Consider the following 205,424-nt stretch of genomic DNA (forward strand, 5'->3'; position numbering starts at 1 on the left):
TGTACACTATCTCCTCCTCTACGGCTCATGGAACATTGTGGGGGTCAGAAAGAATGTAAGAACGAGAAGATAGGGGGAAGGGCTGAGAAATGCCATTTCCTAGATATTGCAGCCATTGCAAAGGTGAACTCACAGTAACTGTATTCCTGGGCCTTTACAATTGGCCCTGTCAACTGTCAGTCACTGAGGGAGGAGTAATCCGTGCAAGCAGGAAACAAGGTCCACCCTCAAGGGGAGGGTCTTAGTCTACACTTAGTTGCAAAAGAAACCTACTCAACTGGTTCAGGAAGTAGGGGAAGGGTTTGGTGGATACAGAGTACCCAAAGAGGTGGGACCAGGAACAAGTTTCTGGACGAGGACAGCACTTTGGGGTTCAACCAACCCCACTCTGCTGAGGCTCTGCTTTATTCTCTGAGTCTCTCCAGGCCTGACTATTTAAGCCCCAGATTTAGATCAATTCTAATACATGACATAATAAATTTATACTGTCAAAGAGTACACATGGAGGATCCTATGACTCCAGCTACTTATGTGGCAGAGGATGGCCTCATCTGTCATCAATGAGAGGAGAGGCCCTTGGTCCTGTGGAGACTCGATGCCCCAGTGTAGGGGAATGCTAGGGCAGTGAGGCGGGAGTGGGTGGGTGGGTGAGCTCCTCTGTAGAAGCAGGCAGGAGGATGGGATACGAGGTTTGCGGAGGAGAAAACAGGAAGGTGGAAAACATTTGAAATGTACATAAATAAAATAGCCAATTAAAAAAAATTTATGTCAGTCCAGGGAGTTGGGAGGTCATTGATGTGTATAGTACATTGTAACCTAGGTCACCATAGTACAGTGTTGGCAATTAATAGCTCTGTCTGAAATCCAGTGAGCGTCTCCATATTCACTGGCTCCTAATGAGTTCTATTAGGGAAGGGTTAGGTCAGTCTCTTGTGATAACTGTGGTCCTGAGAGGCCAAAGCTTTTAAGTTCAGACTCCATTTTAGAGAACCTGACCTAAGTTTGAACTCAGGTAAACCAACAGGCTGAACACCTAGCATTTGTTTCCAAGTTGGCCCCCACCGCCAACAAAACCCGAACCTAGCTCCAGTCTCCAGGTTGCATCCCCAACAAGATCAAGGTCTCCTCTCCAGGTTACACCTTCAACAAGGCCAGTGTCTCCAGGTTATTCTCCCTACAAACCTGCACCCCCAGATTACAAGCCCACCCCTTGCCTAATGGCAATAATACAGAGGGGAGCAGAAATTAGATTTAGGATATGACTCCCAGCACCAGCCAATTATTTTAAAGGCCAAAGTAGCTTTCCAATTATATGCTTGCACACGTACTCCCCTGCTTGCAACTTACTATAAAGCCTTGCCCCATAGACATTTGGGGCTCCCCAGCCACCAAAACCATTCTGCATGATGGTGGTGCATTGCGGGGGGTGGGGGGCGTGGGTAGCTAGCTTGAATAGAATAAAGACCTTGCTGTGAGTTGCATCAGATCGGCTCCTGACTGTCTTTTTGGAGATCACTAACATTTCCCTGGCACTACAGTCCCAGTTGTCCTCCTTTTTGTTCCACAGGTGTATTTTGCTACTTTTGGAGATCAAGCCCAGGTCTTTTTTTTTTTTTTTTTTTTTTTTTTTTTGGTTTTTCGAGACAGGGTTTCTCTGCATAGCCCTGGCTGTCCTGGAACTCACTTTGTAAGCCCAGGTCTTTATGTATGCTAGACAAACATTGTACCACTGAATTGCATCTCCAGTCCCTCTCCTGTTATATCAACTCTGTTCTCTTTGGAGCTCAAATGGACACCAAGAATCTAAAACTGTGGTCATCTAGAATATAAAGTGTAAATTTTGCTTTTATTTCTTCAGATGGAGGAAGGAGATAAGAACAGTACACAAGCTGTGTGAATATATGGCTTGGGCTAAGTTCAGAGTGCTTGTTTGTCCTAACTGTCCCTAGGCCTAGGCCTGGAAGCGTCTAGCCTCCATACAATCCAATCTTCCAAGCTGACTGATTCAACCTGGCTTCTCTCAGCTTCTCACTGAATTGCTCTGCATCACCTCATACTGACTTTGGCAATATGTTCTAATCTTCTGGCTCCTTCTCATTCTTTGGCTCATTCTGTCTTCACCTGTGTCTAGCTTGTTCTCTCTGTCACCTGTCTTTATAAAACTGTCCCACGGGCTGGTGAGATGGCTCAGTGGGTAAGAGCACCCGACTGCTCTTCCGAAGGTCCGGAGTTCAAATCCCAGCAACCACATGGTGGCTCACAACCATCCGTAATGAGATCTGACTCCCTCTTCTGGAGTGTCTGAAGACAGCTACAGTGTACTTACATATAAATAAATCTTAAAAAAAAAAAAAAAAAAGCAGGGCTGGTGAGATGGCTCAGCGGTTAAGAGCACTGACTGCTCTTCAAAAGATCCAGAGTTCAAATCCCAGCAACCACATGGTGGCTCACAACCACCCATAACGAGATTTGGCACCCTCTTCTGGTGTGTCTGAAGACAACTACAGTGTACTTACATATAATAAATAAATAAATCTTTAAAAAAAAAAGCAAAAAACCAAAAATACTGTCCCACTAAAACTGCTACACACACCCTTCTCTTCCTGCCTGCTCTAAAGTAGCCTCTCGTTCTTATCTGTTCTCATTAGCATAGGCATATCCTATTTCTGACTCATTTTGTCAGTCTTTCTCTGACTTGTCACTTTGTCTGCCCCTCAATTAGACATCATTTTCAAACATGGTTGCTTCCTTTTACAAACTAACCTTACCTTTATAGTTAAGGATTAAAGGTGTATACTAGGGGCATGTCTGTATTCCAGCCCGATCATACTGTAATCCAAGGCATGTCTGCCTTTCAGCAGGATCACATAGAGCTAGAAGGTTATCTCCCACCAGCTCAGCCATGTTTTGGATGAAAATTTCTCTATAATAAAGGGAAAGAGTTAAGTTGCTGGGCAATCAGCATTACTAGTAGCTAGGTAGGGACCAGAAGAGTGGATGATGCTGACCATAGTAGAGGTGGTGATGGTGGTAATGACAATAAACAGTTAAGGGATGTGGGTTCGTGTCTGCTCCATCACAGGCCACTGCTGCTCAGGGAGGCGAGATACAATGAGTTTGACTGAACTTATCCCACTCCATTGCTGGGTGCTGGGCTGTAAGAGCACCGCCACTCCATGGGTGGGAAAGCTCAGTCTGAGATGTGGGGTAGCTAGAGCAGGCTTGGGGGTCCCAGGACCAGGGCAATGGGGTTTTCAGGCTCTTGGACATCCAGGTGCCACTCACTGGGACTCAGAGGCCGAGGGCTGCGTCAAGCCAGGGGCTGAGGGAGAAGGGGAACTCTGGCTGGTCCCAAGGGGATTGTCCTTGGCTTGATGGTGGCAGGCTTGGTTGCAGTTGTGACTGGGAGTGCAGAGAGGTCTTCTATGGGAGATTAAGCTGCAGCTCTGTAGGGGAAGGCCTTCTCCATGGCTTCCCATGATGGATCTCAATGAAAAGAGACAGTCCATGGTTCTAAACAGTTTACTGTCATGGTGGAAAGTGGATTCTTAAAGCCATACCCCACTTATCAGGGTGGGCTGAGATTCTTTTGCAGAGAGGAATGTTCTGGGAAAGGAAGCTTATTGGCAATACACTCTGAGCCTCTAGGTACCTCATTGTCTTGGAGAACTCTGTTTTGAACCTACTTGACTACAGTCATGTCTCTTTTCCTATTGTCTGGGCTGAGATGTTAGGGATGCTTCATCCACTTGTGGAAGAGCTTAGGGAGTTGCTCTTACATGACCAATGGCCAAAAATCTATGGAGAGCTGTGGCTATGTGACAGGGGCCTAGTGCTGGGAGCAAGTGAAGCTCCTACTGTCCCTTCAGGGTCTTTAAGACTTTGCTCAACCTTACCAGGCTTCCCCTCACGGTCCACCGCCCCACACAGGTTCAGTCCTTAATATCTGTACGGTGGCTCACAATCATCTGTAACTCAGTTCTAGGGAATCCATCACCTCTTCTGAACATCTGTGGGCTCCTGCATGCACATGCTACACATGCAGGCACACACACATACACATAAAATAAAAGACATATTTTTTAAAAAGGAAAACAACTCAAGTATGGGGCTCACGGAAAGCATGAGGTTAAAATAGAGAAGAGGGTGGATGCCAAGATGGCTCAGCAGTGAGGGTGTACTGCTCTTGCAGAGGACATGGCTTTGGTTCCCAGCACCCAGGTTGAGCAGCCCACAACCTCCTATAACTCCAGTTTCAAAGCATTCTGTTCTCGGTGATCTCCTGCACATATGGGGTATACATACATCTGTGGAGGCAAACACACATAATAAATAAAAAAAGCCCTGAGACAAGGTCTCTCCATGTAGCACTGGCTGTCCTGGAACTCACTATGTAGAATAGGCAGAACTCACACTCAGAGATCTTCCTGCCTCTACCTTCCAAGTTCTGGGATCAAAGGTATGTCCAACTAAATAAATCTTTAAAATAGAGAATATAAATACAAATAGTTACTTTCAGAATGCCATAAAAGGAATTTTGAACTAGGAACTTTGAGTGTAGAGATGGATTTGCTCCTTAACTAGCTGGTTATGGGCTCTTTTTTTTCCTCTTTCTTTTTCTTTCTTTTTATTTGGCTTTTTGGCTTTTTTCGAGACAGGGTTTCTTCGTATAGCCCTGGCTGTCCTGGAACTCACTTTGTAGACCAAGCTGGCCTCGAACATAGAAATCCGCCTGCCTCTGCCTCCCAAGTGCTGGGATTAAAGGTGTGCGCCACCACGCCCGGCTGATTCTTTTATCAACAGTTTTATATCTAGAGGAGAAAGGGGATCTGGATCAAATGAGGGTTTGGAGTCAGGTGAAGATGAGGAGGGTCTGGTCTCTCAGAGGAAGCAAATCTTCAAGGGAAATCTCAGGCTTGGCTTTGTAGAATGGGAAATGGTCTGGTGTGGGGCCATAGGGTGGGGCTAAGGTTAATGGCTCCAGAGTACAGAGGAAACTTGTAAAGACGGAGAAATACACATGGATCCAAATGTGATCTGGATAAGTCAGTTCTTTTTTTCTAAGCTTCAGTTGCCTCCAGCTCCGCTGGAGAAAAGGGGAAAGCACCATCAGTGGGAGGGAAAGAGAAGGGAGTTGGGGTGAAAGAGCCAAAGTAGCTTTTTTAGCTGAAGCAGAGCCCATGATTAAGTAAAAAAGAAAATGAAGGTGGCTTAGGAGAAGAGATCCAGGAAAAACTGGTGAGACATCTTGAAACCTGTGTTGAGGAATTTCCCTCCTCAGAACAGGTTTTTACCATTAAAATTCCTTTGGTTCTTACCACGAAAAATCCAAGGTTGTGGTCCTTTCTTCCTCTCTGTGAATGTTGTTCATCCCCTGGATGTGACCACTGCTCAGGGGGAAGAAGTTAAGATTAGAGCACTGCTTTCTGTGCAATGGAGCTCACAGTAGGTCTGCAGGGTGACTCCAGCAAAGTTCAATTACAGGAAAACTCTGTTCTTCATGTAGCCGAAGAAGACAAACTATAACCCCACAGAGAAACTGGGCTGATGGGGTTTCCATACCTAGAATGCAATGCCTGAGGCTGGGACACTTTATGAAGAAAATATTTATATAGATTAGGGTTTTGGAGGTTCAAGGGCATGAAACTACCACGATGGACAACTGAAGACCTCTTCTCAAGACCAGAGGCCAGAGAAAGACTGGGGTCCCATAATGGCACCACCTCAACCAACTTCAGGTCTGGCTTCTTAAAGGTCCCCCTCCCCCCAGGTGAGAACTGAACCTCAGACACACGGACTTTGAGGGGCCACATTCAAACCATATATAAACTATAGCAGGAATTAACACAGTCAGTTTCTATATGAAAAGGCCTCCCAATGTGGCCATGGCATATTCCAGCTCTGAGCACAAGTCACTGGGTTGTATTTTGATTTTAATGGCTGTGTGGTTCATGATCAAAGGCTAGCAAGTGAATACTTGCCTTTTCCCTTACCTGTACCCGAGGGCCTTTGGGATGGCTAGTTGGCAATAGCCTGTACACACCCACTTTTCAGACAAAGGGATTCTACATTTCTTAGGCTAAAAGATAAACGGGAGATGCTATGGGGTGGATGCAGAAACAGAAGGACTCAGGCTTGTGTGGGGAGTCCAGGGGACTTGCTTTTCTGCTCTATCTCTTGGTGAAGGAACTTAGTGAATAATCTCTTTGAAGGGCTTTAGTGTGTGTTTCTTTCCCTAGAGCAATACTGGAACCACATTATTAGCCCTTTCTTATATAGAGAAAGGCACTATAATGAAAATTGTAATAGTTGGCTATATGTGGTGGCTTCTGCCTGTAATTCCAGCATTTGAGAATCTGGGGCAGAAGGATCAGGAGTTCAAGACTGTTGTGGGCTACATAGTAAATTCAAGATCAGGTTGGGCTATATGAGATCTTGTCCAAAAAGGGGTTGTGGGTAGTGGGAGTGTAGAGATGGCTCTGTGACTAAGAGCACTTACTGTTCTTGCAGAGGACCTGGGTTCAGTTCCTGGCCCTCCGATCTGGCTTCTCAAAACCACCTGTAACTCCAGCTCTAGGGGACCGGGGCCGTATTCTGGATTCTGTGGGCACCTGCACTCACGTTCCTGTATATATGCACACACGTACGCACGCACTCACGCACACACACTTAAAAATTAAATAAAGCTGGGCGGTGGTGGTGCACGCCTTTAATCCCAGCACTTGGGAGGCAGAGGCAGGTAGATTTCTGAGTTCAAGGCCAGCCTGGTCTACAGAGTGAGTTCCAGGACAGCCAGGGCTACACAGAGAAACCCTGTCTTGAAAAACCAAAAAACAAACAAACAAATAAAAATAATAAAAATAATGGGCCAGGTATGATAGCAAACACCTCTAATCCCAGCATTGGCAAAGGAGAGGTAGGCAGATTTCTGAGTTCATGTATAGCCTGTTTTACAGAGAAAATTCCAGACCCGGCAGGACAACACAGTGAAGTCATGTCTTAAATGAACAAACAAATAAATAAATTTAAAATTAAGGTAAAATTGTGTCAATGTGAGACAGCCCGGCCAGCTGAGAAGGGCATCTCAATCACGGTGTCACATAGATCAGATTGGCCTGGAAGCACATCTGTATGGAAATGTCTTGATTGTTAACTGAGTAGTAGAGCCCAGCCTAAGGTAGGCGACATAGTTCTCTAAGCAGTTGGTACTGGGCTGAATAAGGTTAGTCAAGCATGAACTTGTGAGTGAGCCCGCAATCCAGGTCCCTCACCCTCACAGTTTCTCCTTCAAGTTCTGACTTCCTAGGATCCTGGATCTTTGTGATGGCTCAAATTATGTCTTAAGTTTAAATTAATGTGGTTAGGGATTTATAAAACAAAAATGCCTGTAACCTGTAAACCGCACTTGCCCAAGGACAGATAGCTCCCTGGACTGCTGAGGGCTGTTGTTCATTTAAGATAAACAAGTTTCATTGCCCCAACTGCATAGGCGTGCTCTATCACACGTAGGTGGGAGGTATGTAGGCAGGAAGTATGTCTGCCCTAAAAGGAACGAAGGCAGGAAGAGAGTAGCCTTATAGGTTTTGCTTTTATAAACTTCTGAATAATGTAATTTGGGGTCATTCTCTGGGAAACCTGGGTGTGGACCTGACCATTGTCCTCGCCATGGCCAGGACTTAATAAAACTTATTCCAAAAGTGGCAAAAAAAAAAAAAAAAAGTAGTACTGGTTAATGCTTACCTGGTGGGATTAGTGCAGCCTCTCTGACTGTTAGGTTTCAAACTTGGGACAAATGGCGGAGGCGCCTATTTAACATATCAAAGCAGATGCTGGCTGCCAGGTTGTCCCTGAAGTCCTCAGCCCCTAAGAAGGCCTTCCTGGCTGGCATACCCTGCCCCCTACTCTGAACCCTCCAGCCCAGGCTGCTGGGTTCTTCTCCCCTATATAACCCGGCCATTTTGGTTGCCCATCGTTTTTGTGCCTTTGGCCTTCTGGCTGATGCTCCTGGATCTTTCTCCCCCCTCTCCCTCTCCCTTCCCCTCATCTTCTGCCATGGCCCAGCTCAGTCCGGTCATGTTTACTCTGGACTTTCCCAGATGTCTCTGCCTCTGGCTCCGCTCTCCCTTTTATCTACAATAAACTTTCTCTTCTACCATACCTAGGAGCAGTCACGTTCTTTTCTCTTTCTTCCTTCCTTCCTTTCTTCCTTCCTTCCTTCCTTCCTTCCTTTCTTTCTTTCTTTCTTTCTTTCTTTCTTTCTTTCTTTCTTTCTTTCTTTCTTTCTTTCTTCCTTCCTTCCTTCCTTCCTTCCTTCCTTCCTTCCTTCTTTCCTTCCTTTCTTTCTTTCTTTCCTTCTTTCTTTCTTTTCTTTTTTTTTTTTTTTCCATTCACCAAACTACAAGATTACTCTGCCTACAGTTGGGGTGAATCTCAAAACACCACGTGGAGCCGTTTGTATCTGTTCTGTAATGTTTTCAATAAACCTGGGAGCAACAAAGCAAGCAAGCAAGCAAGAAAGCGAGAGAGGGCTTGTGCATGCTAGGCACTTTCTTGGTCATTGCTTTATGAAGCTCCACATGTTTACGCAGGAGGAAGCTGGCCCTCGGCAGGGTTTAAGTCACTTCAAAGTTTCCTCCTTATAGAAGGTGGAAGTGAGATTCTCCCGACTGTTAAACCCCAGCTCTTTCCATAACAAAGGACTGTCAGCCGTGCCTTCTGCAGGTCATTGGCCATACAGCCACCATAGGGTTGGGATAGCTTGGGGCCTAAAGCAAGGTTCTCAACTATGGCCTGAAGCAGAGTCTCAGTTTTGTAAAATCCAGAAGGTGCTCCTCTTCCTTCCACACCCAGTTTTTTATCTTACAGTGGGAGCCATAGGGTTTGTGTTCTCTTCCCTTTCCTCTCTGACTGAGGGCAGGCTTTCACTACACAGCCAGGGTGTACCACCACGCTCTACCATGAGAGCTGATTTCTTTTTTTTTTTCCTGTTTGTTTGAGACATGGTTTCTCTTTGTAGCTCTGGCTGTCCTGGAACTCACTCTGTAGACCAGGCTGGACTTGAACTCAGAGATCTGCCTGCCTCTGCCTCTTGAGTGCATTGGACCACCACTACCCAGCTGGGAGTTGACTTTTTTTTTTTTAATAATTCTAAACTTTTTTTTTTTTAGTGAATTTGCATCAACATTTAGTTTTATAATTTTAAAATAGTTATATAACTTTTATTAGATATTTTCTTTATTTACATTTCAAATGCTATCCCCTTTCCTCATTTCCCCTCTGAAAGCCCCCTATCCCTTCCCCCTCCCCCTGCTCACCAACACACCCACTCTTCTTCCTGGCCCTGGCAGTCCCTATACTGGGGCATCTAGCCTTCACAGGACCAAGGGCCTCTCCTCCCATTGATGACTGACTAGGCCATCCTCTGCTACATATGCAGCTAGAGCCATAGGTCCCACCATGTGTTTTCTTTGTTTGATGTTTTAGTCCCAGGAAGCTCTGGAGATACTGGTTGGTTCATATTGTTGTTCCTCCTAAGGGGCTACAAACCCCTTCAGCTCCTTGGGTCCTTTCTCTAACTCCTTCACTGGAGACCCTGTGCTTTGCGTTCAATGGATCCACTTCTGTATTTGTCAGGCACTGGGGGGTTGATATTTTTGACAAAGAGATTTTGATGTTGTTGGTACCAGACCTTGAGATCAGCTGGCTTACAGTTACTATAGCTCCACCAGTGGACAAGCATTTTCCAAATCAATTTAGTGATGATGGCTTGGAGAAGGTGATGGTGATGCTTTTGTGTATGAAAACTAACCATTCCAAAGTGCCTTTAGAATAGATTCAACTGCTCTGCATGTTAGCATTCTGTCTAAACAGTCACCCCACAGTTACCTGGCAACAGCCCGGTATGCTCCTTACCACACCCCCATAGAACATATCTTATACCCCTTTATCTTTTTATAAACACATCACTGAGGGCTTATAAAACCATGGCTTGTTTTGTTTTACGTTTGTTTGTTTGTTTTTAATTGTTTATTTGGGTGGATGGGTGGGTATTGAACTTGAGGACAATTTGTGGGGACTGGTTCTCCTTTCTACCATGTGGATTCTGGGGCTAGAACTCAGGCTTGGCAGCCAATGCCCTACTTCACAGAGCCACCCCAGCAGCCTGAAGCATGTTTTCTAGACATCTGGTTCCACAGCAAAGATTTTTGCCTTCACAGTATTTAACATGGTCGTAATTAATCTTCATCCTCCCTGGTTCAGTATTTATAGGTCTGATTACTCCCTAAAATCTAGCTGTGACTGCCAAGTCGATCCTCATGATGCTTTTGCGGCCAGTCAGCGACAGTCACAGAGAGATGAGAGAATTGAGTCATCAGAGCACAGCCGTGCACACTGGGACCAGACAAAGTGAGGCTGTTCTGCTCCGAAATGGAGACAAGTACCCCTTTATTTCTACTGTACTTTGTCCTTTCTTTCTTCTGTGCTTTTGGTTGATAATTATGGGGGTTTTGGTTTGGTTTGGTTTTTGGTATTTTTGTTTGTTTGTTTGTTTGTTTGTGGATTGAACCAGGACCTCATAAGCCCAGTCTTATTATGATCTTTAGACCGATGCCCAGGGGTGGGAGTGTGGCTCAGTGGTAGCCTATGGATGTGTTACTGTCCTAAAAGATACCTGTGGCCCTCCCTTTGGCTATCAAATTACTGAGACAATAGGTCCCAAGAAATTAGACTTTCTCCAGGACTCTCCTGCTGAGAGAAAAGAAAGGCCAGAGTCTTAGTGCCAGCCAGCAGGAGGGATTGTCTCCCAGATCATACACTTGGGACAACCTGTCCTCAGAGACCTACCTTCAAGGGAGACTGGAGTTGGGTTGGAGAAATGGCTCAGGGGTTAAGAGCACTGACTGCTCTTCCAGAGGTCCTGAGTTCAATTCCCAGCAACCACATGGTGGCTCACAACCATCTGTAATGAGATCTGATGCCCTATTCTGGTGTGTCTGAAGACAGTGACAGTGTATTTATATATAATAAACAAATAAGTCCTTTAAAAAGAGAGACTGGAGTTGAGAGGGCTATGGTGGGCCGTGATGGGTGAGACCACATTTAGATCAGAAGTGCTACCTCCTGCCTATTATTTGAACCTAAACCTTATGTCCTCAAAGATGGACTTGGGAGTACTGACCATTGGACCTGTCTGTTTGTTCCTCTTGTAGGATGTGGCCATTTTGAAAAGTATCCTTTTCACCATTACTCTTTACCTGGCTTATTTCATACTGATACTTATAACATATAGTATTTCATACTACTTGTTAGGGTGACCAGGGCCCAGGCTCTGACCCCAAAACTCATAACAGAAGGCCTTTACTTCATTCCTAGTAATTAAAAAAAAAAAGTCTTTGAAGTAGTGCCTAACATTTTTATTTTATTTTTGAGTAATTTATTTATTATATTCGTGTGTGTGTGTGTGTGTGTGTGTGCCTTCATACATAGATATGCCCTTGGAGGTCAGAAGAGGGCATAGTGCTAGGAACTGAACCTCTGCAAGAGCAGCTAGCACTCTCAACCACTGAGCCATGGATAGTATGTTTACAAGCAACAAGAATGTTATACGCCTAACAGAAAGAACAGAGATTGTTTCAAATCTTCATTTAGCCGTGACTTGCAGTGCCATGAACCCATGTTAAAAAAAAATCAACAGCATATATTAAGTAAAATGTATTTAAATAGAAATGCATATAGCTGATGGATAAAAGGGTTGTGACCAGAGGCCCACAGAAATCTAACTCTGTTTCCATGGTCACAGTAACCTTGTAAAACATAACTGCTGTGAAAGATGAGAATCACCCCTGTATTGTAAGGATTCTAAGGGAGCAGAGTACAGGGCAGAGCAACAAAAATCAAAATCAAGAGACAGGAGGGCCATCGACATGGCTTGCTGGCTAAAGACACATGCTGCCAAGCCTGGTGATTGACTCCAGCACGGTGCTCTTTGACATTCGCATGCACGCAGACATGTGGCATGTACGTGCCAAATGAATGACTAAATGGAGAAAATGTTTAAAAAAAATTAAACCACACGCACGCCTTTGATCCCAGCACTCGGGAGACAGAGGCAGGTGGATTACTGAGTTCAAGGCCAGCCTGGTCTACAAAGTGAGTTCCAGGACAGCCAGGGCTACACAGAGAAACCCTGTCTCGAAAAACCAAATAAATAAATAAATAAATAAATAAATAAATAAATAAAACCATAACAGGAGAGACTTAAAACTGACAAACATAAATGATCACATATAATGTAAAACTACATTATTTTTCCAGCCATCTTACTTGTCAGAGTACACAAGATTATTAGAGACAACAGTTTGTTGAAATATCCTAGCCATGAAGGTGATATTTGTTTTCTCTTAAATTTTAATGTAATTAAAATTTTACTACATTTTATTTATTTGTGTCTAGGGTGCGGTAATGAGCTTGCCGGGTATATGCAGAGATCAAAGGATAACTAAAGGGAATCAGCTCTCTCCTTCCACCATGTGGTATTGGGTATTGATATATTGCTTTAAAAGGATGAATCTTAGGGCTGGGTGTGACAGTGCATAACTAATCTCAGCACTCAAGAGGCCACAGTTAGGAGGATCGTAAGCTCCAGGCCAGCCTGGACTACAAAGCAAGATAGTGTTTCAAAAAGTGGAGCGGGGTAGAGAACTTTTAGGTTCCCATCTTCTTCAACGCTGGCCTTTGCAAATGCTGTCTGGTTTTCTCTAGTTCATTTTGCAAACAAAGAGGTAGGAGAACAGGGCCTCCTGGCTGCTGTTTGACTTATTCCTGTTGTAACTAGGAACCAGTAGACTCTGCTAATGGAGGGACTGGGCTAGCACGAATGTCAGCAGAACCGCTAAACGTCAGGCTCTGCATTTCAGGAGTAGTCTAGAATCTTCCCCTTTTGGTTTTGAGTTCTCTTGGAAGCAGGGCTACTTTTCAAAGATGTGAGAAGGCAGGAAAGGAATGTCATATCCAACGGGACACAGAACCAGACACACACTAAGGATCTGAATGAAAGGCCCCGTACTTGACCACAGTAGTTAATAAAGCGCACCTTATCCTCAGCCTGCATGTGATGTGTGCTATGGAATCCTACCATCGTCAACATCGGGAGAAGCTCTGCTCATGTGGATGGGACAGAGGCAGGATTCCCTCAGGACAATAAAGATCACAGTCAGCTAAGTTTAATGTATATTTGTGTGTGTGTGTGTGTGTGTGTGTGTGTGAGAGAGAGAGAGAGAGAGAGAGAGAGAGAGAGAGAGAGAGAGAGAGCCAGGAGAGCAGGCTTTTTTACTCTGTGCTGTGAGGTTGTAATCCTCTCTCTCTCTCTCTCAATGTATTTATTCATATGTGTATATATATATATATATATATATATATATATATATATATATACCTATATATATATAGGTATACTGTAGCTGTCTTCAGACACACCAGAAGAGGGCATTGGATCTCATTACAGATAGTTGTGAGCTACCATGTGGTTGCTGGGAATTGAACTCAGGACCTCTGGAAGAGCAGTCAGTGCTCTTAACCGCTGAGCCATCTACCCAACCCAATCTTCCTTCTCTTAAGGCACACCCTCGGCTGACAGCATCATTGTCACTTGTTGATTTTATGCTTGATCTGCTTTGTGGCAACGTTGCATGTATTAATAGAAAACACAGTGCTGGCATTTGAAATGGGTCTACAATGACAGTCTCTAACAGCGGTCAGTAGTAAGTTGGACTTGCATAGTGAGTGGCACACTTTGGGGGGACTGGAAAGATGGAGCATGAGTAGAAATCTGAAGCAATTTTGCTGAGTTAGGTTCTCAATCCTCAGAGTATTTGGAACCAACTCCCTAGCCGTGTTCTCAAATTGTTCTTAATGTTCAAATGTTATAATGTCTACAATGTTATGTTGAGTCCCTTTCCTTATTTTATTTCCACTATATGCTTCATTTCTTGTATTTACTTATTTATTTCTCTTATCTATCTATTTATTTATTTATTTATTTATTTATTTATTTAAGCCACCCCAGCTCATTCTGTAGCTGATACTGGGCTCAAAATCAAAGTTCCCTCAGCCTCTGTTTCCCAGGTGCTCGAGTATGGGAACAGTGTCACCACACCTAGCTCCCTGCTCATTTGTCTTGTTCGTTTTACCCAGGTGTGGTGGTTTGGATATCCTTATCCCAGGGAGTGGCACTATTAGGAGGTGTGGCCTTGTTGGAGGAAGTGTGTCACTGTGGGGGTGGGCAATGAGATCCTCCTCCTAACCACCTGGGAAGCTAGTCTTCTCCTAGCAGCCTTCAGATGAAGATGTAGAATTCTCAGCACCTCCTGCACCATGCCTGCCTGAACGCTGCCATGCTCCCACCTTTATGATAACGGACTGAACCTCTGAACCTGTAAGCCAGCCCCAATTAAATGTTTTTCTTATAAGACTTGCCTTGGTCATGGTGTCTGCTCACAGCAGTAAACCTTAACTAAGACGCCATAGTTTTCGGACCACTTCAACCTCTTTTTGATTCTCAAGGGATCTATGAATTCTAGAGGCATCTAGAGATTTCGTGAAACAGGATCTATTTGTCACTACAGTGGTTGCCATCTGCACGGTTCTACTCTAATTAAGTTACCAGATTCTTTAAATATTTTTGTGGTGGCACACACCTTTAATCCCAGCACTCAGGAGGCAGAGGCAGGCAGATTTCTGAGTTCGAGGCCAGCCTGATCTAGAGAGTGAGTTCCAGGACAGCCAGGGCTATATAGAGAAACCCTGTCTTGAAAAACAACAACAACAAAAAAATCAACTAACTTGGCTAAGAGGTGGGAAATAGCAGACCAGAGGGTTCAAGTTCACCAACCTGCCCTGGGACCTCTGTTCCTGACAGCCACTGTCACCTTCCTACTAATAGTGATTGATGTACCTCATACTGCCACATTGCATCTCCAGCCCATGATCCATGATCTACATTGCCAACACTCCCATTAGCTCTCACAGAGACTGCTGCAGCGGACATGGATGCACTACCCAGATCTCCCTTTAAGTGTGAACTTGTAGCCCTAGCTGCTGGGAGTATGACTGTTCTGCTTAGGAATGGTCTTGGCTACGTACCATGCCCTAGACTGAAGTCATGTCCTTCCCAAAACAGACTACATTCGATGAGCAGGTATAGGCACTTACTGCCAAGCTGGGCCACCTGTGTGTGATCCAATCCCTTTTGATGGAAGGAGAGAACTGATTCCCACTGGTCTTGCTCTGACCGTCATATGCAAGCTGTGGCATATGGGTATACATACACGCACTGTAATTGAAAAAAAATAAAAGTTCAAGGTCAATTTGAGTCCTGAAATATAATGCCATCTCAAAAATAAATAAATAAATAAATACATAAATAAATAAATAAATAAATGCAATTAGCATGTGGTTTAGTTGTTCCATTTTGGATATTGTTATGACTGGAATGTGAAGTGGTTCTTCCAGGACCACTTGTGAGCTTCAACACATGGCCCTTTTGCTGGTACTATTTTGAGAGGCTGTGGGCCATTTGGGCAGAAAGCATAGCTGGTATAGGTAGGTCCTGGTCAGGTCTTTAAGGGTTGTACCCTCATCTGCTATCAGAACAGGCTGTCTGCTTCTCCACACTCCAAGATGTGAGAAGCTCTGCCTCAGTGCTCCCATGACTATGGACAGAGCTGCCCAGGGACAGCTTACCATCATGACAGATTATATTCTGAGCTGTGAACCAAAAGTGATCCTTTTGGATTAATTTGGTTCTATCAGGTATTTGGTCACAGCAATCAGTATAGAGATCCATACCTTAAAAAACTAAAATCAGATATAGTCATGTATGTCTGTGTAAACTTTATTTATTTATTTATTTATTCATTCATTCATTCATTTATCTATTTATTTATTTTGGGGGAAGGGTGTGCATGCCATTGCATACTTGTGGAGGTCAAAGGGCAACTTGCAGAAGTTAATTCTTGCTTTCCACTATGTGGGCCCTGGAAACTGAGTTCAGGTCTTTAGGCTTCGCCTTCTCACCAGCCTCACTCCAGACGTATTTATACATCCAGTTGCACAGCAGCATTGTTCACGTTAACCAGTCAAGAACAACCCAGATGCCTCCAGTGCATGGTACATAGCAAAGATGCTACGTATACACAATAGAGTATTCTCCAGTCTTCAGAGGCAAAGGCCTATGCTACAACTTCATGAGCTTTGAGATGTTGTACTAAGTAAGGTAAGCCAAGTAACCTGTGATTCTTAGAGTAATGATGATTGCCAGAGCTGTTAGGAAAGGAGGAAGAGGAGCTGATCCGTAATGGGTATGGAGTTTCAGTTTGCAAAACAAAAGAATCCTAGAGATTAGTTACATGACAGTGTGACTCAGACCTTAAGATGCTGAACTGTATATCTAACAGTGGGGTGGTGGGATGCAGCTGGAGAAATGGCTCAGTGGCTAAGAGCATCGGCTGCTCTTCCAGAGGACTGGGTTTGAGTCCTAGTACCCATCGAGTGGCTCACCACCATCTTCTTACCCCAGTTCTAGGGAGATCTGACATTCTCTTTTGCACCAGGAGCAGACATAGTTACACAGACATACATATTCTGCTAATAACCTACCATGTTCACTACAACAGAATATATTTTTTTTCTGCAGAGAGCAGAAGAAACATTCATATACATAAAATAAGACAATTTGCGTGTGTGTGTGTGTGTGTGTGTGTGTGGCAGGATCTCTCTATGTAGTTCTGGCTTTCCTGGAACTTATGTACACTAGGCTGGACTTGAATTGATAGATATCCACCTGACTCTGTCTCCCAAGTGCTGAAAATTATGTAATTTATATATAGCATATTATATAAGTTATATAATATTTAATATATTAATACATGTATCATATATATAAAATAAAACATATACATTATATCATATGCAATTTATTGTGTATATTTATATATGTGCGTACACACGCACACACACACACACACACACACACAAGACAGCTGTGGCTGACAAAGACAATCAGAAGTCATGGGGGATGGGAGTAGGGATGGAGAAAGTGCTAGACTTCCTCACCAGCCTGAGCTGGTTATGGTTTGCTGCCTGAGGAAACAGGAAGGAAAAAGCATTTGTTGTGGCTCTAAGAGGGTAATTACAAAAGCAGGTGTTAAGCAGGAAGAACCAGAAAAACACTTCTTGAACCCCATTTAGAAGCTGGAGAGAGAGAAAAAAAAATGCCTGGGCAGGCTCAAAGACTGAAGTTTTAGAAGTATAGCTGACAACAGGCACAAGAAGGAAGGACTCAGCCGACCTGAGGGGACAGAAGCTGAGGAGACACTAGGATACTGGATCCTAGTCTCTCTTGAATCCCTGGTGATGCTCTGGTCTTGGCTTTGGCTCAGACACTGAAAGAGGAGCCAAGAAAACAAGCCAAGAGGAAAGCTAAGCCTTGTAGGGGCTCAGTTTCAGAGTGACCCCAGCCAACAAGCAACCTGAAACTACTTTTCTCAAAGCATTACAACTACAAGGCACTGTAGCTAGAGATGCCCCCTTTGATGCACAGGTGACAATTTCCTGTCTCTTTTGTAAACTCTGCTCACCCATCCCTATTTCCAGAGGCCCCTCTTATAGACTTAACATGAGTAGGTTGCCCCGGGTGTTGCCAAAGGAGTCTATCTGAAGTACTTTTACTGGTCTTCTCTCATACTTTTGATTCAGTATTCTTTTCTGGTTGTAGGAAAAAATTGTGTGTGTGTGTGTGTGTGTGTACACATAATATATATATATATATATATATATATATATATATATATATATAGTGTTTACCATTTTACTCATTTTAGAACATACATTTAGTGGCATTAAGTGCATTTAACATGTTGAGTAATCATTACCAATATCCTTTTTCATGACTCAAAATAAAAGCTTGGTGCCCATTAAACAGTAATACACCAGCCCTCGGTAACCTGTAATTTCCTTTCTGTCTCTCTGAATTTGCCTTTTCTACCTTGGATAAGAAGAATTTATCCCCTTTAAAGGTTGGACAATATTCCATTGTAGCATACACCACATGTTATTTATTCACTCATGTAGTGATAGACACTTGTATTGTTCCCAGCATTTAGCTCTCTTGAATAACGTTGCTATAAACATTGGTCTATAGGTAATCTGTTCAAGTCTCTGTTTTCAGTTCTTTTGAGTACACACCGAGGAGTGAAGTTGCTAGATGGTAGGATAATTCTGTTTACCATTTTGTGGAATGGCCTAACCGTTTTCTTACAGCTGTATCCTTTTACATCCCCAAGAACAATGTACACAGCCTCCAGTGTCTCAGTCTTTCCCAACATTCCAGTGTGTCTGTTTTAGTCATTGTTAGCCTAATAGCTGTGAAGTAGTATCTGATTTTTAAATTTTTTATTTAAAAAAAAATTTTAATGTGTATAAATGTTTTTGCACGCATGTGTATGTGTACCACATATGTGTCTGGTGCTTGTGAAGTCAGAAGAGAGTTTCAGCTCCCCTGGAACTGGAGTTATGGATGGCTGTGAGCCACCACGTGGGTGCTAGGAATGGGACCCAGGTTTTCTGCAAGGTCAACGCATGCTTTTAACTGCTGAGTCATCACTCTAGCCTCTGTAAATTTTTTAAAAAATGATATTTCAATTTTAACGTTTCTATACATCAGCGTTTGATTGGCTGTATGTGTAGGTACTGCAGAAGTCGGAAGAGGGCATTAGATACCCCGGAACTGGAGTTACAGGGGGTTGTGAGCCACCACATGGGTGATGGGAATTGAACCTGGGTCTTCTGCAAGAGCAGCAAGTGTCCTTAACCAATGAGCCAACCCCTAATATGTTAGGTTTTGTTAAGTGTGTGAATATTTATGTGTATTTGTGTGTGTGTACAACCTAAGGTATCATGCTCATGAATGGCATCTACTTTTTTTTTTTTTTTTAAAGATTTATTTATTTATTATATGTAAGTACACTGTAGCTGTCTTCAGACACTCCAGAAGAGAGCGCCAGATCTCGTTACGGATGGTTGTGAGCCACCATGTGGTTGCTGGGATTTGAACTCTGGACCTTCGGAAGAGCAGTCGGGTGCTCTTACCCACTGAGCCATCTCACCAGCCCTTTTTTTTTTTTTTTTTTTTTTTTTTTTTTTGACAAGGTTTCTCTATGTAGCCCTGGCTGTCCTGGAACTCTGTAGATCAGGCTGACCTCAAACTCACAGAGTACTTCTGCCTCCTGAGTGTTAGGATTAAAAGTATGTGCCCGCCTCCCCTGCATGCCCTTTCCCCCATGGACAACTGACATGAATTACTTTTGAGCCAAAGTTTCTCATTGGCTTGGAGCTCACCAAACTGGATAGTTGGCCTGCAAGGCCAGGGTCCTTCTGTCTCCACCTCCCAGTGCTGGATTACAAACTCACTGGCCTAGCATTTTTTCAGGGATCCTAGAGATCTAACTCAAGTCTTCACACTTGACTTGAAGGCAAGCATGCTTCTCCTTGTGGTTTTTATTTGCTTTTCCCTAATGATTTGTCCTCTTGTGCCTGTTCTTATACGACTACTTCATATACTTCATGTGTGTATCTTCTTTGGAGAAACAATGTTTATGGCCAGGCAAATTCAATGTTTGATGACCACACAAATTCTACCACTCAGAAGACTGAGGCAGGAGAATTGAGTTTGGCTGAGATACTTAAACAATTCAAGTCAAAGCAGGCAATTTAGTGAAACCTTATGTCAAAATAAAAATAAAAACTGAGTTGCTGAGCATGGTGGTACTCAGCTTTTAATCCCAGCACTCAGAATGCAGAGGGAGATGGATTTCTGTATATTTGAAGGCAGTCTGCCTGGTCTATACAGTGAGTTGCAGGCCAGCTACGGCTATGCAGTTAGACCCTGTCTCAAACACACACACATTCACACAAAATTTTAATTTTCATGAAATCAGTTTATTTATTTTTTTCTTTTGTTATGATTGCTTGCAAGAAATGGTGACCTAATTTCCTAAAGATTTTATAGGTTTAGAGGTTTAGATCTTCTGTTTATACTTTGTTCCAGTTTAATATGTATGTGTATATGTATATATCATATGTGTGTGTATGTATCTATGATGAAGAGCAATAGTTCAGTTTTATTCTTTTACATATAGATCTCAAGTTTCCCAGGACCATTTGTTTAAAGGATGGAGCCCTCCTTACCTTATTTTCTTTTAGCTTTATGTTTTTATTCTCCCTACTAGGAATTACACAAAACGCCCTTTTCTTATGGCAGAGAAGAGCAAAAGCCAGACATCAGGCACCCTCAATCTCCTTCAAGCACACACCCCCTAAAAACCAAAGCCCTCCCAACAAAGCCCCACATCTGAAAGCTCCCATAGCCCCTTCATGTGCCCAGCTGATGACTAAGCTCTTGGACACATTGCAGGTCTGAAATGTAGATGAGGGAGGAGCTACCTATTGCTTCTTCACTGGCTGAGAGTCAGATGGGCAAGCTTCCAAAGGCTCCAGGAGGTCTCCTGGAGAAGGGCCTTCCTCTACCGGAAAGGGAGCCCCCCCAAGTCACATCTATCAGTGACTTCTCTTATGGGGTCTACGTCCTGGATTTTGTATCTTTTGTTGTTTGTTTGTTTTTTTGGCAATGTTTTGAGATAAGATCTTTTATGGTCTGGGATGGAGGCAACATAGCTGTCTAATTATAGACCTTACCTTTGTCTTGCATTTCCCAGTCTCTATTAGTCTAAAATAAATTTCTGTCTTCTATAAAATTTTTTCCGCATGGAAATGAATGATGACATGTGAAACCAAACTGAAACAAAAAACAAAACAAAACAACAACAACGATAACAACAAAACCTTTCCAAGTTGGGCCTGGCAGCATAGGCCTGGTTCCGCCTCCTTGGGAGCGTGAGGTGAGAACAACGTCACCAGCTCCCAGAAGTTTAGAACCAGCCTCTGCTCCAGAGTGAAACCTTCCACCAACGTAAGGGATCCGTAATTAGATGGCGGGGAAGATGATGGTCAGAGAGCGAATTTCCTTCTTCTATAACACAAGCCAGGTTGGTAAGATCTCCCCTCTGTGTTCTTCCTCTTCCCTCCTGAAACTCCCTCCCTACCCCCATTGTTTCATGTAAAAATCGGTTACAGTTTGTTTGTTTGTTTTTGAAACAGGGTCTCTCCATGTAGCCCCAGCTGTACTGGAATTAGCTCTGTAGTCCAGGCTGGCCTCAAACTCACCTGCCTCTGTCCCCTGAGTGCTGGAATTAAAAGTATGCACCTGGCCTATGATTTTCAATAATGCAGAGGCTAACCACTGTGTGGGGCTCCTACTTTGGGATGTCTGGTCTAGACCAGCACAGAGAGTCCTCTCTTCTCAGGTCAGGAGAAAGATGCTAAGGAAAAATTTCTTCTCAATCCAGTATTGTGTATACATATGCTCACGTGTGCATGTGCACACACACTCACACAAATACACAAGAATATCCAGTTGATATTGGCTTTCATATTCAACACAGGTTAGAGCTGAGGGGTTAGCACTTTTATCAGTATGTGTCTAGCTAGCATGCCTGAGGCTCAGGGCAGAGTTTTCAGTCTTAAAAAGTCGTCATCAGGGTCAAGGCGATGAAGTATGCAGTTGGTTGCAAAAGAACACAGAGAAGGGTTGCAGTATGCTTTCAGTTTTAATGGTAGTTGCATGACTAGATTAGAGAATTACACTTTAAAACACGTTAGAATGAGCCTGTTGTGGTGCTCTGCATGCCTTTGATCCCAGCAGTTAGGAGGCACAGGTAGGTGGATCTCTGAGGCCAGCCTGGTCCTGAGATTCAGGACAGCCAGGGCTAACACAAACAAGCCCTGTCTTGAAAAACACCACACACACACACACACACACACACACACACACACACACCACCACCACCAACAACAACAACGATAACAACTACAACAACAAAAACACTTTAAAATGCTTTGTTTATTTAATGTGTGTGTGTGTGTGTGTGTGTGTGTGTGTGTGTGTATAGGGTGGGCACACTCATGCCTCAGAGAACATAAAGAGGTCAAAGGACAACTTCTATTGGTCAGTTCTCACCCTCTATCTTGTTTGAGGAAGGACCCTTCTTCTTCTTCTTCTTCTTCTTCTTCTTCTTCTTCTTCTTCTTCTTCTTCTTCTTCTTCTTCTTCTTCTTCTTTTTCTTCCTCCTTCTCCTTCTTCTTCCTTCATCTTCTTCTTTCTTTCTTCTTCTTTCTTTCTTTCTTTTCAATTTTTTATTAGATATTTTCTTCATTTACATTTTAAATGCTATCTTGAAAGTCCCCTATGTCCTCCCAAGGGCCCTTCTTCTTGATTTTACAGCTTTGCTGTGTACTCCAAGCTAGTTTTCCCACCTCTACCTCCTATGTCACTGTAGGAGTGGTAGGAGTGCTGGGATCCCAGATGTGTTCCACCACACCCAGCTTTTTACATTCGTTCCAAGGAATTGAACTCAGGTCATCAGGATTGCCAAGTAACCCTGTTTTTCCCTGGTGGGCCATCTCTCTGGCCTAGAGAGTTACCCATAAATTGGTAGTTTATTATCATATATTGTATTACTCAGTAAAGCAGATCATTTAAATAACATAAAAAGCCGGGCGTGGTGGCGCACGCCTTTAATCCCAGCACTCGGGAGGCAGAGGCAGGTGGATTTCTGAGTTCGAGGCCAGCCTGGTCTACAAAGTGAGCTCCAGGACAGCCAGGGCTATACAGAGAAACCCTGTCTCGAAAAACAAAAAAATAAATAAATAAATAACATAAAATTCTAGAAAATTCTTTGAAACCCATTATACTCTGCAAAGGACTGACTCTCTTATGCCCAGTCATTTGTCTACACACTCAAGAGATGCAAAACACAGATCCTGAAAAGTCTTCATACATTTTATGATAAAAAAAAAAAGTACAAAGGAAATGACTAGTTAGTCCAATAAACTTCTCAGCAATGATCATTTGGAGGCAGATATTAAAGTTATGATCAATGCTCTTCTTCATAATAAATTAAATGATGGGCTTTTTTCTTCCTAGTGGTCTCCCAAGAGTTTATTTATATTATTTAGTCATATGTGATTAAAGTAAATTCTAATATATTAATATATTAAATACTAATATATTCATAATGTTTGGTATTAGTGCTTTGAAATTTAAGATAATGATTCTACTGAATATATTGTGCTTAATCTCCACAGCCAGGTTCACTCTGTGTGAATTAGGAAATTCCTTAACAATAGAAACAATAGTATCATTTTCCAAATGTCTCTGTGTTGGACCAATTGAAGATCTGGAAGAAAGGATGAATTTACTCTCTTAGGATGATAATGAGCTGTTTGGGGCATAGCTCAGTGGTAGGGCACGTGCTTCGCGTACATGAGGACCTAGTTTTGATCCTCCTCTCAAATGAGAAATACATACAAGTTTTACAGTGGCCAATATGCCTCAGCAGATTAAAGTGTACAGTCTGTTATTTTTCCTGGTTTTGTTTATTGAGACAGGATCTTACACTGTAACCAGGTTAGACTGGAACTTTGCAGCTCAGGCTGGTCTTGCACTACAACAATCATTCTGCTGCATCCTTTCTATTGTTGTCTATTTGGCAAAATCATGCTAACTTGCCCAGGCTCTCCTAGAACTTCATATGTAGCCCAGGGTCACCTCAAACTCAAGACTCATCTGTCTCTGCTTCCAGAGAGCTAGGATGAGAGGCACGGATCTCCACACTTAGTAGAATACATGCTTTAAGACAGTGATATTCTTTATGTTGTAGTCTTATTTTTCTCCAACAACCCAGGACAGGTTGAAGAATTAAATTAGCTATGAGAAAGGACCAAGCAAAAGAGTTAGGCCTTGAGGAGAAAATAGTCTGTCATACTGTCTTTGTTCATAGGGTCTTGAAAAGGTAGTTCAGAATTGGCCAAGGAGGAATTTAAAGCCCCTCTCTTACTGCCTAACCAACTTTATTCTGTTTCTTTCCTTTTATTTCTGGTCTGTCTGTTGGTTTTTTTCCAAGACAGGATTTCATTGTAGCCCTGGCTATCCTAGAACTCTCTCTGTAGACCATGTTGGCCTTAAACTCAGAGATCTGCCTGCTTCTGCCTCCCAAGGGCTGGGATTAAAGGTGTGTGCCACCACTGTGGGGCTTGGCAAGCATACCACCACTGAGCTACTACCACTGAAATATACTACCACTGAGCTATACTACCACTGAAATATACTACCACTGAGCTATACCACCACTGAACTATACTCCTTAATGTGCATCCTACCATATTTTTTATGAGTGTGTCACACTTTTATTTAGGTGTACAAAACTGCATAGTTGTTATGATTTTTACCTCCCCATGCCCCCCCCACGCCCACCAGAGAGAAACAGTCTATGTATGTACTTCTGGCTATCTAGGAACTCATTAGGTAGACCAGGCTGGCCTTTAACTTAGAGATCCACCTTCCTCTGTCTCCCAAGAGGTAGGATGAAAGGTGTGTGCCACCAAATCTCACACCTGGCTTTTTTATGTGATTTTAATTTCTTTTCTTTTTATCCTGTATAGAATCCAGGCTCTCATATGTACAAGGCAAGTACTCTGCCACTGATCTACACTGCAGCCCATTCTAGGTGTGCCAGCTTCTTCTTAAGGGCTACCACCGCTCTCCATGCAACCATACACCTGGTCCCACTGTCTTTTCTGAGGAAGGGAGGAAACTCGAGTAGGACAACAGATGGGTAATCGGAGTCCAGAAACAGATAATTTGCTCCAGTGTAACCTAGCCAGTGATTGACGCTGATTAGTAGACCCTCTTAGGTGCAGAAAGAACCTCCATCTAGACCAGTGGTCCTCAACCTTCCTAATTAAAGTGACCCTTTAATACAGTTCCTTATGTTATGGTGACCTCCCCAACCACAATTTTTTTTTTTTTTTTCAAGACAGGGTTTCTCTGTATAGCCCTGGCTGTCCTGGAACTCACTCTGTAGACCAGGCTGGCCTCCAACTCAGAAATCTGCCTGCCTCTGCCTCCCGAGTGCTGGGATTAAAGGCGTGCGCCACCACGCCCGGCCACAAAAATTATTTTTGTTGCTACTAATTAACTGTCACTTTGCTACTGAGTGGTATCTCCATTCCTAAGACCACTGGAAATAATGTGTTTTCCGGTGGTCACGACCCACAGGTCAAGACCCACCCAAGGCTGGGGAATGATCCCAGGCTTCTTATATTAACTGGTAAAAAGGGACTTGCTTTGGCTTTGCTGTCCCCCCTCCCACCCCACCCTGTTCTCTGGGTCTCAGAGCCTTGTGTACTCTCAGGACATACTGATCTATTGAGCTGCATCCTCACCCCCAGGCTTGCTGAAGCTCACTGTTCTTAGAAAATAGCAAGGCCCTCTAGTCACTCTGTCTGATACACAGTATGGATCATATCTTGGGTTGAAATCCTGAGAGCTCAACTCACTGTCTTCCTGCCTCAGCTTCCTCAGTGCTGGAATTATGAACTATTATATCTGGATTTGTGTCTATATTCTTTTAGGAAATAAGTACACAGTTTTTTGTTTTTGTTTTTTTTTCATTGTCTCCCAAAGATATATTTGACTTTTCCTCTACGGAACAAATAAAACCAAAGTTAAAGAACCACTGTTCTACAGTATAGTGTTCTGTTCTGGCTATCATTTTTTTTTTTTTAGAACATCCTACATGAGTACACCATGTTTGCATAATTTCGACTCCCCCTCAGCTCCTCCTTGTCCCTTTAACTACCCCCTCTCAAATTCGTGACTTCTTATACACATATACTGAGTTCAGTTACTGTTACCCTGATTTGCACATGTTTAGGTCTGACCACACTTAGGATTGAGATCTTAACCCTGAATGAAACAAAAATGAGATACAACTGGTTCTCCTCCCTCAGCAGCTGTTGACAACTTCTAGATCTTTATCTTAGGTTGGATCTTGTGACACTCATTGCTGTCTGAAGATTTTTTTTTTTTTAAAAAGGAAGCTACTGATAAAGTATGCAGCAAGTTTTCCCCTGGAGAACGAAAGGAGTCATATCCTATGAAAGTTCAGAAACTCAGGACACAGCTGGGCAGTGGTGACACACGCTTTTAATCCCAGCACTCGGGAGGTAGAGGCAGGCAGATTTCTGAGTTCAAGGCCAGCCTGGCCTACAAAGTGAGTTCCAGGACAGCCAGGGCTATACAGAGAAACCCTGTCTCTAAAAACCAACAAAACAAAACAAAACCCAGAAACATTGGGACACAGCACCAATAAGAAAATTTGTGTTGGGACGAGACATTCTTCAGGTACCCAAAGTTAGGTTAGATGTATTCTGTGTGGCTTCAAAGGGCTGAAGAGCAGAAGTCACACAGAGATGGATTTCAGTTTAATGTTAGTAAAATCTGGCTAATGATTAAAGTTGCTCTAAGTTGCAATGAGTATTGTGTGAGCCTGTGATCTCCTTTTAAAAAAAAAAAAAAAAAGTAAAAATGTTTGGGGTTCACTAGCTAGCTCAGTGGGTAAAGTCATTAGTTACTAAGCCAGATGACCTGAGTTCCATTCCCCCAGCCTCACATAGGGGAGCTCTTGCTACCACACTCGTGCCTGTGCTGGGAGGACCGTAGGGTTACACACAGAATAAATTAATGTAATAATAAATGTAATAGTAGTAGTCGTAGTAGTAATAATAATAATAAATGTTTAGGTAGAAGCATAGGCCACTAACACAGAGGGTAACCTCCAGGCTGGATGGTAAGATGAAAGAAGGGACCTTTCAACACGGAGTCTGTCATTCTGAGGATATATTACAAGGATGATCCAGAACAAACAAGAAATTCATGTCTCCTGTAATGCCATGTGTATGCAGTCTGGGGACTTGGTAAGTATTTCTTTTGAACTGACTTCTTAGAATTAAAATTGGCATGGCCAATGGTTCAGTTTGCGTGTAGTGAGCTGGCACACCAAGTGTTGATCTCACTTGGCTTTTCCACCAACAGACTCCACTTTCTCCTCAGCGATTCTCACACTGACTACGGCTATTTTTCCCACGAGTGAAAATCACTATTTCACCGTCACTTTCATTTACAGTTCTCTTACTAGTCCTGAAGTCAAAGGCTTTGTCACAGGCATCTGTATAATGGGTTTTAGCTGGGTGCCAACTATTTTGTGTGTCAAAAAATATTTTAAAATTTAAGTCATCTATCTTTTTTTATCCTTTTCTGAGATAACTTTAAAATTAAAAACAACAACAACAATAACAAAAACCATTTTGATCCAGCAGTGGTAGTACACACCTTTAATCCCAGTGCTTGGGAGTTAGAGGCAGGCAGATCTCTGCGTTCAAGGCCAGACTGGTCTACAGAGTAAGTTCCAGGAAAGCCAGAGCCACACAGAAAAACCCTATCTCAGGCTGGAGAGATGGTTCAGTGGTTAAGAACACTGACTGCTCGTCCAGAGGTCCTGAGTTCAAATCCCAGCAACCAATGGGGGCTCACAACCATGCATAATGAGATCTGATGCCTTCTTCTAGTGTGTCTGAAGACAGCTACAGTGTACTCACATACATGAAATAAATAATTCTTTAAAAAAAAAGAAAGAAAAACCCTATCTTGTAAAACAAACAAAAATACAAACAACAACAAAAAACAAGCAGAAAGAGTATTTGTCTTTGGGTATTTTGCCTGCCTGTGTGTATGTCTGTGTACCACATGAATACCTGTTGGTCATGAAGGCCAGAAGCGGGTGTCAGATACAGTTGATTATGAGCTGCCATATGGACGCTGGGAATCAACCTAGGTTCTTTGGAAGATCATTGCTCTCAACCTCTCAGCTCCTTCTCCAGCTCGACATGAAGTTTGATACCATTGCACCAAGTCAGTCCATCACTTGCTGCCTGAGTCCTACCTGTAGGGATGGTATAGGCTTCGCAGGCTTGTCAGCTGATCAAACCTGTCGTTTTACACAGTTTCAGAGTCTTTAAGCCATAGGTAAAAATCAGCCTTTGCCATGGAAATCTTTTCCAGATTAATTCACTTCGGCTTTGTGCACAGCTCCCAGGGCTACCGGCAGCAGTTCAAAACACGCTTTCTCCCAGAAGGCTAATTACAAGACAGGACGTGTGCTGTTTGCCAGGGACTTGGTTTGTAGCCAGGTTATTCTAGTTGAGAAGAGTTTCTGATGATTAATTTAAGAAAATCATTGAACAATAGTAAGGTTAATAATAGCACATTTAATTCTCATGAAGGACCTTTAAAACTGCCTTTCTAAGTCCAGCATGGTAGTGACAATACTTAGTAGACTGAGGCAGGACAATTGTAAACTAGAGGCCAACCAGGATGACATAGTAAATTCCTGGCCAGCCTAGGAAAAATGCACTACAAAAAAATGCAAGTATTTCATGCACTACATTCCTACTGAAGATTGTTTTTTATTTTTAATTTATATTGAGCTGGGTATCCTATATTTTATCTGCTATGTGACAAGTGCTACCATATAAATAATAAAGGTACCGATTGTCTTATTTCTTGCAAAGCTTCTCAAAGTTATAGATGCCTGTAAAATCTCAATCAATGAGGAAAAGTGATTATGATTTTGTTTTTGGAATCATTTGACTTCTGAAAGGAAGACCACTCCAGGACTACTAAACTAATGTAATTCATGTTAACAATTGTTTCCTGGATACCTTGTCCATACAAACAAAGAGATACTCATTTGTGATTCCCAGTGTGGACCTGTGCCCACTTTAGTTGGTGCCTGCGTTGGCCTGAGTGTCAGTGTTTGAATACCATTCCTAGCTGTGGGGAAAGTGAGAAAGAGTAAGTCTTGAGAGCCTCCACTCCAGGAGATCAAAACCCGAGGGAGAAATCAGATACTTAATTTTACTTTATTTCATGTTGCTTTGTCTAATTAATTATTTAATAGCTGGTGCTGCGGATTGGATCTAGAGCCCGATAGAAGCTACCATATGCTCCACTACTAAGCTCCTTCCTTCTGAAAAAGGAGCAAAGTAAAAAAGGGTTTAGCTATATAACAAATTCTAAGTGATATATACATATAAACATACATATATATACATATATACTCACATACACATATGTGCAGTTAGCCACAGAGGGACTCCCTGGTGGGGAAGTTTTGGGAGTTTTGTTTTGTTAAGGTCTCAGAAAGTCTTCTCAGCTTTTCTTTCAAGGACTTGACAAACTGCAAATGCTTTAGACCCTTGTGGAATTAAATCAAGATGGGTAGTATTTGTACTTGTGGAATCCAAGAAAAATTTCCCTGCTGTCTGCAGAGAACTGATTTTTCCACCACCAACTACTCAAACTGTCCTCCCTTGAGGGTCATCCAGCCCTTGTTCTGCCCACACGACTGCAATGAAATTGCTGATTAAAACTTATCCACCCTTTTCTTCATCTCTACTCCTAGATGGCAGCCTCTCTCTGTTTTCCAGTATTGCTTTCTAGAAATCAACAAACCAAAATTTTCCCATGATTTTTGAGCTTAGACCATGACTAATAGCTGAACAGCAGTTTGTACTGAGGAATTCTTGAAGCTGTAACGCTGCCTGGCTTTGAGTTCTTCTCCAGGAGTGAATAGCAGAGGAGTCAAGAGGTCATACCCATCTCTGGCAGCAGCCAGCATCCAAGCAGTCCAGGATATAAAGATGGATACTTGGAGCTGGGCAGTGGTGGTGCATGCCTTTAATTCCAGCACTTGGGAAGCAGAGGCAGGTGGATTTCTGAGTTCGAGGCCAGCCTGGTCTACAGAGTGAGTTCCAGGACAGCCAGGACTACACAGAGAAACCCTGTCTCAAAACAAAACAAAACAAAACAAAACAAACAAAAAAGATGGATGCTTGGCCTCTTTCAGGGTAACTTTGCATCCTTTTCAGAAGTTCAGCACATGCTTCTATTACAACAGCATGGCAGGTGACTACATCCCTTTGCTAGTTCTGCCTCCCATCTTCCCCATGGTGGTAGTAATCATTCTGAAATCCCATTAAAACCCTAGGACCTAGCCACTTGGCTTTAATCCCAATATTTTTGAGGTAGAGGCAGGTAGATCTCTGTGAGTTCAGTGCCAGCCTTGCCTACAGAGCCAGTTCTAGGACAGCCAGTGCTACACAATAGAGAGACCCTATCTGAAAAAACAAACACAAACAATCCTCAAAATCAAAACAAAACCAACCAAACGAAAACCCCGGAACCAATCAGCCTTGCATGTACATCAACTTACAGGGCTCTTTCTGGGGAAGCTTACCTAAGATGTACGTTGTTGAAACATCTCTTAAGTAACCATTCAGATCCTTAGGACAAATTTCAAGGTTCGTCAAGGCTGTTTTTTTTTTCTACTGCTTAGGAGAAATGAGGGCTTGTTTGCCCCCTTTTCAGAGAGATGTGCAAACATTACAGAGGCAGGAGAATGAGTGGTCTTTGGGAATGAGAATGGAAATTTCCCTCATTGCTTGCATTAAGTCAGATGAGCAGACTGGCAGGTGCCTGTAATTAATCTTCCCTTTCCTCTGTGAAATGCAGACCCAGGGAGATCTGCAGATTTTTAAATGCCCCTGAGCTGACCCAAGCCTGACAAACAAAGTAATCACCATTACAGAGAAGGGGTCCTATGGACCAATTTCATCCTCTGCAAGGAGTAACCACTTCCTCTTTCCTCCTTCCTCTAAGCTGCTTCTCATTTGTCCTCCTAACTAGATACTCCTGCAAGACTAGAAGCTGCTCTTAGGAGCCTTGGGAGTGGACTTGACACCTCTGATTCATAATAACTTAACCCTGTGGAATTTGGCTAATATCTCTCAGCTGTCATTCATTCATCTCTCCTCATGGCTTTGTCTGTTAACTCAGCTTAGTTGCAAAAAGGTTAACTCCCACTCCTAGTCGGGTGGAGGTTCCTCTGTACACCATGCACCATCCGGTATATCACGTTAGCTTCTTAAATTTCACAATAACCAAAGGTATATTACACCTGCTTTTTTTTTTTTTTTCACTTTCTGAACACACGGAACACCAGAGGTCAATCAAAGAGTTATGTAATTTGTTTATTTAATCTGCATGTGTGAGTGTTTGCGGGATCTGACACAAGAAGGTCATACGCACGGCAGCACATGTTCGGCCACTGAGCTGCATTCCCACTCCATAATTTCATTCTCTGAGATGTGTAACCTTCTCTTCTACAGAAGTTAAATCAGCTTAGTGTACTTGGGCGTGTGAAGCAGTGGCTTTGGATAATCCTAATGTTGCCAGTGTTACTATTGGCAGAGTTTTGTTTTAGTAATGATCAGTTTGGTTTTCTTCCTAAAATCTCTACAGTCTTAGCCATCCTAATGCTCCGTGTGGGTCAGAAGCAGCTTTGGAAGTTGGCATGGTCTATGAACAACTGCTCAACAGCCTTGCTGTTTCATTGATTAATTGATCCACTAAGTAATTAAAGAGGGTCTTCAGTGACTGCACTGTACAGAAAGCATCACTGGAGGATGTTATGGCACAAACTCTGAGAGTGAATTAGTTGAGTCTGAATTGAGGCTCCTGTCTTAATCACCACGTTTTATTTTATTTCATTTTATGTGTATGAATATTTTGTCTGCAGGTATGTCTGCACACCACTTGCACACTCGGTGCTCATAGATGTCAGAAGAGGGCATTGGGGGCCCTGGAGCTGGAGTTACAGACAGTTGTGAGCCACCATTCGAGTGCTGGGAATCAAACTAGGGTCCTTTGGAAGAGCAAGCAATCAATGCTCTTCACCCCCGAGCCATCTCTCCACATTAATCCGTTTACTCCTTAGGGTTTTGCTTATAAAGTGAAGATTTAAAAGCTTACCTCCTGTGAAGTAGTTACGAAGTTCAGACAGGCCTGTTTGTGTAAAGATCTTGACATATAAATAACTGCCTGATCAATGGTAGACATTATTTTACAGAACAAAGTGACTGAAGACTATAACATATGGGCATAAATAAAACCAAATCATTTTAGAAGGTGATCTATGACACAGAGGTGAAAATAAGGGATAACGAAATTTGAGGGAAGAGGAGATTATTTCTAGATGAAGTCAGAGGGGTTTCTTGACTGACATCCATACTTGAAGTTGAGATCCATACTAGCTAGCATTCAACCTGTACATAGTGAGCTTTTGTAAAACAGTAAACACAAGCCGAAAGCTTAAAATAAGGCCAAGCACAGTTGCAAATGACAGAAATGAAACAAAACTTATTCACACGCAAGTCAAAGGAACATGGAAAAGGAGGAAAAAAAAAAAAAAAAGAAAAAAAAAAGGGAAAGAGGCCCTCCATAAGCCACATCCAGGAAGCTACCAGGAACTGTACCATACTCTAGATCAAGTATGTGTTCAGCTCATTTCAGCCACTGTCTACCTTCAAGCTGCTGCCGACTTTTATTGCCTGTAAGTTATCAATGGGAAGAGAGAAGCATGAATCAACAGACTGAAGAAGAAAAACAGATTTGCATTCTTGGTCACCCAAATGCCAGTGCTTCAAATGTTCATTCTGAGTGCATTTGTGTATACTAAGCTCTTCTACACACTTTTTTTTTTTTGGCTTTTTTGAGACAGGGTTTCTCTGTATAGCCCTGGCTGTCCGTTCCACACACTTCTATTTAGTCTCTTGCTGGTTTGTGTGGACTGGAGAGAACTTGAAAACAAACTCCAGAGACAGGGAAAGTACTATCAGGAATTATAGTCAAGAATAACAGGGAACTTAGTATGGATTTGGGTGGATAATCATTATAAAGAGAGATGAGCAAGTCAGCGTAGTAAATCTCCATGCTATAGTTCAACCTTAAGTCTAACCGTCCTACACAGCGACGATACTCACCATTGTATCTGTTTTCAGAGGAAAGCTAAGTAGGAAAAGTTGTCATGTGGATAAGTGTGGTTTTAAAGTCAGTGATTAGTAGGCTATTTATAATGACTAGGTATTCTTGCTTGAAATGATGTGTTGACAGGTCATAGATATATTATATATATTAAGGAAGTTGTGCCCATTGTCATGTGACCAAAGTTTCAGGGTTTAGTAAATAAGAATAAGCAACAGCGATAAAATTGTTTCATCACCACCTGTACAGAAATATCCTAATTTCTTTTTATAGAAACAAAAAAAAATATTAAACATTGTGATTTACTGGTCTTTTAAAAACCCACCACTGTATAATTAAGTTTCTTTGTGTTATAAACAAAGTTTTCTCTGGTAAAGCAACATTGAGAAAATTATAATCAACAGTCTTAAGAAGTACAAGAAAAATGCACTTCATAGTTACTTCTTCATTTGCTGACATTAGATTTATGACTGGAGATAAACCACTAATTAAATGTACTAGAACAGACTTACCATTAATAAAGTGAGCTAATGATTTTCTAAAACAGTGGAGCACTAATATTTCAGTATTCTTCCTGCCCCTTCTGCACTTATATTTCAAAATGTTCACAACCTGCCTTCTTTATGAAATCTAACAGCCATAGGGTTCAAACAAACACTAAAACTTATATGGTAGATTTCGGCAAGAAAAAAAAAAAAAGGAAACGTGCTGATTTCTTTTTAAACGTTTCTGATAAGTTAATATTAATTGTATAGCAAGACTTCTCTATGCGAAGTTTATCTAGATACACTGAGTCAAGGAATCTTCCGTTTAGCCGCTTCCAAATCACTCATAGATCCTCTCAGAATCTTGGACAAGTAAAACGCGCTTCAGAGCTCGCTCCAGTCCTGGGCTGAGACTGCAGCGTATTCACGCTCGGGTGCGGTTGCGTACGTTTAAGCGCTTCCCGCTCTCACCGGTTGGGTTAAGACTTGTAACTGCCATCTGGCTCATAAATTTGGTTTCCTACTCTGTCTGGTGCCCCCTGGTGCTCATCACAACTATAATCTTACGTAGTAGCAAAGGTGGTCCAGGAAGCACTAAAGATATTTTGAAGAGAAGAATTCCATTACTGTAAACGCAGGATCTAGGTTTCCGGAGATCCGCGCCTTGGTATAAATTACATATGTGTACATATGCAAGTGTAGTAAAGAAAGGGGTGTTTTACTGAGCTACCGAGGCAGGGTATAACAAAACAAAAGAAAAATAATTTTTACTCAAATATAGAGGCAAAAGTCAACTATGTCCTCTCAAGTTTGTAATCAAAGATTAAAGATGTAGAATATCTTCGAACTCGACCTCCTCCCATGCTTGTCACCCGCCTCTCCCCGCCCCCTACACCTCCCGTTCCCGTTAAGTTTCCGGCAAAGCAAAGAGGTTCGCTCTGGTCCTGGGTTTTATTTAGTAGGCAGCCCATCTTTGCAGCCAAAGTACTTGTTTGGAAACTGGAGACGAGCATGCGGCTTTAGTTGTTGTGAAGAAGAGAAGGATGGAATATATTTTGTCTACCCTCACCCATCTAATCAACAGTGATGGTATGTGCTCTCTTCACAAAGTTTTCCGGGACTCTTCGAACTCAAGCTCTCGTTATTCAGCTTTACCTTCTTCTCCACACCCACACCCCTAGTCACAACACTAAGGAGGCTCTCCATTAAAGACGAACAACAGATCATTTTTCATTGCATGGCAGCTCTATGAGCTATCTAAGCAGAACATGACGGAAGTCTCTCATTCTCTCCTTTCTTTTCTTCTCCTTTCTTCTCTTCTTTTGCAACTGATTCCTAAATAATGATTTTGATAGCGAGCACTGAGTTTGGAACGGAATTGAGCGACCCACGATGACGCTCCCATCAGGCTTTCAGATGGGGCGGTTTTCAAAAAAAGGAACTACAATTCCCAGGAGGCACCAGGCTAGAGCAATCGCAGGGCATCACGGAAGTAGTAGGAGCGTTCCTCCCGGGTTCCTTTCACGGTTTTCACCGCGAAACTACAAATCCCATCGTGCCTCGAGCTCGGGACGCCTGCGCGAGAGCCCCCCGAGCGCGATGTGGGCGGGGCCGCCCCGGGCGGCGGGGGGCGGGGTCCAAGCGGGCTGTGTGGAGGCTTCAGACATCGGCGCCATTTAAAGCGGAGAGTTTTCCTGGGCGGACGCGCTCCTTCTGCTCGGCTATTCCGTACTCTCTTCTTCGCTGACAGAAGGCGCCTAGTGGGGTGACTGCTCTTTTTCTCTCCCTACCCCCCTTCTCCCAGTTCTTTCGGTCTCCTCTCCTCCTGGCCAGAGAAGTAGCGGAGCCCGGGCCCCGCGGTGAGCGGCCCTCCCCTCCCCACAGTTCCCTCCCTCCTCTGCCCCCGGCGCCGGCCAGAGAGGGGAAGAGGTTCGCCAGGCCCGGGGCGGGCGGGGAGGCCTCGGGGACGGGGGGGGCCGCTCCTCAGGCTTCGAGGCTTCGAGGCTTCGGCCCTCAGCATCTAGTGATGGGCGCCCTCTGAGACTGGTCCCCTCTCCGGGGCGCGTGCTGCCTGAGGCGGCGGCCGAGCGAGCAAGCGAGCGAGAGACCGACCGGGAACCCGGGCCGCGGCCCTCCTTCCCCTGCGCGGCCCCTCCCACTCCTGTGCCCCGGGCTGCCACCGCCCGGCGTCGGGGCTCGTCCCTCGCGCGCTGTGCCTCCGCCCTCAGGGCCTATCCCGCCGTGCTCGGCGGGCGGGCGGCGGCGGGAGCGTAGCCGTCTTCACTTGGGTCGCATCCTCTCGCCCGGGAGCCAATTCCGCGCCCTGCTCCTCATGACTGCGGCGCTTCTGCTGCCCCAGCCCTACCGGCCTCCGCTCGCTGCAGGATGGATGCGGACTGTGCGGCGCTAACCCCCGTGGCTCCGCTCCCTCCTAGCCCGCCGACGAGCCCGCCCCGTGAGCCGCAGCAGCCTCGGTGCCAGCAGCAGCAGCAGCAGCCGCCGCAGCAGCCGGACTCAGTGTCCCGCGTCGCCCTCGGGGCGCCTTGTCAGTGCTGAGTGGGAGTCGTCCGGTGGTTCCGAGCCCGCCGTAGGAGCGCTACCCAGCACTTCTTGGTGGCTTCTCCGGGTCACCCTTTTCCCTTTTCATTCATAAATCCGAGCCCGCATTCTTCACTCCACCGGACCGACCATGTCTGACGGTGCCGCCGAGAAGCAGAGCGGCACTCCGGGCTTCCTTACGCCTCCGGCGCCCGTCCCCAAGAATGGCTCAAGCTCCGATTCTTCCGTGGGCGAGAAACTGGGGGCCGCGGTCGCCGACTCGGGAGTTGGCAGGACGGAGGAATATCGGCGCCGCCGGCACACTATGGACAAGGACAGTCGTGGGGCGGCCGCCACCACCACCCCCACGGAGCACCGATTCTTCCGCCGAAGCGTCATCTGCGACTCCAATGCCACCGCGTTGGAGCTGCCGGGCCTCCCTCTCTCTATCCCGCAACCTAGTGTACCCGCAGTGGTGCCCCAGAGTGCTCCACCCGAGCCTCACAGAGAGGAAACTTTGACCGCCACCGTTGCTTCCCAGGTGTCTCAGCAACCCGCGGCTGCTGCCTCCCCTGGGGAACAAGCCGTTGTAGGCTCAGCCACCACGACCGTCCCCAGCAGTACCAGCAAAGACCGCCCGGTGTCCCAGCCCAGCCTCGTGGGGAGCAAAGAGGAGCCACCGCCATCCAGAAGTGGAAGTGGCAGTGGTGGCGCCAGCGCCAAAGAGGCGCAGGAGGATAGGAGCCAGCAACAGGATGACATCGAAGAGCTGGAGACCAAGGCAGTGGGAATGTCCAATGACGGTCGCTTTCTCAAATTTGACATCGAAATCGGCAGAGGCTCCTTTAAGACAGTCTACAAAGGTCTGGACACCGAAACCACTGTGGAAGTCGCCTGGTGTGAATTGCAGGTAATGCCCCACCCCCTTTTTTCTTATTCGGTAGTTTGGATCCCAAATTTGGCTCTGTTAAGCCAGTTTGTCGAGTTCACTCTTTACTTTAATTCTCTGACTCTGAGAAGGCGGGGGAGGCCGGCGTCCGAAGAGGTTGAAATTGGGAGGTTGTGGAGCTTGTAGTTAGTTAGGTGTTTGGAAAAGATAGGAAGGAACTATTGGTGTCAAGAATGATTGCTATAGGCCAGGGGTAAAGAGTCATTTAAGTACAAACTTGTGTGTTTAATGTCAGGCAGGAGACATGGAATTATTGGAAAAGGGTTTCCCCTCGTGTTGGGGATCGAAGAAGTGGGGCCTGGACAAGTGCTTTCCCACTGAGCTAAATATATCCTCAGCCTTTGGGATTTTTTTTTTTTCCCTTTAAGTAAATATCAAACCTTTTTTTCCTGTACACTTCAGTCTCTTCTAAGCCTCTGCAATAATGAACTGGCTTGTGTGTTTCCATCTCTAAAATCTGGTTGTTAGACTAAGGAACAACTTTCTTGATAGCAGCATAGACATTTAGCATAATAGATAATAAAGGCATGCCTGGAAATCCCAACTACTTACTCTAGAGGTCAAGGCAGGAGAACCTCAAGATCAAGGCCAGTTTGGCCTGGGTAGTGAGACACTGTCTTTTTTGGTTTGGTTTGGTTTGGTTTTGTATAGACAGGATTTTGTATGGCCCTGGCTGTCCTGGAACTCATTCAGTAGACCAGGCTGGCCTCGAACTCAGAAATTCACCTGCCTCTGCCTCCCAAGTGCTGGGATTAAAGGCTTGCGCCAACATCAAAACAACCACCCAGTCAGTCCCTGATTCCCAACTCTCTTCTCTTTCCCTTTAAGTGCTTTCAGAGTAGGAAGGTACATTCTATACCTACCAATATAACCACCTACAGGTGCTTAAGCCTTATGGCTAGCTGTGATCTGACACTTCATTAGTCTGTCTTCATCCTATTCAGTCCATAGTGAATAGTAAAAGTCCATGCAAAATTGTATAAGTGCTTTGAAAGTTATGATAATACCATCATTGTTGTAATATTGTTATAAAAGACTTTTGTGAGTGTCCTAAAGTATAGCCCAGACTGTCCTGAATTTGTTGATCCCTCTGCCTCAGCCTCTAGAGTATTAGAACTATAATTTAATGCCACTATGCCAGGGATATAAAAGATTTTTAAATGAAACTTCCCAAGAGTCTGAGGGATTACAGTACTTTCTTCCTTCCTTCCTTTTTTTTTTTTTTTAATCTCAGGGAAATTTTCAGGTTATAAATAAAGTGCAGGTATATGCTAGACTTAAATAGATTAGTTTGGACTACTAATTGCTTGAATTATTATAGCAATAAACAAATGTTATTATAAAGCATCTATATAAATATTGGTTTGTTAGCACTTGTTCACATACAGAATTGAGCATGTATTAGTGGTGGAAGCAGAATTTCAGCTACATCATAGATGAAAGTGCCACTACTGATTTCTTGTCAAGAAAATGGACCAAACTGAAATAGGATTGGAAAGTAACTGAAATAATCTCAGAACTTGATTTACCCAAGAATTAATAAACAACTTGGTTTCCAAATGACCCAAGGCCATTTGAAATGTGAAAGGACTAATGTTTGGAATTTGCTTCTAAATATCTAGTGAAGGTGAGCAATTACCCAGCTTCAACAATTACCAGCATATGATTGTTCACTTTAAGGTAGTCGATTAAGCTTTCTCTTCCACTTCTCTATATGCTTGAAATTTTCACTATTGGAAATGAGTGTTCGTTTTGTTTTTATTTTAAAAATGTGAAAGAACATTAACTCAGCATGTGGAAGCAAACATGAAACTGGCAAGTTCTTGAACATAATTCCTTGAGTTCAACACTTAAAATGGAACTTCTAAGCATAATATGAAGTAAAATAACCAAAAAAATTACCCCCTTGTTAATTTTATAGCGGATAAGAGTTGGAAATGTGGGGGCTGGTGAGATGGCTCAGTGGGTAAGAGCACCCGACCGCTCTTCTGAAGGTCCAGAGTTCAAATCCCAGCAACCACATGGTGGCTCACAACCATCCATAATGAGATCTGGTGCCCTCTTCTGGAGTGTCTGAAGACTGCTACAGTGTACTTACATATAATAAATAAATAAATCTAAAAAAAAAAAAAAAGAGTTGGAAATGTGACAAGTCTTTATTTATTTATTTATTTATTTATTTAATTTTTTGTGTTTTTTTTTTTTTTTTTTTTCTTTTCTTCAAGACAGGGTTTCTCTGTATAGCCTGGCTGTCCTGGAACTCACTCTGTAGACCAGGCTGGCCTGGTCTCGAACTCAGAAATTCTCTGCCTCCCAAGTGTTGGGATTAAAGGCGTGTGCCACCACCACCCGGCCATGACAGGTCTTTTTAAAAAATTACTTTTAGCCCGTCGTGGTGGCGCACGCCTTTAATCCCAGCACTTGGGAGGCAGAGGCAGGCAGATTTCTTAGTTTGAGGCCAGTCTGGTCTACAAAAGTGAGTTCTAGGACAGCCAGGGCTATACAGAGAAACCCTGTCTCAAAAAACAAACAAACAAAAAAAAAACAAACAAAAAAATTACTTTTAGTAGGTTTATTTTGTTTTTTTGAGATGGCTTTTTTTTTCTTACCCTATATTGTGAAGGCTCATTGTGTACTCCAAGCTGGCCTTGAATCCTTGATTCTTATGCTGTAGCCTCTGGAGTATTGGTATTACAAGACCATGCCAGACAAACTTACCTTCATTGTTTGTTTGGTAAACTTGTCAAAATATGCCTCTCCTCCTACTGGGCAGTCATACTCAATAATTTAGATGTAACTGATTACAGGAATTTTTGTACCAAGGATCTATTACTGATCCAGGAATTCAATTCTTCAATTACATTTATTTATCTATTTAAGATTTATTTATTTATTATATATGAGTACACTTTTGCTGTCTTCAGACACTCCAGAAGAGGGTGTCAGATTTCTTTACAGATGGTTGTGAGCCACCATGTGGCTTTTATAAATGTGTGCTTTTACTTTTTAATTTTTATTTATTTTTAAAGAATTATTTATTTTATGTATATGAGTGCACTGTTTCTGTCTTCAGACACACCAGAAGAGGGCACCAGATCCCATTACAGATGGTTGTGAGCCACCATGTGGTTGTTGGGAATTGAACTCAGGACCTCTGGAAAGAGCGGTCAGTGCTCTTAACCGCTGAGCTATCTTTCCAGCCTATATCATTTTGTTTTAGATCAAAATATTTGGGTTCAAATTAAAGGTCAAACCTAAGGATAAGTAAAGCTTTGAAAAGAAAAGGAAAAAAAAGTACCCCTTTGACATTAAATGCACACTTCCTCCACTCCCCTTTTACTAGGGATTGAACCAAGTCTGGAATGAGTACTGTGTTCCATTAAATTAAAAATCTGATTTGCCCAGAATATCCTTGAACTGCTTTTATCTCCCTAGCAGTGTGATTTTAAGTATGTACTACCATGCTTGCTTTAACATTTTTAGTGTATTAAAACTAAGTGGGCCTTGGGAAATAATAGCTCATTAGGTAAGGACCCCTGCCACTAAGCCTGATGGACAATATAGCACCCACATTGTGGAAGGAGAGAGCCAACTTGTGAAAGTTGTTTTCTGACCCCTGCACTCTTGCTGTGGTCAGAAAACAACTACATAAATAGATGCAAAATTGGATAAAATCAGGCTGTCTCTCCCACCTACATGTTTGTTAAATAAGGACCTGAAATCATAGGGCATTAAGTAATTTAGCTTTGGTTAAAAAAGAACAAACATTAAAATAGTTATGATAAAGTAATTTGGAAGGTATAGAAGACAATTACAAATTATACCTGGTAGCAGAGGCCTATAATTTTAGTTATTCAATGAGGCTGAAACAGTAAGATCACAGGTTCAAGGCCTGTCTAGGTAGGCTACAGAGTAAGTTTTAGGTCAGCCTGAACAACTAAATGAGACCTTAACTCAAAACCAGAGTCAGAAAGAGAAGAGAGCTGGGGATACAGTTCAATGGTAGAGTACTTTAGTGCAGTGTTAGAATATTTGTTTAACAGCCACAAAGTTCTGGGTTCAGTCCTCAGTATCACAAAAGGTAAAGGAAACAGCTGTGGTTACCAAAATAAAACTTGCCAGCCAAATTTCTGGCATAGATATGCTCTTCAGGGCCTATCCCATCCTAAGGAGTTTTTGGCAGTTGTAGCTTATCTGAGAGGGAGAATCATTATCTTTTATCATGTTGTTCCCAACTGGTAGGTTTCTCATGAGCAGTCACAAATCCATGCAACAACAAATTGGATTTAATAGGCTATTTTTAAAGAGTCAAAGAGTTGAGTATGTGTTGGGGACATATAAAAGGACTTGGAGGGGAGAAAAGGTGGTGGATATATTTGTGTATACATGTTAACACTCTGAAGAATAAAGAAGAATTTAAATTTTTGTTTTTTAGAAAGGCCAGACTGTCGTGCTACATGCCTTTAGTTCCAGCACTTGGGAGGCAGACACAGGCTGATCTTTTGAATTTGAAGCCAGCCTGGTCTACATAGTGAGTTTCCAGCAAATCCAAGACTACACAGAGAAACCTAAAAACAACTGATCAAATAAAACAAAAACAAACACAAAACCCCAAACTACATTTGTAGTCTCAGTAGAATGCTAATTAGTAATACTAATTTCAAATGGAAGTTATACTAATTCTATGTAGAAGTGGCTGTCAGGATTTCTAAAGTTCTCTAATAAATGATAAATTTAATTTTTATCACTTCATATGGGGATCTAGACTTTGGAGGATGAATGCGTGGAGTGTACAAATCAAACTTCCTATTAGGTTATTTTTAGAGTCACAGTATGTGTAGCTATCTACCAAATTGTTTTAAATAATAAATAGGTAATATTTTGATACCACAGTCTTTTGTTTTTTGTTTTTTTGTTTTGTTTTGTTTTTTTCCAGACAGGGTTTCTCTGTGTAGCTCTGGCTGTCTTGGAACTCACCTGTAGACCAGGCTGGCCTCGAATTCAGAAATCCGCCTGCTTCTGCCTCCCAAGTGCTGGGACTAAAGGCGTGTGCCACCACTGCCCAGCTTGATACCACCAGTCTTTAAGTAATGACTGAGAACTTTTAAAACTCTTAATTCCTTTATCAGGATCTATTAGGCAAAAAAGCACTTTAATATGGTCAGCTGTGCTGGTGGAAAAATGTTTCTAGGGTGTTTTGTAGAGTTGACACTTTTGGAGGCTGGGATAGTTTGTCTGAGCATGCTTATTAGGAAAGCATTAGACCTAGTAATTTACTTATTTCTGACATTTTTCTCATAGGTTGTCTCTAAATAGTGAATTTCCTTGAAGCTCTATATATTGATGAGTTTTTTCAGCTTTACCTAAAAAGAGAAGTAAAAGTTACAATTTTTATTTACACTTCAGTCCACTTAATGCCTATATCTTAAAGTTATGGTTTGAGTTCCTAAGTACATGACTTTTTGGGTGGTTTTGTTTTTGTTTTGTTTTTTTGTTTTTAAAGATTTATTTATGATAGTTGTGAGCCATCATGTGTTTGCTGGGAATGAAGGTTGCTCGATCTGGCCTAAATATATTTATTATTTATTTACTATAATATATCTATAATAATATTTATTTATTTATTTATGTTTGTTTGTTTGTTTGTTTGTTTTTAAACAGGGTTTCTCTGTGTAGCCTTGGCTGTCCTGGAACTCACTCTGTAGACCAGGCTGGCCTGGAACTCAGAAATTCGCCTGCCTCTGCCTCCCAAGTGCTGAGATTAAAGGCATGGGCCACCACTGCCTGGCAATTTATTCCTTTTGCTAGCTTTAACTCATTGAACTGAATCATTTGATTGTTTTGGTTTTTAATTTTGAGATAAGGGCTTACTTTGTGCCTGAGGCTGACCTAGAACTCACTGTGTAGCTTAGGCTGGTCTCAAAACTCAGAAACAATTAGAAACAATATGATTTTTGCTAGGTAAGATTGGATTTAAGATGTATGTTAACTTAGTATGGTGGTGCAAACCTGTAATCCTAGCTGCAATCATTTAGCAGAGCCTGGATTTGAATGCAAGCAATATATTTTTTAGGAGGCTGAAATAGTAAGGTCTAATACAAGTTTAGGATTAGCCTGGCTACAGAATTACAGATACACTGTTCTAAACAAAACAATCCCTAAAATACATATTTAGTGCTGTATGTAGGAAATAACTGTTCTAGAGAATTGTAATTAGTTGACTTCTTAAAATGGTTCTTTTTCACAGTCTCAAGAATTTAAATTTGTCATATTTCTGTAATTTCCTTTTTTTCTGACCCAAATTAACATAGTTATTCCTAGTCTAGGAACTTGGAAAGAGATTTTATTGTATAAAAAGACAAGTGAGACTATAATGTTAACCTGGTGACTGATTTCATTTGTTCACATTAAAAATTCAAGTGCAAGATCCTGGTCATGTGAAATTTACCCTAATTCATACTTTGGTACTTCCACAACTGGGCTTCTGTATTCAGAATTTAAGTTGTGTTGTTATTTGCTATTTCTGGTAGCTTTAATTTTTTTATTTTAGATCAGTGGTTCTCAGCATTATATTATAATTCATAACAGTAGCAAAATTACAATTATGAAGTAGCAATGAAAATAATTTTATGGTTATAACATAAGGAACTATATTAAAGGCTTGTAGTGTTAGGAAGATTGAGAACCAATGTTTTAGATAATACTGATGGCAGAAGAAATGAAATAATTTCTGAAAATACTTGAAATAATAATCACTACTGTTTAGTAGATTTTTGGTATGTCAGGCTTTTTTGTTTTTTTGTTTGTTTTTGTTTTTTTGAGACAGCATCTCTGTGATAACCCTAGTTGTCCTGGAACTCCTTTATAGACCAGGCTGGGCTGGAACTCATAGGGATCCACCAGCCTCTGTGTTGGCATTAAAGGTGTATGCCACCATATTCAGCTTTATTATTTTTTATATTAATATATTTTCATTAACTTGAATTTTAATTGCTATTTTTAAAAAATTTATTTATGTATATGAGTACACACTGTAGCTGTACAGATAGTTGTGAACCTTCATCTGATTGTTGGAAATTGAATTTAGTACCTCTGCTCCCTCCGGTCGGCCGGGTAGTTTGTGAGCCACCATGTGGTTGCTTGGATTTAAACTCAGGACCTTTGAAAGCACAGTCAGTCCTCTTACCCGCTGAGTCACCTCACCAGCCCCCTTAATTGCTATTTTTTAAACATGGGAAATATCTGGTCTTTTAGAAATAGATGAGGTACTAGGTGGTGGCCGCACACACCAGCAAAGGCAGGCATATCTCTCTGAGTTTGAGTCTGGTCTACAGAGTGAGTTCCAGGACAGCTTGGTACCCAGAAAAATCCTGTCTTGAAAAAAACAAAACACACACAAAAAAAAAAAAAGGAAGAAGGAAAGGAAGAGGTGAAGCTTAGTATGATCTCAGTTTTGGTTTGAAGAGGCCAAATTGTCAAGTGAACAAAATTAAAAACTAGGTTGCCAGCAGGACAGTGGTTTCAAACGCCTTTAATTCTAGATATAGAGGCAGGTAGACAGACCTCTGAGTTCAAGGCCTGCCTGGTCAAAACCCTGTCTCAAAAACAAAAAACAAAACAGAAACAAAGCTTAGGTTGCCAGTATTCATTTCATACCTGTAATTCCCAGCACTTGGGAGGCTGAGGCAGGAAGATTGCTGTGATTTAAGAGTCCAGCCTCTGCCTTTAATCCCAGCACTCAGAGTCAGGTGGATTTCTGAGTTCGAGGCCAGTCTGGTCTACAGAGTGAGTTCCAGACAGCCAGGGCTACTCAGAGAAGCCCTGTCTCGAAAAAACAAAAAACAAACAAACAAAAAACAAAACAAAAAAAAGTCCAGCTTGGGCTACAGAGTGAGACTCTGCCTCAAACAAAGTAGCTCAAACTTGGTCCATAAATATTAGGTATGATTCTACAGCGTCTTTTTTTTTTAAAAAGATTTATTTATTTATTGTCTGTAAGTACACTGTAGCTGTCTTCAGACACTCCAGAAGAGGGCGCCAGATCTCGTTACGGATGGTTGTGAGCCACCATGTGGTTGTTGGGATTTGAACTCTGGACCTTCGGAAGAGCAGTCGGGTGCTCTTACCCACTGAGCCATCTCACCAGCCCGTCTTTTTTTTTTTAAAGACTTATTTTTTTATTTATATGTATATGAATATACTGTTGCTATCTTCAGACACACCAGAAGAGGGCATAAGATCCCATTACAGATGGTTGTGAGCCACCATGTGGTTGCTGGGAATTGAACTCAGCACCTCTGGAAGAGTGCTCTTAACCTCCGAGCCATCTCTTCAGCCCCAGCCCCATACAGTGTCATTTTTATGTTGTCCTTTTGAGGTTATTTATGAACATTCCACACAAAGATATATATATATATATCTTATAAGTGTGTATATATATCTTATAAGTATATATATATAATTAAAATAATAAAAATAAATAATTGAGAGTTTGTGAGATGACTCAGCAAGTAACACTGCTTGCCACCGAGTCTGTTGACCTGAGTTTGATTCCAGGGACTCAGTAGAAGGAGAAAATGGAATCCTGAAAGTTGTCCCTTGACTTTCACAAATGTATAGGAGCATATATGCTTCAGTGCATCTATGTCCTTCAGAGGGCAGCTTTTAGGATAGTTCTCTTCTTTCATTAAGGGTTCCAGGGGTGGAACTTTGGGTTGTCAGGTACTTTTACCACTGAGCCATCTGACCAGCCGATTTAAAATAGCAAGATTTTAAGTAAATTCTGCTATACAGAAAGTTTTGAATTATTGTTTTAGTATATTCTTGTTTTTTATTTTTAAACAAAAAGTTTAAATACTCTACACACACGTAGTACTAAATTTAGGCTTTATTTAAGAGTGCTTGCAAAGTGAATTCTTTATAATTACCGAGGAAAGGTAATTAAAAATTACTGACAGTTACTTGCTTGCCTAACACCACTGTATAAATTATTTGTAACTTCACAGCTGCACTACAGGGCAGATAGTATAGTTTTTTGACTTTTATATTTGAGGAAACAAATTCAGGTTTAACCACTTGTTTAAGACCATTGACATGCTCAGGGTTTGCTGGTACGGCCTATAATCCCAGCACTAGGGAGGCAGAGACAGGTAGATCTCTGAATTCCAGGCTAGCCAGGGGTACATAATGAGATCTTATATCTTAGTACTTGTTCTTTCTACTAGAAAGTACTTTCTGGAAGAAATCATTTTGAATCTACTGGAATTCTAAATCTTGTTCCATTTAGCAATTATTTTTAATGTCACACATGTTATACTTCTTCCTGAAACAAATCTCCATTTAAATTGCCTTTTAGGCAATGTTTACATTTAGATGCTAGAAGGTTTATTTTACTAATTTAATGTGCTTATAAATTTTTAGATATTATAGATATTGGTTATTGTTGAAAATACTCTGTCAGGCTTAAGTGTTTAAAGAGAAATATTTCTGACAGTCATTGTGAGATTATTTTGTGGAAACAGGATGTTTCTTTACTTTGAGTAACTTCATGTAACTAAAGTTTTGCCTTCAAAGTAGAAAGATTTTGTCATTAAATACTTGTTTTGCTTTTAAAACAGTAGCTCTTTATGTAGCCCAAGCTGACCTTGAAGTCATAATTTCTTGCTTTGCCCTCCTTGGTGCCAGAATTATGAGTGCTTAATGCCTGGCTTCATCAGTATCTTCAATATCCTTACTAACACTTCTGATATTCTCTGTACTAGGCAGTGGAATTGTTAATTTTGTTAGAACTGGTTTTAGTATTTTTAAGGAAAATAGGGATGAGTAAATTTCATGACTTAGCATTTTGGGTTTGCATTACCCGAGTCTTTCTTGCTTCTAGGTTTTGCTGTATTTCCCATAGGCCATTAGAGAACATTCAGGTCAGGTGCAGCACTGCAATCTCCAATGAAATAGAAACAAAACTGTTCTTTCCTGTCTAGTTAAGTCATCCCAGTCTGATTGGGCACTATCATGGGGTTACTGGGAGGTCTCACCATTGGAGTAATGGATATCATTGGTATGTGGCCTCTCATGTGAAGCCTCATTCCAGGATCAAGTTCTATGGACATCATCCCAGGAAAAGGAGGGCTCTTGGGAGGGTCCCTTATATAGGGTATTGACTGGGAACAGGTAGAATCAGGGGTCCTGCAAGAGGAAAAGAGAATGAAGCTGGATGTATCTTTTTCTTGTTGTCAGTCAGGCTCTGAGCCTACTCTTCTTATATCCATTTGTTTTTTGTTTTTTTGTTTGTTTTTTTTTTTGTTTGTTTGTTTGGTTTTTTTGATTGGATATTTTCTTTATTTACATTTCAAATGTTTTTCCCTTTCCAGGTCTCCCCTTGGGGAACCCCCTATACTATCCCTCTCCCCTTGCCTCTCTGAGGGTGCTCCTCACCCCCAACTCCCACTCCCATCCACCCGCAATGGCATTTTCCTACACTGGGGCATCGAACACCCTCAGGCCCAAGGGCCTAACTGGTATCCAACAAGGCCATCTTCTTCCACATATGTGACTGGGGCCATGAGTTGCTCCATGTGTACTCTTTGGTTGGTGGTGCAGTCCCTGGGAACTTGGAGGAGTCTGGCCTGTTGACACTGTTGCTCCCTCCATGGGGCTACAAACCCCCTCAGCTCCTTCAGTCCCTTCTTCAATTCTTTCATTGGGGACCCCAGAGCTCAGTCCAGTGGTTGGCTTCAAGCTTCCACCTCTGTCTTTGTTGGGCTCTGGCAGAGCCTCTGTCAGGAGACAGCCTTATCAGGCTCCCTTTAGCAAGCATCCACAACATCCATTTGTGATAGTAAGTTTTTCACACTCTTTCCTATCATCACAGTGTCTTTTTCAAAAATGGAGAATAATAGGTGAGATACTGTAGTCACAATAAAACTTGGGCATACTGGCATTCTCAAGGGCATTGGCTTCTTGGTTTTATGTCACCTGGAATTGACCACCAAACTTTTAAAAAAATATGCTTAAAACAAAGATGATTTGTGTTAATCTATCAGTTGTAAATTGTATGAGTTTTAACTATGGTTCTAATATTTCTGAAAAATTCGCATTCAAATTGATATATATTTTATTTATTTTATTGAATTTGGAGAATTTAGGACAAGAAGAAAGTTAAAACTAATAGTTTTCAATTAGCATTACAGGTTGAAATGATACTATTTGGCTTATTGGTTAAATATACATTACTATTGAGTTCATTTATGTTGATTTACATTTTAAACATTTTACAGCATTTAAATTTTAAGTTGGTTAGCTTCATGTTCTATTTCTATTGTCTATCACAAACTGACTGACAGAAGTTTAACAGAGATGTAAATAGACTTTGGATCTGGTTAATTCTGATGTGTAGTGACTTTTTTATTTGCAAGTTTTTATTTGTTTGGTTGGTTAGTAGGTTGGTTTTTCAAGACAGGGTTTTCTATGTAGCCCTGGCTGTCCTGGTACACACAACTTTAGACCAGGATGGTCTCTACCTCAGAGATCTACCTGTCTTTGCCTCCTGGCAAAAACAAACAGTTAAACAAACTGTTTAAGTGCTATAAAAGAACTGACATCTTAGTAAGTTTACTACTTCCTTTTAAAAATATTGCAGCACATTTTCTGGTGTCTTTCACTACCATTCTTATGACAGTTCTTTTGCTGTTGCTGAACAGAGAAATATTGCATTTAACATTTTTCTTTTTAGTTTGTAGGGCTTTGATCATTTGATTATTATGAAAATTGGAATCTGTCCTTTTAAGTGTTTCTCTAGTCATTTTGCAGCATGTCTCTAACAGAAATAATTTCTTCTCATGTTCTTTGAGTATGGTAGTTGTTGGCAAGAAATACAAATAGAAATTACTAATGGCTGTCTGGAAAATGGGTGTCTGGAAAAATTTTAAAATAAGTTTATTATAAAAACACCCTGGGCAGTGATGAGGCAGGCCTTTAATCCCAACACCCAGGAGGCAAAGACAGGTAGATCTCTGAGGTTGAGACCATCCTGGTCTAAAGTTGTGCATTCCAAGACAGTCAGGGCTACATAGAAAACCCTGTCTTGAAAAACCAACCTTCCAACCAACCAACCAACCAAATAAAAACTTGCAAATAAAAAAATCACTACACATCAGAATTAACCAGATCCAAAATCTATATACATCTCTGTTAAACTTCTGTACATTAAGAATAGCCCTTTTGAAGCTGTGGCGTTTCTCCTTGGCTTTTACACTTTCACTATCCAATATATATCTATGCATTTATACACACCAAAAATGAAAAATTTGTGACAGAGATAGAACTAGAAAAACAATTAGCTTAATATTCTCTTTCAGAACTTATATTTATCACCTGCATTCAGTTCTCCTTCATTCCCTAATATTTACCTTTTCTTGGCCTCTCTTCTATATGTTATACTGTACTCAAATATACATTTGTTTACATCTACACATATGCTAATGGCTAGATTCTGCATATGAGGGAAAATAAGCAGGTGTTTTTGAGAATGTATGACCTTATTAAAATATACATCTTAAGTCCATTTTCTTACAAGTTTTGTGATTACAATAGTGCTAAATAAAATTCCATATGTATGTTTATATATTGATGAACAGTTCTTTGCTTTAGTGAATAAAGTAACAATATATGTGCTTTTCTTTTTTTTTTCTTTCTTTCTTTTGTTTTTTCGAGACAGGGTTTCTCTGTGTAGCCCTGGCTCTGTCCTTGAACTCACTCTGTAGACCAGGCTGACCTCGGAACTCAGAAATCCGCCTGCCTCTGCCTCCCTAGTGCTGGGATTAAAGGTGCACACTACCACTGCCCAGCCCTTTTATTTTTCTTGATTTATTATTAGAAAAATAATTTCCCTGGGCTGGATATACAATTTGTAGAGTGCTTCCCTGGTGGTGTGGTGGTGCATGGCTTCAATCCTAGCACTTGGTAGGTGATGCCTTTATAACTAAAATTTTGGTCATGAAGCTAAAATTTACAGTTGAGTTCTTATCCAAGTGTGTATTATTTTTAAGTTCTTAGAGATCTTGGGGTGTTTGGTCTACAAATGGAAATATTTAGTTAAGACTTAAAGAAGTTTATCAGTTACTATATTATCATTTTGAACAAAGTTTTAAGTCATTCTTGATTAAACTATCAAATTTAATTTTGTTTTCTATTTGTTAACATTTGTTCAGAGATGCAAGAATGCTCGCTGAGAACAGATAATTTTCTTTTTTCTTTCTTAATGTGTATGGGTATATCGCTTGCATATATGTCTGCATCATGCATATGCTTGGTGCCCTTGGAGGTCAGAAGAGAGGGTATTGATCCTCTGAAGAGGGCAGTGGATCCCCCAGGAGTTTTAAAAAAAATGGTTGTGAGCTGCCATGTGCCAACTTGGGTTGGCTGGAAGAATAGCCAGGTGTTTATTTAAACACCATCTCTCCTGCCCTTCTCAGAAAATTTTGTAAAATCTAAGTATTAGGGTCTTAAAATAACATTGACACTGTATTGTTGGATCTGGCCTGGTGGTGCACACCTTTAATCTCAGCATTCAGGAAAAAGGCAAATGGATCTTTGTCAGTTTGATGCCAGTCTGGTTTACATATTAAGTTCCAGGCCAGCTAGGGCTACATAAGGAGACCCCTGTCTCAACAAAACAAACTGCTGGGTATGATTGATAAACAAGCACATGTAATCCCAGCACTCTAGAGGCAGAGATAGAAGGATTACTCTGAGTTCAAGGCCAGCCTGGTCTAAAAGTGATTTCTGGTGAGTTCCTTTCTCAAAAGAAAGTTAGAGGAAAAAATATTTGAGGAAGTTTAGTTTTGTGTATTGACTAAGCTTGGAGGTGGAGAAGGTTTAGTGTGGTTTTCATTTTCTTACTTATCTGTACATATACATATTGGGCACATGTCAGAGCATGTGTTTGGAAGTCTGTAACATCTGACAACTGGCAGGAATTGGTGGTTCTCTCCTCTTAAACCATGTGAGATTGAACTCTGGTTGTCAGGCATGGTTGATATTGTTCTCTCACTGGCCCAAGAGTTACTGTAAACATTTTGAACAGTTACATACAGCATAGTTTTTATCTCATTTCCTATCTAACCTAGATTATTATGTTATTTTCTATCACAAATAGAGTCTTACTCAGGTTATGACGGAAATACAGCTTTTTTGTTTTTGTTGTTTTTTGTTTTTTTAAGAATCATATTTGTTTATTTGGAGGAGCTTGAATGTGGAGATCAGAGTTCAGGAGTGGGTTCTCTCCTTCCATCCAACCAGTGGGTTCTGGGGATTGGACTCAGTTGGCAGTCTTTGTAACAAAGAACTTTTAATCACTGAACCCTTTCTCTAGTCTATCAGAAAATATTTTTCAATGCTGTTTCTGTTGTGGTGGTGGGGATCAAATCCAAGGACTTGCTCATGCTATGCAAGTGCTCTACTGCTAAACCCTACTGCCTTTAGCACGGTTACTATTAATGCCAATTTATTGTTTTGAGGTTATGGTCTTAATTTGTTATCTTACTTCAGACTACAGAAAAGCTAGGTTTACAAATGCATTATATGGCACTCAGAAGTGCAGAAATTTGGTACCAGTAGCATAGTATACTTAAATCACCAGATAGTTCAGTCATCTTCACTCATTTTTATTTTTTTATCTTTTACATAAGGTATAGTAAATCTTCTAAAGTTGCTAAATTTCTGATTGAAAATATTCCACAGATTTTTAAAAGTTTATATGCTGAGCTGGAGAGATGGCTTAGTGTTTAAAATCACATTTTGATTTTTTGTTTTGCACCTGGACTTGGTTCCTTCCGCACACATGGTATCTCACTATTATTTGTAGCTCCAGTTCTAGAAGATCAAACACCCTCTTGACCTCCAAGGACAACAGGCACACATGTGATGCACATTTATACATGCAGGAAAACATACACTTAAACTATTTAAAAAATTGATTTGTTTTTGTAGATATATTATATATACTTTCAGTGACAGTATGATTATTGTCTCACTTATATGTTATGAACTAGTATTTATTGAGTAAATTAAGATAGTTATTATGATGAGGTACATGATACATCAAATAATATACTAGTAGAAACACTATAATTACAGCATTTCTCTTTAAATTTCTGTTATGGTGAGTTGTGGCTTCAATAGCAGCTTCTTGGTAGGATCTAATGTGAAGTCTTACTAAGCTGAAGTGTACATGCAAAAAACTTGAAGTGTTAAGAAAAGGGAGCTGGGTGTGGTGGCACAAGCCTTTAGTCCCCGCCCTCGGGAGCCACAGATGGGCGGATTTCAGAGTTCCGAGGCCAGCCTGGTCTACAAAGTGAGTTCCAGGACAGCCAGGGCTATACAGAGAAACCCTGTCTGGGGAAAAAAAAAAGGAAGAAGAAGAGGGTAAAAATTGTGTTTACATATATTTTAATTTAGATGCTATTTTTGTATATGGTGTGCATCTGTACATGTGTTCATGAATGCATATGGGTGTGGATGTTAGAGAACAATAACCTGGGTGGTTTCTCTCCCTACCTTCCACCTGTTCGAGGCAGAATCTCTTTGGTTTGGCCACAACTTTTTTGGGGAATTTCTTCTGTTTATATCTCCCATTTTGGTTTAGGAGTGAAAAGACATTTGCCTTTCTATTTTAAATGGGATCCAAGGATCCAAAATTAGGTCTTAAACTTTGCACAGCCATCTCCCTAGCCCATATTATCAGGTAATACTTGTGACATATAAGAAGTCAGTGTCATTTTAGAGATAAAAAAACTGAAATTAAATAATTTATCAAGACTACAACTAGCAAATAATAGGACTGGGAATTGAGCCCAGATCTTTTTTATTTTTATTTTTTTATTTTTTTACCTTTCTTTCCATTCTTTCCAGTGTAAAGTTAAGAGGTTGAGAGTCCTCTTAACTTTAGAATTACCTTGTTAGTATACATTAAAACTAATAGTTCAATTTGTTTATGGACTAAGATTGAAGTGGTTTTTCAGTATTCAATTTGTTGTTTCATGTTATATTTTAAATTTGTGAAGCTGAAATTAGGTTTCAGTGTGCTCTTAGTTTGTATGGCATTTGTAACTGAGCAGTATTTTGGGGAGCTATATCACATATGAATGATTGTCCAAGGAATCAGAAGAGGCTGGTTAAAAAAAAAATGAGGATCTGTGAATAGGAATGTAAAATTAAACTAGAATACTCTGAGTCATAATTGTTGCCTAGTGTTTACAGAGAGCTGGTCATACAGGGTAGGTATTCTGGAACTTCAAAGATAAAAGACTGGACTAAATGACCTCCCGGGCTTTTAATTACTGCTAGTCTGTGGTTTATTGAGAATTATGTGCCTGTGTTATTCTCATTCCAGAATGGAATGTAGTATTACTTCTAGTTTTACTTTTATAGCTCAAGGGTAGAGTGCTTGCTTAGCATTTATGAGGTTCAGTTCCCGGTTTATGTCAGCATTTGTGAGTTTTTAGCTTTTTCTTTTTGAAAAGTTACATTTTTATCAGTTAAGTCCTTGTATTACTTTAGAATAATCTTGAATCAAGAATCTTGAGGTAAGAGCTAACTATGGCTAAGAATGATTCAGGTGATATGACTTAATACGTTTGGTGTGTGTGAAATTAAATAATTTACCAAGACCACAACTAGAAAATAGTTGTGTGCATGTGTGTGTGTGTGTGCACGCACTGGTGGGTGCATGTGTGTGTTTTGCTGGAAATTGAACACAGGGCCTTGTGCATATTAGGCAAGTGTTCTATCACTGACCTGCTGCCCAGGAGTCAATACATTTTTTTTTTTTTTTGAGAAGATTTTTCTTTTTGTGTGTTGCTTAATTTTGAGGTGGTGTCTCATAGCAGAGGTTAGCCTTTGAATTCCTATTTCCCCTTTACCTCCCTATGCTAGAGTTAATTATTGTCTTGTGCCACAACCTCAGCTTAATTATATTTCAGAAAAATGTGTGAGTGAACCTTTGGTAGCCTTTTAAATTTTGATATATAAGAGGATTTTCTGTTCTCATTTAGAATTCTTAGGTATGTTAGTGTGAGTTTAATATAAACACAAACAGCATTTCTGTAAATTGAACTTTAGATGAAAAGTGGTGTACTTTAAGATTTCTTATCATGAAAGTGGGAGAGGGTTGACAATTTGAGGGGTGGTGGGAGCAGAGAGTTGGGAAGAGGGATGGGGAGAGGGGAACAGCAAATAGGAGCAAACCATATACATATAAAAATATATAAAAAGTAGCCCAATTGTATGCTCACTAAAAACATAAAATTAAATAAAATGCTATTTATAACTAAAAAAAGTCTTAGGTAAGCAAATGGCTCAGTGACACTTACTGCACAGCCTGACAACCTGAATGCTGTCACTGGAACCCATGTAAAGGTGGTAGGAGAGGACTGCCATCACAGTTATCTTTTGGCCCTATCATGAAAACCATGGTACATGTGTTCAAATACACATCATGCACGCACACAGAGTACTAACAATAGAATTTAAAGTCTCTTTGACTGCATATGGCAAGCTTGAAAGAAAACTATGATGTTTTATCTTGTTTTAGAAACAAAGGACTTAGATACTCAAGTTAGCTACCTTTTTCTCTTGCTTGTACTTTTTTTTTTTGCTAATTATCCATATTTTACTAGTTTGACTCATTATAAGAGCCATTATAATATTCAGTGCAATTGCTGAATATTCTCTCATGTTTGTGATTTTGTTGATAGTCATTGATAGAACTGCTTGAAAGTGAACAGATAATGTCTATAGAACTAATTGAACACTTTGGAGGGTGGTTTCTTTTCATGCAGTACCATACGTTTATCATGAGTACTGGAAAAGAGGGGGATAGTAGCACATCTTTGGTTGTACAGTACTTATGAACTGTCCTATGTTTGCAATAGTTGTTTTTGTTCTTTATATATAGAGAATCTTTTTCTAACTCAATTTTGTGTATTAAATTTTTTTTTAATCTCATCACTTTATTCGCTGGTGGGCAATGAAGTAACTTCTAGTGTTCTAGAGAAATGCTGAAGGTCAAGCATACTGTTTGGTTCACAGAGCTACACTTATGCTAAAGTGGGCAACAAGAGCACCCAAATAAACCATTCTGTCACGTCTTCTGAAAGTAGATCAGTACAGCCAGACTCACCGAGACAAGCATCTGTTCAACCGGCACTCATTTAACCTGATACTCGTGTGTGGATGCAGAGGGAGAATTCGTTCAGAAGTTGCTAAGCAGATTCTTCCGTACAAAAAAAAAACCAAAAAAAACAAAAACCCATCAAACAGCACAGAAGTAAAATCTTGTTGCTCATCATGTCCTGGGAGGTACAAAATGAGGCAGCACTGGTTGGGGGAGAACTAGGCTTTCTTGGCTCTTGTTTATAATTTGATTTTTTGAGACAGAATTTCACTGTGTTTTCTTTTAAGGCCAGGTTGGCCTGGCTTCCTGGCTGTGGGCTTATAGGTGTGTGCCACCATGATCTATTAGCAAATCCAATTTTAACTTTTAACTTTTGTGTGTGTATTTTTTTTAAGATTTATTTATTTATTATATATGAGTACACTGTAGCTGTTTTCAGACATACTGGAAGAGGGCATCAGATCTCACTACAGATGGTTGTGAGCCACCATGTGGTTACTGGAATTTGAACTCAGGACCTCTGGAAGAACAGTCAGTGTTCTCAACTTCTGAGCCATCTCTCCAGCCCTTTTGTGTGTTTTTATTGATTTAGTTATTAGCAAAAATTTATTAGGTGATGGGAATAAGGTATTTTGTATATTCTAAAATGTTACTTTTTAAATGAAAGTTTAATTTATAGTAAGATATAATACAGATAACAAAAATGCAGAATGATTCAACTCCATTTTGTAGTACTTTGCTTCTAAATTTAAGTAATACAAGAAAGGAGATTTTAAGTTATATTACAACCATGGCTATGCATTTCTAAACAAGTGTGTTGCATACCTAAGTGAAGTGTGCTGCATGCACTACTGAGCATAATGTGAAAAGAAAAGTGCCATAAAAAAGCTAAGTACCAAGTAACTAGCTAGAAAAAGCTTTTAATGGGATGGCTGGCATGGTCATTAATCTGGTACACTAGTTCTTGGGAAAGTGGTCATATGTACTATGGTGCAATTTGTTTTAGATATTAGAACCCAAAATAAGAGACTCAGAATTCAGACTTAAATGCTAATGTGGTTTTTTACTGCGTAATTTAACTTAGTTTAGGAGATTTGGTTCATATGTAAATTATAGACGAGTGATGCATTGTTAGTAAAGATCCAACCAACTTTAGGGCTTTGTCTTAAATACACTTCTAATTCTTGATTCAGTCTTAGTTCTGTGACTCTTTTCCGGATATTTGGGTGTATATTATGGTTTGCTATAGTTGAGCTTTTTAACTTTTATGACTGAGAAGTATTCAAGTATTCTAAGTAACACTTTGGCGGCAAGTGCACATATACAAAGTCTAAAGTTTCATGACAACGAGGGGCACTATTTATAGATTATTCAGAAAAATATTTAGGGTAAAAATTGTTTTTTGTTTGTTTTGTTTTGTACTGAATATTGAACCCAGTGCCTTACACATGCTAGGCAAATACTTTATCACTGAGGTATATCAGTCCCTTTTTTGTTTTAGTTTGAGACAGGGTCTTATTAGTTTCCAACTAGACTTGAATTTGTAATTCTTAGGCCTTAGCCTTTGGAGTAGCTACTATACTTTTGGTCCTTTTGCCTTAGTCTGAAGCTGCATTTTTTTTTTTAATAATAATTATTTAAACTATAAGTATTTTCTACAAAATGAAAATTATTGGCTATATGAATTTTAGTTTCTGTCATATGTAATTGTAACAAACCGTCTATTTCATTGGTAGAAAGGAACAGATGATTATGGTTTTATATAACAGCTAAAGTTGGGTCCATGTAAAGTTCTTTATTCTTGTTTTTTCTTTAAGACAGGGTCTCATGCAGCTCTGGCCTTGCAGAGAATGGCCTTGAATTCTTGATATGCAGGGAATTCTACCCCCAACTCCCCACTTCTGCATTCACTGGCTTATTTAGTACTGGAGCTCCAAATTAGGGGGTGGATGCTAGGCAAGGTTTTTCTAACTTTGCTATATCTTAGTTATCTATTTTTATTTTAAAGATTTTAGTTTTAATTCAGTGTGTATGGTTAGATAGGAAGAGGGTTGTGCATACATATGCAGTATTGACAGACAGAAGAGGGCATCAAATCATGTAGAACTTGAGTAACAGGTGGTTATGAAACATTGATGTGGGTCCTGGAAATGGATACCTTTCAAGAGTAGGACATGTTCCCAAAGATGAGCTATCTCTCCAGTCCCAATCTGTTAGGTTTTTACTTTTACTTTGAATTTAATCTTTATTAATAGGCAGAGTACTGTTTAGCTGTAACAAGATAGTGACATTAAAATTTATCAGCAACTTTTTGGACTTGAGTTACTGAAAGACCAGGCTAGCAATGAATTCCTATCTCTGTCTCCAAGTGCTGGGATTAAAGGCATGGGCCACCACTGCCCAAATATGATAATCCTTTTTTATTTAAAAAAATATAAGACATGATAATTCAGTAAAGTGTATAGTGGCAAATTTACATACATACATACACACATATTCATGAAATCATCACAGTCAAGTTGTTTATTAATGTTTTCTTTTTAAAAATTTTTTTTTATTAGGTATTTTCCTCATTTACATTTCCAATGCTATCCCAAAAGTCCCCCATACCCTCCCCCCACTCTCCTACCCACCCACTCCCACTTTTTGGCCCTAGCGTTCCCCTGTACTGAGGGGTATAAACTTTGCAAGTCCAATGGGCCTCTCTTTCCAGTGATAGCCGACTAGGCCATCTTTTGATACATATGCAGCTAGAGTCAAGAGTTCCGGGGTACTGGTTAGTTCATAATGTTGTTTCACCTATAGGATTGCAGATCCCTTTAGCTCCTTGGGTACTTTCTCTAGCTCCTCCATTGGGAGCCCTGTGATCCATCCAATAGCTGACTGTGAGCATCCACTTATGTGTTTGCTAGGCTCCGGTGTAGTCTCACAATAGACAGCTATATCAGGGTCCTTTCAGCAAAATCTTGCTAGTGTATGCAATGGTGTCAGCGTTTGGAGGCTGATTATGGGATGGATCCCTGGATATGGCAGTCTCTAGATGGCCCATCCTTTTGCCTCAGCTCCAAACTTTGTCTCTGTAACTCCTTCCATGGGTGTTTTGCTCCAAATTCTAAGAAGGGGCAAAGTGTCCACACTTTGGTGTTCGTTCTTCTTCAGTTTTATGTGTTTTGCAAATTGTATCTTATATCTCCGGTATACTAAGTTTCTGGGCTAATATCCACTTATCAGTAAGTACATATCGTTTGAGTTCTTTTGTGATTGTGTTACCTCCCTCAGGATGATGCCCTCCAGGTCCAACCATTTGCCTAGGAATTTCATAAATTCATTCTTAGCTGAGTAGTACTCCATTGTGTAAATGTACCACATTTTCTGTATCCATTCCTCTGTTGAGGGGCATCTGGGTTCTTTCCAGCTTCTGGCTATTATAAATAAGGCTGCTATGAACATAGTGGAGCATGTCTTTCTTATCAGTTGGAACATCTTCTAGGAGAGGTATTGCGGGATCCTCCAGTAGTACTATGTCCAATTTTCTGAGGAACTGCCAGACTGATTTCCAGAGTGGTTGTACAAACTTGCAATCCCACCAACAATGTAGGAGTGTTCCTCTTTCTCCACATCCTCACCAGCATCTGCTGTCACCTGAATTTTTGATCTTAGCCATTCTGACTGGTGTGAGATGGAATCTCAGGGTTGTTTTGATTTGCATTTCCCTGTTGATTAAGGATGCTGAACATTTTTTCAAGTGTTTCTCAGCCATTCGGTATTCCTCAGGTGAGAATTCTTTGTTTAGCTCTGAGCCCCATTTTTTAATGGGGTTATTTGATTTTTCTGGAGTACACCTTCTTGAGTTCTTTATATATATTGGATATTAGCCCCCTATCTGATTTAGGATAGGTAAAGATCCTTTCCCAATCTGTTGGTGGCCTTTTTGTCTTATTGATGGTGTCTTTTGACTTACAGAAGCTTTGCAGTTTCATGAGGTCCCATTTGTCAATTCTCGATCTTACAGCACAAGCCATTGCTGTTCTATTCAGAAATTTTTCTCCTGTGCCAATATCTTTGAGGCTTTTCCCCACTTTCTCCTCTATAAGTTTCAGTGTCCGGTTTTATGTAGAGCTCCTTGATCCATTTAGATTTGACCTTAGTACAAGGAGATAGGAATGGATCAATTCGCATTCTTCTACATGATAGCCACCAGTTGTGCTAGTACCATTTGTTGAAAATGCTGTCTTTTTTCCACTGGATGGTTTTATATTAATGTTTTCTAAAACTAATCACCTGTCACTGTATTAAAATGTGTAGATGTTTTTCCATTTTGGAGTTAATCTGTTTTAGAGACTTTCTTTTTTTTTTTTTTGGTTTTTGGTTTTTCGAGACAGGGTTTCTCTTTATATTCCTGGCTGTCCTGGAACTCACTCTGTAGACCAGGCTGGCCTCCAACTCAGAAATCCGCCTGCCTCTGCCTCCTGAGTGCTGGGATTAAAAGCGTGCACCACCACCCCCGGCTCCTTTAGAGACTTTCTAATCTTCAATTTGTGCTGGTGGTTTTCTAGGTTAGGGTCTTCTTAATTTGGGTATTTCTTCTATTTCTGAGTGCTATTACAGTCTGGTTCCAGACTCCTATTTCTTAGTCTTTTTTTGATTTCCTCCTTTGTACAAGTATTTTATTTGTTTGTTTGCTTCCTTTCCTTTTCCTTTCCCTTCCCCTTCCCCTCCCTTGTTTTTCAAGGCAGGGTTTTGGGTGTAGGCCCTCTTGTCCTGGAATTCACTCTGCACTCACTCTGTAGACCAGATTTTCTGCCTCTGCCTTACAAGTGCAGGGATTAAACGTGTATGCTTCCACTGCCACCACGCCCGGCACATTTGCTTTATTATATACCCCTAGGACCTCCTGGCCAGGTTTGGCATCACTCACAGTGTGCTGGGCTCCTTCATCGAGAAAATGTCTCAAAAGACTTGCCTACAGCCATTTTCTCAATTGAGATTCTCTCTTTCCAGATTACTTCAACTTGTATCAAGTTGACAAAAAACCCTAATCAGTGCATTATTTGGAAGATATGGTTTTGAAGCCGATCGCTTCTTTCATTCTCTGTAATTGGTAGTTTGGATATTATATTTTAGATTGGAAATGTTTCTTGTAGATTTTAAAGGAATGATTTATTTTAGTTTTTGTATTATTGTTTGATGCTAGTAGGACAGCTTGCTATTTCTTTGCTATCTCCCATTACTGAAAGTTTTCAAAGTTTCTTTTTTTCTTGCTTTTTTTTTTTTTTTTTTTTTGGTTTTTCGAGACAGGGTTTTCCTGTGTAGCCCTTTTTCTTGCTTTTAAGTATTTTGAAATATACTACTGTAATGTGCGGTGGTGTAAATCTTATTTTTTTTTTCATGGCTCTTAGTGTCTGTAAACAATGGCCATCAATTCTGAGAATTTTCCTTCTATTTATTTCTTGTCCTTGATTTGTGTTTTGGGACAACTATTTTTTTTTTTTCTCCTAGGTGAGTTTTTTTCTTTTAATCTTTTGGCTCTCTTTGTTATGGATTTCTCTAGGAATTTTTTATTTGAGCATACTATTAAGTTTAATTTTGTTGTGTGGTGTGTGTGTGTGTGTGTGTGTGTGTGTGTGTGTGTGTAGGCATGCTAGGTGCCTGCAGAGGTCAGATGAGGTCCCCAGAGCTAAAGTTTTGGATAATTGTGAGATATCATGTGGGTTCTGGGACTTGAACCCAGGCCTTCTGGAAGAATCTGCTTTTAAACAGCAGTGCCAACTTTCTAGCCTGTTGATAGTTACTCACTATAAAGCCCTAGCTTGCTTGGAATTCACACAGAGCCATTTACCTCCTAGAGCTGGGTTTAAAGGCATTCACCATCATGCCTGGCTAAAAGATTTTATTTTTATTTAAATTAAAAAAAAAAAAAAGAGTGTGTGTAACCTGCCACCCGTAAAATGGGAAGCTGCTTTATCTCATCAAATATTTATTATAAATGATTTACTTAGTAAAAAAATATTGAAGAAAGAAAATAAAACTTCTAGCTTACAGGATGTATCCCTAAAAGTATTTAAACATTAATTAATGCAATTGCTAAGTCATTTCCTGATAGTTTTCTTCTCATCTGTTTGCTGCCTTTAGCATTTTGTCTTTTTTAAAAATATATTTTAATACAACAGTGATGTGTTATTATGTATTTAAAACATGCACCATTCACTTAGCAGTCTTAATTATCCAGGCTCTATACAAGAGTACCTTAGGTGAGGTGAATCTATACTTAACTTATTTTCCATATTAATACCTATGAAAAGGAACTTTTTTATTTGTTTTTTTGTAGTACCTAGAAATTATTACTAATCCAGCCAAGCATCCCCATCCCCACCACCTCAAATAGGAGAGAGGGCATATTAATGAAATCTTTCTTTTCTTTTTTCTTTTTTAAGATTTATTTATTTATTTACACTGTAGATCTCTTTAGACACCAGAATAGGACATTGAATCCCATTACAGATGGTTGTGAGCCATTATGTGGTTGCTGAGAATTGAACTCAGGACCTCTTGAAGAGCAGTCAGTGCTGTTTTTTTTCAGACATTTCTCCAGCCCACAAAAAGTTTTCTTAAAGAGAACATTCACTGCATGAGTCCACACCCTTTCTTTTTCTCATTAGAATACAAACAGGCATTTTTTTTTTTTTTTTTTTTTTTTTGGTTTTTTTTCGAGACAGGGTTTCTCTGTATAGTCCTGGCTGTCCTGGAACTCACTTTGTAGACCAGGCTGGCCTCGAACTCAGAAATCCGCCTGCCTCTGCCTCCCGAGTGCTGGGATTAAAGGCGTGCGCCACCACGCCCGGCTACAAACAGGCATTTTAAAAAGATAAAACAAAACCTAATAAATCAGAATAGGATGAAGCAAACAACCAGGAGAAAAAGAACCCAAGGAAAAGCACAAACACATTCAAAGACACATGTTTGCACACACAAATTCCATTAAAACACAAAACCAAGAACCATAATATATATACAAAAGACCTATAAGGGAGAAAAAAAAAAGATGAAAAAGAATAAAAATAAAGCTGGGCATGGTGGCACACGCCTTTAATCCCAGCACTCGGGAGGCAGAGGCAGGTAGATTTCTGAGTTTGAGGCCAGCCTGGTCTACAGAGTGAGTTCCAGGACAACCAGAGATACACAGAGAAACCCTGTCTCGAAAAACCAAAAAACCAAAAAACCAAAAAAACAAAACAAAACAAAACAAAAAAACAAACCAGAGAAAACATTACAAGACAAGGAACCTCTGAAATAAATGCCATTGAATTCGTTTGTGTTGGACATTACTGCTAGGCAAGGGGGCCTGTCTTTCGGGGTGGTTTGTTTACCCAGTGAGACTGTTGGAGAAAACTAATTATTTTTCTTTGCTGTGGTTATTAATTGGCTTCTGAGTTAAGAATGCCGGGGTCTGGTGGGGTGGTGGGAGGAGCTTGTGTCTATTTCTCTCAGTGCTAGGACCCTATCTGGCCCAGACCTGTGGAAGCCTTTCCTTGCATTCTCTGAGAGGTGATGTGTGAGTTAATATGTCCTGTAGTGTTTAGAAGGCCTTGTTTCCTTGTGTCCTCCATTTCCTCTGGCTCTTAAAATCTTTCTGCTGCCTCTTCGGCAAGGTAGCCTGAGCCCTGTGGGGAGGGATTTGATGGAGATAATCACATTTAGGATTTAGTGTAGCAAGGTTTCTCACTTTGTGCTTATTTTACAGCTGTTTGTCTCAGTATTTGTTCCCATCTACTGCTAAGAGGAAGCTTTTCTGACATCTGCTCACTGAGCAAAAGACTATGTATAGCAGACACAAAATGTATGTTGTTGGGAGTAATTTTATTGCTATGCTCCTTTACCAGAACAGTAAGTAGTACTTGGTTTTTCCCTAGGTACCTATCTAGTCTTAAGTTCTTGACCATCTGAGCAGTGTCAGGGTTGGGTTCTGTCTCATGGATTAGGTCTTAATCCAATCACATACTAGTTGGTTAGTTACTCAACAAGCTTTGTGTCACTATTGCACCAGAGTATCATGCAGGCAGGTCAGCATTGTAGATAGAACAGCTTGTAGCTGGGTTGGTGTTTACCTTTCTCCTGGTAGTGTACAAAGTACCATGCTGTAAGGGTGAAAACTGTAAATAGGCACCAGTGTCACTTTTCTGTGTTCTATGACTTGTGTAGATGTTTTCAACAATAGGGCCATCATCAATGGGTGGAGATCAAGCCATAGCCTTGACATTATGGGCTGTTGGAGAGTAGGGGTGTCCGTTTGGTCCCTTTGGCCAAAACTCAATGATGTTTCATTTGGTGACATGGGATGTCTATTAAGAGCTTTGTCTCCATTATTTGTTGATTCTATTTAAATTCATCTCATGTGTATATATTTTAAGGAGCTTCTACTGTATTGGGTTTCCATATTTTCCTTTACTCCCTCCCTTCCCTTCTTTTTTATTTCTACCATTCTCTTGCTCCCCCTGACCATTTGTCCATCTGTAACTATTCTATTTCCCCTTCCTAAGGAGATCCCTCCCTCCCCGTGGTCTCTTACTCTATACTTATTTTCATTTTTGGGTCTCAGTTACCTCATTGTTTCCCAGACTTCATCCATTTACTTGCCAATTTTACTTATTTTGTTTAAATTATAAAAAAATTTATTGTCTAAATGTACCACATTTTCTTTATCCATTCTTCTATGACATATCTAGGTTGTTTCCATTTTCTGGCTATTATGAATAGAGAAGCAGTGAACATGAAAAGGTGTCTCTGTTATAGTATGTAGAGTTCTTTAGGTATATGCCCAGCAGTGGTATCTTGAGATAAGTCTATTCCCAGCTTCCTGAGAAACCGTCAGACTTTTCCATAGTGGCTGTATAAGTTTGCAGTTCCACCAGCAATGGATGAGCATTTCCCTTAACCCACATCCTCATCAGCACGAGATATCATTTGTTTTATTGATCTTGGCTTTTCTGACTGGATTGATGAGATCTCAAGGCAGTGCTGATGTGCATTTCCTTGATGACTACTCAGTACTCCAACTTCTGAGCCGTCTCTCCAGCCCAATTTTCTCTGCCCTTCTTTGCCCAGAGAAAATCAAATTTATATTGTACTTCTTTTTTTTTTTTTTAAAGATTTATTTATTGGGGCTAGAGAGATGGCTCAGTGGTTAATAAGAGCATTGACTACTACTCTTGTAGAGGTCCTGAGTTCAATTCCCAGCAACCACACAGTGGCTCACAACCATCTGTATTGGGAACTGATGCTCTATTCTGGTGTCTCTGAAGACAGAGACAGTGTACTCATATATAAAACAAATAAACAATTCTTTAAAAAAAGAAGATTTATTTATTATTATACATACGTAAGTAACACTGTAGCTGACTTCAGACCAGAAGAGGGCATCAGATCTCATTACAGGTGGTTGTGGGCCACCATGTGGTTGCTGGGATTTGAACTCAAGACCTTAGGAAGAGCAGTCAGTGCTCTTACCCACTGAGCCATCTCTCCAGTTTCTTCATGCATTCATGCACATGTCTACTCATACTATATTTTGAAAAACCATGTGAACCTTTCTGTGGCTCACTTTGTTTTCTGAAGCTTATGGAATTCTTATCAGGTATAATGAACACTAAAATACATTTTGGAAGTATAGCCTAGATCTGCCTGGTAAGTGCTTAAGCATACAGTCATGAGGACCTGAGTTTGGATAGCCTGCACTCAGGTAGAAGCCTGGTTCAGCAGTGTTATCTTATTAGTGCTCGGGAAATGGAAACAAAATCCTGAGGGCTCATTTATCAGGCAGTCTAGCTGAATTTGTGAATTCTAGATTTTGTAAGAGATTTTCTCAGAAAATGAAAGTGATAGAATACCTATTATTGTATTTCCACATGCATGTTCACACAGACCATCATGTACCACCACATCCATGTACACATACCCAAAAAAAAAAAGACAATTTGGAATTGGATACCCTTATTGCCGTTTTTCCTCATCTCCCATCTTAAATGGACTACATATGAACTGCTTAACCAGGGTGGCTACTGTTAGTTTAAAAAGACAAGATACTTCATCCTTACATACCTAAGAAATAAAATATGTAGTAATAGAGCACAGAAAGACAGTTCTCTAAATGTAGACAATAAAACAATAAAAAAACAATAGGGTCTCACAATAACTCTTCCTGATTAATAAAGTTAATACAAGTTTTCCCCCTGTGGTTTTAGAGTAATCAAGTTACCAAAATTCTAGCTGTTTTTAGTATTTCATACTAAAGTTGGATGAGATGGAAAGTCTATAAAATTATAAGAGGGGACTTGTTGGTTCTCCTAATTTTCTCAGCTTTAGATTTTGTTTCTTCAACTAACTAGGTATAGAAAAATTATGTGTGTGTGTATTAGACTACTATATGTTTTAATACATACATTATGCATGTTTTGTTTGTTTTGTTTTTCTGAGACAGGGTTTCTCTGTGTAGCCCTGTCTGTCCTGGAACTCACTTTGTAGACCAGGCTGGCCTCCAACTCAGAAATCCACCTGCCTCTGCCTCCCAAGTTCTGGGATTAAAGGCGTGGGCTACCACCGCCCAGCATTATGCATGTTTTAAAGAAGCTAAGCATATTTATCTTTTCAAATATCATTTTAAGATTCTTACAGCTTTTTAAAGATGAATATACATTATTGTTATCTCTAGTCACCCAGTGTAAATTGAATAGCATCTCAGAACTTCTTACACCCATCCAACTGGTACTTAGTGTCATTGAAAACTCTAGTTTTTTGATTATTTTATACCATGAAATGGCCGCAAAGTGATACTTTATTGTGATTTTGGTTTGTAATTGTCTCATAATTAATAACATCAGATATCTTCTAATGACCATTGTAGATCTTTTCAGTCCCATTGCCCATATTTTAATTTGGACTACCTGTGGTTTTATTATAGTTATAAAAGTTTTCAAGCCTGGCAGTGGTGGCACACACCTTTAATCCCAGCACATGGAAGGCAGAGGCAGGCGGATTTCTGAGTTTGAGACCAGCCTGGTCTACAAAAGTGAGTTCTAGGACAGCCAGGGCTACACAGAGAAACCCTGTCTCGAATAAGAAGAGAAGAGAAGAGAAGAGAAAAGAAAAAGAAAACAAAAAAAGTTTCAATATAGAGCATACAAACCTTTTTTAAGAGATGGTTGCTTTTTGGGTTGTGTTTTCAATTTTTTGGTAGTGTAGTACCCTGCTTTAACTATCTCCTGTGTACCCCCACCCCTAAGTTAAAAATATCAGGGGTAACCCAAAGGTTTAAAGGTCTTTTTTTTTTTTTTTTTTTCTCACATTGAATTGTTTCAGTATCCTTTTTCTTTAAAAAGACTTTAGGGATATAGGTATTTTTGTTTTTTGAGATGTTTCTTGTATATCCTGACTAGTCTGGAATTTGCCATGCAGACCTGGCAAACCTCAAAACATCTTGTTGACCCTATTTCTTAATTTTACTCAACCACCCCGTTTTGACTCTTTCTCTTGTACCAGTCTATCAAATTCCGGAGTGCCTGATTTACAAGAACGAATTTCTGAGAATCACTTTGGACTTTGCACCTCCTTTTATTTATTATTTAACTTCCTCCCCCCTCCCCAATTTTTGGGACAGGGTCTCATGTGGCCCAGACTGGTTTTGAACTCACTTTTGTATAGTCTTGAATTTTTAATACTCCTGACTCCCTGATTTATTTTTCCCTCTTCTCTACCCTCCCTCTCTCACTGTCTCCCCTTTTCCTCTTTTCCCCCTTTCCCCAATTCCCTCACACTCTCTATTTTCTCACATGCATGTGTGTGAGCTTATTGATACCACAGTGCTTGTATAGAGATGAGAGGAAAACTTGGGAGAGTCAGTTTTCTCTTTTCACCATGTGTTCCCTGGATTGAACTCAGGTTGTCAGCTTTGGTGGCAAGCTTCTTTAGTGCCTTAGCCATCTCACTGACCCTGAGTCAACCTTCTAAGTGCTGGTTTTACAGATGTATATCACTATTCCTGGCTTTGATTTCTCTTTTATATTTTTCATTTTTCTCTCAATCACATTGTATTATATTTGTGCTGCTTGCACGTGTGTGCATGCATGCATGCCTACATATGGAGGCCAGATCTTGAAAGGACCCAAGTTCAATTCCCAGCACTCTGGGAAGTAAGAGCTTCATTGTTTAATAACAAATTCAAGAGACTAATGAGTATGAAGCAGTTTTTAATATATCATTCTGCAGAAAGGGACTCCAGAATAGAGAAAAAGCAAAAATGCCTGGTATGCTAAAATGACACAAGACTTTCTTATTTATTTGGTTCAAATTACCTCATCTCCCCCCCCCCCCCATTTTTAATGTCTTTCATACTATATCCAATTTCTTTGGGATTTTTGCAGGCTTTTGTGCTCTCCTAAACCTGAACTACACAGTAGTTTGCAGCACACATGGTCTTTTGTTGTTTTTGTCTCCCCCTTTGCAGATTTGTTCCTGAACACTTCTTTAACATTATAAAAAAATATTTTGTTAAATATATTTAATATTTATAGATATTTATTAAATGTAATTCTTACAATATTAATGTATCTGCTGTCTTGCTGATAAGAGAAAGATGCATGTATGATAAACTTTTGAGTGTATTTACATATGAAAGTACTTTTAAAATCTAATTTTCTGTAGGGTTCTGTAATTTCACTTTTCCTTCTTTACATTCTGTTCCCAGGCTAGGGAGATAGCTCAGGCTGTAAAGTACTTTATGACCTGAGTGTGATCCTCAGAACCCATGTTTTTGTTTAGCTTAGTTTTTTTGTTTTGTTTTGTTTTTAAAGTAAAAGCCAGGTGAGGTGGTGCATGCTTGTAATGCCAGTGATGGGGAGGGGAAGACAAGTAGGTGGTGGGACTCAGCAGCTAGCCAACCATACTAATTATTTATTTGGCTCTTTCCAGACTAGTGAGAGATCTTGTCTCAAAATAATGGTGGTGGTGGTGGTGGTGGTGATAGGTAGATACAGCTTGTGAGGAACAGCTCAGAATGTTGTTCTTAGATCTCTACCTGTACATAGAGAAAGGAGGCTGTTCTGGTATTTATTCTTTTTTGGAAACTCAACTTAATCCTCGTTTCATTACAGTTTGTTTGTTTTAACTATTTTCCTGCCATCTGACCTGGTTTGGTAAATAGACTCTTGTAAATATGTGTTTTTTTTCTTTGAGAAGAATTTCAATTAGAGATCTACTTATTTTTTGTTTTCTTTTTCTGGGAAGGTGGTGGTGGTTGTTTTTGTTGTTGCCTGATTATTCTTTTTGGGCTATTTTGTTAAAAAAATAATTTTCTGCCTATTTGTAGCAGCCTATTTTGTTCGTGAATATATCTTTAGTTTTGGTTCTATGCCTGACTTTTTTTTAAGAGTGTCTTGAACTCTTTCCTCAGCTCACCCTACTTAATGCTGGGATCACTGGTATATATTACCCAAGGGCTCTGAGTCCTATCTTATCTGGCCTATTTCCTTAAGTCAGGGCTTTATCATGTCTCTGAAACCTAACAAATTGTGTTTATGTCCCAGATTTGATATCCACCCCCCCACCCCCCCAAACAACAAACCAAATAAAAGAAAGCAGTTTTGGATATCAGGGTCAGCAAATTCATTGAGAATCTCATTAGCTTTGCAATATCTACCACAACCACCAACATATTCCTCTCATGTGCTGACACTTTTTTTGTATGACTTTCAGGTTTAGTGCTAGTTCTTCAATGAGTTTTGTTCTATTGGCTTCTCCTTTAATGACTCCCCACTCCTTAAGAAAAAATGTTGGTATTTGATGCTGAAGAAAATTTCCATTTGATCTGCATCTGACTTAACTTTCTCCTTGGTCCCTTTCTCAGCTTAACTGCTTTCTTTAGAAAGCTACAGTAGTGCTCGGCCCTAATGAGATAGCTAAAAGTTCAGCCCTTTCTGTTAGTTGCTTTCACATTGATCTTCGCTATTTCAGTTAAACATACACCACCACCACCACTTTTAAATTGATGACGTCTAGGGTATTGTTTTACTCTGGATACTGTAAGTCATTTAGTAAAAACATAGTGTGTAGTTGTTAAAATAGAAATAGTGGGTTTTTTTTTTTTTTTGTCATTCAACTATTTTACATTTCTGTCACATTTTATTAACTTAAAGCTTTGTGTAAGCCAAGTTTTAAATACAGTGTAGGTGCTACCCCAAGAAAGAAGGGTACAGAGAAATGACCTAGACCCTAGCATAGAAATCTGTGGTCCAAATTGGGAGATTTAAGTGGAGGGTGCTTAGTGGATAGAACTTATAAATGAGTATAGTATACATCTGTTTTGAGAAAGTGATATCTTTTAAAGTAGAGTTTTCTTCCAGTTTCAGTAAAATGAGTATAAATAAGAATAAGCTACAGAAAGAAGGGTCTGACAGAAGAACAAAACCAGAATATACTTATGTATTTTTAATTGAGAATTAAAAAAAAATTAAAACTCTGGTATGATTTCAAATAATTCTTAGAAGATGATTCTATGAGATATAAACGACATTGTACCTTATTCCTGTGATTATCATATAATTTTACCTATTGAAAAAAATTCAACTATTGTAAACTTTTTTCCTATGGAATAGACCCAGTTTTATTTTAGGGCTAGTGCATTGGAAGATTATAAGGAAATCTGCACCAGCATTTTAATCTAGGTTTGGCCACAAAAAAGTCAGGAGTGATTTTTTTCTTTAAAAGATTGATTGATTGATTGATTGATTGATTATATGTATGTACACTGTAACTGTCTTCAGACACTCCAGAAGAGGGCATCAGAATTTTGTTATGGATGGTTATGAGCCACCATGTGGTTGCTGGGATTTGAACTCAGGACCTTTGGAAGAGCGCTCTTAACCATTGAGCCATCTCACCAGCCCAGGAGTGATTTTTATATTGTATCTTTATATGCATTTTTTTTTAAGTTGCAAGAATCATTTTGCCTCTTAATGGTTGTTTACCTACTCCCTGAGCCTCTTCTGATATTATCAAGAATAATAAAATAGGGCCAGGGGCTATAGAGAGAGATGTCTTAGTGGTTAAGAACACTTTGTACTCTTTTAAAGAACCTGGGTTGGGCTTCTAGTACCCACATGGCAACTCAAATATCTGTAATTCTATGAGACTTGGCGACCTCTTTCTCACCTCCATGAATGCTATATACTATATATGCACATACACTCAGACACTAAACATACATAAAACAGAAAGAATAAAATACCCAAGCACGTATTTCTATCATTATAATTGCTATTATACAAGCTACTTCATCAGAGAATATTCCAGACTCAAATAATTAAGATTTATTTTAAATTCCTGATGGATTCACTAAAATTATCTGTATGTAGTAATTGGAATTTGTACTTTAGTAGTTTCACACTGCTCTTGTATTATCTCTGAAATTAATTTTTATCACAATACCTAACATAAGTACCTAAGTTAGTGGTACTTATTTTTTAAAAATGGAATGTATGCTCAGGTTTTTGGTAAGTTGGTGTGGTGCACAGTGATAAGGAGGGAGGACTCGAGTATTGACCTAAATTTTTTTAATCAAAGGATTCCAGGCATGTCAGCCATATTTTGATATATAGAATTACCATGTGGAGTCTTAATTTAGAAGACTTCAGATGTTACCAAATATATAATACCAAAGAAATTAGGATGACTTGAGGATTAAATATTTTTTGAGGTATGGGTTTGTAAACATTCAGTTTTAATTAATAGAAGACATTTTCACTGCTTCAGTTGTCAATTGGTCTGGAACTTTTCATCTGGGGCTAATAAGAGGTCCCCAAAAGGATGAAATTGCTATAAAAACAAACAAAAACAGAGAAATTTCTAGCTAGAGAATATAAAAGCTGAATTTTAAAACATTTTGTACATTGAATTTATTTTCTTTGTAGTAGGGAGAGGGAGACCTGTGTGCTGGGGGATTCATGTCCCATGACACACATGTAGAGGACAGTCAGTTCTCCTTCCATTGTGCGAGTCAGGTTACCCGGTTTGCGTGGCAAACATTTTTATCCACTGAGTTATCTGCTGCTCCCACCTTTTTTAATTACTGTTTTTAATGAGATTTTTTTCTTTTAAAAATTATTTATTTTTAATAATATAATGGAATTATAATATAGTTACATTATTTACCCTTTTCACTACTCCCTCCAATCCCTCTTATACACCTTCTTGCTCTTTCAAATTCATAGCCTTTTTTTTTTTCATTTAAATGCATATATGTATGTGTACACACACACACACTCGTAAATATAACCTATCCAGTCTATGTAGTGTTACTTGTATGTGTGTTTTTAGGGATGACCATTTGTTATTAAATAACCAGTTGGTGTGTTCTTTCCTGACAAACATTTCTCCTACTTTTAGGTATTCCTTAGTTACTTGTAGTTCTTTTGTAGTGTTGAGGCCTTGTGGATTTTCTAAATGAAATAATTTCTTTAGAATAATGAACTGAGGTTGAGTATACTGAACTATCAGTCAATAAAATAGCTAATGGATTTTAGTTAACAAGCAATTTTTCCTATTTGAGTCCTGGGAACCAAACTTGGGACATCTGAAGGAGAATAGTAATCATTCTTACCTACTGAGGCATTTCTCTTCAATCCTAGTTTGCTGGTTTTTCCCCTTTTCTTCTTCCCTCCAGACTCTTACCCTCCCCTCTTTTCTCCACCCTCTTTTTGAGACAGGGTCTCATTAGTAGCCTAGGTTACTCTCCAATTCCTAATCCTATCTCAGACTCCCATAGTTCTAGGGTTACAGGCAGGTACTACCACTGCTGGTCTTATGTGGTCTTTTCTTAAAGACATATTTGAGGTTAAGTGTCAGTTCACAAGTATATTCAATTTGTTTGATTTTGTTTTTCCAGTCCCTTTCAGAATTGCTTGATATGGTGATGTAGGGGAAAGAGAGGGCCTTTAGTCTGTTCAGTTGTCCTGAGGCACCAGAGCATTGGATAGCCTCAGTTTCCTCTGGAATTCATCAGTGTTGAGAACACTGCTCTGTGATGTTGTCCTCAGGAGAGTTCCCCTAAGCCTTTAAAGGACCTTGACTCAGGTTCAACTAGGACTCTTAGCTTTGATGCAGAAAAGAATTCTAAGCCTAGCTGAATGATATAAGCAGAATTGAAGAGTTTATTGTTATTTCTTTAAAATAGTGTGTGTGTGTGAATGTGCACACACAGGCACATAAGCACGTATGCCACTGCATGCATGTAGAGGTCAGTGAACAAACTTTGTGGTGTTGGTTTTACTTTTATGTGTGTTCTAGGGATGAGCTCTGGCTTATATGGCAAGTTTCTTAACAACTCACCCATCTTGCTGGCCTTAAAGATATTTTAATGAAAATGAATCATGAGTGTCTGAGAAAAAAAAAATGTTCCACTAAGAAGAACATGGGTATGGGTTTCTTCAAGAGAGAGTCACAGAAAATAAGACATATCCAAATAGAGATCTATACTTCTCAAGAAAGAGTCACAATTAATTGTCTCAGCATTAGCCCTGTGTACCAGTTTGGTAGCTTGAAAATTAACATCTCAGAAAGTTGCTAGAAAACTTTAGTGGTGTTTGTTTTCCTTTGAGAAGTCAGATTATATATAGGATGGCTCTGGAAATGCCTTGGGCCCAATTATAATCTATATAATCTAATAAAGTAAAACCTACTAGAACCTACTAGGGTTGCAAAGAGAGTTTAGTATACATTCCTTCCCTGTAAATGGGGCTTCTGTTGAGATTCTAGAAACTTCCAGGCTTAAAGCTGGAAAGCAAGTGACAAGGGCCATAGGCAGTTGTTAATTGTTCTGAAATTCTTCTCTACTCTCAGGAGGCTGGATTTCTGGGTAAGGATCTGCAATCTCTTAGTTTTCAAGACTTTTCCTGTATTTGCACTTGTTTCAGAGCTGGAGAAATTTTCTTTCTAGTATCCCATTTGTTTGCAGAGAGGGCAGGGAATCGTTGTTCCTTTTCCTTCAAAGGGATGTTTTGTATTCCAGTGTCCTTTTCACTTACATATATGATTTGCAGGTGCTTGGCTGCATTATAGCTCTGGCTAGGACCTTACTGGCGCCTTCCTAATATTTTTTATTGGTGGGCATTCCCAGAGTGGCACAGAGTTCACAGCAGCAGTTAGCCATTCAGCCTTTAGTTTATTTCTGTGGTCCTTTAGCTTCTTTTATCCTATCTCTATTATTAATGATTCTCAGACTCCTATGTGCTTATTTGTTAGCCTTCAAAACCTTATTTGCCTTTTAAAGTTTCTATAGTATTTGTTGCAGAAAAATACTTGTCTAGGAAGGTTCTTCTGCCCTTCCTTCTGGTGACTCAAGGCTAGCAGTAGTGTACTTTTTAAGGGTTTCAAGAAGCAGTTCAGGGAAGAGACAGAAGCATCAGAATAGAGCCAGGGATTAGGAATTAGGGAAAATAATGAGGAGTCTTTGGGAAGTGGGAGGTGAGTTGGAAGATCTTTATAAGAAAAGGCAAAGTAACCCCTGCACTTTCCCACAAGACTTCCATTGCCTATGTGGTAAGGGCATAGAGAAAGAAGTTACAGAATGAGAATAAATGATAAAATCAGAAGCTGAAGAAAGTATACTCTTAGAATTATAACCAGAGACATGCAGGGCATACAGGTATGATGCAGATAAGCTCATTGCATAAGAGTCATAGCTAGGACTGATTACTATTTCTGAGTCAACAAACTTAAGTAAGCTTAGGAGCTTGTCAACAGAAACATAGGATATATGGGAATTTCAACAAATTGCAGCTTTAAGTAACTTCATTATCCAGTGTCATAAATCATTTGCAAAACTAATGGCAGCAGTCAAAACCTTTAGCAAGTTAGATCCCTGATATTCTAGGTAAAAGTGACAGTAAACTGAGATTATAAAGTTTTGTGTGTGTGTAGTTCATGCTACCTTGAAACTTGTATGTCTGTAATTCAGGCACATTTCAAACTCATATTTCTTCCTCAGCCTTCCAAGTGCTAGTATTACAAAGCATGAGCCCTCATGTCTAGTAATAAAGTATATTTTAAATCAGGTGCAGTTGCAACTGTAGTCCTGCTACTTGGGTGACTGAGACAAGAGAATCCCTTGAGTTCAAGACTAGTTTAAGTAACATAGCCACACTCCCATCTCTCTTTCCTTCTTTTTCTGTTAGCTTTTTATATTTTTGTTTTTATTTTAGATAAGGTGGCACTATTTGATCAGACTGGCCTTGAACTCTGTACTCCTAACGTAACCTCGTATCTTTTAAGAGTTAAAGAGATTGAAAATAATATACTGATGTTGTGGCGGTATAATGAAAAATTGATATAATATGAAGTGAAAATGCCCTAAAATCAAATATTAAATGATTAGTACTACCATCTTCTTCAGTCATCTAGCCTTCAGTTACTTAGACCTGTTCCTTTGACTAATTTCTGGAAAGTTCATACATGAATACAATAATTGTGTCATCATGACTAATGAACCCTAGAGGACAAGTGAGGTGACTTTTGTGGATAAAGGAACACAGCCTTTGATTGGAGAGTTGAAATAAAATACAAAAAAAATGTGAAAGAGAGCTTTGTTTATATTTTTTTAACGTTACTTTACTTTTCATTGCTGTTGGATATATGTGTTAGAGGTGAGTGGAAAACTTGTCCAAGCCAGTTTTATCCATCTATCATTTGGGTCCTGGGAATCTGTAACATGTTATCAATTATGTAGTAACTAGTGCTTTTACTTAACTAAGCCATTTCACCAGCCCAGTGAAATAATGTTTTTTGCCAGTCTAATAGTAATAGTTTAGAGAACAAGCAAGATTTTGATGAGGAAGAAGTCCAAAGAGGATGTGAGAAAACTTGTTTGCTTATGAAGTGGACTGTTGTATTAAACTGATTATTGTGACTAATTCAAATGTATAGGATTGTCTCTGTATGAGGAAAGACAAATCTCTCCTCTAGGAATTGGGTTCCTTGGAAGTGATGGCTAGAAAACTCTCTTCTTAATAAGTTCTTTAGTATGACCATATTTTCCCCTACATCACCTCCCCAGGCCATTTTCTCTTAGTTTTTTTTTTTTTTTTTTTTTTGTGTGTGTGAGTTAGGGTAGGTCATACTACATAGTCCAGGCTAATCCTTCTCCAAACTCAATCTCACAAGTACTAAGTATAATCATGCCCAGTTTAGCTTTGTTTTTTAGTGTATGTGCGTGCATGGCTGCTTGCATGGGTGTGTTTAGGCCAGAGGACATCTTTCATCTTTCAGGAGTTAGTTCTCTCCTTTTACCATAGCTTCTAGGGATTGAATTGAACTCAGGACATCTGGTTTATGGGCAAATACCTTTACCTGCTGAGTCATCCCTCAGCCCTTAGCCTTGTTTTTGATATCATGGAAGGAATAATGACTAGACTTTTCCCAGTCTCGAACTTCTCCATAAATACTTTTGAATCTGAATTCTTATCCCTGTAGAGTTTTTGTTGTTGTGCTGTTATGCTTTGGTTTGGAAGTGGTTTTGTTTGTGTTTTGGAGAAAAACAGCCTCTTCTGACTTTAAAAAAATCTCAATCCTGAGTGCTAAGATTATAGGTATACCATCACTATGCCTAGCTTGGCCTATTTTATGTTCTTTATGGGTAACCACCTGCCCACCCCAATCTATATTTCAAACTCACTTGCATTTTCATTTATGCTCATCTCATCCTTCTGTCTGGAGCAGACACTGGCACATTGCCTTTTTTAAGCCCCATGGTTTAATTAATAAATGTGTTGTAGTAACAAGGAAATTAGTAAAGATTATGATATCAGAAAGCAGTAGAAATGAGAAACAATAAAGTCCCACAAGCACACATGTATGCATTTCTACACATAAAGTCTTAAAGAGAAAGAGTGAAGGTTGAGAGGAGTTTATTTCAGAGAGAGAGAGAGAGAAACAAACGCTTGAAATTTTTATTTAAAAAATACAATTAGAGTAGGCATTGATGATGCATATCTGAGATTGAGATAGGGCTGCAATTTCAAAATTATCTGGGGAATACACACACACACACACACACACCCCAATCAATATAAGACCCTCTCAGAAAAGTAAAAGGTTGTTTAAGCAGATTAATGGCACTGATTGGTTTTACACTCACCAAATTGACAAAGTTGATGTGTTGTAGATAACTACCATGTGTGCTCTTGAGCATGTGTAGCTGTGGTAACCTTCAGACATAAGTCAATGTCTAGACTGCATAGGCTACTATAATGTACTTAGATGACATTAATTTATAAATAATAGAAAAGATTTCATAGTTTAGGTAACTGGGAAGTTCTAGGTCAACTTGCCATGTCTGGTCAGTACTTACTGTGCCTCAGAGAACTTGTATCATGTTGTTGTTGCATCCTCACATGGTGGAACAGGATGAAGAGATTAATTTCTTCCCTGAAGTCCCCGCCCCCTTATAAAGTCACTACCTAAAGGGTCTACCTCCTAATATCGTTGAGGCTAAAATTTTAATGTGAATCATTTAGACCATAGCAAAAGCACAGAAGAGCAGAAAAGAAGTTGCTTTAGTTATCAAAGTATCATTTTTTTTTTTAGAAGTGGCATTGTATATATCACTAATAGATTCTATGATGTAGTGCAAGATCTAATAGCTATGGTGATTTCCAAGTAGTGATTAATCAGAGTGGCATTTTGGGATATCTATAATTATTTGTTATTTGATTAAGTCCAACAGTGATTAAAAATTGTAGGTAATACAGAATACTGTTAGATGTTTACATTCATAATTAAGAAATGGCAAGTCTTAATTCAAAGTTAATGAAAATTAACATTTATTTGTGCAAGTCTGTAAATCTTTAAAATATTTAGATTTATTTTATGTATGTAAATGAGAGTGTACATGCCTGGTGCTAGAGGAGGTTGGAAGAATGTGCATTAGAATCCCTGGTTCTGGAATTATAGATGGTTGTATGCTATTATACTGGTGCTGGTAACTGAACTTGGGGTCTCTGCAAGACCAACAACTACTCTTAACTAATGAGCCATTTGTCCAGTCCTGTAAGTTTATAAATGAAGAACTTTGTGAATCCTATGAGAAAGTGTCTAAGCTGGGCTTGGTGGCACATGCCTGTAATCCTAGCACTCGGGATGTAGAAGCAGGTACATCTCTTGAGTTAAATGTCAGACTGGACTACATAATTAGTTCCAGAACAGCCAGGGCTAAACAAAAACCCCAGTGTTCTTTAAATAGTTATATATACAAGCCAAAAAAATTAACAGTACAACCTTATTCGTGGTATTGAAGAAGCAACAAATGAGTAAGTGCCTAAAGATTCCTTAGTATGTAATATATAAATTGTGATATGTTCTTTTTTTTTGGCAGAGTATAAAAACCAATGATTCTTATACCTAAATTTAGGATAGTGTTCATTTAAGGTTAAGGAGTAGAAATGAGGGTCCATTCTAGTTACCCAAAGGATTTTAAATTAGTTTAAATTAGGTGTATAATATTAAAATCACTTCGTTTTGCTAAAACATTGTAATATTAAATCACTTTTAGTTTTGCTGGCAATACTACATTGTGATATCTATACTGAGAGTGACTAAAGATAGTTTCCATTTTAATAAACAGAACAATCAAGACATTGCCTGTATGGACTTTAACAAACTATAAAGCCAAATTGGATTCTTACTTCATTCTTCATCTCAGATAGGAAGTAAATTAGCTCCTGTAAAGGCACCAAGAACTTAATACATGGTGAGAACATAATTACTAGATTGCTTGATTATGATAACAATTTTGTTAGATTATACAGCATATTCATAGAAAGTTCTAATTAGTACAAAGATATATATCATTTAACTTTTTTTTGTTTTTTCCCAAGATATGTTTTTTTCTATATAGATCTGATTAGTAAGTCTTTGCCTATAACTATTCTGTGACATTAATCGCCTGTTCTAACAATTATTGACTTATTTTGGAAGTGACAAGTTAACTGTATTTTACAGAATGAGATTATATTTTAGACATTGATACTAATGATAAATAATTTAAGCATCACTTTATATAATCCATTTTTCTTAAATATACAGTAGTCTGTTCGTCTGTTCTCCAACTCTTTTTATTTTATTTGTTTTTGTTTTGTTTGTTTGTTTTTTGTTTTTGTTTTGTTTTTTCCAGGCAGGGTTTCTCAGTGTAGCTCTGGCTCTCCTGGAACTCACTCTGTAGACCAGGCTGGCCTCCAACTCAGAAATCCGTCTGCCTCTTCCTCCCAAGTCCTGGGATTAAAGGCGTGTGTTACCAACTGCCCGGCTTCTGTTCTCCAGCTCTTTTGTTTGTTTGTTTGTTTGTTTGAGACAGGGTTTCTCTGTGTAGCCCTGGCTGTCCTGGAACTCACTTTGTAGACCAGGCTGGCCTTGAACCCAGAAATCTGCCTGCCTCTGCCTCCCGAGTGCTGGGATTAAAGGCGTGCGCCACCATGCCTGGCATATTTTATTTATTTATTTAGTTTTGAACTTAGTCTTACTGCCTCATTGGGGCTACCTGACTTCTGAGATTGCCACCATGTGCCATCATGACCAGCTTATTTAGCATCCTAATTTAGCTATGTGACTCGTGTTTTATCATTTTAAATCACATTGTTTTGTTTTTTGCCTTTTAGGATCGAAAGTTAACAAAATCTGAAAGGCAAAGATTCAAAGAAGAGGCTGAAATGTTAAAGGGTCTTCAACATCCGAACATTGTTCGATTCTATGATTCCTGGGAATCCACAGTAAAAGGAAAAAAATGCATTGTTTTAGTGACTGAACTAATGACATCTGGAACACTTAAGACGTAAGTCAATCAATATTTTCAAGAAATCTCTTGTTTTAGATCTACTTTTGTTGTTTAGTCTACTATGACAGAAATAATTCTTTCAACCAATGTGTTTTTATTACCCACAAAATCCTCTTGCATATAAAATAATAAGGTGGTTATTTATTGGTACCTATTGGGATGAGTTTGTTGCTGAATAAACCTAGTTAATTTTAAGTCATATTGATTGATATTTTTAAAATTGAGCAGTTTAGGAAGTAGAAATCAATGTCAAGGTTGCCCTCTACTGGTTAAAATGAGATTAACAGGTAGTTGTGAAGCACTAGACAGGGATGCTGAAAGCTGAACTCAGGTCCTCTGCAATCACTTTAACTGCTGGTGGTCATCTCCATCTCTCTCTTGGAGAGGATGAAGATGATGATAATGGGTATGATGATATTCATTCAGGCTCCTTATATGAATACCTGCTTCTTCTACTAGACTTTACTTTGTAGCACAGTGTCTGAAACTTGATAAATACTTGAGTGGTTTAAAGAAAGTTGTGTGAGCCGGGCGTGGTGGTGCACGCCTTTAATCCCAGCACTCGGGAGGCAGAGGCAGGCGGATTTCTGAGTTCGAGGCCAGCCTGGTCTACAAAATGAGTGCCAGGACAGCCAGGGCTACACAGAGAAACCCTGTCTCGAAAAACCAAAAAAAAAAAAAAAAAAAAAAGAAAGTTGTGTGGTAGTTGTATGTCTATCTACACCTTGAAAATCTTTTCAATGATACAGATACCTAATTGCTAGTCAGCAGTCTGTCACATTACAATGGTTTGACTTGTATCTTGCTTGCTTATTTGTTTGTTTGTTTTTTAAAGTCATGACTATTGAGCTAGAGCACCCAGTAGTTAAGAGCACTTGTTACTTTTGCAGAGAATCCATATCTGATTCTCAGCATGGCTGTGGTAGTTTACAAACATGTACAACTCCAGTTCCAGGGATCAAACACCTTTTGACTTCTGTGGCCACCAAGTTTGCATGTGGTACACACACAGATACACAGGCAAAAACATACATAAAATTAATGAATCTACTAAAAGTTTTCATGATTTATTATTATTTTTATTTATTTATTTATTTATTTTAAGTATACTGTAGCTGTCTTCAGACTCTCCAGAAGAGGGACTCAGATCTCATTATGGATGGTTGTGAGCCACCATGTGGTTGCTGGGGTTTGAACTCAGGACCTTCAGAAGAGCAGTCAGTGCTCTTAACCATTGAGCCATCTCTCCAGCCCCATGATTTATTTTTTAATTCATGTATAAATGAGTATATCTGTGAGTGTATGCCATATGCATGGGAGCCTTTGTAGGGGGGAAGAGGGTGGTAGATTCCATAGAGCTGAAGTTACAGGCTGTAGTGGGCTGTTTTATTATGGGTGCTAGGAGCCAGGATTACAGAGAAGCCCTGTCTTCAAAAACCCTAAACAAAGAAACAAATAAATGTAAAAGTAATGAAAAATGTTAAAAAGTAAAGTAAGAGCTGAGCATTATGATGCACACCTTTAATGCTAGAGCCATAGGAGACATACTCTTATTATGTAGCCTTGGCTGAGCTGGAACTTGCTATGGAACCCCAGATGGGCCTAGAATTAAGCAGTACATGTGCTTCTGCCTCCAGAGTGCTAGAGTTGATTATAGATACTACACACCAGGCAGTATAGTTTATTTGTTTAATAAGAGGAGGAGGAAGAAGAGAAGGAAGAGGAAATAGAAGAAACAACAACTATATTAGAGTGTAACTCAGAATCAATTGGATCTTAACTAGTATGCACAGAATACAAAATCCTGGGTTTATTCAGCCATACCACATTACAGGGTGTGTTGGTATAGCTGAAATCTCAGTTCTTCAGAGGTTGCAAAAAGTTCAAGCAAGTTCATCTTCAGGTATTTAGCAAGTTTGAGGCCAGTCCAGGCTACATGAGACACTATCTTAAAACAAGCAAATGAAAACGATATTGAAAGTCTAGTGTGATGTTCACATGTAATCCTAGCACTTGGAAGATGTAGGCAGAATCAGGAGTTCAAGGCCAGGCCCAGCTACATAGTGAGTTAAAGGCCAACTAAATGAGACCTGTTCAAACAAAACAAAACTATAGAGAAACATTTTGGGTACAAGCAGAGGGTTGCATGTGAACTGGCTGCTTGCCACCTGTAAAATGCAATGTGGAATTTAACATAAGTAGTTTTAGTATATATCTAAGCATCAGTGGGAAAGGGTAATCCCCAATAAAATTATAAGGGACGACAAATCACCGTTACATCAAATAGGGTGCACGAGAAAATGGATACAAGTTTGTATTCACAAAGTGACAGCTGGCAGAGAGAAAGATTAGAATATAACCCATGTTAAAAAATGTAACTGTCCATAAAAAGCTAAATAAATGTGGCACTCCAATCTTTAGTAAAAACTACAAAAAGCTTTGGCCCTTTGGATGAAAGAAGAGTCTCTGAAAAATACTCTTTGCCCCATTCTCCTCTCCAAGTTGCTATCAATGCATGTACTTTGTACTCATCTCTATCATTCTCTCATGTACAATAATAAATTAATAATATATATATTCTCAATGTAAATTCTGCTGCCTAGCTAGTGCAGGAAACTCAGGTCAAAAGATATGCCATAAGTGAACCCAAATGAAATTTCCATGGACATTTTCATAGTTCAGTGATGGTCACACTATCTACAGATAAGTTTTCAAAGGTAGTTTGAATGAGGATGACTCTCACAGGCCCATGTACTTGAATACTTGGTTCAGTAGATGGAACTATTTGGGAAGGATTAGAGGTATAGTCTTGTTGGGAGAGGGGTCAGGCCTTGAGCTAGACTTCTCTAGTCTTTCTATCTAATACTTGTGGATTAGGATGCAAGCTCTCAGATGTGTCTGGTGCCAATGTCTTTGCTCCACCATCATGGCCCCTAACTCTAACTCTCTGAAACTGTAAGCCCAATTAAATATATCTTAATATGTTGCCTTGGTGATGGTATTTTGTTATGGCAACAGAAAAGTAACTAGACAGATGATTTCATAGTTAAATAATGAGCCCACTAAAAAACTATGAAGACACAACCAGAAATGAATACTGGAGCAGCTAAAGATACTATGGGTAATTCTGAAAGTAATATATATTAAATATTTATGGAAAGGTGAAAATGAATATGCAAACAGTTATATGAAGGGCAATTGAGAATAAATAGTAGAAGACTTAAGGAAAAAATGAGACTCTATCCTGAAATGACAGGCATAGTTGAACAAGATTTGCCTAAGAACAACTCATTAAAATTTCCTAAGATCCTGCTCCTGGTACACTCCTTTATATCTCAGTACTCAGGAGGCAGAGACAGGCAGGTCTCTACGAGGTCTGTCTGTTCTATCTAATAGATTCCAGAGCAGTCAGGGACAGACACTTAGTAAGACTGTCTTAAAAAAAAAATCTTTCTTTGACAATTTCATATATAAATATTGTATAGTCTGATTATTCTTTCATTCCTCCAATATCTTCCCAATTCCTGCCACTTCCCCTTCTGCTCACAAATCTTTTCCCCACATTCATGCCTTTTTGTTTTTTGCTTTTTTTATGACTGGTTGAGTTTAACCCCTTGTGAACATGTGTTTGGAATTGTGTATTGGAGTCTGATGGGCTTATTAGTGGGTACAAAATTGAAGAAAGTGACATCTCCTCCTCCAAAATTGGTAACTAGTAGTTCAGTAGGGTGGAATGGGGTTGGTGGTGTATGTATGTAGGACCCTGTTCCCCTATCCATGATAGGCCCAATCTTTTTTTTTTTTGGTAGATATTTTCTTTATTTACATTTCAAATGTTATCCCCTTTCCTAGTTTCCCCTCTGAAAATCCGTTATCCCCTTTCCCCCTCCCCATGCTCTCCAACCCACCCACTCCTATTCCTGGTCCTGGCATTCTCCTATACTGGGGCAAAGAGCCTTCACAGGACCAAGGGGTAGGCCCTTTTTTTTTTTTTTTTTTTTGGAGACAGGGTTTTCTCTGAATAGCCTTGGCTGTCCTGGAACTCACTTTGTAGACCAGGCTGGCCTCGAACTTAAAAATCTGCCTGCCTCTACCTCCGAGTGCTGGGATTAAAGGCATGTACCACCACACCCGGCTATGCCCAATTTTATACAGGCAGATGCAAGCTTCTGTGAGATGATGAGATGGTGGAGTCATTCCTGGAAAATAGCATTCTGTAGTTACATTATGTTGTTGGGTGTTTGTTTTTTGTGTTTTTTTTTTTCTTTTCTTTTCTTTTTTTTTTTTTTTTTTTGAATAAGTTTCTCTGTGTAGCCCTAGCTGTCCTGGAACTCACTCTATAGACTAGGCTGATCTCAAACTCATATCTACTTGCCTCTGTCTGTTGAGTGCTAGGATTAAAGCCGTGTGCCACCACTGCCGGGCCATCCCATAGTTTTTACCACTATCTTTGGATCTTATAGTTTTCTGTCCCAATTCCACAAATTTCCTAAGATTTAGAAAGGTTGTTAAAAGGTTTTGTTCAAAGTTGAACATTCAGCTATCACTTACTCTCACCAACTTGAGCAGCTATGAGTCTGCATTTACATTCATTACAAAGAGAACCTTCTCTAATTAAGGCTAAGAAAAGCATTTGTCTATGTGTATAAATTTAAACATTTAGTAGGCAGTTTGCTGTCAGTTTTGCTTGCCAACAGTACTAAGTTCTTATCAGTGAGTGGTTCTCAACCTGTGGGACAATCTCTGCAGGAGTCAAATACCAGATATTTACATTACAAGTCATAGTAGCAAAGTTAAAGTTATGAAATGGCAATGAAATAATTTTGTGGTTGCCATCACCACAACATGATGGAACTGTGCTAAAGGGCCACAGCATCAGGAAGGTTGAGCACCACTGCTTTAGATCCTAAAACCTCCCAGTCATGAGTTTTTGATCAGGTATAGAGCTCTCTAATGTATAGAAAACATTGTTTAACAGCAGTCTTCCACTACTACCTCTGGCTCTTATAACCTTTCACCCCCTCTTTGGCAATGATCCCTGAGCCACAGAGAGAGGAGGTGTGACATAGATGTCCTTTAGGACTGAGCAGTCTGGAAACTCTAATTCTCTCTACATGTTTACTAATTGTTAATCTCAGGATTCACCTGCTGCAAAAAAAGAAGCTTCTCCTGAGGTTTGAGAGATGTACTAGTGTAGAGGTACTGAAGCCACCAGGAGGCACTCTAGTGCTATGGCTGTTTTCCCTACTACTTAGCAGAGTAGTATCAGGCCTGGGTTCTGTCTTAAATTCAGTCATAAACTAGTAGTTACTTACTCCCATAACATTTTGCCAATATCAATTGTATCAATTGCATTTCTTGCTCGGCCAGTTCTTATTGTAGCTCACTTGGGTTCTAAGTTGGGTGGGGCTGTTGATTGCTGTAGTGTTCATAATACCTTCCAGCGCTGTGAAAGTTTGTCAGTAGGGATGAATTCTCCAGCTTGATTTTTCTCCATTTCAGCTATGTGGTATCCTTAGCAGTAGGGGCTGGCCATCAATTTTTAGAGGGTAACCAACAATAGCAATAGGCTGTAATGTTAGGGGTCTATGGTACCCCTGGTACTGATCATTTTTGTTTGGTTGGTTTTGTTTTTAATGCCTTTTTTATCAACTCTTAGAGAACAGCATGTCTTGATTCATCCAACCGTTCCCCAAATCAGGTTTTGAGGATTAACGTAATTAGGGGGCTGGAGAGATTGATTGTTTAAGAGCTAAGAACACCAGGTTCTCTTGCATAGAACCCTGGTTCAGGTCCCAGCAGGCTCACAACTGTCTGTCTTTAACTCTAAGCCTCTAGTCTTAGAGGCTCTGACTTCTACTTTTGGCCAGTGTGGACACTAGGCACACACTTGGTGCACAGGCATACATGTAGTCAAAGCACCCACTTGCCTTTGCTATTACGCTTATTTAATTGCTACATCCAAATGTAGAATTTTATTTTAGTTTTACTCTTAGATTTTTGATTCAGATCTGGTGTAGGATTTCTTAAAAAAAAAAAAGATTACTGTAAAGATTTTATTTATATCCTCACCTCTTCACTAATTGAGCACTAATATTGTGCAAATTCATTTAAAACATTTCCTAGCTAACACTTGTTTTTATACTATGATTTTTATATTTGGTAAATGTACATTTTATACAAATACAGAGTTTTCCCCAAATACAGATTTTTCTTTCCTATTGACTAGTTGCATGTACTTTAGAAATAATAATATGAAAATAGTTGATTTTCCTTCCTTCACCCTGTGCATGTACAGATAAAATGCACGTCAGGGTGCAATTCCCATTCCCAGTATCTTCTCTACAGTGGTAGGTATTGTCAGAGACCGTTTGTGCAGTTCTTTTCTTTCTTTCTTTTTTCTTTTTTAAAAAAAGATTTATTTATGTATGTGAGTATACTACTACTCTCTTCAGACACCCCAGAATCGGGCATGGGAATCCCATTACAGATGGTTGTGAGCCACCATGTGGCTGCTGGGAACTGAACTCAGAACCGCTAGAAGAACAGTCAGTGCTCTTAACCACTGAGCCATCTCTCCAGCCCCTGAGCTGTTGTTCTTTTCATGTTAATTGCCTTGTGGATTCTGTTGTATATGTACATATTTCATCAGTTACATGGAGACTTGGAGCAAAAAATATACGGAACTGTGGACTTTTTCTGTGACTACTTTCAGGAATTTCTCCTTTCCCTTCTTAAATATTTTTTGAGGTTATAATATAATTATATCATCTCTCTTCTCCCTTTCTTTCCTCTTAGCCCTCCCATGGTACCTGCTCTCCTTGGCTCTCTTTCAGATTCATTCCCCTTCTCCAGTTTATCAATTGTTATGAATGTATGTATATATACAAATTCATAAGTATATAAATACCTATTCAGTCTATATAATGTTATATGTAGTATATGTTTTCAGGGCTAACTATTTTGTAGTTGATAACCTATTGGTGTGCTTTTTCCAGGGAAATACTAATTTTTCCACTCTAAACAGTCCTCAGTTGCTTATAGGTCTTTGTCAAGGGTTAAGATTTTGTCCCTTGTAGCATGTCTGTTGATGTTGTCTTTGTTTAGGTGATGTCTAAGCAGAGTTGTAGATGTATCAGTTATATCTGGGCTCTACAACTCTGCATTTTTGAGCAGTTGTGCTGTAATGGTCTCCACCTGCTACTAAGAGAACTTTCCTCATTTTAGGGTAAGAACCACACTTCTGTGTGGTTATAAGAACAAATGTTTAAAATGTAGTTAGGAGCCGGGCGTGGTGGCGCACGCCTTTAATCCCAGCACTCGGGAGGCAGAGGCAGGCGGATTTCTGAGTTCGAGGCCAGCCTGGTCTACAAAGTGAGCTCCAGGACAGCCAGAGCTATAAAGAGAAACCCTGTCTCGAAAAACCAAAAAAAAAAAAAAAAAAAAAAAAAAAAAAAAACAAAATAAAATGTAGTTAGGGATTATGTTGGTATAGTGAAGTGGAAGTTGTAGATTCTTCTTCAAGGTCTATAACTTCATTATCCCTAGGTAGTTAGTTGTCTAGATTTTTAAAAAATTATTTATGAGATATTTTCTTCATTTACTTTTCAAATGCTACCTCAAAAGTTCCCTATTCCCCCCCTCTTTCCTCCCTCTTTCCCCCCTCCCCCCGCTCCCCTACCCACCCACTCCCACTTCTTGGCCCTGGTGTTTCCCTGTACTGGGGCATATAAAGTTTGCAAGACCAAGGGGCCTCTCTTCCCATTGATGGCCCGACTAGCCATCTTCTGCTACATATGCAGCTAGAGACATGAGCTCTGGGGGTACTGGTTAGTTCATATTGTTGTTCCACCTATAGGGTTGCAGACCCCTTCATCTCCTTGGGTACTTTCTCTAGCTCCTCCATTGGGGGCCCGCCCTGTGTTCCATCTCTGGAACACAGAGATGCTCAATGACTGTGAGCATCTACTTCTGTAATTGCCAGGCACTGGCATAGCCTCACAAGAGACAGTTATATCAGGGTCCTTTCAGCAAAATCTTGGCTGGTGTATTTAATAGTGTCTGTGTTTGGTGGCTGATTATGGGATGGACCCCCGTAGATTTCTTATACAAGGCGTGAGGCCAGTTTCCTTTCCTTTTTAAAGTGTACTTTATCATTATGGGTACGGGGGAGGAGGAGAGATGGGTGGAAAGGAGAGCAACTATGAGAATAAATAGAATATGAATGAGAATAATGTGTATGTGCTAGTCTAGACATGTGCCGTGGCACAAGTTTAGAGGTAGAAAGACTAAATCCAGAATTCATTTCTTTCACCATGAATTCCAGAAATCAAACTTAAGTCATTAGTCTTGTGCAGCAGGTCAGCTACTCTTCTCCTTTTCCATTTTTTTAAATGTGCGTGTGCGCACACAGGTGCCCAGAGAAGCCAGAATAGGGTGCTGGATTCCCTGGAGCTGGAGTTAAAGGTAGTTATTAGCCACCTGGCATGAATGCTTGGAAATGAACGTAGGTCTTCTGAAAAAAGCCACAAGTGTTCTTAACCACTGAAGCATCTTTCTATTCCGTCCCCTATCTTTACTTATCAGTACTGCACCTCAGTCATAGAACTGTTATTTATTATACCGTACCCCAAAATTGTTCCATTTACCACATAAGACCTTTTAAAAAATTATTACATTTACTTAGGTGTGTGTGCACATACACATTTCATAGCATGCATATGGAGGTCAAATAACACTTAAGGGACATTATCTCTTTATACCATGTGAGTCATGGAGTTTGTCATCAAACATGGTAGCATGGGTTACATGAGTCCCTTTCTCAACAAACAAATAACAAAAAGTTTACAGAGGCAGAACAATGGCAAGTTTGAAGCTAGCCTGGGCTACATAGTTAGATCCTTTGAAAACAAACTACTAGCCAGAGAGATGGTTAAGATTACTTACTGCACAGTCATGAAGACAGATCCCATCACCCAGGTAAGAAGCCAGGCAACCAGCAAACACCTGTAATTTCAGCTCCAGAGGATTTCCCAGTCTCTTCTGACTTCCATACATGGACAGGTGCATGTACTTCCCCACACCATATGTATATGAAAAAAATGTAGATATAGAGATGTGTTTTTATAAAGTTCATTATCTTGTCTTATATATGTGTAAATATATATTTATGTATGTAAAGTGTTTTTTTTTAAAGTCATTTTTCTTGTCTTTTGATAGAATTTCATTTTGAACTTATCTCAGACCCTTAAACTTATACTGAGGTTCAGTATTCCAAATTTGATATTCCTATCTTTGGTATGTCAGAATTTAATGAAATTCTTCAAAGTAGAACCTCATATCATTGATAACCTGTTTGGTTTACTTTGCTTTCTCCAGGTACTTAAAAAGGTTTAAAGTGATGAAAATCAAAGTTTTAAGAAGCTGGTGTCGGCAAATCCTTAAAGGGCTTCAGTTTCTCCACACACGAACTCCACCAATTATTCACCGGGATCTTAAATGTGACAATATCTTTATCACTGGTCCTACTGGCTCAGTCAAGATCGGAGACCTTGGTCTGGCAACTCTAAAGCGGGCTTCTTTTGCCAAGAGTGTGATAGGTATGTTTCCAGTGTGCTTTTAGAGCCAGTTTGGCCTTTTGACATAGCTTTTCTTTAGAAACTTGATCCTATCATATCTTTTCTGACATGAAATAAACCTTTAGGAATTCATAGCTGGAACCTAGTGATCAAGTCTACTTAAATATGAAATGAGGGATTTTTTTAAAATATTAAGCTTCTAAAATAAATCATTTTGAAGATTATTGTTTTTATAAAGTTACATGGAGAGAAGGTGAACATTGATACAGTATCTTGCTATTCTTACTGAGTCATCCTGCTAACAATATTTTATATTTTATTCATACAGTAGGAACAACATTTTCCTTTTTTCAAAAAATAAATGGAATGTATTTGTAGTTCAGCTTCAGAAATGTCCATTGGGTATATGTTCAAGAATATCTGCTATAAAAATCTGATTTGAAAATTAGAATATATGCGAAGGTGCAAGTCTCATCAACTTTACTTTATTCCCACCTTTTGAAATGAACTTTGTATCAATTAGGTTTCCCAGCCGAATCTCTCTGGATGTCTGTCTCTAGACAGTTGTGTAGACATATTGTAGAATTATTTCCTAGCAATCCTGAGTTCTACCACAATACACTAGTAGCACACTCTTGTGTATTTATTCCTAATTGTTGTCACCAGACTGTTTCCAGACATGGCTGTCAGTAGAGCAAAATTAACTCATCATTAAGTAGTACAAAGAATATGAGTGACCTTTCAGACTTTTTGATTGTATATTAGAGTCACAGCTGGGAAAAAATAATGGCTGTTTGATAAGGCTTAGTTCTCTGAGATTAAAAATTTGCAGTTCACATTCTATTCTGCTCTCCAGGAGGGTATAATATCAAAAGCCCATTCATTAATAGTTGGGCCAGAATCCTAAGTACTGATAAGAACATCATAGCATGCCAATCACTTGTATTTCTTTATTTAAAGACCAAAACAAAAACAATGTTCTCATTGGAATATTGTGTAGTGCTGTTTATATGTATTCACATAATTGGAAAAATATTTGAAGCTAAATTGCCATTTTGTTTTCTTCATAGGGAGCATTTAATTGTCTGTGAAATCTTAAAATCATGGGTCAAACAGTCCCCCCCTTTGTTTATTAAATCATACTGTGCATACTTATTCTTGGAACTGAAGTTAAAGATTCTGAAATCATTGTAAAATCTAATCTTGTAGTACCATACACATACATATTATGCTTACAAATCAGCCTGTATTTGAGTTCTATATTTGTATGTGTATTTGTTTTTCACCTGCAGGATGCCCCTCACTTTATCATCTATATCTGTACTAGGCTTATTTGCGTACTGTAGGTAGGAGGGTAAGTATATGAAGAAAAGGCCCTTTTGTTATCTTTAAAAACATTGAATACAGAAGGTTTTTTCTACAAGGATTTAAAAAGTAACATCAATGGCAAGAGACTAGTTGTGAATACTCCTCTAACAACAATCCCACCAAATGCTTTTATCCCAGTACTCAGGAGGCAGAGGCAGGTGGTTTTTGGAGTTTGAGGTCAGCCTGGTCTACAGAGTGAGTTCTAGGACAACCAAGGCTACACAGAGAAACCTTGTCTCACCCCCCTCTTTCCTAGCCCCCACTACCCCACAAAAAAGGAAAATACAGACAACTGCCATACAGTAGAGGGCAGACAAATACTTGATTTTTTTTTTTTTTTGTTTTTTCCAGACAGGGTTTCTCTGTGTAGCCCTGGCTGTCCTGGAACCCACTCTGTAGACCAAGCTGGCCTCGAACTCAGAAATCTGCCTGCCTCTGCCTCCCGAGTGCTGGTATTAAAGGGGTGCGCCACCACGCCGGGCTATATTTGATCTTTTTCATTACTATCCTACAGTATCCATGTATCCATTTTGTTCCCTGCTAGGTTTTTATTTGTATTTTATCCCTTCCCTTCTATTTGTTTTTATTATGAAATAATACTATTGTTTTTCTTAACCAAAGTTCCACGTTAATAATTGATACACAACACTATAAGTAAAAACTTAGTTGACTATGTTCAGTGTGTTTAGGCCTTACAGTAGAAAATCTTCTATAGGATATTCGATGGAACAGACTAAGAAGCATTTTTTCTTCTTTTCCCCTTTCTTTTTTATTCCCCACCCCCGCCCCCGTGACAGGTCAACTTCTTTGTTTCTTGAACCCTCTGGTAAGGAAGACCATTGGCCATATTGAGTGTGAATCATTCTTTTAATTTAAGGTACCCCAGAGTTTATGGCTCCTGAGATGTATGAGGAGAAATATGATGAATCCGTTGATGTTTATGCTTTTGGGATGTGCATGCTTGAGATGGCTACGTCTGAATATCCATACTCAGAATGCCAAAATGCTGCGCAGATCTACCGTCGAGTGACCAGTGTAAGTCCTTACCTAATTGTTGATGAAATTGAGTCATAGCTTATAAAGTCAAGCTGGATAACATCCACTTATGCAAAAGGGCAATACAACAGAAAGCCAAAGCTTTTAGGATGGGAGTTTGCCGAGTCATGTGCAGTGAGAGCAAAGATAAGCTATCGCCTTTACCTGCCTTCCTTGCTTTCACTTAAACCTTTATCTTGAGGTGTATTTTGTTTGAAACTGTATTTTAATATCTAAATTCTTAATTGTGATATATGGTGTTGTCTTGCTATTTATTATATTGTTTAAAATGAGAGTTCAGTTGTAGACTTTTGGAAGCATTAAGAAGATTGGTATTATGGCAGTGAAACTATGATAATTTTTTCCCCCCAAGACAGGGTTTCTTTGTGTAGCTCCAGCTATCCTCGAACTCATTCTGTAGACCAGGCTGGCCTCGAACTCAGAAATCCGCCTGCCTCTGCCTCCGGAGTGCTGGGATTAAAGGTGTGCGCCACCATGCCCAGCGGTACTAATTTCTTTAACAATTATAGGTGCTTGGTCATTGCTTAGTCTCCTTTTCAAATTATAAAACTTGTTCATTACTTTTTTTTTTCCTTTTTGACCAAACTTTACATTTTTTTCCTTATGCCCTTTCTTTTCCTTATTTTACTTTAAAAATCAACCGGGCGTGGTGACACACGCCTTTAATCCCAGCACTTGGGAGGCAGAGGCAGGCAGATTTCTGAGTCCGAGGCCAGCCTGGTCTATGAAGTGAGTGCCAGGACAGCCAGGGCTACACAGAGAAACCCTGTCTGGAAAAACCTAAATAAATAAATAAATAAATAAATAAATAAATAAATAAATAAATAAATAAACAAACAAACAAACCAACCAACCAACCAACCAACCAACCAACCAACCTGTAGACTTGGATAAGACCAGTGAGCCACTGAGCCGTAACTTACATTGCTTGAAATTTCCTCCATCAAACATATTAATTAGTCCATTTTTTATATTAGTTACTGCTATGTTACTCTGACCATAAAAAGACCGACAAAAGTAATTTAAGGAATGAATGAAGGGTTTATTTTGTCTCACGTTTGAGTACTGTCCATCTTGGCAAGGACGTTAATGGCAGCACAAACTTGAAGGAGTTGTTTATGTAACATCCATATCAGAAGGCAGAGACAGATGAATGCTGCTACCCAGGTAGCTTTCTTCTTTTTTTATTCAGCCCAAGATCTCAGCCTAGGAATGAATGTTACCTAGGGAATGTTACCACCATATTTAAGATTGGCCTTATCCTCAGTTAATCTAATACTGAAGGTTGCTCTTCCTCCTCAGTTAATCTAATCAATAGAATTCTTGACAGACATCTTCATGTATTTTTCTCCAAGGTATTTCTAGTTTCCATCAAGCTGACAGTTGGTATAAATTTTCCACAGTCACATTATATAGTATAGAACTACAATATGCCTTTTGTTTCATTACATTTATTTTCATTGAGTAGGTGTACATGCATGCTATAGCAAATGCATTGAGGTCAGAGGAGTCTTCTTTTTACAGTTTGAGCCCCAGGTTTGTCCACAAGCTGAATCATCTCATCTACCAACAAATATTTTGAGTTCCTTCTGTATTCCAGACTTCTAAATTCATGATGTTGAATGTTAATTAAGTGTGTAGTTCTTGTTTCTAAAAAGCTTAAGTAGAGGAAGGACAATGACAAAGAAGTTGGGTATCTCAGTATAGTTTTGTGTGTGTGTGTGTGTGTGTGTGTGTGTGTGTGTGTGTGTGTGTGTGTGTATAGCCATGGCTGTCCTAGAACTAGCTCTATAGACCAGCCTGACCTTGAGCTCAAAGAAATCTTCCTGCTTGTATCTCCCTGTTCCCCATTAGTGATGTGTGCCACCACAACTGGTGGCCAGCTATTCTAGTGTTAAATAGCTAAGTAAAGCACATGGAGCAGTTAGTACCTCACTGAATTGAACAGGTTAGGAGAGTGATCATTAAAGATTCTAGGAGGCCCTAAGTATTACCTATGAGAGAACTACAGTTTTTACATGCCTGCTGAGTTTGCAGATAGGAAAAGAATGATGTATAGGGTAAAGGGCTAAAGGGTGAATGAAAACCTTTGACTTCTGTCTGTAGAGTACTGGCAGATTTGTTGTAGCTTCTATATATAAAACAGGTACGTGTCACATAAGCAGGCCTGGATTTTATAAAGATTTTTCTGGATGCAGATTTGAAGAACTAAAACCAAAGTTGGAAAAGCAGAACAGGGAACTAAAATCAGACCAAATCAAACTAAAAACAGTTGAAAGGTTGGCTATTGAAGTTCTGTTTTAGTGGTATCCACTAGCATTCAGAGTGCTGAAGCAGGTGGTTTATGAGCCTAACTCTGTGCCATATAGGCAGAAGGAGAAATGGGAAACGATCCTTATAGTAATCAGCTAACGGGGAAATAACTGAACGTGTGGAAGTATGGAGTCATAGGGAAAAACTGCATTAGATGGATTCAAGAATTTTTTGCTTTTTGTTTTGTCTTATTTTAAATTTGAGTTCTTACACTTAACAGTTAAGAAAATAAGTGACCATTTTAGAGAAGCACACTTCTACAAATTTTATTCTTGATCAAGAGAAGAACTAACATGCAGTATACTTGGCTTTTATTCTAATCCAGGTGGTAACTTTGTCTTTACAGTCTTAATTCAGTTGGATAGTTTTAAAAGAATTGGCTCACAGGAAATGAAGGGAGAAGAAAAGAGGTCACTAGTTATAAACTTCAGGTCAGTTAAGAGAGGAGACCCTTGGTCCTGTGGAGGCTTGATGTCCCAGCATAGGAGGATGCTAGAGAGGTGAGGTGGGAGTGGGTGGGTGGGTGGGTGGAGGAGCACCCTCTTAGAGACACGGGCAGGAGAATGGGATGGGGGGGTTGCAGAGGGGAGACCAGGAAGGGAGACATTTGAAATGTATAAAATAAAATAACCGATTTAAAAAAAAAAAAGAATAAAATTCTTTTAAATATCTGTTAATAGTATTCAGATTATTTCTTTGTTATTATAGCACTCAGTCTGTTTTCAATTGTTGAATAGATTTTTTTTTTTTAAAGAGAGCAAATACGAATACACACAGAAGCTAAAGTATATAGTTTGGTGGTTTCTGTTGCATTCCCGATGTATCCATCACTACTGATTCCAGGACTTTTCACCATGCTTCAAAAGAATCCCTTATTTACTATCTCTCTCTCCTCTACCCACCAAACCAAATTTGATTTGCCTCTTTTGGTGCATTTAACATCAATATTTTAGTTTTACTCACCTAGCATAATATTTCCAATGTTCATTCACACGCTGACATGTCAGTGCTTCATTCCTTTTTATACTTAAATAATTCTCTATTGTATAATATTCAATAGCCTTTCTTATTCCTGGAGAAGGGTAAAGAACAGTGTTCTAATTTTTTGAGCAGCTATAATAGAAATACCATAAACTGAGTGGGCTTATAAACAGCAGGTTTATTTATTTATTTAGCTGGAAAGTTCAAAATAAAGGTGCCTTCAGTTTCAATATCTACTGGACACCCATTCCTTATGCAAAATGCCTTTTTACATTGTCCTTACCTGATGACAGGTTCTTTTTATTAAGTTACAGTTTGTACATTCATAACCATATACCAAAGGTTGTATCTCAGTATTCCATTGGATGTTGTATTTTTCTCAGCAAAATTTTAAGTGGATATATAAATAATCAGATCATACCTAACATGATGGATAATGTAAGTAGTTTTAAAAAAAAGTCATTGTCTTAGAGTTCGACTTATCAAATATTTGTTTCTATTTACATGTTCATTGTATATGACATGGTACGAGCATTTAAATGTTTTTAAAAATAAAAAAAATTTAAAGGAATCCTAATTGTAGTTAAAAGTTGGGATTTATGCCAGTTTATGAGAATTCTATTCCAGAGAAGAAATGAAATTTAAAGTGACCCTTGAAAAGTTATCTTACAAAATGAAGTTAAATCACAGTAAATAGAAACCTACATACAAGTAAGAGTAACATACAAGTATAGAAAAGACGATAGAATTGGGCTAAACCCTCATCCATTCTTTTGCTGCTGTACAGATTCTAAAATCTCAAAATTGAAATTTCTGGTAGCCAGTTAAAGTAACGTACTGTGTTGTCAGGATAGGACTGTGGGGTTTTGCTTGGCAGCATTTCCCCATAATTTTTAGTCTTATTTTCACTTTGTTTTCTGAGAACAAAAGCAAATTGTACTTTTTTTTTTTTAATCCCTCAAACATTTCAGGATGGTTTTTCTAAAACTAACTTCCTAAGGAAGTAAGGCATCTTGAACAACTTAGTCTTCTTTAGCACTTTATTTATCTACCTATCAATCTATCTATCTATCTATCTATCTATCTATCTATCTATCTATCTATCTATTTAATTCTTGAGTGTTTTGTTTGTATTTTGTCTGTACATCACATGCTTGCCTGGTCCCCATTGAGGCCCGAAGGCTTCAAATCCCTTGAAACTCCAGTTCAGACTGTTGTGAGCTACTACATTGAGAGGGAATCAAACCTTAGGAAAAGCATTAAGTGTTCTTAACTGGGCATCAATCTCTTCAGAATTTGGGGGCCACAAATTTAATGCAAAGGAAACAAAGTGATTTGGGGAGGTAATTGCTATTATAAAAATCTTATTTTTGCCCTGCTTGAAATGTTAGGCTATTGGGAAGACTAGAAGGTACAAACCATCTGTTCAAACAACCAACCAACCAACCAACCTAAACTTTGTTTCAAGAACTTTTAAGACAGCAGTAGTTTTTATAAACTACACTAGCCATTAGTAATTTTTATATCTTCCTAAAACATTATTATGTCTAATGTACATTTGTAACAATGTATTTATTTGTAATTATGTAATTATTTGTATTAATTTGTAACAATGTAGAGAGCTGTTTTTTCTTCAATTATATTTATTACATTTCTCAACATAAATATCTCATTTTATTTTTATATATTTGAGCATTCATATGATAAATGTTAATTCAGTGTTGACAACTGAATATCTAGTCCAGTGAGTGCTAATAATGCACTAATTTGAGCAGCTAGGATAAGCTAGGATTAAGCTAGGATATTGTAGTATGTAGTGGTCCAGTAGAATTCAAATATTTCATGTCAAGTTCAGTGTTACTTATACTACATGCTTTGTACTTCACCTCTGTCTACACTTATATTATATTCCCAGAGTAAGTCAGTCAAACTGAGTAATTGTTCAGTGAGTGTTTAAAACTTGTTTATGTTAATAACACATTTTCAGTTGAGTGTAATGCTTTAATCCCATCATTTGGGAAGCAGAGACAGGCAGATCTCTGGAGGCCAGCCTGGGCTACATAGAGAAGAAACACTGTCTCAAAAAAGAAGCCAACCAAACAAACAATATAATATTTTTCATATGATGCTCCTTCTATGAAAGATAAATTCTTTTGCCCTCAATAAACATCTTTCCCAAATTCTGATTCAATAAAGATATTTTTCTCTTCACCACCCTTGTAAGTTCAGTCAGATGTATTTCTTCTGTTCACTGTATACCTACTTCTTATGCTTCTTCAGTGGTACCTTAAGTCATATATGGTACACTAGTGAAAAGCAGCAATTATAAAGGATCTCTATTCTTTTAGTACTTAGCATGTTTTATTTTCAAGAGACCAGAAAATTTTAGTATTGCTGAAATGTGCCTAAGTAAGAAAAGTATCTTTACATCCTGTTAGTTTTTATTCTATCTACTACTTTGGGAAGTAAAGATTGATATTCAGGATTAATTGACGAAGTATGAAAAAATTTTCAATTGTTTTTTTAACATTCCCCCAAATGATACCCCAAATTGTCTTTTAAATTTAGAATCATAGAATAGTAACAGATAGCCCCTGAAAGACAATAATGTTAAGCTACAACTTGTGACAAGCATTTTCTTTTCACTTACAATCAACATTTATAGGATTATTAAAAAAATCATTTTAGCTAAAAAAAATAAAAAACAAAAAACAACCCCCCCTTTTTTTTCTAACTGCTAAAACACAATATAACATTTTTCTCAACTTCAAACACTACCTAATCACAAATTGGCGTCACTTGTTTCTGTGGGAAGGAGCAAACTGTAATCTGTTATATAAAAACTCAAAGGAATTTTACCCTAATGGCTTTAATTCTGTTTTTCCATTCAAGATGTTCAAGCCTTGCAATTCAAAGGCTAATGGAATCAGTGACAAAGTCAAATTACACAAACAAAGTAATTAAAAATCCCCATTATTTTTAACTTGGTTGTTAAAGGGCTGGATTTAGCCAGATCCTTGTTGGTATGAACCATTAGTTTACAGGTATTTGAACATAGTATATATTTCCATTGGAAAACAAGCCTCTTCAAATGCCCTTCCAAATTGAGTTGGCTCTATTAAAGGAAATTAGTTTGCCTCATGATTCCCTAAGGCTTATTACTCTGGATACTTGAAAGCCAAGGTATTGCTCCAGCCTCAAATGCACTATCCTTCATATATATATTGATGTTGTGGTGTATGCTTTTAATAGCATGCAAAGCTTGTATTACTTTTCCTCCTCCACTGAAGATTGAATCTATGGCCAAGCACATACTATACAAATGTTCCACTACTGAATATCCACTGATATTTCTGTACCTACCTTTATTTTTTCTTAAGATTTATTTATTATTGTATAATAAAAGCTAAGTTCAGTGTAGCTGTCTTCAGAGGTACCAGAAGAGGGCGTCAGATCTTGTAATGAATGGTTGAGAGCCACCATGTGGTTGCTGGGATTTGAACTCATGACCTTAAGAAAAGCAGTCAGTGCTCTTAACTGCTGAGCCATTTCTCCAGCCTTCCCATACCCACCTTTAAACGTTTTACTTTGAGATAGTCTCACAGAGTTCTGAGTACATTCTGTAATTTAAGCAGGGCTTGAACTTTCGGTTCTACTACCTTAACCTCCCAAGTAGCTGAATTAATACTCTTCCTTGACTGGGCAGTGGTACCTTTAATCTCAGCACTTTGGGAGGCAGAGGCAGGCAGAATTCTGAGTTCAAGGCCAGCCTGATCTACAGAGTGAGTTCCAGGACAGCCAGGGCTATACAGAGAAACCCTGTCTCAAAAAAATAAAAACAACAACCCCCCCCCCCCAAAAGATCTCTTCATTCTATCTCACTATCAAAGGCATAGATTTAAGATAAGTAGGTCAAATAGCAAGTATAATATGCAGCTAATCCTGTGTGTGTGTGTGTGTGTGTGTGTGTGTGTGTGTGTGTGCTGAATAAGGATCACAGACATTTATGTAAGGCCCCAAAGTGTAGGTGAGTTTGGGGATCTTACATACAACCTTATATCTATAGCTCATAAGATTTTTTATTTTTATTCCTAGGATTTCTGCTTTAATTTGTTTTCTTCCATTCCATGGGTATCTTAAAGTTATTTTTATTTTATTTATTTACTTTTATTTGTTTGGGGGTTTTGTTTGGTTTTTGTCCTGATTGCTTTGCATCTCACTTTTTTTTTTTCTTTTTTTTTCGTTTTTAAAATAGACAAGGTTGCTCTATATAGCCTTGGCTGTCCTGGAACTTGCTCTGTAGACCAGGCTGGCTTCAAACTCACAGAGATCTTCCTGCCTCTGCCTCCTGAGTGCTGAGATTAAAGGCATGTACCACCACCTCTAGGCAACACCCATATCTTAAAAGAAGCTTGGAAAAGGCATTTTTTAAAAACCTGCTTTGAGTTAGCCAAGCATATAGTCTTAAACAATCTTCCTCATATGTGTAAGCTGAAAGAACTACTACATTTCTGTCCAATACCTGACATCTTAGTATTATTATTACCTGACTTGCTTAGTAGTGATAAATGACTGAGCCAGAAATTACTGCCTGTTAGAATTAGTGCATTTCTAACCTTTAGAAGTATTTTTTAAATTGCATGTATTTTGTGTGGGGGACACTGATGTATCATAGCAAAATGTTGTGTGGAAGTCAGAAATCAACTTTGAGGAGTCTGTTCTCTCCTTTCAACATGTGAGTGTAATGGATCGAACTCATATCAGGCTTAGTGGGGAATTCTTTTACCCACTAAGCTGTCTCCAGAGTAGAAGTATTTCTACTAAATAGCATCTAACCCTTACCTGATTCTGTCAATGATTGAGCCTTGATATCTCCTGTCTTATTTGGGATTCAGTCTCATACCTTTTCAAAGGATACAGCTTATACTGCTGCCACAGCGGGACTTTTTCTACTATATTAATATTATGAGGAAAAGCTAAGCAGTATTTAAATTCAAAGTAGCTTTTATTTGAGCCCATGAGATTTTCTTTCCAGGAAATATTTGCACATGTGTAGGCTTTTAATAGGAGTGAAGAAAAAAGAAAAGAAAGAAAGAAACAATGACAGTTGAACTCAGGGCTTCAGCAAAGCACTGTACCACTGAAATATGATGTTCGCAGCCCTAATATTACCACATTTTCAATTGGGAAAACAGGAAATATTTCTATTTTTCTATGTGCATGAGTGTTTTATCTGCATCTATTTCTATGCACTACTTGTACCTTAGTGCCCATGGGGGCCAGAAGAAGATATCAGATTTCTCTGGAAACAGGAGTTACAGTTAGTTGTGAGCTGCTGTGTGTGCTGGGTCCTCTGGAAAAAAAGCTAGTGGAAGTAAAGTTAACTGGATAACTGCCAATATATTGTCTCCTTTTGATCATTCTTCTGGATTTGCTTCCTTGACTGAGTTCAGTCTCTTACCCCACTTTAAAATAAAAGTCAGTTTCAATATGATTGTCATGAAAGAAGTGTTTCAGTAGGTAGGTATCTAGTGTTAGATATAGGAAAGCCTCCAAGGTAGCTTTCAAAGTCAAGGAGGCAGAGCTTTTGGATACAGTAGGTGGAGCTTTGAGCAAATAAAAGTCTGCTTATTCAAGGATGTATTGCTATTGTAGGAGAAACAGAAGAAACTACTAGTAGCAAAATCCCTGTCTTTCAGGGTTTATATCCATAGAGCCAAGCTAAATAGATTGTTGGCCGAACAGAACAATCTCAGAGTTGGGAAGCATGGCTATTAAACAAGAACTATGCTCCAACTTTGGTATTTGTCTTCCTTATGCTGTGGGCTAGGTTATGGTAGTTTATATTTCTATTTACATTCCTCCTAGTTTTTTACTAAAGTCTAATAAGTCTGTTTCCTTTTCTGATGGATTTTATGAAGAAAGATTTTTGTTCAGTATTTGTTATTGTAAATTCTCATTGCTGCTGCTGTTCTAAAAAGGATTGTATAAATGAGGTAAGAATTTCCAGTCTTTATATAGAGCATCTTATAACCTTTCTAATGATGTATATAGGAAATTTCACTTAAATTACTGAAATTATTCAATGATCTATAGTTTATTCTGTGTGAGGAAGTATGCTTTTCTAAATTCAGAATTATTAAGACAAGTTTTACTTTTATCAAGTTACTAAACGTTACCCTAACTTTTGAAACTTAAGCTTTTAAGAAGCAATTACTGAAAATTTTTAAAAAATCAAAGATTGAACCAAAGAATTCTATACTATGAATCATTTCTGTGTTTCTAGCAGATTAGTTGGCAAACAAAATTAAAGGTGTGTGTGTGTGTGTGTGTGTTTTAAATTTATTGGTGTTATGCTTATATGGATGTGTGTGTCAGGTGTCAGAAGCCCTGGAACTGGAGTCACAGACAAGTGTTAGCCCTTACATGGATGCTGAGAAATGAACCCAGGTCCTCTGTAAGAGCAGTCAGTGCTCTTAACCACTGAGCCATGTCTCTAACACTTAAAGCTACATATTTGATACTTTGGAGTCAAACATTATTTATTTTTTATACATTATACGTGTTACAGAAGTGATTTGAGACAAGGTCACAGGATGAGAAACTGCACAATTTTATATTACCTCGAAAGTATCTAGTGTGTATCAGTAGATATTCAATACATACTTAATATAATTTAAAAAAGAGAAATAAGCTACCCTTACATGTTTGAAGGGCATGTATGTCTATTGACACTATTGCCCATCAATTACAACAATAACGCAAGAGTACTTTTAGAGCTAAGTTGCTTGTTTGGAGGAGTGGAGTGAGAAAAGTGTGTGCCTTTATTGAATAAAGCTTAGTTTATTTCTTTAATAGTAACCCAGTTTTTCTTAGTAATGGTTTTATATTTTCTAACCTTATTCAGAAAATACATTTGCTTTTACTAGTTGGAACAAAACCAAGTGTGATTAAGCTAACAAGGAAGAAAAGGGGTTGCTTTTGCAGGGTTATAAGACTTTTAAATTAATCTTCGCCTCTATTTGATATATACATGTTAAAAAGAAATAAGATGAAGTTAATATAAGAACATTTGTTATTACTAATGTGTTCTTTCTGGTGCTAAAACTTTTATGTTTTAGAGTAACCTAGACCAACTTTTTAAAAATGTCAGTGATCAAATATATATTAAGTTCTTAAAAATAAAAAGCCCACGAGTATCTCAAAACCTTGTCACTCAATGTCTCATGGCTCTCCTGTAAGTCACTTTCAGGCTTTGAAAGCTTTGAACTTGTTCCATATACTTTACTTTTATACTATACATTCTTGTACATTTATTTGAAACAGGGTTTCTCAGTGTAGCTTCCTCTGTTCTGGAAATCACTCTGTATAGTTCAGGCTGCTCATGAACTTACACAGATCCACCTGCTTCTACCTCCAAAATGCTGGGATTAAAGGCATGTGCCACCATTGCTGGACCACATAATTATTTTTTAAAGGCCATTTCCTAAGGCCATAGTGGCTTCTGGGTATGTTTTATTACATTCATATGGAATCATCTGTTTCTAACATGACATAAATTTAAATGACAGTATTAAAAACTAATATATTTGAGGTTGTTAGGAACTAGATTTGAAGATATGAATGTGTGTATGTTTTTATGAGTCGCTGTGGTTAATAAGATAGCTAAAAATTTAAAAGCAGGATCAGGAGAATTTCTTATGTCCTTTCTACAGTAATACAAAAGTTAGTACAATTTACTATCTTAGTTTAATATGTTACCACCAGTAATTTAAACACATTCCCTTGAGATACTGTATTATAGAAGTCATTTTCTTTTCCTCATTAAATTTTCCGTCTGTGGTTATTTTTCTGTAGCATTTTAACTGCTTTTACATTCAAAGTCTAACTATATTCAATCTGTTATACCAAATTATGTTTACCATTGCTTGTAAATAATATTTTAGGTGTTTCTTGCCATTTAAAAGTTTATGCTGTTTTACTTTATTGTACAAAACAAAAGCCAACGTAAAACAGAAAACTCAAATTTTCTCCTATTAACCTTAGTGCAAGACATCCATAAAATTTCTTAAAGGAAGTTTGTTTTGTTTTGTTTTCTTGCAAATTACTATTTTACTTACTGTGTGTATGTCCACAACTGCTTGTGTGCTGTGACATTTGTGGTTTTATTTTATTTTTGTTTTTTGGAACAAGGTCTTATATAACCTAGGTTGACCTTGAACTTGCCTGGTAACCATTAGTGCTCTTGAATTTCTGATCCTCTTGGTTAATGGCACCTCCCTGGGTGCCAGGATTAATCATGGAACACCAGACCAGATTCGGCTTATGTGATGTTGGAATTCAAACCCAGGGCTTCATGCTTGTTAGGCAAGTACTGTACCAACTGAGACACAACCCAGTTTCTATTTCTTTTAGTCTTAAAATTTAAACACTCTTTTGCTCTATCACTGCATTCTTTGACTTTAGCTGTATTATTCTTATTATGAAGAATGTGTCTGCTAAAATCAATAATAAGACAAGAGTGTCCATGATCTCTACTCCTATTAATATAGTGCTTACAGTCTTGTGGCTGAAGGTGTTAACAGTGGTACACCTAAGAAAGGATGAAACAAAAGTATTCTTGTTTGCATATGGTATGATTCTATGCATAAAAGACTCTAAAGCCTCTACTAGAAAATTCTGGCCACTGGTAAACACATTTAACAAAGGAGCAAGAATATAAACTTAACATATAAAACTTGGTAGCCTTCTTGTATACCTGGCAGCTGCAGATTTCCATTTATTCTCCTGGTCCTTTGGGTCTCTCTCTCCTCTCTCTCCATACAACCTGATTCTACTCTTCCTACCCACTTCTTTGCCTCCTATGACTATTTTGCTCCCCCTCCTAAGTGTGATTCAAGCTTGGGCCTTCCTTCCTTAACTTCTTTGGGTGTGGGATGTATCATGGGTATTCTGTGCTTTATGGCTAATATCCACTGATTGGTGAGAATGCATGTCTTTTTGGTTCTGGGTTACCTCAGTCAGGATGATGTTTTCTAGTTCCGTCCATTTTCCTGCAAAATTCATGATGTCCTTGTTTTAAATGGCTGAATAGTATTCCATTGTGTAAATGAACTACATTTCTGTATCTATTCTTCAGTTGAGGGACATCTGGGTTATTTCCAGTTTCTGACTTTTACAAATAAAGCTGCTGTGAACACAGTAGAGCACATGTGGGATGGTGGAGCATCTTTTGGGTATATGCCCAGGAGTAGTATAGCTGGGTCTTCAGGTAGATCTATTTCTAATTTTCTGAGAAACTGCTAGATTGATTTCCAGAGTATACAAGTTTGCAGTCCCACCAGCCATTGAGGAGTGTTCACCTTTCCCCATATCCTCGCCAGCATGTGCTGGCACTTGAGTATTTGATGTTAGCTATTTTGACTGGTGTAAGGTGGAATCTATACTACAAAGCAATAGTGATTAAAAACTGCATAGTGTTGATACAGAAACAGACAGATTGATCAATGGAATCAACTCGAAGACCAAGAAATAAACTGACACACCTACAGACACTTGATTTTTGACAAAACCATATAATGGAAAAAAGAAATGGTGCTGGTCTAACTTGATGTCTGCATGTAGAAGAGTACAAACAGATTCATATTTATCGCCCTGCACAAAACTCCAAGTCCAAGTGGATTAAGGACCTCAAAACTTGAAACTGGATACACTAAATCTCATAGAAGAGAAAGTGGGAAGTAGCCTTGGTAAAGGAGACAATTTCCTTAACAGAACACCTGTGGTTCAGGCTATAAGATCAATAATTGATAAATGGGACCTCATAAAACTGAAAAGGTTCTGTAAGGCAAAGGACACTGTCAATAGGACAAAATGACAGCCTAAGAATTGGGAAAATTTTTTTTACTAACCCTACATCTGACAGAGAGGGCTAATATCCAAAATATATAAAGAACTCAAGAAATTAGACTCCAGTAACCCAGTTAAAAATGGGGCACAGAGCTAAACAGATTTCTCAATAGAGAAATCTCAAATGGACAAGAAGCACTTAAAGAAATGCTCAACATCCTTAGTCATCAGGGAAATCAATACCCATATCTTAACATGGAAAAGATTTTGTTTGTTTGTTTGTTTTTATAAGCTCTTTAAGTTAGCCAAGTATGGAATTACTGCAATTCTGTCCAATACCTGATATCTTAGACTAAAAGAGGTGTGTGCCACCAGGGTGGCCTTTTTTAATACTAGCACTCACAAGGATGGAGTATTTGTAGGGATAATTTAAACTAAAGACTTTCAGAAATGCTGCATGGAAACCTACTAATGTAGAAACTTTCTAAATCTACACAAACATACAAAGAATTTAAAAGGAGTTACCCTGTAGCTGAGGTGAGGTAAGGGGGGAAAACAGTTGTTCTCCTTGACACTATAAGGTATTTAAAAAAAAAAAAAAAGCCCAGTGGTAGGCATGCATTTCCTATCTTGGAGTTGGTCGTTAGTGGATCTCATAGGCTATTGTCATCTGGAAATAGATGGTAAGATTATATTACTGAAGGTACTACATACTAGTACCTAGAACATGGAGAAAACAAAGCCTCAACAATCTAGAAGCTTCATCCTTACTAGCTAGGTTTTTTAGTTATGGAAGGTGCAGCTACTAGTGGAGAAGAGTCATCACCAGTCTTCACTCAGCTGTGAAGTTAGCTAAGATAAAGATTGGCCTGCCAAGATATAGCTACTGGTGCAACAGTGGCAGGATGTTATGGAGGTATCCATATCCCCCCAATCTCCTTTGGCTTTTGTTTTGATTTGTTTTCCTAGGTAGGGTTACATACATTGTGGAGCTTTTATTGTCCTGTAAATTAATGTGTGTAACAGGTTGGTCTCTTAATTCTGAGATCCACCTGCCTCTGCCTCCCAAGTTCTGGGAATAAAGGCTGTGTCATTATGTCCGGCATTCAAACACTTTCTGATTGGATCTAAGGCCCACTTCCTAAGAGAACACATGCTTGTAACTGCAGTTTGTCTAAGAAGGACATAGGCCCTAGAGAAATACCTATTATTATTCAGCTAATGGGTATAATATTAAAATGACTCTTAATGGTATATCACTATACCCATATATTAATACATTTCACAACTTATTGGAGTGTTTTGGATACAGCAGAGCAGCTGCACATATGTTCTTATAACAGTTGTGACAGCATGTACAAGACCTGGGTAAATAAACCAGAAAAAATCCTAGTATGAATAGGGACAGCCTCTAAGAGCTTATTACACAGGATCCAGTCAATGACTGTACACTCAAGTGTATACTGGCAATGCTAAGTGGACTCAAAGGGGTTTGTGTGTATGGATTTATGGGAGAATGGATAGACTGGATGAAGGCACATATGCATATATGAAATTCTCAAACAATTATGTGGACAAAAATATTTAGGGGAGGAAAACACAAAAAAGTGATGTTTGTAGTCATTCTCAGATTTAAACTTTCAAATTACCTTCGTGTGACTTGAGGATTTACTCTATTTCACAATCAGTTGCTGTAAAAAGTTACTCTTAGGAGCACAATTCTCGTAAGTCACTGCTTGAAAGAATATAACAGGTAATTAATGAGAATTAATCAAATTTGTGTTTCACTTCCATGTTTAACAACTTTGACACTAAATCATTTGATGTGTAACCAGTGGGTGTCTGAAACTTGTCATAGTACTGAATCTTATAATACATTTCCTCTAGGACTTAATGTACCTTATTGTAAAAAGTTTCCAAGGCGGTTTCTTGAACAGAATCAAGACAATTACTAATATTTTCAGTCTACACTTGAAGAATTCAAACTACTGTGTTTTATTTAGTCTTGTGAAAGATTATGTATCTTTCTGTGATCCAGTTATCACTAGTTTTATTTCTGTTACAGAGACTATACAGATGATTAGAATTTATATATCAAATTCTCTCCCATCTATGTGTTTACAGATTTATATCACCACTTGTACATGTTGCTATATCTCCCTGGATTCCTTTTGGGAGGAGTGGATTAGGTTTGAGGGTTTGCTTTGAGACAGGTTGCACTATGTAGCCCTTAGGTAGCCCAGAACTCACTATGTTAATTAGTCAGGCTGTCCTCAAACTTAAAGGAGTGTGCTACCATACCCCGCACTTGGTTTCTTAATCCATATCATTACTGAAATGAAATGGCAATAAATGCAAAGGCCTTCTCCTTCTAACCTCCCTCTCCAATAGTGCTGTTTTCACACTTTGCTGAAAGTTTTATTTTTGAAGTATTTATTTGTTTGTTTTTGGAGACAGGGTTTCTATACACATCCCTGAATATACTGGAACTCACTATTTAGACCAGGCTGGCCTTGAACTCATAGAGATCAGCCTGCCTCTGTCTCCATAGTGTAAGAATTAAAGGCAAGTGCCATCATATCTAGCCAAAGAATTTGTATCAAATTAAAATTTTAAACTGTTACTGTACTAGATGGTTTTATGTCAACATGACACAACACAAAGTCATCTGAAAGGAAGGAACCTCAATTGAGAAAATGCCTCCATAAGATGGTTTTGTAGATAAGGTTGTAGGACTTGATTTAGTGATTGTGTGTATGTGTGTGTGTGTGGGGGTGTCAGTCCATTTTGTGTGGTGCCATCCCTGAGCCAAGCCATGAGGACCAAGCCAGTAAACACTGCTCATTAGCCCCTGCCTCCAGGTTCCTCACCGTTTGTGTTCCTGTCCTGAGTTCCTTCCCTAATTCTATGGAAATGTTATCCTAATAAGCTTTTTCATTTCCAGATTCCTTTCCTCATGTTGTTTCATTGCAGCAATAAAAACCCTAACTAAGATACACTGTGATGTTAGTTTCAGATAGAGTAGTGCTGATGAGATTTCTTCTTAAATGTGAGTCTGATATTAATTTTCATTTTATGACTGGGTTTTTATTTGTTTTGTTTTGAGACAGGGTCACAGGTAGTCCAAGCTGCCCTCGAACTCTGGTTTTGGATGGGGCAGGTTGTTCAAAGGATACTAACAGATTACTAGGCACTAATGAGTTTATTAGAAAGAAGAGTTTGTTTTTGTTAATCTGCATTTATTATAATCAGCAGGTGAGACACTTGTAACAATGCTTTAAAAAAAAAGAACAAGAAAAAAGTGAAAGAGATTTTGTCAAATTGCCAGGTAGGGGACTTGTAGGTAGATGAAGCAAAAAGAAGAAAACTACTGGGCAGTCAGTGGTCAGAAGTACTAGGGTCAAGTAGGGGGAAAGACGGCCTTGCTGATTAATTAAGCTGGTGCATCTATTCCATTTTGTTTCATTAGAAACATTAATTCCAAGAACCAACTGACAAAGGAGCCAGTAGCGAGGTAGAGACTCTGAGAAGAGTCTCTTTCCTGAAGAGACTCAAGACCTGAGTGATAGGGGAGGGAATTTCTTTTTTAGACTTTTTAAAAAGTCTAAAAAATATTAGGTGGAGGGGTTGTTCATAGTAAAATTCTATAGCCAGACTTACAGTTCTAGGCTAGAGGCAGGGAAGTGTTTAAAGATAAGAATGCAACATTTCCAGGGATTTCAGCAAGTCTTCTGGCTGGGGTGGTAGTGGTGGGGTGTCATAGAAAATATCCCAGTAGGATGCCTATTAATATCTGTGAGAGGAGTTTGATGAGAGGTTTGATTCTGATGTACTCCATTCTGACATTGCTCCAAGGATAACCTTGCAAGCCTGACCCTCCTGCCTCCATTTCAAAAGTGTTGGGCTTATAGACTTATATCACTGTTCCTGATTTTCATTTTTCTGTTTTATTTATGTAAAGTTGCTTCTTAGTTATTCTGGCAAATCAATAGTAACCCATAATTCTTAATATTAAGTATTTAAAAGAGTATTATATAATATGATGTCTACCACCAACTGTGTGAATTCATACCTATTCCTGGGTTCAGTGTCTAGAATAAAGGCCGAAGTAATCGATATGTTTTCAAGGTTGCACAAAAGATTTTCTAACCAACCAGAGCACCTGGATACCATTTAACTGTAAGATGTTATCGGCAGCCTAATTTTTTCTGCCATATTACTTGTTGTTTCTTGAGATTGCCACTTAATACCTCTGGTCCCTACACTGATCAGGTCCTGCAGGTACATTGGAAAAAGGGCCAGGATATTAAAAAGGCAGCCTATTTAAAACAAAGTCCAGTATTCTCCTCTCATTATTTCATTATTTTTGTGACTTTTTTTCTGGATTTTAGGGAGTGAAGCCAGCCAGTTTTGACAAAGTAGCAATTCCTGAAGTAAAAGAAATTATTGAAGGATGTATCCGACAAAACAAAGATGAAAGGTAAGTTGCTTCTTTGACATGGTGTTATTTGAACAATGAGAGGTAAATTTAATACTTGTGTTTCATTTTTTCATTCATAGCAATAACACTTTTAAAAATCAGATTATTTCCATTAAAGCTACTTAGATTTGACCACTGTAACTTTAAAAAAGTGGTTTAGTGATTTTTAAGTAAGCTAGAACCACCTTACAAGAGAATTCTTATAGAATAATTTAGAAAGCTCTACAATCGTGTTTATTTTCCAATGCAGCAAACCCATTCCTTAATCTTTTCCTCATTAAAGTTTGAAAGGTAAAGTAAAATCTTGGCTGTTGAAAATCTGCTCATCTACACAGGCCTGGATTTTTTTTCTGTCATTATTCCAAGATTAAAAAAAGCAAAACATCAAAATTCCTTTGAGTAAAAAGAGATTTTACCTAAGGCTTAAGAGGAGATCTGGTTTAGTCATTTGTACAAACAGAACTTTTCTGAGAAAAGTGTCAAGTATCTGTTAGGCAGTGTAGCTAATGGGTCACCGGTAGGCTTGGCAAAGAGCCATGATCTTTATTTGAAAATAATCTGCCTTTACCACACCCCCATACCAGCTTTAAAAGAAAAAATACACCATCCTATCCTAATTAATACAAATATAAATTGTAAATTGAGCATAACATATCTCCTAAAATTTGGGCACCATTTGGTATATCAGTCAAATTCAAGAATTCTGTATCTTCACCCTTGTAGGCTCATGTTCGTTTCAAAACTTTGTTATTTAGAAGAGCTTAACATCATGATCTTTAAGACTTTTCTGTGGATATTTAGTTCGAGTTTCTGTTTTGCTCTTTTAAGACTTTTTCACTGTAAACAAAGGGATATTTGTTTTGAGTCTTACAATGTTATTCTGTTTCTTTTCTGGATGGAACGTTTTATTTGATTGTTGGTATTTTGTTTAAAGAAGAATGATTGTTATGCAACCAGCCTTTGACTTGCTAAATCCACAAGTTTTGATAAGGAATTGAAGGACTTTATTGTAGTAATAAAGGTGGCTGTTATAGAAAGTACCAAACTAGAAATCAATAAATTTATGGTCTAGTTTTGATAATATAATTCATTATTGTAGAACTTTTTAAAAGACTATTAACCTTTCTCAACCTTCATTTTACATTAGTCAATAAATGGTATTCCATTGCATAGTTATTGCAAGAGTCAGACAAGGCCATACATAATTTTGTCTTCTGGGCTTTTGTTTTGCTATGTTTCTTTGGTATTTTGTATTACTTCCCATAATTATATCCTACTAACTAATAAGATTAGATCATTTGATCTAAAATTTGTTCCTAACGACAGTTATTAAAAGCCAGATTGTAATATGACTATATGCTGGAGATGTAGCTGTCACAGCCAGGGCTACACAGAGACCCTGTCTCGAAAAACCAGGGGAAAAAAAAAAGAGAGATGTGGCTGTCTAGCACTTGTAAGGTAATATATTCCATTGCCAGCACTCTCACTCACAGGAACACACACACACACACACACACACACACTTCTATAACATTACTATTCATATGGATTAATGTTGAAAATTTCTGTTGTAGATTTTCCCCTTAACTAAATAATAGTAAACACACATTTGAAAGTCATTCTTATGCCTCTAAGTACTCTGTAGTCTGAGGCCAGCCTGTGCAACATAGTGAGAGACTATCTCAGAAAAAGAAAGAAAAATGCTCTTTCAAACTAATGACTTTTCTTTTTTTAATTTTCTTTTTCTTTCTTTGAAAGATATTCCATCAAAGACCTTTTGAACCATGCCTTTTTCCAGGAGGAAACAGGGGTACGGGTAGAATTAGCAGAAGAAGATGATGGAGAAAAGATAGCTATTAAATTATGGTTGCGTATTGAAGATATTAAGAAATTAAAGGGAAAATACAAAGACAATGAAGCTATTGAGTTTTCCTTTGACTTGGAGAGGGATGTACCAGAAGATGTTGCTCAAGAAATGGTAAATTGGCCTTTAGATGATTTATGTATACTGAAACTGTTAGGCAAAAACAAAACAACTATTTAATTAGTGATGTATGATATGTATGTCATTAATATGAAGTTGTGTTGTTCCCAAGTGTTTTGTCTTTGGATGTGGGGGAGGGGAGCTCCTATAATTTCTCTTTAAGTTCTTTCTTTGTGGGTTTTGATATTGTTTTGATAATCTGGTTTGATTTTAGTTCTTTAAATTTTTTATTTGAGGGAAATAACATGTAGGTATAAGTGGATAAATGAGATAAGAGAGTGGGATGCATTCTGGAGTCCTATAAATGCTAATAGTTCCTCCTTTGGAATTGTTTCTAAATACTGGTTAGCCTTTGATCCATCCTGATAAATAACTGTAGTTACTTCCGTGGCTAGAGAGATAGCAGTTACAAGTGTATACTGCTCTTTTAAAGATCCTTACTTTAGTTTTCACTACCCACATCAAGCAGCTCACATATGCCTATAATTCCAGCATCAGGGGGTCAAATACTGGGCCTCCATCTGCACACACATGATTTAAATAATAAAAATAAATATTATGAAAACATTCTTGCTTTGAAGGGTGTTTTGAAGATCAAAAGTTACTAACCATTCATGTATTTTTACTTTAAGTATATGTAAAAGATCACAGTTCTAAAGGAAATCCTTAACCAAATCTAGATATGCCACAGTGCCTATAAAAAGACAATAAAGGTCAATTATTACACAGATAGACATAGAGTACCCTTACTATGATTTATAAAAACTATTCAATGTTAATAAAAAAAGGCCAGATATGAAAAATGTACTTAATTTAATTGGTTGGTTGGATGGTTTGCTTGTTTTTTATTCTTTAGTCCTTTACCCTGTTACAACCTTCCCTCCTCCCCCATCTCATACCTCCTCCCTCTGTCCCTAAGAGGATGTCCTTACCCCCCACCTTTCGAGACCACCCCATTCCCTAAGGCTTCAAGTTTCTCGAGGGTTAGGTGCATCTTCTCTAACTGAGGGTAGAACCTCATATCAGCTGGTGTATGCTGCCTGGTTGGACGCTCAGTGTTTTAGAGATCTCAGGGGTCCAGGACAGTTGAGACTGCTGGTCTTCCCATGAGGTGGGGCCCACTCTGTTTACCACAATTGTGGGGAAACTTAATGCAGACTAGTAATTTTACTATTTGAAGTAATTTTCCTTGGGGTACCTTTTTCTTCCTGATATACTCTTTTACTCTGTAGGTCGAGTCTGGTTATGTCTGTGAAGGTGATCACAAGACCATGGCTAAAGCTATCAAAGATAGGGTGTCCTTAATTAAGAGAAAACGAGAGCAGCGGCAGTTGGTTCGAGAAGAGCAAGAAAAAAGAAAACAAGAAGAGAGCAGTTTCAAACAGCAGAATGAACAACAAGCAAGCGTTTCCCAGGCAGGAATCCAGCAGCTCTCTGCTGCTAGCACTGGCATACCCGCTGCTCCTGCCACTTCTGCTTCAGTTTCTACACAGGTAGAACCTGAAGAACCTGAGGCAGATCAACATCAACAGCTGCAGTATCAGCAACCTAGTATATCTGTGTTGTGTAAGTATCTGGGGAAGTAAACAAATGTGCTAGTTTGTTCTTTATATGTTTCCATTCTTATACTCATGATTAATAGAAGGGTGAAACACTGAGGAAATGTGGTTAGAATAGAAGAAAGTTTGAAAAACTTCCAGTATCTTGACATTTTGAGCTTTTACTTGTCTGTTTTACCTCGTTCCTTAAAATTGAGAATAATGGAGAGTGAATAAAGTTTGGCATTTATAGTTGTAGCTGTTAATCTGGTTCAGCTCTTTTAACAAAACTGCATAGAAGAAAAGGTTGATGAGACCAGTGCTCATTAATTGAAAATCAAGTACACATAGGTCTCCACAGGGTAAGACCTGGAAGTTGGATTCAACTAAAGACTTAAGTTTTGCTTGCTCTTCAGATGATAACATTCAGTGATAATCAGAGAAATATTTTTTAAGTATTCATTTAAGTTATTCTTTTTTTAAAATTTATTTCAGATTTGAATAAAGAAATAACCAATAATATTAATGTAATGACTCTAAATGTGAACAATTTCTTCCTCTTCCATTTCCCTCCCTCTTATGATTCATTTTCCCTTCAGCTGATGGAACCATTGATAGTGGTCAAGGATCATCCGTATTCACAGAATCCAGAGTGAGCAGCCAACAGACTGTTTCCTATGGTTCCCAACATGAGCAGGCACATTCTACTGGCACAGCACCAGGACATACAGTGTCTAGTATCCAAGCACAATCTCAGCCCCATGGGGTGTATCCACCCTCAAGTATGGTGAGTAAATGCATAAGAAAATGTAATACTAAAATAATAGCCAATAGGTAATCTGCCAAATTGAAATTATTTATGTCATTTAAGTAGCACTGTGAGTCTAAGAGAATATAAACAGTCTAGACAGTCTTCGATATCTATGGTCTTTACTTGGGGGGATTTAAATAGAGAAATGCTTAAAACTTTATCTGTACCAAACATGTACCGACTTTTCTTGTTATTCCCTACCAATATGACATTACATTGGGTACTATAAGTATATAATCTAGAGATTATATGCAAATACTGTGATAATCTATATAAAGTACTTAGCCAGCTGCAGATTTTGCTATCTGTAGGGGTAATTTGAAACCAATTCAGTGCAGAGACTGAGAGTTAATGGTATTTCTAAAACAAATCAGTTTATAAGAGCATAACTGGATTAGATCAAACTGGGTAAAATACACAATAAGAAGTGAGAATCAGCTGAACTTCCTACAGAAAGCAGCTTTGTGAATATTAAGACTCCTAGGAATTAAAACTTTTCACAGTGGCTTAAACTAGATGTACCAGATGATTTGTGGGTGGAACACTGGGTTTGTTTTTTTTTTTTTTTTTTTTTAATATTTTTTAAAGCTTACTTACTAAAGACATTTTAAGATTTTTCTTTTGTATAAAAACCAGGTAAGACCTTCAAACTATTATAGAATGTTGCATGTGAATATTATAGAGTAAAGGAATCCTTTATTGTATGACCTCTGACTAATTTATTGCTTGTATTTAGTTGATCATCAGTTGCATATGCGTGTTCCTTTCCCAGTATATGTTCATTTGCTTTTTCCCTTTATTTGGTATTTATTTCATTACCAGTTTATTTTCAGAGTCAGCTTATAGAAGTAATTTCTTGGAATAGTTTATGTTTGTGTACATGATGTATATGCACATTGTCCATTTTCAATAGTGAATGTTAAAGTAAATGAATCATAAAATATTCTCATTTCTTTTGCTGACTCTCTGTGAGATCTTTGGAGGAAAAAAGCTAGATCATATACTTCAGAAAGGATTAGATGATAATTGTTTACTCTATATCACTTGTTTAGTACAATCTTTAAGCAGACCGATTTTCCTCCCTCCTCAGAAGGCTTTAATCTGAATTTTGAAGAATTCCTATCTTTATTAAATGAATCTTTTTTTTCAGGAAGATACTTTTTCTCATAAAAGAGTCCATTGATCGATCAGTACTGCTTTGGACATAGGCCCCAAGATTAATGGACACATTAATACAATGAAAACTACTACTAATATATATTAACCTCTTTTAACAGTCTGTTCTTTAGCCTAAATATGGTAAATAATCTTGGGTAATTTATTTCTGAATATTGACAATCTCCCTTTGCTTAACAGTTATTTTCAACCTCTTGGCACTTCCCCCACCACAGGGTTATGTATGTTTCTAAAAGACAAACAGGATTGATCATTTATGTAGATGTTAAATGCCTAAGCCATTAACATAGTTTTATTCATTTGCTGCTTTAAAATCATACTTTCTAGATTTTTGATGACAATATTCTATAGAGTAGTTATAAAGAATTACAAGTCTTTATAATAAAGTATTTTATAATTCTATTGTCTCATTTCAAGAACTAACTATGCCTTACAATAATGGATAAACTATAAGAGAAAGTTTAAAAATAAGAAAGGCAGATAAAAATTTGGAACCAAAATGATCTAAATTATGATACATGCTTACAGGCTCCACGTTTGGCTGAAGTATTCTTTGCAGTCAGTGTTGAGAAAGAAATAGGCTATAAACTTGCTCCAGACAGCCTGGAACTGTGTTAAACTCTTTGTCTTAAGCTGCTTCAAATTTTGTAGGTCTAAACTGAATTTTTTATTTTGAGGGTGGTAATGATTCTTAAGAGATTTAAAATAAAGGCATTTCCCCCAACTGGCTCCTTTATAACGGTATAAAATATTTCTAATACCCATTTGTGATTTTTTTTTTCTTCTAGTCACTGACTTTTTAACCTTTGTACAGAATATGGCAAATATAATAAAGTAGTGTAAGCAGACAACTTTTTATGCTGCCTTCTAAAATAGATGAATTTTTTTTCCCTCACGTGGCCTGAGCTCTTGCAAATAATGAACTCTTAATCTCCCAAATCTCGTATGCTAATAGAATTTATTCTTAATCTTAGTAAGTTTTTAGTTAACTGTTTTTCTTGTGTGGTATTGTTAGTAATTTTTTTTTAAATTAGTGGACTTAATAACTTAACAGTTAGTATTATATCAAAATATTCAAGATCTTTTTGATTATAAGAAAACCTGCACAAACCCACAGAACAGGGAGAATAGTTACAGTATACCAGGTGTGCTTTGTAGAATTATGTCTTACACTTTTGTTCCTTTTTTTTTTTTTTTTTTTTTTGGTAGAATTGGGGAAGGTAGAACATTTCTTTATGTTAACTATGCCCTATTATCACTGTACATTTGGTTATTTTGTTTTCAAAGTACTGTGTTTTTCATGTGTGTTTGTTTTCTGTTTAGCCTCGTCGTGGCCGTAGCATGTCGGTTTGTGTTCCCCATCTTTCTGCTGTTCCCTCTCTATCCCGCATCTCTCCCAGTGCTCCTTCCACCCCACCACCAGTGCTGTCTGCACCTCTTTGTCATTCCCTCCTTCGGACTGCCCCTGAGGAAACTTTTGCCGAAAAACTCTCTAAAGCATTGGAGAGTGTCCTGCCTATGCAATCTGCCTCCCAGCGCAAGCATCGACGCTCCAGCCTGCCTTCCCTCTTTGTCACTACTGTATGTAATTGTAAACTTCCTGACAAGTGAAAACCCATTAACCAATGAATACATCCGGGCATGGAGAATATGCTTAAAGCGCAAAGCTAAACTATTAGCAAATATTGTGCTTTTAAGATAACTATTCCTATAGGAAACATTTTGTAATAAGATGTTAAATGGGAATAAAAAGCAAAGAGGCAATGAAAGAGAATGCTTATTACATCATTAACACATATTAATAGAGTTATTATACTTTCTTCTATTGATAAGAGCTTTCATTTTCATATCTTAGCAAAAAGTATGTGTAGTACTTTATTAAACTCATTAGCCTAATCAAAAGTAGAGTCTACCAAACATTAACCAAGTGTGTTTTCTCCTCAATTTATTCTTAAGGAATATAACTAATTGAGTTCTTTGTTTTTTAAACTAGTCAAGTGAGGAGTAAAAGTTGATTTTAATTTAGTCATTTGTGTAAAATGAAATGTCAGGAAACCAAAAGACTATTTCCTCTCTAGGAAGCACTTTTTTGTTCACCTCTTAGATTACATAAAATGGGGCATAGACTCTACTAATACATTAGACACATATATAACATATAATTTTCCTTGTGTCCATTAGTGTCTATGAAAGATACAACCTCTCAAATTACATTAATTGCTACGAGACCTTGTTTGCTGCTTTTCCAAACAAGAGAATATTCTGAACTAATGACACCAGATTTTTACTTAGGAAAATGATTAACTGTACAGTGTTTTATGGCTTCAGGACACAAGTTGAATAATCAATAAAATATAAGCATTCTGATTTGGTGGAGGATACTTTAGCAGGTTGAAGAAATGGCTCCATAACTTAAATACTTGCTGCATAAGCATGGAGACCTGAATGTAGATTCTCAGAGCCCATGTAAAGCCTGGTGCAGTAGTGACTGCCCATAATCCCAGATGGGAGATGGTAATAGACTCTCCAGAATCTCATGTGCCTTGTAGTCTGTTGTATACATAAGCAACAAACGCCTGTCTCTAACAAGTTGGACAGTGAACACTTGAGGTTATCATCTGTGTTATTAAGGATTGAACCTGGACCCTTACATATGTTCACCAAAGACTTTAGGAGTCCAGTACATGGTAGAAATTTATTTATATTGCATTTGGCAAGCTAGGATTCTAAGCTCAGTCTTAAATTCAGGAAACAAAACATGCTATAAAATCAGGTTTACCTCCTATTTGCCTGATTTGTCAGAATTAGAAAACTCATGGTATTCAACAATGATCAGAAGAATGATTTAGCATCTCTAACTTGTTTTATAGTAAAACTGCTAATGTAGTTTTAAACACAGAAGGGAACAAAAAGTCATATATCTTTTTCTTTGTTTTTTAAGGTAGTCTCACTATATAATTGCTTGGGCCTTGTACTCTAAAATCCCCCTGCCTCAGCCTGTTGAGTGCTAACATTACTATAAGTATGTACTACTGTACTTGGCTTATCTTATACCATATAGCAAAAACCTCTTCTGATTTATACTATTATAAATTTCTTCTGATCATCTACTGTTATTTGATGAAAAATAACTGAAGCCTCTAACAGACTGATGTCATAGCACTATGAACAGTAGCTTAAATTGAAATATATTTTAAATTATAAGGTTATTTATTATCCTTTAATATTCTAACTTTACCTATTTCCATTGACAAATATTTTAAGAATAAACACATTTTTTATTCATTTATTATAGGTAAAATAGAATAATTACTAGGGAAATTTTAATTCATGCCTTTGCTTTGACAAAGCAAGTTTGTGGGAAAGCAACTGGGTTTGTTTTTGTTTTGTGTGTGTGTGGTTTTTTTTTTTTTTTTTTTTCATTCAAGGAAGGTGCCACAAATTGACTGTATCGGCCCTGGATGTATTTAATGGATTTTTGCTATAAATTCCAAAAGCATTGTTATTTATTAAAATTTTCGTGTGGCCACTTCATGGGGTTACACAGAACTATCCAGCTGTGCATGTCTGATGTAATTTTACATATTGAATGTATGAATTACTTGTCTTATTCATGTTGATACAGCCTCAGTCCATGGCGCATCCGTGTGGGGGGACCCCAACATACCCAGAATCACAGATATTTTTCCCAACTATTCATGAACGTCCAGTTTCTTTTTCACCACCTCCCACCTGTCCACCGAAAGTAACCATTTCCCAACGACGTAAGAGCACCTCCTTCCTGGAAGCCCAAACTCGCCACTTCCAACCCCTGCTGAGGACTGTTGGCCAAAATCATCTTCCACCTGGTAGCAGCCCAACTAACTGGACACCAGAGGCCATAGTTATGTTGGGTACTACAGCCAATAGAGTAAATAGAGAGCTATGTGAGATGCAGGTCCAACCTGTGTTTGAGCCAACCCAGATTTACAGTGACTATAGACCTGGACTAGTACTGGCAGAAGAAGCTCACTATTTTATTCCTCAGGAAACAGTATATCTAGCTGGGGTGCATTATCAGGCCCAGGTGGCAGGACAGTATGAGGGCATTTCATACAACTCACCAGTACTGTCAAGTCCTATGAAACAGATAACTGAACAGAAGCCAGTGCCGGGGGGGCCTGCCTCAAGTTCTGTCTTTGAATTTCCTTCTGGACAGGCTTTCCTGGTAGGACACCTTCAGAATTTAAGATTAGATTCTGGACCAAGTCCAGCATCACCCCTCTCTAGTATTTCTGCGCCTAACAGTACAGATGCTACACATCTGAAATTTCACCCTGTCTTTGTACCTCATTCTGCTCCAGCTGTGTTAACTCATAGCAATGAGAACAGAAGCAACTGTGTATTTGAATTTCATGCTCAAACACCAAGTTCTTCAGGAGAAGGAGGTGGGATTTTACCTCAACGTGTTTACCGAAATCGACAGGTTGCAGTGGACTCAAATCAGGAAGAACTGTCTCCTCAGTCAGTTGGATTACACTGCCACCTGCAGCCTGTTACTGAAGAACAGCGTAATAACCAGGCCCCAGAATTGACCATTTCTGTGGTAGAACCTATGGGACAAATCTGGCCAATAGGAAGCCCAGAATATTCCAGTGATTCCTCTCAAATTACTTCTTCAGATCTCAGTGATTTTCAATCACCTCCCCCTACAGGGGGGACAGCTGCACCTTTTGGCTCTGACGTCTCGTTGCCCTTTATTCGCCTGCCTCAGACAGTATTACAAGAATCCCCACTATTCTTCTGTTTCCCCCAAGGAACCACATCTCAGCAGGTCTTATCTGCTTCCTATTCTTCAGGAGGATCTGCACTCCATCCACAGGTTATAGGAAAACTTTCACAATTCTTTTAAACTACCCTGTTATGCACCAGTGCATTTAAATTTTCTATCTCATTCCCTGAATCATGGATTTATAAGGAATGTTGTTTATTTTCCTAATAGGATTTCTTTTGTGGTTATAAATACTTGTAGTAAAAAATGAACTATAAAGCAGGAAATACCTGGTTTGACTGTGATTTTAATTGTCAGAATCAATGACTAATCTCTTTGGAATTTTGTGGTAGTAATGAAAATGCATTTGTCTGTCAGTCTTGATTATAGTAAAATGATTTAGTGTATAATTCCTTTTTCTAATGACTATTAGAGCCTATTGTATAATGATTTTATTAGGTTTTCATGCGCTTACGGTAACTAGTTACAATGTTAGGAACAGTAGATCTTTCAGGCCCTGTTCTCAATACATTTAAAACTTTAATCACACAGGTGAGCATATAAACTCATGAACATTTACACAAGGCCATTTACTCACGTCAGCAGTGACTAGTTCATATCAGTTATTTAGAGTAGTGTTAATGAACAAAAGGACCCTGAAATTTAAACAGTGTGGACATGCTTTATGCTTGCATTATCCTCTAAGCTTTGCAAAAGAAAAATGTTTTTAAAGAAAATAGATAATTAAAAGTTTTAGTGGATACATCCATGTAAACTTCAAAGAACCTAGGCTACATTGGAATGAAGCAATAAATGTAGCCTTTTCATTTCCTTAACATGTTTATATACATAGTATATATGAGTTAATTTTCCTAACATATATTCTTACCCCCTATTCTTAATTTGACTTTTTAATTGGAATACACTGTTCAGTTTCTCAGAGCCAACATGGTTAACATTCTGGGTTGGTTAGTCCTTTATTTTGAGTGAGACTTGTCTGGTCATTAGAGAAAATTTTTTTTAGTAGCAGCCATTTCCCCTAGTTAACAATCATAATGACTCCAGATATTTCTATGTTACCTGGACAACTCTTATATGCCTGTTGAGGAGTTGTTTTTTAACAGACCTTGTACCTCTTTCATCAGTTACTATGACACTACAAGAAACAGCAAGAGAGAACCAAATTAGCATATTTGAATGTAGTTTTCTTTAATTGTCAAGAATAATTTTTCATACTGATATATTACCACATTTTTCCTGTGACAATTTTATTGTGAATCTGACTATTCAAGCCAGCTAAAACTCTAGGCAGCGTCAATGGAACTATCAGTGTATTGTGTTTTTGTCTTTCTGTTTGTGTTTACTTGAGATGTGATCAGAAATGTTCTATGATCTTTTTTCTGAACTGACCAAAAATTCCCAGAGGTCGTTCTTGTACTACAGTGTCAAGCTGATGGTTCATTTTGATGAAGCAATCTTCTCAGGATCTGAAGTATTAATACAAAATCTGAACTGTATGTATATAAACTTTCTCTAATTTGTATTTGCTTTCTTTCTTCAGGCACAGGGGCAGAACCAGGGCCAACCATCAAGTAGTTTGGCAGGGGTTCTATCTTCACAACCTATCCAACATCCTCAGCAGGTAAAAATGTTGCATTGCTAAACTATGTTTTAGCAGTAGCCAGAGGCACTGTTTTATATCTCTATGAGCTAGATTTCTGATATAAATGACTTGCTAAGTTTTTGAAAGAGTAACTGAAAGTATCATAACACATCTTATGTACCTATGAGCAATTTAAAAGATATGAGTTAAAAAGAAGAATTATGAACTGCAGAGATGGCTCAGAGGTTAATAGCACTGGCTGTTCTTCCAGAGGTCCTGAATTCAATTCCCAGCAACCACATGGTGACTGATAACCATCTATAATTAATTTTAACCTTTAATTCTAGCATTTGGGAAGCAGGAGCAGGTGAATCTCGGGGTTGAAGGTCTATACATGGTCCACAGAGAACAGCCATGCCTATTGAAAAAATCCTTCTCTATGCAGGCAAAACATTTTAAGAAAACATAAAGAACAACTATTGTAGGAAGTTTTGTTTTTTTTGTTTTGTTTTGTTTTTAAGTTTTACTTTTGACTTGGAAGGTTTATATCCCAAAAGAGCTGAGTAATTTGGGACATGAGTTTAAAAAGAACCAAAGAGATTTTATCTATAATTCATCAGTGCTTTTATTAACAGACTTTTGTTTGCAAGAAAATCATTCTTTTTTGTACAATTTAAAATTAGTTTCAAACAAAATTTATACCCAATATAATAAGCTAGTTTATTAATAGTTTCTGTTGGGCCCTAGTAGTTATGTCAGACTTTGATATAAGAATAAAGAATATTTCAGGCGGGGGTGGAAGGATTGCAATTCAGGCGATGTAAAAGGAACAACATTAGAAAAGTATGGGACAGATAAAAGAAACCTTGAGTTTAGTTTAAGGAAGATATTTTTTGTTTTAATATTTTCTTCCATTTATATGTGTGTGTGTTTGCATGCGTGTTTCACATACGTATTTGAGTTAGCTACATCCAATTTTATTTAATGAGAAGATAGATTTGTTAAAGAATATTTTCAAGAAAGAATTGACAGTCAAAATTTTTATGTGAGCCTTGATTCTTAATGGGAACAGGAGAACGCATGTAATCTGAGCATTCCAGGGTTGAAGACCAGCCTAGACTTCTATCTAGTGATAACCCTGTCTCAGAAAAAAAAACAAACAAAACTATATTATGCAAACCTTTGTTACTTACCAAGCTCTCTCTCCTTTATTTTGAACAACCGAAAAACAGCTTATAAAATAGAATAAAACAAGTGAAAACAAATGCACTGAGCCAGCAAGATGGCTCAGTGGACCAAAGGCCCATGCCACCAAGCATGAGGACCTGGTTTTGATCCTATTCGATACTTTCTCAAGTACTGTATTATTTGTTTAAAGATTACTTTAGGAGCTGATACCAAGGTAACATGAGTGTAAATTTATTTTTTAAAATGTCACAAAACAAAAATGTACAGAACTAATACTGTGACATTGTAAGTGTAGGCTGCAGTTGACTCAATGGATAAAAGTGCTTGCTAAACAAACTTTACTGCCTATCTATCATATCTATGGAACACACATAAAAGTTGAACACAGTAGCACAAGTAATCCCAATGTACCTATCAGAAAATGACAATCAGAGTCAAGCGAGTCTTTAGAAGCCAGCCTAGCTTAAATAGGAAAAGATAACCTGGCTCAAATTCAGTGAAATGTCAAGGACAGACACCCATAGGTTGTTTACTGACCACTGCAAGTACACCAAGGCATGAACATCCTCACAGAGGCACACGCATTCTTTTAAAGTGTTGTGCGCAGGCACGGGGATTTATTGTGTTACCAGAAGACTACTACCAAAGCACCTGTAATACAATTCTGGTAAAAATGAAGGTGCTTGTGTGTCTTACATTTACAAAGTATGACCTTATGGTTTAGTTTTCAAATTAGTATTTTTATATGCCTGACATCTTATTTAAATATATTTAAGCTTTAACTCAATGAGTTAGGTAATTATAGAGCATTTGTTCAGAATATAAATGTCAATTGGCCAGAATGGTCTCCTGGTTTGGGGATTTCTTCTAGTAAAAGAAGTAAGGAAATTGTCTAATGTTCTAGATCTCTCATAAGATTGTAGATACATGTTCCCATGCCCACCTACACTATTTTCTAAAGAAGGTTGTTAATTGAATCGCCATTCATAAGTGCATGCTTGTTTTGAAAATTGGAATGAGCTGTGTACCTCAAGACACATGCCTGTAAATCCCAACCTCTTAGAAGGCTGAGGTAGGATCGTAAAGTACAGTCCTGGTAGGAATCAGCAGTGAGCAGTGAGAGGAAAGAAGACAGCTTCTAAGAAACAATACCTTTGGCTTCTGTGCATGTGCTCATGCACATATATTTACATCTACATACATGAACATGCTCGTATACCTTTACATAAATACCTTCTATGTAAAGAGAATTTTTCATTAAACATTTGTAAAGGGCTGCTGAGATGATCTAAAACAGGTAAAGGCAGTTGCTGCCATTTGTAAACAACGGAGTTCAATCTCTAGAATCCCCATTGTAGAAAGGCCTGTCTTAGGATTTTCACATGGTTCTGTGGCAGTCATACATACAAAAAATAAGTGTTGGGTGTTTCTAATGTTATCACATGGGCAAGAGAGGCCCCTGAGTTCAATCCTTAGTATCATCAATACATAAATAAACTTATCAGGAATGGTTGAATAAGACAAGTGTATTTTGGTGCTTTTAAAATTTGGTAGTTTTAATTTGATGATACAAAATCATTCTGTAAGAACAAAAGTATTTCCAGATATATAAAAATCTAAGGTGCTCATTGTGGTGATTATATACATAACTGTGAATAAATATCGTACCTTTATATAGGTAGCAGCCAAATAATTGTACTGGATATATCAAGACAAAGATTTTGTGCTGGCTACTTTTACTTCTACTTAACAAAAGCTAGAGTCATCAGGGAGGAGGGAGCTTCGCCTGAGAAATTGCTTCTATAAAGTAGAAGCAAGCCTGTTGGCAAGCCTGTAGGGCATTTCTTAATAGGAGGGCACAGACTATTGTGGCTGTAGTGCTGGGTTCTATAAGAAAGCAAGCTGAGCAAGCCAATAAGTAGAGCACTTCCATGACCTCTGCATTAGCCTGACTCAGTTTCCTGCCCTGTTAGAGTTCCCTGTCCTGACTTCCTTCAAATATGGACTATGATGTAGAAACATACATGAACATGCTCATATACCTTTACATAAATACCTTTTATGTAAAGAGAAATTTTCATTAAACATTTGTAAAGGGCTGCTGAGATGGCCTTTCTTCCCCAACTTGCTTTTGGTCGTGGTATTAGATCACATCAGTAGTTAACCCTAAATAAGACAGGGCTATTAGTTGAAACATGTTTAAGTATCTTTCTATCCCCCCTCCCCAAAAAAAACCCCACCAAAATGTTAATTAGTAACATCACTGTTTATAATATAGATTTGTTTTTGCTTTATTTCAACTGAAAGTAAAAACGGGAAAACTGAGAAAACCCATAGCAGCTGCCTTTTGAGAATAGATAGAAATAGTAGCATTTACATTTAACTTTTAAAATAGATAGATAGATTTTACTTTTATTTGTATTAGTGTTTAAAGCCTGAATGATTGTATGTCTCTCACATATGTGCAGTGCCCCTGGAGGCCAGAAGAGGTCATTGGATTAGTTGTTGTTTTATAGTCTTAATGTCATTTTCCTGGCCTGTTTAAAGGCCACCAGGAGCTGAGGTTGATGGAGCTTGCCATCAATCACTACAGTCACAGGGGCAGGCAGACTCTGTGAATTCCAAAGCTACATAATAATACCTTGTCCTGGGGGGAGGGGGAGGGACGGAGGGAGACCAGTTTAGTTTAGTCAACATAGCAAAAATCCCTCTCTCAAACATTGTATTTTATTCTTAACAGCAGGGAATACAGCCAACTGTTCCTTCTCAACAGGCAGTACAGTATTCACTTCCACAAGCAGCATCTTCCAGTGAAGGTCCTACTGCACAGCCAGTGAGTCAGCCTCAAGTGTCAGCTGGAACACAGGTAAACTCAAATTTCTGAAGAGATGCTTCAAATGATATCTGTGTACTTTGTCCCTTCCTACAGGTTTTACTGACTCTTCATATAGTGAAGGATCTGTTAGAATGGAATAAAAATCATTGCCATTATATACCTTTATTTATTGTAAATTAGTATATGCTGATAGCAATGACTATGAAATATAATTTTATAGGTGTAAAGTATTGAAACTAATGAGCTAGATGGAGATGCTTTCATAACTGAGCCTGTGACTTTCTCTAGAAATGTGTCAGCTGTATTTGATATTCCAGATTTGCCACTATGTTTTATTTCCATGTAAACTTCAGTATTTTCTCCCTCACTGCCTATAGATACTAACTTATTGTATTGATTAGCTTCTCATTACTAACAAATAAGTAGAAAATTATTATAAGGAAAGAATCTTTTTTCTTCTTGTGTGGTTTCAGAGGTTTCAGTCCATCCATGATTGGCAGGCTGTATAGCTTTTAGAACCGTAGCAAGGGATGGGGGAAGGGTTATGCCATAAGAAACTATTTACCAAGGAACATAGAAGAGGTTAAGGCCAAAATATACCTTTCAAAGCTCCACCTACCCATTACCCATAACTAGGCCCCGCCTACCACAGTTCCTCTACTTTTTAGTTCATTCAAGGTTTGAATTCATCAGAGGTCAGAATCCTTATGATCTAGTTGTCTCTGGAAATGCTCTCAGAGACATACACAAGGGACATATATTACTAACCTCCTACTTTATTCTTAAGTTCAATTAAAGTTGACATCCAGGATTACCCACATTTGAGCTAGAATTGACACATCTGAGATTCCTCAGGCAGGTGGTTTCAGAAGTTCAAGAAAAACCTTAGCTATCTGCTATACCCACCCACCCTACCACCCAAAAAAATCCTTCATGAATTTTTGTTTGGTTTGTTTGAAGGATTATTTTGGTTGTTCTTTCGTTGGTTTTTTTCACTTGCTTGGAAGGTACCCTGTAGAAGCTATGTTCTTATGAATATCCAACCTCATTTATGCACCCTGTATGCATAGAATATTGTTGTTATCATATCTTAGAACTAAAACAGTACCAACTGTGAATGCACTATTGTTTTATTTACCACAAAGTAAATACTAACACATCATTCTAATTTCTTCATGTATCCCAATTTCTCAGATGTTAAAATGACAGAGTAGTAGAATAGTGAGTAATAACATCCTAGAATCAGTGAATGTGTTAATTAGAGCAACTTTTATAGAGATGTTTTACATTTTCAAAACTGAGAGGTAATACTGGTGAAATCTAATTCCACGGAAAGAAATTTATGTTTAATCACTATAATAGCTGTCAGAGATTAGGTTACAGCAAACATGCCAGTGGATTTTGGCATGTGAAACATATGCAGTAATGGCAGCTAAAAAACAAACAGAAAACTGGGTGTTGTAGTACATATCTGGAATCTTGGCACTTGGGAGATGGGGGCAGGAGGACCTAGAATTTTATGTCCAGTATAGACCATCAAGCAAGCTGCAGGAAAGCCTCAGCTATGTAGTTAGACTCAAAATCAAAAGAGAGAGGGAGAGAGCTTTTGAAAAAAGCTCTTTTTATTTTTTGAAATAAAAAAATTGTTTTTGAAAAAGTCTTCTTTTTATTGCCAACAAGGAAACACTATCAAATTTTTCTGCAATAAAAGGTTTGGAGATGTTAGACACTTTCTTTATTAGCATATTTCCTATTCTTTCATAATTATGTGGCATGTTAATTTATACTAATGTAGTCAGGGTTTTGGTTTTCTTCTTCTTGCCTAATATGTAAATCTTGCTTTTGGCAGCTTTGCTTTTAAAAAAGTCTTGTTTTGTTTTTCTTTACCTTCCCAGCTTCCAGTTTCCCAGACAGTAGCAACTGTCCAAGGTGAACCTCACATCCCAGTTTCAACACAACCCTCAGTTGTTCCAGTCCACTCTGGTGCTCATTTCCTTCCTATCGGACAGCCAATCCCTACTTCTTTACTCCCACAGTATCCTGTCTCTCAAATTCCCATATCGACTCCTCATGTGTCCACGGCGCAGACAGGTTTCTCATCCGTTCCTATAACAATGGCTGCTGGCATTAATCAGCCTCTGCTCACCTTGGCTTCATCTGCTACAGCATCTTCAATCCCAGGGGGATCACCTGTAGTTCCTAATCAGCTTCCAACTCTTCTGCAGCCTGTGAATCAGCTGCAGAGTCAGGTTCACCCACAGCTTCTACAGCCAACAACAGTTCAGTCCATAGGAATACCAGCTAACCTTGGACAAGCTGCTGAGGGTCCACTTCCCTCTGGAGATGTTTTGTACCAGGTATTGTGTTAGTTAGAAAAATCAGAGGGTATTAGAATGTTTAATTTTAATGGAAGATCATTAAGAACTTGAGAATTGTACTAGTTGAGTGTCAATAACAATAACAAAAGTTGAAACTCTAAAAAAAAAAAGAATGGAAGACTTGAGCATAGTACTGTGTGCTTTGATCCCAATGCTTATTGTAGGGTAGAGGCAGGTAGCAGATCTCTGTAGTTCAAGGTTAGCATAGTCTATATATAGCATGTTCTAGGCCAGCTAGGGCTATATAGTAAGTCCCAGTCTCAAAAAACCTAATGGGATAATATTATCAAATGATTCCTTATACATTTTTAAAGACACAAATTAGAAGAAAACTTAACTCAGTATTCATGGTAAGCTAGATAACCCTGGATATATGGTTAGTTAAATCTACCAGGCTGTTCCTTTATATGTAGATAAGTAAAGAAAGCAGGCAGCCTGGTACTAACATAAACTTCAGGGTTTAGAATAAGAGGGTTTACATTTGATGATATGACTGATACCTGGGACATATTTTTGCATTCTTCCATGTAAGATTGCTGTAGATCTAAGTTCTACTTCAATTGTCTCTAGAAGGAGAAACCAAGCAGTTTAAAGTATCATTGAAAGAGTGCCACTCTCTAGTTATTTGCCAGTTCATTTTGAAAATAATCTTTAAACTATTAGAAAGTGGGACACTGTCCTTTGCTTTGTGCTTTCCCCCTCCACCTCCTTGTCTACTGATTTGCTAATTTGATGTCCCAACCTGCACTAACTCACCTTCCTCATTTCTATCACAGGGCTTCCCATCTCGACTGCCACCACAATACCCAGGAGATTCAAATATTGCTCCCTCTTCCAACGTGGCTTCTGTTTGCATCCATTCTACAGTCTTAGCCCCTCCTTCTATGCCGACAGAAGCATTGGCCACCCAAGGTTACTTTCCTACAGTAGTGCAGCCTTATGTGGAATCAACTCCTTTGGTTCCTATGGGCAGTGTAGGAGGCCAGGTTCAAGTGTCCCAACCAGCAGTGAGTTTAACGCAACAACCCCCTACTACATCCTCCCAGCAAGCAATTCTGGAGGTAAATGAAATTACTGCATGTTTATATAGGAAACATCTATGAACATGGGGTTAAAATAGCAAAGGAAAAACAGGCTCCCCTTATTTAAAACACACTTGGAGACTGTTAAACTAACTTCTAAATGACTTTGTCTTACAGCAGAATGAAATGCCAATGTGGGGGCCTTGTTGCCACTGGCTGTTCTGTTGGGAAGTGAGTTTGCCTTAGAGAAGATTAACACTATTAGCACTTCACTTTTCTAGCTAGTGCATTAGCCATTGTTCTTCCACAAACTTTTGCCATTAGCAGTTCATAAGAGTATCTTATCTTGCTATGCTCCCAGCAGTCATTTTTGTCCTACTAGGATACAGTTCTGAATTCATCTCTGTACTTTGCTCTACCTGTCCTATTGCACACTCTGGTAAGATGCTGGCTGCATGGCAAATTGTAGTTTCACAATGCCTAGCAAATAGGTTGGCTGAGTTCACACCACAGTCTGTACTAGCAACTAGCTTTGGAAACTTTCAAAATGTAAGCACACTGTTTTTAGATATTGAATATTAAGAATTACTAGTAGCTTCATTGCTTCTAGGAATTATAGCGGGGTAACAAGAAAAAAGAAATGGGAATATCTTAGAATTGGTGGATGGTTATTTCATATTTAAATATATATATATGTATAAATGCCAAGATTTGAATTACCCTTTCAATTTACAGAGTACTCAGGGAGTCTCTCAGGCTGCTCCTCCAGAACAAACTCCAATAACACAGTCACAACCTACTCAGCCTGTTCCATTGGTTACCTCTGCAGACAGGTAAGTAAACTAAAACACTCCTTTGAGTAGTAGGCAGGATGATATGAAACTTCAGAATAATATGCCTTTGAATCTTATTATACACGATTTTCCCCCTCAAAGTGCACATTCAGACGTTGCTTCTGGTATGAGTGATGGCAATGAGAATGCTCCATCATCCAGCGGGAGGCATGAAGGGAGGACAACAAAACGGCATTATCGAAAATCCGTAAGAAGTCGCTCTCGGCATGAAAAGACTTCTCGCCCAAAACTGAGGATTTTAAATGTAAATATTGATTTGTGACCATTGTATTGCTTAAAGAATTTAGCACTTTTAATTTTAGAAATCATGAAATCTAAACCACTCACTTTGTTAAAATAAAGATAACTCATCTTTATATATAATTTTATAGCAACTTTTTATTTAATTACACAATTTCTTCTATTGAGTATCACATTTCTTTTTGTTGTTCCCTCCTAGCTCTAGAGTTTTAACTAGTAGAAAAACAGACTAGATGATTCTGCTAATGGAAGTTGAAAAGAACTCAAGATCTCACAAATTTCTTTAGCCAGTTTAAGATTCAAGGGATGGCCAAGGGTGGTGGCACACACCTTTAATCCTAGCACTTGACAGGCAGAGGTAAACAGATCTCTGAGTTCAAGACAACTACACAGAGAAACCCTGTCTCAAACACACACACACACACACACACACACACACACACACACTCAAGAAATTTCAAGATGAGTTCCCAAAGTCTCTAATAAGTCAGAATATGAATTACTTTTCTCTTTTTAGGTTTCAAATAAAGGAGACCGAGTAGTAGAATGTCAATTAGAGACTCATAATCGGAAGATGGTTACATTTAAATTTGACCTAGATGGTGACAACCCTGAAGAGATAGCAACAATTATGGTATGCCTCCATTTGGAATTCCACATTTTTCCATAGTATTTGGTCTTAAGTACATGTCCTAGGCAACCATGCATTATTTTGTCATCTACTTTCATTCTGAAAATAAATTTTAATTCATGTTCTAAAACTAGTGTACCCAACCCATGATTCTATGATTTAGAGATGGCTTTTGTCTAAGCTGTAGCTGTGTATATGTTCAGGGTCTTATAAAGGAAAGTAGTATTTTAAATACCAAGTACATAGTACAGCTGATGTACAGACTAAAGTCATAAAAATAAAATGGTAATTGAATGACTTAAAGCTTAAAAAAGTACTAATAAGATTGATATCACATTTCTTATAGGTGAACAATGACTTTATTCTAGCAATAGAGAGAGAGTCTTTTGTGGCTCAAGTGCGGGAAATTATTGAAAAGGCTGATGAAATGTTAAGTGAGGATGTCAGTGTGGAGCCTGAGGGTGACCAGGGATTGGAGAGTCTGCAAGGAAAGGATGACTATGGCTTCCCAGGTTCTCAGGTAGGTTCACCATACCTATAGTTAGTTCTGTTTATTTAAAATAGTTCTGTACTGCTTAATCTGCCAAACAGAATATCCACTGTTAAAATAATGCCCTTGTGTCTGAGAATGAACATTTATGTTCTCATCAAATGACAATATGCTTTGCATAATTATGGAGGTTGCATTTGAGAAGAGTTTTACTTTTGCTTATTGTAGAAATTAGAAGGAGAGTTCAAGCAACCAATTGCTGTATCTTCCATGCCACAACAAATAGGTAAGCTTTTCTTTTTTTATTTGACAAGGAGTTGTATGTGCCAATAATGAACTCTCGAGGCTTTATTCATATATAACTATATATATGAATTTCAATGATTTGTTTCGTTCAGGTGTTCCTACCAGTTCTTTAACGCAAGTTGTTCATTCTGCTGGAAGACGGTTTATAGTGAGTCCTGTACCTGAAAGTAGATTACGAGAATCAAAAGTTTTCACCAGTGACATATCAGATCCAGGTAAGAATGATTCAGCCATGCTTTAGTAAATCTTACAGCATCTCTGATATGGTGGAAGCTTGATCAAGCAATAATTCATGATCAAATCAAAAGTAGAAAATTAAAAGTAATAAAGTCACACAGAAGAAGGAAATGAATTATAATAGAGAATGTAGTTGGACATGACACATGCATGTGATTTCATTGCTCAGGAGACAGAGAAGGGGGATGATCGGGAGTTTGAGGTCAGCCTGGGTGGCTGAGTGACACTTTGTCTCCAAAAAAGAAAAAATAGAAAAGAGAAATAAGAGAAAGACAGCAGACCATAAAGGACCAGGTGTACTAAACAGAACCTACACAGTAGTGTGTTTCTGTATTTAGAGATAAATTTTGCTGCCTTAGTAGGTCAAACTGCTCCTTTACTGTTTTACCGCATGCTGTTTCCTTGGGAGTCTTACTGATGTGTAGCATTGTTGATAATCCAATAATGGTTCCTCAAAGACTCTTCTTTTTTAATCCATGTGTATATAAAGGCTAATTTCTTTATTTTTGTTTTTTTTTCTAGTTGTGGCCTCTACATCTCAGGGCCCTGGAATGAACTTATCTCACTCTGCTTCATCCCTCAGTCTCCAGCAGGCTTTTTCTGAACTGAAACATGGTCAGATGACTGAAGGACCCAATACAGCACCTCCAAATTTTAATCACACAGCTGGACCAACATTTTCTCCCTTTTTGGCTAGCATTGCTGGTGTCCAAACTGTAGCAGCATCCACACCGTCAGTATCAATCCCTATAACAAGCAGCCCTCTTAATGACATTTCCACATCAGTGATGCAGTCTGAGGCTACACTGCCCACTGAAAAAGGCATTGTGGGAGTTACCACCAGCACAGGTGTGGTAGCTTCAGGTGGTCTCACCACATTGTCTGAGTCACCAACATCTTCCAGTGCGGTTTCAAGTTCTACAGTACCTGCAGTTGTCACTGTGTCTACACCATCCCAGCCAGTTCAGGCTTCCACATCTGGGAGCATTGCTTCTAGTACAGGCAGTTTTCCTTCTGGAACATTTTCTACAACTACAGCTACTACAATGGGTAGTGTGGCAGCCCCAGATGCTAAGCCTCCAACTGTATTATTGCAACAGGTAGCAAACAATACTGCTGGGGTAGCCATAGTGACATCAGTCTCTACCACCACTCCATTCCCAGGCATGGCTTCACAGCCATCCCTTCCACTTAGTAGCAGCACCTCTGCTCCTACTCTAGCTGAAACAATGGTCGTTAGTGCACACTCACTAGACAAGGCATCTCACAGTAGTACAGCAGGATTGGGTTTATCTTTTTGTGCCCCATCCTCTTCTTCCTCCTCTGGAACAGTTGTGTCTACTTCTGTTTCTCAGCCTGGTATGGTTCATCCTTTGGTCATCTCATCAACTGTGGTTTCTACACCTGGCCTCCCCCAACCAGCAGTACCTACTTCTACACCTTTATTACCCCAAGTACCTAATATCCCACCCTTGGCACAACCTGTTGTTAATGTGCCTGCTGTACAGCAAACACTCATTCATAGTCAGCCTCAACCAGCTCTGCTTCCCAACCAGCCTCACACACACTGTCCTGAAATGGATGCTGATACCCAATCCAAAGCTCCTGGGATTGATGATATAAAGACTCTGGAGGAAAAGTTGAGATCTCTCTTTAGTGAACACAGCTCATCTGGAACTCAGCATGCTTCTGTCTCCCTAGAGACACCTTTAGTAGTAGAGACGACTGTCACACCAGGCATCACTACCACTGCTGTAGCACCAAGTAAACTCATGACTTCCACTACAAGTACTTGCTTACCACCAACCAATTTACCATTAGGAGCAGCTGGCATGCCAGTTATGCCAGTAGGCACACCTGGGCAGGTTTCTACCCCAGGCACACACGCTTCAGCCCCAGTCGGCACTGCAACAGGAGTAAAACCTGGAACAACTCCCCCAAAGCCAACTAAGACTGTGGTAAGAGTCATCATAAAATGACTAAATAAATATGATTACTTTTCTTTCCTCTCTAAATAATTACATGTTTTCAGCTGAGTCTTGCAAGTTATGAAGGTGCCTGGCATATAAACTCGTCACTCAGTCTTAAAGTGACAACAGTTTTAGGATCTAAGTATAGTTAACACAAGAATGTTCTCTTAGTTTGGAATGTGGCTAGATTTTTAGGTTATGTTGAACAATTTTCTTAGAATGTAGAATTATCAGGTAAAATAAATAATGGTCAAGTAAAATACAGGTTTTCCCCTGTATTTTAACCTCATGTCTATTACCCCAACACTTGAAGACAGAAGGTAGTTACAAGTTACCGGAGAGCTTGGGCACTGCAATGAGTTCCAGGCCAGTCTTGGCTATAGAATGAGGCTTTGTCTCTAAATAAATAAATAAGAAAGAAAGAAAAGAAAAAGAAAACAAGGGCTCAGCATTTAAGAACACACACTGCTCTTTCAAATAATCCAAATTTGGTTCCCAGAAGCCATGTGCAGAAGACTTAATAACCACCTCTGGATCTGACCTCTTCTGGCCTCTGCAGGCACCTGCATTCAGAATGCTCATACTCCCACAAAGACATGCATAGATATAAATAGTTTAACAATATAAGTTTATTGAAAAGAAAGACAGGTTATTTCTACTTGATTGGTAGATATTAAAGAATTCTATATCCCAAAAAGGAACAAAATGTATTGACCAACAAAGGAATATTTTATCATCTTTTAGTTGAGAATGAATATTCCTTATTGTAGGTTCCTTTGATAAAAATTGGGAGTTAATAAAAAATTGAAGTTGGGCTGGAGAGATGGCTCAGCAGTTAACTTCTAGAGGTCCTGAGTTCAATTCCTAGCACCATGTGTTGGCTCATAGCCATCTGTAATGGGGTCTGATGCCCCCTTCTGGTGTGTCTGAAGAGAGTGACAGTGTACTCGTAAACAATAAATAAAATAAAGTTGGAAATTGATAAAAGTGATTAAAAATGAAAGAGGAAATAATAGCATTCTAGAAATCCAATATTTAATTGTGCTGTTGCAGATGTCCTCTCATTCTGATATCTTCATCCTCTCTCTGCGCCAACAGAATAATATAATTTTATGCCTTTGTTACCAGTCTTGACCTTTGTTTATTTCTAAATCTGCTTGTTTTCTTTGAAATGTCTTATTTATCTCATGAGCAACTTCAAAAATTTGTTGGTGGCTCTTTTTTTGGCACTTGATGCCTGGTGCCCAACAAAGTCAGAAAAGGGCATCAAATCCCCTAGAACTGGAGTTTTGAGCCACAATGTTGATTCTGGGAACAAAACTTGGGTTCTCTATAAGAGCAGCTAGTGCTCTTAACTGCTGAGCTGTCTCTTCAGCCCCTAACTGTACTCTTACCTACTTTAAAAAAATTTGTTCTTTTTGTTTCCCTTCTCATTGCATTTTATCGTTTGTTTCATAGTTGTTTGATTGTAACTGTTATACTAGTGTCTTTGGTATGTTGTCGTTTAAGACAGACTGAAGAGTGTAATTTAAATGCTATAAGTAGACACATTTTAGTATCGTTCTGCTTTTAAATTAGTTAATTTTTTTCTTAGTATATGTTTCTTACCAATGGTAGCTCATGGATTTGAATTTTCCTTCATTATTATAGGTGCCACCAGTGGGTACTGAACTTTCAGCCGGTACTGTACCCTGTGAGCAGCTGCCACCTTTTCCTGGACCTTCTCTAATTCAGGTGCCAGTAACTTAATAAATTATTTTCTTCACCAGAAAAAGCCCCTGCTTTTCTTCACCAAGTTTGTGTAAATTCTCCATTGTGTTATTTATCTTGGCTTCCAGATCATTCTGGCTATGAATTAGTAATAACATTCTTTTAAATTATACTTGGCAGGCCTGGCATGGTGGCATTTGCCTTTAATCCCAACGTTTAAGGTGGTGTGTTAGTCTCAGGCCATCCAGGGCTACATAGTAAGACCCTGCCTCAAACAAAGAAGTAAATAATAAACTGTATCTGGCTATACTAGTCAGATGATGAGCTCTGGATTATAATGAGACACCCTGCCTCTATATAAGGTAGAAAGCAATCAAAGAAGACACTCAAGCTTCCACACACACAGTGTATATAAGTGCAGCCCACCACAGCACCACAGACACACAAATAAAATGAAACTTGAGAAAGGAAAAAAAAAAAGTAAAGCTGAGCTTCTAAGCCATTGTAGAAATAAAAAGTTGTACATATTTAACTCTTTGTTCCTGAATCAGAAAAAAAGACCCATAAGTCTGCATTCTTGAAATCTTTAGAGCCCCTCCCCTGACACAAACATCAAGAGTTCTTCCTCACTTTTCCTTAAAACTCTGTTCACTTTGTTTTAAGAAAGAAAGGAACCCATGAACCAGGCCTTGTAGAAAAATAATGTTACCACTTGGGTAGGTCAAGAAAAAGAATTGTAGGTATGAGAAAGGCTGGCCATTCCCAGAGGGAGGAGAGAGGAGACCACGTGGCAGCAGCTTTCCTCTGGGACTCACAGCTAGTGAAATAGTTGAAGTAAGGCATGGTCATACTTACAATAGTTAAGTTACTCTTTACTTTTCCTACTACCATTACCACTGCATTTAATTGCATTCTCATCAAGAAAGCAGTTCTGCGCCCATTGTAAACATGAAAAAAATTCTGAAATGAAACAGCAAATAAATTTGAAATGATATTTGGAATTCTTTCTTAAATTATGTTTAAGAAAAGCATAACAGATTGCTTACATGAGAAGCCTGTTATGCATTTATCCCTACTTATTTGATCCTAATTTTCAGTTGAACATGATAGGATAAGTAACATGCCACAAGTTAACACCAACAGAAAATACACTCTACCAGATAATCCATAAAAGTTTAGGGAAAAAAGGATGTGTAATGATAAAGCTTATAATTAGGAATGTGTTTTTTAGCCTGGTTATTGTTAGAAGTATGTATTCAGAGGCCTAGTACCATGTTGTGGGAGTACCACTTGAACCCAGAAGTTTGAAGCTAACACATAAGACACATAAGTCAGCCAGCCTCTAGATTTCTGAGGAAAGGTAAGAGTGTAATGAGAAATGTGTGAAGTTAATTGATAAGAGCCTACTTACAGAAAAGAAAAACAACCTCAGAAGCAGGAGTAGAGCGTAAGAAAAGTACTTGAGATGTACACTAGTGGTATACCTCTTTGATGCTGTTAATGACAAAAGAAAGTACACCTCTTAGGAACTGAAGAAAAGAAGACTATCCCTTGATAGTGACAGGATGTACTGATGCTATCTTATTCAGAGAGCGGTTCTCAGAAAGACGTATGAAGGCTGAGAAAGAGCCAGACATAGCAGTAAAAGAACTCAGGAAACTCAGCCAGGAAGATGACTGCAAGTTGAAGGCTAGCCTGAGCTACACAGTACACAGCGGGGATATATATATGTGTGTGTGTGTGTGTGTGTGTGTGTGTGTGTGTATATGAATGTGGGTATATAATTTAACAGTAGGTTCTGATATACTTTCCAGAATGTATTTTCATAGAGAAACCAGTAAAATCACTAACATTAAACATAGAAGATAGAATGATTCTGAAACTACAAAAGCATAAATGTACTTGGATTGTCCTAAGGATTGATAGACTGACAACTTGATAGATAATATTACTACATTATACTGGTTTTATATTCAGTATTACAACAAATGTGATCTAGAGCATAAAATGATGTAGTCTGTATAATTAGCTATATATAGTGACACTGAAGGTGCTAAACAACTTACAGTACTGTTTTTGCTTAGTCCCAGCAACCACTAGAAGATCTTGATGCTCAGTTGAGAAGAACACTTAGTCCAGAGACTATTACAGTGGCATCTGCAGTTGGTGTAAGTTTTTAAACCGCGATAAAAAAACAAACAAACAAAAAACCTCTTAAGATTGTTTTCTAGCACAAACTATCATCTAGGTGATTATTACCTTAATTCCTATTCAGAGTCCTTGTCAGCAAAATGACACAGATTTAAAAGAGTAACTATGGAAAAAGATACCAGAGATGCTTGTTTTATTTATTTTCCTCTCAGCAAATTATATTGTAGCTCAAGCTTACGAATTTTGTGCTTTGGAAGAGGTTAATCCTCTATGACAATATTTTTATTAGAACTACCATCCAGTCAGCTAGTGGACGCCTATCTCTGTGAGTTCAAGGTCAGCCTAGTCTACAGATGAAGTTTCAGGGCACCCAAGGCTACACAGAGAAACCTTGTCTTGACCAAAACCACCTATTTTCCAGCTAGGTAGTGATAACACAAGCCTTTAAATCCTACCAGTGTGTTCTACAAAGCAAGTTCCAGGACAGCCAGGGCTACATAGAGAAACCCTGCTTAAAAAAAAAATTCTCTAATAAGTATCTAAGCCAAACTATTTAATGTCTTGTGAGAGGCACTGGAAAGATGGCTACACAACTAAGTACATGTGTGCTCTTGGAAAAGACCAAAGTTCAGTTCCTGGCACCCCAACTCTAGCAGCTCACAACCGCTTGTAATTCAACCTTCAGGGAAGCAAGTGCGTCTTTCTAGCCTCTTCTGGCACCTGTACACATACACATGAATAAAAATAATTTTAAATGTTTTTGTGCTGAAAACTAACAGAATAGTAAAGAGTTACGGTTCAATGGTTTTTTGTTTTTGTTTTTTTCCTAAAAGCTGCCTCTGTTTATCAAAACTTTAGGTTGTAAAAGAAAAAAGGAGAGGGGAAAACCCCACTACATTTTTTTTTTTTTTTTGTATATACTCTTTTGTCCATTTTACATAGATGAAAGGTAGCACAACGAAAGTTGTCAGAATGCTTACAACTGAAGTCTGTGGTGTTTGTGCATGTGTTTTGCAGCCTTTGTCTACGATGTCTTCAACAACAGTTACAGAAGCAGGGACTCAGCTTCAAAAGGATGGTGAGATGCCTCCTTCTTCCTTTTGCTTTACTGAACCCAGTTCTACCTGTAAATGATAATACAGTTTACTACTTAGAGGACACATTGTTACATTCTTGACTTATATATAAGGATGTTTATACGGTTTCATGACTGGAGAACATTGCTAACTAATTTCTAAAGTAGGAAATTTTAGTGGACTAATGAGTCTTGAATGATTATATTGGGCTGAAGAGATACATGTAATAAGCATTGGGTTATTTTATAAAATTAGATCAATTGTTATAATAAAAAAACAATTTACAAGCCCAGGTGTTGTGGTGTGCTGCAGCAGAGGCAGGATAATTCTGAGTGGAAGACTAGACTGAGCAATATAACTAAAGCAAGCTTAGCTACATAGCTGTACACTGTCTCAAGTGGGGAAAAGGCTAGGAGTAGTTAATTTACAGATAACTGTAGCACTGACTATATAGAAATATAGTTTATCTGGAAGAGCCTGGACATAACATTTGTTTATTGATAAAATTTAAGGTAAATTTATCAGTTTAGACATTATAATTTTATTTTCAAAGCAATTACCTTCTGAATTGGCTCTCATTAAAAACAGTAGAAATGAGTACAACAGTACAGAAAGTCTAGAAATGAACAAAGTATAGATTTCCGATGTATTTTAGATGTATTGAATATATACAATAAAAGCTGATATTTATCTCAGGGCTGGGAATAAAATCTACAGGCACAAATCCCTGGGGTCAATCTACATCACTTAGGGTTTGGGGGTGACAAGATGTGCCAAATAAGAAAACACTAGGTCTAATCCCAGAACTCAGAAAGCTAAGGCAGGAGGATTGCCATGAGTTGCAAGCCAGTGTGGGATGCAGTTGTCAAGTCCTTGTCTCAGAAACAAAACAGTGAAGAGAAGCATGTAAAGTCCGAGAAGATGGCTTTTTAAACCAGTGAAGTTTGTTGGAGACAGGGTCACTACATAGCCCTGACTTTCCTGGAACTCACTTTGTTAACAAGGCTGGCCTAAAAACTCATATAGAGATCCTCCTGCCTCTGTCTCCACTGATGCAATTAAAGGTGTGCATTACCACAGGTGTCAAGATAGGAAATTTTGATAAATGGTTTGATCAACTATATAGTCATCTGTATAATGGCAAGATGAACAGAGTTTAGACCAAGGTAAAATTACAAATAACATCATAAAATATCATTGATAAAAGTATAGGTATGTCGGGCAGTTGTGGCACACACCTTTAATCCCAGCACTTGGGAGGCAGAGGCAGGTGGATTTCTGAGTTCAAAGCCAGCCTGGTTTACAAAGTGAGTTCCAGGACAGCCAGGGCTACACAGAGAAACCCTGTCTTGAAAACCAAAAAAAAGTATGAAAATACCATAAGCCTATTCTACATAATTTTTTTGTTTGTTTTTTGAGACAGGGTTTCTCTGTGTAGCCCTGGCTGTCCTGGCACTCACTTTGTAGACCAGGATGGCCTCGAACTCAGAAATCCGCCTGCCTCTGCCTCCCAAGTGCTGGGATTAAAGGCGTGTGCCACCACCGCCTGCCACCAATTCTATATAATTAAGGCAAACTAAAAATAATGAAACCTCCTGAACTAATTAAGCATAATATTTAATCTTCTCCTCCCCCTCCACTCTCTCACCCCCAACTATCTAGAGCAGAGTCTAGGACCATTTGAGTATTTTTTATTTATTTATTTATTTAGTTTGTTTGTTTTTTATAAAGGGTCCCAAGTAGCCTAGGGTAGCCTGCAACTTACTATGTAGTTAAGGATTACCTTGAACTCTTGATTTCCGTGCTTCCACATTCTGAGTGAGGATTAGTGATGTGTGCTATCATATCACTTTTTTTGTAAAGGCCAGATACTAAGATTATGTGACTTTTCAAGTCACACAGTCTCTATTCAGTCTTCTGTTATACTCAGACTTACAGCAAGTAAGTGAATGAGCATGGCTGTGTGCAAAATAAATGTATTTCTAAAACTGGTTGAAAGCAAAATTCGTGGGCTGGCGAGATGGCTCAGTTAAGAGCACTGACTGCTCTTCCGAAGGACCCGAGTTCAAATCCCAACAACCACATGGTGACTCACAACCACCCATAATGAGATCTGACACCCTCATCTGGTGCATCTGAAGACAGCTACAGTGTACTAATGAATAATAATAAATAAATCTTTTTTTAAAAAAAGCAAAATTAGTACCACTAATCCCAGTTTTTACTAATACAGTGAAACAGGTTAGTAATAAGCTTGGTGCACAACCCAGAGGAGGCAATAGTAGTCTTTTAGACTAAGTTTTGTTTTTTTTTTTTTTTAAAAATCAGAAAATACTTTTTTGTTGTTATTGTTTTTCTGGAGAGGGGTTATTGAGACAGGGTTTCTCTGTATATCCCTGCCTGTCTTATACTTGGTTTATAGACCAGGCTGACCTTGAACTCAAGTCTGCCTACTTCTGTCTTATAAGTGCTGGGATTAAAGGCATGCACTATGAAAATACATAATAAAAAAATACAAAACTTTATAAGCAGTTGGATTTTTCAGACTCATGAAAAAAGTCTCTGGCAATTGGTTTAGTAACATCTATCAAAGGTGTAGTATGTAGACCTATAAAAGACTATTTCTCAGACAACTTTAAAAATATGAAGAAAGGTGATGGTTAGGCAGGCAGAAGCTTCTCCTTGCAAAGCCTGTCAACCTGAGTTTGATCTTTGAGACTCACAAGGTTAGGAGAAGAAAACCAACTGCCACAAGTTGACATCCTGACCTCCACACACATTCTATAGAACACAAGTATGCACACATACACGCATACAAAATACATAAATGTAATTTTCTTTGTGTGTGTATATGTGTATTTAAAAACAAAAACTGATGTTGCTTAATGATATGGCTGAAAGGTTGATGCCACAGAAGCCTGGCAGCCTGCTTTCTAATGCCAGAATCTACCCTGTGTAGAGCTCAGTCCTGAAAGTTGTCCTCTGCCATGTGCTGTTGTACATGCAAGTGCATACTCACATGCACACATCATAAAGAAACCATAGCCTGCATGCCTTCTTGATTTTCTTGTGTTTTGTAAATTGTATCTTGGGTATTCTAAGTTTCTAGGCTAATATCCACTTATCAGTGAGTTCATATCAAATGACTTCTTTGCGATTGGGTTACCTCACTCAGGATGATATCCTCCAGATACATCCATTTGCCCAAGAATTTCATAAATTCATTGTTTTTAGTAGCTGAGTAGTACTCCATTATGTAAATGTACCACATTTTCTATATCCATTCCTCTGTTGAGGGGCATCTGGATTCTTTCCAGCTTCTGGCTATTATAAATAAGGCTGCTACGAACATAGTGGAGCATGTGTGCTCATTACCAGTTGGAACATCTCCTGGGTATATACCCAGGAGAGGTATTGCTAGATCTTCCGGTAGTACTATGTCCAATTTTCTGAGGAACCACCATGTAGCAGAAGATGGCTTAGCTGGCCATCATTGGGAAGAGAGGCCCCTTGGTCTTGCAAACTTTATATGCCCCAGTACAGGGGAACGCCAGGGCCAAGAAGTGGGAGTGGGTGAGTAGGGAAGCAGGGCCTGGGGGTGGGTATAGGGAACTTTTGGGATAGCATTTTAAATTTTAAATAAAGAAAATATCTTTTAAAAAATGTAATTCAAAATGTTTAAAGCTTCAAAGGGGCTGGAGTGACTGCTCAGTACCATGGGAACTTGCTACTCTTGCAGAGGATCTGAGTTAAGTTTCCAAAATCCATCTTAGGTTTTTCACAACTTTCAGTAAGTCCCGATTCAGTGGGCCTGCCGCCATCTCTGGGACTTACAGTCACTCACACTAATGTGAACATACACGTAAAGAAAAATAAAATAAACCTTTCTTTTTAAAATTAAAAAAAAAAGAAACAATAGCAATTAAAAACAAATGTTGTGTATCTGATTGTGCACTTGTAGTTTCATACATGCTTGGAAGACTGACACAGAACGATCACATTTGTTAGCACACAGAGGGTAGGGTAGCAAAGGAATCTTCAGTATCACATTACTGATGAAAGAGATGTTAATTGGCTTTTGTCTTCCTCTATTCTTGTTTTCTCTCAAGGCACAGAAGGTCATGTCACAGCAACTAGTTCAGGAGCTGGTGTTGTTAAGATGGGGCGATTTCAGGTAAGAGGATCATTGTCTTTGCCTCTTTTGGGGACAGGGTATATAATTAAAAAAAAATGATTGGCCAGACCTGGTGGCATGGGCTATGATACTTGATACTTTGTTGAGAACCTGAGCAGGAGGGCAATCAATCAGTTCAGGGCATTCTTGGGACTACTGAGTAAGTTCAAGTCCAGACTTATTAAGATTCTTTTCTCAAAATTAAAAGTAAAAAGAAGGCTAGGACACTTAAGAAGCATATTCAAGACCTTCAATTCAATCCCCACCAAAAAGAGAAATACACACACATACACACGCACACACACACATGACATAATACATCAATCTAATGATGCATTTTATTTTATATACCATTTTATAGCTCTTGTTTATCCCTTGTAAACTATTACTACTAATTAAAGAAAATGCAAATTCATATTTTCTTCCACCTACCCCTTAACAACTGACTATAGCTTTACAAATTAACTTTTCTAGATCCCCCTTTCCAGTAGCAATTTGGTTTACCTAGACATTCTTTTGTTTCTTGTTGTAATTTTCCAACACACTAAGGAAAGTAATAGCAAACATCTAAAAATACCTTCCATATTTAGGATGTTTTTCTTAGGATTCAGCCTTCAAGTGAAGTCAGCATCAAGTGGTACTACATTTTATTTACCTACTTGGTGAGAATTTTTGACCCTTAGTACATACAAAACCATTTACAAAACCACTTTAATTATTTTGGGATAGTCCTTGGAGTTGGATATGTTGTTTGTTTGTTTGTTTTGTTTTTAATTCACAAACCAAAGTTCTAAGAGTTTGGGATATGCTGAGTTTATATGATGAACAAGCCATGGCATGGATGATCTTACTATTATTGATTCTAACATTTGAAGTTTGTTTGATATTATCTATTCATATGAAACATTCATTAAAATTTGACTGAGACGTGAATTTGTGTGATGTCACATGAGAGGTAAAAATGAATCATTTAGTTAGCAGCCACTGAGAATATGCATCTCAGTACTGATGCAGTGTTCTCTATAATAGGCGTCCACTTTACTTCACAATGATCAAACAGACTAAGAGAAGAAATGCCACAAGTTCACTGGAAAATAAGTTGATCCTCCTTTCTCCTTTATTCCCTGCCCCTCCTGGCCTCTCTCACCCTCTTTAAGCTAAGCTCTCCAGCTCAGGCTATACGTATATGAGGGTGGTTTTGAATTTCTTTCTGATCCTCTTGACACCACCTCCAGAGTATGCTGGGATTACAGGCATGTACTACCGTCACTGGTTTACTTAGTCCTGGAGGTTTCTCCCAAGGGCCTCATTTATATGAGGCAAGCATTTGGCCATTTGAGCTGTATCACCAGCAGATTTTTCTTTTCTAACTGTCCATGCTAAAAATGGAAGATCTGCTTCTCTACCCACCCCACTCACTTTTGTTTGTTTGACTTTGGGCTTTTTGTTTTTATTGTTTGTTCATTTCGTTTTTGAAAAAAGGATTCACTGTGTAGCCTTAGCTGGCTTGGAACTTGCTATATAGCCCACGTTGGACTTGAACTGAAGGAGATCTTCCTGCCTCTGCCTCTGGAGTGCTAGGATTAAAGGTGTATACCACCTACCTAGCCAGGGACATCATTTTTTAATTATACTTCATTCTCTTTTTTTCCATCAGGTTTCAGTTACAATGGATGATGCCCAGAAAGAACGTAAAAATAGGTCAGAAGATACAAAGTCGGTTCATTTTGAATCTAGCACATCAGAGTCATCAGTTCTTTCAAGTAGTAGTCCAGAGAGTACCTTGGTAAAGCCAGAGCCTAATGGAATTACTATTTCTGGCATCTCCTTAGATGTCCCAGACAGCACCCACAAAGCACCTACCCCAGAAGCAAAGTCAGATGCAGGACAGCCTACCAAGGTGGGACGTTTTCAGGTGACAACTACAGCCAACAAAGTGGGTCGTTTCTCTGTTTCAAGAACTGAGGACAAGGTCACAGAGCTCAAAAAAGAGGGACCAGTGGCCTCTCCTCCTTTCAGAGATTCAGAACAAACTGTTATTCCTGCTGTGATACCAAAGAAGGAGAAGCCTGAGCTGGCGGAACCTTCCCATCTGAATGGGCCATCTTCAGACCTAGAGGCTGCCTTTCTAAGTAGGGGTACAGAGGATGGCTCAGGTAGTCCACACTCTCCCCCTCACCTGTGTTCAAAGAGCCTTCCCATCCAGAATCTAAGTCAAAGCCTTAGTAATTCATTCAACTCCTCGTACATGAGTAGTGACAATGAGTCCGACATTGAAGATGAAGACTTAAGGTTAGAATTACGACGACTACGAGAAAAGTAAGTAATTTTTTCATGTAAAATAGTGTTAGTACCTTACCTGGTATTAATAGCTTTTCAATGCAGATACTAATTTTACACCCCATTTGAGCAGAAAGTGATAACAGAAGCTAAAATTACCTGATACATTATTCTTTGAGTTGTCCTGTACTCACCAGCACCCATGGCATTTCTACTTTTGGGATCTCTTTAACACCTCTATATTATTGTTTTTTATTATGGCACCTTTAAAGAAAGTTGTTTATGTGTATAAGGGTTTTGCCTGCATATATGTATATGCATGATATGCATGCCTAGGGTAGGACAAAAGTCAGTATCATTCTCTGGACCTGGAGTCACAGATGGTTGTTGACTGTGATGTGGGTACTGCCAACTGAACCCAGGTCCTCTGCAAGAGAGAAACTGCTCTTAACTGCTGAACCATCTCTCCAGCTATGTTAGTAACTAACAACTCTTGGTTGCTTGTTAGTCTATAACATGAATCTAATAATAGCGCTACAATATATAATTGTGATCAGTTGGCCTATCACTTGGATCACATTAGCATTTTTACCTACCCTTTATATGACCTCAAGTCATTTTTTTTTGTAGTATGCTATCATCTAGGCTAGGAGCTTGCTAGAATGTGTCTTGTATAATAGAAAATGAAAATGCAAAAATGAATTGTAAAAGTAGAATCTCACATTTAGCACTTGATTGCAGATTTAAGAATATGCTTTAACTCTTACTTCACCAATGATGGTTATCTTTTTATCTGTGTCTTATTATTTTTTTTGTAGACATCTTAAAGAGATTCAGGACCTGCAGAGTCGTCAGAAGCATGAAATTGAATCTTTGTATACTAAACTGGGCAAGGTTCCCCCTGCTGTCATTATTCCCCCAGCTGCTCCTCTGTCGGGGAGAAGAAGGAGACCTACTAAAAGCAAAGGCAGCAAGTCTAGTCGCAGCAGCTCATTGGGCAATAAAAGCCCACAGCTTTCAGGTACAATACCCTGGGCCTTCATGTTAGTCATCTCATGTCTGTATCCCACCATGTATGTAACTACTAAACATTGGTTAACTTCTATTACATTGCAAAGGTGTTTAGCTTTCTAGTATTCCTTCTTCTTTGAGTTTTCTATCTCTCGTATATTTTGAACCTCTGTTGACACTATAGAAGTAGGCTTTTGGTTTGTTTGTTTGTTTTATTTCCTTATTTTTTTCTTATGTAATTGGTGTTACTGTTTATCTTACTAACAATCTTTGTTTATGATTATTCTTCAGAATAAACATTCAGCTCTGTCAATTCATATAATGCAACATTTGATCAGACCCTTAGGCATTTAGAAGAAAAAAATTATTCTCTGTCTAGTTAACTAAAGATACTTTCTTCTTTTTAAAAAAAAAAAAAAAGTATCTATTTTTATTCCATGTGCATTGCTATATAGCCTGCATATATGTCTGTGTAATGTGTCAGATCTCCTGGAACTGGAGTTGCAGATGGTTGTGAGCGGCCATGTGGTTGCTGGGAGTTGAACCCAGGTCCTTTGGAAGAGCAGCCAGTGCTCCTAACCACAGAGCCATCTCTCCAGCCTCAAGATTCTTTCTTTTTTAAATGTCTGTGAATTGACCATAATTGTATCAACTTAATTTAGCTGTCAGAGACTTGGGTGTGCCTAAGTGGTAATACCATAAATGAAGCTTTGCATCTCATGTATTTGTCTTAGGATAAAGAACTGGATGGTGACTCTAATCAAAGATAAAAAATCATAACTTTTCATAATAGACTATGCCTATTTCAATGGGATACAAAGTTTTGTCCTTGTGTAGTATATGACAGCTAATTGGTTTCAGAGTTAAGAGAGGGTGAAAAGTGGATTGATTTCACATTTGTTCTCCAGGTCTAGTTGAAGTATGGAAAGCAGGCATTTGCAAATTTCTTACCTGCTCTCTATTATCTAAAAAATGTTTATAGTTATTCAAACATTTTCTTGTATTTGACCAGTTTATTCAACTTTATATTAATAGAGATATATCTGTGTAGGAGAGTGGCTAATTCAGATGCAGACTCTGGATAGGACATAATTTTTAGTGCATTTCTATTTTTTTTTTTTTTTTTTTTGGTTTTTTTTTCGAGACAGGGTTTCTCTGTGTAGCCCTGGCTGTCCTGGCACTCACTTTGTAGACCAGGCTGGCCTCGAACTCAGAAATCCACCTGCCTCTGCCTCCCGAGTGCTGGGATTAAAGGCGTGCGCCACCACGCCCGGCTGTGCATTTCTATTTAAATAGTAACCTCTGCTTGCGCCGGTCAGCCCCACTTGCTCCGGTTGACCCCACTCGCTCAGTCCCTGCTTGCTCTGGCCCAAAGATTTATTATTATACATAAGTACACTGTAACTGTCTTCAGACACACCAGAAGAGGGCGTCAGATCTCATTACAGGTGGTTGTGAGCCACCCTGTGGTTGCTGGGATTTGAACTCAGGACCTTCAGAAGAACAGTCAGTGCTCTTACCTGCTGAGCCATCTCTCCAGCCCCTTTTTATATATCTTATATCATGTGTATTTATTAGAAAATGGAAGCAGAGACTAACAGCCTGTTTGTGTAGTCACCCATCTTTCTAATAGGCAGAATCCAGTGATTATGGAAGCAGAAAAGGAAGCTCTGTATCTATCTTGTAGTTTAATTTACTGTACATTCTGCTCAGGTTAGTGAGCTCTACGTGTTATCTAAAGCTATCATTCTTGAGGAGCAATTCATAATAACTCTATGTTTATAAATTTATCTTTTCTCACCTTCATATCAATAAAGTTTTTGTCCATTTGTCATTTTCTGGGTTTATTTGTTTATTTTATTTACCACTCAGTAGGAATAGGAAACAGAAACAATAAGTGTATTTGGAAAGGCTTATGTGTTGTTTGTTTATTTTTTTATTTCCTTTTGTTTTATTACTTATTTATTGAAGATATGGTCTCATGTATCCCAAACTAGCTTCATGCTCACTGTGCAGTTAAGGATTATCTTGAATGCCTGATCATTCTTCCTCCACTTTCCAGGTGCTGGGATTACAGACATGCTGACCACCATACCCTAGTTTATATGGTGCTAGACATGAAATCCAGTGCTTCACGAATGCTTAGTGAATTAAAATATAGCTTCAGCCGTTTCTACATGATTTTTCATGCTTCTTTATCTTTCAACAGGTAACCTGTCTGGTCAGAGTGGAACTTCAGTCTTACACCCACAACAGACCCTCCATCCCGCAGGAAACACCCCCGAGACTGGGCACAGCCAGCTGTTACAGCCTCTTAAGCCATCTCCCTCCAGTGACAACCTCTATTCAGCCTTTACCAGTGATGGTGCCATTTCAGTACCAAGCCTTTCTGCTCCAGGTCAAGGTAAGAATTCAAAGTGACCACCATCTTCCAGAAACATTAAAATAGAAATATTGCCATACTTGGTACAAAAGGAAGATGAATAACTTACTGCCATCCCTGAGTCGAAAGAGTCTGAGTTGTTAAGCAATGACTGGCCATTGAACTTAGCAGAAAAACTGAGTAGGGGTTAGAACCACTGACCTCCTTGCTTCCAGCCATCTGATAGGATAGCTTCTTGTTTGTTGTTTAGACAGCACCTCATTTTATAGCCTAACTTAACGTGGAACCCGGCTAACCTGGGTCCTCCCGGAAGTCCTCTTGCTTCAGCCTCCCACTTGCATGAATTACAGGTGTAAGTCATCAAACCCAGCTCTGAAATAACTTACTTTGAAAGAATAACCATTGTACCTGCAGCCTATATGTATAGCTGATTTAAGACTTAGACCTTAACCTTTCACACTAAGCCAAGACTTGTGGACAAAATTCTAAGGAGTTGCTGGCAGTTTTTAAAAACTAATGTCTTTTTTTTTTTTTGACCAATATGCTTTTAAACTCCCAAGCATGATAGCAACATTCTGAAATGACTAGCTCTAACATCTATTTTTTTTAATACATAGTGAACATTGATTTAGAAAATAAGAAAATTTCAGAGAGTGGGACAGGTTCCAAGAGCGGAATATCCTAAGATCAAATTCTTGATCCATACTCTTCTTACCAAAATACTGTTTTGTTTAGTATTATTCAAAACTTACTGCACAGAGCTTTTAGTGACTAAAATTAAGTGAGAAGTGAAAGGAGAGACTAGGTATATCAGTGGTTAAGAGACTAGGTATATCAGTGGTTATACCTGGTTATACCTGGCTAGCTGCTTTTGCAGAGGACCTGGGTGTAATTCCCAGCACTCATGTGCAGGCTCCCAGCCATCCCGGGCATCTGATGTTCTCTTCTGACCTCTGATGGCAGTGCATGGATATGGTCCACAGACTTTCAGGCCAAACACTCATACACATATTTTAAAAATTGAAAGGAAAGCCAGGTATTATAGCACATGACTTTGAGGCTGAGGCCAGGCTGGGCTATAGTAGTGAAACCTGTTTCCAAAAAAAAAAAAAAAAAGACCAAAAAACAGAGGAGTTATTAATAGAGAAAAATTGAAATGAATTGGATATTTGGGTAGAAAGGAGTTGGGGGACAGACTACAGAAAAGTAAGTGCCTTTTGCACATTTACATAAAATCTAAACATTCCATTTTCCCTTCACCTAGTTAATGTGTTTGCTTAATAAGAATCGACACAAAGCTGCTAGCATTATTCCAATCGTAAAAAAAAGCTTCATTTCTGCCAATGGAGTGAGGTCTGGCGTCTCTGTCTCATACAGCAGATGGACTTCCCTGCGGATCTCGCTCTTCTACATGCCATCCAGTGTGTCACCACTCCAGCCTCAAGCTCTAACATCTTGTAGTTGTGTTGTCTCTTCTCCTCTCTGTTCTTTCCTTTTCCCTTCTCACAGGCTGTGCGAAGTTTAACTGTGCATCTGAGCAGGTGACATTCAAACCTGGTGGCAGGAGGACCCGATTTCTGAGTACGCCCTGCTTGGCTCTTTGTGTGTAACTCCTTTACTCCTTCCTTGTCCTTGTTTTTCTGCTGCTTTGGATCTGATTTGTCACGCAGTCCATTTTCATTTGTCTTTATATTTCATCTACTCACTGGCTTGGCTGATTGTTACCCTCAGAAGTTTGGGTCCCCATTGTTAATTATAGGAAAAGATCCAAAAGCAACAGGAAGTTTTTAGAGATTTCAAAATAACTTCCAGGTAGAATTGTTTCTTTTAATCTATTTTAGGCTGCAATACACAGTCTATTCTGTGACATTAGTGGTGGTAGGTACCCCTGAATCCCATGTTAGGGAAGGAAAAGCAAAGATTGCAAGTTTGAGGCCAGCATGAACTACATAGCAAGTCTCTTTCTCAAAATTAAAATTAAAAGAAAAAGACAGTAAGCATGTTCCTAACCAATTCTTACTAAAGATAAAAGCACACCTTCTCAATTAAGCCTGAATATTTGCAAGTTGAAAGAGACTAGAAATCCCTTTCCATCATTACCAACTCCATGACACTTAAATAGTTCAAAGAACATTTAATATAGTTATCTTGACAAAGCATTTATTCTTTTGAAGACCAAAGCTGAAGTTCAAAGCTGAAGATCTGCACATGAAATTTGTCATTTTAATATTAATAGAACTCCCCCACTTTCTGTTTAAAAAACAAGGTGCGGGAAGCTAGAAAAATACCTCAAAAAGTGCTTGCTATGTAGAGAGCCTGAGTGTGATCCCTAGAACCTAAGTTAAAGGCTTAGCATATTGGCTTGTACTTGTAATCCTAGTAGCAGCAAAGCTGGAGAAAGGATCCCAGGTCTCACGAGCAAATCAGTTTGGCCTTGTTAACAAGCCCTGGGCCAATGAGAGACCCTTCCTCAGAAGAAAACTGGGTGTTGTCATGAAGACCCACACCTGAGTTTGTTCTCCAACCTCCACATGTACCAATACACAGGAGAGCACACACCGAAAAGAAAGGTACAGTGGGGCTGGGAAGATGGCTCGAGAGTTAGGAGCACTGGCTGCTCTTCCAGTGGACTCAGGTTCAATTTTCAACACCCACATGGCAGCTCACAACTATCTACAATGCCAGTTCAACATCCTCCTCTGGCCTTAGAATACCACACACATAAGGTACACAGACATACACCCAGGCAAAATACCCATATGTGTAAAATAAAAATAAATTCTAATTTAATCATTAATAATAAGGTGACATCTGCACAGGAGCAAATGCCCTATCTTGTCTTCTCCAGGTAAGGAATAAATACTGCTACTTCCTAGGGCTGTTGTGCAGTTTAAATGTGATATTGTTCATAAAAACATCTGGTACTTAGTAGGTGGCCAATACTGTATATTGAGAGAAAAAAATATAAGAGAAAAACCTCAAGTAAGAAAAAGAACTTGATTAGAGTTTGAATAATAATTGGTTAAGGCCTCAAACTTCTGGTGTGGTTCTTCGTGCTTTTAAACGCATGTGCTAACGCCATCAGTGTTCCTGAGTATGGCTCAGGGGGCCTTTGGCCTCTTCATGGTGGGAAGAATTTGCTCTCTGCTCTGTTCTTGTGCCTTTGTGTATTAGATTTAACCCCTGTTTCCCTCACTGACATATTTGTCATCCTTCTTCCCCTGTTCTTTTTTTCCTGAGTTAGTTATGGATTGCTTCTGCCTATAGCGTTCTCTTACCACATTCCCACACATGTCAGTGGTCCAGGGCTGAGCTCTTCAACAAAGTGGCTGGAGGGCATTTTCCATTTTCGTAGTTTCCAAGCATGTATAATTTGGGTATGCATTTATCAATAGCTTCTTTTTTTTTTTTTAATTAGGGTAGCTTTGACTACATATGTTATTAGCACATTTGAAATTAAGCATTCAATTTATATGTCCAGCTAGAAAGATTAATAATAACAGTAATAATAATAATAGGATAATAGGGTATTAATGCATTCAATTTATATGTCCAGCTAGAAAAATTAATAATAGTAATAATATATTATTGATAATAGAGTATTATTAATAGGGTATTAATAAATGTGACATGCCAGGCCTGTAATACACAGCCTGATATGTTTGAGAAGAAAAAAGACAAAGCAAGGCTTCCTTCTGTAATATCTGATATGCACCATTTGAATTAATTTTGTATCTCACAGCATACTCTTAATTATAGGCAGTATTATCTGTTTGAAAATGAAAGGCCTTATACCTATGGAAGGTGCATCATGATATGTCATGTAAAACTGCTGGACAAATCATAGGAGGCAGATTTTTAAAAATACATAGAAAACAGGTACTTGAAAGCGTGAAGGGACCCTTACTAGTTTTGGATACATTATCATATGTTCTCAAAATAATTTGGAAGCACGGCTTGGCTTAATGCTTTATCTATATTTAAAGGTTGCTTGTTTTCCACATACTTTTAAATTATTTCTGGAAGGGATGGGGCATATGGAGGGGGGAAGCGAGAGTCCGTGTATGTAGTGTAGGAGTGTGTGTGTGTGTGTGTGTGTGTGTGTGTGTATACCTAGGATGTGGAAATATAACAACCAGTTTAAATTAACTTGCTTTAACAATGGAACTGATTTAAATGCTTTATAACAACCCAGCAGGAGAAACAGGAAGTAGGACAAGATCAATGGACGTACTGCTTGGGTATTTGAAATTCAAGCAGTAAGACCTGTTCCTTCCTCCTCTAGAGCCTTAATGCCACATTATAGTTTAGAAATAGATTAGGTGTAAAAGTTCAGCATCTGTCATCCAGGCTTTAGAGTCCACCTGATAATTATGTTAATACTCACAAGCCAGTTAGACTAATCTATAGACTTGTATTTACATCTAGGGCTACCAGGTCCCACCCAGCTATGTCCCCTCCTGCTTTCTCTTGCTGGGTTTCTGTGTGCTGTTTGGAGAGTCTGTAAAGATTTTACACTGATATTTCTTTAACACACTGCTCTCTCTTTATGCTTCAGGGAAGATGGTGAAAAAAGTCTGTCCTTGCAACCAGCTCTGTAGTAATTATCTTTTCTTTCTGTTACTTTTGGTCCTGATTGCAAAGCCATGAGTTCTTTGAACTCTGAAGCCTCATTAACTCCCTGTTTCCTAATTTCCATCCATTCCTGCACCCTCTTCTGATATATTCCTTAATATGCTTAACTGCCATATTTAATTACTACAACTTCCAGATTGAGAAACCACTTCATAGTTAGTGCTCTCCTGTGAGCCCAGCTGGGTTAGTCGTGGATCCACTGTGATGGAGGGAGCCTAGGATCCGTACAGAGGGTCTCTGAGGCAGGGAGCATGCTCCCACCACTGTTGGTCACACTGGGAACCCAGCGATGATCTAGGTGTACAGACAGCCATGTTCTCATCTCATTCATAGCACAGTAGTAGTTGTTGCTCAGCTAGTAGGGAGAGGAGTGCTGCTTGGTTGGTAGAGCTTGGCTTTTTAGCCTAGGGGTTTCTCATTAAAATAAAGTGCAAATGCTAAGAATTTAGTACTGAACAGGTTATAAGAATATAGAGAGTTAACAAAATTCTATGGGTGGGATTATTTGGCAATAAATATGGCTTATATGATAGCTGATGGACATGTCTTAATAATGGCTGATGGACATGTCTTAATCTGACAGCGTAGGGATAGGAGAAACTTAGAAGATGAATTTAAGGGAATAAAATCTATCCTACTTTATAAAGCTTTCAGGGAACTGAAAACATTTTAAAGTAACCACACTGCAGAAAGCCTGTTAATCCTACTTTATAGTCAGAAACTAAAATAAGAAGCTAACTGTAGGGTGACTCTCACATGTACGGTAAAGCTCATTTTTAGAATACAGTATTGAGGAATATAGACTAAAATGAATGGCATTTGGTTTTAAAGGGCCCTCACAACATCAAGAGCAACTAGCATCAGACTAGGGAAGTGTGACTTATGGCATGAGCTCTCTGGACAAGCAGTGCTCACCCTGACTTGGCTTCTCATCTGGCATCGACAGCTCTGCTCACTTGTGGATATTTTTTATTGTTTTGATCATCTGCCCTGTCATCTAGCAGGATGCTAGTCCTTGTGCATGCCACATGCCTGCTTTCTGGGTTTCCTCAATGTTGTAACTGCCTATCTCATGGCCTGTGCTTCCTTCCCACTGCATCTTTGTCCCACACTTGCTATTCAAGGAAGGCTGTTTCCTGTGTTTTTATACTTTCCCACTTGGTTTCCTATACTGTAGGTGAATTACTCTACATTTACACTGTATAGTGACAATCCTCTGCAGTTTTAGCAGGCACCATGTGATGCAACAATTCATGTCTTGCCACAGCAACCAAAGAAGCATGTGAGCATCCTTATTCTGCAGCTTCACCCAAGTTAGCGTTCCTCTAGCACAGACATGCTTTTAGCTAGAGACATTCCCTTCGTGGTAAAATGGATACACCCTTTGGTACCAACAGTGGATTGCAGTGGGTATTTGTAGGTAGGGTTGCTTCAGGTGTGCTGCTGTGCTCTGGTGTTCTGCTTTGGCATTTGAAAGCAGGAAAACGCATGCATTTAGTCCCAGAGTTCCTTGAGTATGGTAGGACCTTCTGGCTCACAACATTAGTAACCTTTATTTACTGTGTAGTAAATGTCAAGTCTACTAATTAAGTGGGGGATAAAAACCAAAAATAAGACCATGACTCTTGTTTCCCTCTTCCCTAAAACTCGCCTCTTCGAATAACCTTCAGTGTGCCCTCCAGCTGAACCGAAATCAGGCAGGACACAGACTCCTCCTTTCTTTCTCATCAAACCATAGAAATAGAAATCCTTCATCATAACCTATGCCTTCTCTCCCCTCTGCACCCCTGCCTCAGCTGCATTTTCCTGTTGCTTCTACCCAGGAGTGCTTCTTCTGTTGGGAAGAATGGGGAGAAGGGATGAGAATCCTTGACCAGTTAAAACCCAAGTCCTCAAGAAGTCATAACTTCATGGAGCTGAGAATTTCAGGCATTTCTGCTGCTGCCAAATCTCAGTTCTTTATTCATGGGACATCGAGAGGAGTTGAAGCCTCGACTCCTTCCAAATTTATATTTACAAATTTATGTTTATGGTTTCAGGTGAAAACTTTTGAACAAAGCATGTAGCATCTCCTTATTTCTATCTGTTTAAGAGCATCTAAAGAATGAACACCACAGCATACATGCTGTCTGGAAACCCCATCTTTTCCACAGAAGCCCTGATCTCTGCCTTTGTACTATATAACTTGCCCAGTGCACAGTACTTATTTGGCCCTGCTCTCTACAAAGTTCCATAGCAGCCAGCCCCGTGGACCATATCACTCCCTCATCAGTGTGTTGCTGGGAATAGAATACTGGCAGACAGTCCCAGTGTTAGAAAATGCCCTTCCCCTTCATGCCTGCCACCATTCCAAGTTGTTTAGCCTTATCTACAAGCTGTGGAAGAGAAACCATTTTCACTACCTGTTGTGCAAAAGCAAATGGATAAGTAATACTTCAAAATCTTCCTCTCCTGCATGGCTTCCCAAATATTCTTCCCATTCCGTGGCTTGCCAATCATTATCCTATGACATTTTCCCCTTTCCCCAGAGTTATATCCAAGACCCCACTTTAATGCTAATATTGTGTTACTTACAATTCTAGGGACCAGCAGCACAAATACCGTTGGAGGAACAGTGAGTAGCCAGGCTGCCCAGGCTCAGCCTCCTGCTATGACTTCCAGTAGGAAGGGCACATTCACAGATGACCTGCACAAGTTAGTAGACAACTGGGCCCGAGATGCCATGAATCTTTCAGGCAGGAGAGGCAGCAAAGGACACATGAATTATGAGGTGAGTCTTCTTTTTCCTAACCCGCCGGACTATAAACACAGACATGTCACTATCTTCTTCAGTAGCCTGTGGATTCTAACTATTACTGAGAAAACAAGGCAGCAATCATTTTGGTACCCTTTTTCTTCAACATCCTGCACTACCTGCATGTGCACATAAACACATCTCAGATCCTACTGTTCACTCCTCCTTATTAAGGGTAGAGCCAATAAATATGGGCGGCTTCATTATATTTTGTTAATGCTAAGATTAGAACATCTCAGCTCTACAACAGCATTACAATATCACCCATTTTGCATCAAATTCTCATTGCTACTTTCTTGTTTTTAGGGCCCTGGAATGGCAAGGAAGTTCTCTGCTCCTGGGCAGCTGTGTGTTCCCATGACCTCAAACCTGGGTGGCTCTACCCCCATCTCTGCAGCATCTGCTACCTCTCTAGGTCACTTCACCAAATCCATGTGTCCCCCACAGCAGTATGGTTTTCCACCTGCCCCATTTGGCACTCAGTGGAGTGGAACAGGTGGTCCAGCACCACAGCCACTTGGCCAGTTCCAACCTGTAGGAACCGCATCCTTGCAAAATTTCAACATCAGCAATTTGCAGAAGTCCATCAGCAATCCCCCAGGTTCCAATCTACGGACCACCTAGTCAGCAGCAAGGATGTTAACTGAGTAGATTTGGGGGCAGGAAATGGAATGCTGGGGGGTGGGGGTGGGGAAGTAGCCTATATACTAACTACTAGTGCTGCATTTAACTGGTTATTTCTTGCCAGAAGGGAATGTTTTTAATATCATTTTGAGCCCTCAGAATGGAGAACCACCCTCCTTCTCCGTTTGTTGGAGTTATAAAAGAAGGAAAGAACAGCTTTCTGGTGGAGGGGCTGCCTGAGACTGCTTTTCTGTTTTTGTACCCACCAGTAAGGCCTAGAACTAGAAGAGAGCCTTGTTACCAGAAAGCCCCAAGAGCTCAATGTAAGCCAAACCCGATCTGTATCTGTAAGTGGGCAGAGCTCTTAATTTTGACATGTGTCCCAAATTCCTTATTCCCTCAACAATGCACACCTTAAGACAAAGGTTCTCTCCACTCTGATCCCTACCCCCACTTTTCCCCCCTTTTACAACCTAGTGAAAAATACCAGGGGACTGGGGCTGCAACCCTTTCTTACATAGGTCATTAATGCTTTAAGCAAAAGATATTAGCAGCTTTGACTGCAGCATTAGCAATTAGGGAAAACAATGATGTTCCCTGCGGACATGTAACTTTGCCATCAGTTTTGATGTGGAAACACTGTGATATATAAATGTTGTTGGACAACATTAGTTTTAAGAGAAAAATTTGAAAGGTTTAAAAGGTTCACACACACACAAAAGCTAGCTCTGTCCTTTACTTATTAAGACACTTTAACTTTTTCCTTTGTATTTCCATTGTATTAGATAAATAAATGTGAATGTAAAATTGTATAAATTACTGTACTTGAATACTTCTGTTCTCCCAGTATTGCTTGCTGGATATTTTAGTGCCTTGGACTTCTATTGCTTCTGCTGTTAGCATCAACTTACCAGACCCCAGGTCACCAAAGGGTATGTGGAAAAGAAATCTTAGGTCCACATGACCCCAGCAGTGGATATGCCAAAGGGAAAATGAAAGTGTTTTTGGTTTTGGTTTGGTTTATTTTTTTGTTTTGTTTTTGTTTTTGTTTTTTTCAGTCGTTTCAATTTTGCCTAGAGCAGGTGTAAGGTGAGCACAGTGAAGTTGGCATCAGTGGTTGAAAACAAAGTTCTGTTTCAGAAAGAATGAGGAGGGCTGTGAGCTGTGTGTGAAAGACAAGGACTGAAGATGTGGGGACAAGCTTGTTTGAAGTGATGCTTGGCCAGTGAACAAACAAGATCTAGAAGAGATTAAACAAAAAGAGGGGAGTGGGCTAGATTTTAAGTTGGGAAGGATGATAGTGCCAAGTCACAGATGGAAAGTGTTGCTCTAAGGAAACCTGCTTGGTTGCCCCCACCTCTTGTTGCACAAGTACCACACTTTCTCTGCTTTAAGTACTGTATTGTGGGAATTCAACCCACTTCTGACTTTCTAAGCATTGTAGGAAAAAGTGCTTATTTCCTTTCCTACCTGTAGCACAGTCAGAATCTATTGTGCTGCCTGTACTTCTATATTAGAATACTCTCACATTTTCATACCCATATCCCCAAATAACAGCAACCAACCAGTATTATCTGATTTTTCTGGCAATAGGGACCTAATTGGCTGATTGGGATCTGAATATTCTGGAAAAGTGGAGAAAAGTAGAACTTATTTCTTGGGTGCTTCCTCCTTCACCTTGAGTTGGGAACTGACACATTTCCAACTTTATGACACATCCCAGGAGTTGCCACACTAGCAAGGCTTCTTTCTGTAAGAGTCTTGTTCTTTTTAAGTTGGTCGAGGCCCAAAGATACAAGTGAGAGCTGAAAGTTTCAGGAGAGGGAAGTGTAATGAGCAGGGCTTTTGTTTCAGGTCGTGCTACCAAAGTGCTGACTCATTTATTCCTTTTGGGAGAGGGTAACAGGTACTGTGGGAGTGAAGCAGGGTACAGGATGACTGAGTGCTTCGTACCAGCAGTAGAGGGAGCCAAATGCAACATGTGGTGTTTGGTTTAGTCATCCTGAGTGAGGTCTGTTCCCCCTTCACAGAGGTTTACTGTTGGTTTCCCCCTCCTGTGGATGAAATAACTGAAGCCTAGAGAAACGAGCTAGTGCTACTGAACTGTTTAAATTATTTTTGTGTTAATAGTACACTTTGAGTATCTTTCCACATTTAAAAAGAACTTTCCGAATTATAAATGTTTTCCTTACGTTATTTAACAATGTACACTGTTTAAAACTGAATTCAAACCTTGGGGTTTCTCAGCAGCCGTTAACTGTACATTTGCACTAACTCCGGGGGTTGCGCTTCTGTAAGATTGCGCTTTGTGCTTCAGTTTGTTACCTTTGTAGACTTATTTAATGAAACCATTCAAATAAACCAAACTTGCTTTTGTTGAACTGTGGGGTGTTCTTTCTGACAAACAAAAATCCCTTTTGTCCTCACTGGCCCTACAATTTGTACAATTTATAACTCGATTTATTGTTTCTAGGAACTTTTAGTAGAAGTTATACCCTAAACTAAAATCATGCTGTTAAGGATGAAAGTGGCACTTCTCCAAGGAGTCTGTTCCTAGTCCTCAGGAAAAGGCAAAGCAGCAGCTGTAAGATGGCAGGGAAATTATTGCAAACTGCTGTCAGTCAACAGCATCTGACTTAGGTCTCAGTTTCTCACAAACAGATCTTGTCCCTGCTTCAAGACTAGGCACAGGGGCTAGAGGCACTTCTCACCAAGCCTGTGCCTTGTCCCAGGGACTCACCAATTCCCTCATAGCATAACCCTAAATTCAGCTTAAGTAGAATTAGAATAGAAGTTCATTGTTCCTTTGGAAAGAATCATGAAACTTTGGGTGTGGTGTAGTTAAAGAACAGTTACTTCCCTTTCCTGGGCCTGGAGAGACAGCTGAGTAGTTGCTCTTCCAGACTGTTCTTCCAAATATCCTGAGTTCAATTCCCAGAAACCATATGGATCATGATTCCACCCTTCTTCTTTCTTCTTCTTCTTTTTTTTTTTTGGTTTTCCCTCTTTAAGTGAGAAATTATAGCTTCCCAACAACCCATGGTTTTTCACTCAAAGCCAGAGAAAACAATTCTTTAAAATGGTGCACTGTTCATGTAGTATAAGAATCTTACCCTAGATATGAACTATGCCTTTGCCAAGTACAGCCATGCAAGAAGCCTAAACTACCAGTAATCTCAATTGTAAGTTACACCAATTCTGCCAGTGTTAGTGTTCAAACATTACTTGATGGCTCAAAAATCACTAACAGCAGAACTAATAGGATCCAGGTGTGATGGTACACACCTTTAATCCCAGCACTCAGGAGGGAGAGGACAGGTTCAAGGCAGCTTGGTCTAAAAAGCAAGTTCCAGGACTACATGAAAAAATCATCTCCAAAGAAAAAACCTACTAAAAAGAATGCCAACTAATCCAGTGCCTTAAGCACCCCGTTTAAGTGTTGGCACATCTCTGGATAAAGGGAGACTCCTCCATGGATCCATGTGTGATCCTGAACCGACAACATGACCTTGTTGATAGCAACACTTAGTGGAAAACATTAAAAATCTGAAGCCAAAGGAAAGATGAGGTCACACATAATTTAATTTAATGTAGGTAACAGTCATGCTGGGGCTTGGTGGGCAACAAATGAAAGGCAGCCTGATTAGCTTAGGAGTGAATAATACTGAACAAACTTTATCTGTTGGCCTCCTTCCCATCATGGGGTAGTTAGCTTCCTCTATAGTCCTCTGAAGAGTTCAGCATGAGCCAAGGTGGAACAATTTTGTGACCAAACTACAGTTTTCCAAAGTCCTTTTGTGACAGTCTAGTAACATCTTGAGTTTTCAGGATGGATCTAGTTTCCTTTTCTTCAGGTCCTGGATCTTCCTATGAGGTTCAGAGTTTTCTGTAGAAGATAATGGTTTAAATACAACAGTATTTAAACAGTAGCCCCCACCACCACCACATTTTTATAGCAGATGCGCAGCTTGGTCTCCGTGTGGGTCCCCTAACAACTAGAACAGGGCCTGTCTCACGGTTGCCTGCTATTGCATCCTCTTCCCCTAACTGGACTGCCTGGTCAGGACTCCATGGGAGAGAATTTGCCTAGTCCTGCTGGGACTAGAAGTCCCAGGAAGAGGTGGTACCCAAAGGAGGCTTGGTTCTCTCTCAGGAGAGGTGCACTAATCCTGAGGGCCAGGATTGCAGGCATGTGCTACTGTGTCCTGTTTGTCCTCCCCCCACCCTTTCTTTTTAGTTTTTGTGCGGGGGGGGGGGGGGGGGAGTGTTTAGCCTGCATGTATGTCTATGTGCTGCTTGCATGCCCAGAGTCCAGAAAAGGAGTATCCAATCTCCTTGGAACTGGTGGTATAGACAGTGGTGTATGTGAAGCAATACGCGAGTACTAGGAATGAAGTCCAGGTTCTCTACAAGAGCAGTGTGTGTACTGTTAACTGCTAAGCCATCTCTCCAGCCCCCTAAGTCAACTTCTTAAAACGAACTAGCACCTTTCCTTTACATTTTATAGAATTAAACCACCCCGAACTTTTGTTCTTCCACACACCTCTGCTACCTAGAACATGCTGGTTGGTGCTGCAGGACTGCAGGTGCCCAGGTCCAGGCTTTTCTTGTGGTTTCTGATGGCAATGGATATGTGGGATGCTGTCTTGGTTGTTGAAGGTTCGAGTGGCAGAGGTTTGGGCTGGTTCTGCTCTACACAAGGGCTTAATGATGTCCTCTAAGTCTGGAGTAAGGTCCCACATTTCTAGGTTCTCTTCAAGGTTATCTACAAAGAGAACCACGGTGTCATTCACAAAAGCTTCCATGTTTGACAACCATAATGGTGCATGTGGCAGCCAGCAGGGAGCAGATGAACAGTTTTCAGGGCAGAGAGTGAGGTCCTGGCTCAGGACTAAAAAAAAAAAAAATTCCAGGCTTTGAGCTCCCTCTGACAAATCACAAAATTTAATTCCCACAAATATCCTAAATCTTTCCATTGGTCAGACCTCTTTCCATTTTTATAAACTTTATGGCACTAAAAATCAGGTGAAAGCCAGAGAGATGGCTTACCTGGTAACATCACTTGCCACATGGCTCAGTTACCTAAGTTCAAGACCTAGGCAAATGGTAAGAAAGAACTGACTACAAAGTTGTCCTCTGATCTATACATGTGGGCCAGGACATACATAAAAATCAAATGAAAGTGAGGACTTTTATGATTCCTTTAAGATGAAATCTACAGGCTGGAGATGCAGCTCACTGGTACATCAGCACTTGCCTAGTGTTGCAGGGTGGGATCAATCCCCAACACTGCACATGACACCCCAAACTAATATGAATTCTGTATCTTCCAAAAAGCACACAGTACAGTAACTTAACACTTGTATTACCTGGAAAGACGACTTTCTCCTGGAGGAGTTCTGAGGCTGCAGCTATAGGGGTGCTGTGTTTTGGAGGGGCTGGAAGCACTGCTACAGTTTGCACAGGAGAGACAAAGGATAAGCCAGAGGTCACATATCAACTCTGGGATTAAGTTCATCCCCCTCCTGCACAGAGTACACCTCTCCTGAGAGAGACCAAGTGTGCTTCCTTTGGTCTTTTGTCTGTGGAAGACAAGGTCTCTCATGTAGTTCAGGTAGGCCTTGGATTCCCTATAAAGCGAAGATGACCTTCAACACCTGACCCTACTGGGTAAGAGCAGTGTGCCAGCACAGCAGGTCTGTGTGGTACAGGGATAGAACTCTGGAGTGGCCCCCTAACCTATTTCCACTTTAATAGCAAAGACAGAACACTGTTAGCCCAGTGGATCTGAGACAAGGACAGTAGATCTTAGATGACCCACCCACCCCACCCCTGCCCTTCAAGCTCCTGTCATGACCTAAAAGCCAAACTTTTAGGATAATTCATTACTCATGATGAGTCCAGGATGATACATGTTTTGGTTTTTGTTGTCTTCCTTTTTCCTACAATAACTTTACTGTTGTGCTAAGGAGTGATAACAGACCCAACACACAACTGTCTCCTGCAATCTTTACTCACTAAAGCTCTCTGGTCTGGGAATACTCCATTACAAATGTCTGTGTAACACCAGAGAGTCTGTAAAACCTGTGCTTAAATTAATTTAAGCTCCTGAGAGAGGAGTCTGCCAGAAGCTCATTATCTTCCAACTTGGTCTTATATTCAAAAGCCATCTAAGAGGCAAATACCAGAAACGGAGGGGATGGGGGTGTTCTTTGAGACAGGGTCTCACTCTATAGTCCAGGCTGGCCTAGAACTCAGATCCACCTGCCTCTGCCTCCCAAGTGCTGCAAAAGATTATGTCAATCACAGCCCACTGACCTCCCTAAAAAGTCTGTTGTCTTTGTAACTGGGAAGGTGTAGGGCAAATTTTATCATCCTAATTCTATGGGGTCATTGGTCCTACACGTCCTAGTGAGACATGGCCTGGAATGGTCCCTGGATCTCCCTCTCACACACCCTCATGCTTGGCTGCCACCTCTTCGGCAGGTGCATGGCTCTGCCGGTGAGCCTCCATCTGTTCCCGGAACTGCTGCTGGAGCTGCTTCTGCCGGAGCTTCCGGAGCTTCCTCTGGTGAGTGGCATCACTCTCCAAGGTGTCGGCCAGACTGCTGCAAACCAAGTTAACCACAATGGACCCGGCTTGAGGAAGCACACAAACCACTTGCTGGTTTCAAGTGCAGGAGTGGATATTGACCAAAGCCACACGAGAAGGGGCCAGAGAGGAAAGGGGGGAACCTGAGCCCAGTACCAGGAGCTGCTGATGTCCTTAGCCCCCTGAAGCTTAATGTTCGAATCATGTGGGGGGCTTGGTCTGCAAGGGGAAGTTGCTTCCTGTGGTTTGGGGGGTCCCAATGCTTCATTCTGTCGGCAGCTGTTGTATCTTGCCTGTTCTACAGATGGTTCAAAATCTTCTCTCTTTGTTTTAGTTAAATCCACATCAAGAGGGAGCTAGTAAGAGGAGAGAGAAACATTGAGTGCACCCCACATCCAGCTTCCCTTCCCCACCATGCATAGCTATTCAGACACAGCACTTGATCCTTGACCCATCTGTCCTCACAAGGTGACTGAAATGACCCACAATTTCCAAACTAGTTTGTTTTTTAATTGGGTTTCTCTGTTTTCTATATTCATGTCAAACTCTTAGGCTAGGCAGCTGGAACTGCAGATATCTGACATTTTAACAAAAGAAAGTCATTTGTATTTCAAACCATCCTATATTAATAAAGTTTTAATAAAAATGAATCTTTACTTTTGATGAAAATAGTATTTGAGTCTTGCTTGCTGATCTGCCCTTGCTGTCTACTTCCAGTTTCTTCTGTGCCCAGTGACATCACATACCTAAAATGAAGCCTTAGCAAGCAGAGGGCAGCTGCAAGCTCAAGGATAACCTGGGCTTCCCCTTGACACTCTGTCTTAGAAGGGAAGGAAAGGGAAGGAAGAAGGGAGAGAAGGAGGGAGGAAAAAGAAGAAAAAACAGCTGGAATCCCCCAGATTAAAAATGAAAAGACACAGGGCTGGAGAGATGAGTCAGCCATTAAGAGCACTGACTGCTCTCCAGTTCCTTCCCAGCAGCCACACAGCTCCCAACCGTCTGTAATGGAACCATGAAGAGCACTGACTGCTCTCCAGTTCCTTCCCAGCAGCCACACAGCTCCCAACCGTCTGTAATGGAACCATGAAGAGCACTGACTGCTCTCCAGTTCCTTCCCAGCAGCCACACAGCTCCCAACCGTCTGTAATGGAACCATGAAGAGCACTGACTGCTCTCCAGTTCCTTCCCAGCAGCCACACAGCTCCCAACCGTCTGTAATGGAACCATTAAGAGCACTGACTGCTCTTCCAGTTCATTCCCAGCAGCCACACAGCTCCCAACCGTCTGTAATGGAACCATGAAGAGCACTGACTGCTCTCCAGTTCCTTCCCAGCAGCCACACAGCTCCCAACCGTCTGTAATGGAACCATTAAGAGCACTGACTGCTCTTCCAGTTCATTCCCAGCAGCCACACAGCTCCCAACCGTCTGTAATGGAACCATTAAGAGCACTGACTGCTCTTCCAGTTCATTCCCAGCAGCCACACAGCTCCCAACCGTCTGTAATGGAACCATGAAGAGCACTGACTGCTCTCCAGTTCCTTCCCAGCAGCCACACAGCTCCCAACCGTCTGTAATGGAACCATGAAGAGCACTGACTGCTCTCCAGTTCATTCCCAGCAGCCACACAGCTCCCAACCGTCTGTAATGGAACCATGAAGAGCACTGACTGCTCTTCCAGTTCATTCCCAGCAGCCACACAGCTCCCAACCGTCTGTAATGGAACCATGAAGAGCACTGACTGCTCTTCCAGTTCATTCCCAGCAGCCACACAGCTCCCAACCGTCTGTAATGGAACCATTAAGAGCACTGACTGCTCTTCCAGTTCATTCCCAGCAGCCACACAGCTCCCAACCGTCTGTAATGGGACCCAACGCCCTCTTCCGGTGTGTCTGAAGACAGCTACAGTGTACTCATATATATAAAATAAATAAATAAATCTTTAAAAAAAAATAGAAAAGAGTCAATATATGAGAGAGAGAGAGAGAGAGAGAGAGAGAGCAAGCAAGCAGCACAAAGACAGAAGGAAACAGAATTCTCCAATAAACACTGGCCTGCACAGAGACTAACTCTGGGACAGAGAATTTAAAGAGCAAAGCAATAAAAATTTTTAATTAAAAGAAAAACAAAGAAAACTGTCAGGTATGATGGAGTACACCCTTAATTCCAGCATTCAGGATGCACTGGCAGGCAGATCTCTGTGAGTTCCAGACCAGCCACAGCTACAACATAAGAGGCAACAAAACCTCCAACCCTACGATAATGAATGTATAATATATAAAGCAGGTTTTTTTTTAAAATTCAATTAGAGTTAAACTGATACCTCTTTAAAACAGAATTATTAACATTAAGATGGTTTATGCAACTACAGTGGAAAGAAAATAGAATGTACAAACTGGAAATATGAAGAATCAAATCAGAAATACAAAAAATTCAAAACAAAAACAACCTAGAACAATAGAACCTATTAAATGTGCAGAAAATTAGCAAAACGAAAGTAGTAATCATCTTATCCATAACTATTTTAAACGTAAATGGATCAAATCTTGGTTAAAAAAGCATGGATTGGGAGTTAGATGGCTCAGCATATGTTGCTCTTGCAGAGACCTGTAACTGTAGCTCTAAAGAGCTCTGACTCCTCTGTGCTCCATGGACACCTCATTTATGTCCACACACACCCACATACATAAACAGACATACACACAGTTAAAAAAAACAAAAGTTAAAATTAAGCAGTTTTGATGGATGAGTCACAAAAACCACATCAAATATATGACACCTACAAACAGCAGAGTCTGATCCTAAGTGGATGGCACATGCCTATAATCCCAACTCTGAGGGAGCCCTTGGGCTCAATGACCAACCAGGGTAGACTAACTGAGGAGCACCAGGCTCAGTGAGAGACCCTGTCTCAAAATATAACGTGGAACAACTAAGAAAGACAGCCACCATCAACCTCTCGCCACCACATGCACACACAAACATGAATACACACTCACACGGGGTGGGCGGTGTCAACCAATGATGCGGAGAAAGATGGGTCTTCCCAGAACAAAGGATGAGATATGTATGGTTCATGTCTTATACTACTCCCAAGAACCAGCTCAACATAGGTCAAAGTCCTCAGTGTAGGACTCCACAGACTCTCATGAAAACAACAAACAACAACAACAACCCAGAAGAAATGTCCCCCAGCACTGGGTATGATGATGATCTCTTGCTAAGATACCAAATGAGCCAGGCACTATGGCCCAGGTCTTTAGTCTAAAAGTAAAAGCAGGCAAATGGATCTGCAACCCCAAAGCCAGCCTGGTCTACAGAGTAAGCTCCAGGACAGCCAGAGAAACTCTGTCTTGGAAAAAAAAAAAAATTAAATATAATGAAATAAAAATAACCTTAAGACATCCATGGAATGGAGGAAAATATTTGTCTTATTAACAGATAAAGGATTTTAATGTCCAGGATATTTAAAGTACTACTGTAATTTAACAGCAAAAATACCAGATAGCCTATTAAAAATGGCACAGGAATTCAATCTTTCTAAAAAAGAAGGAAAGGAAAGGAAAGGAAAGGAAAGGAAAGGAAAGGAAAGGAAAGGAAAGGAAAGGAAAGGAAAGGAAAGGAAAGGAAAGGAAAGGAAAGATTCCAAAACAGCCAGCAAGCTTTTGAAACACAACCCAAAGCCGTAAGGAGAACAGATCATACAGTGGGAACTACTGTGAGTATCAGTGTGCAGATTTCTCAAAAGAAACAACACAGGAGGCACATGATCCAGCACTCACACTCGTGTATCTTTCATGACACTGAAGGCTGAGCTTCTAAGGAAATTTATACATCAGCAACAGCAGTGACAACAGCAGCCAACAGGTGGACAGACAAGCACAGTGTCGTCCCCAGGAGACTGTCATGCACACACACGAGAGGAAAAGAGGAGCAGAGGCCAACTGGACTCCATAATAGGAGAATGGGGTAGGTGTGAAAAGCCCAAGGAGACAGAAAAGGCAATGATTCATTCTATCAGGTAGATACCAGCTCTCCCTTGTCAATTAACTGTGACTCTAGCAGCACCTACTCCACACACACTCCAGAGGCTAGCTCTAGGATCCCATAAGTAGGTAGGCAGTGTCAGAATGGAGGTATGCACCTCCAAGCCGCCAGAGCTAAGGGAAGAAAGATGGCTGGTCTGAACACGTATGGCGAACAGCAATGGCAGAGGCTCTGCACTGGTTCTGAGACCAAGCCACAGCTCTCTGTCCATGAGATGCAATGGAAAACCTGGCCAGGACACATCTACTAGCATTAACCTAAGTCTGAAACCATCAGTACAGATGCTGCCAAACACTGAGTCCTCACTTCTCCTTTTAGCTAGTACAGCAAGGATACACTGGAGAATCTCACGCTGTGACAGCCAGCTCCTCATTGCAACATACCTGTCGTGGAAGCTTATTTAGTGACCTCAGATAGTCTTTGTCCAGAATACAGTTTCCAAGTGCATTCCCAAAACTCCTATGGTGACAAAGAAGCGAAAGTTCAGTTACAACATCAGACTGGCTGTCACAACACCACAGGGCTGCAAACACAAGAGAGGAAACAGACCCTAACCTTCATTCAGTGGTGATGGAATGTCCCTGCACTCTACTAGCTCTGAGGACAGAGCAGTGACATGGCACAATCTCACAAAATCTCCTGCTAAGGGCGTCATCTCTAGTGAGCAGTATGGAACTGATGGCGTCTTCAGGGGCTCCAGGTTAGTGGAAGGGTTAGGTTATGGACATCTGTCCTCTGCGACTATGGACCACTGGTCTCTTCTGTTTGTTCTTATTTTTGCCTCTCCACCACGATGCATGCTAGTCAATCCTCTCAAAGCTGAGCCAATCTAAATCTCTGAGTCGCTATATTCAGCCAACTGTTCCAGGAAGGGAGAACCCAAAACTGATAATAGCATGGTCTGAATTCAGCCATTTATTCGCTGGAAAGTCCCTCAGAGAGCAGGGAAACATGAATCAGGATGACCTGAGTCATCTTTCCATGCTATTTAGATTTCTGACCCATGTGAATGTGCCACTTCCTTGGAAATGAGAGCTGAAATGAGATGGTGCTCCCTCCTTACCTGAGTGCTCGCTTCAGCCCATCAGTCACAGCCTCCTTCCTGGCCTTCTCCAGTGACAAGGCCTTCGACCGGAGGCCCTCACTAACGCCATAGCCCACGTCCTCATGATAGGAACCATCCTGAGGTAGAAAAGGAGTAGAAAGCTGTAGCTCTGCCCTTGGCTGCCCAGCCTCTTCTCTGACCAACAGCACTCAAAAGAAAGAAAGAAAATAAACAAACAAGCCACCCTGCACCGTAGAAGCAGGACACTGCTGAAGAGCACACAGCACACACTTTAAGATATCAATTTTGAGAAGTGCTGTCTTGGAGCTGCCTGGAAAGACGCCTGTGCTCAATGCCAAATCGTTAATATCTAAAGCTTTAAGGTCAATAGAAATTAAACTAAAAGAGTTTGTTTTTACACACACTCATACATGTGCACACACACAGGTGTGGAAGTGCTATGGGGCTATAAATGGAATTTTCAAGCATAAATATAGTAGGACAACAGCAACAGGAAATATGACCTAAGACAAGCCACAGAAACAACGTGACCCTTCCGTGATAAAAGTGCAGCTTAGCCAGACATGGCAGAGCAAGCCCTGTAATCCTGGGACTCAAGGTTAGAGGCAAGAAGACTGCCAGTTTAAGCATGACGTAGGCTATATACTGAGACCTTTTCTACAGCTCTCTATATGATTAAATACAAAAAGCTAGTGGGCCTTGAGTAGCACACTCGAGCCTGTCATCTCAGATGTAAGAGGCAGAAGGAGGAAGACTGAGCTGCAGACACCCAGAGGCCTAGACAGTCAGACTGTCTAACTGCGTGCTTCTCACCCTTCTATGCTACGACACTTTAACACAGTTCCTCATGTTGTATGACATACACACACACACACACACGTGCGCGCACGCCAAACAAAGTTTTTCTTGCTACTTCATAGCCATAATTTCACTAATGTTATGAACTATAATGTAAATATCTGAAAAACAGATAGTCTTAGGCAACCCCCATGAAAGGGTTGTTCAACCTCCAAAGAGGTCGCCACCCACAGGTCTAAACCAGTGGTTCACAACTGAGCTAAGGGTATGGGACACAGCATTGCTTCAAATAAATGACAGCATCTAATCCCCTATGACACTTAGGTTCTGTTGTTACAGAATCTATAGATTTTCAATTGTCAAGTTATAGACACACACACATCAACCTAAAATAAGATCCATCCTTTCTACATTGTTTTGAGGGGCACATGAGCAAGGATGTTTGAGTACTGCCCTTCTAAGCACCCTGGCTGAGTCAGAGCCCTGGTCTCCGCTCTAGACTCCCTCCCACTGCCTACTTGGTCTTCCCAGGCAGTTGTGGCACCCCAGCCCCTCACCTTTAACTGCACCTTTACAAATGCACAGACTCCCACGTAGAACTTGCCATTGTTGAGGTCAACAAAATCTAGGAATGGGAAAAGACAGTAGTCGGAGAGATACTGACCCCTGCACCCCATCCATGTTCCTCAGCTGTCAATCAAACCCACCTGCCCTGTGTCCTAACTCACTGGACCCTCTTGAGCACAAGTGGAGGAGTTATGCAGTAAGGAGTGTGAGGCAGGCAGCACACACAGAAACATACCCACATTTTGCTGGGTGATGGAGTGTGCCCAGCCATTGTAACCAAACATCTCATTGGCCAGATTAATTACCCGATGACCTTCAATATAACACACCTAGAAAATAAATTTTTTAAGAAAAAGCTATTAAAATGTCTTTGGCATTTTTAAATGTGAATGAAAGTCATTTATTCCTCATGTGGATATTTTGGGCTTGTTTGGTTTTGTTTGTTTGTTGTTTTGGTTTGGTTTGGTTTTTGGCAAATTTTCCATTCCACAGGAAACTTTGCAGCAAGTATTTCAGAGAGTTCTGGAAAAATCAAACCAGAACTACCAGTCTATCTCTGGGAACGGATCAGACTCAGGGGGAAAAAGTCAAGCTGACATATGATATGTTTTATGGAGGACCAAAACCATACACAGAACTTTAGCATGGGTAGCTAGGTGTACTGAACGTGCTGTGTACTCCATCCTAGTACTAAAGCAAGGCTGTTAAAACTGAAAGCAAGACCTAGCATGACGGTGCACACCTTTAATCCCAGCACTCAGGAGGCTGAGGCAGGTGGATCTTTGTGTGTGAAGGCAGCCTGGGCTACAGAGTTAGTTCAAAGGCAGCCAGCCCTACATAGAAAGACCCTGTCTAAAAAAACCTAAAACAAATAAATACAATTGGAAGCAAGTGGCAAAGGGAACAGTTTGAAAGATGATGCAAAAATCTCCACATGGAATCTAAAGATGATGTAAAAATCTCAACACGGAATCTTTTTTTTTTTTTTTTTTTTGGTTTTTTCGAGACAGGGTTTCTCTGTATAGCCCTGGCTGTCCTGGAACTCACTTTGTAGACCAGGCTGGCCTCGAACTCAGAAATCCGCCTGCCTCTGCCTCCCGAGTGCTGGGATTAAAGGCATGCGCCACCACGCCCGGCTTCAACACGGAATCTTAAGAGAGTACTTGTTTGGGCTACTGCAGATGACACGGGGGCTGGACCCATCCATGTTAGAGGCACTAGAAAGCATCTCGTAACAGGGACCAAGGGCCTCTAAGTCTATGAAATCTAGTAAAAGCAGAAGGCAGGATCTTTTGTCAACAACTAGGTACATGGCCACGACTCCGGAGCTTACCTTCTGACCTCCTCCGGCCACGCGGCTGCTAATGTACTCTGGACCCAGCCTCTGTCTCAGAGCTTTCTGGATGGCCTGGTATTCATCCGCTGTGTATTGGCTCTATAATGCAGAAGGAACTCAAATTGGTATGTATGCCATTTTCGCACAGTGAAGCCCTCTCTGAGCTTCCAGATACAGCATCTCTTCCCACTGGTAAATACTGAGTAGAGCTGAGTAGGTCAGTAGCAGGAAAGCATCCACCGTAGCAGGCATGAGGCTTAGTATACATTCAAAGCCCGAGGAGGGTGGTGATTAGGCATTCATGTATACATGAATCAAAGCAATGCATGGTACTCTATACAAAGCCTAACTTTATGTACCCATTAAAAATTGCTTTAAATGCCTGTGAACTGGAGACTAGATAGACCACAGTAGTAAGGGAAACCTACCTCTATTATTCTGCATAGAAACATCGCAATAAAATGACTCTTACTGATACATTACTACATCCACAGATCATCATTCAACCCTCCTCACAGATACACAACTGGACAATATGAGGAGAGGAAGGGACCTTGGCACACTCTGCCCTAAATGGAATGCCTCCATTAAACATCTCCCCTCGAGGTTCAGGGATCTATGCAGAAGAAGAGGCAGAAAGATGCTAAGAGCCAGAGATGACTCTAAGCAAACAGAGCCTTCCAGACACAAGAGGACTGACATATACAAACTCAGAGACTGTAGCTGCACACACAGAGACATGCACAGGTTCAAACCAGACAAAATCTCAGCACTGAAAAGGGGAAGTGAATGCCCAGTCCCACCCTAGACAAGAAGCCACTAAGCAAGGGGCTATTTGCAACTGACAGCTGTTGGGAAGAGGGAGATCAGGAGCGCCTGCATCTGCCGAGACCTGATCCATCTGTGCCTCGTCAGCCACACGTGGGGATGGGGATGGGGCATGTTGAGGAGTAACTGACCAATGTAAAACAACTCCATGGGCTTTGGGGCTTGTTTGTTTTTGGGTTTTGTGGCCTTTTTGTTTTATGTTTGGTATGTCTTTTTCATCTTATTGGTTTTGTTTTCATTGCTGTTTTATTTTTTTTCCCCATTTGGAGGGATTTATTTTTTGATTTTAGAGAAAGAGCTTACAGCTGGGTAGGTAGGGAGGTGGAAATATTTGGAAGGAGTTAAACATGATCAAATTGTATTATTGTAAGAATAAAAAAATTTAAGCTGGACATAAAGGCAAATACTTTTAACTCTAGCACGTAGAATGCAATGAGTTTGAGGCCAGCCTGGTCTACATAGTGAGTTCCAGGACAGCCAGGGCTATGCAGAGAAACCCTGTCTCAAAAAAGCAAAAACAAACAAAAAAAATTAATATAAAGGTATTGCATTAAAGTGCTAACAACCTGGGCTGGAGAGAGACTCAATGGTTAAGACTTGCAGCTCTTCTAGCAAGACCAGAGTTCAGTTCCCAGCACCCACAGCAGGTGAATCAGAGCCAGCTACAATTTCAGCTCCAGGCAATTTGACACCTTCCTCACACATTCAAATAGGGTGAGCACAAAAAATATACACCTAAATATAATCACTTGTACTGTTAGTTTTTTCAATTTTCTTATATTTCTAAAATGTGTTTATTTGCATATGCATGTGTAGGCACAGTGTCACAGTGTGTACTGGGCTCAGAGGACGGCTTACAGGAGTCAGTTTTCTCTTCCCACCATGTGGGTCTCAGGGAGCAACCTCAGTCATCAGGCAGACAGGAGGTGCCTTCTCTGCTACGCTCACTCGCTGCCTCCCTGGCCCTACTACTAACTAGTCTTTTGCTGCGAAGTTCACAAATCCACGTAGTTAATAAAGCCTGTCAAGCAAAAGGACAAACTCCTACACCATCCTGGGGCTACAGCAGCTTGGTAGCAGAGACTGAGCTCAAGCTTCAGTAACGCAGAGCAAAACAGCCAAGACCCTGAAGTGCTGCATCCAAAGGGAAAGGGGACCAGTGACCAGTGTCCACACATGACGACGGGAGCATTTCAGCCCAACCTTCCTCACTCATGCTCCTTCTGCAGGGGTACAGCAACCAGTTACCTGTCCAAAGAGGAGCACAGACTTCCCACCAACAAAGGGAGGATGGTTGTCACACCCTCGGTAGACTGCTTCTTCAGGCCCAGCCATGTTGACCCTGTTTAAATAAAACATTAAAACAAAATCCAAAGACTGCTATAGGAAAAAGCAAGGGAGGGCCTCTACCCCAAATCAGATAAAGCATTTACTTAAGGGACAAAGTCTCTCAAGGGTCAACTAGGATCTACAAAGACACAAACAAACCTAGAGTTGTTCCCACTTTCAGTTAACATATTTACTATTATGGGCTAGGAAAGGTGACTATTTACACTACGAGTTGTATCAGTATTACAAAACTCTTGCTGTAGAGGCAGAGATGACGGCACACACCTAACTCCTAGCACTCAGAAGGCAGAGGCGGACAATCTCTGTCTCAAAAAACAAAATCAAATAAAATTCTTGCTCCAAGGAAACACTTTACTGCTACCTAAGAGTAAGAACAGTAAGAGATGTTGAACAGTCTGTCTCTGGCAATCATTTCACAATGTATGTTTTATTTATATATATATATATATATATATATATATATATATATGTGTGTGTGTGTGTGTGTGTGTGTGTGTGTGTGTGTATTCATATATATATGCAACACATATATACATACACACACACACACACACACATATATATATATATACACATACATACACACACACACATTGTAGCTGGGTCTGGGGCAAATCCTACAGGCTCAACTGCTTACAAGGCTGAATCAGAAGCCCACTGCAGTCCAGGATGAACAACACAGTTGTCATACTATAATCTTATAAAGCTAGAAAGCATAAAGAGGCTATTTTGAGAGAAGTCTTTACTCTGTAGCTCCGGCTAGCCTGAAACTCACTATGTATATCAGGGCAGCCTTGAACGTGTAGCCATCCTGCAGCCTCTCCTTCCCAAGAGCTGGAATTAAAGGTGTATGCTACCAAGCCCAACCTGAGAACCTATGTTTTCATATTAAAAACTAAATCACAACTATGTAGCATAAGGACACTGTAACTCTGGTCTCTAGGGGGTTAAAACGGAAACACAGCCACAATAACTCAACTGTTTTCCAAGACTCACTCTAGTTAGAGAGAGAACACCCGAGAGGAAACAAGCCAGGTCTGATGGTCCACAATGGAGAGCCAGCTACTAAGAGCCTGGGCAGTGCATCAAGACCTCATCAGAAGAAAAAAGGAGGAAGAGCAAGAGGAAAGGAAAGGGCAAGGCTGTAGACTGACAGAGAAACAGCATCACCAGACTGGACTCCGGACCAGCAGAAGCTGGGAAACTTGTAAAAATTACAGATTCTTAGAATCCTCCTCAGGCTGCTGAAGCAAAACTGCCTCAGAACAAATTGAAAAGTCTCTGTTTCCAGATGCCTGCCTCACAACTCCACTACAGGCTCATTGTGCTTGAAACCCCACAGTCGGTTAGCGATAGAACCACCAAGACCACACACAACTTAGTCTCTATCACAGCACAGGACTCCATGAGACACTGCAGCACTGGGGCAGGAGGCAGAAGCATGTTCTCAACTCCTTGGTGACACAGTGAGTTTTGAGCCTAGCCTGAGATATATGAGACCCTATCTCAAATCTCCACTTCCCACATACACACTCCAAAGTAAATAAACTTCTAGAACTACTCCAGTGCTCAAGTGTGTGTGTGTGTGTGTGTGTGTGTGTGTACACTGTAGCTGTCTTCAGACGCACCAGAAGAGGGCATCAGATCCCATTACAGATGGTTGTGACCACCATGTGGTTGCTGGGAATTGAACTCAGGACCTCTGGAAGAGCAATTGGTGCTCCTAACTGCTGAGCAGCCCTGTATATTATTTTTTAACCAATAGAAATAAACAATTTAGCGGAGTCAGCAAAGGCTAGGCAGTATATACTGTGTTTTGGAGCAATATAGTCTCTGTCATACCTACTCAACTGTGAAATGTTAGTGTAATAGCAGCCACAGAAAATTCATAAGTGGACACTTCAACTGAACTTTGTATATGGAACTAACAGATCTGCCCACAGGCCACACTATGACCACCCCTGCTATAACTCATGTTCTAATCTCTGAAAGTCCACTACACCAGGTGAGCTAGTTAGCTAGGTGACTGATAACCAGGTTAGTTGTCAACTTGATATAATCTAGAATCACCTGGGAAGAGGGTCTTAAGGAAAGACTGTCCCGGTTACGTTAATTGGGAGCATGTCTGAGGACTGTCTTGACTATGTAGGCTGATATGGAGAAACCCAGCCTGAACACAGACTACAGTCCTTAGTGTGGGCCTGGATTTTATCCAGAGTACACAAAGCTAACTGAGCTTTAAGCACGTATCGTTCATCTCTCTCAGGTCTTGACTGTGGATGTCAAGAACTTGACAGGCTGCTTTAAGTTCCTGACACCCTGGCTTCCTGGCAATGATGAACTGTGACCTAGAAGGCGACCTAGAATAAACCATTTCTCCCAAAAGCTGTTTGGTTTTTTTGTTGTGTTTGGTTTTTGTTTGTTGGTTGGTTAGGATATTTAGCCATAGAAATAGTTTCATTCCTATAAAACCAGACAGTGGACTAAAAAAAAAAAAAAAAAGTAAAATTAGAGAGGACAAAAAAAAAAAGAAAGAAAGAAAAGAAAAGAAAAGAAAAGGAAAAGAAAAGAAAAGAAAAGAAAAGAAAAGAAAAGAAAAGAAAAGGAAAGGAAAAAGAAGCTGTGGTTAAGGGCACTGGCTGCTTTTCCAAGAGAACCCCAGTTTGATTCCCAGCAAAAACAGTGGCTCACAACCACCCATAACTCTAGTTTCAGAGGAGCCAACATCATCTTTGAGGCTCCATGGCTACACACATATGGTGCACAGACAAACACTCATACCCATGAAATAAAAAGAAAAAATAAATATTTTTTAAAAAAAGAAAATAAAGAAAGAAAAAGTACAAATAAATAGAAAGTAAAAACTGAATGGATCCCACCACCAAGAAATAGCCCCATCCTTCCTCTTTTCTATGTGTACACATGTGTACACGGAGGAAGTCTGACATCTTCCCTTCCAACATGTACACTTTTGTTAAAGGGAGAATCCACATACACCAGGCAGCACCCCACAAGATCCTGGTCACACCATTTTCTCCATCCCAGCATCCGTGGCTAACCCAATAGACATGGGTCTTAGCACAGCACATGGGCACAGGCTGCAGAACCTCCTGACGGATGCGACACACTGCAGTCACTTTCTACCCTTGGCAACGTAGAGCATCCCTGCTGCTCTCCCAAGCACAAGCTGGAACGTTAAGGAGTTAATGTACCACAGGGCAAGTCATCCTGCAAGGAGAGAGCTGGAGGTGGGAGGGAGTGAACTCTTCCTTCCTTCCACTGGATGGAGCATCCTATTACACACATCCTCCTGGGAAGCACTCCCAGGAGGTCACACAGCCAGCCATATCTCTAAAGGATGGCCAAGCAAGAAAAGCACCTCTGACTGACAGCCATAGCCTTTCTCCTCTCCTGCTTTCCCACACTCCTGCTTCCTAAAGAGCTGAGTGCACACTCGCACTTTAAGCTCTGTTCCAGGGTATAGACAGCAACAGGCACTACAGAAGCCGCCTGTTGGTCCCTCAGCTCTTTCCACATGGCACACCCTGACCTTATTTCCAAACACCAACACCTGCATCTCTTTATCTGAGAGAGTCTTTGGCATTAGTACCTATTTTGTATGGCAAGCTAGAGGTGTCAAACAACTGCCACCACATGCAGCAGCGACCTCAAGTGGAGATGGTGTTCAAACACCCTTTTCCTAAGATACACGGTTGTCTCCTCACAGGCAGTGAGTGCCTGGAACCACACAGAATATTGGACCCGTAAAGAAGTAAGAGTCCAGAGTAGAGTACTTACTAGCTGTGAGTAAGAAAAGGGTGATTTTCTTTAAATCATCCTTTTTAAAAGGTAAACAGAGCTGAAGATGTACAGTGCCTACCACACACAAAGCCCTGAGTTTGACCTCCAGCACTGCATAAACGAGGTATGATGCTGCAGACCTGTAGCCCCAGCTCTTGGGAAGTCAAGGCAGAAGGATTAGCTCAAGGCTCTCCTCAGCTAAATAGTGAGTTTGAGGCTAGCCTGGGCTACATAAGACTCTGTCTTTAAAAAACCAAAAGGTAAATAAGGGCCCCACTCAGAGGCAGAGATTAGGGAGATAAGCAAAGGGATGCATTCATTTCTCAGTCCTGGGTGGGGTAGGGGATGCAACAAGCAAAGCACATCTTACTCTCTTCCATTTCCTCATTACCTAAAAGCATTTCCAGAAACTTGTGGAAGGAAGGAAAGAAAGAAGGAAGGAAGAAAGGACGGACGCACAGAAAATGAGACATTGTCTCTGGAGAAGTTTGACCTTTCTCCTTCTCATCTCTCATACAACTCTTCTCATCTTCTCCAAACAGCAGCAGTGTTATAAAGAACCCACAAAGTGTGAACCCATTACATCAGCTTGAAGACAGGAATGGGAAATCTTTTTTTTTTTTTTTTTCTTTTTGAGACAGGGTTTCTCTGGATAACCCTAGCTGTCCTGGAACTCACAATGTAGACCAGGCTGGCCTCGAACTCAGAAATCCGCCTGCCTCTGCCTCCCGAGTGCTGGGATCAAAGGCGTGCGCCACCACGCCCGGCAGGAATGGGAAATCTTAAGGGAAGGAAGACTAAAGTCATACTTACTCCCCAGCAGGCCGTGTTTAACAGTGAATGATTCAGATCAGTCACCTACCTCTATCACAACAGCACAGAGAGGAGTGAGAAAAAGATCAACTAGGACACAGGAAAGAAAGGGTGAAGTATGGGTATGTATCACAGGGAAAGAAAAGATCTGGGCCAGCAAGATGGCTCAGAAGGTAAGGGTACTTGCCACCAAGTCAGAGTTCAATCCTGGGGACCCATGGTGGAATAAAGAGAGGCTTCTGCACACTGTCCTCTGACCCCCACATACCACCCAACCGAGCCCCACAGAAAATAATTAAAAGCTATTTTAAAAAAAATTCCATGCTAGACTTTTTGCTACTGAATCACCGAAGTGGTTATGCTACCAATTCCCATTATTCATGGCAGATATGTGAAGACCCAGCCTGCCTCCATCTTGGACTTTAAAGCCATCTTATTGTAAAGACAAACTGGTCATTCCTGTTCATGATTAAACCTGTTTCTCAAGGACTGGGCTATGTCCCACCTGCAACCTTAACTACAAATGGTTCTGTAAGCCTGTTCCAGGGATGGTAATCATGTCTTTGTTTCAAAAAGTTAATAACTATCTTGCAACCCACCATTGTTGCAAAGGGGTTGCTATGGATACCGGTTATTAGGACTACCTTGTTACGCCCACCTTGCAACCATGTCTTTGTTTCAGGAGGGCTTTAGAACTACTTGTTATGCTTTGTTCTACACCTGTAACTCTGCCTATTTTGCCTGCCAATCCCCCCATTTGGAAACCCCCTACCCTTGAGCTATGAAAGTCTTACTTCCTCACATCCAATGCTGATCTCTCCAACCCTGCCCTAAGTGGAGGCAGCCCATGTACACAAATAGAAAAGGCTTATTTTCATTAACTGCTTGCTTTAATTAACTTGCCCATGATGGTGTGAGTCAATGGTCCTTCTCCCATGTTTGGGATTAACATATGGGACATTTGTTTGTTCGAGTTGGGGTCTCATCCAGGCTGCCCTAGAACTCACTGTGTACCCACTCCCTGCCTTCTCAGTCCAGCTCAGATATTGTCCAATGTTCTATCAGAATAAACCAAAACTGCACAAAAGGAAGGCCTTGTCCAGAAAGAGGCCAGCCCACAGCCTTCTGGTGACAGGTGGCAGGAACTCCTATCCCTTCACAGGTGACTTTGGTTGGTGTATCTTACATTTGAGGTTGTTCCTGTGGGAGAGTGTTGGGGTGGGACAAGGATGGCGATCCTGCTTCATATTCAAATTGCTATCACCACAAACCCTGTCTACATACATGAGAAATGAAGTCGGCTCCATTCTGTATTTAGATTTTGAAAATAATGAACATATCTTGTCTGTTTGGTCTTATAATTTCATCAAAGCATCCATCTATATTTTAGGTGAAACTGTCACGGAGAGCTGGTCAAGGCAGCCCATGACTTTAATTCCAGCACTTGGGAGGCAGAGGCAGGCAGATCTGAGTTCTGGGACAGCCAAAGCTACAAAAAAAAAAAAAAAAAAAAAAAGAATGCAAGCCTGGCCTGATGGTGCTCACCGTTAATCCCAGCACTTGGAGGCAGCCTGATTCAGTGCGAGAGAGCCAATGTCTCTCACCAATTAATGAAAAAGTAGGGAAAGAGGAAAGGAAGCTGCCAAAGCACCCTTAATTGTGGTCAGCATGCTCTGTACAGGAGACCCAGAGACTGCACCAGGAAAGGCTCAGAGCTGACAGTCACTGTAATCAAGTACCAGAAGGCAAAGTTAATTCACAAAAACCATTAGGCTCTGTACAGACCAATGACAAACACAATAAACAAACGACCATGGAATAAACCCAGCCAAAGAGGTGACTTTCAGGGGTAAGGAGGTCTCTCTGTGTAGCCCTGGCTGTTCTGGAACTTACTCTGTCAACCAGGTTGGTCTCGAGCTCACGGAAATCCACCTGCCTCAGTCTCCTGAGTGCTGGGATTAAGGGTGTGTACCACCACACCCAGCTAACATTCTTGTAAAAACTGTTTACGTGGATTGGTGTTTGTCTGCATATATGTGAGGGTGCTGGGTCCTCTGCAACGGAAGTCATAGACATGTGGGTGCTGGGAACTGAACTCAGGTCCTCTGAAACAAGAGCCACTACTCCTAACCACTGAGCCATTTCTCCAGCCCACAATTTTTTTTTAAAGATTAGAAATTTTGATTCTTTAAAAAAAAAAAAAAAAAACAGCCGGGTGGTGATGGCGCACGCCTTTGATCCCAGCACTTGGGAGGCAGAGGCAGGCGGATTTCTGAGTTCAAGGCCAGCCTAGTCTACAAAGTGAGTTCCAGGACAGCCAGGTCTATACAGAGAAACCCTGTCTTGAAAAAAAACAAACAAACAAAAAAAATAATAATAATGTTTGTATTATATAAGTATGGGTGTTTTGCCTGCATGCTTATCTGTGCACCACAAGTACTGAAGAAGGTATCCCTTATAACTAGAGTTATAGACAGTTGTAAGCAACCATGTGAGTGCTGGGAATTGAACGCAGGTCCTTGGGAAGAGTAGCAGCCAGTGTTTTTAAAATAAAATATAATTCACATCATTTCCTCTCTCTCTCCTCCAATCCTTCATATCCCTCTCTCAACTTCATAGCCTTTTTCTGTTTTGCTTTACACAAACAGCACAGACATACATATATGAATAAATAAATATAACCCCTAAGTCTGTTTAATGTAGCATGTACATGTACAATTTTAGGGCTGATCACTTGGTACTGGGTAATCTATTAGGAGGTTCATCTCTGGGAAAGCTACATTCTCCCTTTCTCGACAGTCATTAATTGCGTATAGCTCTTCATCTAAGGGCGGGGCCCTTTAAGACTCCCCCCCCCATCCAAGTTGGCATGTCAACTGGTGCTGTTAATTGTCCAGGTCTTATTAAAGCAGCAATATTGAGATGGCCACGTAGGGGAATCAGCCTAGATGACCATCAACTTAATCAACTGATGGATAATTCAAACGAGATACAAACATCGGAACTTTATTCTGCGGAACAGATCCCACCGAAACCCACACAAAGTACTGTATTTCATACAAGTGAAACAGGTTCACTGACAAAGCAGAAGGGGTCCTGGGATGACGGGAAAAGTGGGAGGGAGAGCTAACTGTGGCTTCTGGATTTATTTAGGAGTGATGAAAATGTTATGGAATTCGATGTTGCTAGGGGTTACACAACCCCCAAGCAACCAGAGAACTGTACACCCCCGAGGAGTGAATTTAACCGTACTAATGCACGCTTCGTTTTTCAAAGTCCAGAAAGGCTACCCTGAATGTCAAACTCCTCAAGTCCACCGTTTCTTCTCAGCCCCACCCACTCCCTCCGACTTCACCGGGTCCTAGACAGTCCTGTTAACAGTCAGCGCGCGTGTCGCACGGTGCAGAGAACCGCCACCACCGCCCGGGCTGCCCTCCCGAGCACGCGGTCAGCAACCCCGGACCCGGCGCCTCCCTGTAGATCCAGCGCAACCCTGGGGGCTTCAGGGCTCGGGCCTCCCCGGTGGAGACGCCCCCGTGCCGGGCGTGCCCAGCAGCCGCCCGAATCAGAAGGGTCCCACGCTCCGCGACCGCGCTGGGACCACCCCGGGGAGGACCGTCCTCACTCACGCGCTTGGGAACGCGGTGCACGCAGGAGCTCGGTCCGGGTGCCTGCCGGGAAGCCGGAGAGGGCCTCGCAGAAGGGATGAAGGCTCTGCAAGCTCAGGGTCCTCGCCCAAGGAATAACAGAAGGAGGGGCCGTAAGTCAAGTCAGAAGGCGACAAGAGCCGCAAAGCAGGCTGTCGCAAATCAAGTCGCGAACTGGAAGCGGCGGAGGACTCGGCATCCTGAGCGCTCTCTGGCTGTTATCCCACCGCACGCGGCGATCAGCCTTCCCGCAGCCGCAGCACCCCCTCTTCCTCGGCTCTCACTTCAAGGAGGCCGCTTCGGTTTCCGTAGGCGCCCTGCGAGGGTCCCTGGTGTGACCCGGCTGGGTGACGCCCGGAGCCAACCTCTCCTTGGTGCACTTTTAAACTCTGAGACCCTGGCAGCCAGTGGGATTTCCCCTGAAATTCAACCGGAACTAACTGGGTGACAGTTACACTTTAATCATCACTCCAAGTTAAACACAAACTGATCTCAGTTTATGATGTTTTCTGCTTTACAACAGATCTACGACTCGAATGTGTAGTTTATATACTGAGAACTTTTTGTTTTTAATGGTCAGGCCTTCAGATTGTTGCAATTTAACCAATTCATTATATGGCCACTATCTCCAGGATCTTCCGTGTTTTCCTGGATGGTTGACTTAACTAATCTTCCCAGGAACACGGAGTCAGATGCAGTTAATAAATAAATCGAAAGTCCTTTAGCACATTGTAGGATCCATACTGACAAGACCAAGATAACAGGACAATGACACTAGCTACAAGAGAAACGCAGAATTCGGTTTCTGGAATTAGCTGGCCACTCAACTTGCCCATTACTTGCACAAAAAGAAAAGACTCTTTCTCGGGGCAGTGGTGGCCACATCTTTAATCCCAGCACTCAGGAGACAGGGGCAGGCAGATCTCTTGAGTTCGAGGATGCTACACAGAGAAACTCTGTCTCGAAGAAAAGAAAAACATCGTTTGAAACTGTGCTACTGACAGATGCAAGAGTACCAAATTTGCCATTCTGGTGGCACAGACCTGTAACTCAAACTACTGGGGAAGCTGAGACAGGAGAATCCCAAAGTCAAGGATAGCCTGGGCTTAAAACCTGTCTAGGTAAAAAGAGGGTTGGCATTATAGCTTAGTAGTAGGACTCTTGCCTGGCATGTAGGAAGTAGTGGGCTCAATCCCAAGGACAGGGGAGGAGAACCTGAGCATCTACGGCTACAAAGATCGCTCCACAGTTTAAGAGCACGTGCTATTTTAGAGAACCTGAGTTAGGATCCCCACATCCAAATTAGGGGACTCACAACTACCTGTAACTACAGTTCAAGGGGACCCAGTGCTCTCTGAAGGCACCGTAAACATACGGCACTCATTTACCCAGACACACAAAACATGTATACATATAAATAAAAACAAATCTTTTAAAAAAATAGACTGTTAATCTGTTATCCGTGCGCCTCAGAATGCGGTGCTTGCAGGAGCTCGGCCCCGGGTGCCTGCAGGGAAGCCGAAGTGGGCCTCGCAGAAGAGATGGAGTCTCTGCAAGCTCAGGGGACGCAGGGAAGAAGGTCATCAGGTTTGCACTGAGCCATGTGGCTGAACACCTTTTATAATTACTTATGTTAAACATCTTTTCATGTTTTGGATAACATATAGCCGCCCGAATCCGAAGGGCCCCATGCTCCGAGACCCCACTGAGACCACAATGAAGACGCAGCACAAGATGGCGCACACCTTTAATTTCAGCACTCAGAGGGCAGACACAGATGAAAATCAACTTGGTCTTCATAAGGAGTTGCAAGACAGCCAGTGCTACACTATAGAGAAACTCTGTCTCAACAAAACAAAACAAAACAAAACAAAACAAAACAAAACAAAACAAAACCACTAAGGACCGGCTGGTGAGTTTACTCAGTGGTTAAGAGAAACTGTTGCTCTTGCAGAGCATCTGGGGTTAGATTCCCAGCACCCACACGGCAGCTCACAACCATCTGTAACTCCAGGTCCAGGGGCTCTGATGCCTGCTTCTGGCATTCTTGGGCACATAGTGCATACATCCATGAAGGTAAGATGTTCATATCCATACATCTAAATGTTCATAACCACACACCTAAAAAAGAATGGGGACAATGGGACTGCTTTACCTAGCTCAGCAAGTCAACAAAAAGCTTGCCTTTTTCTCTCTTCAGAGAACAATCTCCCAGTGTTGTCTCTCTGCGGCTCCAGTCAAACTGGGGCAATTCATCTCAAAGTTCCAAAAATGCCTTGCCTGTCTGTTGGCAAAGCTTGGCTAGGGTTCCATTTCCCTGCCCAACAGTCTCTGTTGGCACAGCACACGCTTTGGTTTTCTTTCCAGGTCTTACCTGATAGCCCAGGCTGGCCTTGAACTCACTGTGTACCCAAGAATGAGGCTTGACTGCTTACTGACCCTTGTGGCTTCAGTTCCCAAGTCCTAGAGTGAGGGGTGTGCAGCCCCTGCTTTCTTCCTGATGAGGACTGAACACAGTACTTCGTGTGTGCTAGGCAAGCACTGTACCAACTACATCTCCACTCCTCATACGTGTTTGGGGCTTAGTTTTGCACATACAGTGAGTGTGAATGCACCCACACATGCAAGAGGTCACGTACAACTTTGTGGAACTGGGTGTCTCCTTCTGCCATGTGGATTCTGGGAACAAACTCAGGTGTTCAGGCTTGGCAGCATAACACCGTAATCTACAGAGCCATCCTGCAAGGCCTGTGTGTGTGTGTGTGTGTGTGTGTGTGTGTGTGTGTGTGTGTTTGATGACTATTCTAACAAGATTGTGAGATAGTAGTTCCCCATGGTTTTGATGAGCATTTTCTTTCTTTTTTTTTTTAAGATAATGTGCATGTGTGTACTTGGTATGTGTATGGTGCATGTGCGCCACTGTGTGCATGGGTGCCATTGCCTGCACGTGAAGGTCTGGAAACCAACTCTCTGGAGTCTGCTTTCTCCTTCCATCTTTAGGTTCCAGGGATTGAACACAGGTCATCAGGTTTGCACTGAGCCGTGTGGCTGAACCCCCTTCCTTTTATAATTACTGATGTTAAACATCTTTTTATATTTTGGATATCATATATCTTATTTGGGTCCTTTCCCTATCTTTCTATCTACCTATCCATCTATCTATCTATCTATCTATCTATCTATCTATCTATCTATCTATCCATCCATCCGTCTATCTATCTATCTATCTATCTATCTATCTATCTATCTATCTATCTATCTACCTATCTATCGGTTTTTCATACAGAGTTTCTGTATAGCCGTGACCATCCATCTATCTACCTATCTATCTACCTATCTATCTATCTATCTATCTATCTATCTATCTATCTATCTATCTATCTACCTGTCTATCGGTTTTTCATACAGAGCTTCTGTATAGCCGTGACCATCCTGGAACTAGCTCTGGCCTTGGACTCAGAGTTTCACCTGCCTCTGCCTCCCAAGTGATGGCATCAAAGGTGTGGCTACCCCCACTCAGCATTATTGTCATTTTTTGACAAGCTCTCTTTCTGTAACCAGGGCTGGCTTCACTGTCCTTCCTGCCGCTCTCTCTCTCTGCGCCCTACTTGCCCCTGTGCCTGAGTGCTGGGATATTGGGTGTGAGCCACGGCACCAGATTATTCTCCCCTTCTTAGTGTAGGGATATTTGGGTTTATTTGATGTCATAAGAGTTACTTTTTTTTTTTTTTTTTGGTTTTTCGAGACAGGGTTTCTCTGTGTAGCCCTGGCTGTCCTGGAACTCACTCTGTAGACCAGGCTGGCCTCAAACTCAGAAATCCGCCTGCCTCTGCCTCCTAAATGCTGGGATTAAAGGGGTGCCACTACTGCCCAGAGGCTGTTTCTTTTTTTATGTTGAAGCTTTTTAGGTTAGGATTCTGCTTGTCCTGTTGTGCCTTGGTTCGACATGTAGAGAAAAATCATTACTAACCAAAAGTCATAAGGAAATGTGTGTGTTGGTCTGAGTTTCTCATTTGATTTGCTTTTTAACTCAGGCCAGCCTCAAACTTGTCCTCCTGCCTCAACTTCCCAAGTAGTTAAGATTGCAGGGGTGCATGGCCAACCACCATGCCTGGCTTTTACTTTCACCTTTGTTGTTGTTGTTGTTGTTGTTTTGTTTTGTTTTGTTTTTCTCCCACCCCCACCCCCCTGCCTTCCCTTCTACCTCTTGCTTCAGCCCCTGCTCGCTCCGGCCCTTCCTTCTTTTCTTTTTAAGACAGAAGCTTGCTCTGCACCCCAAGCTTTCCTGGAACTCAGCGTGGCTCGGTAGAGCCCTAAACTCACACTTCTCTTGTATCCTACCTACAGAGCATGGGAAATTACTTTATTTATTATTGCACTGTAGGAAGATAGTCTGATTTTACTCTCTCACCTGGGAATATCCGTTTTCCCGACACCACGTATCAAGGAGACTATCCCTTTCTCACACATTCTTGGGACTATTGGTCAAATAACATGCAGGGGGTTATTTCTGGGCCATTTCCAAAGGGGCTTCCTGAGCAGACACTTCTCTGAGAGTTTATGGAGTCTGGCCCTGTGAGATGTTACTGTTTTCTCCTAGGCCTCCTTTTGCTTTGATAATTAATTTCCAAGGCCATTATTTTCACATTGTAGAAACCTTTAATTTTCCTTTTGCATTTCTAAAAAGCTTGCTGCTTATGACATACTAGAAGTCAGGCTGCTGGATGCTACTGTTAAATTAACAATGACTCATTTTGTAAATCTTTAATAACAACAGTTCTTAAGTGGTGCTAACTCTTGTTCCAAGGCTGTAAACACTGTATATAATTCATTTAATCCTCATGCTTTATAACAACCTCGTGGGGTAACCCAATGAGATGCCATGATCACCCACTGAAAGATGCTGCCCCTCTTAATACTTATCATTATTTATTTACTACCAAGGAAGAAAATGAAAGTCAGGCATGGTAGCTCCTGTTTCTAATCCCAGCATTTGTGAGACTGAAGGACAAAGATAGCCACAACTTTGAGGCCAACCTAGGCTACACAGAAAATTTCACACTAGTTTGCACTCCAGGATGAGACCCTGACTCGAAACAAAAACAGGAAGTCATGATGGCCTATGCCTGTAATCCCAGCAGTTGGAAGGTAGTGGCTTGAGGGTTAGGAGTTCAAGGTCATCCTAAACTACTAAATGAGTTCCATGGCAGCCTGGCTACAAGAAAGGGAGGGAAAAAAATGAAGGGGTGGGGGCAAGAAAAAAAGGAGAAAGAGGAGCTGGACATGCATACCTACAACCCCAGCAAATGAGAGAGGAGGGTCTCAAGTTCTGGGTCAGCCTAGACTAAATCGCAAGTTCAAGGCAGCCCAGCTGTACAGTAGAGCCTTATCTCCAAAATGTTTCCAAAGCAGCTACAGAGACTGTTTACACATCAGAAATGTATAGCCAGCCCCTGTTCTGCTGCCATGCCTTTACATAGTCTATCTTTTCAGTGAAAAGCAGAGAAAATGAGACTTATTCAATGTAATTGAATTGGAAAGAGGAACAGACAAAGGTGTCTAGTGACTCCGAGTTCATCTTCTCTTTTGGTTTTTGTTTTGTAGTTTTGGGTTTCTTTTTTAAGTTTTCTTTATTTGTATGTGTGAGCGTCTGCATATATATGTGGGTAGCACCTGGTGAGCACAGAGGCCAGAAGAGGGAGTCGAATCCCTGGGACTGGCCTTACAGACTGTTGTGAACCTGAATCGGGTCTTCTGCAAGAGCAACAGTTGCCCTTAGACATCCCTGCAGCCCCTTTTTGTGTATTTCTGTGACAGGGCCTCACAGGCCACTACAGGCCAGTCTGTAGGTCAGACTGGCCTGAAACTCACTTTGTAGCCTGAACTGGCCTCAGATTCTCAATGATCTCCTGCCCTAGGATCCCAATCCTAGCTACAATCGCAAGTGTGAGCAACTATGCCTGACACAGCCACGTCTAAGTACACAAAAGATTTCCAATGACAATTTACATTGTAGTTGTTGAGAAGACATTTGTTAAAGTCTCGGAATTTACTACAAGCCTGAACAATGTGAAGTGTCAATCAATGTCACCAATGCTACTTGGCTGACAAGAAACATCCAACGACAGAAACGTAAAAGTGTTTACATTGTATTTTGGGGTCAAAGATGTTACCCACATTTGTACAGCACAATGGGATTTAGTGATTTTCCAGAAACCATGTAGCTATTGGTTTAATCAGACTGGTGGCTGACTGTATCTGCTTACTCATTTTAGGTTGTGCTGCTGGTGACAGAAGTCAGAGTCTCTCGCCTTTTAGGCAAGTGCTGTACTGCTGAGACACACACCAGCAACTTAGCAAGACTGTGACCTGGGGGTCTGGTTTTATTTATTTATTTTCTGAATCAATATGAATTTTCTTAACACACATTTGTCGAAGTCTGTACAAACCAAACATTTCTATGTTTTAAAAATGTCCATTATTACAAACATACAAAGAAACGGAAGGTGTTACCAAAAGTTACTCAATTATATGGTAAAATGCTGTCATAATTTTTTTTAAAAAATCAACATTTCAGGACTGAGGCTTCCTCTGTCTATTCTAAGCACATGGGAGTTAAAAAATGTGTGGATTTGCTGAATATTAAATTCTTAGACCTTAAAAAGGTTTAGCATAAAACTAAGCAAATCTTTGTATATTGTCACACCACACCAACAATTTCTCAGTCTTACTTTTCGTTGAAGAAACCATGACTGTTATTCTTTTTCTACCATCTTTTCCCCACGGCTTATGAAAATGCATCTGAAAAATGTTGAACGATAGTTTATCTTTACAGAAGTTTCTCACTCAGAAAATTACAAAATGATTTAGCATGGCAGTTTTCCCTGCTTAGAAAGGAAAATTGCAGCCGGGCGGTGGTAGCCCACGACTTTGATCCCAGCACTTGGGAGGCAGAGACAAGCAGATTTCTTGAGTTCGAGGCCAGCCTAGTCTACAGAGTGAGTTCCAGGACAGCCAGGGCTACACAGAGAAACCCTGTTTCGAAAAAAAGAAAGAAAGAAAGAAAGAAAGAGAGAGAGAGAGAGGGAGGGAGGGAGGGAGGGAGGGAGGGAGGGAGGCAGGCAGGCAGGCAGGCAGGCAGGCAGGCAGGCAGGCAGGCAGGCAGGCAAGCAAGCAAGCAAGCAAGCAAGAAAGGAAGGAAGGAAGGAAAATTGCATTCCCTACCACAGTGAGACACAAACACCGTCCTTCGAATCTCCTATCCGGAAGAGCCACTCATGTCCGGACCTCTGCTCACCTGTGTGCACGCGTCTTTTTGGAGAATGTAATCCCAGACTACTGAGCAGGTGAACAGTGACCCTGTCTGTCCCAAGGTCACTGCCTTCAGGATCTGCTCTAGCTCCAGCACCTCTGGCACTCCCTGCAGGGTTTGCTCTGTGTCCTAGCACAGACTCCCCATCTCTAGTTCCTTTCCCAAAGATGGAGGGGTGGGGCTCCTTCTCACACCTACTGGTCCAGACAGGGACAAGGGCACACCCTTCAGCTCCCAGAAGCACGTGCTTTCTGTACATTCCATTAAGAACACGGAGCACTCGGGATGTGGTGAGAGAAAGGAAGATACAGTGAGGTACTCCCCACCGTGCAGCCAGCACCCAAGCAACCCATGCGGACCCTCGGAAATGCACAGTAGTTCACATCTTATCCCGCTTGAATCTACTCAAGTTAAAAAACAACAACCCAGGTTTTGATAAGAACCTGGTACGACAGCTGATATAGCAAGAAGCAGGAATATTTTTAAAAAAGAAGTGGCGGCTGGGTGGTGGTGGTGCACACCTTTAATCCCAGCACTTGGGAGGCAGAGACAGGCAGATTTCAAGGCCAGCCTGGTCTACAGAGTGAGTTCCAGGACAGCCAGTGCTATACAGAGAAACCCTGTCTCGAAAAACCGAAAAAAAAGGAGAAGGAGGAGGAGGAGGCAGATGGGGAGGAGGAGGAGAAGAAGAAGAAGAAGAAGAAGAAGAAGAAGAAGAAGAAGAAGAAGAAGAAGAAGAAGAAGAAGAAGAAGAAGAAGAAGAAGAAGAAAAAGAAGAAAAGTGGTGGCAGTGTGGGAATTTAGAATTATGTAGAAGGAGGAGGAGGGGTAGGTAGAAGAGGAAGTATCCAGTACAACCTGGACAAGCATCTTTCTGCCCTACTTAAAGACAGTCTGGCCAAACTCAGCAACCGTCCTTAAGCCTCTCCTCACACACTCTTCCATGGGATCCTCCAAAAGGCACTTAGCTCCACAGTACTTTCGGTACTCACACCTCCAACACTACCTCAGCATCAACACTCTAAGGCAATGAGAAAGAAAAGATTGCGTTCTTTTACTGAAAGCTAGCAAACGAGGCTGGATTTTTTTCTTTTTCTTTTTTCAAAGAGGCATCGCTTTTACAAGAACTAGCTAGGCTACCATCGTTCCTTTATCAAGAAAAAGGTTTCCTTTTTAAAAATAAATAAAACTGACTATACATAGTACAAAGGTCATAGATAATATACCTGGAAAAACCCAAGAGTATATCCTGAAGCAAAATGTTTATTGGTGAGAAAAAGCCTCCCTCACTGCACAGAGTCTCCAGGTGGCAGTTTTTGAGGTTGGGGGTGGTAGTGACGTACAGCACTGCTTGCTCACAGGGATGGCAGGTATGATGGTGGACAGACACTCTGCACGTGACACTGAACAGTGACCACTATGGAAAACAGAGTACTAAAATAGAGAGAGAGCGCGAGGAGTACAGGGTGGAGAGCGGGAGAAGGAAAGGAGGAGGTCTGGGACCCTAACCGCTCAGCATGCAGCCATAACAGGGCACAGACCAGGTGTTTCCATTCAGCCCACTGCATCCAAACAGAGAGGGGCAAGGTAGGAAGATGGAGATTGTGTAGGAAGCACACTTCCCAGAGGACAGCTGGCTCACCAACCCTGACCCCGGAGCACTGGATTAGTGCTGGGAGCCTGCTCGAGGTCTTCACGGAGACGTTGCGGTGCCTGACTTCTCAGACTTCTTGCTCTTGGACACGGCAGCTGCCTGCCTGCAGTTGCTCTGTGACCTCCTTGTGGATTTTCTCCATTTGTTTCATTTTGGCCCAAGTCTGAGACTCCTGGTACTGAAAACCAGCCTCCAGTTCCGTCATCTTTGTCTCTTTCTCTAAGATCATTTGATCCTTCTAATGCACAACATCTCCTTCAGGGTGGCCACCTCTGCCTTCAGCTGAGCAATGATGGCAAAGTGGCCAGTGCCTGGTGAATCCAGAGCCAGGTCTGGGGAAAAGCTGTCTCCCTCAGTTGTGATTGACTCAAAGTTGGATTTTTTTTTTCCCTTTGGGATTTCATTTTGAATTGAAGACGTAGAAAGTGTTTTCTGGCTGCTGTAATGGCTGTCACCACTCAGGCAGTTGGACTGCTCCGTCTCCTGATGGCTGCCGCGAGAAGAGCTGCTCAGGTGCTTCCTCTGCTCTTTGGTCTTCTGAAGGACACGCTTGTATGACAGTGTGCACAGCCAGCATAGCAGCTTCCCACCCACCTTCTTTCCATCATCCTTCCTGTCAAATGCATACTGCTGCTTGCACTGTTCACAGGAGTATGGGGGTCCATACTTCCTCTCTGAATTTGTGCGGCGCTGGCCTTTATTCCCAATAAATGCAGCAGTTATGTTGCAATACTGACAAAGGTTAGGCGGTCCATATAACGGTACATTCTGAGCACACTTCTTGCACATTGTATTAGTTTTACTCTCCTGCAGTAGGTGCACTTCACAACAGGGTGGGCAATCTGGCATTCCTTGCACAGCTTCCGCCCCTGAGACATCACCTCAAAGGGGAAGCGCTGGTGGCATTTGGTGCAGGCATACAGCGCCGCCATATCAGGCCCAGGCCTTGCTTACTGGCCGCTCCTCCCGCCTGCCCCGCTGCTTTATCTCTGGGGTGCCGCCCCGCTGCTTTATCTCTGGCTTTAGAGTCAGTACTTTTGCCACAAAGAGAAGTTCAGAGCTGAATAAGATAATTCTCTACACATCTTCACCAATCATACATTTCTGTTAGCAGAAACCTCCCAAGGAAGCCCTACCATACAATTTAGAAAATCTATTTGGGGGCTGGCGAAATAGCTCAGTCATTGAAGTACTCACTATCCAAGCATAAGGACCAGAGTTGAGTTCCTTAACGTCCGAGGAAAAAGCCAGGCATAGCAATCTGCATCTATAATCCCATGGCTGGGAGAGGGGAACAGGATGATGCCTGAAGCTTGCTGGCCAGCCAGCATAGGTGAATTGGTAGCCCCAGGTTCAGTGAAAAACCTTGCTCAAAAAATAAAATCAGATCGGGCGTGGTGGCGCAACCTTTAATCCCAGCACTCGGGAGGCAGAGGCAGGTGGATTTCTGAGTTCGAGGCCAGCCTGGTCTACAAAGTGAGTTCCAGGACAGCCAGGGCTATACAGAGAAACCCTGTCTCGTAAAACCAAAAATAAATAAATAAATAAATAAATAAATAAATAAATAAATAAAATCAGGTGCAGAGTGACTGAGAAAGATATCTAATATCTGTCTCCCCCACTCTAAGAGCATGCACACACAAGAAAGAAAATCCATTTCTATTAAGAACCTTTAAATCCTTTTAAAGATGTTTGTTGCACTTCTTTATTTTGTGTGCATATGTCAATGGGTGTTCATGCACATGTGAAGGTCAGAGAGCAACCTGCAGGAGTCAGTTCTTCCACACATGGGTCTCAGGAAGGGAGCTGAGGTTAAGAGACTTGGAGGCAGGCATCTTTACTTGATGAGCCATCTTGCCGGCCCAGAAATCTACTTTGGGGGACAATTCACTAACTGAAAGAGACTGTTCCTGGGTTCAAATGTTGTGCTTCATCTGTGCTTTGGGACCAAACAGAATAAATTGCCCAACAGTGTGGCAGGTCACTGAATTTCAGCTGTATTTACCACATAGGTCCAACAAAGTGTGGAAGGGTGAAGCAGGGGACCCATTCCCATAGAACCCAAAAGAAGGTAAAGAACTTAGATCTATATTAGAAATGACTTCCACACAAAATTAAAAGTGGCGAACGAGAAGTTTAGATAGTGAGAGTTAAATGATGTCAGGTCTGAGGAAGCATCAGGAAGTCATCATGGAGAAGGAAACAGGTAAGATGAAAGTTGCTATCCCTGTGTCTGGGATGACATCATATGGAGACACACACAGTGGGAGACTCCGTAGTTCATCTTGGTTGTTTTCCTGGTTAGTTTTATATCAATCCTATACAAGCTAGAATCATTTGAGAGAAGGGGCCCTTAATTTAAAAAAAAAAAGTTATTCCATAAGATCCCCTGTAGGCATGCAAGACTATAGAGCATTTTCTTAATTTCTGACTGGGGCCAGGGGTGGGGGGAGGGGAGCCCATTGTGGGCGAAGATACTCTGTAGTCAGGTGGTGCTATAGAAAGATTTCTATAAGAAAGCAGGCTCAGGAAGCCATGAGGAACAAATCAGGGAGCAGCACTCCTCCAAGGCCTCTGCATCAGCTCCTGCCTCCAGGTTCCCATCTAGTTTGTGTCCCTGCCTTGGCTTCCCTCGGTGGACTGTGTGATCCAGAATGTGAAAACCAAATAAACCCTTTCCTCCTCAAGTGGAGTTTGATCATGGTGTTTCATCCCAACAGCAACCTTGACCAGGACAGGACTTGATACTAGAATCATGAGTGTTGCCAGAACAGACTTTTGATCATGTGTTTGAGGGAGAATAGTGGAAGGACTTTGGAACCTTGGGCTGGAAAAGCCATTGAGTGTTCAAACTCAGTGAGGTGCTCTGCGGGAACTTGGAAAAGAAGAGTGTTGGGAGAATACAGAGGATGGAGGCCTGGCTTGTGAAGTTCGAGGGAAGTTTGGGAGTCACTTAAAACTCTATTGTTGCATATACTGTGTTACTAATCTGTGATTCTGTGTAGTTTGGGGCTGAAAAAATAGCTGGGATTAACAAGATACCAGAACCACTAAAGTGAAAACTTTGCTCTCCTAGGACAGTCAGGACAAGAAGGTGGGCTGGCACTGAGAAATTAGCAGTGATTAAGAAGAAAGCCGGGGGCTGGTGAGATGGCTCAGCAGGTAAGAGCACCCGACTGCTCTTCCAAAGGTCCTTAGTTCAAATCCCAGCAACCACATGGTGGCTCACAACCATCCGTAACAAGATCTGACTCCCTCTTCTGGTGTGTCTGAAGACAGCTAAAGTGTACTTACATGTAATAAATAAATAAATCTTAAAAAAAAAAAAAAAAAAGAAGAAAGCCGGGCAGTGGTGGCTCATGCCTTTAATATCAGTACTTGGGAGGCAGAGGCAGACAGATCTCTGAGTTCAAGGCCAGCCTGGTCTACAAAGAGAGTTGCAGGACAGCTAGGGCTATATAGAGAAACCCTGTCTCAAAAAACAAAAAACAAACAAACAAACAAACAAACAAAACAAAACAAAAAACAGAAGGAGGAGGAGGAAGAGGAGGAAAGAAACCAGTGTCACTGAGGTGAAATCTTCTGGTATTATTTCCTCGGAGTTGGCACACAGATACTGAATTCAGGAGGAAGCCAGGGTTGTACCTTGTGCTGGCAGCCAAACTTCATCTGGTATAAGAGTCTCCCAGATGGTTCTGGTTTTGAAGACATGATGGGTTCATGGAGGGCAGCTGAGGCTTCGCAATGTAAGAGACCAGAAGAGGCCACTGGTTAAGGTGCAGCCACAGTAGCAGCTGAAGTCCCAGGACTTAAGAGGTCATACAGAGAAGTTGAGGTTTGGCACCATGAAGAGAACTCAGAAGAGGCTATTGGTGAAAGTGCAACCCAGTCGCAGCGGGAGACCCCAGGACTTCGGAGACACCAGTGGGATGACTGCCTAGACAGTAGCAGCCGTGGAGTGGTGTCAGCCTGAGCTTATGAGGCAAGCTCTGTGTGCTGGAGGGGTCAGAAGGCTGTGATGTGAGGGAGTCCCAAAAGTCTGACCCAGAGCTTCACACGCAAAGTGATTTGGTTTTGCCTTGATATTGTGACCGAGTCCTGGCTCTTCCCTCTTGGAATAGAATTTAATTTATTTTGATTTTATAGGAGCTCACAGTTTAGAGACTTTGAACTTTCAAAGAGATTTTGGATTTTTTTTTAAATGAGACAAAATCTTTTTTTTTTTTTTTTAGAATTATTTATCTTATATTTGTGAGTACACTGTAGCTGCCTTCACACACACCAGAAGATGACATCAGATCCCATTACAGATGGTTGTGAGTCACCATGTGGTTGTTGGGAATTGGAACTCATGAGCTCTGAAAAAGCAGACAGTGCTCTTAGCCGCTGAGCCATTTCTCCAGCCTCTAGATTTTGGAATTTTTAAAAACACTGAATTTGAAAGCTTTTGAATTTGTAAAGACTGTAGGACTTTTACATCTGCAATATGTTTTATATTGAAATATTTATTAATATGAGACCTCCAGAGATGAGCAAAAATGGAAAGGTTGTTGATAAATAATGTTTGTATGGTATTGGTGCCTTAAGTTGACAAGGAGTCAATTGTCCTGGCTAGTTTTATATCAACCTGACACAAGCTAAAGACATCTGAGACTAGAGAACTTCAATTTTTAAAATGCTTTCATAAGATCAAGCTGTAGGCATGCAAGACTATAGGTAATTTTCTTAATTAGTGACTGATGGAGGAGGGCCCAGTTCATTGTGGGTAGAGGTACCCCAGGTAAGGTGGTCCTGGGTTCTATAAAAAGCAGCAGGAGGAGGCTCTGAGGAGCAAGCTAGTAAGCAGTACCCTTCCATGGCTTTGGCATCGGCTCCTACCTCCAGGCTCCTTCCCAGTTTGAGTTCTGGACTTGGCTTCCCTCAATGGAGTATAGTTTGGGATAGGTCAGTCAGATAAACCCTTTCCTCCCCAAGTTCCTGTTGGTCATGGTGTTTCATTACTGCAAGACAGCTGTCAACCTAATTGGCTCTTGACTCAACTAAGAGGCACACCTCTGGGCATGTCTGTGAGGGCGCTGTCTGGATGTAGTAACTAAATTGGGAAATCGCCTTCTAGAATGGACAAAACCTTCCAGTGTCTGCCCAAATAGAAAAAGGGAAAATCAGGGCTTCTTCTGTGTGCCTGCCCTCACTTCTTGCTGGTGAATATATTGCCTGTGCTGCTGCTGCTGCTGCTGCTGCTGCTGCTGCTTCTGCTGCTGGTACCATCCTTCAGTGATATCAATGCCCAGCTTCTTGGGCCTTCCATAGATGACCGAAGACAAGAAGTTCTCTGGGAATCCTCTAGACCTTCAACACCAATACAGGGACTACTGAGGTCTCCAGCCTCATAAACTGAACAGTCTCCTTGTTCTTAGCCTCTCTGATATGCAGACAGCTACTGGTGGATCATGTAAGGCAATCTAATAAATCTCCTGTGAATAGATCATTTTGTCACTTCTGTTCCTCTATCCTAATGCATGAATGGCCTTCCCCTTAGGTGCTGGGGAGGTATAAAACATTAAAATCGGATACAACAGTGTTAATGACTAGTTCTTTCAGTGAGCACTCCTTTAGTGTTTATCTTTCTAAATAAGCAAAGATGCTGGGACCAGGGCGATCTGACTAGTCAGTAGATGTTGGACTCTCCCCGTGGCTCTGATGCCTTGAGGGGAAACTATCAGTCTAACCCCAATCAGATTCCCTTTATGCCAGCACTAGCCATTTTGAACTCCCCTAAAGACATCTGATGCTCCGAGCTCCCTGAGGGCACAGACTATGAAATGGTTCTTACAGAGTTTTGTTATCTTGAACCTTGATGAACTCTAGGTAACCCTATGAGACACAGATCATTATGTGTCCTGCGCCAATTAGTTGTTGGGGGTGAGGGGAGCTTCGTTAGGTTTTCTACTGCTGTGATTAACACCTTGACAAACAGCAAGCTTGGGGAGGGGATGGATTATCGCACAACTCTCAGGTCACACTCACTTCATCACTGAGGGAAGCCAGGGTGAGAATTCAGAGTGGGGACCTGGAGTCGGGAACTGATGCAAACACCACAGAGGACTGTTGCTACATACTGGCTTGCTTCTCTGTGGCTGGCTCAGCTTGCTTCCTTATAAAGCCCGAGACTGCCTATCCAGGGGTTACACCAGCCACAGTGAGCTAACACCTTCTCCATCAATATAAGACCTCACAGACTTGCCTACAGGCCACTCTTAGGAGGCATTTTCTCAACTGAGAGTCCTTTTCCCAGACACGCTCGGGTTTGTGTCAAATTGACAAAACCAACCAGAACAGGACATCTGGAAGACATGCAAGTTCTGGCCTAGAGAAGAGGATAAAAATTTCCAAAACCAAAACCAAAAAAAAAAAAAAAAAACAAAAACAAAAAACCCGGGCGTGGTGGCGCACGCCTTTAATCCCAGCACTTGGGAGGCAGAGGCAGGCGGATTTCTGAGTTCGAGGCCAGCCTGGTCTACAAAGTGAGCTCCAGGACAGCCAGAGCTATAAAGAGAAACCCTGTCTCGAAAAAAACAAAACAAAACAAAACAAAACAAAAATTTCCCCTGATCAGACGATTTTAAAGCCCACTGTCTCTCACTGATGAGCAAGCTTGCCTCCCTCCAGTTTACGCTTAAAAGACATAAAAGCAACACAGAACAGCCAGCGCTGAAAGGTCTGTGCGTGTTCCTCTCTCCTGGCACACTTACATAACGCTGTCCCCTTTGAGCAGGTTCAGAGTGACCGTGCTGCACTGGCCAGTGTGTGCTCAATAGAAGGGAATCCAGGGCTTCTGCAGAGTCGGAAGGACTGTTTCCTTTCTCCCTCCGTTTCTGATGTGTTTTTTTGTTTTGTTTTGTTTTGTTTTGTTTTTGTATTCTATGATCTGTCGGCTTAAACCAATACAAGCAGCTTTAGAGGGGGGAGTTGTGTTTTGTTTTTTATTGTTGTTTTTTTTATTAATTTTTAATATTTTTATTACATATTTTCCTCAATTACATTTCCAATGCTATCCCAAAAGTCCCCCATAGCGCCCCCCACTTCCCTACCCACCCATTCCCATTCTTTTGGCCCTGGCATTCCCCTATATTGGGGCATATAAAGTTTGCAAGTCCAATGGGCCTCTCTTTCCATTGATGGCCGACTAGGCCATCTTTCGATACATATGCAGCTAGAGACAAGAGCTCCGGGGTTCTGGTTAGTACATCATGTTGTTCCAACAATAGGGTTGCAGATCCCTTTAGCTCCTTGGGTACTTTCTCTAGCTTCTCCATTGGGAGCCCTGTGATACATCCAATAGCTGACTGTGAACATCCACTCCTGTGTTTGCTAGGCCCCGGCATCGTCTCACAAGAGACAGCTATATTTGGGTCCTTTCAGCAAAATCTTGCTAGTGTATGCAATGGTGTCAGCGTTTAGAAGCTGATTATGGGATGGATCCCTGGATACGGCAGTCTCTAAATGGTCCATCCTTTCATCACAGCTACGAACTTTGTCTCTGTAACTCCTTCCCTGGGTGTTTTGTTCCCAATTCTAAGAAGGTGCACAGTGTCCACACTTTGGTCTTCATTCTTCTTGAGTTTCATGCGTTTAGCAAATTGTATCTTATATCTTGGGTATCCTAAGTTTTGGGCAATATCCACTTATCAGTGAATACATATTGTGTGAGTTCTTTTGTGATTGTGTTACTTCACTCAAGATGATGCCCTCCAGGTCCATCCATTTGGCTAGGAATTTCATAAATTCATTCTTTTTAATAGCTGAGTAGTACTCCATTGTGTAATTTTTTTTTTTTTTGAGACAGATTTCTTGTGTAGTCCTAGCTGTCGTAGAACTCACTCTATACATCAGGCTGGGCTCAAACTCAGAGATTGGCCCGCCTCTGCTGGGATTAAAGGCGTGTGGTGAGCCGGGTGTGGTGGCGCACGCCTTTAATCCCAGCACTCGGGAGGCAGAGGCAGGCGGATTTCTGAGTTCGAGGCCAGCCTGGTCTACAAAGTGAGTGCCAGGACAGCCAGGGCTATACAGAGAAACCCTGTCTCGAAAAACCAAAAAAAAAAAAAAAAAAAAAAAAAAAAAAAAAAAAAAAAAAAGGCGTATGGCACTGCTTTTCAACTCCTTTTTTTTGTTTTGATTTCCAGCATTTATCATTGAAACGGGTCCTTGTATATGGGAGGGAAACACTCTACCACTGCGCTATACTCCTGCCTCCAAAGAGCCATATTTTTCCAGGTTAAAAATGGTGGAATAAGGCAGAACTAGTGGTACATGTCTATAATCCTGGCATTTGGAAGCTGAAGCAGGAGGATTGTACATCCAAGACCAGCCTGTACTATACACTGAGACTGAGGGAGTGAGGGGAGAGAATCCATTTGTGTATGACTGGCTTGGGCTTGGCTAGATGGATGCAGCTCGGTGGCAGAACACAGCAACACTGAGTGGCTTCACATCATCACGATGTTTCGGGCTCCTTCTGCCTTTCAGACTTGTCATCTTAGCCAGTGCCTTTCATTTTCCTGCCTTTTGGCTTCTGGTGCCATCTGTCACTCACTTCCTGCCTCATATCCACATCACAGAGATTACAAAGCCAAAGGACTTTCTAGCTGAATCTGATAAACGTAAGAGGCTTTCCTAGAAACTCCAAGTAGATCTGGGGAGTGGGACACAGCGGTAAAGCAAGTGCCCTTAGGATGCAAGAAGCCCTGTGTTCAATCCCTAGTGTGGGGTGGTGTGCCGCAGGGTAGGGGTGTGGTTGTAAGGACAGACATGCTACATATACACTCAAACCTCTGTGCCAGAACAGACTCAGTCGTACACACACACACACCAGGAAGGCACCTGCGTCCAAGCATGTTACTACTACCCTGGACAAACTTACTGACAGTATTCTGTTTTAAGGGAGAAAGGCAGCATTGACACTGGGTTAGACATTTAGAGGCATCCATAAGAGCTATTTATTTATTTAACCAAAGATGTAGAGGGCTAATAACTCCCTGTAGTTCATAACATGTCACCAGCATCGGTCTGGGTAAAGCTCCTCTTTTGTGTTTATTTATTCCCTTTAGATGGATAAACCCTACTCATTTCCCTGTGCCACTTCAGTGATAGTTTAATTGCAATTTCTTTTACCTAATCAGCTTTACCGAGTTGTAATTTACATATGATATAAATTGCCACTTTAAAGTATCAATTCTAGTGAAGTCTGACAAATTGTATCCACCTATGGTAACGCCCACAGTCAGAATACAGAGAGTTGCTATCCCCCCAAATCCGCCTTGTGCTTTTATGGTCCTCGTTCCTTAAAGGTTCCCTTTCCTTCTGTCCTCCCGCCAGCTTTTATCTATACATTTTCACTCTTTCTAGAATTTCATATACAAGAAATCATAGCTGGCCATTAGCATGTCCTCTTTTGACAGACACGTATTCTGATGCTTCGACTACTTTTGGTTTGCCTTTGGAAAGACTCCCGCTTTGTGGGACACACAGCAATCTGTTCTAATTGCCCCTCTCTCTGCTGACTTATGTTTTAAAAACTTTCTTGAGGCTTTATTTATTTTTGTTTGAGCATTTTGCCTGATTGTATGTTTGTGCACACATACCTGCAGTGCTCAAGGAGGCCAAACGATGACATCAGATCCCCCAGGGTACAGACAGGCACCGTGTGATGCTGGGAATGTAACCTAGGGCCAGTGCTCTTAAGTGCTGAACCATCTCTCCAGTCCGAGAGTTCTTTATTTTAATAGAATATCTTTTATTTATTCCTTGACAGTTTCATACATGTAAACAATATATCTCATGTATATCCATCCCAAACTCCTCCCATATTCCCGTGTGTGGCACCTCAGCTCATCTCTAGCCCTCATTCCTCCCCTCTCCTCTTTGGTGTGAGTGACTCACTGAGACCAATAAATGTGGCCTGACGGGATGTGAACTGTGCTTGTGTCACTGGCTAACTCTTTTAACTGTTAACATGAAAATATTACATCATTTCCTTCTAATCTCTTCCTTCTTCCAACTCCTTGCATGTCCCAACTCCCTACAAAACTCTTGGCCTTCTCCTTCCTGATCATTATTGATACAACTCTCTCTCTCTCTCTCTCTCTCTCTCTCTCTCTGTATGTGTGCATGTGTGCATGGCATGCATGCATATATATGCATAAATATATAGATACAAACTGCTGAGTCCACTCGATGTTGCAAGTACACACAGTACTGGATAACCAGAAGGTCCTCAATAAAGGAATACTACCTACTTCCTTCTTTTCTGCATCCCTTGGTTGTCTATAGTCCTTTGTTTAGGGATAGGACCCCATGAATTACTCCCTTCCATTTTAGCATGTCGTATTGTTCTGTTCAGGTATTGTTTAGGCGGCCATATTGAAGTATCATGGACGAAGCTTCCCTGTACAAGACAGTTTCACTCAGATTTTCTGGTCCTCTCTGGCTCTTAAAATTTTTCCATCCCTTCTTCCATAATGTCCCCTGAACCATAGATGAAGGAGTTGTTTTATAGATGTACCCATTAGGCCTGGGCACCTCATGCGTTCTTGTTTTCTGTATATTGATCAATTGTGGTTTTCCATAACAATCTCCATTAATGTAATCCACTACATAAACAAACTGAAAGGAAAAAGAAAACCACATGATCATCTTATTAGATGCTGAAAAAGCATTTGACAAAATACAACACCCCTTCATGTTAAAAAGTATTGGAAAGATCAGGAATTCAAGGCCCATACCTAAACATAATAAAAATAATATACAGCAAACAAACAGCCAGTATCAAATTAATGGAGGAATACTTGAAGACATAAGCTAACAGACTGGACATGCAAACAGGATCCAGCATTTTGCTGAATACATGAAACACACCTCAATAACAAAGACAGACACTACCTCAGTGAAAAAGGCTGGAAAAAAGTCTTCCAAGCAAATGATCTCAGGAAATAAGCTGGAGTTGCCATCTTAATATCCAATAAAATAGACTTTCAACCAAAAGTTATCAAGCAAGATGGGGAAGGACACTTCATATTCATCAAAGGAAAAATCCACCAAGAGAAAGTTTCAATTCTGAACATCTATGCACCCGTATTCGTAAAGGAAACTTTACTAAAGCTCAAAACAAACATTGCACCCCACACAATAATCGTGGGAGACGTCAACACTCCACTCTCACCAATGGACAGGTTATTGAAACAGAAACTAAACAGAGACATGGTGAAACTTATAGAGGTTATGAGCCAAATGGATTTAACCAATATATATAGAACATTTCACCCTAAAACAAAAGAATATACCTTCTCAGTACCTCATGGTACCTTCTCCAAAACTGACCATATAATTGGTCACAAAACAAGCCTCAACAGATACAAGAATATTGAAATAATCCCATGCATCCTATCAAATCACCACAGACTAAGACTAGACTTCAATAACAACAAAAACAACAGAAACCCCACATATGCATGGAAACTGAACAACTCTCTACTCAAATGATAACTTGGTCAGGGAAGAAATAAAGAAAGACATTAAAGACTTCCTGGAATTCAATGAAAAAGATGACACAGCATACCCAAACTTATGGGACACAATGAAAGCAGTGTTAAGAGGAAAATTCATAGCAGTAAGTGCCCTCATAAAGAAATTGGAGAGCTCCTACACTAGCAACTTAACAACACACCTGAAAGCCCTAGAACAGAAAGAAGCAAACTCACCCAAGAGGAGTCAATGGCAAGAAATAATCCAACTCAGGGCTGAAATCAACCAAATAGAAACAAAAAGAACAATACAAAGAATCAACAAAACCAAATGTTGGTTCTTTTAGAGAATCAACAAGATAGATAAACCCCTGGCCAAACTAACTAAAGCAGACAGAGAACTTATCCAAATTAACAAAATCAGAAATGAGAATGGCGACATAACCACAGAAACAGAAGGAATTAAAAAAATCATCAGGCCGGGTGTGGTGGCGCATGCCTTTAATCTCAGCACTCGGGAGGCAGAGGCAGGCAGGATTTCTGAGTTCAAGGCCAGCCTGGTCTACAGAGTGAGTTGCAGGACAGCCAGGATTATACAGAGAAACTCTGTCTTGAAAACCAAAAAAAAAAAAAAAAAAAAAAAAAAAAAAAAAAATCAGATCCTACTACAAAAGTCTATACTCAACAAAACTGGAAAATCTAGATGAAATGGACAATTTTCTAGATAGATACCAGGTACCAAAGTTAAATCAAGAGCAGGTAAACTATCTAAACAGGCCCATATCCCTTAAGGAAATAGAAGAGGTCATTAACAACCTCCCAACAACAACAACAATGACAACAACAACAAAAAGCCAGGGTCAGGTGACTTTAGTGAAGAATTCCATCAGACCTTCAAAGAAAAGCTAATACCAACACTTCTCAAACTATTCCACAAAATAGAACAGAAGGAGCACTGCCTAACTCACTCCTCGAAGCCACTCCCCACTCCTTGGTGAGCTGTTTTCTTGCTATTCAGCTGCCCCATGCTCTCTACATACCGAGTCTTATCCCCTTACTCCATGTATGGCCCCACTTTGTGACTTTCCTCTTTATTCTGTTTTTTTTTTCTTTTATTGTAATTTTTCATTTCTAATTTGTTGTTGTTGTTGCTGGTGGTGGTGGTGGTGGTGGTATGTGTGTGTGTGTGTGTGTGTGTGTGTGTGTGTGTGTGTTTTAAGATAGGGTTTTTCTCTATAGACTTGGCTGTTCTGGAACTCCCTACATGGACCAAGCAAACCTTGAACTCATAGAGATCCATCTGCCTCTGCCCTTTCTGAGGGCTGGGATTAAAGACATGCGACACCACATGTGTGACACCACACCCAGCCCATTTCTAATTTGATCTCATTTTCTCTCTTTCTCTGACACATCTTTCTATGTTGCTTAGAGGCAAGAACTAGCTTTTTGCTAGCACCTTTGGTTCCAGGGTCTTTATTTTAGAATTCTGACCTTCCAGACTATGCAAAAATACATTTTCATTGCTTTAAGGCATCTAATGTGTGATCATTTGTTATGGTGAACAAATAAAATGTAATTTAAAAACTATATTATGGTTACCTGTCAGAGAATTTCCCTCACAGTGCCTATATCATCTCTGGACACCAGGTTAGTTTAAACTCTATACCATCATAAATACTAATATAATGGACACAGTCACTGATATCTACACTATAGACTGTTTGAGAACTTTCTGCAGAATACAGACAGGTGTACAATTGCTGAGTCAGAGACAAACACTGGGTTAGTCACTTTCTCATCCCTGTGACAGAATACCTGACAGAAGCAACTTAAGAGAGGGGGGCTTATTTTGGCTCACGGTTTCATGGATTATCATCTGTTGTAGAAGAGAAAACATAGATGGCTTTTATATTTCTGGGTGTGGGTCACCTCACATTGTATAAAAATTTCCAGTTCTATCAACTTTGCCACAAATGTCATAAATTTTCCTTTACAGCTGACTGAAGTTTCACAGTGTATACATACCATTGTTCATTCTTCACTGACCTGATTTTCCAGCTGCTGCGACCAGAGCAGCAATGGACGGGTACATGCAAGTCCTCTGTGGTAGAATAATGAGACTTCGGGTTGTATGACTAGGAGTGGTATAACTGGGTCACATGCCTGAGGAGTTCAGAAGAGGACAGATGTGAACCACCATGGATGCTAGGAACCGAACCGGGCGTGGTTCTCTGCAGAAACAAGTGCTCTTAACTATTGTGACGTTCTTCCCACCTCGTTTTCTTAATCACAGCCATTCTGACTGGCATAAAAGGGAATCCCCAAGTAGGAATTTTTTTTTAAAGATTTGCTTTATTTTTAATCCTCTAAGTAGGTTTTTTAGAAAAAGATGTATTTTATTTTTAATCGTGTGTGTGTGTGTGTGTGTGTGTGTGTGTGTGTGTGTGATGTGCACTCAAATGCAGTTCCCACCATGGACCCTCTGGAGTTAACGTTATAGGTGGGTTCGGGGGTGTCCAATATGAGTGCTGGGAATCAAACTCAGGTCCTTCCCCTGCAAGAGTAGCATATGCTCTTAATAGGTGAGCCATCTTGCCAGCCTCACTACGTAGTTCTAACTTGTACTTCCCTTATGTTAAAACTGGAAAACAACCACTTATTATTATTACTATTATTATTATTTGCATGTGTGTATCATGTGTGTACAGGTGCAGGTGTGTGTGCCATGGCAGGCATGTTGAAGTCAGAGAACAACTTTCTGGAATCAGTTTTCTCCTTCCTCCATGGGCTCTAGGCATAAAATTCAGCTTGTAAGGCTTCCAGAGCATATACCTTTACCTGCTAGACCATCTTGTTGGCTCAGGATGTAGACATTTAAAGACTTGTCTTTTATCCGTTTTTATTTTTGTGAACTCTGTTTAATTCTATTGCCCGCCCCCTCAATTGGGTTGCTTGTTTCTTGACTTTTCTCGTGGTTCTTTATATACACCTCAATAAAGTGTATAGATACGTGAGTATAGGTGGTGAGGAATTTCTCCATTCTGTAGGCTCTTGAGACACTCGTTTGTTGTGTCATTTTTAGTCAAGTCTAAGAATTTTAAATTTTCTTTTTAATCTCTTCAGTGACCCATCTGGCATTTAGTAGTGTACTGCTCAGTCAGTCTCCGTGGGTTTATAAGATTTCCATGGCTTCTTTTGCTATTTTTTAACTTTATTCCACAGTGATCAGCTAATATAAGGCATTATTTCAGTTTTCCTATTTGTTGAGTCTTGCTTTGTGTCCTTACACATCATCTGTTTTACAGAGAGTTCATGAGTTGGTGTGTAGGTGCCGGTTCCACGGGGTTTGTATGGGCTGCTCTGCGGTGCCATTCATTTCTCTCCATTTATTCTTTGCTGGGAGAATCAATCTATAGGGCAGAGTGAGGTACTGACATCATCCAATATTATCCCATGAGGGATAACCAGTGATTTTATATCTAGATTTTGATATCTAGTGATTTTATATTCTACACATTTTTGTAGAATTTGTTTTGTGAAACTGGGTGTCCCTGTGTTTGGTGCATATATGTAATGTCCTTTTGAAGGATTATTCTCGTGAACAGTAGGAAGAAACCTTCTCAAGGGGCCTGATGGGGCCGGCCAAGCTTGAATTCCAGTACTCGAAAGAGAGACAGGCTATCTCTGTGAGTTTGAGGCCTGATCTACATTGTGAGTTCCAGGCCAGCTAAGACTACATAATGAGATTCCTTTGGGGGTCTAGGAGCGACAGAGACAAAGAGAACACTCCTTTTTATCTCCTGCGTGGATTTGGTGTGGTCTATTTTGTCAGATATTAGAATAGCATTGCTGCTTGCTTCTTAGTTCTGTTTGCTCAAAATATCTGCTGCATTCTTCTACCCTAAGATAGTGTTATAGCTTCCTTTCTGTTGCTGTGATAAAATACTGACCAAAAGCAACATGAGGTAGAAAGAAAGTTTATTTGGCTTATAACTTCCACACCACAACCCATTGAAGGAAGTGAGGACAGGAACTGCGGAGGAACACTGCTTGCTTGTTTGCTTGCTTGCTTGCTTGTTTGCTTGCTTGCTTGCTTGCTTGCTTGCATGCTTGCTTGCTTGCTTGCTTGTTTGCTTGCTTGCTTGCTTGCTTGCTTGCTTGCTTGCTTGCTTGCTTGCTTGCTTGCTTGTTTGCTTGCTTGCTTGCTTGCATGCTTGCTTGCTTGCTTGCTTGCTTGTTTGCTTGCTTGCTTGCTTGCTTGCTTGCTTGCTTGCTTGTTTGCTTGCTTGCTTGCTTGCTTGCTTGCTTGCTTGCTTGCTTGCTTGCTTGCTTGTTTGCTTGCTAGCTTTCTGTCTCTCTCTGACACATGCTTAGCTAATTTTCTTATAAAACCCAAGACTGCTTGTCTAAGGATGGTGCTGCCTACAAGTGGGCTGGCCCTTCCTGCATCAGTTAAAAATCAAGACAGTTCCCTAAAGACATACCCATAGGACTGTTTGATCTAGGCAATCCTTAATATACACACTTTTCTCTCAGATAACTCTGTCTGTGTTAAGTTGACAACTAAAGCTTTTGTTTATCTTTGATGGTGTGTTTCTTGGATACAGCAAATGGATTAATCCTGTTTTTAAATATTTCTTTTCACATTTATTTATTTGTGTGTGTGTGTATGAGAGAGAAAGGCAGAGAGAGACAGAGACAGTGAGACAGAA

General features: G+C 40.1%; 2 protein-coding genes and 1 pseudogene across 22 annotated transcripts; 1 reads left to right on the forward strand and 2 right to left on the reverse strand.

Moving 5' to 3' along the window:
* Nucleotides 1-35,032: 35,032 nt before the first annotated feature.
* Wnk1 (WNK lysine deficient protein kinase 1) lies at nt 35,033-157,764 on the forward strand. Of its 17 annotated transcripts, XM_085840042.1 has the most exons (32): nt 35,033-36,829; nt 78,731-78,903; nt 88,285-88,505; nt 90,730-90,887; nt 108,443-108,531; nt 110,290-110,509; nt 111,748-112,081; nt 112,653-112,840; nt 115,364-115,621; nt 117,666-118,901; nt 120,352-120,432; nt 124,322-124,447; nt 126,643-126,774; nt 127,572-127,856; nt 128,553-128,650; nt 128,753-128,915; nt 129,429-129,545; nt 129,889-130,062; nt 130,261-130,318; nt 130,431-130,553; nt 131,098-132,533; nt 134,196-134,279; nt 136,340-136,423; nt 137,424-137,484; nt 141,592-141,656; nt 143,314-143,975; nt 144,755-144,957; nt 147,157-147,351; nt 148,840-148,932; nt 151,889-151,930; nt 154,548-154,735; nt 155,066-157,764. In XM_085840042.1, the coding sequence occupies exons 1-32, from the start codon at nt 36,071-36,073 to the stop codon at nt 155,381-155,383; spliced, it is 8,424 nt and encodes a 2,807-aa protein (XP_085696168.1). In that variant the 5' UTR covers nt 35,033-36,070; the 3' UTR covers nt 155,384-157,764. The 17 variants fall into 17 exon arrangements, with proteins under 17 accessions (XP_085696168.1, XP_085696170.1, XP_085696169.1 ...); XM_085840029.1 differs by lacking the exons at nt 115,364-115,621; nt 117,666-118,901 and having other exon boundaries at nt 35,034-36,829; nt 126,313-126,774; XM_085840031.1 differs by lacking the exons at nt 115,364-115,621; nt 117,666-118,901 and having other exon boundaries at nt 35,034-36,829; nt 126,313-126,774; nt 148,840-148,911.
* A 1,183-nt stretch (nt 157,765-158,947) lies between these two features.
* Rad52 (RAD52 DNA repair protein) lies at nt 158,948-180,625 on the reverse strand. Of its 5 annotated transcripts, XM_021164763.3 has the most exons (12): nt 180,210-180,623; nt 171,865-171,958; nt 169,786-169,887; nt 168,688-168,781; nt 168,443-168,510; nt 167,085-167,203; nt 166,405-166,480; nt 162,132-162,331; nt 161,840-161,991; nt 160,753-160,833; nt 159,927-160,148; nt 158,948-159,269 (listed from the first exon to the last, which is right to left on the reverse strand). In XM_021164763.3, exons 2-12 carry the CDS (start codon nt 171,949-171,951, stop codon nt 159,208-159,210), a joined length of 1,263 nt encoding a protein of 420 aa, XP_021020422.2. In that variant the 5' UTR covers nt 171,952-171,958; nt 180,210-180,623; the 3' UTR covers nt 158,948-159,207. The 5 variants fall into 5 exon arrangements, with proteins under 5 accessions (XP_021020422.2, XP_085696172.1, XP_029334738.2 ...); XM_085840046.1 differs by lacking the exon at nt 180,210-180,623 and having other exon boundaries at nt 159,936-160,148; nt 171,865-171,975; XM_021164762.3 differs by lacking the exon at nt 158,948-159,269 and having other exon boundaries at nt 159,661-160,148; nt 180,210-180,625.
* Nucleotides 180,626-189,232: 8,607 nt separating this feature from the next.
* On the reverse strand, nt 189,233-190,125 carry LOC147003840 (protein FAM76A pseudogene; annotated as a pseudogene).
* Between the last annotated feature and the right edge of the window lie 15,299 nt (nt 190,126-205,424).

The sequence above is a fragment of the Mus caroli genome, unplaced genomic scaffold (assembly GCF_978045245.1).
Source record: "Mus caroli unplaced genomic scaffold, Mus_caroli_1 scaffold_7, whole genome shotgun sequence".
In the NCBI taxonomy this organism is placed as follows: Eukaryota; Metazoa; Chordata; class Mammalia; order Rodentia; family Muridae; genus Mus; species Mus caroli.

Bases quoted from the DNA above. Each gene is read 5' to 3' on its own strand.
- Wnk1 (XM_085840042.1), top strand. From the start codon at position 36,071: ATGTCTGACGGTGCCGCCGAGAAGCAGAGCGGCACTCCGGGCTTCCTT. The intron at 130,063-130,260 runs GTAGGTTCACCA...TGCTTATTGTAG, and splicing joins ATGGCTTCCCAGGTTCTCAG to AAATTAGAAGGAGAGTTCAA. The intron at 147,352-148,839 runs GTAAGAATTCAA...CCCTTCTCACAG, and splicing joins CCTTTCTGCTCCAGGTCAAG to GCTGTGCGAAGTTTAACTGT.
- Rad52 (XM_021164762.3), bottom strand. From the start codon at position 171,951: ATGGCTGGGCCTGAAGAAGCAGTCTACCGAGGGTGTGACAACCATCCT. The intron at 168,782-169,785 runs GTAAGCTCCGGA...TTTATTTTCTAG, and splicing joins TGGCCGGAGGAGGTCAGAAG to GTGTGTTATATTGAAGGTCA. The intron at 167,204-168,442 runs GTGAGGGGCTGG...TTTCTACCTCAG, and splicing joins TTGTAAAGGTGCAGTTAAAG to GATGGTTCCTATCATGAGGA.